General features: G+C 38.9%; 1 protein-coding gene and 3 long non-coding RNA genes across 13 annotated transcripts; all 4 read right to left on the bottom strand.

Annotated features, from left to right (window-relative positions):
• Window positions 1-4,930: 4,930 nt before the first annotated feature.
• On the bottom strand, window positions 4,931-135,494 carry LOC121316754 (latent-transforming growth factor beta-binding protein 1-like). Of its 10 annotated transcripts, XM_041251898.1 has the most exons (36): window positions 134,734-135,494; window positions 133,597-133,667; window positions 122,813-123,383; window positions 121,928-121,969; window positions 108,366-108,517; window positions 100,473-100,640; window positions 88,296-88,547; window positions 86,466-86,734; window positions 85,669-85,771; window positions 81,152-81,229; window positions 73,684-73,806; window positions 70,619-70,786; window positions 68,426-68,650; window positions 66,410-66,432; window positions 64,929-65,025; window positions 62,303-62,401; window positions 58,060-58,185; window positions 57,405-57,530; window positions 55,657-55,779; window positions 54,300-54,419; window positions 50,631-50,753; window positions 48,583-48,705; window positions 47,510-47,635; window positions 45,104-45,232; window positions 38,993-39,115; window positions 36,552-36,680; window positions 35,170-35,298; window positions 29,721-29,864; window positions 23,494-23,655; window positions 22,812-22,895; window positions 21,203-21,331; window positions 18,603-18,743; window positions 15,683-15,853; window positions 11,350-11,511; window positions 8,825-8,974; window positions 4,931-6,002 (listed from the first exon to the last, which is right to left on the bottom strand). In XM_041251898.1, exons 1-36 carry the CDS (start codon window positions 135,132-135,134, stop codon window positions 5,842-5,844), a joined length of 5,523 nt encoding a protein of 1,840 aa, XP_041107832.1. In that variant the 5' UTR covers window positions 135,135-135,494; the 3' UTR covers window positions 4,931-5,841. The 10 variants fall into 10 exon arrangements, with proteins under 10 accessions (XP_041107832.1, XP_041107835.1, XP_041107836.1 ...); XM_041251901.1 differs by lacking the exon at window positions 36,552-36,680; XM_041251902.1 differs by lacking the exon at window positions 70,619-70,786.
• An 8,499-nt stretch (window positions 135,495-143,993) lies between these two features.
• On the bottom strand, window positions 143,994-148,081 carry LOC121316751. The gene is made up of 5 exons (XR_005950445.1): window positions 147,495-148,081; window positions 146,570-146,639; window positions 145,584-145,837; window positions 144,913-145,013; window positions 143,994-144,473 (listed from the first exon to the last, which is right to left on the bottom strand). It is a non-coding gene; the product is annotated as an uncharacterized LOC121316751 (long non-coding RNA).
• A 66,028-nt stretch (window positions 148,082-214,109) lies between these two features.
• LOC121316752 lies at window positions 214,110-221,456 on the bottom strand. The gene is made up of 3 exons (XR_005950446.1): window positions 221,305-221,456; window positions 219,339-219,544; window positions 214,110-214,968 (listed from the first exon to the last, which is right to left on the bottom strand). It is a non-coding gene; the product is annotated as an uncharacterized LOC121316752 (long non-coding RNA).
• A 12,410-nt stretch (window positions 221,457-233,866) lies between these two features.
• On the bottom strand, window positions 233,867-238,726 carry LOC121316753. The gene is made up of 4 exons (XR_005950447.1): window positions 238,532-238,726; window positions 236,775-236,949; window positions 234,815-234,946; window positions 233,867-234,007 (listed from the first exon to the last, which is right to left on the bottom strand). It is a non-coding gene; the product is annotated as an uncharacterized LOC121316753 (long non-coding RNA).
• Between the last annotated feature and the right edge of the window lie 5,660 nt (window positions 238,727-244,386).

Genomic DNA, 244,386 nt, shown 5'->3' with positions numbered 1-244,386 from the left:
TGTCCAACTGAATGTCAGTGGTGTCCAAACCAATTGGCTCTTTACACCCAGCAGCTCTGCATCGATCACTGGGTGATGAGCTGATGAACAAAAGCATTGTGAACTCAACATGAATATAATATTTGAGTGAATGTAATAGTAGTACTACACCCTATAGAGCTGCATAGAGTAACAAAGTTGATCAGACTGTATCCCCGTCAGTCACAGCACACAAATGAAGACTAGGAGGATTACTGATAGGAAAGTGAGGTTGTTATTCACAGGATTCAGTGCTGCAAAGCAGGAAGTAAAGTAGTTTTGGACTGGATTCGTGGCAAATATGGGCTTTGCTTCAAATCAACTGTCAAGACCCACATGTTCTCTTTTGCTTTCAGTGCTGTTTAAGCCTGATGTTTGTTATTAGCTGTTGTCTAAATTGTTATTTCAGGTTTTTCACACCATTTTATTTTGTTGATTCTGTATAACACACGCATCCACAATGTTTAGAATTCACATCCTAGCCCTGCATTTAATGTATTATGCCTGTATTTGCATTTTTTTTTTTTTACTGTTTGTATTTAATGTACTATGCCCTGTATTTAATGTATTATGCATTGTTCCTCATTATCTTGGAAAGCCCTTTGTGATGGTGGTCCACTATGAAATGCGTTATATCAAATAAAGATTGATATTGATTCCTAACTGCTGTAGAAACCGTTTCTGTTAATACTCCCGCAAATCCTGTAAATGTGAAAGCTCAACCTGACCTAAATGTCATATTTATGTTCAGCGTTAGCAATAATATAGAATGCATAATGAAGCCCTGTTTTAGACGTGCTAGTGAGTAAAATGATCCATCATGGCATAATTTATTGATGTGACGTTACTGGAAACGAGCACAATAGTAACGTTCTAAAAATAATACCGGAATATCTCACAAACATGAACCAGCTGGCTGTGGTAATTATAGAAAGTAGAGATGTATGGGTTCTTGTATATAATATATATATATATATATATATATATATATATATATATATATATATATATATATATATATATATATATAATCAGATGAAGTTTAACATCTGCCAAGGTTAATGGCATGCCTTTGCTTTTTGAATAACTGATTCATTCAGCCTTCACAAGACATATTGTCCATGACAAAAATAAATCTGCCCACTTCTGATAATAATGGAGCTCAAGGTACAATGTGAATGGTGTTTCTCATTGCTTATGCACACACATTGCATCGGCTTCAACCCAAGATGGATTGTAAGTACATTGTGTAGGTACAGCTATAATTGAGATTTCAAACTGGATTTGGTTTAATTCAATAAGAAACATTGGGGGTCATGTGTGTATAGGCACTGTGTAAATAATTGCGGATGCAAAATTCAAATTGCACTGCACCCTGTGCAAGCTTAAGAGCAATGCAAATCACACAACATGCATAAATAAGTTTTCTGAGGAGCTGAGAGTCCTTACGGCTGAGGTCACTCAGAATGTAACAGAGTTGTTTGGAAAAGCCTCAGCGAACATCAGTTATGCTGGTATCCTTAGGAAATCATAAGTTTTGGCCTGTCCTTTTTAACATGACATCCAGAAATTTGACTAGCACCCTGGAAAAGGTGGATTGGGCTATCGCTCCAGACATTCCAACTGTGGTCTGAAAGGAACCAGAGGCTAAGTAGTGCAGAGAACACAGCACTTTCACATGTGGAGGGATAGCGGTCCCTAGATTGACGCTGGGGTCTAGCTCATCCTTCAATTCAGCTATGAGGTCAAGGATAACCTGCGGAGTGAGATGATAACGCTTTAGCACCTGCATCCTCCAACATCCCAAACAAAGTGACCCTGGGATTGAATATGCAAGGTCTTCTTCGTCTTGCCCTTCTCTGAACGTGTTCCTGTCTGTTCTCAACAAGAGCCAAGTGTCACTACGTCAGGAAGTGTACTACAGCAGCCACCCTGAAGCCAATGACAGGTCTCTGCAGGCATGTGCTTTTATACAGCTCTTAGCTACTCGCTTCTACAATGGTTTGCACCTTGTATAAGAGGTGAAAAGTTTTTGGAGGGCCAGCAATTGCCTAAATGCAAGGCAAAATCCTTACATCACATTATAATGTTTGTGCCCGCTTTGTATCCAGATCCTGCCCAATTCCACGCTATTTTCTTTATTTGAATGTATTTCAATATACACTGAACAAAAATATAAATGCAACATGTAAAGTGTTGGTCCCATGTTTCATGAGCTGAAATAAAAGATCCCAGAAATTTTCCATACGCACAAAAAGCTTATTTCTCTCAAATTTTGTGCACAAATTTGTTTATATCCCTGTTAGTGAGCATTTCTTCTTTGCCAAGATAATCCATCTACCTGACAGGTTTGGCATATCAACAAGCTGATTAAACAGCGTGATTATTACACAGGTGCACCTTGTGCTGGGGACAGTAAAAGGCCACTCTAAAATGTGCAGTTTTGTCACACAACACAATGCCACAGATGGCTCAAGTTTTGAGGGAGCATGCAATTGGCATGCTGACCTCAGGAATGTCCACCAGAGCTGTTGCCAGAGAATTGAATGTTCATATCTCTACCATAAGCCGCCTCCAACGTCGTTTTATAGAATTTGGCAGTACGTCCAACCGGTCTCACAACGGCAGACCATGTGTAACCACACCAGCCCAGGACCTCCACATCCGGCTTCTTCATCTGTGGGATCATCTGAGACCAGCCACTCAGACTGCTGATGAAACTGTGGCTTTGCACAACCAAAGAATTTATGCACAAACTGTCAGAAACTGTCTCTTGAAAGCTCATCTTCGTGCTCATTTTGCTGATGTCAACGTTGTGAACAGAGTGCCCCATGGTGCCAGTGGGGTTATGGTATGGGCAGGAATAAGCTACGGATAATGAACACAATTGTATTTTATCAATGGCAATTTGAATGCACAGAGATACCGTGACAAGACCCTGAGGCCCATTGTCGTGCCATTCATCCGCCGCCATCACCTCATGTTTCAGCATGATAATGCACGGCCCCGTGTCGCAAGGATCTGTACACAATTCCTGGAAGCTGAAAATGTCCCAGTTCTTCCATGGCCTGCATACTCACCAGACATGTCACCCATTGAGCATGTTTGGGATGCTCTGGATTGACGTGTACGACAGCGTGTTCCAGTTCATGCCAATATCCAGCAACTTCACACAGCCATTGAAGAGGAGTGGGACAGCATTCCACCGGCCACAATCAACAGCCTGATCAACTCTATGAAAAGGAGATGTATCGCTCTCTATCGAGGCAAATGGTGGTCACACAAGATACTGACTGATTTCCTTATATGAACGTAACTCAGTAAAATCTTTGAAATTGTTGCATGTTGCATTTATATTTTTGTTCAGTGTAATTTGAACGGATTAATGACGGAAAAGTACAAATTTGATAGCGGGTGCAGAACGCCAGGTGAACACCATTCTTTGCATAAGCAGCATTTTTAGCAGCTGCTAAAATCTTTACGGCAGCATTATGGGGGTTTTGCACCCACAAAATCACTGCGCATATCTTTACCCCCATTATGCATTACTTTTAATTATACGAGGGATACAATTTTCAGCACTTCTCTTCTGCAATGCAATGTGACTACAGTGAAACCTAGAAAATACAGGATTTGAATAAAGAAAACACTGTAGTGCAGCTCTGCACCTGTACATTGCACTGGACTGCACATACCAACAGAATACAAACTTTAGTACAGTAGGCAGGGATCTGGAACAGCCTGAGGACTGAAACTCCAGTCAGTGAATAACAGTAAAATATTCCCATTATTGAGTTACTGTCTCACTTGAATACTCTTGCAGTGATGATCGAATTATGACAGTGGCCTGAGTAAACAGAACAATCCCCTGAATCCCATGTCTTTTTAATGCATAAGAAGCCATGTGCGTGGTCCTGCAGCTTGCCTTAATACCAGAAGCGCTTATTTTTGCTGAGGGATAAGGACAAAGGCAACTGCAAGCAATCTGGAGGGTTAGGCGGAGTGCAAGCTGCAAAATTAGTTTTTTTGCATGCTGAAAATACAAAATGAAAAGCTATGTGAAGAGCCCCCATTTCCTTGATAATACCATTTCACATAAGAACTATATTGTGCAACCTAAAAATAGGATATGTACAATGTGCACACTGCCCCCAAGTGGCTATATACAAAACTAAAACTTATTCTAAACCCTATACAATATATATTTCTGGACAGTGGTGCAAGTAAATAATTAAATTTATTACTTCAATTCAAGGGGCTACATGCTGCCCAGGTGATCTCAGGATAAGTCATACCTGAGTTCTGACCTTGCTTGTAGTCTATTTCCATAGAAACTGCTTTAATAACCTTGCAGCTTCCAACAAATCCAGCACATTCTTTTCCCACGAGGAAATGCACACAGTTTTACAGAGAATTAGTTCAGCAGAAGTTAATCATGCAGGTTCTTTTTCCTTATTGGGTAGCTGACAGGTTAAGTGTAGGGGACTGAGCCTCGCCCCTAGAAGTGCGGTCATGATCCAAGATCTCCAAGGAAACAGAGTTTCTTGGTGATTATTATGTCCTATATTGGGACAAAGTTTTGCAGCACTTATACATACAAATATAATATGTATTGCAGTTGCATTTACATAGATGGTCGAGTCAAGTGTGCTAGTCCAAGTGTCTTAACCATTCAATAGCTCAGGGACAGGCATTGTGCAAGTCCATGAGGGAAACAGCCAGCCCTTGACGACAAGTCACAGCAGCAAAGGGGAGAGTCACAAAGCCCCCACTTTGCAGCGCATCTGACTAAATCACAGAAATATAAATCAGGCAGTAATGGTAAAACTGGGCTCAGTTTTGAAGTAAGTGCAAAGGCCGGAACAGACAAATCACAACTGGATCAGTAAGAAAATAAAATTACAAAAAGTGATTTATTTATAGAGGTTTAATATACAGCATAATATGTAAGGATTCGTACAAGAGCTATTTTTTTTTTTCCATTTACAGATTACAATACATAAACTGGTTATCATCTCTTTAGTTTAAATGTACAAAACTTACTCCAACGGCTGTTCCTTTTAGCAGCTTTGCAACCTGGCAAGACTTGTTATATTGCAGTTAAGTGCAGAAGACGTTTAAGAGTACACAATGGAGAACTGCACTTTTTAAAGGGCGTTAAAAAAAAGAAAAAGAAGCTACGGTAACAAAAAGGTGCCTGCTCCACAGGGCAGACAAGACATCCGAAACTCAAAGCCTGCCATTGTCCAATGTTCCAGACACAGAAAAGTACAGCTGTGTATAATATTCATCAATAAAAAAAAAGCCTAAAAATGCTTCTTTCAAAGAATTTACATTAATAACATTCTTTCACAGTATAATACATACTGCAGATTGATCAAATGCGGCTTAACAATAGTAATACAAAATATTTTCACCACTGTGTGAGCCAATGTTCCTATGCAATAAAAAATAGAGAGAAATGTATACTTTTTTGACAGGACAAAGCATGGTTAGTTCAATTGGTCAGTTGGCCTTTTTCACTTAAGTTTTAAACATATCGGCATGGAAACGCTCTGCCGTGATTCACTCAGAACACAACATGTCCACTCTGTCTATCAGTTCAGTGGAGCTTAGAGTCCTGTCCCGCTCAGCTCAATCCCCTTCTAAAAAAACACATCATATTTATACAATGCTGTTTTCCATACAGACACCACATCACATAGCAGGCTACGGTTTACCTTCATCTCAAGTAGAATATGTTTTTGTTTCATTTATACAGTGCAGAGTATATGGGCTTAGATTAAATAACTGGTTGTGTCTGTTCTCCTCTCTCCTCCCAGCTCACTCTTTCTCTGATTCCTCCGAACGTATGCAGTAGTTTGGCTGCTCTGAGCGCACAAAGCCCGGCAGACACACACACTTATAAGATCCTTCCGTGTTGATGCACTTAGCGTTCTTGCAAAGGGACATTTTATTGTTGAGCTCGGTGCATTCGTTCACATCTGCAACAATAAAAAAACAAAAAACAGAAAGACAGTGTTTTACTATTGGCAGAATGAAGGCATGGAACATGAATAGTTGTGTACTGGGAACGATCCTGGTCATGTCATAAAACACTCGTATTATAAAGACAGCACTCAATGTGTGGACAGTGGCCATAGATTACTATTTTGAACCTTCAAATTGGTGATTAAAATGGCCAGATACAGGAGATCACGGTTGGGGTCACTTCCTGTGTTTCAATTCCAATTATAAAATTTTAATTCAATTCCCAATTCCATTTCCCATTCTATTTCCTTTGAAGGAATTGGAATTGATATTTTAGAGACATAATAATTGTTGTGATTTGTCAGCTGCTTTCATTTAAAGCCAATTTAATTGACTAACAGTGATTTCAATTTAAGTAATTTGTTGCCACTGTGAGAAGCTCATTTTAACAGAATACTGCTAATTGCAATATTGATCAATGATGTGTTGGAATTGATTAAAAGGGAATTGGAACTGGGAATTGATTTTAAAAAGGAATTGGATCAAGGATTGTATCTGCTGGAGATTCATTATTTAGCCCTTTGTCATTTATTACCTGCCAAATCACTGGGAAACCTCAAACTAGAGGTCTTCACGGGTCCAAATTAATCAACCCAACCAACAACCGACAATTACTTACCAGGACTGTAAAATAAAAAAATAAATAAATAAAAACGATAAACACATTATCTGAAAATCAAATGAACTGAAGTACGATCTCGCAAATGCATGATTTTATTTCAAAATTAACACAAGAACAAATGGAATTGAGATGTAAAATTGGTGTTTTGCAAAACTCATTTTGCTTCTTTGTCCACAATAACAACAAATGATTCCCACGCTGCTTTCACGTCCTTCATAAACAAAACTCTGACTTTTAAGAAGGATCTAAAAGAAACCCCTTCGATATGGGACAGGTGTCTGCTGCTGCGCTCTGCAAGCCATGTCATGTGCTACTGGGGGAAGCCATTCCATGCAACAGGAATTAACAATGATTTTTACTGCCAAAGAGAACCTCTTTAACAGTAATCGACAGTTTGTGTGTTACTGAGTAAACAAAATCGGACCTGACCCGATCTGATCAATTTTGCACCCCAAAACCCGCTCGGTACAAATCGGGTCTCAGGTCCTCAGGTCAGGGTAGACGCGTGAAGACCTCTACCTCAAGCATGCCAGTGCACAATTAGCCTGCATCTGTGACACTTCTAGTGTCCGAAAAGCAACCAGTCAACATGGCTACGAAGCTGAAATCCTGCAGCAGCACTGTGCCCAGATCCAGCTCTGTTATTCCTTCCTGACATGATACCATGTTTAATTATTATTATTTATTTATTTAGCAGACGTCTTTATCCAATGCGACTTACAGAGACTTAATCCCTTCACCTCCACCCCATGTGACATATCTGTCTGTCCAGCATCAAGTAACATCAGAAAACATGTCATTAGTGTGAAAACCCAGACTAAGGGCTAAAGTTTTAATCCCCCCTGCCCCCCAGATAACAACAAGGCTAATTAAAGACGAAGCAGGACGCTTTATTGGTGCATTTGTGATGTGTCTCATCGTCACCAAGAAGACCATCACCATCATTACTGAGTCCACTTAGCAGGGTATGTGCTCAAGCTGCACAGAGTTCTCTCCATAAATATTCAGCAGAACATTCACAGTTCGAGAGCATCCTATTAATACATCCTGCCTTCGCTGCACCAGCATTCTTTTAGGCCAAGGAGTTTGGGTCCTGCAAAGTCTGTCTGACTGAAACCAAGTGTGGTTCGAGGTCAGGGTTTATTAGGGTTCATGTTGTGATCAACTCAGTTAACTGCTGCTTGCTTCTCTCTCTCTCTCTCTCTCTCTCTCTCTCTCTCTCTCTCTCTCTCTCTCTCTCTCTCTCTCTATATATATATATATATATATATATATATATATATATATATATATATATATATATATAATTTATACATAATGAACTGTAAAGGTAATTTTGTGCTTAGCACTGCAGTATAAATGGGGCAACTGTAGATGTTCCTTGCTGAATTACATTAACAAACACAATTAATTAAAAAAACATCAAAGCAAATGGCACCAAAAATAGCACCAAAACAAGACAATATTATCAGCAAAAAGTTCCAGTTTTGGTTCAAAGAATGTTTATCTTGCATACTAAATTCTTGGTATGTTTGTGAGTGAATTTGTGTGTGTGTGTGTGTGTGAGTGAGTGAGTTTTTGTGTGTGTGTGTGTGTGTGTGTGTGTGTGTGTGTGTGTGTGTGTGTGTGTGTGTTTTTACATCTATTCAAACTATTCAAATCCAGGATATGATCAGACACAGGCATAATTTACAGGGGGACCAGGGGACATGGCCCCCTCACTTTTTCAATGACAGGGAAATATCCCCCTCTAATTGAAGTAGTACTAAACTATTATTTCCACCAGGACCCTACGGAAAAGCCAATCAACTGAGACAGCGTTTGTGCTCAATGGGCTAGCTCAAGCAGAGAGGAGAAATCAGAGCCTGGTATTAAAGAACTGTTTTTTTTTCTTTTATTTTCTTTTCATTGTGAACTTTCTCAACCGTGACTGATGACATTTCTGATGTCTATGGTCTCAATACTAAAAAAATGTTTTCTATTTTCTTATTGTCGCGGAGTGGCTGTGAAGTTCACCCTCTTGTCCTCCGAAGGAGTTCACAACCGCAAAGGCACCAATCTCAATGAAATGAACATTTAGTTTAAATTTTATTACTAAAAATTAAAACTGCAGAAACTGCCCCAACAACCAACCAAACAAAAACGCTTCCGTACCAACGCAGGCCATCTTGGCCATGTTCAAGTGGTACCCATCGAAGCAGTCGCAGGTGTAACCCTCCTGCACGCGCACGCAGCGGCCATTCTCACAACCGTTCAGGATGCCACATTCTTCAGCCCGCAGCCCCTCGAATGCATCGTACTGATCTGCAAAACACAAACAGAGGCCCCCTACAGTGAATCACCGGGAGTGTGTGGGTTTGAGTCTGGCTCACAAGTGAATTGAATTTGTTGCCATAATGTAGCAGATGAAGACATTAGCCAAAAAAAGTTTCTTGGAACTTAGCCCCCAACGGGCGGAGTTTCCCACACGACCACAGAACACAAAACAGTTAGCACATGGGGGCAGGAGCACAGACCAGTGATGGGATACATTTGGAGACTGAATTGTTACCTCGCCCTCCAGAGCAGGCTTGAGGAAGATCATGTGACCACTGTTTGTTCCATCTTGAGGACTGCGGGAGTGTATCCCCGCCCCTGTGTGTATTTTATGTTATATGCTGTGTGTGTTTGTGAGTGGAGAATGGGAGAGAGAGAAGGAGAAATTAAAATAACAAATAATTGGTATACAACGTGCTGGCTCTCAACCAGCACGATGCTTGTTTGTCTGTTCGTGCAGTCTGTTTTGTCTGTCTATGTTCGTTTGGCCATTGTGCCCTTTATGTTGGGTGTTTTGTTTTGTTCAACCTTTTATTTTCTGTTTAATAATAAACCGGTGCAACAACGCATTTCACTTCACAGTGCTGTGTGTTCTTCTGGGTCTGACGTCACCACCACCAGCCAGCTTGTGAAAAGGACACAGTAATTCAGTACAGTCCTGGCTTAAGGAAGTGTGCAGCGACACCACGTTAACAGTTGCCATTTCTTTCACTTTCAAAGCATGTGAGTATCCTTTTCATTTACTGATAGGTATAAATCTAAACCAATACAGTAAAAACAACACAATGGTTTAATTACACACTATATCAGCTTTATGGTTTACAAAGAGACAAGATGTTATGGAATTGATGCAAACAGCTTCAATTCAATTGGCTCAATATTGTGATGGAGGGTAGTGATGATTTAGGAACGACTTGCTTGGACTCATATCTCTACTACGTTCATTACAGTTTGACACCATTTAGCTGACTAACTGTTTTTTCTGTAGTTGTAATACAGTGCCTGGCTTTCTTGTCCCATAATGAATGTGGAAGTCTCTGTCGTGCTAAGGGTTTCCTCAGTTGTATGGTTGTGTGTGAGTGGCTACTTGTTTGCTCCTCTTTTTCTTCCATATACTGGATCCCTTCCAGTCCTCCACAAGAGTATTGTGCTGTTTTGTCACAGAATAACCAAGGCAGTGCCTTTTCTAGACACAATGTGCTGATCCAAATAAAAAAAACAAGTCGTTTTTCGTCGTGATGGTTTCTTCACAGGAGTGGTGATATTTTAAAAGCTGTTTACAGGCTCCATGGATCAAAAGCAGCCTCCACTTCAAGCACCATTCAGGGTTATTTGAATTCAGTGGCAACCAGGCAGGCAGTGTGTCTATTTTCATTTCTGAATGACCCTTGCCTCTCCTGTTAAGGCTTTTATCTCTTAACTACTCTACGTATGAGGGCATGTCTATCTATACACAGTACGTGATGCATACCTGCCAACTTTTGAAAAATGGGCACTTGTTAGAGAAAATTTACTTAAGGTAGTAATGCATTACAATTGGCAATCTAAATTATCGGGAGTTTTTTGAGTCGCATCGGGAGACGGGAGATTCACCCTCTATATCAGGTATGATGGATGTAAGTGTGTGTTTGTGCATGTGTGCCTTGCATGGCATGTTTATATTGTGTCCTTGTAAGTAACTGCGAGCTAGGCTGCACGGTGGTTTTAGAGGGTCAATGACTTGAATCATTTTTCTTTAAGGCTCTGTCCACACCATGCCTTTATACCATATTAGTTGACTTAAACCGGCTTAAATATGGTTAGCGTCAACAATACCATACTTGAGACTAGTTCCAATTAGATCGCATCAGGTAGTGCGGTTCATAAGAAGTGTGGATGCTGCAGAACTACATTTTTTGTGTATCTTCTAATATCCCAAAATGCTTTCTGTTAAGTTTTGGTGTGTGGACATTACAAATACAGTACTGTACTCAGAACCGCCGCCTGATGGAGCTTAGAATGACCGTCAATATTGCTGGACCTTGTACAATTTCTGACTGTTGTTGTAAAATGGTGGATCATGGAGCGACATGATGAGATGCCGAAATCAAGGCAAATTGATACCTGGAGCGATGAAAATCGGTCAAGGAGAACTTCAGAGTTTAAAATGAAACGCATACATTATGATAAAAAGTACCTGAACCGGAACTGGATTTAAGAAATCAACTAACCAGCAGATGGCAGCAAAGAACTTTTAATGTAACGTTTTCAGGGCTCATCCTTTGAGAACAATGCACTGAATACCACATTATTTCCCAGCAGGCAGCATGGGTGAAGCAAGCTAACATGCTAGTGAAATATAGAATAGGAAGTGTGATACTTACGCTCCTCATCATGAAATACAGGTAAAAAACCTGGGCTGGAGGGCTGGGAATCGTATTGCACGCCTGGCACAGTGTAGTCTGCATCAAAGGGCATCAGGGCATCCTCCCCGTATCTCCGTCTGCTCCCAGACAGGGGCACATTGCACAGGGTGGCATAATCCTCTGGAGGAGACAAGGGGCAGGGTTAGGGAGACTCTGTTTCCACTCAAAACGTCCACACCTGCAGGCTGGTCCGGTCCAGTCCAGGTGGCTGGGATTCATTTAAATCGAGTCTCTACCTACCTTTGAAATCTCTGGGCTCCTTCTGGCTCAGTGGTCAGCTGCACAAAACACCTTAAGTAACATTTCCCATTACTTTTCCCTTCCCCCTTTAGTGTTTCTTGAGCTGAGAGTGTTGCAGAATACACCCCTACAGCTCACACCCCTGTGATTAGTCTAACTGCTTTGAACTCTCGGCAGCTGATATTTTTTTTGTTGACACGTTTTTATCAATTCAATATCAAAATCTGTGTTTTGTGGCTGCGTTTCTTATATACAGTATAATGACTGCCTTCCCTATTTATGACAATATTGGTACCATTGAACATATCTGGAAAATACTGTAGATGAGAAGTCAATATTTCTGCCTTCTTCAAAAGCCTAGATGTTTTTTTTGGTAAATCTAGAAAAATTTCAAGAAATAAAAAGATAAACTAATGGGCAGCAAAGGTTATATTTACTAAACATTTGCTCTAATGGATAGTTCGTATCTCTTTTTGGATTGTGTCTGTGGAAGTGTCTGTTTGTCTTTGTGTTTTGAAAAGCACAGTATTCAAAAGGGCCACAACAAGCAGGCTATTGATTTGCCTGGTACTAAATTCTCCAGAAGTGTCCACACTTCAAAACATGAACTGCTGTATATGCTGTATATTCATTCAATAGTCCAGCAGGGGGACTGGAACAATAGTTGCTGGAGAATTTGCCTCAGAACGAAGCGACAATGTGCACCTCAACAGGAACTGTGACCAGACCACTCAAGTACATTGTGGCTTTTGAGACCTGTGCCATCTAGTGGAGAAATGTAGATGAGCAGAATATTTTACTGTGATGTTCTTCACTACTTGGGTTAATTCATGACTGTGTCATTTAACTGTTAACACAACCATTACAATATAATTCTGTAGGAAAGCTGCTGTATCTGGATGGGAAAATAACTAAGTATTTCTAAGTAGCAACTCGTTTTTCATTTCTGTTTGACACGTGTTTCAGTTCAAAGTCAAAGTTTGGCTAATTTAAATTAGTGGCAGTGACTCTAGAGGAATTAAAGTTAAAGTAAAAAGAAAAACATTCCATAGCAGGCTTTTCATTCAGAAGTAGTATAACAAGATGTTCATTTATATTACAATTATACATTATACATTATTATACATAGTAATAACATGGTAATGACTGGATGACTACAAACAGTTTCTGTTCTGACATGTTAACAGCTGGTGGAATAGAAAAGGCCTTTACCATGTTGTTACCATGTAATTGCATCAGATCACAAGATGTTTTTCAAAAGCCCATCTCCATGGAATTACACAGTAGTTAACAATAAGAGCAGGAGCCACTGGTAATTAAACAATTACAATGGAATTACGTGGCAAGTAATCAGCAACTGCAATGTTAATCTGAGGGCACAAGAGACATGTTGGAGTTTAATTTGAACAAGATGCAGCCTCTTGATTCACCAGAACAATCTTCAAACACCTTGACTCTTATATAACATCTACCATTTTGTTTTATTAAAAGTCCTAAACTTTCATCTGGCATCAAGCATGAAGAAGACACACTCACAAAATGAGCAGCAAGCTGTGCAATAATCTCTTTCTTTAGTGCTGTGCTTTTGAAAGCCCCTCTAGTTATGGGCCATCTGGAGAGACAGCAGACTGTGAATGCAGTTTTACTGAAACCACAGGGAGGCTGTATTTTTTTTTTACTTTAATCAAAGAAGAAAAAAAAAGGTTATGCATGTTCTTTACATTGGGTTCACACAGCATCCCAAAGGAACGTCCAGATGAGAATCTCAGTTACTGTACAGCATTTCCACAAACAACAAAACGGGGTCTAGTTGAATGATCGAAACAGTCAAATGTAAAAATTATGTCTAATACTGGTTGTCTCAAAGAAAAGCAGGACCATGCAGCCATAATCCCCTGGATTTCGACATCCCAAATCCTGGGATATCTGCCAAACACAACGGCTGCTTGGGATAACCGTTTTCTGGCCGTGGAAAGCTTTTGCCTCGTAAATGACAATAAAACACTGTCATTTTATCAGGCCAAGTTTATGTCAAGTTTAACGGCCAAATAACAAAAATAGATTAAAAAAAGGTAAAATAATGATATTTATTTGCATTTTGGAGATGTATAAAAACAAGGGGCTTTACTTCGACACTGAGGTAACTATTCATATATTGTTTAGAGCATTGAATATAAGACCCCCTGAAGCATTAAACAGGAGTTCCAGTCGAGTTTTGACACAGGAGATGGCACATCAATTATAATTAGCTGCAAGTGGATGGTGTGATCAGCAGCCAGCAGTGCATAAAGGATTGGAGCCGGACAGGTTGCTCTATGTTGCTGCCAGGGCTGGGAGATAAATTTCTTCCCTGTCTCCAGTCTCACTGGCTATTCACTGATCCTTAGAAGTGGAGCCACAGAACAGGCAGGTAAGCTAGACAGTGAGCAATCACACTGCACTGTCCTAGGGACACCATTCATGCGGAACTCTCTGACTTGCATGCAAATGCATGAGCACAAATGGTTCAGTTGAGACGAAACACACTGGTTTGCAGTTCTGCTACTATTTTTGATAGGCAGCTTAGACACTGCCACTGAAACACAGACAAGTAAAGTAAAGCATTCTGAAAAGATGGAGAAAGCCACTTTGGGGAAATACTTGTAGAAATTTGATAAATGCATTATCTATTATATGTGATAGTATAGCTAAGGCCAAAAGGTTTGCATCACCCTACTTAATTTAAGATTGAGACATAGCTAATATATATATATATGACAAAAAAAACCTCAAATTAATTAAAATTGTCAGAAATGGTCCTCAATAGATTCATACTGTACAGTGTCTTGTCAAGACAACAGAAGGTATGTGATCAACCTGTCTGGTTCAATGCCAGTGAATTAAATCAACAAATGGGATTGAAATGTGCAAACAATTTGCCAGCTTAGAAACCAAAGCAGTCTGAACATGCAGATGATTTCAATGATCTGTTTACCCGATGGAAGTCAATGTGGACTGACAACAGCTGGCTGACTTAAACATGAGAACTGCAATAGAGTTGCAACAAACCAATAAATTAATGAAATACCTAGAGAATTTCTTTTTTTCTTTTTTAAGTTAAGGCAAACTGTTCAAGACTAATGATTTAAAACAACATCTCCAGGCCTCCAAAGGCAGCAGTTGAAAACAAGCCAGCTAACTGACATCTATGGAGTCACAGTGGGTTTAAGGACAGTAGTGCTGAGGTACTGTACATGTATTTGAGGTTATGCAAGTAATCTGGCTGTGATTAAAACAGAATTGCTGTTGTGCTATTGTGTATCTATTTATATATCAAGATATATATATATATATATATATATATATATATATATATATATATATATATATATATATATATATATATACACACACACACACATATGCTGTGTAAAAGTCTTAGACATGTTGCATTTTTTTGATTATGCTTCAGATACCACACCTTGGAAATTGAGTAATGGGAGCTATTTCACTCAATGTTTTTCCTTCTTTATGCAAGTTCCAAGTGCGTGCCAGGGTACCTGCCTCTCCTCCACTTCTGATAACAGGCAGGGCACCAGGGCTGGGTTTATATTCCCCATTAATTTCATCCCTCTTACTGTAATTACCTAAACCATGGCTGGGCTTCGGTCCGTGGGTTTATTGGTTTAGATGATTGCTTTCATTTGATGAGCACAAGTACCAAGAGGAACAGTGATGTGAACCTCCTGGAGATAGATGCCTGGGTAACACTGTGGATTTTAAATTAAATATAGACCAAAGAGAGAATAACTGTAGCTAAACACAGAGGGGAACAGATTATTCTTACCAGTAAAGGGTGTATACAATCAAAACATATAGAGCTGTTAGATGGGGCTAGTCAGTCTTGTAAAAATGTGCTGGAAAACCTTCATGAGATAAAAGTGGCACATGCTTTGCTAGAAATATACATATTATCTGAAAAGTATAGTTGAATAACGCCATGGAACACAGGAAATAAAGGTCTGTATTTTTACCCAAAAGTAGAGGTTGGGACTTATTAGTATTCACTTACCAGAGGTTTTTGAAGGACAGAGGGCACAGTCCATACCCCAGCCATCCCCATGAAGACAGCAACACTCTGTGTAAGTAGTCTGTTGTCCAACCAGCGGATGGCTGCACATGAAGTCCTGGCTCACTTCCTGCCAGCAGATATCCTGGAACACCTCACTTTCCTCACCGTGCTCTGAAAATAACCAGCAGCACCCACATCTTACATGGCACATAAGAAAATGAACACATTGTTTTAATAATGGGCAACTCGAGGGCTATTGCACTTCAGGGTTAATGTAGCTACTTTAGGAACAATTGAATAATTGAGGATGTGGTTGGAATAAAGACCTGAGCCCATATACCACTCCCTGGAGAAACATAGAAACACATGTACAGGTGTGGTGACACTCATACGCAAACTCATTAATATGTTGATTTCAAAACAAGAACAGCTGTCCTAGATTTATTTAATACAGTACACCCTCGCTCTAACAAATCTGCTGGGGTCCAAGCCTTTTGTTCGTTATATCGAGGGGTTCGTTATAGTGAGAGGACAATCAAAATAAACAACAAACTGTTGGAGTAAGTTAACGAGGCGAGACTGTGAATGAAAGCAGAGTTACGTGTACCTGTTAATGAGACGAGACTGTGAATGAAAGCAGAGTTACGTGTACCTGTTAATGAGGCGAGACTGTGAATGAAAGCAGAGTTACATGTACCTGTTAATGAGGCGAGACTGTGAATGAAAGCAGAGTTACGTGTACCTGTTAATGAGACGAGACTGTGAATGAAAGCAGAGTTACGTGTACCTGTTAATGAGGCGAGACTGTGAATGAAAGCAGAGTTACGTGTACCTGTTAATGAGACGAGACTGTGAATGAAAGCAGAGTTACGTGTACCTGTTAATGAGGCGAGACTGTGAATGAAAGCAGAGTTACGTGTACCTGTTAATGAGGCGAGACTGTGAATGAAAGCAGAGTTACATGTACCTGTTAATGAGGCGAGACTGTGAATGAAAGCAGAGTTACGTGTACCTGTTAATGAGGCGAGACTGTGAATGAAAGCAGAGTTACTTGTACCTGTTAATGAGACGAGACTGTGAATGAAAGCAGAGTTACGTGTACCTGTTAATGAGGCGAGACTGTGAATGAAAGCAGAGTTACGTGTACCTGTTAATGAGGCGAGACTGTGAATGAAAGCAGAGTTACATGTACCTGTTAATGAGGCGAGACTGTGAATGAAAGCAGAGTTACGTGTACCTGTTAATGACGCGAGACTGTGAATGAAAGCAGAGTTACGTGTACCTGTTAATGACACGAGACTGTAAACTCTCGTTTGTAAACTTTCTTTTGTTCTTGTGTTCTTTTGTTTCAAGGTGCACCAAATCTTAATCCAACATGCAAGAATTTATTTATTCTTTTATTCCAAATCAACCCGACATGAAAAGTTAATCAGATCCTCAAGTTTTTTTCTTTGTTTTTTTTGTTGGTTTTTTAAATCAATTTTGCTTTGCCGCATGGTTGCTGAGACAAAAGAGTTGATTTCACTGCGGAGGCGGCGTCCCGTGTGTACAGACTGGGGTGTCGACAGGGTGCGTTATATTTTGTTGCTTTTATTTGTGATCCAGGTTCTTGTAGCTGAAGGTCCGTTATAATGAAGGACGTTAGAACGAGGGTGTACTGGACCTGCCGATAAATAAATACTACTTAAAGGCAATTAAGGGTATGAGAACATGTACCAGCACACCCCTAAGAAAAAGTACACAGAACCACGTATATCCTGCAAAAACTAACACAGAATTCATATAGAGGGGCTGAACCCTGCAAATTGTTTACCACTCAGCTGACGCAAACAAAAATAAGCACTCTGGCCTTTAGCAACTGGCTGCCCACTTGTGCTCTATTAACACTGACACTTCTGGTGACTTCACGGTTATGTTCTGCAGAACTTCTGTGCTGCATATGCTGGGCTATGACTGTAAACTTTATGAAAAGTGCCGCTAAATTTACCACCAGTTTACTAACTCACTCTAGTTCACCTGACGATACAATACTGTGGGTCTGCATGTGGGGAGGAATGGTGTCACAGAAGATTTCCATTGAAGAGCCATTTACATTATAGACTATAGTGGGCTCATCATTACTTGCTCAGATGCAGCCTGTGATTTATGCATGAGTGGCACAGCCTGCTGTTGGTCTCTGGTACAGTGTTTCCATTACATCATGAAATGATGCTTAGGGGCCAGTTCTCCTCTCCAGAGGTGTGAAAAACAGATGTTTCCACGGATCCAGGAAATTACAGAATTAGCTGTGCAGTTTGGGTGCGCTTTGATTGTAAAGGATAAACAAATGACAATCTTGCAGAATGATGTAATCATTTTGTACAGGGTTTGGGAGGCTCTTCACTGAGAACAACACTTAAAGGTTCAAAATTCAATAAACCTTTAAACTCAAGGGAAACACTAAGGACATATCTTCAGTTACCTAATGCCAGTAGCTATTTCCCTTCATAAGCTCTGTTAATTACATGAATTCATCTCTACCCTCTAGGTTTCCCATTGACCTAAGCTGGCTTTAGCGAGCTGTCAAGAACTGCTGCCGAGTCTGAGGACAGACAGATGTGCTTCTTCGTTAGTTAGGTTGCTATTGGCATTTCTTTCAGGACAGAAAGGCGGCGTGCCGATGAACGAAGCCCTCCGGTTACTTCCGATCTTGCAACCTCAGTATCATTTTGAAAGGGGATACCATTGTGTGAATCTGCATCGAACTGGGCTGAGCACAATAACAGCACACCAGTGTGGGAACAGGATGGTGCTGTCGGCCTTTGTCTTTTGTTTTATAATATCAACCTCCTAAGAGAATGATTCTGTGCCGCTCCCATTTCATTGCGCTGTGGCGGCTGCTCTTTCCCCAGTCTACACAGGCAATTGTAATAAAGCTCACCTGTGACCTCTGTGGTCCCAACGCAGCGCTTTCCTGTAGTGTCAAGGATCATTGGGCGTGTGCAGAAGCAGTTGTATGACCCCTCCGTGTTGATACACTCACCGTTGATACAGCTTGACTCATCTTGACACTCATCAATATCTGCAAAAAGAAAATCATCACATGATCTCGGCTGAGGATTACATCACATCTTTATGATTGACCTTTACAGTTATGTATTCATTTGTAACAGCCATTTCTTTCAGCCACACAGTGGAAAGCGGGAGAATTTTAAACTGCTATTCTTGGTGGCAATTTAACATCTGCTGCAGAGCTCCCAGTAATATCAGCAGTCAGGCTTCTAAAGCAATGCATTTTTTTAGAATTAGAGATGTGTGGGTAGTTAAATATGTGCATAAATAAAAAAAAAAGGATAATAAAAACCAGTATCTCAGGTATCCTGATCAGCCCACTGTCCACTGCGCCTTTCCAGTTTTTTTTCATTCAATTCAGTGAGCTGTAATTTGTTATGTGTCCAGCAGATGGCAGTGGTATATAGTATACCCTGTACAGAAACCTATTGGATCTGCATTTGAAACTAATTCAGAGCTTCTCTCCACAGTAGCGATATCCATGCCCCATTGTAGATACTGATGTTCTATCTAAATAATTTGGGTTTAATGGCTGTATAGCAGAAAAGTTAAATCTGTATTTCAGACACAAAAAAATTAGAAAAAGTTTTAAAAAGGTATTTCTGAAACTTTACAGCAAAGATACTGGCACAGTGTTGTTGCTTATGCAACCTGTAGTAGCGTGCTGTGACCTAAATACGAAGGGCAGCCCTGATTGATTAGACATGCCAAGCTACCATTAAGATAAAAAAATATTTAGTTTTCCGAACCGGACCCGGTACTACAGGACCGACGCAGCACCGTCCTCTTACCCTCGACCGATCCGATCCGCAAGTGTTTGTCCTTTACCAGTTTTCTGACTGTCGTTCATAAAAACCCGATGACAGGTTTTACAAACAATGAATCTACTCACATGTTAATTAGTTTCAATTGCTATGATTCCAAAAGAATTCCACACTACATGATATAAACCCTGCGCCATCTTTTGTTTCACCTCATCCACAGAGATTTTTTATATCACCAAGCAAACGTGATAAAAGGCTCTTGTGACTTATCAATACAAACCGAGAACACTGCTTAGTCAGTAATCCTCCCTAAATACCGGTACATTTACCTTCTAATCCGTTATTTGGGAAAAGGTTACAGACGAGTATGCTGAAAGGACAGAAAACATTTTTTATGATTCAAATTCAGACCCGAGCCTGACCCAAAAATGACATTTTCCGAATCGCTTTGTAGGTCACCACGGGCACCCAACACTACTGCAGGACTCCACCATGAAGGCCCTCGCCCCTATCAGTGGTTAGCTATATTTCTTTAAATAGCTTCTTTATCTGAATTCTCATTCTCAGGAACCTGTAAGTCCTTTTTGCACAGCAGATGGAAAGTGGCAATGCTAGCCGTTCCTGTCAATTTGCCAATATTCCTCAACTAATGGCGTGAGAAGACAATGCTGTCAGTCTATTGATGCAGTCCAGGCTCCAGCTTCTAAATAGCTGCGTAACTCGTACAAAACAGAAGTGTTCATGGTGAGGCTGCAGTGCTAACCCAAATCATTTCACCAGATGTTTAGTGTCCAGCACTGTCAAGTATCCTTCAGGGATTGAAATCCTACCTCTGTTCAAAGACTACAGATTAATTTAGGAAATAACTCTGGCAGTGAGTCAGAATCCTTCGCTATCTCTAGGCTAAATTTTCAGTCTCTACAGCGTTGTCGTGGAAGATAAACGTGTCTACTGAGCTCAGAGCTGTGAAACAGCTTCGCGACCTCACGTGCCTGCATTCCCCTAGAAACAATCTCTGGAGGAACTCCAAAGGCAGTGTGTGTGTGTGTTCCAGTAACTTTGCCCTTTAGAATGTTAGGAGAAAGAAAAGAGATAACAAGCATATCTTTGTGCAGTACTGGATCACAAATTTCAGTGCCCCATTTACAACTAGCTGAAAGTCTACTTTCTCATCCTATGCTGTAAGTTACAGTTTGTGAATATAATTCCTGATGTCAACAGGCAAAATTCAATACAATGGATATTCCTCTGACCTTTCTAATATAATAATCTGTTGCTGGTTACGACACTAAATGGCCAAAGCATGTGTGCGGCCTGCTACCAAAGCCCACAATGTATAGTTCCTGGAAACAGCTGTGTCTTGAACAGTATTGAAGGTTTCTGTGATTTGGGTTTGTCACAGTGGATCATAATGGATTGAGTGCTGTCTGCGGGATCAATCCATTATGATACACCCTGGTTTACGCCTTTCGCTGGTGGCTTTTCTGCAAATGTTGACCTTCCAGGAACATGTCCTGATGGACACGTTGGCCAATGCTGCGATGACTAGCACTTCATAAATAAATAGCACTTCAATTGAAAGCAAACAGACGTCAAAACGGGGAATAATGCACATAGGGTGGCTGGCCTCTTCTCCTTTGCCTTTGTTCCTAAATAAGCAGCTTTCACACAGCGCCTCATCGTACGCCCTGTTCAAGTCTCTTACCCAGGCACTGCAGTTTCACCAGGTCATAATACAGGCCCTGCTTGCAGTAGCACTCGAAGCCAGGCTGTGTGTTTAAGCAGAACCCATTCTTACAGATTTCCTGTCCAAACAAAACACACTCATCTGCATCTGTGAACAGAAAGGAACACATGTTCAGGAGCCTGGTGACTAAGCACTAAGCATTCTGAAACAAAGCCAGAGAAGGTTATAACATTAGTGTCATTAAGAAAAACATCCAGTCCAAAACATGAAAGCTGTATACATTTCTCATTGTGGTATGGAACACTAAATTGTCCCCAGAAGTGGCAAGCAGTACTGTTACCCTATAGATCTGCTCAAACACTGTATGAGGTAAAGTTGTTATTCTGACTGATTAGAAACTGAAAGATGGAAACAGAGCATGTCTAGTGAATAGATCGTTCTTACTTTTGCAGTAATAACCCCTGCCTGCATTCCCTATTTACAATGCATGCATCAAGTGAGAGCGCTGACCAAACTTTCTCTTCATGCTAATACTAGCCATAAATTCAACACAAGGAGGCCACATGTTGTAACCCAAGGAGATCATGTGTTAGTCTGCATTCCACAAAGCTTTACTTGTAGATTAAATCACTTTTCCTATTCTAAAGACAGCGGCCCAACACTTGAACACCAAACTCTACTTAATCCATTAAAACAGACTTTGGACCCTGAGATTCAAGAGCTGACAAAGTGAAAAAGTACTGTACAGCTGATCCTAATTGCACTAAATGGTCAGATCTCACAGCCCACTTATTCAGAACAGCAACAGCATACTTAGTTAATTAGGTTCTCTAATATTTTCTGAAACATTACCAGGAGCCCTCAAAACTCCACTGAAACTCATCCAAACCCAAACAGGATGCAATGTAAAAAGATTATTGCAAAACAGTTCATTTTCCACACCACACTGGTAATGGAAAATTAACTGAGCCCCAACTAAGCTTCAATTCAGACTGCCTCTCTGACATTATTAAAATGATCTACATTGGGATGGATTCAAGGGTACCGTATGTTGGTATACTCAATGCTGCAACACATTGTTCAGAATATTTGTACCTATTATAATAATTCTTAAATTACTGAGAAAGATTATGGTAATTTTAGAACCAGACCTTTAGCCTTACAAATCTCCACACAGTATAATATTCATACAGTACTTAATTTGGGATAAAACAATAATAATGCCCTTTTTTGTGTACCAAACATACCAGCTTTTCTCTGTTTCAGAAATACATGCTTGTTATAGTATTCGGCATGTATGTATAATTTTTGGTTCATTTAAATAGTTCACCTTGAATGTCTATTGTATGTAATTCACTGTGCTGTAGTGCTGCCTGGTTATGAGGTGGTACGGTCATGATTCCCATTTGCACTCTTGTTATAATGTGGATCACCAAATGTCTCTTAAATACAGCGTTATAAAAGGAGAGCACTGTACTGTACTTGATGCTGTAAGGATGTGACTGACAGCAAGAATGATATTGCAACACATAAATATTTTCACCAAGGGCATTTGTATTCTCCTAAAACTATCCCAGCACTAAGAAGACATTGTGATGCTTGGTGTTCCAGCTCTACCAGGCTGTACCTTTGTAGTTCTCTGCAGTGGAGTAAGCGGAGTCTCCATTGGGAATTAACCCTTTCCCTCCAGGGCACATGGCAGAAAAGGCAGCTGTGGAGGGAGCATGTAATTATTAGTCTTTCACCGCTCTTTGGAATCACATTTTAATTGTTGATGAATTAATACAGTTCACCAGAATGTTCTCACTGCTGACACTCATCCTCTTTACAACCCCTGATCACCTGGTCACGATGACCTTTGTTTTCGTACGGCTTAGGATGCTCTGATTCAGGTTGCAGTGTAACTGTTGTTGTTGTGCTGCGCTACTGAAAGCACACCCAGTGCCTTAGTGCACTTCCGCAGTGAGCCAGCACATGAATCCATAAAATGACTTGCGCAAACCTAGCGCTCTCATTGGTAAATATCCCACCACGAATTACACTGGTAGAATCTCATCACCTTAGTTAATTTCTTAGCCATTTCAGAAGCTTGTATGCGGCTGTTTATGTAAAACTTACACTTCTTTGTGGTGGAGAGATTTACTGTTGAATGTTAATGCTTGTACGCAATATACAATACAACAGACATACAGCAGTTTTCTAGTGAAACAGAATATTAAATGAACTGAAGCAATAACAGCAGGATGGTGCATTTATTCTGTCCTTAATATAAAAAAGCAAACAAATCAACAGTAACACTTGTCCCTTACCGGTTCCTAAGACAGGACAGGGGAACATTTCACAGTTGTCCCCCCAGCCAGCCCCCAGTGTGCAGCAGCACTCTTCCTTGGTGACGTTGGCGGTCAGGACGTTATCACAGAAGTTGGCATCATTTAGATTATAGTAGCATTCTTTTCTTTCTACCAGTTCAGCTGGAGATGATGAAAGAAATTGAAATGTAACATTAAAAACAAGTAAACGTTTCAAAATTGAAATATTCCAAGTTTCAAATTGATATGCTTTATTATTTTATACAATACTATAGAAGAAATTAAAAGCAAATATTAATATATTAATATTTACAAACAACAAATATTTATTTAAAGCCTCCTCTTCCCACCAAAGTTGTTTCAGTAGTGCCTTAGCTTTCAGTTCATGGACAATCATGTAATTACTTTAGAATTACCAGCATTCTTACATTTTAACCGCTTTATAATATGCAGTGGAAAATGGCTTAGTAAAAAACATCTTGTTACTTGATGTAGACACAAAGAATACATGCATTCCATCAGTGATAGCTGCCTTGTTATTACAATGTACCTGTCTATGTAAGTCCATGTCATTGATGAGTTGGTATTGTAATATTAATTCAGTTCCATTCATTTTAAAAGTAATGTTACCAAATCTACTGCATAGAATCAATCATGAGCAGTGCAGGCTAATGGTTTTAAGTAGCAATTCTTGACGAATAAAACACACACACTTGTTTACATGAGCACCATTAATTCAACCCTTAGTATGTTTGTGCATTGCAAAAACAAAGTAAATTCGCTGAATGTACGGAATATATTACTGTGGGAGAAATGTCATTTTGCTATAAAGTACTATCAGTAACACTTCATGTTAAATGTGTATTTACAGTGTAGTTACTAAATACATGCGCATTTACACTTAATTACACTGTTATTATGCACTGTTACAATGTACTTATTATGCAAATCTTATTTGCACTATATGTACACAATTGCATCAGAAAAGGGTAGGTTTAGCGTTAGGGTTATATCATGCAAAAAGATTTACACATTAAGTACACATGTACATAGTGTGTAACTACTGTGTAACTACACAGTAATTAATGCTTTCAGACTCCACTACCCTTCCTGTAAGAAGGACCGGTGGACTCCATAAACATGTGCTAACCCGTTGTATGGTTTTGTGGTAGAGCTCAGGAAATGAAACACAGAGATCAAATATACTCCCACTATAATAATGGTGGAGTTATCTTTCCTGTTAAATCTAACATTTCCCATGGATACACTTGTTACCATTCCTGAGTGGGAAAGCACAATTCTAAGTAAGTCAGCGGATATGACCACAGAGAAATTTGATAGAATGCAACTAAGAGTATAATGATATAATATCATATGCAGAAAGACCGATTTTCCACCGCGTTACAAACCAAACCCGTGACATTTGACCTGTACTGTGCTGTATACAGTGTTGTTCACTTCAAATCTGCTTCTATAATTACATATTAGATCTCATTAAGACTGACTTGGACCCATACAGTGCCTTTTACATTTACAGAAAACCTGTGGAAATGGTAAAAAGACAGGAGTTACAGACTGTATAATGATAATAATAGGAATGAGTAAATGCTGTTTTGCTGGACTTAAAACTTTCATTGACCAATAATTACTCTACAAGAGCACAGGCTATTACTTTAGCTAAATATATCCTTTTTTTTAAGAAAATAAACTGTGGTCCAATTCTGATTATGTTTTATTAAATAAATAGGACTAGGCCCCCACCACCCCCCCTCTTTCTTTTAGTCACAAAGTATATATTTATTTTTCTCCCACTGGGATGAACAGGTTCTGCTTTCCATTAACATTACCAGTCTACCTAGTGATGACTCCTTTGAGACGGCCTAATGAACAGCACGCTGCTGCTCGCAGTACATCCGTGCACTGGGACTGTGAGATCGTGCGCGGCCCGCTGGGATAGACACGCCAGTGGGTGTCTGGAGGACTGAGCTGGAGAGATATTGAATATTTGCAGCAACTAGGATTTAAGGACTAAGACAATATAAAAAACTATATGAATATTATTGTGATCTTTTATTTAACATCATGCAATCAAAGAAACTACAAAATGATATCACAAAAGTCTACCGGAAGCCATAATAGTAGTATAGTTACAGTGGCTTGCGAAAGTATTGACCCCCCTTGGCATTTTTCCTATTTTGTTGCCTTACAACCTGGAATTAAAGTGGACTTTCTGGGGGTTTGTATCATTTGATTTACACAACATGCCTACCACTTTGAAGATGCAAAATATTTTTTATTGTGAAACAAACAAGAAATAAGACAAAAAAACAGAAAACTTGAGCGTGCATAACTATTCACCCCCCCAAAGTCAATACTTTGTAGAGCCACCTTTTGCAGCAATTACAGCTGCAAGTCTCTTGGGGTATGTATCTTTAAGCTTGGCACATCTAGCCACTGGGATTTTTGTCCATTCTTCAAGGCAAAACTGCTCCAGCTCCTTCAAGTTGGATGGGTTCTGCTGGTGTACAGCAATCTTTAAGTCATACCACAGATTACCAATTGGATTGAGGTCTGGGTTTTGACTAGGCCATTCCAAGGCATTTAAATGTTTCCCTTTAAACCACCCGAGTGTTGCTTTAGCAGTATGCTTAGGGTCATTGTCCTGCTGGAAGGTGAACCTCCGTCCCAGTCTCAAATCTCTGGAAGACTGAAACAGGTTTCCCTCAAGTATTTCCCTGTATTTAGCGCCATCCATCATTCCTTCAATTCTGACCAGTTTCCCAGTCCTTGCCGATGAAAAACATCCCCATAGCATGATGCTGCCACCACCATGCTTCACTGTGGGGATGGTGTTCTCGGGGTGTTGGTGTTTGTTATCGAGGTGTTGGGTTTGCGCCAGACATAGCGTTTTCCTTGATGGCCAAAAAGCTCAATTTTAGTCTCATCTGACCAGAGTACCTTCTTCCATATGTTTGGGGAGTCTCCCACATGCCTTTTGGCGAACACCAAACGTGTTTGCTTATTTTTTTCTTTAAGCAATGGCTTTTTTCTGGCCACTCTTCCGTAAAGCCCAGCTCTGTGGAGTGTACGGCTTAAAGTGGTCCTATGGACAGATACTCCAATCTCCGCTGTGGAGCTTTGCAGCTCCTTCAGGGTTATCTCTGGTCTCTTTGTTGCCTCTCTGATTAATACCCTCCTTGCCTGGTCTGTGAGTTTTGGTGGGCGTCCCTCTCTTGCCAGGTTTGTTGTGGTGCCATATTCTTTTCATTTTTTAATAATGGCTTTAATGGTGCTCCGTGGGATGTTCAAAGTTTCGGATATTTTTTTATAACCCAACGCTGACCTGTACTTCTCCACAACTTTGTCCCTGACCTGTTTGGAGAGCTCCTTGGTCTTCATGGTGCTGCTTGCTTGGTGGTGCCCCTTGCTTAGTGGTGTTGCAGACTCTGGGGCCTTTCAGAACAGGTGTATATATACTGAGATCATGTGACACTTAGATTGCACACAGGTAGACTTTATTTAACTAATTATGTGATTTCTGAAGGTAATTGGTTGCATCAGATCTTATTTAGAGGCTTAATAGCAAAGGGGGTGAATACATATGCACGCACCACTTTTCTGTTATAATATTAGTTATTTTTTTCATTTCACTTCACCAATTTGGACTATTTTGTGTATGTCCATTACATGAAATCCAAATAAAAATCCATTTGAATTCCAGGTTGTAAGGCAACAAAATAGGAAAAATGCCAAGGGGGGTCAATACTTTCACAAGCCACTGTAATTGTTCATTTTTGTCTGTTTTTTCGTTATGTATATAGAAAACTACAATGCGGATGTAATTCAATATGTTAACATAACATTATGCAGCAGGTTTCATTTGACTTTATGAAGTAAAATTAGATAGAGAATTCTTTAGGGTAATGCAAAACTTTTGGCCACAGTTGTAGTCTCTCAAACACATTCCCCTCTCAACCCCAACAGCACTGTGACTCGGCACTGGATGTGCCAAGACCTTGTCTGTATAAAGTCCAGGAAAAAGGAGAAACTCTCCACTGCTCCCCTGCTGTTTAGAACTGGGCCTTGCAGACAATGGGAGGAAATTACAGCAACCCTGAACCATTGGCTTAGAAGGAGGAAGTAATTGGAGATATCTTCCCCTTCTGCGTCCCAGCTTGGTTTTGCCATAAATTCAGAACCTGAAAAAAGTAAATGGGGACGTCGGGCTGCTGAGAATGAGGGGCGACGGTGATGGCAATCTGGTTCAGTGTAACTGGGGGCGGCTGGTGAAGGTTTTTGGGATGGAAGCGGGGGGAGCCAGCTGGTCCCTCCTAGTCCGTGGGGGATCTGAGCTCAGAGCAATGGGGGCTGATTTTTAAGCTCACTCCCGTGACTTCAGGCTTGAGCAAGGGCACGATGATGCTCTGGGGCGGCTTTTTGACCAGGCAGTTTTTATTAATGGCCCTTATTTTGAACTGGACCGAGATCTGCTGTACTGGGTCGATAAATTGTCCCAGACCGGGGAAGTGTGTCACCAGTTAATTTGCCGCAGCTGGCTCAAGCTATTCCCCTGGCTAGAAACATGGGTAGGGATACAATCAAGACGAGGCTCGTGTCACAGTTCTATTGGCTGGGAATAGAGGTGCATTGTCTTTGTGTGGAGTGCAGCCCTAGAGCTTCCACAAGCTCCACTTGTGGAAACTCTGGTTGAGTGCACAGGGGTAGACATGGTGGGACCACAGGAAAAGAGTGCGTAAGGGAAACAAGCATCTATTGGTCATTGTGGATTATGCTGCACATTATCCTGAAGCCATCACACTCCGCTCCACATCTGCCAGCTCTGTCACCAATGAGCTTGTCAAGGTTTTCTACCGGGTAGGTATTATGTCATGGCTGATCAGCAAACCATTCAACCAACACGATTCATTACATGTTGGATTTGCGCAAGCGCCTGGAGACCACTGGAAAGTGGGCTCGGGATAACTTGCGATGGGCCCAGCACAGACAAGAGACCACTAATAACTGGGGGGCCCAATTGTGCGTGTTACAGTCAGGAGATAAAGCGCTTCTATTCTTCTCAGTACTCCAAACTCCTGCCAAAGTGGCAAGGGCCCTTTGAGGTGGACTACAAGTTCCACCAGCCAGGACGCCAGAAAGAAGCACATATTTACCACGTCCCCTCCTGAAGCCCTGGAGGCAGAGGGAGGCATTGTTAATTTTGCCTTTCCTGATGTGTCCTCTTCTGTCCCGGGGCGCACTTATGTAGCTCGCCACCATATAGAAACAAAGCCGAGAGCGCATGTTTGCCAAAATGCAGACTTCTTCTCTCGGGAAGGCGTGGGGTTGTAGATATTCGAATGGATTGCTGGGGCCATTTTGAGGGGGAAGGTATATGATAAGGGAGACCTGTCACTGACTGATTCGCTCAGACGCGCCACAGGAGACACGCTGCCAAGCAACGGACTGAGAGGGAAACCCAGCCAGGCTCAGAATGATCGTGAGTCCCTGGTTGGCTGGCAGGGGCATGTCGGGGGGAGCATCTGACCATAAAATGGCACTATACTACACACACAGCCTCTTCCACAATCAGCTTTGCTGCAGTGAAACAAAACAAAAGTAGCAAGAGAAAACAGACGACCAAGACTGGCGTGGGAAGAGTGGACCAAGAAAATAAGTAAGTCTTTAAATTGTAACCTGTGGGTTAGTTTAAGGGATCACTGCACAATCTCTTAAAAGTATAGGCTGTGGGTGTAGAATAACTCTCCCAGAGTGTGGGACCCTTTGTTTAGAGAGGTAGCTTGGTCACCTTTTGTTTTTTTGCTTGGTCACCTTTTGTTTTTAGTTGTGTTTTTTAGTGTTTTTCTTTTGGACACTTGTGTCACTGTTGTTGGGAAAACCTGTGACTTATTTTACACCTGTGTGTATCGCAATGTGCTGGGGTTTGCCATTGTTGGTACCTTAGCAGCAGCCAGGTGCAACTACAACAACACGACCTGCAATAATTGTTGTGAAATAAATCTGCGCGTCTGTGAGGAGTTGACAGCATCAACCTCTGTGTTCGTCTGCTCACTACCAAGTGAATCATTCACTCCCCTTCCATAGAATACAAAAAAACTGACTAGAATTACTGTAAAGATCACAAAAAATAAACAGCAAAAAAAAACACAGTCTATAAATATATCATTTAACGGTGACATGCTGTAAAACAAGGCTATTTTTCCAGTTACCTGGAGGGGCGAAGGAGTGGCACTGCCCTGTCATGGGATCATACTCATCTGTCTCATTGGCGCACATGCAGAGGAAGGAGCCTTCCACATTGTCACAGAGGGCATCTCCGCACACTCCAGTCAACATCTCGCATTCATTCACATCTGGGGAGACAGAGAGAGCAAGCTCAGGGCTCTGGAACGAGTGAACTTACAGCTCTTTGAATGTCTGATTTGCACAGCTGAAGATTCCAATACATAACCCTGAATTTATGAATGTGTACAATTGCTAGGGGTTTGCTGGTATGTTCTGTTGTTTATTTCAGTAGTTTAACATAAAACAGTGCTGGCCAGCAAGTGTCAGGAAGTTATTTAACATCCATCGCCATTGCCGCCACATGTCAAGAGTGAAATGGTAGAAAAGGCTGTAACGGTAGTATGTACAGTATGACTCATTAGTGAACTCTACAATGTGGTATGTGGAGAACTTAATATCCAATTAATCTAATAAATGAACATCTACTGTAGTGCTGTATAGTGTGTGATGTCACAGACGGTTCTGTCATGTCCCTTTTGTGCTATAAGTCATTAGATCCATTTGCATGAAAGGCCTCTGTTGCAAGGGTGTGCGGTTCTTTGATGAACTCAAATTTAGTTAAAATGTGTTTGCCCACTGATGATGGGAATGAGAATGTAGAGATGGGAGCCCAGCTAACAAGATTTCAGTTTTTGCAGGCATCAGGTTTTTAAAGACTGTCACCCACAAGGTCAGGCCGGCCTGCTGAAAGTTCCAAACCTCTCTTATCAGGCAAAAACATATTTTTTAATTAGACTCAGAGCCTTAAAACATTCTAATCCAATGAGAGCAGAATGGCAAACTATACGGAACGGAGTTAATATGCCAGAAGCAATCGAACTAGGTTCAATTATAGTAAGAGAAAACAAAAGTATTTAAATAAATAAGAAACCTAATATAATAACATTAAGTAAATGTATGCGCAGTCCTGGGTTTTAATATTCAAGGTTGCATTTGCTGTTAAGCAGATGCCTAATTAAAAATTAACATCTTGCCTTCTGTGTATATCAATGACGTAAAATAAAATTACAATTTATAATAGATTGCTATATTGAAGTATCTGAATTAGAAATACATGTTATAAAATCATTTAATGTATAAACTGGAACTTTGCATATACAGTGAACCAATTTGTAACCTCATTCTTATCTGCCTGTAGTAAAAGCAGTGTTTTTTGAAAAGCTGGAGATCCCCTCTATAATGAGTGATCTCGTTAATATTAACAAATAAAATACCTTTGGATAACAGAAGATTGGAGTTTATATTAAAATAAACATTTTCTATATATAAGAGAAATTAATTAGAACCTGGCAAGAAGAAATGGGAACGAAAAGTGTAGCGTTAAGCTAAAAACTGGTTTAAAATAATGAGTATTAGAAAATGCTTACGGTAGTGACTCATATTATTCAACCCTAAAATTGGCAAAAGGATAGGTTGTCTCAAAACCTGCTTCAACTAGATTTTTTATAAACAGGGAAAAAGGTCGGAGTTAGTTCAGTGATTATAAAACTATTACATTCTAATATGTTAGCAGTGGCCTGTATTTAGATTAAAATAACTAGACATTGCACTGAAATCTTAAATGACTTCATAACAGATCAATAGAGTAAAATAAAATTATTGAAGTATCTGAATTGGAAATAAACTGTTGAAAGAACATAGTAAAAGTTTATTATAACAGAAGCATGGCATTGACAATATTGTAAACATATTGTTAAGACACATTTGAGATAATGTTCATTTAATTTAATCAATGTAAACATTAGTTCAGTTTCTCTTTTAGACATTACAATATCAATTAAACTGAAGAATATAAATGTTTAGTTTATATAAAGGTTTTACTGCAATAAAAACAAGAACTGATAGGTTTGACTATTGAACAATAAAGTGTAAACTGTATTTAATAACTGTAGTACACAATAGACTTACTGGAAGAAAAATAGCCTTGCCTGTAGCAGAATCGTGTTAGACCTGGAAGGTTCTCTTTGGCAGTCAAAGCAAGATGTACTGGTCATTAGCAGTTTTGAATCTAAGTTCTTTCTATAATGAGCAAAATTAACTCTCTTCATGATATCATAGAAATTAATGAAAACTTGGCAGTCGAAGTGAGCATTTGATTTAAATTAGAAAAGCCATCTACAGTATCAGTCCTTATCAGTTAAGTAGCAATTTTTATTTGGGATAATGTTTGCACGCCAAAAATAACTTCATGCGGTGAATTTGGAAAAGTGCTTACAGTGGAGTTTCATATTAATTAAAACACTAGCCTTGGCAAGTAAACAGGGTGTCTGAAACCTACTTGTGCAGGCACATTTTTAGGAACAGACAGGTCAGATTTAGTCCAAGCATGGTACAGTTAATATGAGACTATTATAATTAACATGTTCTTTATAGCTTAAATTTAAATGAAAATAACTGAACTAACCACTGTATGCTTAGTGATTTTATACAGGGGCTTAAGATAAACCACTACAGTCTTTGTCCAATACTTTGTTAACACACCTTTATATGAAAGTAAACTAATCTGAAAGACTGACAAGATATGCTGCTCAGAGGGAATATATTGTAGACCCAGGTTAATATAATCACACAAAACGTTTATGTTATATATAAAACAGCATCTCTTTTAATACACATATAAACTTGTATCTTATTGTATTGTATTATAGCAAGGATCCTGTGAACTTTGGTTCACCTGATTTTTTGGTTGGAAATCAGAACTACAAGATCATCTTCTAATATTTTTGGAAAGGAGTTATATCCAATTAATTTTGAAGGTTGATTTTTTTTAAATCCAATTAGTTTTAAAAAATAGTTGACCAGATCCTTCTAGAATATATCATTAACTCAAATACAAGAACTGTCAAGGCAGATTGATGACCAGATTTAATTGGGACTCCTGATGTATTCAATGAGGGAAAATCCTACAAGACCCCATTCGATACCATTGAACTTGATCTTGCAAGCTGACGTGGTCCTTGCTCTGAAGGTCTATGAAAAGCCAATTGCTGTTTGGTAAAATTTAGAATGCTCTACCTTTTGAAGACAGTTCTTATTTTTCAACATATCCTACACGACACTTCCATATATTTTGGAAGGTAAGCAGATATTTGAATTTAATATCTCTTTTATATTGATGCATCGCTATAAGGTATAGGATTTATGTTTTTGTCCAAGAGAGTGATATATTAGATGTTCTAGAATTTAGCAGTGGGCGTTTTTAGCTTATTGCATGACTAGCCTAAGGGATAAGCATATGATAACTATATTTGTATTACTATATGTGTACTGCTTGGCCAGGAATAGTATTTAACTATCTTAAACATAAAGTACCGGATAATGCTGTATTGGAGTCTCTGTCTGCTGAGCTGCGTCTGGCTACTCAACTGGTGGAGCCTGTTTCTTTAAGCACAGCAGAGAGACCAGGTTGTGACTCTCAGTCTCTACCTCTGTGTAGGGCTTAATCTGCCTTTCCAGCAGTTGCTTAGAAATTGCACAGTACACACAGCTAGGCGTTTTGCTCTGGCTATGGTGTATCCCTTTCCTTTAAATCAATATCAAGTAAGTATGGAAAGATATTTTACTTTTCACCCGACGCAGCATGACCTCTAATCATGCAGTAACAGAAACCTGCACGGGTGGTACGACATGTTTTATGCATTAATGGTGATGTTTTAAACTTGATGATAATTAATGATGGCATCAATCAATGTCCTGGCAAAGCTCTTGGTTTAACTGTCATGAGGATACTAACAAGCTTATTGGAAGTTACAGAAAGTTTCAGCCACTGTTCTCTAATCACGTGTTGGCTACAGCACTGATACATTTCCTATCTGGGTTTCAACCAGACCATAACACTGCAAACTCCCCTGCTGTAAGAGGCTCTGGTCCAGATGTCCTATTAATATATTTTAGCAGTGGTGGCTCATGACTTTTTGGACTTGTGAGACACAAATCACTACATACGCACACATACTCAATGGCTAACGTACTAAAAGTAAATATACTTTGTTCAGCTGATCGCAAATATGCCTCCGCTGAGAGCATTTTAATGCATTCAAATAATATACTGCAGTTGCTATGTAAACTATACCCCCATCAATTAAAAAAAGCAACATTAGCACTATAAACAACACACAACTTACAGAATTGCGGATACAAGTTTTTATAATCAACTCACAAATCAGAAACTTAAAACCACAAATTATTTAGTTCTTCAAGTCATTATGTGACACCAGCGTGGAACATTCGCTATAAAGACACAAATAAAATATCACAAAATCAATAATACAAAAAAAGGCAGCTTGTCATGTCATGGCAAGTAATTGACAGTTGTACCGTTAAGAGATGGAATCTTGCCTTATTTAGTTGAAAGAAAGAAACATGGCCAACAATAGTTTGTTCACAGCACTACCTTACATTTTATGAACTCTGTGCCGTATTCGTTTACCATCTTTCTTCAAAATCTCCAGTGCTTGTGTTATTCAGCTTCCTTAACAATTGAATATCTCTCTTCTTGGGATCTTAGTATAAAACCTATTTTCCTCAGGTCGCATATAATATCAGATTGAACTAAAAATATTAAATCGTACAAATTCAAGCTGCTCCAAATCCAGTAGGTGCCTCACCAAGCAGTGGTTACCATAGCAACGCCTTCAGAAAGGAACTCCCCAGTGTGGTGAGTTGCCATGGTAGCAAGCAGCTTGGCAAGGCACTCAAGGTTTGTGCCCGACACAGCACTACATTGTTCCAGCTTTCTGGCGTTGTGCTTTTGCTACTAGTGAAAACAAGTTGTTTTAAATAATGTCACCAGCGCTTGTGTGGCCTTTAATGTAATTAATACGATTAACTGTGCTTAAATGTTTTTTTAGCCTTTGGGAATTATTGGCGAGGCCATGCCTCTGGCATGCTGCAACAGGTCTCCTACACAAGTGATGTGCTAGTTGATTTTTTACATCTATCGATATTCTATAAAATCCAAACTCTATGTTTATTTTAAAGTCTGTAGATTTTGAATAACATAATAAAACTGCCATTTGTCAAACTGTTCTAGACTGTTGTTAATGATGCTACCTAAAGTCTAGAACAGCTTCAAGAATCTGTATTCAATAAAAACTGGCTTTAAAATAAAGATTCTTTAAAAACCTGATGACATAAAGCAATGATTTTAACCTGTAATACTGTGTGTCTCTGTATTAGTGTGCTTACACCTGTGTGTACTAGTGTGTGTGTAGGTGTGTGTGTGTGTGTTTGCTTTTTTGTGTGTGATAGTGTGTGTGCATGTGTACATGCCAGTCAGTGTGTTCCAGTGTGTGTCTATGTGTTTATGTGTCTCTGTGTTAGTGTGTCAGTCTGTGTTAGTGTGTGTGCATGTGTGTAAAAGCAGCCACCCACCGATGCAGCCACGGCCGTCCTGAGAGTCCTGAAAGCCCTGGTCACAGAGGCAGCGGAACGAGCCAGCTGTATTTTCACAGAACCCGTGGCCACCGCACACAGTGCCATTTACAGAACACTCGTCAACATCTGCAAACAAGACATTAGAGAAATCATCGTCAGACTACATTCCACTTGGCAGACGTCTTCACATGGCCTTGTGGGAACAGTCCTCAAAGAAGCAGAAGCCATCTGCTAACAAAGCTGAAAACTGGAAGGGAATTACATACATGTATATAATTTATACAGGTTACACAGATGCTGCATTTCTAACAAAAAATAAATAAATGAAAAGAACAAATTCCCGAAATGACATACGTCAGCTGTGGTTTCAATGAAGTAAGGATGCAGTACTGGATGTTTTATCACTACAACTTAAAAATGCAAATAAAAAAAAGAGAAGAAAAAGCAGCAATAAGAAGTTTCCCTGGCTAGATAACCTGAACAATTACGGTACCTGTGCATATACTAACATCAATGGATATTCTAACTGCCTTACAACAGCTATTGCAATCCAGTAGTTTAAGAGGATGTTGAGTTTTCCAGGGTGAAATCTATCCCAGAGTTACAAGAAACACAAGAACAACCAGAAACAGGAGGAACAAACCATCTCATAAACCCCACAGAATATGGAAATAATACAGTTTTACAACAGCACATGGAAAACAAATACCAATGCGGAAGCAGCTATGTTGTACGAAGCAAAGGCACAGCAGACATGTAACTAACTACATTGCTACCCGGGGATGCCTATAAAGTGAGCAACTAATGCGTATCTACAAAGCAGCTGCAGGCCATGTACTGCACTTTGTAATGAACAACAGATATGTGTTCTGTGTCTCAGTTAGTGCTCAGTTCAGCTCATACATTACCGGACCAACAGATCTGCTACAGGTGACTGAGCTCAGCGGATATGGAAATCAAGAGGTACAGAGCTTTCCATCATGTAAGCTGACAACCACCACTTTACATGTTAAGAGGCTGTTGGAGACACACAGATCTCCTGTATCGCAGCAGACCGTTTTCTTACATATGACTGCAAGGGTAAAACAAAACCAGGGTAGTTATAGGGATATGTGCATTCACTTTCTTAGGCATTACCCGGTTTCATTTACCACAGAGTACAATGTAATCAATGTATTCAAAGCCAGTGCATTAAACTAACTGCACATTCGAGAACGCAGCATAACTACAATCACACTGATAGCCCATGCTGGACAGTCTACACCATGCAGCACTGGGACCAATTTCAGCTCTTTTTACAGCTCTACAGAGGTTTCTACAACACTTTCTAATCAGAAGCTGGACGGCCACCAGGAGCTGCTTCAGAAAGGACAACTCACCAACACAGATCCCATTGGGCTCTTGTCTGTGACCGGGTGGGCAGTCCACGATGCAGTGGTACGAGCCCTGTGTGTTTTCACAGCGCCACGTCTTGCAGATATGGCTGTATTCCTTACACTCATCAATGTCTGTGCAAGATCAAATTGGTTATATATCTCAGGACACAAGTCGTCAGGAAGGTTTACGACAGGGGTTGTTACAAGGTTAACAGGACAGGCTACAGATACAATAAGAGGGGTTTCTGCACTCGCAGAACGATGGGCTCTGAAGAAAGAAACAGAAAATGTTCTACCAGCCAAATCTGATGGAAGCTGTCAGTGCTAGTGTTATGAATTATGTATACAGATTATTAGGTTAAAATGGAGAGTGTCTGGGCCTATATTTCCCTTCAGCAGGTGAAGTGCTAGAGTTATGGTTAGGGGCAGGTCTTTTTAGAATAGAATGCACCAGATTCAAGAGGCAGGGAAGGATTATGGCAATGAGGATTTTGGCATTGGGGTTGTGGTTGTAGGCTATTTCCCATCTACCATGATCACTTTAGATACCACAGGCTACTTTTATAGGATACGCCAGTTTTTCCATTGATACAAAATAATGACGCTAACCTTTATCTATTCTATATCAGTATTCATTAGATAGTGTGGGTGGAACATCAAGTCTACCTGGAAACTGTAAAACATACTACAAACTAGGTCATATTATGTATAGTACGGGATTATTGTATTCCCATCCATTGTAAGTGTGATCTTGTTTGGCTGGATCAATATGTACCTACAATGTTATATAAAATATCTAGCCTAAGCTTTTAAATTAAACGTGTTCATCCAAAGAGCATGGAGATTTTTCTGTAGTGCCCTACCATCATTAGCAACGTATATAAATAAACACATAAAACTATTTAGAGCCAGGTCCAGTAATTGTGTTTAAAACATGCATACACCTTAGTCATCATTAATCTAGGACAAGATGTTGATGTCATTTAAAAAAAACAGCTCACACAGGGATTGTTACTATTACTAAACATAATGATCAAAGCTCCTCAGAGGGACAGAACAGGTAAGAGCTATATTTTTTAACTAGAAATCTGCCATCTGGACTACTTCAGATGCTTGCTTTAGGATCATAGTTCAACCAGCTTCCGTTCAGTCTCTATCTTCTATTGCTACAGTAAATTAACCAAAAGGGGAATATGGCTAGACAATAAATGTCACTGGATAGAGACAGGGGCGCTCCATACAGATTTCTTTCCCATCCCTGTTCTTTATTGGTCCATAAACAACCCTGACCCCCTCTGCATTCTGTAATATACACCACAGACACAGCGGGCTCCGCCTTTCTGTGAATTCTCTGTGGATCTCTGGATCAGGGGCCACAGGAAGCTATGTACACAGGCAATGAGTGGAGCAGACACCGCACATGTGGACAGGCAGGGCTGTGTTTCCTTATGAAGGAATGGAACCGCATCTTGATCATCAGATTGAAGGGGAAATATGTAGCTCAGTTTGTCCTCAGGGGAATCCTTCCAGGAGATGCATAGATTTAGAAGGAAAGCCGTTCAATAACAATAAAGTAATTTGGGAACACAAAATAAGGGGGACTGCACAGCTGGGACAGCTATTCTTGCAATTAGTGCTAACCAACATATGCTGTACAGTAGGACACTTTTAAGAGCTGCCAGCATAGGGGGCTCCCTAGTGGCGCATCTGGTAAAGGCACTCCGCATGGAGTGCAGGATGCGCCCTATAGCCTGGACGTCACTGGTTCAAGTACAGGCTATTCCACTGTCGACTGTGGATGGAAGCTCCCAGATGGCGGCGCACAATGCTCGGGGTGGGGGTGGAGTGGTCAGGCTTAGGTTGGCCAGGGTGTCCTCAGCTCACTGCACACCAGCAGTAGACTGGCCAGGTGCCTGTGGGCTTGCCTGTAAGCTGCATTGTCCTCCGACGCTATAGCGGGCCTGCAGTGAAAAAAAGTGGTCGGCTGACGGCACCCACTTCAGAAGACAGCGTGTGTATTCATCTTCGCCACTCCTGAGTCAGCGCAGGGGTGGTAGCGGTGGGCTGAGCCTAAATACAATTGGGCTTTTCAAATTGGGAGAAAAACAGGGTAAAAATGAATTGCTGACTACTAAATTAAAAAAAAAAAAAAAGGAGTTGCCAGTGCCAGACATTGAATATTCCACCCTTTCTAGCTACTGCACCCACAGGTTCATAATACTCAACAGAACACCAGTTTCTTCATATATTAAGGGGTGCTGAAAAATTGCAGTTCAGCCAATTGAAAACAGATGGCAGCCAGCAAGAATAAAAAAAACTCTAATGGCTATTAGAGATGACACAAAAAAGAAGTTATGACACATGGGAAATGTAAATGAATCCCAGACCCCACCACATTAAAGAGTTCTGCAATGCACAGACTACACAACTATTAACAGGGTTACCGATGCAAGTTTCATTAGCCGGCTTTAGGCGATAACCTTGAGCGCAATCACATCTATAGGAGCCATAGGTGTTGACGCACATGCCACTGTGACATTTGGTATCGTCTGTACATTCATCCAGATCTGGAAAAAACACATACCTGTTTGAGTTAACGCACACATACAGTATGCACAGAACTTAGACAAGTGGTATAGTAGCTATACATTCCTTAGGACAAGTGACGTCAAAATACATCTTTCATTAGGCAAATTGTTTGCCTTAAAAAAACATTCAAGACTTTTTTTTATACACAGCATTGTTTTATACATAAGGATTACAAATCCACAGTTACAACATACAGTCAGGGTTTTCAATTAGCTTTAAGGTATGTGACACTTACAAGGTAGTAGGGGCACCAATCTCATTGTAAAGCGTAGGGCTGAAAAAAGAGATAAAGTGGTGCGTTCTGGGACAGATGTGGATGGTTTAAGTATGTGCTAGACTAGTTTCGGTCTGCTTGAAGTGTCTGACAAAGTATTTCATTTGTGCAATGATGGAGCTTTACTTCAGCACTGCTCACAACAAGGCAGGGAAAAAATAAATTTTGGAGCATCAAGCGCCCTGCATCAAGACTGGCTGAAAATGTGTGTGGAATGGTGACCGCACCTTTTATTGTTCATTCTGCTATTTACGATATTAAATACACCACAGAAAGCACATTGTCATATATTTTAGATATTTTCATTAGCAGAATCTGAGAGCTAAATTTAGTGAATGGCATTTTTTTTTTTTTTTTTTTTTTTACTGTAGTCAAGTAAGCTGAAGTACATTTAATTTGTAATGACCTAAATTATTTATTTATTTATTTATTTCTCTCAGCAGTACACTTCCAAATTACAGTCCGAAGTATTTGTTTGCGTTCTGTTTTCATTTTTCTGGTCAGTTTGAGAAATAAACTTTGTTCTCCTTGCAACAGCTAAAACTCATGCTACAGTATTGTTTCTCATTGTCGTAATATCTTAAATGACCATGAATAATTCTTTAGCTGAAGAGATATTATCAGCTCATCACCTAACAAGGGATCTCCTGCGTAATTAAACCATCCTTAAACTCCTGACAACTGCTGTAGAAGAAGCAACAGACGAAAAAGAAATCTGTTTGCGGAACTCAAAACTTTACAATTTGACTGCCAAAAGATAACGTTGGTTTATCTGATTCACAAAAAAAACCTTTTTCAGCTTGGTACGGTAACCTCCTCACTGCCTTTGTTTAATTATTCAGCTTTTTGATGCATTATAGCCTTTCATTAAAATTATTTTCTTTATGTTCAGTTTTCAGAGCATTTGGTGGCATGACGTGTGCAACACACAGAGCTCAGTGTATTCTTATTTGAGCTTTTTGCTGCTTTTGTTCTAAATTTCTTGAATGCAACTGTTCATTTTAAGAATTTTTATACAACAGTACTCACACACATATGGTCACCATCACAACTGTTGCATGAAACTGGGGTTCCTGTATTCTGCTGGTGTTAATACAGCACCTCTCTGCACTGAAGCATTTGTATATGATATCCCATCATGCCTTTCTTTTTAAAAGCATACAGCCTCTATACATGAACCCCCAATATCTCTGGGTAAATACTTGGGTACATATTGTTACGATATCACAAGGGGAATATGCTTTTTTTTGGTGCGTATGTATTGCTATTATGTACTTTACATAGCCTCACAGTACAATAATACAACAAAAAAATTGACTGAATGATAATACCTGAAAATATTTATTTTTTACAGTAGCTGCCGCAAATATAGTACTAGTAGTTTCTAAAGGTCACTGTTGGTATGATGTGATGCATGATATTCCACAGCTTTGTATGATGCCTTTTATCTGTATCAAACATTCATAAGGATTATCTGCCAACAGTTTACGGTTCTTTCTGTAGCTTTAGTACTGCATTCACTCCTCCTCCCATTGCATTGCACATAAGCATTTGGTAATGTAAATTCCCTCATTTGTTCCGCACGCCTTTATCAGATTCGTGAGTGCGCATGGTCGGTGCAGATATCAGTTTGGAAGTGCTGTACTTGCAACAAAGTAAAGGAAAGTACAAACTGAAAAAGCAATGGCTGCCCTTTATAACAGTCAAATAAGCTTGGCCCTCGTCCGTTTCTTTCAAGTAACGCCTGTTTCCAGAACTCAGAAATCACAGCAGATAAAACACCAGCAGCAGATTTGCCAGGCAAGCTGTAGAAAGAAGAAAATAAAACACAGCTGACCTGAACACGTACTTCTTTACATTTGAAATGTTTGGCTCCTGATTGTGCCTGTTCAGAATGTTCCAGCTGTCTAAATACACGCCTGTAGTGCATGCTGATTTAAATATGAATGAAAATGCCATTAAACGTACTGTACTGTAGTCTGCTTGACATCTGTTGGGCTTTTAAAACCTCAGATTACTGCAGTTCCACAATCATTTTCACTAAAGGTACAATACCATGCGATAAGGAACATAATTAAACTAGGACTTCAATCAAGGAGTTTTGGCTAATGTTCATCCAAAAGGTGCTTTTAAAAACTGTGATAGAAGAAGAAGAAGAAGAAGAAGAAGAAGAAGAAGAAGAAGAAGAAGAAGAAGAAGAAGAAGAAGAAGAAGAAGAAGAAGAAGAAGCAGCAGCTATAGTGCTTTCACTATTCACACGTGTATTTCATTCACAGTTAGGTCATGTTAACAGTACATCTTATACTAAAGGAAGAGGGAAAGTTTCTTTAACACCTGATGTACTGCCCTTGATTTACAGTAGCTCCCATATATACTTCAATTTGTTCTCATCTGCTTGTAGGATTTGTGTAAGTAGCTGTATGGAAATCTTTCCCAACCATGTTTTAACATAATCTTCAGGTTTGAACAACACCAGCGGCGGGCCTACTAATCCGATGAGCAGGAGTGATGATACCGTTGATGTTAAGAGCGCTAGTTGTTTGGAGTTCTGCTGTTTTGTTACAGTATACTTTTGTTATTTGATTCACGGAACAGGAAAGCGTTTTTTTAATTGTAGATGGTGTGTTTACAGAGTTATTTTTTGTAACATAGAAGTTTCTTTTTATACCGTTCATCATTTACAAACTGTACAATTCTAGCAAGTCAGTGCAATCTGGCACAAATGAACCTCTGTCTAAGCTTGCCATGGTGAGCATGCAGAGGTCCTCGGATCACTGTGGGCGAGTGTTGACTGGTGTAAGCTTTGCGATTAGAATTATTTAAACTTTCTTTTGCTGCCAGCTTCAGGGGGTGGTGGGGACTGAAGAGTAAATACTATTGTAAGGAAATATTTCACTGAATCTCCACCCTGGCAGTTATTCCAGCCCCCTACCCCCTTTGTGCTTTTACAACATGTTTTGTTAGGCTGCTCTTAAAAGAATACTTAAGAATGATTTCCTCAGCCATAAATAAAGGCATTCTTTTCTTTCACGAGGAACCGAGCGAGGAAAAAGTTACAGCAATGTATTTAAGCAATGCTAAACCTTAGAGGGAGGCGAACATTCCAAACCCACTTGGGCTCTCTTGCCGACGCACATGCTTTTTAAAGTGACAAGGCTGCTCAGTGTTCTGGGTTTAAAACAAAAGGATGACCCGACAATTTTCTTAAAACTGTTTCTTAAATGTCTTCTACTGCTAATCAGCGAACCTGTATGTTATTTGGTGTTTGTTCTCTATTACAAACCTCAGATTATCCCAGTGGATGCTACTATTACTTCACCCCAGAACTGTCATTTTCGGTTAGCTCCATTTAGCACCGATGTAAAGGTAAAACAAAATGGCTGCCATCTTGTCACCGGCTGAAACCATGGGATGGGCTCTCAAACTCGCTCCTAAACCCCCCCCCCCCCGAGGTACAATGTATTACCTTTGACCAGAACCCTTGTAATTTGCTGCATTCTCAAATCATATGTATTAATGTTCCACTTTCACTATCCAGCAAGTTTGGTTTTAGATTTGATCTATATAGTTTATATGGTGTATAATGGCAGCGGTTTATAAATGAAGGGAGTGAAGCCTAGCATTGATGGAGCACATTAAATTGTATATGGCTCCAAGCTTCCTGAGAGATTTCCACCTGCATATCTTTCTCCTATTTATTTTTGTACGAGAGTATTTATGTTGTGCTGCATTATATAAATTTATAAAAAAAACTGAAACACATTCTGAACTTATTTAATATTAAGAAGATAAGATCAATTTTGGTTCAATGAAACTTTTCCCTCAGGTCTACTGCAATCATGGAAGCGACGACCTTGATGGTTAATGGTTACATTTCTATTTCAATTAACAAGGTTATGACAATAAAACATTCCCTTTCAAGTACGGAATGTAATCATTACCGAATGGGTGAGTGTACTCAAGCAAGGGCATGACAGGCTCAAAGAGCAGCTTTGATATATAATATTCAGGATTTGGGTCTTTAGCAGGTAAATACCCATTCGGTAATGGTTACATTTCATACTTGAAAGAGAACTAAATTACTGGTACCATTTAAAACTCACAACGTTAAAAGTTATGCGTAACTTAAGAAAATTCAATCATAACACCTGAAGAAAAAAAAAAGAAAAAACAAACTCCCTTGTGATTTAGAAATAAAGAGTATACTTTTTGTCAAAATCATAATGTTCTGTTTTAAATACGTCTACTTCAGAGATGTCAGCTTTATTAGGTGACTGGATTTATGAAATCTTTCACTTGCCGACAGAACACTTGATAATAAGTGCTCACTTGGCACCATCTCAGTAACCGCTTCCCCCCCTAGTGCAAGCTAAATGCCTTGTGCCTTTAGCCTCTGTTCTCACATTCAGCCCTGCAGAGAGCAAAGAAGGAGAGCCCTGCAACAAATATTTTCCTTGTCTAGACAGCTTGCTCAAAGGCCCCTTTTTTTACTGCAGGAAAGGGCATTTATTTCTTTAATCGCCTTGTAAAACAACTGTCGATGGGCAAGCCTTCTGGCACAGGCTGCTGGTGGAAAATGTAAAAGCAGCACCACATGTAAAATGAATTAAACAACATGACTTTGAAGGGACAATGAGGAACCTATGGAGGCTGTACAAGCTAAAACAAAGAGCCTAATAAGCCAGCCACGTAACTGGCAAGACACCCCTAATTGATGAACTCATAACCACAGACAAGGCCCGGCTAATAAGGTACGCATCTGAAAGTCCTGAATAGTTTCCCTTCTACAGCTTGTCAGCAGTTCTGTTTATTTGTGTTTATCATGGTGATTACAGTGTTAAACGCTTCCTCTTTCTGCACCTCAGCTGAGCTTTTTGAAGACGCTTGTTTGTGAAAAGACAACAGACAAGTATTTCGATGTAGAATTTCTCATTTTGCCCACACTTTACTGTGGGGTACTACTTTGATGTTTATTTTTTCTTTTTACTTTTTCAGTTTACACATCAACCCAAAAACAATTTTTCTTTTTGTACTGGACAAACTTTTAAAATGTAGTTTAGCTTCCATATATTGTACAAGTTCTATCGTTGAACAATAAACTTGGTTCTAAATGTGCCGTCAAAATAGACAATTTGCATCTTCAATGTTGTTTACCATGCTTGATTATATTGCATGACATTTTTAGATATCAAATAAAAAGATACGAGGATCAGAGGCTTGTCATCTGATGTAACTCATTTACAGTCACGTAACATCAAAGGTCCATCAGACAACCCTCTGATCTGCTCTGTGGAAGCAGAGTACCTGTGATGCATTCCTAAAACTCAGGATGGATTTAACAATGCACAAATAGTTTAGAAAATTAAAAATGTGCAATAATGCTAACAGCTATAGTTAATTTCCTGAATATGGACAGTTTGTTTTGACTGCATTCTAGTTCCTTGTTCAGAAATCTTTGGTGCAATGAAAGGGGTCAAACACCTGCCTTTAACCTGAGGCAAATGGGATGTTTCAGGGATTCAAAGATCAAGATACCAACAGAAATTCCTCGGCCAAAGCCAGGCAACCTTCACTGAAGGAGAAGGAAATAAATGCTTCTCAGACTCTAAGTGCATCAGCAGTAATGACAATTATATCAGGAGCTTCTCCCTGTGAATAAGAGCACTCACTTTTCTGCTCATCCAGTCCTTACCTTCACAGCTGTGCCCATCGGCGGACACAGAGAAGCCCTGCTCGCAGATGCAGTGGAAGGACCCCTCTGTGTTAAGACACTCTCCCTGAGGGGCACACAGCTCTGCGTCGTCCAGGCACTCGTTAATGTCTGTGGGAGAAACGAGACGAGGTGACAGCAGGTCAGAAGCAAAAACATATACAATGCACTCTGTTTATAAGAATCACATCCGCCCCAGGTGATTTGATTCTTATAAGCGGCTGATTCTTAAAAGCGGACCGATATGATTACTGTGGTGCAGAATCAAACTTAGTATGAAAATGATCAGAGCTTGTTCTTTGTGATGGTGGTATAGAGGAATAGGGAAGCAGAAGTAACAAAAAGCAAACAAAACTTGAGTAAGAGATAATAATCTTTATATAGTGCCTTTTATAGTGGTTCACCATCACAAAGCGCTTTACAAGATATGAGACTAGGGTGTGTGAACTATGCATCAGCTGCAGAGTCACTTAGAAGAATGTCTCACCCAAAAGACAGAGCACAAGGAGGTTCAATAACTTGTTTGGGGTCACACAGCGAGTCAGTGGCCAAGCTGGGATTTGAACCGGGGACCTCCTGGTTACAGGCATGTTTCTTTAACCACTGGACCACACAACCTCTATATAGTGTTTGTTCTACACAAAGTCATGTTTAGTTAGTGTTCCAGGTGAGAGCTAGGTTTATTTTTGTGTAAGAAAAATAAAACCAACACAGTTTTAAAACTGTAAATCATCGGCCACTCTGTCTCATTACAATTACTAGAAGCGTGCCATCAGCAGTTTAAATGCAGTAGACAGATGTCAATGGTGCTCAATCACTGAGGACAATATATCAAAATAAGTCCTCGTGGGTAAGCAACTTGTTTTATGATCACGATTATGTTTACTCACGGCTGCAGAATCCTATTTTACTACAGTGTACTTGAGAAGCGATCGTCTTATCAGGGTGCCTAGTTTAACTGGTGTGTGGTGTTACGTGTAATGGATTTTGAATTAAAATTGCTGTACTCAGTATGTATTCAGTGCAGTGTTTTCTGCATCACTGCACTACCCACGCTGCTTACATGCCTAATCACGTGAGATGTGATCAAATTCAAAAACAGCCCATATATATATATATATATATATATATATATATATATATATATATATATTACACACAGTATACAAGTTTCCTATAGTAAAACCATGGCAAAGTGTAATAAAGAATGGATAAGTATTGTAAAGCCTATGGAAGTATGGTAAAGCATGTTAGCAAACATGGTAAACTATGGTAAATGCATAAATGGTAAATGGTAAATGTTTTGTGATGGTGTTCCACTATGAAAGATGCTATATAAAATAAAAATTGACTGATTGATTGATAGTATAACTATGGGGGAAGCATTGGAAAAGTGGTAAACTGATAAGGGCAGTCCTCCTTCCTTTTATAATACCCTCCTCCCATTCTACCGCATATTCCTTCTGGACCTACATGCGTCGACATGAACATAAGAACATAAGAACATAAGAAAGTTTACAAACGAGAGGAGGCCATTCGGCCCATCTTGCTCGTTTGGTTGTTAGTAGCTTATTGATCCCAAAATCTCATCAAGCAGCTTCTTGAAGGATCCCAGGGTGTCGGCTTCAACAACATTATTGGGGAGTTGGTTCCAGACCCTCACAAGCTTTCTGGATATCTAAATAAACCATGTCATATGCTTTGCAATTATCCATTATCGATGTTGTATCCTCAAAAAAATCAAGCAAGTTAGTTAGGCACGATCTGCCACTGCAAATACACCACCTTGTGATCCTTACAATACCTCTCACATGCAGAATATTTGTAAGAAGTGCCACATTATTCCAAATACGGGGCTCTAAACCATTTCCTTTTCCAAAGTTTCCCACAGCGTTCTTTTATTATCCAGTTTTAAAGTTGTGGAGGTGTGAGGACAGAGCAAATAGCACGGGCAGCTACACAAAACTTAAAACACAAATTCTAACTATTGCACCTTCATTTAAGGACATCCACTTTAATAACATACAGCAAGGTTGCTATTCAAATAGAGCCTGAAGTTACTACACTGACTGTCTGATACATTCTTTCCTTATAGTCCACAGATCATCACAAAGACCAAAACTGTCAAATGGGAACTAATACACTCCCTTCAGTGTGCAAAGACACAAGAATTGTGCATCCCCCATAAAAAGGCAGAGACTGTGCATTTTACATTCATTCAGTAAAACTGTAAAACGTTTTAACAGTTCCTCTTAGCTCACGCATGGGAGCAGCATAAAGAGTCCAGTGTCCTGCACTCCAGACTGTCAGACACACACACTCAGGAAGAGGTATGTATAAATGGAGGGTTTTCTATACTCTATACATCACCCCCCAACTAGACTTTACCTTGACACCTTGTCCCGTCGATCAGCTGGAAGCCATCTGGACAAGTGCACTGGTATGAACCTGCTGTGTTAATGCAGCGTCCCCCCCCTCTGCAGGCGTCCCTCCAGTCCTGGCATTCGTCAACGTCTGGAATCACATTACATCACCCATCAGGAGAGAATCTCAATTGAAGGCATCCGTGCTTGACAACAGAGCTGGGCACAATTATGATTACAATGACAGTTTCAAATACAATTACAATGTGTCCAAATATATGAATAGCTGAACTGTAATTGTTCAGTTATGTGGTATAATTACAATTACACAGATGTGCCATGGCTCAACTACAATTACACTTACAATTACAATTCATTACAAATTGCACAATTATAACTGTAATTGACCCCGGCCTCTTTTTTTTCTTTTTTTTTTTAACGGGGAACAACTCTTTTGCTATCCTCAAAAAAGGAGTGCAACAACACACTGATCAGGATATGCTAGTCATGATGCGATATGTGTCACGACAAAGGTGATGGTTCTGATTGGCTACTTGTATGATACTTGTTAGATCAAATGGTCATTTTAATGAGTTACCATTTTGTTAAAAGACAAATGAAATGAGAGCGGGACAGTATGTACCCATCCCAACTACTATATAAAACAGACCTATTCTTCATTCCAGAGCCATTTGTTGATCTACAGTGAGCTCTGTTGTGTTTGTGAGCTTCTGTCACGAAACAAACGGTACAAACTTCTGTTACAATGCGACATTTCATGTAAAGAAATAATCACAATTAACTGATACACGATGAATTGCTACATCCCTAATCCTTATAGCGGCTTTTAAAAAGTACTGAATCACAAAAATAAAACAACTGTGAGAAAAATAACTGATGTGTTTTTTTTTTTTTGTTTGCTTTTTATGATATGTTGAATAATTGCAGAGTTAGAATGGCTGTGTCATACTTGAAATGCAATCCTAGTGTTAGTACCAGCAGTACTGATTGGAGATTGGAGGAGTTTTATATTCAGTGATCTTGGTAACCCTTTATTCTTTCTGTGACACAGACCTCCCTGAGAAGTGTGGTTGTTACCTTCACACTGGTCCCCGGTGGCTGAAATCTTGAAGCCTTTACTGCATGTGCAAAGGAAGGAGCCCTGCGTATTCAGACACTGCCCACTGACACACAGCAGCTCATCAAGACACTCGTCAATATCTGGAAGCAAAAGAGAGGGCTGAGTTATGAACATGAAGATGCAAAGCTATATGGTCACCCTTAGAATAGTTTCCCACCATATTTTTGCAGGGTATTTTTGCAGTTTCATCATGTTTTCCCATGGTTATATGATGCATTTACCATAGTTTACAAAGGCTTTCCATGTTTTTAAATATACTTCACCATACCTCTCTGTGGTTTGCAATGCCTTATTACACTTTGCTATGCTTTTACTATGGGGAATTTTTACGAGGGCATAACCAATAATCTCATACCACTCCTATGAAACCCCTAAACACCCCTGGGAAGTTCATTCCCAGCTCAGTTCAGTCTTTGCATCTTTCTTGGCAGTTTCACAATGATGAGAGAAAGGAATTGGGATGACTATTGAGATGATGGTTTACAGGTCATTGGTTTAAGCAGTGGTGGAACTAAAGACTGTACATTGTTTAAATTATTTAACAAGGACATTGCCGGCTGTTTCATACAATACAGACAGAAACACACTAAAAAGCATCCCATTTTTATTAGCTAAACAGTGGCAAATTAGTCCCTATAACCTCAACCAATTTTCAGGTTGTTTTGCAGAGCCAAATCTGAATTTCAATATTTATGTCCCCATACAATATTAAACAAGGGTTAATTCATGTTTCATTTAATGACAATGAAACAATATGCTTATCAATGTTTTTTTTTTCAGATATTAAAAATACAAAAATACCTGCACAGCTCCAATCTTTACATTTTTTGCATACTTTAGTAAAAGCTGATTCTGGCAATAACTCAACGTAAAAGATGTGGAAACCTTGAGTATAAGCACTGAGCCGAACAACAAACAAAGACAGCGCTGTGCCACCATAAAGTCATTTTTACCACAAGTGTCTGTGTGATGAAAGAAATCCTTAATTTAATTAAACATGCTTGCATTTTTCTTACTCAATACTCTGCTCGAACATTTAAAATGCATTGAGTAAATAATCGTCACACTTTGGAACGGTGACTTTCACCCTGTGGTGTGGTACTAATGCTGGCAGGTGACGGGCTTGCAACTGGCACGCACTGGCATTGTTCTTAATGACGATAGGATTCCTGAACCACAACACTCCCTCAATCGCACCAGTGTAATGTATCAATCTGTTTGTACCAGAAATGAGAAATGATGATGAGAGGTATTTGCTGTGAACTTTGAAAGTTATTGATGGGGAACCAAAGCAGCCACTCTGTGTGGTTGATTGTGGTGAACTCTTGTCAAATAATTAGTTTAATTAGTTAAAACAAAAAGAAAACTGGTTGTAATGGGGTAGGTCTTTGTTTTATAACAGCTGTTTAGGATTGCACAGTTACTGGTACACCTGGTGGTCCTTGCTGGGAACACTGGTACTTCTGATGAAAAGGTTGAAAACCACTGCGCTATAACACAGGACTTGCATGTGTGACCTTATGCAGGTGACACTCAAGTGCGCTTCTCTGAGCACCTGAGTGAATGAGAGGTACTACCAGTACAAACACACACAGTAAGCAAGTCACAAAGCAAAAGACAAAATAATGATCTGGGTCATCATAACACTGTCCACAAGAGAGCAGATTTCAGGCACCTTAATTTTGACTTTGAGAACCTATACTAATTGTCATATTGGGATGATATTTTCCATAGACATTGTTTGTTTATAACATTGCTTCCTCTCGCACGGCAAGGTACCCATTTCATTTGCAAAGCATGATTGCGGGAGGCCTGGTGTGTTAAGTTTGGAAACTTGCACTGGACCCAAATACTCTTCGTGTATCAGCTCACTCTGTTTCTCAGGTTCCCTTCCACACATCAGAGCTCTGATTCTTTTAATGGCAGACATAGCTGGCTTTAGTTGCACCAGCATTCATAAAAGCTACATTGTACTTAGGGTTGTAAATATTAACAGTAAAATTACCTTTGCACACTTTGCCATCTGGAGTTGGCTCATAGCCTTTACTGCATATGCAAACATACGATCCTTCAAGGTTGGAACATTTGCCATTGGCACACACTGGCCTGTCCAAGCATTCATTGATGTCTAGGTAAAAGAAAAAAAGAAGAATTGGAACTCAAGTGCTGTGCTACCATGCCATATGATACCCATGTGCAGCATAATTAATCTAACATCAATCACCACTGCAGAACAAACAGCTTTATACAATTAGGAAAATCCTGGATTTTTTTAAAATGAGAAATTCTATACATTCCCTTAATTATTTGTTAGCATGTGTATGGTATATTGTTAGATACTGTGGAACGCTGTCTGGATAGTTTCATGCAGTCACATTTCTATATGTATATACACAGTATATATATATTTTTCCCAGTCAGTTAGCATACATTGATTCTTACCCAGTCATCATACTTTAGTTCTTACAATTCAGTTATCTCAATACTTTCATTTTTGAAACTTTTGCTCAACATGAACACAATGCACCATCTTGTTTACAAGGGAGTCCTGGGGCCAGCAGCCAGACACATCTACACCAAACCAACATCAACACTTACACTTAAATACAAACACAGTCAGTTTGGAAATAATTCTGAATTACTGTTTGTTTAGCTAATTTCTTATACTTTCTAGTAGGGCATTCCAATCATTAGCTGCTCTAAATGCAAATAATTTATTTGCAAATTCCTGAATTGAATCATGCAAGATCTCAAAGGACAGCGTTGACTAACCTCTTTTAATTCTGAGGTTAATTAAGCTGTAATTTTGACAGACACCCACTTACAGATAAATATGAACCAGTAAAACTGTTGTCTGGTCTAACGGCTCACCCAATGCAATTCACTAAAAAATTCACAATGGTGTGTCCCTATGGCAGGCTATTGAGGAAATGTAATCTCAATCTGATAATGCTTAAACTGCAGAGGACGTGCCAAAGACGATGGACTACGCACTGCAATGTTTGAAATGCAGCTTTGCTGACTAGATTTCATGAAAAGTTTAAGCATAGCAATAAATTAAAACTAAAACAGGATCAATTATGCTGGCCTTACTTGTGCTAACCTGTGACAAGCCCTTAATTAGTGAAGACATACTGTACAATATAAAACTCTTCTCAATATCTGAATGAAAATTGCAGCAGAGCTGAGGAATAATGCAGCTCAGCTGGTTCTGAGGAGGTGCTGTGGTCACACGGTCAGACCAGTGGTGGAGGAAGAGAAAGACAGACCCTGGTGCAGGACCTTATTGTGGGCCCTCCCAAACTTGAATGTGACACTTGTGTATAAACATAAAACAACAAGCCAAGTCAAGTGTTCAGTATTTAACAATATTTAATTCTCAGAACGTTAGCATGCATGACACAGTATAGGACTACATGTAATAAGAAATGTTTCTATCACCTTCATGCATTGCATTAAGTGTGCATCTTTATACCCAACACTACTCTATTTTTAATTACCAGTTCCTTCAAGGAAGCTCATTTTAATTAACTTAAGCAACAGAACTCGAAGAAGAGGGCTCTATTGTCTGGTAAGGCCTCCCTGGTGTCGATAAATGTCCCGAGCCAATTAACATAATGAGCAGGGTCTTACCAGACGATAAAGCTGTCTTATTATGGAAATTAGAAAATGGATACGTTTAAAAAAAACAAAAAAACATTTACAGTTTTTCTGTTTTTTCATGATTTTATGCAGCACTAGTTTTTGTCATTATTCTGTGAGCAATGCGGTTTGCTCAGAATTCCATCTGAGGTCTTGCAGCCTTCACTCGGTCTTCATCCCAGCGGTGGACTCTGTGGGTATTTCCAAGTGCCAAGTAATAATTTATAAAAAACTTCTACTTAAATGGAGCTGTTCTTCAAGTCAGGTACCACGGACAGAAAAGGAAACCTGGTCTGTGAACTGTTTATAAAACATGTAAAGAATAAAAGCATAGCTAACTTTTTTTTTTTTATTTGAATCTGAGTGCATGTTTGTATATTTGTGTAAGTTTCAGTATTTAAGATAATGTTAGGTCCTAACACTTATTAGCTAAAAAAATAAAATACAAATTTTTAATTAAAATATCTAGTTATCTGCAGTATGTGTTAATCCCAATAGTGCAGTTTGTTCAGTAACTTGTTCACAGTGTGTGCTCATAAAGGCAAAGCCTCCTTCTCCTGGCTTTAGAAGAGATGCAACATGCCTGTGTTGTCACTGTGATATGCTTAAATAAAGTAGCTGAAACTAATCAGACTGCGTGCAGTTGTTTGATTTCAACTCGTCATTCAAACCGGAGGCTAGTTGCTATCATATCGTGGTTACTGTATTGCCGCTGACAGAAACCCCTTATTTTTGTATTTATTTGCAATACTAAATTTAAATAAATAGATAGGACAGCGAGGAAGCAGAATAATCTACACTGAGACAACATTCAGAGGACGCGTACAAGAAAAAGAGATTTTCTTTCAACAAGCAGAAAAAATGCACAAATACTGTATTTACATATTTTCAGGCGCATTTGGAACAGTGATTAAACAATTTGAAAGATGACATTCAAGGTCCTGCAGCAGAGAGATAAGCCCTCGTGTTGGCCAATCAGGATAAAGGAAATCTCCATCCATGATTTAATTTTTTTTTAAAAGAGAATAGCAAGGATATTATCGCTGTTAAATATTTATAAACTTTCAGGCTCCTCTTTGCGGTTGCCGTGGCTGCACCGGGTATTCCTCCACCACTGGGTCAGACTGCATGATTGATAGAAATCGCCATATAACACAGGAAGTGATTAGCTACCAGCAAGCAACAGTACTTTTTATTTCTATAGAGTTTAAATCGGCTAATTAAAGCACATAAACAAGCAAAGAAAAAGGGGACCAGTGCCAATGTCGCTAGAGCTATTGCGAGGTTGAAATGGATTTGCATATCTTGGTTGTCAATCCTTTAAAGTGACTGTTCATGCAATTCGCTCTACGGTAGGGTTCTATGCCATTATTCACTCCAGCCCAAGACTGTAACCAAGGAGCAGCTCCACAGGCCTAGCGTGCTTTTAATTTCCTTAGCTATATATCCTGAGCCACACCACAGTGTTATCCAATATACAACAATGAGGCACCCGTAACGCGGGTGCCTCAGAGGAATGTGCAAGTAAGACAATCCCAGCACTTGAAGAATTTACAGGGTACTCTGAACTCCTGTTCTAAAAGCACCACTACAGCAGCATACATTCTTTAACAGGCCCGCTGAGCATCTGCTTTCCTTTTATTACTCTTTGGAAACTTTCAACAGAATATTACAATAAAGGAGTGTAAGAAAAGAGTGGTGGCAGAGGGTGCCAAGCCAAACACCAACTGGGACAGAGCAGACACCTAGCAGTGCAGCTCTGGAAACCCACACTGAAGCATTGTTCGATAACTATCCAATTCCAGGGATTATAAACACATTAATAGAACTACAGTAAATGTTGCTTTAGACCAGGCTGAACAAGAGCAACACATACCACACGTACAACAGCAGTTAACCCTAACCCTTCCACACATTGCAGGACTGACACAGGTGGCATTGTCATTCTGTTACGAACTTCATTTCCAGCAGCTCCACAGGGAGTTGCTGTTCTGTGTAGATTGACAGGTGGGTAATGCTCTACTGTACATACCGACACACTGCCCGTTTCTGCCTTCGTATCCATCAAAGCAAGGGACGCATTCGTAAGACCCAGGGGAATTGACGCACTTCCCAGACGAGCAAAAGTTTTGATCCTGGCACTCGTCGATATCTACAGGGACAGAACACATCGTTTCATATTCATAACTCACAGAGTGCCAATGATAGCATGGTCTATCTATTGGGAAATTCTGACTATACGCACCTCTTTATGCTTTTTAAGTGGTAAAACTAGCAGACCCACAAAAGGAGGCCTGCACTTGCTTATTATCTGAGATATGATGAGTTCAGAACGCAAGGTGGCATGGAGACTGTGTCTGTCTATATGAAGTCCGTCTGTCTGTCTGTCTGTCTGTCCGATATGGCAGCAGGCAGCACTTTTTTTATTCTTTAGGTTTGGCAGAAATGTATTAGTTTTGAGTTGAGATAGTTTATTCACTGAACATTGTGAAACCTTTTAATTGTGCAGCATGTTTCATGCTTTGCTACATAATGTGATATCTGTCAGTTCCTTATTTGTTTCTGGTCATCTGCAGAGTCTGGGGATGTGAATAATGTCCAGAGGGAGCGGGATGTCAATCATATCAGCACAATTCTCATAAAGACCCATCAGGGCTTATTTTGTAAAGCATTTCCTCTAATCTTTTAAATAACTCCTATTTTTTGAAAGGAGAAAAAAATGTTAATGTTACAAAATGAGATACAAAAAACACAGGCAGTACTTAAGAGAACTTGACATATATTACTTAGTTTTTTGGGTTTAGCTTAGTAAAATTAACTGGTGTTTTAACTCTGTCTAACTTGTTTCGGGTATTGGAAAGACAAAGTCCTGTAGTTTAGTGACGTAGTGATCTAGTGCTGGAAGTCTTTCTGATTCCCTTTTAAACAAGAGCTCCAAAGGTCGATATTGGAGAAGTGTGCCGATAAGACAGCCAGCTTCAGAGCACTCAGGATTGTTAACCTCTGCCCGCTCAGTCAGGAAATGTTTAATGCAGCTCATCTGATCACATTAAGTGGCAAGCCCTCTGAAATTTCTTTTATCATTCACACACTTTATGATGTTTAAATGACGAACCAGGATCGGCATAAAACAAATGCGTTTCTTTGAAAGGTATTTGATTTATTACAGTATTCTGGGCACTCGTCAAAAACACACACAGTAAGTTCCAGCCCTAATTATTCCATAATCCTGAGCTGCAGAGAACAGTTGAAGTTACATATCAGAGGTTCCAGCCTTTACGACACAGACACCCACTGTGTATATATTTAACCACCAAGCTAATGTAGACCTATCTAAGAATACCGCACTGTCAATGGAACGCAGCACTGTGCACCCAGCAGCCCCTTACCTTCACAGCGTCCTCTACTGCTCATCTTGAATCCACTGTCACAGTACTCACAACTGTAGGAGCCGTCTGTATTGACACAGAGCCCATCTCCACATACGCTGGGTCTCAAACACTCATCCACATCTGCCAGCGAGACACAAGGAGAAAGACATTTACAAGGATGGCACGTTTCAACACTCAATGCTTGTTTCAATGCAGTAAGCTTGTACTATATTGCTCTACAGTGAAATTGTTAACATAATCATTTCGCATAGTTAAATGCATTTTTTTTTAACATACAGCAGGGATGTAAATAAGATCCTTTCCTGGTTTTACTATGAGTCTAATAAAACACACCTGAGTTTGTTAAATAGTTGTATCCAATCTTACTCTAGCCAATCTAGCCCTATCTGGATCTCACGAACAAATGATCAAACCTGGTCCTTTCTTTCTAATTGTGCAAATCTGGGATGCGAGAACCCTTGTCTGGAGAACAGAAGGTACAGTATGAGGTTAACTCAACCTTCCGGATAAAGTACCAGAACAACTCTTGAGTTAAGCTTAAGATCCGGTACTGAACGTGTCTCTCTAGAATTGACGGTATTCTAAACACTACTTATTTAATAACCTACTTTCTAGAAAATTAACTAAAACTAAAATTAAACTTTTAAGCGTCCTTTCTTGTCATTATTATAAAATATCATGTTTTTGTACCTGGATGTTAAATGTTTTTGCTTCAGGTGACAGAAAAAAGGTGACCCCTTTAGTCAAAACGTTAAGGTAATGTTTTAAACATCTTTTTAGTTTGCAATTAATCATTTTAGGATCCCCAACAGAGTTAACCTCAAAGCTCAGAGTATTTGTGCTATTGAAGGTGAAGGCTGGATCTCATCCGAAGGTCAACCATGAGGCAGGACTAGAACAGGTCTAGTAAGGAAGAGGAGGTTTTCTTGGCTTCTGCTACTTCAGTGGATTAAAAAGAAGATTTGTTGTTTTGTACGTTGCTAGCAGACCCCAGGAAACCAAACATCAGATTTTAACTTTTTCAGTTCTGGCGGGACCTTTGTGCTGTATAATCACATTGAAACCTCATGGGACTCCTAGGTCCCAGTCTGAGGTAGCGTATACATATAGGCAAAAAAAATAAAATTTTCCATCTGTCGTATATACTTATTAAAAGGAGTTCCTTCTTCAGAGATACAAAAATAATTCAGGACTGAAAATAAATTAATTAATACAAAATAAATAAATACATTAATAATAATAATAATAATAATAATAATAATAATAATAATAATAATTATTATTATTATTATTATTATTATTATTATTATTATTATTATTATTATTATTATTATTATTATTATCATGGCTCTTTCCTTTCAGTATTTGTCACAATATTTGCTAATTACATTCCAGTGTGCCCATCAAAATCGTATAACAGCATACAGTGTATACATTTTCCATGTTAAAATCAGGCCCATGTGTAGATGACTGTTTGAACAGTTGTTAAACTCTACATAGCCCAACTGTATAGTTGTGCATTCCCCCTTAATTTCCCAATCATTACACATCTTATATGCAGTATGTATCAAACATGTGCAATTAACTGTGAAATTGCACACAGAACTAGAAATGTAATCGACCATCCAAATGCATCCCCTCAATGGCAAAGCAAATGTTGATCTCGCTAGGATTCCCTGTTCATGGATGGTATGGCAAGGATTGCTGCTTTCTCTTTGGGAGGAGAGGGGGTGGAATAACTTTACCAATGCAGTTTGTTCCTTCTTCGTCCACCACGAATCCTGCTCGGCACACACAAAGGAAACTTCCCTCAGTGTTCTCACAGCGGCCATTGGAACAAAGGCGAGGGCTCAGCTCACATTCAATAATGTCTGTATAAACAACGGAAGACACTAAAACAAGTGGGAGAACAAATGGCATGAAGTGACTAGCATTTATCATCTGGGTTGAGTGGTGCTACAGGGTATCAATGCCTGCAAAGTGCATTTGAAAACCGTTAAAGGCTGAGATTTTACTCCACAGCTGACCACTTTAATGTGAGTCCACAAAACTAACAGCTATGGTCATCTCATGAAACTTGTGCATATCCCAGAACAGATGATTATCACTGAGGATTAAATGGGCAGGTAACTCAAAAGCTTGGCCAACAGCAAAGATGGAAACACATTTTCAATAATCTTTTACATTACAACTGATTGACATACAGGTCAAGACAATACAATAACAAAGCTGCCCGCACTACATACAGGTGATATGAAAAAATAACTAGTGTTACTGTAATACATCGGCCAACATATGCTTTGAGTGAACATGTATGTTCAGTAGACATTCAAATTGTGCTGTACGCCTTAGGAGAAATACCATCTGTGCCAAAACTACCAGTGGAGAGCCTTGTCTCACCTACACAAGTTGTTAGCTCGTTGTTGAGATGGAAGCCAGTGTTACATACACATGTGTAACCCATAGGCAGATTGATGCAGTATCCCGGGCCACAGATTTCAGGGTTGACTGCGCATTCGTTGATTTCTGAAATGCAGATACAAGAAACGATTGAGTACAAGACAGAGGTAGGATGAGATGGAGGGTCGTTCTTTTAAAGCGTTTCCTCCACTCTTTAACTAACTCCTATGTTTTTTGTAAGGAGAGAAAAAAAAATACGTTAATGTTACGAAATGAAAAATGAAACACATTTAGAGTGTTCAGGAGGGCTTTGGATACATACAATTAGTTGTTTGGTTCTAGTTTTGTAAAATGAACAGGTGTTTTAACTCATAGGAGTTAATTAAAGACTGGAGTAAACATCCTAGAATACTGTGGTGGTCAGGTGTGAAAGTATTTAAGCATTGGTTGCAAGAGGCTACTAGAGTATATGACTTATTACATTACATTATACACTTATACAGTTGCCCACAGAACAAATCAACTAAATGCTTAAAATGCACATGGAAAGGAATGGGGGGGAGGGAGGGGGGGGGTCGTGCTTAACTAGCAACAACACATGGTTTTGAGAACTAAGTACACATACAGAAAGAACACAACACATGCTTTAATAGGTATTCCTTTGCCAGAGGTGTACCCAAGACTGAAATCATTAACATAACGTTTCTAATAATAACGCATCTCCAACAGAAACCCAGTTTGCATTCTAGTAATATGTGAACACAGTATCAGCAGATGGGAGAGAGGAAATCCAATAGTATAACCTGCGCAGAGCCTGGTATCTTCCCATGCAAAGTACAAATGACCTGCAATGGCCTTAAATGTCCACACAATACATGTAATGCCAGTGTCATTTTGCATCACCACAGGCATATGCTTTCCGAATTAATACAATACACATAAGGGTACATATTCTACAGGCATTGCAACTACACATAGGATACCAAATGTGATCGAAGATGCTCTGCCAGTGTATGTACTAATTGCAGTTCCTAAATAACCTACTTGTCTCTGATTGGAGGGTTATCCAAGCATGACATCACTTGAGCAGAATGCTTTGGCTTGGCTTAAACGGGGACAACTTTCCAGAGTGTAGAAATGAGAACAGGTGGCTCTCTTGGAATATGTTCTTTGCTCTTTCTAAAGCAGGCTGCTCTAGCCTCACTTCTCAGTCTTTACTTTTCAGTCTATAATTTCTGGCACAGCTGCACTAGAGGATAAACCATGACATGCAGTAAAAGCCTAGCTATTTTTTATTTTTATTGCAATTATATAGCATTTTTTATGCAAAAGTATCACAAAGCACTGTATAGTACATGGCAGAAAAAAGAACAAACCACAATACATTTGTATAGCATGTCACACATACAACTGCCATAATCAGACCATTGAAATAACATATTTAAATAACAGTATACTAAATAACAGCATACAACTAATACAAAAGCAGCAATTTTAAAGTTATACTAAAAACCGCTAAGAAAGTCATTTTATAAAAGTGCGTTTTCAGTCTTGACTTGAAAACTGTAACGATCCCAGCTTTCCAGACAAATGAAGGCAGAGCATTCCATCATTTAGGATCTCTACAAGAAAAAGCACCTCCTCCTCCCGTGTTGCTTTTGTTGACCCTCGGAATAACCAGCAACCCCTCATCCTGTGATCTCAGAGTGCGGTTTGGAAGATATGGGGTCAGTAACTCCTGCAAATAACTAGTCGCCAATCCATTCAGGGCCTTGTAAGTTAACAGCACAATCTTAAAATTAATTCTATACTGCACAGGGAGCCAGTGTAAAGAGACAGAATTCTAGCGGTAGTGTTCTGAACAAGCTGCAAGCAGGATACCACACGATTTATCAATAATCAATTGTAGATGGAACAAAGGCATGAATTAGTCTCTCAACATCAGATACAGAAATAATTAGTCTAAGTTTGGCTATATTTCTCAAATGGTAAAAAGATGATTTAGTAACTTCCCTAACATAAGTCTCAAATGAGAGATCAGGATCAAAGATGACCCCAAACTCTTAATTTCTAGTTTGTTTTGATGCCAGACTCAAGGGTCGAGCTCATGTAATCCCTCATTTCCTTTTAGTTGGTTCTCTGAGCCCACTAGCATAACCTCTGTTTTATCTGAATTCAGCATTTAAAAAATTCTGTGACAGCCAATGCTTGATTTCTGTAAGGCAAGTAGCTAATAAGGGAGAAGAAATTCCTGGCTTTAGGGACAAATATAGCTGGGTATCAACAGCATAGCAATGGAAGTTCACGCTGCATCTGTGTCACCTAACGGTAGCATATATAATGAAAACAGCAAGGGACCTAGAACGGAGCCCTGTGGAACCCCAGAGACAACTTCTGATAATGTCGATTTTACCTCCCCAATAGAGACAAACTGAAACCTATCAGACAGATAGGATCTGAACCAGGATAGGACAAGGCCAGACAGTCATACTGTGCTTACAAGATGATTCAGTAAGACGGAATGGTCTACAGTATCAAAGGCAGCACTTAGATCAAGAAGAATTAAAACTGATGGAAAGCCTGAGTCAGAGCTTATCAGCAGATCATTCACAACTCTGACAAGGGCCATCTCAGTGCTCTGTGCAGCACGAAAACCAGACTGAAACTTCTCTAATATACCATTAAGAGTTAGACATTTTTGTAATTGAATTGCAACAGCTTTCTCTAGGACCTTATCTAAGAATGGTAGGTTGGAGATTGGCCTATAGTTATTGAGGACTTTAGGGTCCAAATTGTGTTTCATAAGCATAGGCATTACCATAGCGACTTTAAGAGCTGAGGGAACTATACTGGAGGAAAGCGAACCATTTATCATTGTCATTCAACATTTTTATCATTTATGTGGGTGTTAATAACACCAAGAACATCTTCTAATAGTTTTGTAGGAATAGGATCAAGAAAGCTTGTAGTAGCTCTCATATGTTGAACTAGCTCTATCAGTTCCTGCAAGGTGATCAAAGAAAGTAGCCTTAATAGATGTAGTTGGTAAAATTGTGCTGGAGTCCTCTTTAATAGAAAGTGTCAGTGGAATCTAATTTCTGATGTCTAGTATTTCATTTTTAAAGAAATGTAAGCAGTTGTTGCAGCTGTGAGAGGAGCTAATGTCAAGGGTAGGACAATTAGGGGGAAGGATTAATTAATGTATATAGGGTAGCAAAAAGAAATGTAGGATTATTTTTATTTGATTCAATTAAATTAGTATAATATGATGATCCAGTCAACACCAGAGCCTTCCTATAGTTAAAAGGGTGGCCCTTCCATGCGATATAATGAACATGCAGTTTAGATTCTCGCCATCTCTGTTCTATTTTATGACCCTCATCAGAAATAGTAAGATCTAGGGTTATGACGTTCTTAACAGCTAAATCACAGGAAATTACCAGATCTAAAGTATGGCCACGATTATGCGTAGGACTGTTGACATGCAGGATATACTCTAAGGAATCCAGTAGCCTCAAAAACTCCAAGGAGTTAGAATCAGAATCAATGACAACATGAAGGTTAAAATCACCCAATACAAGAATTCTATCATATTTGACTGTCAATATCGACAGCAGATCCCCCAATTCAGTCAGATATAGCGAGTTTGACTTTGATGTACAGGTAATGGACTGTTTAATGTCAAGGTTAAAACTTCAACAATTTCCTGTTTCATTCTAAGTTCACTACAGAAAACAGTAGCAAGTCCACCTCCCCGCCCAGTAGAGAGAGCTTTCTGGAAAAAAAAGGATAGTTAGGTGAAAAAGTCTCAATCAGGGAAACATTGTCATTCGGTCCAAACCAAGTTTCAGTTAAAAAGACAATACCAATGTTGTAATCCTGAATAAAATCACTGTCAGCAAAGGAGATGTGTGAACCGCTGAGAGACTGGCAGCAAAGGAGATGTGTGAACCGCTGAGAGACTGGCAGCAAAGGGGATGTGTGAACCGCTGAGAGACTGGCAGCAAAGGGGATGTGTGAACCCCTGAGAGACTGGCAGCAAAGGGGATGTGTGAACCGCTGAGAGACTGACAGCAAAGGGGATGTGTGAACCGCTGAGAGACTGGCAGCAAAGGTACTATTTGACTAGATCGGTAGTGCTGTGGCTTTCCAACGGAGTGCCATCTGCATGTAGATCACTTGCCACAAGTGATCTTCATGCACTTGTTCTGGTTTCTGTTTTCTCTCAATTCCAGCATCTTACCTGTCACTTGAGTGGGAGCAATCACTTGGCTTGCACTTGAAGTGGAGACTTCAGGGGCCAACTCAACCAGGGCTGGAGGGGAGGACTTCTCTATCACTTCTAGTGAGAAAAATCAGGTAAAAATACAGGAGGTCATGAAATCAGGCAAAAGGACAGGGAGGTCATAGAATCAGGCAAAAGGACAGGGAGGTCATGAAATCAGGCAAAAGGACAGGGAGGTCATGAAATCAGGCAAAAGGACAGGGAGGTCATGAAATTGGGCAAAGGACAGGGAGGTCATGAAATCAGGCACAAGGACAGGGAGGTCATGAAATTGGGCAAAAGGACAGGGAGGTCATGAAATTGGGCAAAAGGACAGGGAGGTCATAGAATCAGGCAAAAGGACAGGGAAGTCGTGAAATCAGGTAAAAGGACAGGGAGGTCATGAAATTGGGCAAAGGACAGGGAGGTCATGAAATCAGGCAAAAGGACAGGGAGGTCATGAAATTGGGCAAAGGACAGGGAGGTCAAGAAATCGGGCAAAAGGACAGGGAGGTCACAAAGGAGCCGGGGAGTTTCATGACAACCACAGACAACCATTTTTGCTCTTGTAATTTTTTAATTAAAAAAATTCATACAAATTCAAGTGGAACAGCACAGGAATCGCAGCTAATGCATACGAATTGAAGGCCATTATTTTGAAACGTAGCCATATTTTTATAGTATGATTACATATTATACCATTGACAGTTTTCTTGTTATGAATAAGTCAATATCTTGGGCTGATTACTAGCAGACATTTAAGCCTCTTTAATCATTCTGTTAACACCACATGTCTAAATAATAACAATCTACAGTAGCATATGCCTTTTCACACTTTCCCCTTCCAGTACTAATTGATGGCTGTTAACTGATTTAATGGATCTGTTTAAACCAGTGATCTACACAGAAGTCCACCACATACAATCCTGGTATGGGATACTTAAATGTTATTTATTTAAAAAAAAAAAAAAAAAAAAATCTAAAATACTTATCTATATATATATATATATATATATATATTATATATATATATATATATATATTATCTATATAATATATATATATATTTCTTAATAAGAAAATACAGACTGTTCCAGTACCTCTAATTATGTTTCAGATATGATTCACAGATATCTAAAAGTTAATTAAAAGGTATGTAATAAATCTTTTAAGATGAAATTTAACGGAGGTTTGACTTTGGATTTCCTGTTTTGAGAAGAATGACTTCTGGATTCCTAACAAAGACACCCACTCATAAAAGGACAGGCAAACACAGGTTATTGCTATGTGTTGAATGCTAAAAGCCCCAGCAGGTTACAACAACATAGGATTAAGATGAAGCAATTCGACCGCATTTATAGTCAGACTGCTTTCTTTTTTATGAATAAAATAAAAGTAAAACACAACTCCAAGAAGCCCATCCTAAGCATGAAAGTTCACAAAGTAACTTGGCTTAGTGTTTCTTTTTAACACATGTTCCTTTTAGTGCTGGGGCTAAAATAGTGGAGCACGAGAAGCATGTTTTCCTTGTTGGCGAACGGGAAAATGGTTTATAATATTAAAGGTATAAAGGGATACTTCATACCATCTACATTTTGGAGTATTTCATATCTTACCTTAGGGGTGTGCCGATTCTCGTACTCATGCCCTGTAATTGTTTTTAAGAAGTAAATAAATCCATTCATGAATGTGTTGATTTCAAAAAGCTTCACCTTTACAATTGAGTACCAACCAATGGCCATTAATTTCCACACTGAGCTGATTGGAAACGATTATTGCTCTTATCCAGGGCGCTGGCATTTTTAATACATTTAAAATAGTACATCTACAGGAATTGCATCTAAATATATTTTAATATCTGTGCCGGGGTACCGTACTGTTATTAACAACCTTGGCATGGCAGTAGGGCAGCAATAATGAGAGGAAAATTCACTTCTGATTCAGCTGTAAAGGTGAGCGAAAGGCGTCTTTTTTTTTTTGTTTGTTTTGAAATCAACACATTAACAAATGGATTTATTTAATACCTGCTGATAAATACTTCTTAAAGGCCATTACGAGTAACATCCTATTACGTGTGTTTGTTTTTTGTAAAATTCTCTATTGATGTTTTTCTTCAGTTCATTATTTACCAGGTTTACTAACTAATGTCTTTTTTCAGCCACGGGGGCTGCTTCTGAAAAGGCACAAGGTGGTTTTGGAAATGACCGCTTGGGCTGTGCAATTGTAATTTCAGCCACCCTATGCAACTACGAGCTGCCAAATATATATATATAGTGTTCTTTTCTTTTGATTGCATATACACCCCTCTTTAGAAAAATGGTACGTGCCTGTCAGAATTTGTGGTCAGTGGCTGTATTTGTTTTCATATGCATGAGAGAACACACTGGCCTGGATTTGCCACTTTCCCTGGTGAGGTTGTGATGTCCCTTTATTTAAGGTGCAGTTATAGAAAGTGTGATCATAGCATCGTTTCTGACCTTTCTAAATTCAATCATTACAGCACATTGGAAAAAACGCTCTTTTATGGCAATAAGGAATGTTTGAGAATCGAGCTCTCCCATTGGCTGTGATGACTTTTAATAAATAAAGAGAAAAGGTGAGCCACCTGGGAAGTGCGGGTCCAGATTGATTGTAGAAATGCCGGGAGAAAGCTGGGGCTGGCCAGGCTCTACTATTGATTTATAATCGGTAGTGATTAGCTCCTAAATACAAGAGAAATAAACAGAGGGCCATTTTAACGTAGACAGACATTTTAACAAGCAGTAACCAAACCATTAGACGCTGCTTACCCCTTTGTTACATGCGTGTTACTCATGCACACTGTCCTTAAAGGGACACTTCATATCACAATCCGAATATTACATTTCTTACGTGTTTAGTATCCTATTAGCTGTGTTTCACATATCACTTACAAACTAAGTAATTTTTCTGAAAAAAAAAACCCACAAGGCTGGTTATGGAGAGGGGAAGCTTTTCAGCATTGCACTTTGCTCTGAACCCGACAAGAAAACCATTGTGCACTGAAGCCTCTGCAACATTAATATGCTTCCCACCCTCACTTCCCCACAGCCACCCTGTGCAGTCCTTTCAGATGCATTGCTTGCTGGATCAGTTAACAAGCATGGCAGATAATGAAACAACAGTCAATCATACAGAACACACGCAATTGGATATCAAACAGATAACATGAAATATTAAGAGGTTGTAGACTGATATAAAGTGTCCCTTTCATGTTTGTCGTATTGTGATCTGATATAATTGGAACAACCGAGCAAGCAATGGCACACCAGCGGCAGAAATGGGGGGAAAAAAAAAAGTGTGTTAATATTTCAGACCTCTTACACAAGCTAGGGTGGAAGTTGCCCAAAGCCTATATTATTAAATACTGCTATGACTATTCAATCTTTCAACATAGATAAGGTCACGCCCAATAATATACACTGTGCCTGTAAATAGCCTGCAAACTTCTTACTCGTTGACTACTGTAGTTTACTGTGAGTGTGTTAATCCTTGCTATATGCAAGGATTTTCAGAAAATAGAAAATGTATAAGGAAAAAAAACAGTGCACAGGGAAAAATGCACATCATTTGGTTGCCTTATGCTTAGAAAAGAACGGGGGATATGAAGTGTCTTTGAAGTGTCTTAACTTAACATGTAATCAGAATTCTATTTTTATTTAAAAATAGACTCGCTTTTTCAAAATGTTTTTTTATTATCTTCAGGCCTACAGCAATTAAAAATCAAAACTGCATTTCTCTTGAATAGTTCTGAACACACCACACTAAAACCTGACCAGAAGGCACTTACAGTATTTATACAGACGCCAGAAACAGCACTCATGCGCTTTTTTGTTTATATATTTTTCAGTTGCCATGCATAGACAAGCTACATAAAATGTAGTCTTCTCAATGTGAAAATAGAATGGACTTCTTCATGCAGCTAATGCTTCACTAAATGCTAGTTCTTGCAATTGCACTACCTGTTTTCCACGCCATGGGCAGATTTATCGATTCGCTGCTTTGACATGCAAAAGGTTACGTGCACCTCAGCTGGTTTTGAAAAACTTTGAAACGACTTGAACCTACCTGTTCAGGTGCTGCTGTTGCTACTGCAATAAAAAAAGAAAAGAAAGAAAAAAAAACTATGATGGAAACGCCCAGCTATACAGAGAGCAGAACAGAGTACAAGCAACGTGTATCATACAGTACAGTAGAAAGGTACTCTGTTAGAAAGCAATCCGTGTACTAGAAACGATCGAAAGGAAATCCTAACATTTGAGTTCCCAGGTATGTTTGTTAACTATAGTACGTTTTTAGGGTTACCAGATGCCCCTTGGAAAATCAGGATCCTCACATCTTTAAGAGCAACTTGGCAAAAGTCTGAAATATTAGTTATTATGACTGTATTCTTTTTCTTGTTTGGAATCACTTTGTATATAATTTTCTATTTTTTCATCACATCCTGGTGACTTTTTAAAATTCATAGAGCTACAAATAGAAGTTCTGTGAGCTTGCATGCTGAAAGCTTCTGGTCAACAATATGGCACAGCACACGAGTCGGAAAATGGAAAAATGAACCTCAACAGGGTGGCCTGTCATTACAATTCTCTTCAGCAACTCATTATCGCAATTCCCAGAAAAAGGAAAAAAAAAGTGTTGCTGATATAGCATTTATAGTTACGTCATCTCAATTCACAATTCCTTAACAGGGCAGTGCTGCTGACAAGAGGCAGAACTGCAAATGACTGAGTGAGAGTTTAAGCACAGATGCTACAGCCTAGCATCCTACTCCTGGATCATCAGCCTACAATGACTGTGCAGAATGTCCTTCTATCCTGCAGAGCTAGAGTGAAATACAGACACTTTTTTTAAAATAAATTTGGAATCGCCAAATGTATTTTACCCCATTTTCTCCACAATTTGAAATGGCCAATTTTAAGCCTGGCTCACCGCTGCACCCCGCACTGACTCGGGAGAGATGAAGACGAACATATGCATCCTCCAAAACTTGTGCCATCAGCCGTCTGCTTCTTTTCACTCTGGGCGGTGCTCAGCCAATTGTGCACCACCCCCTGGGAACTCCGGTCCACAGCCGGCAGTGGAATAGCCTTGACTGAAACAGGTGACCTTCAGGCTATAGGGTGCATCCTGCACTATTCAGAGTGCCTTTACCAGATACGCCACACAGGAGCCCCAACACCAGCATTCTAACCGCTAGTTTAACACCCCTGCTTGACCAGCATGGGCCTTTTATTTAAATAAATATATGCATGGCTGGTTTCACAAAACTTGGATGAACCAGCAAACTTCTTATCACTGGCAAACCCGCCTGAACTACTCGGTCACAGTGAGTAAGTCAGTGATTCAAATCTAATTATTTATGAACAAACACATCTGCTATTGAAGACATGAAGTGAGCATCCATCCAGGATACACTCAATGCATTCAGTACAGGCGATATTGTAAAACATGAGTCATATTCATGTTCAGGTAATGTTAGTAGTAGGGTTAAGAATGCATTACTGAATTACTATTTGAATTTGACAGTAAAGCAGCTGCGTGTTCAAATGTAATTGCATTTCAATTGAAGACACTTTATCACAGTGTTTTGGCATTCTTTGAATTCTTCCTGTTTATATATTTGCATGACCAGACGCTAATGAAACGTCAACATTGACCATGATGTAAATGTGCTAATGTACTCTGGGGCCCATTAAATGAAACCTTGATGGAAATACTGAAGAAAACTGAAGTTAATAAACTGAAGTTAATTCTCAACGTGAAAGAGAAGTGCACCACATCATTGAACAGGGGTGCGTTGAATCACAAATTTAATTAAATATCATTTAATAACCTATAAATGTCTATCAATGGGTCATGCCCCCAAAAAAAATAATTCAATTGAATTGGGAGAAAGAGCATATGCATGTTCTTGAATATTTCCCTGGGAGCAGTGCTAATTCATGTTAATACACCATAAGGACGAGCTAATGGTTCTGAAGGGGAACAGGGACTGTACAGTACAGTCTACTGTTGTCAGCTCTGCATTAAGGAGCAGAGTGTTCCGCTGGGTGGGCAGGGGCTGGCTTTAGGTTCCCTCACCTTCCCCCACTGCAGTGGTCTCGGGGTGGTGTCTCTCGGAGGCGGTCAGGGCCTCCACTGGCTCCTGAACTGCGGGGATGGGTACAGGGGGAGCCACAGGCTCGGAGGGGCTGATCCCGGTCTTGCTGCCGCTGTCAGGTTGATTTTTAATGCCAGGGATGACCTTTTTGTAGGGGCCAGTAACTGTGTAACCCATTCCGCCTGGGCAGATTTCCTTGAAGGCAGCTACATAGTAAAAACAAAAAGATTGCTAAGAACTTGCAGGCATTTTTTTTCTTTTTTTCTTTTTTTTTTTAAAGCACCAATTGTATTCTTTATCCAGGCCAGTGGTAGTCTAATGAGCTTAGCAAAGTATTTCATGTTTAGTACTCTGCTACAGTATATAAAATATACAGGATGGCATATTGAGATGTGGTTTTAATATCTCCAAGTACGATAGTATAACTGGATTAAGTAAAATTACAGTACTGTTATAGCCATTCTGGTGCGATACACATGTTATTTAATACTGAAATTGCTATCGCTATTGCAGCTCTATACACTAACTTAGATTTAAATCAGACCGTGTCATGATTATTAAGCAACTTTACTGTTATTTGTGCAAAAATCAACAACTGGAGGAGATAAAGAATACGTTAAAATACATTAACAGCATTGGCATATCAATTTAAAAAGGTCAGTTATCTACCACATTCCTTTCTACAATTTGTGGGACAATCTTTCAACATATATTAATATAAAGCATGCAAATGAGCCGTACATTAAGAGGGGCAATACAGTAAGAGCTTGAGGGCTGGAAAAGGCATAATGGGATGAAGCTAGTCAAAAAAGATACAGTCACTGGTTTCTGGTTGCTGTACAAAAGGAGGTTAGTTTGTTAAAACTGTGGTCGTCCAACCACAATGCATTATAAAAATGTTTTCCGCATTAGGTAGTTTCTCTTACATAATTAAATCATAAATAGATTCAGACTAGGACTACATTTTATTGAGGCACAGCTTTACAATTTTAATTATGGTGCCGCTCCTAAAGCAGAAACCATGTTTTTTTTTTTTTTCCCCATCCCTGTTACTGGCATGAGATTCATTTCGTGGAGGAAAAAAAGAAATGGTTTGGCTGCTTAAAAATCTGTTAAATTACAAAGATGTAAAAACAATAATGGAAAATGGGTGCTTGATGCAGCAATACAGATGTGATGGGTAACAGAATACAGAACGCAGCTTCTCTGCCTCAATTCAAGCGCGCTGCTCTCATTCAGTGAATGAGAAGCACTACCAGTACAAACACACACATTAAGCAAGTCACAAAGCAGAAGACAAAATAATGATCTGGGTCATCGTAACACTGCCCACAAGAGAGCAGATTTCAGGCACCGCCTGTACGAACTCCCGCACAACCGAGGCTCCTTTGTGTAATCCTACCTCCCAGGCCTGTTTGGTCCAGAAAGAACTTCAAGTTGCTGAGTCCATTCTCTGCTCAGGTACATAATGCATTCCGCCTTAATCCATGTACATATATGCCAGATCCACTCTTGTCAAAGCCCTTATTCTGGTTGTCGCCTCCCAGACCCCTCTGTCCCAAAGACATTTCTGAAGTGCTGTATTTATCAAATACTGCGTGTACAGTAATAACCAACTTTGACCAAAATGCAGTTTATGGTCCTGCGGGTGTTAGCAAGAGAGGATGCAGTAGATCAAGGCATATAAACTACATCTCTGCACACATGTGCATTGTTCTGTAGTCAGGTGTTGTTCCACCACTATTCTTTAAAATGTGTTCTCCTGCAGTTGAGAAGCAAAGGAACCCAGTAGTGTTCTTAGCAATGGTGTTAACAAAATACACCAGCATGGCAGACGTAACCCCAGGATACCTTTGGCTATCTATAAAGGACGTCTGATTGTAATTCTGAATTCTAATCTGAAGTTGACAGCTCTGTAACACTTTCAGCAGGACAGCAGGACTCACAGGCTAATCATTTTTTTGTTGTCTCACTGAATGTCAGTATAAATAAAGCTATTAGTAGCTACAAACTAGCAGAAAGACCTTGCATGCAGCAAAGGAAAGGGAGATGTATGGGTTGGATGAGAGTGGAACATAGAGATGTGTGTGTCTTATTTGTCTGCTCTGTTTTTTGGGTTTTTTTTTTCAGTGGTGGTTGTTGTTTAGTTTTGTTTTGTTTTGGGTGGCCCTTACCTGTTCCAAGTATGGGACATTTCTCACAGTGTGGGCCCCAGGCCTTGCCAACACTGCAACAGCAGAGCTGCTTGCTGAGCTGGGCAGAGACTGGGTGCATGCACTGCTTTCCAGCACTGAAAAATCGGAAACAGAAGCCTTTCTCTTCTGGGATCATAGGGTTATCGGCTGCAGCGAAAAGGGAAGGGAGTTTGCTAAATTGTTACATATCAAAAAAAATAATAATAATAACGAGAGAAAAATAAAAAAACACACTGCAGAGTTTCCATCACCAGCATAAACAAGGATACAATGTACCAGGGAAAGCCTGGCTCTTCCATTCCATTCTATTCCAGCCCTTTGTTCCAACCAGTTCCACAGTTATTTAATGGAAACTGCTGAAGATCAATTAAATAGTTAAGGACCTGGTTGGAACAAAGTCCTGCCATGGATTAAAATGGAAGAGTCGTGATTGCCTACCCCTGCAATATACCTACAACTAAAACACATAAAAGCATAACAAAATGACAGGGTAAGCCAGCAGAGGTGCACATGGCACAACAGTGTGTTCCTCAATCACAGGACTTGAATCAGGGTGATATCTGGGAGCAATGTGACTCACTAATAAGAGTGATTAACCTTGCAAACAATGTTACGTGCAAGCAGGTGAACAGAGTGCCATTGTTTTCCATGCACTAGCAGTGAATCAGAAGGACAGGCAGCTTTTGAGAGCCGGGGGCAAGCAGGTCTACAGGGTGTCAGAGTAACAGGCAGAGGAGGGACCTAATTAGCAGAACTCCAAAAGGCAGTATTAATATCTTCAATATTACAATAATCCCAATTCGAATGAATGTATCTACAGTATCATGGCTTCCATTGATCTGTTTCTTAATTGGTCAACATAAACATTTTTTTCCAGGTCTTTAGCCATTGATGACTACAAGATACCCAGAAAACCTGCAGGATTGTGGCTCTCCAGGACCAGGGTTGGCCACCCCTGTGATAAAGGATGCAGGATTGGTCCCCTTTTTGACCGAACCGAACTTGAAGTCACATAATACAATATGAACCAAATACTTTAAGAAGAAGAGATTCTACAAAGGTTTTTTGTTGCTCTTGAGATTTTCGCAAAGGATTTAGTTACTTTAAGGGTACAGCAGTGCCTTTATGCAGCTGCTTTTGTAGGAATTCACACTTAATATACACATGGTTTTAATAACACAAGGGGAATGCTTTGAGCAGCAGATGTTTTGATTTCCAAAATAACTGTTTTGGTCATTGAAGATTGATGCCTCTTTAATCAGTTTTTGTATGTTCATATAGTCATGGGCCAAAATATGAACACTTTTTTTCCTCTGACGGTTTTGCCTCCCTAACCCATGCCAGAGTCAATGCGGTGCTCCTCAGCAAAGAACAGCCAGGACGCAATAGAGAAATAACAATCCCCTTAATGAAGTGTTTGCTGTTTAATTATGGTTTCATTCCTTTTTTTTGGGTGTGCTAATAATGATCTGGAGTACAGTCAAGAGCTTTGCATGTAATAGCCCATGAGTATAACACTGTTTATACACTCTAATAGATCATTGAGGACAGTTTTAAATCCTATTATCTTATCACAGGATAGCATGAACAATTGTATATTTTTTAGAGTGGTTAAAAAAACAAACAAACAAACAAAAACAGTATTTCTGATAACCCTATCCTGTACTGTCACAATGGACAGCTTGTATGGCAGTAAATAAACTGTATCTCCCCTTCTGAATAAATCCCAGCACAAACTAGGGCAGTCACTGAGGAGCCATATACACGCTACACTGTAGCTTCTTCAATGCTTCTGGGTTGGATTTAAAGAGATACAGAACGTTCGAATGTCTGCATTATCACTTATATGCATTTATTATTGGTCACTACAGTAATTGGACATTTAAAAGCGGGGAAAGAGTCAAACAGGGAAGGTTTGATCATTCGTTATTGTCATGCACATTCATATCTATCAGGACAGATGCAGCTACCTCTTCTCCCAGGTTACCCCTTTCAGAACCGTGCATGGCTAGCTTTAAGGAGCATGTATATAAAAAGACAAACACCAGCCATCAGTTGAAAGATCAGTCTTTTGAATCAGTTTCTGGAACCCATGCATGGCAGGCAGAAGATATAGTTTTCATAAAGCATTAACTAACATCACTTAATGATGCATCAAATGCTGTACAGTAGGTACATGTTCTATTGTAAACCTCTACATGTCTGCACCAAAAGCCTATTAACCTCTGGTATGTTCATTATTGGATTCCAGATACAGGGGTATTCAATTCTTCTAAATTGTTCAATTTACAATTTTCATAACATGTGTGGATCAACTGAGTAAATCCCACTGTATATCCACTATTAAGCTGTTGAAAATGACATGAATATTGTAGATATTTATATAGATACTTGATTCTCTTGCCAATCATGCATATTTGCTCAATAGGCGGAGCTACAGCGGTCTCATTTTAAGTTGAAGAAATCCTGGTTTGCTTAAACTAAAACCTAGCTGTACCACTGCCAGTCCTATCCATGGACACAATGGGACTGATTAACTCTTTCTAGAACATGAGAGGTAATTTTGTGTGCATGGCTGATCTGTGGATATGACGCTATGGGGGTAAAGAAGAATGGAGGTCTAATCAATCGAGCTCACAAATTGAACAAGTTGAGAGGTCGAAGCTTAAACCTTGATGGACTGCAGTCACATAAACACCAAGCAATTAGTTTACATTTGGACAAAGTGTCTGTCTCTGCTCAAAGAGGCCCAGGGCATAATGGAAATGGATTGGCAGGTCTTTGTTGAGAAGCTGATATAGTATGTGTGCTCCATCGTGCCTTCAATTAAATTAATAATAAATGCATACATATCAAACATACATACATACATACATACATACAAACATACTTGTGATAAGGCTTGTATACAGTATACAGACGCTTGTCATTATCAAACAAGACAGGGTGTTAATATGCTTACAACAATTCTCTGTGCATAAAAAAATATGGAAAATACAGCGTTATAAAAAGAAACATCTAATCTCTCAGTTTCAATTACTTACGAACGCAGGTGGAGAATGTAGGATCCGGCACGTATCCTGCTTTGCAGGTACACCTGTAGCTGCCAATCGTGTTCAAGCAATTCCCGTTAGGACACACCCCTTGTAGCTGACACTCATTGATATCTGTGAACAAACATGAGAGACTTGTTTAGACCACAGTCAGGCCTTTAGTCTGTGGGGACAGTTATAATAATGTCAAACAGACCTTGATACCACTACCTCTAAGTACAGCAGGTACACCTGAGAGCATGCATTAATCTGTGCACCATGCAACACATCCTCCAGTGCATGCAAGACTACCAGTGTTCTACGCAGTTTCTCTCACTGACTTATTTCTTACACCTACTAGTGTTGCGGGGGGGTGCAGGTTAATGGTTTCACTGTGGGGTACCACCTGTACTTAGGGAACAGATACATTTAACAGAGCTACAGGGGCCACAGTGGTGCTTTAAACTTTATTAACCCTGCAGACAACTGCAGAGCTGACTTTTTGGGCACCAATATTAAGATCAGCAGCTATCTGCATCAAGCAAAAAAGAGGCATTTGTTATTTTTTATCTCACAAATCAACACAGATGAACAATATGAGCATAATGAGTCTCACGGGGAGTGACAGAACTCTTTCTAAAGCTTATCAAAGTCAGCCCAAGGGAAGTGTGGGAATCTACTTAAAATGCCTTCCCTTCCTGCTGGAGATACAGCTGATGCTAACTCTGCAATGCTCAGTTCCCCCAATCATTGCCTTAATATCAAAACAGCCATAACTCGATTGAGAGAGTTCTGCTAAAGGATAGCTTAATTAAAACTTTCCCATTCAGAGATAAGGGGATCATTCTGACGCAGGTCCCCAATGGGGCTCTTTCCCTCTGTCTGCAAACAAGCCGCTCAAACGCTTCCCGTGTGGAAATGGGATTGATCTCCGCAACTGAGCTGCATCCAATTTAGGGCAAGGTCTTTCGAGGGATGACTCTCTGGAACATACTGCCCTTATTGTGATCATTAAATGAATATTTCAGTACCAACTTTAGGGTCTATAAAGCTACCCAGACATTAAGCAAAAATAATATCATCAGAGATAATGCAGTGCTTATTTGTTGAATAGGAAACATTGATTCCAAAACAAATGCCTATTGCTAATGCCTATAAGGATTTATGCAAAGATGACGTGTGCATACAGGAGTCATGCAATATGATTGTTGGCAGTAACGACAGTTATTTCAAAATGTACGCTTCTGTTTATTTCTTTCTGTGTATACTGCATTTGTTATCATTAACTGGTACAAATAATGGAAATTGGTTGTAAAGGCCCCTTAACTACAAATACACAGATGGTATCAGCCACTGTTACACTATACGTTATATATGTGTACACAGAGAATGCTTTAGCATTGTAGGTCCCAAACTATTTAAAAGTTTACTAGTGATGATCAAAAAAAAAAATTCAGTTGCAGTTTGATTTAAAAACCTTAATTGCAATTGAATAATTTTCACAGATGGCCCGCATTTAATAAAATGAAGCGGATCTTGTATTGAAGTATTAGGTTCCAGTAATGCTGCATAACTGTAAAACTATCCTCCACTGGAAGAGGGAAGAGGGGTTCAACAGTCAGACTTTGGTATGATCTTTATTAGTCTCAATAACTCCAAGTGCATTATCTGTTCAGCTCTAACTTGCTGCCTTTGTAAAATGTTGGCTGCCCTCTAACAAATGGATTCTGTAAAACCTCATTCTGCAGCTTAATTCCCCCCCCCCCACCTCGCTTCGAGCCCCCCCAACGTTGGCTGAGGCATCAATATTTAATTTCATTTGAAATTCAGTGAAAAAATGTTGCCATCTGTTTCCATTTCTGTCTTGTTTTTCTTCTCCTGGAGTGTTATGGCGCGCAGTGCACAGCGTTACAACTCTCCCACTGTAATGGCAGCTGTCGGGACACACAGGGACCCCAGAGTGTGCCACTGGAGGACTGGAGAAAAGCCAATAGCAGGGGCTATCAGGTGAAACTATTTTAAAATGAAGAGGTTGGTGAGTAAAGAATTTCCCTGTATTTAGCGCCATCCATCATTCCTTCAATTCTGACCAGTTTCCCAGTCCCTGCCGATGAAAAACATCCCCACAGCATGATGCTGCCACCACCATGCTTCACTGTGGGGATGGTGTTCTCGGGGTGATGAGAGGTGTTGGGTTTGCGCCAGACATAGCGTTTTCCTTGATGGCCAAAAAGCTTGATTTTAGTCTCATCTGACCAGAGTACCTTCTTCCATATGTTTGGGGAGTCTCCCACATGCCTTTTGGCAAACACCAAACGTTTGCTTATTTTTTTCTTTAAGCAATGGCTTTTTTCTGGCCACTCTTCCGTAAAGCCCAGCTCTGTAGAGTGTACAGCTTAAAGTGGTCCTATGGACAGATACTCCAATCTCTGAAGTGGAGCTTTGCAGCTCCTTCAGGGTTATCTTTGGTCTCTTTGTTGCCTCTCTGATTAATGCCCTCCTTGCCTGGTCCGTGAGTTTTGGTGGGCGGCCCTCTCTTGCCAGGTTTGTTGTGGTGCCATATTCTTTTCATTTTTTAATAATGGCTTTAATGGTGCTCTGTGGGTTGTTCAAAGTTTCGGATATTTTTCTATAACCCAACACTGATCTGTACTTCTCCACAACTTTGTCCCTGACCTGTTTGGAGAGCTCCTTGGTCTTCATGGTGCCGCTTGCTTGGTGGTGCCCATTGCTTAGTGGTGTTGCAGACTCTGGGGCCTTTCAGAACAGGTGTATATATACTGAGATCATATGACAGATCATGTGACACTTAGATTGCGCACAGGTGGACTTTATTTAACTAATTATGTGACTTCTGAAGGTAATTGGTTGCACCAGATCTTATTTAGAGGCTTAATGGCAAAGGGGGTGAATACATATGCACGCACCACTTTTCCGTTATTTATTTTTTAGAATTTCTTTAAACAAGTTATTTTTTTTATTTCACTTCACCAATTTGGACTATTTTGTGTTTGTCCATTACATGAAATCCAAATAAAAATCCATTTTAATTCCAGGTTTTAAGGCAACAAAATAGGAAAAATGCCAAGGGAGGTCAATACTTTCGCAAGCCACTGTACGTCAACTGCATCCTGACTAGCAAGGAAATGTTGCTTCTTGTACTCCATATAAATGAATTATTGTGTTTCATAAGAAGACATTAATAAAACATTGCACTATATGAGATTCATTTTCTTGTTTCCTTGTGTGATGGAACTGTTCCACATACCGTAGCACTTAGGTACAGATGTGAACATAACAAAAAAAAAAAATACTATAGTAATGTGTGGCAAGGCATCAGGCTTGTTTACTACACTGTATTTTAGCACACCTGTATCTTAGTAGTTATGTCAGTGCTGAAACAGATTGCTAAAAGAACTGTTCTTATAGCCTACCCACTGGGCTTTTTGTAGCTTTTTAAAATCCTCAAATTATTAATTAAATGTGTACAATTTGCCAACCAGTCCCCGTTCCAGTTTAATCCTATTTTTGAGAAATATATTGCTCCAGTACCCTATTTTTAAATACCAGCCTACTTCACTGTAGCAGTTCCAATATACAAACAAAAATTCTACTCAACATAAACAGCAGTTTGTTCCAAAATCATAAGGGACAATTTCAAGTGAAAAAAGCCATCTGCTTAGTGTTGGGATGATAGGGGAATGCGAAGTCCACTGACAAAAAATCTGTTGGAAAGCAATGTCCATATTTTCGCCGACTCCAGTTGAAGAAATGTCTTTAACATTCCAGTCTGCTCAGTACAAAACCCAAGCAAAGAGCAATTCCAAGTGAATGTGGAAAAAAAATAAAGTCAATAAAAAAATATTTAAAAAATGAAATTGCAAATTCAAGCTATGTCTGTTTTATAGTAACCTATGTTTACATAAAAAAGACGCTCTTTTTTTTTTTTTTTTGTCGATTCAAAATAATAAAAAACAACTTCCAACATTTCAGCGTTCCAGCCTGTGCAGTCCAAAATCTAGGTACAGAGCAATGTACAAAAAATGTTCCTTTGTTTAGAGATGCTATTTTATTAAAAAAAGATACAAACGTCAGAAAAAATGCAAGTCATTAACTCTCTTACCATGTGGACTGCATACCATACCACGCCCACTACAGCATGAACACAGAGAACGCCACTGTAGCGCTGGAGCGACCGAAGATAAAATCCACCCCAGTGTCAATCTTTCTGTTGCACCAATTAGAAAAACTACTTGCAGGCAATTGCCAAACCCCTTCCTTTTTATAATTGCTCTCACAGGAAGGCTATATTCATGCATGTATTTAACTTATTTTCATATAAGTGGCATTTTTTGTGTACTCGGGTAATAAATGAAGTGCTCGAACTCACCCCTAAACCCTACTGCTGCTGGGCCACCACCAAGGAGGGGGGGGGGTCCTTAGGGGGTCATACCCCCCCCCCAGTTCAGATCCCTGATTGAGATTTAACACCCCCATTAACAGCCCCCTTTGTAGAGTCCGTTTTCTCGTTTTCTAATCTGTGCATTTCCAGGGTGGAGTCATATTGTGGAGCAAATTGTTTTTGTTTCTTTTACTTGCGTGACCTTTTCCAGCAATGTGCCCCCCCACCCCCCCACGTAGTGCACACTCTGCCACCGGGCCTGTATCTCTGCCAGATACTATAACTTCCTCACCCTGTCACATATCCTTTACTAAATAAGTAGTTTAATTTGTGTTGTTACTTTTTTTATTCCACCATGCCGTTATGTGGGAAAAAAATCAATCCATAAGCCATACATTTTAGTCTGTTTCCATGAGGTCATTAACTGCATGGATCACTTACACGACATCACTCACTGCTCCTGGTAAAGGGGGGCTCTGTGCTATCGGGTGGCTGTGTGTTTTCAGTGTGATGTCACGTCTGCCATGCACACAATGGCAGGTCTATCCTTTGTGAAGCCCACATTGAAATGTGAGAACCCAGAGTCTGTACTTTTTCTGTGAATTGTCCATGCAGCTGATAGAAATGGGAAGGCCCAGTTTATTGATGGAATTGTGTGCAAATCAATCTTCTGTACGATTAATCAGATAGAAAGAGTCAGGCAGGCACCCACCCATCCTTCCACCCAAGTCATGTGTTTTTAGTGATCGCCACGGCGTTATCGCTTGTGGCCTTGTTTTTGTATGTATCTAATTTGGAATAATGAGAATCACTAAGTCAGCAGTGGGTCAGTGCCAAAGCATGTTCATGACGGTCAGTGATCCACGACAAGCTCTCAATAGCAGGAAAAAATGATGAATAAAATTATTCGGGAGTACAATGAATTTGCTATTGAGAACGGAAATGACTCGACAGGCCTATGAGTGAGAGCTCCCAGAAACCCCTACAGGTCAAACCAAAGCAGAAGGAAATGTGCAGTGAGAGAGATGCTCTGTAGTATCTCCTGATATGGAATAGCTTGTTTCTAACTGTATGAGCGAATGTGGTTCTTTCTGGCCATAATATCCCATCCACCCTCAATATAAAGGTTTCCAATGGTACAGTATATATGCATGTTTTAGTAGCAGCTCACCATGCCTTTATAATGCTTGTACTGTGGTTTTATCCATGCTTTAATATAAGTATTTGTGAACAACCATGCTTCACTGTGCTTTTACCTGCTTTCACTGTGCTATGCGTTTACCAATTCATGTGTAACACTGACCATCAATGTTTCACTAAAGATGCAATTTCACGTTACATGAACATTTTTCTTTTTTTAGAATTACCTGTAAAAAGGTCCTTAAAAATAACTTTAATTACAGCAAAATGCATACTGTAATCTCAGTCACACAATCTGATGTCAAACCTTTTGACTATAAGCAGTGGCTCATAGTTTAACCGTAACTGTATGCTTACTCAATGTTAATAAACAGCATTTCCTATCCACCTTCGCTTTCCTTATACTGGTGGCTATTGATGATCACCCTTTTAACAAAACCAATGATATAAAAAGGATAATTACCCATGTGATCGAGGAAAAAAAAAAGGTTTACAGCAATTATATTATGAGCTAAATGAGCCACACACAGATGACTCTTTGTTTGCTTTGAGCACATTGCAACAGGTCCATTGGCATGGCTCGGGCACATTTTAAATGAAATAATCAGGGTTCAGTTATGAATCACTCTAGTAATGTCACCTAGGCTTTGTAACACGAGCACCACATTGACCGTGAGACAATCAACAGTACACTAGGTTAACGAGTTTATACACTGGAGGGGACAATGAGCCTCTGAAACTTACATCTTCAGCCCTTGAACAACCCTCACTTCAATTAACAGGCTGTAGTCTCAGGTATGAACATCTGAAAACCATTCCCACTTTTCCCCACGTAAAAAAAAAAGTCTTTATAAAAAAAACAACTAAAAATAAAGTTAGAATACACAGCTATATATACATATATATAAAAAATAACCTTAGTGGTTAAGAAGGTTGCTCAGCACTGTGGTAGCATCGAACCAGATAACCTCCATTCTTGTGCATTCTATAAAAACTGACTGAATTGGGTCTCCCTGTGAACATGTTTAGCTTTGCATCTGAGGCCATCAAGCAAGCATTTCTCAAAGGAGAAAGCAGCAAGCAAGAGACCTGGCGACTCAGTAGTAGACTCATAGAACAAAAAGCTGGTCCTGAACCAGCAAACAAAAAGGAAAACCAGAGAACTTGCGCAGCAAGGCATGTAAGAATACATTAAAACCATGTATCTGAAGAATGGCATTCATTTCCAGTCCTTGCTTTGCCCCTTGGTAGTGTCCTAAATCTCACTCACTGTCCTAAACAGATCAGGGGTAGCTTGTGTGTCTGAAATGCACGGGCATCAATGGGTTAACCCTGGTGACACACCGCTGATTTACTATGACATTCCTGGAAGGAAACCGTCCGCCGGCCTCAAAGCATTTGTACTTGTTTTTAGCAATCATCTCCAAATTCAAGATGCGTCACAGAAATAAATCAAATGTGGCATCTGCCCTTTTTTTTTCCTCTAAGAGTCCTGTGTTTGAATCCAGCCCAAGACAGATTATTAACTAAAAGCTTTGTGATTTGATGGATTTCTAGTGAAGTGACCCTGGGGAGTCTACCAGTGGCAGCTGGGATAGAACTACACAAATGAAAAATCAAACTTCCATTCAGTGCAGTTGGCAGACTTGGGCTCTCAGTCTAAACTGCTGAAGCTCACCAGTAGAGGGTACTAGAAGCAGGTTAAGACTTAGGCCTACATACAGTGTGAAGCATATCTGCAAAGAACAATGTACATTTGGAAACAGGTTGAAGGCTTGTTTCTTAAGCAGTGCTTTCACAAGCTTTAATGTATATTGCTTTGGCGTTTTTATGTATCTGTGGCTATTCCTGTACAGTATAGTGTACACTGACATTGAGATACTGGGGGTTTTGTGTTGAGTCTTCACAGATACAAACATTTATACATGCAATTCTTACCTTGGCAATAGGTTATGTTAATCCTCTTGAATCCCTGAGGGCAGTCCATCGTTTGTCTAGATCCAGTCAATGGGATAGCTATAAGAAAAAAACAAAGACCAGCTAGTTATTCTAGTAATTCAGGTAGTTTGTTTACTCAGATAGTTATTTCTGAGCCCACTCTCCCATAGAAACTGTAACCGAAAAACACCACTACAGCTGTGTAGCAATATGGATAGGTACAAATATAATAGCATACTCTTAACTATGAACTGCACACACCACAATACTGTATACATAGTAATGAATTTGGATTGATTTTGGTCAGGGGAACATGAAAGTTCAATGAATGAATTCTTCAATGTGCTTTAAAAGACGCAGGTGTATAAAAGGCTGCAGCGAGCCTGTACGTTTTGTAGAGACTGGGGCTTAGGAAGGAGTGCCAGTTGGTGGCTGCCAAAAGTGTGACTCTATATTGGTATCATTTGTTTAAAAATCATTGGTTTTATTTGGTTAAATAAAAGCCCTCAATAGCATCGCTATTTCAATGGGTGCCTGATTCCCTGACTTTTTGCCTGATCGCTTGCACCTAGCCCTCACACCCTCTTCTCGTGTAAAAAAGCCGACTTACTTATTTATTTGTTTATTTTGTCATGGAAGCCAAAGCACGGCACAAAAGACTCGAAGGATTTAAAGTAGTGTAAAGGAGATAAACAGTACACAACTCACTGTCCGTTTTCCTGTAAATTAATTTATCTACCAGCTACAAGCTGCTCCACTGCACAATGAGCACTTCAAACTGAACCTGCACATTCCTGCGAAACTCCAAACCCCCAGCCCTCTACAGCTGAACACTAGTGAGCACTAACACTGCCTCTTTGTTGAACGGCCTTGAGTGTGGTGCAGTATTTTGGGAGGAAGATGAAAAGAATAAGGCAGCCTTTTTCTGGAAAGCAAGTGGGCACCAATGCTGAGCTCCTTTTAAGAGAACCACTAATTATGACTCCATAGTAACGGCTGCAAACTGTCCAATGTTTGCCACATCCCTCATTGTTCTACAAGGGGACTCTGTCTCAATACTGCTAATTACAAACACAGGCTCCTGCATTCACCAGGAAAGTTTACAACCCAATTAATACTTACTGAAAGGGTTCCATTGAGTGAGAGCTGGTGATAATTAATGATAATTAGTCTACTTCAAGGACAGCTTTCTTCACATCTTCAATTTAGAAACCAGAGAACTCGCGCTGCTTCTTCAGATTTATTTTAAAAGCATTGGAATTAATTAACATTGGAAACTTCAGAACTTTCAGCCACCAATCAAGAAGCTGCATTTCAGGGCGCTATCAGAAATACGAGTTGACCACGGAAAATTCTAATAGAATGTTTCACTTTAAAGAAGCAAAATTGAGTCAATCAGTTGTGATAAAGGTTTTTAAATTGTTCAACCTTTTGTTTGAACTACATGCCTGTCCACACTGTTTGTAGGACGCTGCATTTGAAATACAAGCTAGTAAAAGGGATTGATACAGTATGACATGCAAAGCTAATTGCTATTTGTGTTTGAATAAGGCAGTGTCAGACCATGGAGCCACTGTATTTTATACTTTCATTAGCTGCTGGAAGATTGCAAACATTAATAACATATTATTGCAATCCAAGTACTTTATTTATATTATCATAGAACAGTATATACATCCAATTATTTGGGTGCAGTAAAGCATCTGTTAATAACATTAGTAGGGCCAGGAATCTTCACTTCACTTAAAACACTTCACTGATTTATACAAATATTGTTTAATTGACAAATGGCCACCCCTCTTTTCCATTTTAAGGATGTTTGCAGTCATTCTGAATGGTTACAAGCTGTGTGGTTTTAATATTGAGATTGTTTTCTTTTTTCCTCGATTGCTCAGCTGTTCTGGTATTTAAGCTAATATTATTCCACAGTTCTCCAGTGCAATAGAATAGAAGACATCACGTGTTTTCAGAATTCAGTTGCTCTAATGTGAGAAAATTATACTAATAATAATAATAATAATAATAATAATAATAATAATAATAATAATAATAATAATAATTGTCCTCTATTGCTCAATCATAGAGACCTACCTACTGCATACCAGCTAAAAATCTGACAATGGAGGTCTGGCATCTAAGAGAAACAATGCAGGGGACCTAACTCATTCACAAGGGAAATCCGCTGTAGGACAAAGCCACAAACTTGAAAGTTTCTGATTAATCTGAGTAACAACTGCATTAAACAAAAACAAGACACGATTGCACAGACTAATAGTAAATCCAAGTTAATAGTGGGGAGAGCGGTTACCCCTCTCGGGGTTGCAGAAGTGGAATTGGAGATTGCATTCATTAAGCCAGCCGCACTCTGTTGAATCAGGCACTGACAGACGCCGACTGAGATTGAACCAGCAGCTGCTTCGATCCTTCCTGCTGCATCAGCTGCGAGTGAGCAGAACGTGAGGGGAAGATCTGAGTTCAACTGAAGCGCAAACTTTCAATTAAATAAGTACACTGCCTAATAAACAAGTTTGATTAAACATGACATACTCTTTGGAGGCTGCAGTACTTAATATAAGAAATACGTAAGCCGGAGCCAAACTGCCAGAGGAAAAGAATAGGCAAGATCTCACAACATTCAATACTATTTAAAAGCAAGACACTGTGTATTTGTTCCATATCAATATTGTGAACCAACATGAAGGGTGCCCAAATACAGCAGGGATGGAAATAAGACTCCTATTGCATAGCAGTTTCATGTGTGTCTTATTAAACTCATTGTAAAACCAGGAATGGATCAAACTGTTATGCAATTGGAGTCTTATCTTTCATCCCTGTACTGAGATGAAAGCAGTACAGCTTATGAACATGCACCTTTCAGGTTCACCCAAAGAGGGTAAATGAGGTAGCTATTGCTGTATTGCTGCTTGCTAGACTCTTTCCTGAAACCATGTGTTGTGATTTCTTCATCTGAGAGGAAAAAGGAACATCTAATCAACAGGCCCTGGAAGTGTGCTTATTTCCATAAAAGGGTAAAAAAAAAAAAAAAAAAGTCGTAGGAGCTCAATGGGGTTCTTGTAAAGGGAAAGTCAACGAATGCCAACTTTTAAAAAATACTGTTAAATGAGTCAGCAACTAGGCATGGAGGGGCCTTGACATTTCTAAAAGAGTCTTTTTGGCTGAGTGAGTCAGCAGACACAGGCATTTATGTAATAAGAGATTATTTTTTTTTTTTGCTCCCTTTCAGTCTCAAGCTATAAAAACTGTTTTACTTTATTTGGAAGCTCTTGAAGCTCCTGAGGTATTGTTCTACTCTAAATACAAAACTCTCCCCACGCATTCCACAGTTTATCGATGAATTGACTCTCCTGGTGCATCTCCAGGCTTACAATAACAGCCAGCTCGACAATTAATCTGTAAACAAAAAAGGTACCAGAACTTATAATTAAGGAAGAGGGGTAGCATTTCTGTTTTTAGTCCTGATGTATTGACCTTGATTTACAGTAACTTCCATATATGCTTCAAGTTCTCTTCTGCTTGTAGGTTTCATGCAGTACTGTTGGTCTTGGTATAGCAGCTGCATGCTGACCTTTGCCTAGCCATTAAACATAATCATCAGTTTTGAACAATACCACTGGCGGGCTGACTAACAAGGAGCAACAACACTGTTGATGTTGTTTTTTTGCTGTTTCGTCATATGGATTGTAAATAAACTAGTATCTACTAAACAAGTTATTTTTTTTGCATCAAAAAATATATTTTTCATACAGTTCATCGTTTGCAAACTGTATAATTCTTGCCTGTCAGACAAAAAAGTTACCGGATCCAGCAAAAATGAACACCCGTCTGTATGTAATGAGCTCTCAAACCATGTAGTGTTGGCCAGCTGCAAGAGGCAACAAAAACAATAACACAGAAAGTACTGTAAAGCCTTGCTACTGTCTATAAAGGGGGGGGGGGGGGGGGGTAACAAATGGTAAAAAGAAGCTAATTCCATTGCTCCCTGGAACCATATAATGTGCTTTTCAACACTGGTCCAGGTTTTTGTTTCAACCAGGGACTAACTAAATTTTTATTAGTCTTTTCATCTAAGGCAACACTTCCTGTACAGATTATGGTGTCTGGCAGCCTGTAGAACAGATAGCAAATAAACTTAATGGCATAGTTATATTCTAGTAATAATTGAATACACCAAAAACCTTAGCGCTTGAGCTATATGATCTGCATCACAAACAGTACTATACAGTATGATTCCTTCAATATATTATTTAATTTATTTTACAGATTTCTAAAAAATCTCTCTGTGTTACCTATTGTAGAAGTTATATGCTAAATACAAGGTGTGCTGTAAGATAACAGTATATACTGCAGTATTTTAGCTAAGGTTTTTAAAGCTTTAATAGGTCAACTGTGGAGTTCTGAAAATACTGCGAGATGTATTATTCGCTACATAAAGAGATTATTCCCATAAAAGAAGATCATTGACTTAGAAAAACCAAGATGCTAAAATGACCACTTACATGGTTTCTTGGGACAAGTGTGGCACTTGTGGAAACCCCAGGATGTGCCCACAGTTCCACAGCAATCATCTTGTTTCGACAGGCCAGGAAGAGCTTTACCACACTGCAATTGGTCAAAGTAACACTGAGGTTATCTCTCTCGCTCTGTCATTATAAAACTGTGGTAAATCATAATAAAACCAGAGAAGAGTCATTTTCAGCAAACTGCCTGCACCTAACCTTTATAAAAGTTTACCACTGTATTTTTGCATGCATTGTTTTCCCATGGTTACACTATGCATTTCCCATACGTTACCCTGGTTTGCCATGTTTATTAATGTGCTTTATCATACCTTGCTATTCTTTATAATGCTTACCTGTGCTTTATCATGCTTTCAGTTTGCTTTATTACATTTTGCTTTGCTTTTACTATGAGAACTTTTATAAGGGTAACCCCAAGCAGAAAACAAACATGCAAACAAATAAGCAAATAAAGAGAGTTCACAAAACCACATTATAAAGTAACTGCATTATTCAGTAGGCAGGCCTATATTTAAAGAACTCCAGAACATGTTTATTGGAGAAAATCCCCTGGTGACCTAATGTTACTGGTACTACTGAAGGGTTTTTTCTCGTTGTGTTGGATATTCAACTTCATTAAGAAGGGTATACAAAGTGGCTGAGTCACAGTGATTCTATTAAACAGTTTTCACTGTATATAAAACCTGTATACAAGGCTTCAAGATTCACAGGCAACAGGTTTCATGAGGGAGCCTCATAAGACCAGACCCTGGGAAGTGTTTAAGATACCCTCTCACCTGCGCCCCCGTAGTCTCCTGGAAGCAGCGTCCCAGCTGGATTTTGGAGGCGATGGAGTACTGGTGAACAATGTTTTGCTGGGTGTGGGACACAGTTGGGGGACTCTGTCCTTTCTGGGCTATGCCCCCGGGGTATGTGCTGTGGCCGGACTGTGCCGCTTTCACTTTCTGACCATTGGGGCCGTCCATTCGCGAGACCTGGTGGATCTGGACGGAGGCCTCTGGGGGGTGCTTGACGTGAACGTTCACCATGTTGGGAGGGAACTTCACTGCAGGAATTGGAAAAGAAGGACAAGAAGAAGAATCGTCTCAGAACATCAGTGTTGTTTTACATATAGTACCAGTGAAAAAGCAAACATCTGTTTCAGGTTAACCATGATTAGGAGCTATTAAAAATATTATAGTAGCTATTTACAGCTACCTAAACGCAACCACAGTTGACAAAAGCCATGTGTGTAGGTTATATGGTAAACCCATAGAATAGAGTTATTTACTGCGGGCCACAGTAGACATCGTCTCTGCAGGAAGTAACTCTGTGGTTTGCAACAGGCTTCTACACAACAGACATATTGGTAATAATGGCAATCGATTAATAATGATGTATGCAAAAAGGCCTTTTAAAACAGAGACAAATTGTTTCATGTTGTAAATTCAGTGCATGTGCAGTGCCTGGTCTTCAAAAGGTCAAGTGACCTAGGAACTATAGGCAGCACTTCAGATACTGGGCATGAACAGACATGTAGTTCTATAACTTACAGATGGCTGCCGCTCCTACAATAGTAATTACTGTGTCATTGCATGGAAAGTGGCCCTGTAAACATGCTGGTACTTAATGTACCTACATGTTAACACCATAGTAAATACCATTGCCAGAAATTGCACAGTGATTCCACAAGAAGAACAGAAACCATTGCTAGCTGCAAAACTATTTTGTGCTACTACCTTGTGCTACTTTTTAAATCCCCTTTCCCAGACCAAGAGCTGTCCAACCAAAGGTTCTTGAGCCATATATGGTTTATTGAGCAACAAAAGAGGTATCTTTCGCTTCAAAGTGTCCAATTCAAGGAAAATTGACAATGAACAATATCGATTTTGTGTTAAACTTTAAAAAACACTGTCTTAAATTTAATAATACTAAACAACAAAAAAAAATGGAATGACATGTTTCGACAAGAACTCTTTTTTTTCAATTTTGAAGTCAATGAAAAAAACTTGTGGTGGAAACATTTGTCATTTCATTTAAGTTTATTTTAGTATTTCTAAATTCAGCACTATTGAGTGTCTAATAGTTACAGACTAGTGTCTTAGTTTAGTTAAACCATATATTTTAGTAAAATATGTTTTCTACTTAATTTACATTTTCAGATTTGGAAATTAACGCCCAGGTTTGTCTGTTCTGAATGTTTTAAAATTTAATTTGGACAGTATGCTTTTACATTTTCTGGCTCTTTAAGATCTGTGAAAGATGTTTATAAATATTTTATGTTTAATTCCTGAGTTTTGTCACTGATCTCTGACTGATTAATATGTATCCATAATACTGTGTATTCCATTGTTTGCTCCTAGAATGTTAATCCCATTGCTGGCCATTTCTTTTCACAAACCACTGATACAGTTTAATTTGAGTGGTGGGATAAGTGTTTAAACAAACCTTAGGAAATTACTGTACAACTGACATATGGTCTGGTGACACATGAGCCAGCCACTAGACCAGAGAAGACTAACGGCACTTGATCTAAAAGATCTGTTTGCAGGTTATATGCTGTATCCCTCAAAGAAACTAAAGTTGCTTTTAGTTTTGTTGCTCTGTCACCCCCAGAAGCCCCTTACCTTGGATCCCGTTCTGGCCTCCGAACGACAGAGGCAGTGTGTGTGTGGAGTGGACCTGAGACCCCTGGGTCCGGCTTGCTGTCCCATGCTGCTGCTGCCGATGCTGCTGCTGCTGCTGCTGCTGGGACTGCTGGTTTTGGTGCCCGTTCTGCACTGGGATGTGGCAGAACTTGCCAGAAAAGTTTGGGGGGCACTGGCACTTGTCTCTGGCACTGCACTGGCCTCCATTCATGCAGGGAAGGTGGCAAACAACTGCAAGCAACAAGAAGAAAAATAAATATGTAGAGACAATGAGAACGTACACCACTCAATAGCTTTTCTAGCATCTTTGCATAACATTTTCAACACATTTTGGCTCTCTATCCAGCAAACTGTTGTGAATATAATAAAGGCCCTGGTAAAGTGACTATTATGTGTTCTTTTCCAAATAAGGGAGGCCATTACTACTTCTGTAATTGTTTAATTAGTAGACATTAGTTGCCTTTAATTTTGTGGCTATGGTGATGCCATGCCCAGCATCCACACATTTTTAGTCTACCCCTATCAAGAGGCAACTTTCTGGTTTTGTCAATGTTCTCTTAAATCTCCTCCAAATTGTATGACATCTTGGTTGAGTTAATAGAATCCAATTCACTTTTATACAAGGGTAGAGATTTTGGAACCTATCAATTTTGATGGCAAAGGGGACGTGGAGTTGGGATGTACACAAACTGAAATAACAAGACCCTTAAAGAGGCAAATGATGGGTCAGTCAAACACAAATCTTTACACAGTTCTTCAGTGTTCTTGGCTGTATCTGCAGCAACCAAATACAATATTTCAACAGGCAAAAGGGATACTTTCAGAACCAAATGACCCGTGAGCGCTTCACTGCTTTTTTTGGTGCACCGTTCCTATTTCAAGAATTTAAATGGAAGTCCAATAAAAAAATGATTTATGAATGTATGCAGCTCGAACAGGAGTCCTTTTTGACAATGATTAACAGTCCTCCTTGTCTGCCAAAAGGAAATCCTCTTTTTAAACCAACCTGTGGATCACAGCAAATTGTCTTGGTTTTGTTTTTATGCCAGAATCCCATTATTACACACAAGGCCTTGCAATGATACAGTAGCTCTGCTGTGCTGCAGAGCTTAGCATTCACCATGGAACCACCAGGTTTCATCATATTGAATGAGTGGAGAAAAAGGCTTTGGGGAATATTGATAAACTAGTTTATTTAACTATTAATAATTGAGCAGTACCTCAGAGGATAGTAACTGTGCACTTTGCAGGTACTGCAATGTATAGTTAAGAATACAGAGCCTCTCATATTTAAAGAATCAATCAATTATTTTGACCTTGCAAGCCTCAATGTGATGGAAACACTATTTAATCACCCACCACTAGGACACAACTCTTCTTCTTTTAGTGGGAAGTATACCTTTTATGAGTGTGTTACACAACTCACTGTGAATATTACAGGTACAGTGACACAGTAAAGTTCTGGTCAACAAGCAGCATTGTGTTGCTACATTCTTTCCGACACAGAGCCAATAGGAGTTTATAAAAGGGGTAGACATAATTTTTTTCTTTAAGAGTTCATTGTGGTTCTGGTGTATATGATAGCTCACCTTTACCCGGGAATATCTGTGCTTTCAGACATAATGGGCCCGATATTCGAAAGGTTGGGTGAGTAGAATGAATAACATAACTGTGTATTGTGTATATAAAAATGCTTGATTGATGTTTACTTTGCAATTGAATGAACTCGTTACATTTACAAATCAGAGAGTGTGCTACCATAGTAGACTTTGTCATGACACGACTTATATAAAAAAAATCATTCATAAAAAAAAGACAGTATCCAAAGCCTTTTTTTGTTTTACTTCAAAAAAATACAGCTATGTCGGATCAGCTGGCCTTTAAAGATACCTATATAGTATTTCCTTGTGATACAATACTGTCCGTATTCAATAAAACAGTGGCGTTATCAGTACAGTAATTTGAAAACTCTGCGCCTAGCTATGGAGCCAATTGTGTATTTGAATAGTCCGTATGTATGTGTGCACGATATATTGTGTGGTCTTGTCTGCTGTCATATCGGTACATACTGTGGTGACACCAATGATAGCAGCTTGTCGGGGTAATGCCATTACTAATGGTGACTGTCCATCATTCTGCATTCTCGCTTGGCTATTGTGTGCAGTTGCTATATTGGTAGTGAATGTGCAGACGGTTTTGCGAGGCACAAACAGATTTGCGAATTGCTCAAAAAACTGCTATATTCCAAGGTCTCGCAACTGCTTTGTGCCGTTTTGGAATATCTCTCATTTTGTGTCAAAGCACTTTTTTTTGCGAGGCACAAATTTAGCCCAATGTCTATTCTCATGTTAAGATCTCATAAGGCGCACATTGAATTTCATATAGTGTCACTTGCCCCTCTAAAGGCACTGTTCCTCTGGTCCGTCCCTCCGTCACATCTGCTCCAATACAGGAACTTTCACCTCAGCTTTTGATAAAAAGATTCCACTTTCTGAAGGGAAAACATTACATTTTCTAGAAATAACAATTATGATTTGAAGGTTTAAAGGTGCTGCTGTCTGAATCAGGGTTCTGTTGGTAAGCCAGTCCCACGTGTGTTCTTTCTGTGAATTGTCAGCCACCCAAAGCTTAGTCATCCACAAAGGAATTTCCTCCGGCGGCCCGGCTAGTCTACACATGCGCAGGCACACTGTCGCCTCCTCACATTAAAGAAGAAACAATAAGTATTAGCAGAATACACTCCAGTCATTTCCAGTGATTACATTACAAGGCCATTTTCATAACAAACTTAATACACTTTCAAGGCAATGTTTGTGTGGTGGTGCAGTAAAACAAATACTGGAAGTTGCTTCTAGACAACAGATACACACTTATTATTTGCATTGTTTAATTTTAGTTCAGAATAAAATAGGGAGTTGTACTCCCTGAAATGCAAGGCGTAAATAACTTCTAGATAATCATTACAGTCTCAAGCCCAAAAGGACAGGACTCGTGTAAAGAGATTGATTTATAAACAGGAACTCCCAATAAATAAAGGTTAAATACATATACATTTTTCTAACAAATATCTGGTATCCATCAGGACGTGCCCAGTCGTGAAGTCTGCATGGTGCCGGGAGTGTCTCCTGAGATATCGTGGGCCACTAATCTTTCAACACCTCTCACACTATTGGGCAGTAGGTCAGGTCAGCTACCAACCGGGTGATTGACCAGGTCAAGATTACAGTGCATCGTAGCCATACTTGTACATGAAGACAACGGCAGATGGAATTAGGCTGCAGTTCATCATCCAGAAAGGAATGTGTACACCATGACCAAAAGGGCCGACAGAGACTGGCCTTAAGTGAGCTGATTTTAACTGTAGAGAGGAGGGAGTTCACAGGACTCTAATTTTGCTTTAATTTTAGTTTCAAAAGTGTGTGGGGCAGAAGAGCAGTTTCTGTAGCTGGGGCATATAGTAATAATAACACAAATTATTATACAAATAAACGTTCATTTCATTGAGATTGGCACCTTTCAGGTAGTGCACTCCCTCTTTGGAGGACAGCTGGGGTATTTCACAGCCACTCTGCGACAATAAGCTCCCAGTGTTCAAACAGAAAAGATTTGTATAGCATTGAGACCACAGACATCGGAAATAGTTTCACGATTGAGAAATTTCACAATGAAAAGAAAAACTTGTAGAAGCAGTTCTTTACTACTGGGCTGCGAGATTGTCCATATGAATTGCGCGCCAACACTGCCTCAGTTGATTGACGTTTCCGCTGGGTCCTTGTGGAGACTACTATGCTGACAAGCAGGCACGGAGGAAGGCCTAGATAAACTAGGCAGCCATCTAGGGCGTCAAATTTAGGGGTGCGGCAAAAAAAAAAAAAAAATGAAAGCAAGGAATCTGAATGTCATCACATTCAAATTTTCCTACTTACCCAGATGTGGTTATTACTGTGGTGATCAGATGGCTCTGTGTCAGTGGTGAGACAATTTTCTTCGGAAGACACTATTTGGCATAACAGCGGGACAGGCTGAGACAGTTTAGGGTTACAGACTCCCACTGTCACCAGTGCATTTAACAGACAGGTGTGTCTGGTTATTCAACTGATCCGTGATAAGCCATTCGTGTATCTCTAATTACAGTGCTGCGTGCAATTAGACTGACAGTATTGGGGAAGGTCTGCTTTGCCCTTTCTGATAAGTGTTTGTACGGTACATTGGGAGTGTATTTGTTTGATAATATTGTCATGTAAATAGTTTGTTTCCCAACACATTACTCAATCATTTGATGGCACAGATTCATGTTAAATTGTGATCCATAATGTGAGCAACATAAGTTAAAAAGCAGTCTGCTTAGCTTATTCTAACATTAGTATCTGCCCCACAGACTACCATTTAAAATGCTTGGCTATTTCCCTATAGTGTTGTGTTCTTTAGTAGAATAGTTGTTAAGCAAGAAAAAGCTAATTTGCAATATTAAAGGAACGTTACTGTTTTTGCCAAAACATACATTTTCAACCAGTACATTTCATTTAATATTAGCGTTTAAAATGATGATGTTATTGAAGTTATGAAACAGTCCTTTCAAAATTCCATATCCTGTGGGAAATACAAGTTGAATAAAAAACCTGTTGGTTTTAAAAATCAATACAATAATTATTACCTGACTGATATAAGGGTGTCATGCTAGGCTTTGCCCAGGGAGGCAAGTTGTCGAGCAGCAGCCCTGCTGACAAGTGAATAAATGAAGGAGAAAGTATTATTGTAGTATTACTGCAATGTGAGGAGGACACTTCCCTGCTGTTGAAAAAGTGAGGGGGACATGTAATTACGGCTGCGGGCTTAACTCATTTTCCAGAAATTCTACTTTAAATTTAAAAAAAAAATGAATGAATAAAAAATATTGATATCTCTTGCCGGAAATCTGATGCCCTGTCAATAGAACAAACACGTGCACGCATTCCAGAGGAACGACAATGTTTATAAAAAGTAATTTACTGGAACAAAAACAAAAATCTTCAGGCACCACGTGGGAACTAAACTGTCCATTGATAAATTAAATCAAACCTCATCAAAGTAATAGCTTCCGGTGATTAATATTCTCTGCAGAGTTCAGAGGATAGCAAGCCCTTCGTTGGCCATTTTCAGCATGCAAGGCATATCTTCAGTTCCAAAGGTACTGTACAATACTGTTGCTTGCACTGTGAAAAACGTATATACTCATGTCTGAGTGCCCACTTGGGGTAGTCTTTTGGGCAAGACATTATACAACAGTTGCTGATAAGATTTTCAAATGTAAATGCTAATGCATGGTGCAATAATACTGGCTAGTTGGCACCTAGAGTACTTCACAGCTATTACAGTGTTTTATAGCACCTGGTTCCAACCATGTCACAAAGCAAGCAGAACAGCTTTTGAAGTCTGGATTAAATCCTAAAGAGGGAAGGGGGTTTGGGGTTGATTTGTATCATTTAAAGCAGCTGGGATCAAAGCATGAGGCTCTCCCAGAATCGTACACTGGAAGCCAACTATTAACCCTTTGCGGTCCTATGTCGGACCAGGTCTGACATAATTTTCCCTTTGCGGTCAGACAGGGTCAGACATCATGAAAAGACGTCAAGCACATGTCTCTAGTTGTTTTTTCTTTGGAAAAAGCAGAGAAAACCTTTCAATGGTTCTGAGAAGCTGAAAAAAAAGGGGCCGGATCTGAGCAATACACATAGTCCCCTGCACCACAGACCTAACACAAACATAAACAAACAAGATAGCTGCTTCCGCGTCCAGCACTCAAAGAATATCACAGACATTTGCCAAGCTTTTAGAGATGTTATAGTAACAAAATAATGACTTGGATCGCAATATTGAGGGGTTTGGTGATAAAACGAGTAATCAGGAGATGATTTATCAGTATGCACGACTATGGAGAGGTATGTGATAAATACAGTGAACAAGGGGTGGGGCGGGGCGGGGCGGGGCTGGAGATGCAGTACTGAGTGACCTGTTGATATGCAGTGACTTTTAAACCTGTTTTACTTTGACTAAAATTACTTTTAAACAGTGTGTGTAAAATAAAACAGCAAATGTGAAAATAAATTGGACCTGACACGCTGAATAAATGGACCGCTAAGGGTTAAAACATTTTTCATAATTTTATCATGAATCATGAAATGGTGTCGATCACAGAGTACCGTTTCAGAAACATTGCATGGTGCAAACAACAACATCAGATAGCAGATGAAACAAACTAGTTCCAATTCTGCCCTCCCTTTATGGCTTTATTGGTAACCTGCACTAGAATTGAGTAATACTGCAATCCAAAGATCTTCAATGACTTTGCAGCAGAACTACATTTGCAATAAGTAGTAACAAAGGGTAATACACTGGCATAATGGTGTCTCAATGGCCATTTGCCAACAACTACAGTATGCCATATTTCTTTCCGTGTACTGTCATCCTCGTTGTCAGCAGTTCCAATCCCTATCTATTCACCCACAGTTTAACTTACCCTTCTGTGTTCCTTTTCAAATAAAAGCCAATGCATTTTTAAGTGGGCTGAAACAAGGTGAATTCGAGGGCCAATCAATCACCCATTGAACATTTTCATGAACAAAACTATTCTGGATGACTTTCACTCTCATGTTCCCATTCCCTTTGGCCACAGCTGTATTCTCCTTTATTCTTACAGTGCTATTAATCTGTTTCCAGGACATTCGTCTTTGTGAAGGGTCAGGCTGTGAGTTTGCAAAACCCCTTTGGTCTTTCCTGCCAGTTCCAATGAAAAGTGACATAAGCACTAGTAATGCTGAACACTTTTTCTTAAAATCACAGCATGCTGATTTCCAGCCACTGATACCACAACACATTTTACATTCAGGTCAATTTTATTTGAATTACTGTATCAACTAAATGTAATTCTTTATACAGTTGTGTCTCCTTTTTCTGGACCTGTATAAATTCCCAAAAATATATTAAAAGGGGAAAGGAATATATTCGAGGTAACTGACTGAGACAAACTGGAAGTATCTCACTATTAAAGTACCCAAAGACGCCTGGTCCGGAATCAGTGAGGCTCTGTAGTACACTTTGCTCCTGGTTTTTTCATTTCTGTAGTACGGAGACAGTGCAGTCAGTTGTGAGCATCCCATAAATGCAGCAAAAAGACAGTGAAGGATGGCCAACCTGATACTAAGCAGTGTATTTTCTAGTCCAGTACAGCATACTGCAGCTAGACCACAAGCATGTCGTGAAACTAACTGCAGAGTTCACATGGGTCTGGCAACTCTATATTTACACTATATCACTCAATTATTAGACATTTAGTCATACTAAAAAGAGAATTTGACTAAGACAAGTGTTTCACTGAGGAGCCTTTGTCTCTGTTGTTTGTGTTGTATCAAACTTCTAATTTTATCGCTATTCTGTTAAGTTGATTCTGTGTAAAACTATACATGCACTGTACAGTCAGTGAAATGATAGCCCTTTCCACAGCACTATACTAGCTTGCTAGCGACGAATGTCATTATGTTAACGCTGAAAGTACAGGTTGTTTATGCTGGGCATTCTTTGGCCATCCCAAGCAGAACTCAGCAGGCTTCCAGAAGAATCCTAAAACCTAATTTCCAGTTGCCAGGTAAAAAAAAGAAAAAAGAAAAGCTGGCACTGTAATGATTTTAAAGTAATGAAGTCTGACAGAGAGGAAATGATAATTACTGAAAGAACCGTCTACTCAAAACTCCTTTACCAAATAAGGTCAGGTCTGTACATTTTACCATCTCTTGATCATTTTGGCTAGTGTTTCAAAGCTAGGCATTGCTTTACCTTTTTAGAGCAGAAGTACAGAAATCTGGAGGATAAGTACACAATGAAATAACAAGTGAGCCTCTGGCAAACCCAACAGCTCAAATAGCAGCAACTGTTTCTGCATCCCACCAGACTCTCACATGCTTCCAATTACTGTTAACATGCACCTGATTAGAAAGCTGGCCTGACAGATCCCTAATAGCGCTATGAAACACATCACGCTCATAAATCAATGCTCCCAAAGGGACCGAGCCACGAAGAGGTGCTAAGATTTCATACAAAATGTGCTGCAGTCTAGCAAAGATTACCTCGGGCCATGTGGCGGGGTGCCCCACCCGTGTGCATATTTTGTGTTTCATGTTTTATGTGGAGGGTATGTATTGGGCTATGCAGCACGGGTGATTTAAAATGGATATTTGTATTTCGGCACAGGGATTGCACAATCACTTCACATGCAGAGTAAAATGTGTATTTGTATGTGGGCATGGGAATTGCACAAATTAGTTCAGGTGCGGGAATTCAAGTGAATAATTAATTAGCATCTGAGTCCCGGCACAGCTGTAATATATACAGGTATGAATTATTCACTCAGGGTTGGGTGTTCGCAGTGGAAATCTAAAAATATAACAATTGCTACTCGTTTGGATTCGTTCACTGTTTGCTTGTCTGTCTATTTATTTTGGCCAACATGCCGTTTTGTTTGTTCAGTGTTTTGTTTTGTTAAAAGTTATTATTTATTATTAATCGTGCAGCAACGCTTTCATTACCCCAGTCTATTGTTGCTATCCATTCTCTTCCGGGTCTGAAGTCACCACAAAGCTACACTGGCCGATAAACCCGAGCTGCAGTAAATCTCCTGAAAACACTTTGAACTGCATATTTACTGCAACTGACCCATGAACTAAAAGCAGTGTTTTTTTTAAACTGTTTGCTCATGAGTCACTATCTACCCCACTTTTCTCCAAAATACATTTTCAACACACCATAGGCATTTTGCTAAGCTACTGCATACATTTATTGGAAGGCTGTGTGGCCTATGGGTATGCAGAAACAGTCTCCTCATTGTGATAAATAGTGCCAAACATAATGCCATTGAATGTTGGCCTTGAGTGCAGAGATCAGAAATGACAGGAGTCAGCAGCTTTCAGGAACCCAATTCAAGGTGCAAAATTCTACAGCAGAACTGGACAGTGAAAAAACTATTAAAGGAGATACTGCAATTGAAGAAGGAATCTATGAAAAAGACCTAGTTTATGTTGACTCAGAAATGTCTTCATCTAGACAATGTGGGGAAGCTATAAAAAAGGCCAAGATGCTTGGATATATAGTGAAAAGTGTTGAATTAAATCAAGGGAAGTAATGTTAAAATCGAGTAGTAAGACCTCATCTAGAATATTGTGTTCAGTTCTGGTCACCTCGCTACAAAAAGGATATTGCTGCTCTAGAAAGAGTGCAAAGAAGAGTGACCAGAATTATTCTGGGTTTAAAAGGCTTTTTTTTGTAATTTTAAAAAATCTTTAAGGTAAATAAAAATGGAGATTTAGAAACTATAATATTTTGATTATAAAATGAGTAATTTATAAGGCAGTTCATCTTTAGTGTTTTTGTTGTTGTCGCTGCCTAGTGTTTGACTATTTTTAACTTGCTACCTATTTGCCTCAAGGGCCAGGTCTGTCTGACTGTTAATCTAATAGCATTTTAGCTTGACGGTCTGAGGCTGGCAGTTTAAAGGGAGGGGCAGTACACTGTAAGCTTTAACGAGAACACAGAATATATCGGTCTGCAGACACTTGCCACAGTTTGGCACAGCTCATGCCAACTAGAATTCTGAGCACTTTCTGTTTCATAATGAACATCTGTGAGTGTTCTCAGACAAACGTTGTCCTGGTATGGACCAGGTGCACAGCAGTACACTTACAGAAAGCATTGAGTCAAAAGAGCGTTCCATGTTTCAAACAAATCCATTATTTAAAGCTGGATAGTTCAAAAGGTTTGGCCTTTACACATTTGCAACTTAAAACTTAATAAATAAAAAATACATAGCTCTGTGATACCTACACTGAATGAGATATCAGGAGCTATTTAAGTCAGTTTTAAAGCTGCGGTGTTCCACGATCCTATTAATTTTGAAACAATATGACTCCCAAGTGTTTATTTCCAGAAATAAGGATCACTTTACTTTTCAGAAAGATTGGTTCAGTGTATTGCATGTTTAAACATGTAGCCTGAATTTACACTGTGCTAGAGACTCAGATTACAAGGCGGATAAACTAACAGCAACAAACCATCCATCAACACTGCCGCTTCCCACTTAAAACAACTGACAAATCATTGGGCTGCCTTATTGTCTGACATTCCGAGCAGCTGTCTGCTAACGACTTATTGACAAGTACCACACTCCGGGCATGAAGGCATGGAGAACCACAACCAGGCAATACAGGCAATGTTAACCCTAACCACTGCTGCAACAAAGAACTGTTCCTATCAGGCCCTTAGTGTCAGGCTGTCTCATGATAATGGCATTACATTGTACGGCTCTTTCCATTAGAAAAAAATACAGGAAAAGGTTGCATCACTACTGTTATCTCAGTATTAAAAAGTTTTGATGATTCAAGGAACCTGTGGCAGTAATCTTCAAATTGACAAGGATAATTGGGGAAAATATACCAGAAGATGATAAAAAAAAAAAAAAAATCATATAAGCACGAGCTAAAAAAACATGGGAAACTGCAAAACCCCTGTGAACATTTATACCATAGAAGCCTGGGAGCTCAACCAGAACACAAGCGATGGCAGTGGAAGGGGACACAGTAACATGAGAGTGCTGTTCCAATGCATGATGCAAACATTGACCTGACTTCCTTCAACCCTGGACAGAATATAATTCCAGTCCTGGATAAAGTACTAAAGAAAGTCTTCAATTTCCAAACCCAATGGAATGAGGGAAGGACATCCCTAGAATGCATCTCACTGGATCTACCCTGCATAAATATCTTCAAATAATAATAATAATAATACTAATAATAATAATCATAATTCATTTTCTAGTTTTTTTTTTCTTTTTCTAACCAACATGTAACATAAAATGAAATATCTGACCCTCGCACATGAAGAGGAAACATAAACCAACGTTGGCGGCTGCTGAAATGAAAATGTCATGTTACACTGAAAACGTGACTAGTTATAAATCTTATTCATTCGCAGCACATAGCACAAGAAGCCCATTGTGAGGATGGATAGTGCACTTGTGAAACAAGAGTTTTACTCTTCAGACCAAACCCTGTATTCACCTATTGTATGCTTTAAGTCGTCAGTTAGCAACCTCTTAGTGATGCCCTTTGACAGACTTAAATAAACCTGCAATTACGATCTTCAAAAGCAGCCTGCATAAACAAATAAAAAAATCTGAAGGCTCTTTGCTGTCATTACACAGGTGGCATTTCAAGAGGTTGGGACGATTTTTTGCTACCTGTTTTTAAAAAGGAACAAAAATTTAAAAAAAAAATCACACTGTGATTTCAATCATGTGTTGAAGAATGAGTACATCTCTGTTAACTTGCAACCACAGCTTGTAGAAAAGCATCTCAGAGCAAGCTTAGCCAATTCGGTTTCAGTCCCTAAAAGACCCTGTGATTTATTTGTGGTATACCACAGTAAACTTTAAGGAGGTGGCCCACCAGTGATGGACCAGCTGAGGACGGACCTCAAAAACCTGAACCAGACTGTCAAACTAAAGACTAAACAAACAGGCAGCACTTCAGCTTGTAATTAGGGGTGTATAATTGATATCAGTCATCACATATAGTTAGAGGAATAGATGTAGAATAAATAGGTCGCTGCGTGCAAAAAGCCTGACCAGGATCACTAATCCATTACCCAGTACCAGCACCCAATTCAGAGTGATGCTCCCTCCTCACCACACTGTATCATGGTTGCAGCATTGGTCCTGAAAGAATATACTGAAGTGGTGTTGGTACAGTAGAATTCAGTTTGCTGCAGTTCTTATAGAGAGCTCAGGATGTGTCAGGGATAGGGGACAGCGAATGTAGAGGACACAGCGATCCTTAGAATGACTTGCAGTTAAAAACCTCTTTTAGCATTTGGGGAAAACTGTGATTAGACATTAGTGGGGAAGGGGTTGGGATTAAGGTTTTAGAAGTTGTATTTTTCTTCATGTTTATACAAACTTTTAAGAACAGTGTGTAAAATAGTGATGGGCTGACAAACGACAAAGGTTTAGAAAGGAATGGTTTTGTGGGTACATACAGATAGACAGATATGTGGACAGCACCAAAAACATTTGGAAAAGTTTAGTTCCCTTGGTCGACTGTTTAGCTGGTAGAATAAGAAGCAGTGGCTACTCACCTACTCGGAAGTTGGGTGCTGTGAGGGTGTCAGTGGAGTGGCCATTCTCACTGATGATGGTGGTGGTGTTGCCCTTCTCACAGCTGTTCTGACACTTGCCCTGGACGCAGGTCACTTTGCAGATGGTGGGCGTGAAGACCACCTTGATGCGCCCGGTGCTGTTCCCCACTGTGAGTCCCGGAGCCCAGGAAAGAAAAAACAAGCAGATGAGCTTCGTATCCATTGATTCCCCTTCCACACAGCAGAGACAGGAGCTCTGTACAGAAAGCTGTCTCTTTCTCATGTGCTCAGCGCTCTCCCTTTCTATTGCTGCCTCTCTCTCTCTCTCTCTCGCTCGCTCTCGCTCGCTTGCTCTCGCTCGCTCTCTCTCTCTCTCTCTCTCTCTCTCTCTCTCTCTCTCTCTCTCTCACACACATAAATTCATGGTGTCTCTGAAACAGGAGTAGGGAAAAAGCTCAGCAAACAAAACTCCGGGATGCACTCCAAATTCACATTGAAAAAGTCAAGTCACTGGAGCTGGATTAGCAAATCACAATGCCGTTCTTTATTCAGAGACAGACAAAACACAACGCTGAGAGCAAGACAGCTTCAATAGCAGGCAGTCCTGGCAGGCATATATAAAGTGAAGAGGCTGGACGTTACACCTAAGCTTGAATAAACCCTCCCGGTGTATTCCTGAAATACTTTTGCTGCTGCACTTGCAGAGATGAAGTCACTGCTTTTGCTACTCACACCGCTGCCCCACTCCCACCCCTCTCCCTCCTCTAAGCATACCCTTGCTGTGGGAGGCATGCAGCACTGTCTGAAAACATCTGTCCGGATCCCAGGCAGCAGCCATCCAACTTTTTCTATCCTTTTTAATTATTTATTTATTTTTGTTACATTTTTATTTTTGCTTAATGATGCTGCCACTTGCCTCAGCTGCTGCCACCGACACTGTTTCTTTTTCAGTGTCCGCACCCCCCCCCCCCACCCCCCTCCTTCGCAGTCCCTCTTCACAGCTTCTTGGCAAAACTTCTCCCTCTGGATTCCCAAGTTATACGTTCCGTCTGCGGCTGTCAGCTGGTCACACCAGACAGCAGAGAAAAGGAGGAGGGCTGCCAAAAAATAATTTACAAAAAAAAACGGTGGTTTGAAGCTGTACGCCTGCTTCAAGCACTTGCAGGGGGCAGTGGGGGTCAAGGAAGGGAAGATTCTTTTAAACAACCTCAAAGTGCTGACTAGAATTTAAAAAAAGGAACAACACACACCTGCCTGGATGGTATTTAATGGTTTTTTTTAATATACAAAATTAATTGAGGTTTTTGGTGTTCTTAGACCCAGCTCTGAATTGGCATCTACACATTAATGGTCTGGAAATAAAATTTTGCTAGTTCCAACTGCATAGTATAATCACAAATATCAGCCAATGCACCTTTATCCAAGATAATAACGAATATACACTTAGGCCGGGGAGATTTGAAGCAGATATCAAACCAAAAGCTTGATGCTTTGTATGGACTATGGTCAGTTGAACATACTGTAAAAACACAAAAATAAATTGCTGTGTAAGTAATACTGTTATCTTAGTTTCCAATCAAAATCAAATTTTACTATGCATGTGACCATCTATAAGAAGCAGATTTTTTTTTTCCCACACACTGGTGAGAAAATACAATTCATGGGATGTCACATAACAGCAAGGCAATACAAATAAAAAAGTGAACTCTGAAGAGTAGATTCATGATACATACTTTTACCAGGGACGACAATAGGACTCCTATTGCACAGCAGTTTCTCCCATTCCAAGCTTGATTAGCCACAGTGTATAAGTAACAAGCTCATGTCTGTTTGATTAAACTCTTACTGAAACTAGGAATGGATAACACTGCTATGTAATGGGACTCTTATTTCCATCCCTGCTTTACTGGTGATACCTGAAACACCATCTCAAGGTAGGCTGGCTTCTTGTTCGTATTATAACTGAAGAGACTAAAATATCTAAGCCTTAGCAAAATGTTTTACTTGCTGTGGCAGTAATGTGTGGTTGTGTGGGGAATACTGGGCTGCCAGAACACATGTGGGAATGTGGCTGGGGCCATAATGGAATAATTAATGGTTAATTAGGCTCCAGCAACAGGTGTATGAAAAGGGAAAAATCACTGGTGTTAATGTTAATGTTGGTGTTAAGGTTGGTGAAGAGATGTGAGATGTGAGATGGGGTGTATTTCTTGTGTGTTTTGAGTAAACCTTTTATTTTGGCCCATGTGCCTACTTGTTTGTTTGTTGGTGTGTTTTGTTTGTTAGTTTTGTTATTAAAAGAGCGCAATACCCCTTTAACTGCAGCTTCTTGTGTCTGAATCTCTCCCTCTGATGGTAACAAACCTTGCCAGTGACACTATTCTTTCACATGTGGTGTCAGCAGCAGGATAGCGCCCCCTGGAGACTCAGAGACAGAACTGCAGGTTTAAAAAAAAGAAAAGATGGGCACAGAGAGAGTGTGGACGAGCAGCAGCACTGGTTGGAGGTTGAAGGGGCTCCTATGTGCGTATCATGTAGGGGCTTTGGGCATGTTTTCAAGGAGTGCCCATGAGGAGACCACCTCTTCAAGGAGGCCTTCTTTCACCATGAGCTGGAGTCATGTGAGGAATAGCTCCGCCTGAAGGGCCTGCAAACATCCGGCCTCGCTAAAGCTGAAGACGGATCCTCCATCCTTCCAAGTGCTGTGGGACGGAGGCCTGAACACCTACCTCACTGCTCTTGAGGCCTCAGGTTGGTGTCTCGCCTGCAGGGAGTCGGGACACTTCGTAATCAGCTGCCCTCTCAAAAACGAAGAGGAACAGCTGCCGGCCCGAATATCGAAGAAAGGGAGGGGTAGCCGTTCCTGAAGGTGAGCAGGGAATCCCTCTCCAGTGCCCAAGAAGGCGGAGCCATCTCCAGCTGCATGTCCGGTAGGGCCAGCATTGCCACTGCCAGCATTGCCACTACCAGCGTTGTTATTGCCGAAGTGTCCCGCACTGCTGCCAGGATTGCCACTGTCAGCATTGGCGCTGCCAGAGTTTCCGCTGCCAGCGTGGCCACTGCCGTAGGGCCCCGCACCGCGGCCAGCTTTGCTGGTGCCTGTCAGTGTTGGAACCCCCCTTTGTAAAGAAGCCCCGACAGGGAAGAGGTCACTCAGGCTTAGGGGGTAGAGAGGGGGTTAAACGGGCACCTGTGCAAAAAATCCCAGGGTTCACAGAAAGGGTTAAACAGGCGCCCCTCACAGAAGACTCAGAACCACCTCGGCCAAAGGAGGAGGCAAGGGGACCACCATCCCAATGTCCCGACCAAGTGCTGATGTGTCAGAGCACTCGACCTGGGCTCCCAGACACCTGGCATTTGTGTCTGGACCTTTGGTCGCTGGGCCTAGCTCAGGAATATTTGATGATTAATTAGGCTCCAGCAACAGGTATATAAAAGGGAAAAATCACTGCTGTTAATGTTAATGTTGGTGTTAAGGTTGGTGAAGCTGTGTGAGATGTGTGCTGTGCTGTATTTTTTGTGTGTCTTGTGTATATCTTTTGTTTTGGCCCTAGTGCCTATTTGTTTGTTGGTGTGTTTTGTTTGTTAGTTTTGTTATTAAAAGTGCGCAATAGCGCTGACGATAAGAAGCCTTGCCAGTGACGCTATTTTTTCACACTTGTACACACCATCACAAAATAATTCAAATTGCATTTAATTGTTGAGGTGTTTTATATCTCTCTCATCCTAAGTCAGGGAGTTGAAAGAGGCTTGTTGTCTGTACATTGAGCAATCTCAGTGCTATGAGTGAGTTACAAAGCAAGTGCAACATATACTACAGTATTCATACAGTAGCGGCTCATCAGTTTTAGAAGTATCAACTCCTCGGATCAATAGGCCAGTATGCACAGGGTGTTATGAAGAGAAGCTATGTGTCCCTGTCTCTACCTTAAACAGGCACAGAACAACACATCACTGCAGTACAGGCACCTGCTCCCTTGGCATCGAATCTGTAGTAAAGGCTCGGGGGCGCATTTCTGTGCACAAATTTGTCAAAGCACTGACATTTCCTAGCAATTAGTGTCAGAGCAGTCATCACATCTGTGACACAGCAACTGTGCAGATGTGAACTGCTGAAATGTTTCACCCAGGTGTCTTATAACATATCCCCACTGGGCAACCCAGAGAGGTTTGAAATACAGACATTGGAAGGAGCTGGCTGGTTCTGCGGATTGATAAGAATGAATGAGATCTGCTTTTGAAGCTATTCATTAGATAAACATGCTGCCTACATGCTATTTGTCATGCCTTGAGGCATAAGGTCCTGTAGGTTGTGCAGAGGAGAATCTATCTGCAACTAAACTGTGGTCACTTTAATTACAGTACAAGGTTTTCAAGTCACTTTTGATAGCCATTTCTGTTCTGTTAACACCCCATAGTAAAAATTTTGAAACTCTTGCCTGTATTGCCCTAGCCTTGTAGGGAGTGACTGGTTTTTCAGAGCTCAGAGTGCAGTGTGATCTCGGACAGATGATAAAACTTTTGTTTTTGCATAAATTGTTTCTGCTTAGAAAGCTGTTTTCAGCCTATATACAAACCATAATCAAACCAACTAAAACTGGTTCTAAAACCACTAACTTTTGTTAAAAGTGACACGCTATAACTTTACGTAAAGTGTCACGCCTAATAACACATTAGGCAAATGGAAGAAATCATTGAAACTGTCTGTACACATTGTGTGATTTTCCTGTGTTTAATGCAAGCTCTGAATCAATGCAGGGTTAATGAACTCTTAAAACTAAGCTGTACATAACTGTACATCAGCAGTTTGCAATCACCAGCCTTGTCGTTCGACCTTGTGATGCACGAGTATAGCGCTCTGCTGCCTGAGAGAACTGAGCAAAACTCATAGCATTGTTCTTAAATGCAAGACATTGTTATCTGGCTTTCAGCTGACATTGGTAAAGTGAAGAAACGCTGTGCTTTGGCCCACACCATGCATCATGCTAGGAACATAAGACCAAATCTGGTCAAGGAAATTACGTAAGCTAACTGTATATCTGTACTTTTCGAAGTAATTTCTTTGATCAGAAAACAAACATTTCTGATAGCATGAAAGGTGGGCTCAGAAGAAAATAACATCTACACTGACGCCAGCTCAGAACACCATCACAGGAGATTTGTATGTGAGATCAGAAATAAATATACAAAACAAAACACCAAACAAAAATCTAGTCTGTCTCTAACTGAGTGCTAACTAACTACTAACTAATATAGCAAGGCTACTAAGCTTAGGCACCATAATAATATCAAACACCCAGATTTAATATTCTGCCTTTCAAGGACACACAGTCTTCTCCTCATATGGCCTTCGCCAAACACAGACCATTGCAGATAGGGTTTCCCCTGCCTTTATACAGGGGCTCATTACATTTACAGGTGTTTCTCCTTTAACCAGCCAGTGCTCCAGTGCAGTGAGGCTGGGAAATGTAGTCCTGATACCCCAGTTTGAAAGGTCAAGATTACATTTTACTTTGCCCACAACTAGTATTGAAAAATACTGCCCTGGATTCTTGGGCTGATATACCTCCTGTCTATGTCACAACCCTCATCACATTTTGAATGTGCAGAATATTTCTGCAGTTTCACCATGCTTTTCCAGTGTTTACACTATGCATTCACCAGGGTTTACTATTTTTGCTTTATGGACTTTAATTATAGTAAAGTTTTATAAGGGCAAGACTTCTGTTCTCATATGTAGGACTTCACCCTGTGTTGAGCCTAAATGACTCCTTTCCAGTTTGTAATCAAGTGTCTTCTAAAATAGAGTTTGCTTTTTTAAGCTTTTATAAAAAAAAAAGGCACCCAGGGTGTTTTGTCTAGAGTGGCTTTAGTTACTGGCACCATTATAGCTTTGTATATGTGATTTTAACTATCATTTGCGATCAAGTCATACACTCGCCAAATCAAATGGCTGCAATGCATTTTTCTTGAAATGTTAGAATATAAAAGCTTGGGCTGTTTCCCTTCTTATTATGACCTGTGGTTATTCAAGCTTTGTCTAATGTTGCAACAGTACAATCTGCTTCCAATCACAGCAGTCCTAAAAGAATGTGGCATTGGTAGGATTAAAGTGTTGCGGGGAATGTGACCAGATCCTCGCCCTGTGTGTTCAGGTCTGCAGGGGGAGAGGGAGGCAGTTTTGTACAGTTGTAAGCTCAATACCGACAATACTTGCAAAACCCAATCCGGTCCAGTACAGTCAATACCGTATATATATATATATATATATATATATATTTATATATATATATATATATATATATATATATATATATATATATATATATATATTTCCTTTGCTTTGCCATGGGAAGCCTTTCTAATCATTGGCTGCACATACAAGTTCAAAGATTGACTGGTATATATTATTTTTCTTTTTAATTTGTTTATCTCTTTTCTGTTTTAAGTGGACTTTTTGACCCTGATTTTATCTAAAAGAGGCCACAGAAAACCAAACAAAAAACTCATTTTACGCAACAAGGTGCAGCAAGCTGTGTTTAAGTCTTTATGCTTTTTACCAGCGGGGTTGTAATTTAACATTCACTTGCTGCTCGACCACAGACGTACATCTACAATCCTCAACATCACAGCAGATGTATGTGGTGATAATCATCTACCTCACAAAGAAAGCCTAATTGTTGCACCACCAAATTATAGGCTAAGTTCAAGAAATTACAGAGTGCGTGTGTTTTTTTCAATGTGAGGTGACTGAAGAATGCAAAAGGATCATGAGTCTTTGTTTCAAATAATCTACAAACATTTCAAAAGACAAAAGAATTGCAGAATTTTCAAAGTTTTATTTTTAAAACCATTTCAATTTTTATGGAGTGAATGTAAATGTGGGGAGAACAAAAGAAGGATCTTGTCTTGAATATAAACTTAACAGAAAGAAAACTATGGAGCGCGATTACTAAGATATTGTACAGTCTGTTTTTCTCTGATTTAACTTTAAAAATGCACATTTTGATGTGTAAATAATAGTATGCAATTTACAAATCGAATCTCTTACCATCACTGCACAGATAGGTCTTGGAGGATGGCTCCACACAACGGACACTATGTTTGATTGATGACTTATTAAAAAACATTCTGCAAACTATTATTGATTGTCTGAACTGCACAGCAAAGCTTACTCGTTAGTCCATGCACTTTGTATGATTTCTACCTGTCAAAGCAACTATCATATACAAAAAAAATAATAATTAAAAAAAGTTAGCAGAAGAAATAATGGTGAAAAAGCATTTATCCATTACCATGATTTACATCAGCGGTGGTCAAAGTCGGCCCTTCCGGTCCGTGTCCTTGTTCCAGCCCTGTTCTAAATTGTTTACTTGAACCAATTAAAATTCAATCCAGACCCTGAAGCAGTTAATGATCTCATTTCACCTGTTGAAGATGGATTGGAATGGCCCTGCAAGACTGTGATTGGGCACTCCTGATTTAAATTTTCTATCATTAGAACAACAACCAACTTCTCTTTGCCAACACCTGCTAAATGGGGAGTTCTATACAATCTGCAATTGTGACCTGGCATCACCCCAGCTGTTTAACAATGTGTCAGCTACACAGCAGTACTGTCCTCAATTGATAGGTTCAGTGACTTTCTATAACATCAATCAAAGATCAAAGAATGAATGATTCTGCTTTCTGATCATATGAAATGCAAGACAAACACAATTCGACTCGTTGTCTTTAACAAAATGTTCATTTTCTTCAAAAAGAAAAAGTCTTGCACTACCATTTAGCCTTGCCTTGTAAAACTGTAGGAATGGCAAGGGCAATATAAGTGTGCATATCTGAAGGCTACTGATTACTTTGCATTGGTGCTCTTCACATAATGGTTGCACTAACCTTGAATGGGAGCCACGCTGAGGGGGAGGGAGTCCTCTGAGGCCTGCTGTCCAGTGTACACCTTCTGGGTCTGGTAGTACTTGGGTTGGAGTACAAGCTTTTGAGTCTGGCCATGGTGCACAGTCATCGTGAGAGGCTGGGAGGGTCTCAGTCTGTGCAGGGACAGCAAATAAATTGATACATACATTCATAAGGCAACAATGATTGTATTTAGAGTAAATGCATTTACCATAATTTAAGAGTTAGCATATGATTGAAAATGACAATAAACAAATAACACGTAACCCTTATCTGCTGGCAATTAAGTTTCAAATTCTGCTCTTGCACATCTCCAAAATCTGTGCAGATGTGATAGCCATTCGCCGAACTGTGGTTGCTAGGCCATTAATGACCACTTGCTTTTGGAAAACATTAAAAAGGTAAAATTTTTTCATAGAGATATCACCATTCGAATAAGATTTCAATCTAAATATCTGTGTTCTCTTACTGTAGTGTAAGAATTGTTCATTTTCGTTCAACAGTCTTCATGTATATTATGAAGTCCACATTTTTTTTGTTCTGGTCCACGTGTGAACCTGCAGATCACTTACTGTATTTTAACCCTTGTACATGAGGTTTTATTTAAGATGCAAGGTGGTAAAATTTTGTTATATATAACTGTAATGCATCTCATTCCCTCAAAATAATCTTTTGATCTGAACAGTTTGTTTACACAGAAGAAAGCACAGCACTGATACAGCTGAACTGAGTGGAGAAAACGATAACCAGTCAATGTAAATACAATCAAGGTTAATTCAAGAGTAAAAATTATGAAGGAGAGGATAACATCCGGCTGCATTACTCAAAGCAGGATGTATGTGGTACATTCAATAGCAGTACAATGGTTTAAAGAAGTATTGCTTGCTATCCTAGCCCATGCTGTTCATAGGTACTGATGCTTCTGGCACTGCAAGTGATAAGTTTAAAAGCTCTATAACAGCCTGGCTCCTTTGTGAAATGATAAAGACTCTCATTACAGAGTATGTGGTTTCACTTTTCTCCTCTCCTGCGTGATCTTTGAGACCAAGTTAACCAAGTTGCCATGGTGATATAAAGTAGCAGCCATCTCCAGAGTACTGGGTTAGTTAAATAACACTGACAAACAATCCAAGGGAGCACTGTACCATGTGATTGACCTTTCAAGCATATAAGCACAGCTAAACCCTATTTTGAACACTGGTCCATAGCATAAATCAAGCAGGGTATAAGGTTACTAAAACTTGTGGTCCTGTTACCCAATCACGAGTGACATAACCCCAAGATATACAGCAATGCAGGCTGGTGCTCTATGCTTCATTACATGAATGAAGTAGATACACTGTAATCATATTCGCCACAGTTGAATGTAACACACATTCTACCTGCAGCTCCTTAAGTGAGGATGCCTACTAGAAGATTTTCTCTGCAGAAATGAACCAAGTAAGAGCTCCCTGGTTGTGTGTCTCACCCATTTTACCCTGGCCATCTTGCCTATCGTATCATAACTGAAAACAAGTAAATAGAGATTATTCATTTGGCAGACGCCTTTATCGAGTTGCATATTTACATTGTAGGTTTACAGCCTCATTATGGCAATACAGCAGTACAAATCCCAGCGCCCCGGATGAGAGGAAAATGAACGGCCATTGATTGGTACTCAATTGTAAAGGTGAGGCAAGGGAAGCTCTTCTCATTTTCAAATAAACACCTTAATAAACAGGTGTGTTTTGATTTATTCTATACCTACCAACAAATAGTCTAATTTTGAAGTTCTTGAATCATTATAGTAATGTATAATGCAATAGACTTGTATTAACAAGCTAGAATACTTGTGATTTATATGCCTGCAAAAACCCTTGAAGGAATTTCAGCCTTATTAGGTACAGTTGGGTGTACATTATTCATTATATTACTTAAACTATACATGTATGTCTTGGCCCCAAAAGACATAAAACTTGATTTTTAGGATGATGATAGGAAAAGGAAAATAAAAAAAAAAACAAATACAATTTAAACACATAAAAATATAATTTACTTGTATATACATATATATATATATATATATATATATATATATATATATATATATATATATATATATATGGGAATAATAAATATATTTCATAAACTAGATGACTGCACACTTTAGATAATCTTTAAGACTGTGAGGGTTGAGTAATTGAACTAAATACAGTCCAACTACTGTCTTTTGTAGTGTATTTCTGGCTGTAGAAATGTCTAAAACATAAGGGAGTGTCCTAGTCTAATAATATAAGTGATTCAAGTATAAATGGAGGAGAACAAGCCAGCACACAGGACAGCATAGTGATAGAGCACCAGTAGGATTAACAGGACGTTTAGCCCACAACTTTTCCATTGGGCTGTTTTTCTCTACACTATCACTACAATACTGTACTAATTCAAATGCTCAAAATGCTCATAAATGTGCAATGTCACAAGCTGGAGTGAGGGGCGGATCTCTTCTTCATTTTACTTTTAGTTTAGTTTTTCCAACTTTTGTGCATCGGTAAGTAACCCTACTGGAATTTATTAAAGGGTCCAGCTTTACTTGATGCGAAAGCTTCATTTTAAACAAAAACAAACTGACTGATTACGAGAACACTTTTACAAACTGCAGTGCTGGCCAACACTATTTCGACAACTCTTAATCCCTTTCTCTAATTCTAATTCATGTAGAATGCAGACCGTGACACGCAGCTGACAAACAATGCAGACTGTTTCCAGGAGCAACGCTGAATGTCCTCAGACGTCTGTTTCTTGACTTTCAGTTTCACTCTGAGTATTTGTCTCATGCGAATATGTTTTTATATAGACCCTTTCCGCTAATTAAAGGGGATTTGCTAAAGTTCAAAACAAAATGTAAAACATAAACCACACATGAGCCCTAGTGCTCATACTTTAAAATGGCTTTCTAGCAAATCATGCCTTGTGCAGCTATACACACAAAACCCAGACTTTTACAATAACACTTCTGTACGGTACATCACATTACATGTCACTACTCTACGAACACTATGAAAAACGTAGTCTAAGAAAATTGTGCTCATTTGTCATCTAGGTACTGCCCTCTAAATGTCAACCATGAAAAACAAATATAACATTACATCATCAGCAGATGAAACAAATGATCCACCCGCAGACCTGTAAGGCTTGAGAGATCTGGGATCCAAGCACTAATTATCTAGCGTCCTTATCCCACCGATGAGAGAGGCAGTGTACAAACCAGGCACGCTTGGTGTCCAACCAAACCAGTGATGTACGATAACGTCAAGCCGTGGAGCACCTGATCCTGTTGCAGCCCTTTATCAAGTGAGTGTTTTTATTTTTATTTATTTTTTTAATTTAGCAGTCGCCAATATTTTTTTTTATTATTTTCTCCCAATTTAGAGTATCCAATTATTATTACCAATTACCACCTCCGCGCAGACTTGGGAGCGGCGAAGACAAACACACACTGTCCTCTGAAGTGTGTGCCGTCAGCCGACTGTTTCTTTTCACACTGCAAACTCACCATGCAGCCACCTGAGAGCTATAGCGTCGGAGCAGAACGCAGCTCTGGGCAGCTTACAGCAAGCCTGCTAGAACCCAGCTGTAAAGGTTCAAATGCATTTGGAATTCAAATTGACAGACGCAAATGAGCATGCAACGAGGAGCGCTGTCTAGACTAAGCCTCTTTGGCATATACGGTCATCTTCTGATCCTCTACTATTTATTAGCAGCCTGAAGATTGCAAAGTAAACTTTATAAGTCTCTTCCCTGAACTGTGAACGAATCAATTTGTCTGGGAAACCATTTTAAACACTCCTGAAATAGTCTTGCCCAATTATTTTAGCCTCAATCTGATCAACAATTTACTTTTTTTGCCCTCACTGCAGCAATTCCCCACACAGCTCAGGAGAACTGAAGGTTCAGTGTGCATCCTCCGATCCCACGACCAAGCCAGCTTCCTCTTCTACACCCATGAACTAGAGAGCAGATGTAAGTGGGCTACTGGCCTCTGGAGACAAAAGCCAAGTTAGGCAATACAATAACTAAAAGCTTATCAACTGTTTGTGAACCACTGATTATAAGATTAGTGCTTAAACAAATAATACTGTAATATTGAACTACATGTTATTGTGATTATCATTGTGATTGTTATTCTACTGGCAATAGAGCTGTGGGTTTATTATATATTGTGCATGCTGTTGATCAAGTGTGTTTGATATATGACGGTTTATTGCTGTAATTAGATTGGGGTACTTCCATTAACGAAGTTGCCGTAGCTATACATGTGGAACAAAGGTTTTGTTATAGCCATATGTTCGATAATCTTCCAATGGAAGGGGTAATGCTAATGCAGTCTTTATTGGTAATAGTTAAGGACAAAACAATAATAATGACAATGATAATAATACGAATTAAGTAAAGTATTAGTTTAACGATTGTTAAACAAATACGTAGAAGTGAGAAGAAACATGTGGACTGTAAAAGTATGAATGTTGTATTGTAAATGGAATGAATTCTGGGTAATAGTTTATTTTTGTGTAAAATCATCCCAGGTGTAAATGTTTACTCAATAATTAATCCTGAGGATTATAAAATGCTGTGTCTTTCCTTAGGAGGAGAGAAAGGATTATTATGTCAGTCAGTGTAGTTACAACCTGCTAGTCAGTGAGCATAAGTTGTCTTTTAAAAAATTTGCGTGCAGTATCACAATAAATATTTATACTTGTGAACCCTACCACAGTGACTGTTTCCTGCGTTGTAAAGAACTCAGTGTTCCTGTGAAAATAATGTGATTGAGGGTGGAGGTAAGCTCGCACCTTTCATTCTGTTACACAGTATCAGTGTGCTATTTAATTATAACTACTGTATGTATTAAATACCCAATTAACTAGCTTAGTAAATAACTGTTGGCATTTTCCAACATAATTATCAAATTAATTAGTAATTGATGCTTCATTCATTGAAATAACAGCGTGTCATTTTTATCTGAAGTCATAGTAGTTACACAGCTAGTTCAACAACGAGGTGGTGCTGCCAAAGCACTGAAACGTTCCTATCCACTAACCGTCACAGAGTGGAGACTGGGGCAGTGCAGACAAGCTACAACTAGCCCCTCCATGCACAGAAGACTTTGTTTAACATTTGTATTTCCTAAGATCCTGTTCACGTTGTGTTCATTATAAAGTTCAGTTCCTTTGGTTTAAAATAACGAATCAATTTGTTTGCTGTTCACAATTACCTGGTAGAAAATGTATCAAATTAGTTTTATATGTGAAATGATGTTTGTTTAGTTTTTTTTAGTTAATTTCCGTGTTTTTTCAGGACTGAGTTCACTTGTTTTCCCATGATTAGTGGACTGGATGTATACATCGTCTGCAATACATCTTGGTATATTTTTTAGATGGCAGTGATTGGGGGATTGTTCTGTTTTTGTTGACAGCATGGGTTTCAATTTTTTAAGGTTTTTTTTTATATAGCTTTTTAAGCAAGCACTGGAGGGAAGTACAAAAGTTGGAGGGACAGCATTCTCTTTGTCAAGTTCAGTACTGCAGTAGAAGACAAAATCCTGATAAACAAAGTCTGTGATGAAATCTGAATTGAATAAACTTGTATTTAAAAGAATATAATTACACACTGGAGCATACCGATATTTTACTGTAAAGTTTATGGAACCCAAACAAAAAAAGAATACCGCAGGTAAACAGCACTGTGTACTGATAAGGCAGCACTACAAAAAAAAAAAAAAAAATATATATATATATATATATATATATATATATATATATATATATATATATATATATATATATATATATATGCCCTTATTACTCTCAAGTAGCCTGCAGCCATCCCATCCCACCCAGAATTCTGATGCTGTTAGCGTTTGGAAGCTCAGTTGTTCAGTCTGCTCACTTGTGGGATGGGACCCTTCTAAAGAACAGCAGCTGTTGCTGTCGGAAGTTCAGCGCCCCCTTTGGGTTTAATTTTCTGGGAGTACATCTTTCAGGTTGTCAACCCCCTCATTCCCCCATATAAAAGGCTGCTGGGATTTTCATTGTTGATCATATTGCAAAATGACTGCACATTTACCATAGCAAACTTTTATGAGGAGAAGCTGAAACTGGTTTACTGTGTTTTTTTAATTATTTTTTAATTGTTTTTATTTAGCTAATTACAGTATTTATGTGTCTATGTAATAATTTCTAAAACTAAACATAGTCATCTTCAAAAGACTGTTTTTGGCAGGATAGAAACCTGGTATTAAGTAATCACATAATCCTTTAAATGCATGTCTTATACACTTCAAAGGCTGAGAACATGTCCTCTTCCAAGAATAATGCCTGTAGATAAAGATCGGAGGGGGAGTATTTACTTTTTTGTCTCAATTTTCCTGTTTTTCTACCCTATTTAGAAATGCCCACTTTGAATATTAACCCACTCACTTCATTCATTCCTGCTGAGAAGCCTCTTAACCACAATGCAAAAGAGCATTCATGGTTTTAGAGCTTTTAACCTCATCTCATCGCACCGACAGGGGACAGAATCCATACCGGCACTGTATCACACAGCACTGCACCATAAACTAACTAACACATTTCTTAAAGGTGATTACTCAAATGCAAGTATCAGCACACCCCTACAGGACAATGAAGCCTGGAGGCACAGGGCCTGGGCAACCTTCACTGGGACTGGGTGGGTGAGTGACCAGTAGCTCCCTTAACTGCAGGGAAAGCACTCCCCTTGGGTTTCAAATAGCTTTCTGCACCAATATACCAACACAAATATAAATAAAACTGGATTTATACGCAGACTCTCTTGAAGAAATGAAAATATACCACCTCTTATAAAAGTTTCCCACAGTATAGCAAAGTGTAATAAGGCACATGTGAAAGCATGGTATATTGTAAAGCCAGTATGGTAAAGCATAATTTAAAAAAAATGGCAAACAATGGTAAACTACGGTAAATGCAAAGTACAATCACAGGAAAAGCATGGGGGGAAAACTGTAATAGTATCGGGTAAATTTACTGTGATAAACTTTTATAAGGTATAAACTTTACACACAGGCTTAGATGCATTTAAAATGCAGAAAACACACACACAAACATACCTCACATGTGTACATTTTACACAGATCACTTTGCTTATTTCAGAATGAGGTTAACAGGTAGAGGGGTATTAGTGGGTAATAATGTGAAAATGCAACAACAAATGTTATATAATCTCATGGTGTGCCCTGCGGTTTAAGTCACCTTTAACAGTGATTTTATGAAAATGGTCAAGACCACACATTTCTATTCACTTGCAGGACACAGGCAGAACCCCATAGAGGCAGGAGGTGGTGCTTGACAGACAGGGCTTGAATGACACAGAGTCCCTGTAATTCCCTCTACAACCACAGATTATGAGGATTAGAGACCAGGGGGATGCCGTTCATGGTGCACGTTCTCAAACCATTATCCACCCAGTCCTTTAAATATACACATTTTTTTTGCATTGCAGAGTACATCCCCACCCAAGGATTGCATTTCAATTAGAGGCCTTTAACCCTTTAAGAATTATTTTTGTCAAGCTGAAGAATGCAAAATGAAGTCCTATAATTTCAAAGGGAATTCCTTTGAAATTCCCTTTGAACAGGACAACATTTTGTTTGTACATATATTTTTGGAATTAGGACTTTAAGGTCCTGTCAGTACTCATTCAAAAGTAATTGAAATGTAATCCAAAAGCCAGTTTGTATATTGCTTTAAGAGAGTAACACATTTCAATGCATTTTTGTTCGCTTGTTTGTTTGGTTTTTTTTTGCTTATTTTCACCACATACATCAGCATGTAAATATTAAATATGTTAAATAATTCGTACAACTCAAAGTACGAATCCATCATTGCATTTGATTTGACTGAATATGTTAGAAATATCAATACCCTTAGTAAAAAATCCCCCACTTGCCGCCTGTTTGAAGACTAACGTCAAACTAGATAATGGTAATGCCTTCATAGTCCTGGCTCTCTCAGCTCTGTTCCCAGAGGTCAGTCTCCACTGCTGGCTGAAACAGGCATCACCAGTAATAGCCCATTATAAATAGGCATCATCCAATATCCTTTCAAATAACTAAATGTCCCATTACTTTTAAATACTGTGTACATACACTCTTGAGCCTATAATAGCACAGAGTATCTATTTACTGATCTTCCAATGTAGGGTAAAGTTTAAAAAAAAAAAAATAAAACACTGCAGCACTACACTGTTAAACTGTTTTTTGCTGTAGTTTTGTAAAGTTAGTGGTGTGTTTCCCTTTTTTGCCCAATTATTTTACCCCCTGCTTTTCTCCCCAGTTTAGAACATACAATTATTTATTTTCCCCTCACCGCAGCAATTGCCCACACAGCTTAGCAGATGCAAAGGTTTGGTGTGTGTCCTCTGTTCCCACCACCAAGCCAGCTTCCTCTCTTATACCAAGGCATTTGAGAGCAGTTGTCTGCGATCTACCAGACTCTGATGTCCTCCTGAGCTCACTAGGCGCCTGGCCGGTAGGATCTATTGTAGCACAATCAGGAGAAACAATTCCTGCTGGTTTTGCCTCCCTAACCTGCACTCCCTCCGAAATCCCCAGAGAAGACCGGCTACTCGATCCTGACTGCATGGTGTGTTTTCCTTTCTAAACTATCCTGCAACTTGAAGCGCTAATTAGTTTTCTCTGGTGTTTTTTTTTTGTTTGTTTTTCTTATAGGGATTATAAGAACACTGTTTATCAACACAGGAACATTTACAGAAGACACTTAAAAGCAGTCAGCGATTAAGGAAGGAAACCAATTACTGTTCTGATATAAAGTAAAGAATGAAGCATTATTCAACCACCATTATCTGAACTCCAGAAGAAAGAATAACATGAAAACCACTTATCCAGTGGACCAACAGCCAGGGTTCATAACCCAGACACTATCAGTTTTTATCTACTTCTAACAGGCATGCTTATTCAGGTATTTTAGATGCCTGAATTTATTCCAAGCTTATATTCCAAGAGATGTTTTGTCTCTAAAAATAATAACATTGCCATTAATTCAAGGGAAATTGCCATGAATTCATAGAGAATGCTCCAAAGCTGAGAAAAGTTCAAAACCATTAGATATAATTCCAGTCTCAACAAAATATTTGGCCGGCACTCTCCATGCTGGCAGAGAATATGGATTTTCATGACATTTTTATCCTGGCCGCACATCCTTTTATATCAGCTCATGAATATTAGTATCATATTTTTATTTAGATCATTTTCTAATTAAGATAAATAGCGCCCGTGCTAAATCCGTGCGCTTCTCTCATCAAATCAACTCTTGCAGTTTATGGGTACCAGCAAAGTGAATTATTCCACAATAATTAGTATTATATAAAACATAAGAATATATACTTTTATTGAAGGGTCCAAAAATCAAGCTCTTGATGTTTGTTTACACAATTCCCTTCACAAGATGACTCCTCAAACATTACCAAATATCTGGGCTTGTTCGTTACATAACTGAGACATGAACAAAGATGATCTAGCACGTTAAAATACACATAGAAATGACTTTGTGAAAGTGCAAGTGGTACCAAAACGTCATACAGTTCAGTTGTTAAAAATAATTTGTTTCTATAAAACCAGCAAATAATCAACTGACTAGGCCCCCGTTGTGCCCTAACCAGCTGAGAGCGATAGTGTCTCATAAAGCATGACCTGTGTCTGACTCTGCCCACAGTCTCCTCACAGGTGGTTTTAATGAGACACCCACTCAGGGTCAGTGGTCAATACAAAGATTCCCTTTTTATCAAGCTGAAAAAAAAAACCAGAACGTGCAGTATGTATTGCATGAAGAATGTTTGGGCAGCTACATCAGAGGCCCGGGAAGTGAAGTCATTCATCTGAGTCTGAGTAATTGCTGTGCCAATAGTTTGGCCCACATGCTATTCCAGCACACATCACTCCCAGATGCAAGACATTAAATCACAGGGATTATATGAACCGTGATGCAGACATCCTTCTTCCCTGTTGCGCTTTCGTTGCTTCATGTCATCATTAAGCTATTTGGAGTTTCCACATGAAGGTTTTATAGTGGTTATCGAAAGCCTGACATTTAAGAGGTTTTTTCATAGCCTGACATGTAGTCAGCCCCTACAAAAAGTGTCACACAACTGGGTAGGATCATATCCCGGACCTGCAGGGAATGTGTACCCACCACCATCAAAGACATTGTGTAGAATGAAAACATTTCCACCAAATAACTTTAATTAGATTTAATAATAAGTAAAAATGTGTAATAACTAATTGGTGAAACAGTTTAATTGTCTGTGGGTTTACGATCCTGGACTTACTTTGAAAGCAAGGCATTCTTAACGGTAGGGCTGATTTTCCTGGAGACTGAAAATGCAAACTGCATTACTGTAAAAGTTACTTCTGTATATACAAGTCAAGTTAAAGTTGGTGAGAAAAAGGCATATTATCTTAAAGAGTAAGTAGTGGGGTTCTGAAAAATATAGCGTTGCACATCCCCACGTGTTGCTACAACTGTTTAAATAATGTACCTGTAATTTTTCTTTTCATTGTTAACATCCTAAAAACTTTTTCCACATATAACTTTAACACTAGAATGACCAAAGCGGTCATTTTGACTGTTTTTGGAATTAAAATTTAAGATACAGAGTTGTGCTTTCCAGACCTTTCCCAAATGTATGTACTAATTACACTGATTACCCTGAAATTCACTGTTACCCCAATATATACTGCAAATGGATCACAGAAGACACATGACAGCAAAGCAGTGTTTGGAATTACTGCTAAGTTTACCAAACAATGATTCTGATGCAGCAGAGACAGAAAATGAAGAATCTGGCTCTGAAGCAGACTGGGTTGGCGAAGATCAATCTCCCAGCAGCAGTGACAGTGAGGAGGATGCCAGTGAAGTGCCAGGACCAAGTGAGTGAAGAGGGTGCAAGAGATCCCAAGAGAAGAAGCAATCCTGCGGCAGCCCCTGCAAGGATGCCAGCCACTTCACCTGCATCAGCACCTGCACCTGATAGAGCCGCTACTTCACCTGGGAAGCACTGAGCGATTGCTGCTCACCATTATTGAATTCCAATTTTTTTAAAACAAAAAAGTAGAAAGAAGAAAATTTTTATTTAAAAAACTTTCAAAGAATCTCATAATGCAGTATAGGAGAGCTTTTGTTGGCCCCTAACATGTCCAGTAGCGTTCCTCAAGGCTGCAGGCTTTGGACCTGTTTCACTCATTTGCACATGTTAATTTTCAGATCTAAATCTTAATTTCAAACGTCTCCCAGGCTTTGACGGAAAAGTTCACTGGTAGTTTGTGTATGCCCTATAATCTAACATGTTAGCAGTGGGTCTTCATTCTGTACAGACACTCCAAATCCAGGTCTAGTGATATTCGTAAATTATTGGTATGGTAGAATACTAATTCATGCAGCAAATGCGAAATACAATAAAAGCCCAGCTATCATTCCCCAGCACAATCAATATGTGTTTCATGGTATTAGGATCTAAATTCCAATTAACTTTTTAGTGGTATTCACTTCTGGTAAAATTGCTCCATGTTTGCTTAATTATTTTACATAAACATACCAGTTCATTCAGCATTTCCCATAATTGAATTAAGATTGATACAGTTAGTTCTGCAAACCAATTTCGAGGAAATAAATTAACTTGATATACTGTATGGGTGATAAACAGAACGCCCCAACATCCAGAATAAAATAGAAAGAAATATTGTACTCATGACAGAAGCTGAGAACTGCATTTATTGTTCTGATATGCTGTGCAACATCTGGCTTTTATTATGCATATTCCTCTTTAGTTAAAAAAAAAATGAAGCTCCTTTAAATTTGGCAAGGCACAGTCAACACATCTGTCGCATCACTGTTTCAGACAGCCCATGCCTTTCTATAAGGGCCTTGAATAAAGCAGATTAGAGTTCGCCTTTGCCTTGACATGAAAAGCGCTCATCTGTCTTGTCTCTTCTCTTCCTTGATTACCACTCCATCATGGTAATTGCTATTTTGCAAAACAAAACGGTCCAATTCCCTAGGGTAAGCTACGTAATTAAGTTCCACATCCATATGAAAATAAATTCCTAAATGCACAATGGACAACCTAGCCAACAAAATTTCAGCTTCAATTACAATTATTAAAAAAAACAAACAGACAGAGCCTGGTTAAACACAGAGAGTATGTGGGTTTTTTTTTTTTTTTTATTATTATTAAAATTTAGTAATCGCCAATTATTTTCTCCCAATTTAGAATGTCCAATTATTTTTAGGCTCAGCTCACCGCTACCACCACTGCACTGACTCAGGAGGGACGAAGATGAACACACGCTGTCCTCTGAAGAGTGTGCCGTCAGCCACCCAATTCTTTACACACTGCAGACTCACCATGCTGCCACCCAGAGCTACAGCATCGGAGGACAACGCAGGTCTGGGCAGCTTACAGGCAAGCCCACAGGCACCCTGGCCGACCTCATTTTATTATCACTTATCTGTATAAAGAAAGGGACAAGGAGAGTGGTTAAAAATATGGTGTTACTCTGTTAGCTTATACTAGGCTCATCAAAAGAGTATACTGCAGACAATCATTTATTATCTAACACTGAAAAGGAAAAGTTATATCTAAATTGCATAAATATGCAGCCAGTCGTGATACACAGTACAGCTGGTGATAAAGCTTTCCATTGCTGCAGAGCTGTAACCTACAACACCCAGTAGACCTACTATACATTAAGCATGAATGGCGCTATTCTCCAAAGCAGTATAAAACTAATAAAAGTTCACACTGAAAGATCTAAGCTTTCTAAACTTGCATGACTGTATGTGTTCTCGGGTGTACAGGAGGTCAGCCTATGACCAGAAGAAAACCAGTTTTATAACAAATGCCACCCAGTACAGTGAATGCAAGCCACAGATGTTGAACATTTAAGCAATAAAAAACACACTGTTGCAGATTCGAGGATAGCAAGAAGTATTGCGAGACAGTCTCGTAGGTTGAGTCCTTCAATCACTTTTGCTATCTTCATATAACAGATAATGTATAGGCCCATGTGTTCATTAGTGCTATTCAATCATTCGAAACGCCACAACAACAAAAAGTACATGCACTGTTAAAGATCTTTCTGCTTTGCTGGTCATCAAAGACATTGCTGAGCATAACAAAGAGTTCTATTAGACCGAATCAACCTCTCATATCAGCCCCTTAGAACACCTTCTGGTTCACTGTGTTGCTGTTCAGCATTCAGCTTTACATGATATAAATGAAAACGCGAAACAGAGTAACTATTCAAGAAAAGTTACAATTCTCAGTGATATTTAAAATAGATATTGAAAAAAGTACAAATGTTGCATAATTATATTTTTATTTTACACTCAATGAATCTGTTTTCGGAACTTACACAAAATCTGCACCCTGTATCTTTTAAAAGCTACCTGAATATAAATATACATTTTTTATGACATACAATAAAAAGCATATGATAGTATTCATGTGGCACTTACAAATGTGAAGGCCATTGCTTGAATACAGATATTTCAGGTTTACTGTAAATAGAAGTCAAGAGAAGGTTTATTTAGTAATTTACGCTGCACTGCCAAATCCTATATCCTGAAAATCAGCACAAAAATATTCTTGACATAGAAAAGTTGTTGCTGTATCCAATCAGATTAGCACTTCACCCGCAGTATAAGGTAATCACAGGGGCCCCACAACAAAGTCAATATAAATGTTAACTTACCCCTCTGGATGTATGGCTAACAGAAAAGCCCTTGACAGCATAAATATTAACATGCAATTAAAGTTAAAGACAGCTCGGGAGCTATCAAACATAAACAATTGAACTGACAAATCTCTAATAAGTAAAGCTGAGGGAACATAAAGCCACTTTTTCAGGAACAGTAGCTTGAAACATGGTTCCAGGAGGCTGGGAGACCTAGTTTGAGGCAACTTTGCTGTATCAAACCCCAGATCTCCCTGGTGTGCCATGCAGTGACCTGAAACCCAGATTCCTCTAACCAAGTTCTAAGCTACAAAGTGGCTTTGTGTTCCCTCAGCTTTAGAAACCAAGGCTTGAAGGGCACCCAGCTTTCTCTACCGGCACAAAATCAATGACTCTTATTGGATAATAAATGAAAAGGCTGTGGAAAAACTCTTGAATAGCACTGCTAAGGTTAAACAGTAATCTAATAGAATAATGCCAGGATTTGAAACACACTGGCTGGACCCTCTTCACAAACCTTTAACTTTAGCTAATGAGCACAAAATAAGCAGTAGGCTCAATGTTTCTTATAGGATAAACACTGGTTTAATGTATTTGTGTGTGTGTGTGTGTTTTTTTTTTTTTTACATATCTGTTAAAACCTTAATTATAATAAAGCAGAACTTACTGCTGCTGGACTTGCTGGGGGACGATGGCAGGGGGTTGCTGCTTCACTGTCAGAGTCATCTGGGCTCCATTGTTGGTTTGCTGAGCGACCTGCCTGCCCTGGGACACGCTGTGCTGGGAGGTTTGCAGTGGGATGGGTCTCTGTGGGATCACACTATGCTGGGAGGTTTGCTGTGGGATGGGTCTCACCGGGATCACGCTGTGCTGGGAGGTTTGCAGTGGGATGGGTCTCTGCGGGATCACACTGTGCTGGGAGGTTTGCTGTGGGATGGGTCTCTGCGGGATCACGCTGTGCTGGGAGGTTTGCTGTGGGATGGGTCTCTGCAGGATCACGCTGTGCTGGGAGGTTTGCTGTGGGATGGGTCTCTGCGGGATCACGCTGTGCTGAGAGGTTTGCTGTGGGATGGGTCTCTGGGGGGGCACAGTGTCCTGTCGGTTCCCCGGGTGATGAGGAGGGGAGTATGGAGGTACAGTCTTTTGCTCGCACGCTTTTCCTTTCGTCTCTGGTTTGCACACGCAGAGCTGGGGCCGCAGGCACATCCCCCCATTCTGGCACTGTGGCTTACAGTTGGCTGCAGCATAAAAGACAGACAACCGTTTGTATTTCACGCAATGCACACAAAAACACATACGAAAGTGATTAGTATTAATACTACAGGCTTAGGTAATTAGTGTAGCCTACAGCCTATAGCCTATAGAAATCAAACTATTCTCATACCTGCAACCATTACCATACAATATTACATTTCTATAGTGTCTTTCATGGCGAATCACCCCAAGGCACTGTTAATAACACAGGTGAAATTGCAATCTGCCCCAAAAAAATGTACAGCACTTTAATAAAAAAAACTCAATTAACTGTGTATTTGCACAAATGTGTCCAAAATGAACCATTTTTGATGACAGTCAGGACCTATTTACTGTAGATTTCACATGCTTACTTCAAATGTGTGTAACAGCTCAGATTGTTCACCAACAGAAGACATCAATACCGTTAAAAGACATCTGGTATCCTTATACTGTAAATATGTAGTTGGTGTTAATAATTGCATGGTTAACAAAAATGTCCCTTTTCAAATATTCTCTAAATGCTTTTATTAACTACAAAGGTATGAGAAAAGAAAAAAAAAATAATAGTTTTGCCTTGCCTGGGGGCTAAGGTCCCCAGCACAGCCAATAACCCTGTTTCAATTTACCATCTGACAATAATTAGCAATAACAGGCTCTCTAATAAACTGCACTGCAGTTAAACGTATGACATCATACGTCAGAGCAGAGGCCACAGCATTGAAAAGCAGGCACCTTGTTCTGGATTTTTATAGGAGCCCTGCAGTTAGCCTGTGATTACTGAAGTTCCAGCTTCGTGCATTGCTCTAGAGCACACATTCTTTAACAATAAAGAAAGCCCTGCAGCAACAAGCACCGACACAAGAAGTAATCATTTCAACTTCCTTTCTTCAACCTCTATTACAGGGGTGCAGTTTAACTCCACTGCCATACATTCTCTAAGTCCCCTGGACAGGAAACCGTTTTATGAGGCACACATTTATCAAAACCCTGGTAAAGTTTTGTCCATCACATTGCCTGTGGGCATACGCTGTGCACTGATTCATTACCCTGCAGCATGGCTGAGGAATTATATTCTTTAATGATGGCACATGCAACCACAATGTAATGTCTTTAGTGCTTGATTACATTTCTTTCCAGTCTTTTTTTTTATATTACTTTTTTTTTCCTGTTCATTCACATCAAACAATGACATCCATAAACAAACGTAAACTGCAGTAAATCGCTGTTGGATCAGACACACATGTTCGAAATACCTAAAAGTTACCTAAAATGTAAACATTTGAAACATGATTTGTACCCTAACCAACTTGTTCCTTTGCTTCCATAGTGTATTTTTATTACAATATCCTGTGAAGGAGATTAGTACATGGCCCCAAGTTGGGGAAATAGATCTCCATATTTAATTAGTAGCACTCTCCTAGAAGCTGAACTAAAGAAACAGGCTGCTGCTTACAGTACACTCACCACATAAAATGCTTCCACAGATCCTGATTGGGGGACGCTTGTAGAGACCAGCTCTGATACAACACAACATTACAAGATGGGTATTGAGCAATGAGCAATATATAATATTTGACAAAATAGGGTAGAGAATTTAGGGCCATATTTTCAAAGCGTTTACTCCTATTTTTTGAGGTAAAACAAATGTTCCTTTTTAAGTAATATATTTCAGGTTCTCTTCAGCGTTTTGTTTTTTATTTTGTAACATTAACATGATTTTGTCTTCTTTCATTAAAGAATAGAAAAAAAACTATTCTCTCAAATACTGTATATTAACATGGAGTAACTTGAGAGTTGGTTAATACCCATTAGTAACTTGCTGGATTTTAATTTACACAATTGGATACTGAAATGGAAGATCAAAACAAATGGGGAAAAAAAAACATTTAATTGAAGGATGCACTCAGACATACGTTCCGCTTTGGGACTCATTACACTATGTAACCCAATTTTTGTTCCTGGGTAGTAAGTGTTATTTCCTAATTGCTTATGCCTCAAAAGTATAGAAAATGGCTATTATTCCCCACAAACTTTGCTTTTGTGACCAGGACAGTGATATTTCAAAATATCACTATTTCCAATGGGAAAATGGGAAAATGCGTGTCTTTTCGTTCACATAAAGTCAGAAAAAAACAACATATGAATCCAAATTAACATGTATTTATACTAAAGTAATACAAAAATGACTACAAAAGATTTAGAAGTGAGTAGTTTTTCAAGATTTACAATTATACTGTAAATACAGAAATCATAAATCTCGAAAAACTACTCGCTTCTAAGTCTTTTGTAGTCATTTTTGTATAACTTTAGTATAAATACATGTTAATTTGGATTCATATGTTGTTTTTTTCTGACTTTATGTGAACGAAAAGACACACATTTGCTCGTTTTCCCATTGGAAATAGTGATATTTTGAAATACCACTGTCCTGGTCACAAAAGCAAAGTTTGTGGGGAATAATAGCCATTTTCTATACTTTTGAGGCAAAAGCAATTAGGAAATAACACTTACTACCCAGGAACAAAAAAAAAAAAAAAAATTGTTACACAGTGTTATCAGTCCTTAATGCCTAGTATATAGCCTAATGCTGAATCTCTTATAGATCAAAGTATTGCACAGTATTGACCTCAAACTGGCTCCTCTCTTTTTGTTGTGCTTTTTAAAAACGTTTCTACAGCAACAGTATTTATAGTTAAGCTGACCTACTTGAGTCTGCATTGAATCCAAAGAGCAAACTTCCTACAGGAAATATTTCTATTTGGCATATGACTTCACCGTTTTATCAGGATGCACACAAGAAATACACCTTCCCATTTGGGCAGAAGATAATTATTTAGTTCAGAACAGCTGCCAAGTCTTTTAAAATGTGAAGTTTTTTTTTTTATCATTTTATTTATCGCTTTATCTTAAAGGAATAAAAGGGCAAAACAATAACTGCACTTTTTCTATTGTGAAATTGTACTTATTAGTTTTAAATATTGACGTTGTTCCTAATAGGGACCTACGCTGTTGCTATAAAATCCAACATTTTCTTAAATGATATATTATGTTCACCTCGTATTTTAATTGGTGCAGTATTCGGTCATTATGATGACTGGTCCTTCTTGTATTTTGATTTTGTTTTTTATTTTAATTGGGGGTTGTAACAGGGGAGACCTGTGCTGACTGTCTGGCGCATGTGTGGCACTGCAGGTAGGGGGCAGCGGTCTCATAGATCCGCCTGTCAGGCATGGTAGTGACATGGGGGGGGGGGTTGCTTTCCCTCTCTCTGAGTGGCTGAGAGGCGGGTCTTGGGGGATTGCTGGACCTATAAAGAGTACGCTCAGTGTTCCCTCAGGTTGCCCCCTCTAGATGAATACGAGCCAGCGGAAGCACTACGGGTAAACCAAGCGTGACTGGAGAAAACCACAGCATAAAAAGAAAAAGAAAGAAAAGTTTATTTTTGCAGTGGGGAAAGAACTTGGGCAGACCCCGATAATTGTATAGGGTAGTGAGGGAGCGCATGAGTGTAGGACGGAGACCCAGGCCGTGCGGGTAGCGACGATCGGGGTAAACGCTGCAGAGTGCATAACCTTTATTTTGTAGTTTTATTACTGTGTTTTATTTTCCCTTTTTCTTTCGCCTTTTGTCCTTTATTATTATTATTTACAGAGCACCTGCGAGTGCACCTGCAGTGGACTACGTACCTGGATTGGTATGACCATGGACTTGTTTACCGTTGCCGGTACTCAAGCCACGGACAACAGCGCCCTCTGCAAGCTAAAAATAAGAATAAAAAAAAGAAAATAAATAAAGCTGGACACCTGTGGGGTGTTTCTATCTCCCGTGTCAGTGAATACCCACACCCTTCCATACGTGGTGTCAGAGTGGCATTCACTGGCCACCCAGAGCAGTGCAAGAGCAGAGAGGCAAAATGGACCCGCAGCACTTCGCTGCTATGATGGACCTGCTGCATCAAACACTAACCGAGGTGGTGCAGGGGAGTGCAAGAGCTGCCGCACCCGACCCCATGCTACAGCGGCCCACAACAATGACGGCAGAGGTATTCAAGGCCATGGCAATCTCTGCTGGGTGGGCCCAAGCACAGTGTGCTAGTTGCCTCCTACCACAGCTGACGGGGGAGACACAGGCAGTGGCGAGGACCCTGGAATCAGAGGAGATGATGGACTACCCCACGCTAAAAGCTGCCATCCTCAAACTTGTGGGGGTGGATCCGCAGGGCTACCATCGCAAATTCCGAGAGGAGAGCTTCGATGCGGAGGACCAGCCCAGGGCCATCACTCACCATCTGCAGGATTATGCCCGGGGATAGTTGAACCCGGTAGCAACCACCACTGCTAGGCTGGTGGAGGTGATTATAGTTAAATTGCTCCAGCAAGTGCGTGCTACTTGCAAATGCAAAATATGCACACAAACTGCGCAACTGATTTTTATATCAATAACAAGCAAGGTATATAATCACCTCCACCACCGGGCCACCCTTGTGGGTGCAACGACAGTCGCCCGCCACCCTGATCGGGCGATCCAGCTGGCAGAGCAGTACCAGGCAGCAGAACCAACGCCCACTAAGCTGCCTGGAAACAATGCTAATCCAACATCACCCCCTCTACTGGCCCCAGGGAGGGCAAAGGAACTGGGGGGGAGGGGTAGCCAGGTCTTTGAACTGAGTGTAGTGGCGGGAGATCCCGGCCTGAGAACCGGGGCTGAGTGGAGTCACCCACGGGCTGCTGCGGTGTTGGACCAGGGTCTACTGTTGAGCCCCCTTGATGGCTTCTGTGTTTCAACCTCCTGCTGAAGCTTCCTGACGAGAAACCAGTTCACTGATGTGTGGAACAAGCTGGGAGTTGAGCCATATTGACCGGGATTGCCCCGTTATGGGATGTGACCTCAGCCGACCAGGTAAGAATGTTTCCTTACATCAGTCACTGCAGCAGACAGGTTTTGTAATTCCTGTGTCAGTGGATGGTACAAAAACCCAGGCTCTCTTGCATTCAGGGTGTGGTCAGTCCCTAATACAGGAGAGCCTAGTCTCACCGGGGCATAAACAAATATTGGGACGGATGCATATTAAATGTATTCATGGGGATGTGCGCTCTTATCCCAAGATTAGGATCATGGTAGAAATTGGCCAGCAGGTGACACGAGTACAAGTGGGGTTGTGTCCTCGATTGCCAGTACCAGTAGTTCTGGCACGGGACTGTGAGCAGTTTAAAGATTGGTTGGCTGCACTGACAGCCCCGTCCTCCCCTGACAGCAGCAACAGCCAAAAGATCTTCTAGCACAAAGCATTAAAGCCGAGCAGCCCCCACTGTAGTACACCATATGGTAAGTGCAGATGTTTCAATGCTATCTTTTTTTTATTAAGATCCCCAATATAAATGAGCCAGAAATATTATGGGTTTACATAATCATCTAGGCCTATTAGTTTTTATCACATTCACATTACACAGATTGCCTTGTGGTTTCAGGATTATTAGAAAAGCCCTTTCCATTATCTGTCATTCCTCGCGGCTTGCAAAACTGTACAGAAGCCTTTTCAAAGAGAGATGCCATCAGTGATAGGCAGCCTTATCACACACCAGCTCCACTACTTGGCCTGTATCTCCATTCGCCTCATGTGGCATGCATTTCAATATTAAAGCGTTTACACAACTACACAAACATGCTAGACTTTATTAGATGCATGTCATGGCTTTTCTGGTGTGCCTCTGGACGCTATGATGCAACATAGTTGTGAGCACTCTCAACTCATGGAATATTTTGAACAAGACTGGGAGGAGTATCCCATAAAGATGTTCAGTATGATAAGTCTGGAGCCTTAGGCAAACAGACACTGTGCTTGCCATGCTAGCATTTATTTAATATGCCAGTGAGTACCACCCAGTGGATTTCATATGAAATCTGTAGGGAAGAAGTCTTGAACGCGGTGCATGTGAAAACAGGTCCACACCAGCCTTGATTTCAAAATGTTTCTTATATAGGGAGCACATCCTCCACCCTTTTAATCCTGTGCAATCCTTGTTTGATACAAAACTTGCATGCCACCTGCATTGTGAGTTTTGATTATCATGCTCGTCAACTGGTGCCTTTCAAATGTTATAATCCTCTGCAGCCCTAGTCTTCCCCTATCACACCCGGTTGCAGGTGCATACTGGGATATTTTGTGCTTCTTCCAGTTTTACAGTAAACAAACTGTCAGCTTACTGCTATTGCACAGATATACTGCTAAGTCACATGCTTCAGCTCCTATGCATATGTCTACTGTAATGTATCTCCTAATAGCTCTTGATAAAGTGGGCACACCTTGTCTATGTAAGATTGTTGGCTACACACATTTGCTTTTTGCATAAGGGAATAGTCCCCCCACCCATCTCCTATAACGTCTAAATTATTTTTCATACCAGAACATCAAATATAAATGTCCCTTGGTAGATAAGGTATTCTGCTTTTGGCATGACTTGGCTGTGCATGATTAAAATGTTTGGTATGTATGTGCTGCATTTAAGAAAAACTGGAGACTAAACACAATTTTAATGTCTGATGTAAAAAGTTATATTTTTACGGAACACCGTGTCATTCTTTGATTTTACTAATCCTATGTAATTATCACTTCAAAGGAGTTTTTCATATTTATTTACATAGTCTATGTGGTATTTAATGGTACTTCAACAGCATTTTTGATTGATCTATAATTGCCTTTTTAGATACCTAATTAAAATATTAGCGGTTCAGATTTTTGTTTTTTCTTTTCAACAAAGAGCTTGCATTTGTGATATAAAAGACAGTATTCCATATGTGCCTTACTATGTATATGATTTTCACAAACAAACGCCAGCACTTTTAGCAGTGAAAGACAAATTGGAATAAGCATCTGTGACATGGAGCCCTGTTGCTGATTCCTACACAAGTATGTGCAGCTGTGACGCGTTGCTGGGCAACCGATTGGACAGTGAGGCCCGCCAGTGCTGAGTGAATCAGGAGGTCCAGATTGACGGGGAGCGGAGTTCAAAAATCGTCTGCATTATTGTTAACATCAAGGAGGAGAGTGTCTCACTACTTTGAAGCCCCTCAACTGCAAGATGGTGTCTGTGAAGGCGGCTCAGCCAGGACAGTCACAACAACCCCAAGTCGCTGGGAGGCCAGGACTTCGTAAGGAACAGTAGTGGGTCAGTTTAGGGCACATAGATCCCTAACAGTATAGAGAGGCTATTGTTAACAGAACCATGCACATATTTTCTTTCTAATGAACTTTCAGAATAGTTGCAACTTTTAACATAGAAACCCTGTTGTTTCCTTCCTAGGAAAGCAGTACTCCATTATAGCATTAAGTGCATCCTGAATTATTCCCAAAATATTATGAGTACACTGATCACTTTGTACAGAGGGCCCCTAATCTTTCAACACATCCTGCATCGCTCAGGAACACAAGGAACTTATGTGCCAATAGTCAAAGTACAGTACTGAATCTCTGCAGGCTTTCCTTCATTCCCCTTCAGTTTCTATATCTGTAATGTGCAATGTTTAATCCCAGACTAAATTCTGATATGGGCTTAAAGTACAGATTACTACAGTAAAATAATCAATAAAAAATAAAAAAACTGTATTTCTTTGAATTTAAGACATGCTTTTTTTAACCATTTCTTGCTTTTCAAAAATAGCCTGTGTCTTAAATTTGAATACACAAGCAGCAACGTGACTTACTACTGAGAAAAAACAAACCAAAACATCACTACCCGATTGTAGCAGGGGGAGATCTGTGCTGACTCTGCTGGCGTGTTCACAGTACTGCAGGAAGAGGGCAGCAGTCGTCCAACAACCGCCTTTTCGACATGCCAAGCAATACCACAGTTCAATGCTGTTGTGGTTGCCGGGTTACATGTTGCCTGATGCCGTGGAGTGTTCTGTCATGCTTGCTGTTGCCAGGATGAGGGATGCCGTAATTGAGTGGTGGTATGTGTATTGCAGAGACGCCATCATAAGTATTATACAGTGCGCAGCTGTTTTGTGTCAGTTTTGTACGATACAGCAACGTAACTGATGTTGCAGCTTTGTAAATGCATATTTATTTGACGTTTTATTTTTTCCTCAAATTGAGGGTGGTAAATTTAGGGTGGTAAATTTGAAGGGATACGGTAGTTATTACATGGTGAACTTACTCTGTAAACTGCAGAATGCATTTCTTACTGTTAATGAGGCTACAAACATTCAATAAATTCTGTTACACAAGGTTACCATTGAAAACAAAACAAGCCATTTCGCCTCATGAAAAAATAATTTGTATAGTAAATGTGGGAGTTATTATTAACCCAGAGCAATACTGAACACACGTTGCTTTCTCTCGTGAGTCAGAGGGAAATATTTTTTAAAACCAAGCCAGTGTCAATGGAGGAATCAGAGACTGGTTCACGTCCAAACCCTCCAGGCACGCCCTGCCCATGTCAACAAACCCTTTCACTGAAGTAGATACTTGCCTTGGCTAAATCCCCCATAGCCCTCTGTACAAAGCTTGCATCTACATTCTCGGAACTGTGACAGTAGGAAAATAAAGGCTTACAATTGAAGTATCAGACATTCTTTCCCAAGATCTCAATTTCTGCATTTGCTTTATTTTTGAAGAAGAGGAGATAGAAACAGCTACAAACTGCCCAATTTAAAATATGGGGCCCTCCAGGGTCATTTTTGCAAACAATGTTTTCTTTATAATGACTATAGATCTTATGATCTATATATATGTTTTAATGAAGTACAAAGTGCTCCTATGTTTTTTTTGTTTGTTTGTTTGTTTTTTACTATTTAGTAGCAATGTAGAAAGTAGAACATTTGCACAAGTTGTGGGTAGAAATAAATAAGTTGCAAAACTAGTAAGATTTCAGTATAGAATACAATGTTTTTTTTTTTAAATACTTCTTAGCAATTTAACTGGGCAAATGTAACAGAGTTTTCATTAACTGATTGATCTGCTAATTGGTCGCTTTCATTGTATTAACTAACATAGTAATTCCTCCACATGCTCACAACTAGCTAAAAAGATCCTTCAAATGCACTTTACTCTTTATTACTAGTGTAGAAAGTTTTCTTTAAGAAAAGGCCAAAAACATGAAGCAAAGGCATGGCAAAGTGGATGTATACTTGATTTGTTTCAAGGAAATGCAACAGGGAGATTTCTTTAGCCTGTCCAATAAAATTCATGTTGTAAATATGAACTAGAATTGTGGTTTTAACTATCCATCGACAACCACTCCCTGAATTGACAAAGATGTTTTTTAGAAGTGGTGCTCAAAGTGGGTGAGAGACACAGCCCAAGATGATTAAAACTGCACACTAGGACATGTTTTATATTAATAAACAATGACTACACTGTATAGCGTGATATAAGTTGGTATACAATAACACCGTTCCTATGGCTACCACCGACAGAGCGAGAGTCTCTATAGCAAAAGACCACAAAGACCCCCTAAAAAAAGAAGAGAGTACCTAGCTTGACTCACATGTGCCGCGTTATAAAATTGTACACAACGACATGCATATTGTAACTTTTCACAAGCCAGAAGTCATGCATAAGTACTGTATCACCAATATTTGTGATAACAAAATGTACATACAGGACAAAGTTCTGTCGCAATTCCTGCACGTACAGTGTGTTCAAAAACTTCTGGCACAATTTCATGCAATTCAGACAAGTTCCTTACATATAGCCATCATTAGCGCAACCAGTCAAAAAAAGAGAACTCAGTAAAGAAAGTCACCATGAGCTAGACTCTGAATCCGATTACTCTCAAGAAATTGGGCTGATGGATGTTCATTCACAACTTGATAATCAATTCTCTAGATAAACAGATAGATGGATAGATATATTAAATAGGTACATACGATATATCCCAGAATGGATAAACCTAGCAAAAATAAAGATGCCAAGTTTCAACTAAAACACTATAGACAAATAAGCAAAGGGATATAGATGAGAACAGCAGAGCAATATTAATAATCTTAAAAAGCTGTAAACTTGCCATCCCCCCTCCCCAGAACAAATGCAATCTGTCATTAAATATTTAAAACCTGATAAAAAAAAATGCCTGCTTTCCCTTTGCATTTCCTCAATACATAATAATGTAATGAGGCAAGTGCTGTGAGTTTATAGTATGTACAGAATTCCACTGAAAGTCCAACTGCAGCTAGAAAAATGATAATGAAGCAGCACGTGGCCTTCGTACTCACGTTTGGTGCATCTCTGAGAGCCCGGGGCTTTACTCCAGCCTTGACAGCACTGCCCTCCACAGACATTCACACTGCAACAACATCGAGGGGGAAAAAAAAAAACTTGACACAGAGCAAAGGCTATACGATACTACTACAGTAAATGACTGACATCTACTGAAATATATAACAAAAAACTGTCTAAAATATCTACCTATGCATTAATTTCAGGACCCTGTAGTGCAGTACAAATATTTCACTCGGTATTTCACGTTCAACGCACCTTTATAAAAACATAGCCCAGCCCTATATATAAAACAGTACTGCAGTACTTAGGCAGTAAATTCAGTGTGAATGAGTGTTTAACATTATGTAGAGCCTCATGCACAATACAGTATACTACAGTTTATTGCGATACTTCAGTAAGTATTGTATAGGTTAAAAGCCTCAGGTGTATGGATAGCAATCACACACACACAGATGCACATGGTATTATGGATACATCCATTCATAAGGGTGATTGTGCGCGCCTTGTATAATAATAATAATAATAATAATAATAATAATAATAATAATAATAATACATTCATATTTTCATTCTTAATTTATGATGTGGGCTTTCAGGAATTGTCCTGGAACTCAACCACAGCAGTACAACTCAGCAGGTTCTGTCCTGTTTTTGTGTTCCAGGTTTTATTAGAAATACCGTGTCCCAAACAAAACTATTGCTGTGTTCCTTTGATTACACAGCCCGTGTTGTTTTTCATACAGTCAATGAAAAGTGTATTAGTGCAGATACCTATGTCGGCGGGACGCGCTGTGCGACCGATTGCCTTTCTATGATGAATACATTTTAGAAGTTCAAATAAAAGGGCTGCTATATAAACCCGAGAAAGACCGCGTCCCTTTAAAAAAATGCAGTGGTTTGACCCTAATATTAGTTTAATGATGCGAGTGAACATTTGCACCAAAGCAAAGGGCAGCTCTGTGTTTTACGATTTATTATTTGTTGACCGTCGTCAGTTTGTAGATTCCTACTGCTGCCCCGGGAATCATAAAAAGTAAGCCAAATGGTTAGACATGTTTTTTTCTTTTTTAGCAATTAGCCCTGATGTTTAGTAGTCAGTAAAGTCAGGGGCACCCTCCTCGTAGTCCTACCCTGAAGTTTTAAATTGGTGTTTCTGGAGCTGCACAGCGGGGACGTTACTGCTGTGACTGGAGTGGCGAATCTGGCGCTGCTGCTGGAACTGCACGCTGGGGCTGAATTTAGTCTCCTGGTGGAGCTGCGCGCTCGGACTCGTCTGCTTTCCCATCCTGCGGGTCCGGACCTGGCTGCTGCTGTAACTGGCCGTAAGTTCCACGTTATAAGAGTGCGGCTGCCCAGCGGACCCTGTCCGGGAAATGGCACTGATGTGCCTGCTGTCCGTACCAGCCTGTCCCGGCTGCACCACGAAGGTGGTGTACCTTTTGAATCCTCCATTATCTGTGGAGGAAAATGCCGGTGAAGAAAATATACCTATGGAAAGTAAAATGTTCAATCTGATCCAAGTCATTTCCATAAGCGTTCCTTCAAAATATTAAAATAGAAACAAATAAGACGAAGGTAAATGTCCTTGTAAAATCCCTTTGTGCTTGTTTTTCACAGGTTGCTGTATCCCGATATTTGCAATCACTGTCTTTATATTTTGTTTGTATTGGTTTATATTGCTTTCTTAAATGCACGCATATAGTATGTGATTTAAAAAAAAAAGGTGTATAAACTTACTCACTGCGCATAAACACTTTTACAGATTTGTATTTTTTTTAATTTTTTATATATATAAAAAGAAAAGAAAAGAAAACTGAAATACACGACTTTATCACAAAAGTGGGGTATAGGGCGGTGAGCAGCAGATGTTACAGCTGCCCTGGCTATATCTGTGTGTAATATTTCAGCTGGTGGTGCGGCTTGAAAGTCTTTAAAGAGTTTCACTGTGTCGGGGGGCTGGAGTAAAGTCAGATCCGAAGAGCCAATCCCTGGCAGACATGACGTCAGGCATAGAGACTCATTGGAACACGCATGTTGGGCTAGGAATTTGGTTTTAACTTAAAATGTATTGCACTACAGTACACACAGTTATTCCTATTCAACAACATGTGTATTAATTACTCAGTCATCATACGGTAAAATTGAATTAAAAAATAATACATTTAATTAATAGTATACTGAATTAGTACTTAACATGTTCCAGATTTTCATAAAAGCAATTATGACTACAGTGAACCACTTATTGTATGCATTTTATTTTTTAATAAATCTCGCTGTACTGAACTAGTACCACCTTGCATTGCATAATTTATTGTGCTTCCAAAATACTGTATTCTACTGCAGGCTATTGCAGCAGTAATGTAGTTTGCTTTTGTAAGGGTTTATGCCATTAGATGTGGAGGTCAAAAACAAAATACAAAATATGGACACTTATTTCCACGACAAAAAATGTGTGTGTCATCAGTAGTTTTCATGATTTAACAACAGTAGACAAAGGAAATAATAGTAGTAGTAGTAATAATAATAATAATAATAATAATAATAATAATAATAATAATAATAATAATAATAATAATAATTTAGGCACATTATTAATACATTTGTGTTGGTCCAATAAAGTGTTTTTATTTTTCAAAATCAAATGAACGAACAGGTAAATAAACAATGAAAACTACCAAATGTAACTTCTTTCTGCTTCTTGTAGGCATTCATTGGTGCACAATTTACTTCCAAATGGCAAAAAAATATATATATACCATCTGTGAAATGTACATATAGAACATACAGTGTTAGCTCATAACTTTGAACTAAACATTTCCCATCGAAAATGTAGCACTGTGCCTTATTATTGTGATATACATGTTGACACAGTATATAACCGATTGATCAGCTTCCCCGCTGCATAAATTATCCCAAGAGAGTATTTTGCCATTTGCTTTCAATTTCAATGACAACAGACGCTTTGTTGACTCGAAACAAGTGGATGAATTACAGCACCTTTCCGTTGACCTATTTTCTTCACCGTTTGTAGAAACTGCATTCAAATTTGTGTTGCTGTGTAAAGAAACAGTGTCGCACAAATCTTTTCACAAACTGGCTCACAGTGAAACACTTCCATAACGTCAACTTTGCATGACTGAGTTGTGTCCTGCGAATCGACTAAAAACTAAATTTGTCAAAAAAACAATGTATCAACAATAAGTTTTCCAACTGAAAGTCAGTTGCAAAGTCGTCATATATTTTATTATGGCAACTCATGGTAATTTGAAGAAAAGTAGGCCGACTGTACTTAAACAACTGCCTTGAACACAGAAAACCTTTATACATGCATAGAACATTACATAGTCCTTGTTCCAAGCATTTTAAAATACATCTGCTCAAGTGGGAGAAGCAATCAGGTAGTCAGGGCTGTTTGAGACGCTGTGAAAGAAAGCTCTAGTGAGCCCAGCAGTCTAGGACTGTTCATACTTTGCCAAGCCTCGCTGAAAGTTTATCAGGAATAGTGAGTGATTTATCAGCATGTTCACCTCAGCTTCAATACACTTGATTTAGTGGAACTAGCCCAGTATATCAGTAGCACTGGACTCTAGCGCTGCGTATTCCGTCTCTGTGGGGTCTGAGGCAATGTTCATGTAGTTGTTACCAAGTGCTGAGTGAATGCTTGTTGGGTGCATTGTAGAATTTATACCTTGAGGCTGTACACAAATAAACACTAGGCTTATAATCACAAAAGGCCAATTTCAATTACCATTAGGTAGGGAAATTGTAAGTTTAATGAAACAGCAAAGCAAATAAAAATTATTACAGCTCTACATTCTTGTGGCTTAGTGTCCTCAACAACAACAAAAATAATAATTCTGCAGCAATAAAAGTACTTTATTATTCCCCATGGGTGATTAATTTTGTTAAGCAAGTGATCACGTATAATAATAAACATTTTTATATAGCACCTTTCATAGTGGACCACCATCACAAAATGCTTAACAAGTTATGAGACGAGGGTGTGTGAACTATGCATCAGCTGCAGAGTCACTTACAACAACGTCTCACCAGAAAGACAGAGCACAAGGAGGTTGCTCAGTGGGTGAGTCAGTGGCTGAGCTGGGATTTAAAACAGGGACTGCTGGGTTATAAGCCTGTTTCTTTAACCACTTAGCCACACAGACTCCTTCAATTTTGGTCATAACTTGAAAGCCACTCATCCAATTGTTGATGTCTCAGATTTTTTCTTCAGAACCGCTTGCTAGAATAGCCACTGACACCTGAGTGATCAAGTCTTTGAAAGATAGATTTGTGGAATCAAGTGTGTCACTTTGAAGCTTTGCATGGATATTTGCTGTTCTTAATGCTGTAGTAAGAGTGAAAAGACAGACGATGGTGGAATGGGCTAGCAGGAGATCGCGCATATAGAATTAGACTTCTATACTGTTGCACACTTTTATTATTCGCCGACACAAAATAAACAACAAGACCATGGCCTCAGGATTTTAAAGGGGAGTTATTATATTAACATGTTTTAACACATGGCACTTTTAGCAGCCTGTCTAGAAGGACAGTCTAGAACACACACTGCCCTGACTGATTTTTTTGCAGCCCTTTTGTACCCACCTGCCTGTCCAGGCTCTAAGTGGTCCCTCTTTCACCGTCCTATTTACTGCTGTTGTTTTCTATGACAACGTTCATTCCAATAAACAGCAGTGGGTTGCCAATCTGCTTATGTCAGTGAGTAAAAGCTACTTTGCATCAATTATATCTCCTTTCTTCCGGCATCTATTGAGAAAGCAGCAGAGTAGACCTGAAGCTGGTATGGGGAATCAAAGGGGCACGTTCCTGAGCTCCCTCTCTTCTTCAGAGTTACATGTGCTGAGTGGGAACATTCTCTCTGGGCATTATAAGTGGTTGGGAGTATGAGGCTCATCGGTTAAAAATAAACCCAGCCATATTTAAAGGTCAGTGGCACTAACTGATGGAGGTGACCCAAACATGTTGTGGAATTCTAATGTAAACAGTTAGAGAACAGCAGATGACGTCCTTTGGGATGATCGGATCCCCGGTTGGTGAATATTTTGCTTCTTGATACTAGTTTTGCAGGCAGTTAGCATGCAGAGCAGCACTGGCGGTTATTATAGTGTTTTTATGCAGATGTTTACTGGGTGAGTCAACACAAACCTGTTTAACGGCATTTTTAAAGTATGAAGCCCTGTGGCACTAAATTTGTGCATACAGAATATTTTGCGATGCATTACTCTAACTCCAGTATACCGTTCCCATTTATCCCAATTAAATTAACTTACTGTACATAGAAAATGCTGAGAGAAATTATAACTTCATTCAAGATTTTCCAGGGTTTAATGCACGATTGACACAATTAATTGCATATGCATTTAATCCAAATTTAACATGTGCCAACCAGTGTTTTCAATTCAAATCTCTTACATCTTATTTGCATAAGCATCATTTGTCAATGGCCCCCCTTTTTATTGCATTTCAGTTTTCTTTAAGTGCAGCACAGTTGATCAAACAGTTTTTTTTCCTGTTATCAAAGGTAACACTAGTCCCAATAGTGATGATAAAACCGTACTCCTTCCCAACTCAATAAACGATAGCATTACTAATCTTGATATGTCTGCTTCTACAACAGAATGCAGGACACTAACCTTGAAAACGTGTTTGCTGGGGAAGACAGCAGTTTCCTCAGTCAATTCCGACTATTGGCTGCTCTGCTAAGCTGTGGGGAATCCTCCATCATCTCCACATCTTAACTGCTGGATGACAGTTCCATGGCTTCATCCCTCCTTGATATTAAATTAATGCTTACAGCTATCTTATTGTCCATCTTTACATCCTTCTTGATCAGACTGTAGCAGAACTGTTGTCTTGCCAAGAAAAAAAAAAAACAGAAACACTTGATCTATTTGATAGCTACCTTTTGCATTTTGGGCTGAAGATTTCTGTGATATCCCCACTATGGCAGTAGAACGGAGTATTTCTTTTTTGAGGATCTACTATTTTTTCACAGTGTAAGTCCTCCCAGCAGCTATCCAATTATTCCTTGATAAACACTGAGAAAAAGTATCTACAGCTGCTATTACTGGTATACCTGTAGTGCTTCGGTTTGGTGAATGATAACAGATAACAGTTTTTCGAGATTTACGATTATACTGTAAATACAGAAATCATAAATCTCGAAAAACTACTCGCTTCTAAATCTTTTGTAGTCATTTTTGTATTACTTTAGTATAAATGCATGTTAATTTGGATTCATATGTTGTTTTTTTCTGACTTTATGTGAACGAAAAGACACACATTTGCTCGTTTTCCCATTGGAAATAGTGATATTTTGAAATATCACTGTCCTGGTCACAAAAGCAAAGTTTGTGGGGAATAATAGCCATTTTGTATACTTTTGAGGCATAAGCAATTAGGAAATAACACTTACTACCCAGGAACAAAAATTGTGTTACATAGCGTAATACGTGTTAATAGTAATTGCTTCTTTAACTAGCTTACTTCAAATCAGAAGTTACCGTATATCCAAACCCTCATATATCTGACACATTTCTTTTGCTTCTGGATTACTTTCCGAATTACGTACAATTGTGCAGTTGCTTTTTGCCCTGGAGAAAATAAGTCCTTTATATAGAAGGTGTCGGATGAGTTAGTGAACAGCACAACAGAGGAGAAGTAACTGTATACTTCATTTATAACAGCATGAGGGCAATTCACATTAATCAAACCAAGTGATCATAACTAGATAATTACCCAACAACATTGAATTCACTTTAAAATACATTTTATATTTAAGCATATACCATACTAGCACAATCCAACAACCCCAACTGAGTGAAAACATGCTGCTTTTAAATGCAGCTGTACCGAGACTCGATTGCTAATCAATCATTCAGCTGGAGTCTCGGTGCAACTGCACGTGAATTAATAAAGTGCAATTCCCTGTGCTCACATATTATTACATGTGCAATCCTCGTGCCTAAATATAAATATACATTTTAAACACTTGTATTACACAGACCCATTTATATCCCATGTACCAATGACTATACACCAACATTAACACACTACACGTAACATACAACAAAATAAATAGCCCAGGGGCAGGGCACTTTGCCACAACTACGTATGATATTAAAATGTAATGCTTAATGAATACGCAATTTTCCTCTCTACCTCTTCCTGTCCTTCTTTTAGGTGACTTAAATTTTAATCTCTCTAACTCAACTCATTCTTCTGGTTTCCTCTCCCCTTCACATCCTACTTGTATTACTGGGCGCCAACTGGGCCTGATTATCTCCAGAGACTACTCTCTCCCATCCCCTACTATAGCTCCCTCTTCTCCTCTGATCACTTTTTCATGTCCTTTTCACTTGAACTTATTCCAAATTCTGCCAAATTCTGCCACTACCCCTCTGATTCACACTCTCCACTGGCTACCTATCTCTGCTCGCATCCAATTAAAGACCCTTGCTCTTGCCTATCTCTCTATTCATCATACTGCCCCTTCCTATTTCCAAGCCCTCATGTCTCCTTATATTCCCTCTCGTCCTCTACGCTCATCCTCTACCAGCTGATTGTTATGCCTTCTCTTCACCCTCCTTCCTCTTGTGCTCACTCCTTCTCTTCACTCTCCTTCCCGTGCTTGCTCCTTCTCTTCACTTTCCTTCCTCCCGTGCTTGCTCCTTCTCTTCACTTTCCATCCTCCCGTGCTGCTCCTTTTCTTCACTCTCCTTCCTCCTGTGCTCGCTCCTTCTCTTCACTCTCCTTCCCGTGCTGCTCCTTCTCTTCACTTTCCTTCCTCCCATGCTTGCTCCTTCTCTTCACTTTTCTTCCTCCAGTGCTTACTCTCCTCTTCCTCCCGTGCTCGCTCCTTCTCTTCTCTCCTCTTCTCTCCTACCTTCCTTCCTCCCATGCTCTCTCTGTCTTTTCACTCTCCTTCCTCCCGTGCTACTCCTTCTCTTCACTTTTTCTTCATTTATATATATTTTTTATATATTGTATATAAGTATTTGTTTTGTATTTTTATTGCCTGTAACTTATATACTTTTATATTTTGTTTAATTTCTGTAAGTCGCTTTGGATAAAAGCGTCTGCTAAATAATACTAATATATGTATGTGTGTGTGTGTGTGTGTGTGTGTGTATATATATATATATATATATATATATATATAATATATATATATATATATATATATATATATATATATATATATATATATATATATATATATAATATATATAGTATTACATATATTATATATATATTATATTGTGCTATATATATATATATAGATATTATACACCACATGTGCTTAAGTTTTTGTAGTTGTTCAAATTAGTTGTAGTTAATGCATGTCTCATATTTCAGCAATAAAGCATGTACATTATTTATTCAAATGCATTTTTCACTCAAAATACATTTTATCACATAGTGTGAATTGGAAAGTAAAATACTCAATGACCTAAACCCTTATCTGGAGCATTGGTTGTAGTTATAGCCATAGCCCCCAACAGTGTTCAGTGACTTGAATGGTTAATTTTAACCTTACAGTATAATGTACATATTATATACATGAACTGCACTGAGCTTCTATATTATAGCTTGTTTGTTTCTTTTTCCCCAATAAAACCACATTTATAATAGAGAGATTCAGATTTTTCTCATTTGTAAAATTTGTTACAGGTTGTAACCGATAAAACAAAACAAAACAAAACAAAAAATAAGCTGAAAATATTACTGCAAGTATCTTTTAGAAATACACCAAAATGATTCCAGTAGCCAAAGTACAATGGTCCCCCTTTATAGGGCTGTAGTCAGGATCCATAGTTAAGAGAAAGTGTTGTCTGGGTTCCGTCTTATAACGAGAATACTAGTGTTAGTATCATGGCATTATGGGGCAATAATTAATTACAGCTGCCATTGTGTTGCTAATGGTTGTATGAATGGGAGGATAACCAATGAGAAACTAATATAATTATATTGTGGTGACATGGTGCTTTATCAGAATTACAAAACTGAACTATGAACATGACATGAAGGCAGAAAAAAATGGTTGCATACAAAAAAATTAAGCCTGCATGAATTCTACAATATGCTGAGCATATCACATGACCAGAAATGTTTAAATGTTCTAAGAAATGTTCTGATTGTAAAGCAGCACTACAGTATAGAGGGCGTGTTGATTTTAATTAAAAGCAGAAAACATATAGGACTTGCCCTGCTTTTTTTTTTTTTTTTTTTTTTTTTTTTTTTTTTTTGTATCTCCACCACCTGCACACATTTATAAAGCCAGACCAGGAAAGCCAGAACAAGAACAACAGAAATAACACTGAAGTGTATGCTTGATCCTTGGGAAAGCTTGTTTTAAGCTAAACAGCTGCGTTTGAGATTCAGCAGGCATTGTGTTAGTAATGGCATTTCTTTTGATAATAAACTGTTGTGAATATTTAATTACATATTTCCACATCTGTAACCCTTTTGGAATGTAGCTCGGGTTGCTAACCTTAAAACATATTCACTGATGAGAATTACTAGCTATTAGGAGGTCTAGATGTACTTTGTATAATTTATCCAGCACAAACTATTTAGATGCCTGGACTATTGAAATGCAAAACCGAAATTCCTTAAGTTTTTTTTACAACGCAAGTCAGCACAGAACTCTTCTATAATGACAGTGTTGAACTAAGTTACTGCAGGACCCTGTCTTTAATGTCTGAAGCATTACAACAATAAATAAATATTGCAACACGTTGTTGACACAATTTATTGTACTGTACAACGAATTACGAAAACAAAGAAAATATGTTAGTGCATGTAAACACTGTTCCTTTTTTTCACAGCTGATGACATAACGAATATCAAATGGCTTGGAGTCCATTATCAAGGGGGAATCAAAATAAAAGAGGGGCTTCAGCGATTAACCTCAAATCCCCAACTTAGAACTAACAAAAAACGTGTTTTTTTCTTTCTGATAATAGAACATAAGAACATAAGAAAGTTTACAAACGAGAGGAGGCCATTCGGCCCATCTTGCTCGTTTGGTTGTTAGTAGCTTATTGATCCCAAAATCTCATCAAGCAGCTTCTTGAATGATCCCAGGGTGTCAGCTTCAACAACATTACTGGGGAGTTGATTCCAGACCCTCACAATTAACAATTAACAATTAACAATTATTATGTATATATGTATGTATATATATATATATATATATATATATATATATATATATATATATATATATATATGTGTGTGTGTGTGTGTGTGTGTGTGTGTGTGTGTGTGTGTATATATATATATATTATATATATATAATATTGTAGTTGCAAAATACATTTTTTTTGTAGTTGTTCAAATTATAATTCAAGATGCAGGCTGTTAATGTCTATAATAAAGTCTGTTGTTTTTTTGTTTTTTAAATATCAAATTACAAATGTTTATTGTTGGCTTTTCGGCAGCTGACAACTTTTAAAATTTCTGCACCTGATTCACAACACTTTTGGAAGAAACAAGCTATTTGTACAGTATGTGTTGAGTGAGTTAAAGGAGAACAAAGGAGAAGTATCTGCATACTTTGTGTGTAACAGTATTAAAAAAATACATTCATAGTTTTTTTATAATAATACAACAGCAGCTAAGTACAGCAGCTAAGCAAAGGGGTATTTAATTCACAGGGGGCTTGCAATATATAATTATATAAAAAATGGTTTTGGTCAGTTAATGTAATCCTCAGGCACATGATTTTTTTTGTTGTTGTAGGAGTTCCTCAACTCGGAAGTCATCTCCTGAAGTTCTATTATCAAGTATTCCAGGGTAGGTCCCGGCGAATCTCCTCAGAGGCTACATCTGTGTACATTTGCTAAGGGAAATTAATTAACGAATTACAAATAAGAATACAAAAACATCAACACGTACCAGTGAGGGATAAAAAAATCAATAAATAAAAACATGATGTTCAAAAAAAAAGGTATTAGAAACTCTATATCAAAATAAAAACAAAATGTTACCCTGCAAGAATGCAACAAAAACAAATTAACATACGTTCATCAAAAAACAAAAACAGCTAACACCACGTGAGACCATAATCTCTGCCAATTTGCCCAATTCAATAATTGAAATGACAGGAAGAACTGTTATATAGTTCTTGTATGCGTTTGGGTTAAAAGCAAACTACGAAATGCTCTCCCACTAAGAAACGAGGCAGTTAATCCCAACTGTAATGGCACTGTGGTGCACAGTACTGTATAAAGACAGAGCTACTGCATCAATGGCAGTGTGGCTCTGACAGGCTGGGTTACCTTTGCTTTAGATGATAAACTGCGTAGGCTGAGACGAGCCAACAAAAGCATCAGCACTGCTTCCTGGGGGGTAGATTTGCTTTTGCTGCAGCTAATCGACACTGAAGGACAAGAATGATACCAATTAATTAGTACAGTACTTACAATGTCGGGTACCTGGCCTTTTTAGGTGGAAAGATAACAGACGGTGACTCCACAGTGAAATTTAACCTACTCATTTCTAACAGTGAGTTTCCGTTCTTTTTTTTCATTTACAATCAGTGCACTGGATCAAGTTGTCTGCTAAAAAACTCAGATTCAGTGCCGACACATTAACTAGACTTGCCTTATTATTAAACATTAAGGTCATCCACAATTTCAGTCTTTGAAGGTCAACAATTATCTCAATAAACACCTTTAAGAGAGCCATCCATATATTATGCAAAGGGTTGTGTGTGTGTCCAATAATCTGAATGAGGTTAATTGTGCAACTGTATATTAATTTTAGTTCAGGTGAGCTGAAATGTTTCATTATTAAATGGTTTACACTGAAAAAAACCTAATATGATAAAACACATATAAAAAAACATATAAAAAAAATAAACATTAACACAAATAATGAACACCATGTCACTTTATATCTGTGCATTTCCAAAATAGACCAATAATGACAACAATCACATGTACTATACCATGTGTTAGTTCTATCGCTCCCTTCATTACTTCTTTGAAGGAGTCAATATTTTTCTCCCATCCACTGGCCTGTGCTTCACAGTTTTGAGCTTTAGCCAAGAACTGCAGCACCTCCAGATCTCCCCATCGCCGGTGGCTTTGGAGGTCACTTGTCCAAACAGCTCCTGGAGTTTCCCCTTCAGTGCAGAGGCCTGCCCCCCCCTCTGCAATCCTCAAGCCCTTCCACCACAGCCTGCACCAGGATCTTCAATATCTGCAGAACAGGCACACATTACTGCGTATGTGAGAGAGAGATGCCATCTCTGCAGGATCATATGGTCTGCCCTATTCTTAAACTGCAACTGCTTTTGGAACCAGGCCACAGCAACACAATGTCTTGAATTCTACGTTTCTCTGCTATATTCACATTCCCTACTTTGTATTCTTTTTAATTTAGAGAGTGCTCAATTACAACACCACGTATTTAGAATATCCATCACTGCTACAACTGCAGCTCAGGAGAACTGAAGGTCAGTGAGCATCCTCCGATCCCATCACCAAATCAATTGCCTCCACACCAAAAAGATTCACAGCAGACAACAGCGAAGCCACACCTGCAGGTGACAGTTGAGGAGAAAAGAGTCCCTGATGATTTTTGCCTCCCTGACCCATAGTGATACGAAAGTCAATGAGCGACTGCCCCTGATCCTTATAAACATGCATTTTTAGCAGCAATTTTAGTCATACTGTCAGGTCACAAGTCAATGGGAATTATTTAAAAAAATAAAACAATAACTATATTTCAGTCAAGTTTATGTGCTTAAAATAAATATATAGAATGCCCCTACATTTTTCCCCATTAAGGTTCAATTTGTGAAGCGCCACAGTATGAGCCTAAGGCTACAGTAATACCAGTCAAAACACAAAAAAGCCTAATTACAAAATAAAAATAAAAAAACACCCAGCTGGTAGAGCTCAAGTTAGGAGAGTAGCCTAAATATCTCACGTGGTGTGTGGATGTGCTGGACAGAAATTTTCCAGAAATACACTGCATATGGCCCCTTTGAAGTCCTGGCCTAGTAAGGAAACAGCAGTTAGCAAACAGCTTGAAACACAGGTGTCTTCTGTGCTTGAGGAAATGTTGCTGCAGGAACAGGTCTGAAGCCTGCATGTTACACAGACTTTTATAAAAGGGTTATGGAAGATCAATTAAAAGTGCTGCAGTAAGGCTGATTAAAGTTAAGGTGTTTTTTTTTTATTTTATATATTTTTATTAATATTTTAACTTGGTTGAATTGCTACACCTAGAGGAAACATGTGTCAGACATTATCATGCCCTCCAGGCAAGAATATGACAACGCATGTGAATTTCTGAACTCAAGCTTCTTGACTTGAACCACAAGACTGCAGACCTGTGTTATTACCAAAGCTACCTTTTTTCTTTTACACAAATATAAAAAATTTGAGAACAAAAAACCAATGCATTAACAAGGGCTCTCCTGTTTTCACCTCAAAGCACACCAATACAAATCTACTATATCTTGATAATAAACCTTGTGTTCAGTGTTTTGGATATATCTAAAATAGTCATTATGTTTTTTGTTTTGTTTTGTTTTTTTTAGCCAAATAAACTAAATGCAATTTATGTTTTTCTCTATTGTATATTCGTAACAAACCAACCTTTTTAAAATGCAAACAATATTGGCTTATTAAAATTAAATGTAGGTCAAAACTTTGCAATCCCAGGATCAGACGCTACTGTTAAGCTTGAACCTGTGTCAGTCCCTCCTCCATGCAGGTGTCAATATGAAGGGGCGCTGTTTGGGGAGGGGGTCTTATTGGGGGAGAAGGGGATGATTGGCTTTGAATGCTTCATCTTTGACATACAAAATCCTAATTCCCTTCACAGAAGTATAAAAGAGCCTCCTTACCACTAAAATGTACATCATGAGCTCAAACTGGCTACTGTTCAGTTACAAGGCGCTGCTGTTAAGAGTCTGCAGGACCCAGGCCACCCGTCTGAGGCAGGTTAGTGGTACAGGTTTTGTTACATCATTTCAAGATACTGCACTGAGGTGGTGTAAGGAATTGCTCCCAACAGGCACCAGTGAAAATCCTGGGGCAATTTAAAAAAAAGACCAATACTCTCAATAACTTGTGGTAAAGAATGTTGTATCCAAGTTCTGCAGATATCAGTAGAAACATACAGTAAGCGTTACACAAGTGCATACATTGACTGGCATTTCATTACTTGTGCTAAAGAACGTCCTGTCCTCAACCAAGCTTCATCACACAGCTCTCTAGATAAATGTAGAGATAGTGTATAGTGTGCAAACCTACAAACACCTCCACTATACCCCTGTCTCTGGGGATATGCATTCCCAGCAAGGTACCAATTGACCGTCTTGGAAGAAACAGCTTCAAGTAAGTTATTAGGAACAAGTTAATAAGAATATAGCAGCAAAATGGAAAGGATTAGATATCCTCAGGTGCTTCATAACTAGGTCTTGACTACACTATGTAACACAATTTTTGTTCCTGGGTAGTAAGTGTTATTTCCTAATTGCTTATGCCTCAAAAGTATACAAAATGGCTATTATTCGCCACAAACTTTGCTTTTGTGACCAGGACATTGATATTTCAAAATATCACTATTTCCAATGGGAAAACGGGCAAATGTGTGTCTTTTCGTTCACATAAAGTCAGAAAAAAACAACATATGAATCCAAATTAACATGTATTTATACTAAAGTAATACACAAATGACTACAAAAGATTTCGGAGTAGTTTTTCGAGATTTACGATTATACTGTAAATTTACAGTATAATCGTAAAACTAAAACTACTCACTTCTAAATCTTTTGTAGTCATTTTTTTTTAAAAAACAAAGGAAAAAAACACATCTAGTATAGCAAGACACAGTTTGGGATTCCAATTACTGCAATAAAAAAAAAATAATTGGGACCTCTTCACCTTTTGTGCTTTTTTTGTTTGAAATCTTTTTGATGAACAGCCTGTTTTGTTCTTGCCAAAACACAAAGGAATGTTTAAAGCAACAAAAAAAAAGAAAAGAAATGACTGACAACAGCGGCACACTTCCAAGGTAACTAACTGTGTTGCTATTAATTTGAAATCGACTACATATAGGTTTCCTGCTCATTCTCTACAAAATCGAGTCCAATTGTCATACAGTTTAGAAAATGTGAATACTACTGTACTGTGCATTTACTATAGCGGTATCAACAACAAAAGATGTTTCTAAGATTACTGAAATGTGTTATTAAAATAGTTCCAGCAATGAGATGCTGAACTTGTTGAATTTTATACAAATGCGTCTTCCAGTTGAATGTAATCTAACAGATTCGTGAATTAACTAAGAGTGTGCCCGAAGCCAAACCCTGATTTCCAAACCTTCAGAAATTCAGTACCTTTTAGGCTTTAAACCGAGAGGGGGGGTGGGGGGGGTGGGTAAAGCTGAGTAAAGAATGAAAAAAAAACTGTAAGAAAGTGTTTTTTTTTATTTTTAATTTTTGTGAGACACGTGTATGTGGCCAATAAGCACAAAATCCGTTCCATAGATATGTATAATCTAGTATAATCGTAAATCTCGAAAAACTACTCACTTCTAAATCTTTTGTAGTCATTTTTGTATTACTTTAGTATAAATACATGTTAATTTGGATTCATATGTTGTTTTTTTCTGACTTTATGTGGACGAAAAGACACACATTTGCCCGTTTTCCCATTGGAAATAGTGATATTTTGAAATATCACTGTCCTGGTCACAAAAGCAAAGTTTGTGGGGAATAATAGCCATTTTCTATACTTTTGAGGCATAAGCAATTAGGAAATAACACTTACTACCCAGGAACAAAAATTGTGTTATATAATGGAATAATACTAATAATAATAATAATAATAATAATAATAATAATAATAATAATAATAATAATAATAATAATAATAAAACATCAGCGGGTTTCCTGTAATATTTAGCTCAACATCTTTGTCATTGTCTTGCATGTCCATGATCCAGAGGTAAGCTTGAATGGCTTCAGCAAACTCCTCAACACCTGTGCCCATCACAGTGTAGTTCTCGCAGATTTGCCTGTGCTCATAGCTGCCTTGAACGGCATCCTGAAGAGTTCTGAAAGCCTTGGTTCTATAATAATAATAAAACAATTATAATTGTACAAAATTGGATTATTTCAAAGCTATTATTAAGCTATTCAATGGCTTGGACAAACGAAGTGCAGTGATTAGTCCAGATCCGTGTGGACACGCTAGTTGGATTTCATGTATGCAGTATATATATAAACTGCTCAAATGCGCACAACGACAGCTCTCCCTGTCCATGTTTTTGTAAAGAGCCACACAAATCACAGACCTGCATTTCCCTCACTTTCCACAGCAGTTAATTAAATTTAATGAAGATGGTCACAAAATGAATTAAACATTTAGCAATCAAAACAGTCAATGACACAAATGAATCCACCAAAGTATAAATCCATAGCATTTTTAATATGTATTTTGCAGCGTTTTTTTGTATACAGTTCACTATAGTACTGTACTGTATTCCTTCGAATTTAAGGCACAGTTTTTAAACCAATTTTTTCTTCTTAAAAATGGCCTGCGTCTTAAATTCGAGTTCAGTAGAGTGATGTGTGTATTAAAATCGCCAACAAAAGACGTGACTGAACGACTACACAAACAACAATGTGACTGACTGCCGAGAAACAATGACAGGTACTGCCCGAACTTGAATCATCCATGACATACAGGCAGCCATTCTTAAAGCAGTAGCCGCTGCGTTAGCTTCCTGAGGAATTCAGTTAGAAAAGGCATGTCCCTTTCCATTATTGCTGCAGGGTAGGAGTGTTAGCTGGTATATGAAAGCTGATCCCTTGTTAAAATACATAAGCTTTTACAGGACATTTTTGTTGATTCAGAATGGAATTTCCTGTTATATGTACTGCATTTAAATTGCTTTGTTTAGCTCTTAAAGTTTTGTGTATATGGGATTATAGGGTTTGGGTAAAAGTAAAAGACACAGTAATCAGTGTCTGCCTTTGTTGTGTGCTTTGTAGACAAAAGCCATGGCTAACGAAGCAATAGTCAATGCAAAGCTAAGAAATAGTTTGTCAAGAATAGTAAAAAAAAAAAAAAAAACTAACCCTATTCATCTTTTGGTTTACTGTGTTGAAAGACACTCCCTTCAAGAGAGCTAAGCTATTTCTACATGATAGTACTTTTACTTCTGTTTTAGACTGATGTATGCTGTAGAGAGATTATTCCAAGCCTCGGCATTCTGCAATGTTGACATATAAGGATATTATGAGAAAATAAAATATAACATAAAAACACAAGAACAAATGTATTATAACCCTGAGAGGTGGCTGTTATAAATTCAGCAGGACATTATAATTCTAAGGTCAAAGCCCTGATTCGGTCTGTCTTGACTACCTGTCTTGGGTGGATGTCTAGTACCATTGAGGGGCCTTGATTTTGAAAGTCATTCTGCAGTATGTTGTAAATACTTGTGTTACCCTTTGTGTGTAAATGACAACTTTTACTGTGACTGGTGAGCAAAGAACATGAAGGTTAACACTACAAAGGACGATAATGGAATATATGGCAAAACACCATTATGAGGAATAGAACGTAGTGCATAGCAGTTTGATCCATTCCTGAATTTACTAGTTTAATAAGCCTGTTACCTTTTTACACTGTGGCTAATCAAGCTTGTAATAAAACCCTGAATGAGTGAAACTGCTATGCAATAGAAGTCTCATTTCCATCCCTGACCTCTTTAAGATAACTCGTCCTCGCAACATCACAGTGTTTACGTACATCCGGTTCCAGGCTAACACATCTCTGTTTTGCCTTTGCAGCACCTTCATATCCTTTCAAAGCCATATAGACATAGCCTAAAGAAATCCAGACTCAAACCTGCAAGAAAGACAGTGAGATCAAATTTAAAATCATCAAATTATTACTTGCTGTATACATTTTATTTTTTTCACAGCTTAACAGTGAATGTGTTCAATTATCAGTTCCTTGTCTGGAATGTTTTCCAATATGAGGACTCAAAGGATCAAATAACATCATGCTGTTTGGTTGACCCTCAAGCTGAATGTGAATTAGGGGTTAGCTGGACTCCGCCACACAATTCCACAAGCAAGAGCCTTATCTCAGCTTCTCCAGATGTGCCCTGATTCAGTGTCAGGCTGTTGCCCAATTGTTTCACATGTTTTACTTGCTCTTTTGCATCCCATGTTTAGGTTTTTTTTTCTTCTTTCTTTCAAAGGTAGCAGACCGTTTCATTCAAAAGATGCGCTTTCACTCTTAAGAAACAGCTGTGTCAAGAGGCCAAAAAAAACAAGCAACAATCGCAAAAAAAACAAAAAAAACAACTGATTCCATTGCAGACAAGCAAAAAGTCCAGGAGCCTTGTTTCTGGGCAACGAGCCCCATATGCTGGAATTTATTATGGGTTTCGGTTGATATTAATTATAGATGTTGGTATTTATTTTGGGTTTCGGTTGGTATTAATTATAGATTTTGATATATATTATGGGTTTAGGTTGATATTAATTATAGATGTTGGTATTTATTTTGGTTTAGGTTGATATTAATTATAGATGTTGGTATTTATTTTGGGTTTAGGTTCATATTAATTATAGATGTTGGTATTTATTATGGGTTTAGGTTCATATTAATTATAGATGTTGGTATTTATTTTGGGTTTAGGTTCATATTAATTATAGATTTTGGTATTTATTTTGGGTTTAGGTTCATATTAATTATAGATGTTGGTATTTATTATGGGTTTCCCCTGTAGTCATTGCCCAGGATGACTGTGAAAGTAAAAGCAGAAGAAAGTTACATTTAAAGACATTGGAAAAATGGCTAATCATTAAATTGCTGCCTGACTTGATGCGTCTCTGTTCAGCAGCTAAGGATGGAATTTCATGGTCATATCAAGAGGCTGTCGTCGTCAACAGGTTTAAGAGGATGACCTCCGGGCACAGGCATCCCACTGCCCTGTTTCCACCTCATGAGTCACTAAGAAAATAAACAAACCCAGTTCGTTTTCCACTTCCCGCTGCAGAAAGATGACCCGAAGCGATTCTGCCACTACCTGAGAAGTTAATTTCTCTGCTTAAAGGATTGGCCTGATCTCTTAAAAATAACTCACCTTTGACACTCAACAGGGGCTCTGCTGTTATTTACAGCACTATCCTCTGCAGTGTCAGTCCCACGGTGTTGGGTTATGCAAGAGATCAGTGATTCCTGTCCCCTTTGACCTGTCTTTACTCTTACATTGATCTCAGGCCTGACCTATGCAAGGTTCAAAGGGTTACAGACACTCCCAACTCAATAAAGAGTTACGTGAACATGAGATGAATGACTGGGAATCTTCAATGCAGAGAGGAGCCAGTAATCTGTGCATGCGTCAACAGACAATATTTTTAATACATCCCGCGTGTATTCATTCTGTGTAGTGTTGGTACCTGCATGGTGTTAATCTTCACAGATCACTCGACACAGTCTATGCACTGCTGGAACTCCTTGCTGCGGAGGTGCAGGAGCCCCTTGGGGTGCTGGGAGCGGGCTCTGTAGTGTCTCGACAGCTCCCAGGCCTTGTCATAGTATTTATGGTCCCAGAGCACATCAGACAGTACAGCAGACAGTACAACGCTGCAACATTGCTAAGAGCTTGATCACGGCAGATAAACAGTTAGGGTGCATGTGTGACTGGTTACTGTATATATATATATACACATACAGAGTGACGAGTTACTGTATATATACACACACACAGTGACAGGTTACTGTATATATATATACACACATACACACACAGTGACGGGTTACTGTATATACAAACACACAGTGATGGGTTACTGTATATATACACACACAGTGACAGTTACTGTATATATACACACAATCACACACACACAGTGGTTACTGTATATATACACACAAACACACACACAGTGGTTACTGTATATATACACACAAACACACACACACACAGTGACTGGTTATTGTATATATACACACAAACACACACAGTGACGGGTCACTGTATATATACACACAAACACACACAGTGACGGGTTACTGTATATATACACAAACACACAGAGACGGGTTACTGTATATATACACACAAACACACACACAGTGACGAGTTACTGTATATATACACACACACACACAGTGATAGGTTACTGTATACACACACACACACACACACACACACACACACACACACACACACACACACAGTGACGGGTTACTGTATATACACACACACAGAGTGACGGGTTACTGTATATACACAACAACACACACAGTGACGGGTTACTGTATATATACACACAAACACACACAGTGACGGGTTACTGTATATATATACACACAAACACACACACACACTACTGCCCCAATGTGGTACAGGTGTACTGGTATATGGTACTACACCAAACACCACACAGTGACGGGTTACACACAACACAGTAATGTGTTCGGTTATACAGTAACCAAACATGCCACAACATGTGTTTGTGGTCATTACAGTACAAATGATGTGTAATATATACACAAACATACACACACACACACAATGATGTGTTACTGTATCTATACACAAACATACACACACAATGATGTGTTACTGTATCTATACATAAACATACACACACAATGATGTGTTACTGTATACACACACACACACACACACACACACACAGAGAGAGAAGCAAATTAAAGTAGTTTTCTAAATAGTTATGCAGAGAGTATAATTAGCTGACAGAAGTGACTCGGCTATAAACGGCCGCTGAGGAATAGCCTCTGGCATGGAGCTGGGAAAGTGCACTGCCAATGACAACCACAGGTTAAGAGGTAACATCCAGTCATTAATACAGAACACCAACAGCAACCTTGCCAAGAAATTCTTCAATTAGCCGTTTCCTGTGCCTAGTAAAAACTTCCCAATTATTCTTGACATGCTCTTGAGACTAGTACTGTCTATACAAAGCCACTGCAATAAAAAATGAATTTGTCAAGGCCCTTAGAATATGTTCAAAAAGGGCTGATTTTAAATCTTTTTTTTTAAACCAAAAAAAAAATAAAAAAGTCGATTTCTCAGATTGTGTCCCCTTGCATCTGACATAAAAGCAGTTGTTATTTTATTAAATACATGTTTCCTAACCTACCCCTAACAGGATTCAAAACATGCTTGCATGACCCTACACTCCGATAGGGGTCCTCATCTTCCATTCATTTTAATACAGACCATTTCTTGACAGTAATTTCATGTTCATGTAAAGTGACTGATAATTGGCAGGACTTTCAAATGAGACCGACCAGCAAACAGCTGTGAGGTAACAAAATGTATTCATATAGATGCATCTGAAAACCAGAAACAATCAACAGTCATGTTGTGTGTTAATTAAAATTCTCAGCCTCAAAAAAGTAATAAAGTGCATTCTAAAGCAGAGCAGAAAATCCATTCTTCTTCTTTGACATCAGAGGACATACTGTACGTGATGCATTTGATGACAGCAAAGTGCTAACATTAAAGCAAACACAATTACAATCTTACAAAGCAATGCTGGAGAAGCCAGATTCTTTGACAGGGTGTCTCACTATAAACTATTCTAGGCTACACATGCATGCACCACATTTTCTGCACACCCCCTTAGCGGAACACATGCCCATGCTGCAGCACTACAGATAAAACATAAAGTAGAATGCTGAGCCGACATTCTGAATACAAAATAGAATTAAGAGAGAATTAAATGAGCTACGCATTATCCAATATGCTATATATAGTGATTTAGTTACACCTTTCCTAGACTCTAGTGGGGTTTTAGCTTTACGTTGAAGGCAACAAGATACTTAATCACATTTTTTTAGCTAAAAAAAGAAGGAATAAAAAAAGGTGGTAACATTATTAGTAGTTTTTACATCACTGTCATCCCTTACATGCTGCTAATCGCTGCTCTCTACACATGAATGCAATCTATTTTCTGAAAGAAACTGAAATATCTGTCATTCTATATCTGGTACCATAGAATGGTGATTTATTACATCAATACTGAATGTTTTGATTAACATTAAAAAATAGTGCACTAAAAAATAAGCCTCTTCTCCACAGACACGCAAAGGACAGGAAAACTGATTAAATTAACAGGATCTAAAGTGTATCTCAAACCTGCAGTATAGATCCTTTTTTCTTATGACTCAATGGGGCATTGTGTAGAGGAAAGAAAGCTTATTCCTTTTTGGTGCGTCAGCTGAGACTGATTCCTTTCACAAATACTGTAAAAGCAGTTAAACAAGAGGCACATTTTCCTCTACACCTGTACAAACATGGGACTCAAGCAATAAAGAAAATATACACTCCGTGCTGTTCTGTAAGCACCCTTCATTGTTAACGGCAACTGGGAGATCTGTGCGAATCTGGCTTTGCGTTTCAATACCATCAGAGTGTTCAACTTTTAAAAGTTTGCTTTACCATCTCACGTCAAATCTAGATGTTGTACAGTGTGCTACTCAATCTTTTTTTTTTTTTTTTCCTACTGTACATAGTAGTCTCATACACATGTCTAGCTTTAAATGTTTCAACTGCTGGGTAATTCTACAGAATGTTTGTCTATCTAAATCTTTAAAGGTTGACAAAGTTAACCCTACCCAATACTTTAACCTTAAAAGTAACCAGGACAGGGATACAGCTGGACATTAAGTGGATACAGATCTAGGCAGATGGTAGGAGACATTTCTTTACACAGACAGTTGTGTGGGTATGGAATGGGTTACCTAGCCATGGTGTTGATCCTGAACCATTGGGGTCTTTTACCAGAGAATCTTTGAGATCAATGGCAAACTTTCTTATGTTTTTATATCTGTCTGCAGCACTGTGCTGCTTTACAATTGAATAACTAATTAGAGAATGTAACTGTAACATTTATGAGTATTCGGTTCAGTTTAACAAACTTGAGGAATACACACACATTAGTAAACTGCTTTCACCTTCCCACCACACAGTATATACAGCATCGTCTGCTGCAGTGCTTTAGTTTTGTGGTATTCACATGTTAAAAAAATATCAGGACAGCTAAAACAAATACATTTCCCTACAGGTTATACTTGCACAGCCGACACTCACTTAATACTTGAGGGAAAACACATTGGGATAAACACCAGGTATCTTTGAGGAAGCCAGTTCAGTTGTACAGATGATCAACATTCTCAATCTAAAAATCGAATCCTTGAAAACCAGCCCTGTTCTCCCTTAGCTGCCCCCTCCATTTCTGGCAGGATCATCCCCAAACACAGTGCACAAATACACACATTAAAAAAGTACACTGAAATGTACAGACTGCCCTGTCCAGAACATACTGGATGTGAGGGAACTATGGCCTGAGTAGAACTGTTGTTTTGATGTCCATAATATTGTGCCAGAAGGGGGGCAAATATATTTAAGAAGAATATACTGTAAAACAAAAAATAAAGAAAAACAGCACAGACAACACCACCTAATTGTACGGGGGACAAGACGCCAGTGTGTTCATTAATACGAAAGTGGAATAACTGGGCTGTATTTAAAAAAAACAAAACAACAACGACAAAACAAAAAAAACTTTGTAATACAGACTATGACACCCTGAGAATCATTTGAACAATAATTGGTCCAGAACTGACATAAAGAATAATGAATGGAATAAAACAACAGGACTGTTTACAAGTTGTCAGCCCTGTTTGGTCAGCAGTACAGTCCACTCATGACAAAACAGAAATAGCTACAAGCTCCCCGGGGAACAGAACACTCCATTGTTTAATGGATATTGCTCTCAAGTATTTACATGAAAATGGAAAAAGATGTGTGTGTAAGTAATTACATGACGTTCACGACCTGCTCAAAACCTCCCCGGAGCTACAAGGGGTTCCATGGCTATTCAGGAATGGTTGTTTTTCTAGACTCATCATAATAGTTTCAACTGCAAAATTAATGAATTTTTTTTTCTTTTTCCATTTCCTCATATGTAAAATCTGTCTGCTTTTCTTTTTTTTTATTATTACATTCTGTGAATAACAATGTGCAGGATTATCCAAGCACACACCTGGAGCATTCCATTGACATGATATATGTGGAGTTTACACGCTGCAGGTCTTTCAGTCGTAAACACAAATCAATTTTACTAGGAAAGGGTTCATTAACATGCTTACATTTTTTTCTTTAAAAGTTTTTTTTTTCTTTTTTTTTAAAAATAAAAGCTGAATACACCAAGGATTCAAGCACTATTCATTTAAAGTTTGAATTTGTTTGTTTTTTAAATATGGTTCCCTTAGCTTTTCGTCATGTTTACAATAGGTCTGCATTTACTTTTGTAATTTTTCTAAACTGTCATGCGCTTTTTTTCTCTTAATCCAGGAAGTAGTCATTCCCCTTCAGTGGCTGGCTGTAAAACACATGCCCAGTGACCAAGCAATGCAACTGTGGGACCAGGAGCCACACCCACAGGTAAAGGACAAGCTTTTCTCTCATATATTGCTATGCAGGCATCCAACTGCGTGATCAAAATTTATGGATTCCTGATGTTTCTTTTAGATTTTCAGCAAAAAAAAATCTTCAAGACACAGTTTTAAACTGTATCTGCAACTAAAGGGTTAACTATGCTCTCCTGACAGTGTTGAAATGAATTTACATTTACATTACATTACACCTGGTTTTCAATGCATCATTAGCAGTTCTTAAATAACGTGTCACTTTGATAACCAGCTTTCCCCAAGGTTCAATGAGTGTGAGTGGACCATGAATATTCAACAGCTTTTTACATCCCAAGCACTTTCCCCTGGTTTATCAATGCCCATGTTCAGTGTAGACTTTTAAATTAGGTTCAGATTTTATTAGCGGCTTAAAAATGATGAAAAAAAACCTCACCACATTTCGAATCTGAAAACAATTGGTTGAATTGGTTATTCAAAATTGGTTTTCCTGAGAACCACAACTTAGTTGATGGCAGCAGAAATACACATTTTACATAAATACTTTAGTATTGAGGGATTTTACATAGGGTTACCAAGTAAAATGTGCCAGCATGAACTGTGATGTGAGTTGGAAAGCCTGAACTGCCCCAAACTGTTCTAGTGGAGTAATATGGTAACCCTAATTTTACACTGAGCAGTGCAGAAAAAAAGAAAATGTCATTGTGTTACCTGAATGGCCCAGTGTGGAGGAACTGGACAGCAGCAGAATATATTTAGGCAATCTAAGACAGGAGTGTCCTTATCTTCAAAGTGATCTACAAAAGACTGAAAAGAAAACAATACGAGCATGAATGGAAAAGCATCCTGGAGCATTACGCATCTTCAGTTATCCTGCTTTCCCACTGCCACGGTCTATAGGAAGAGGAGGTTAGGAAACTTTGACCTGCACTTTCTAAAACATTTCTTTTTGTTTTTGGGTCATACTGTTCTGTTTAAATGTATGCTCTTTAATTGTCAAGTGAGAGTATAGTAGTGCACGCATTTATTAGAAGACCCTGTATATTCTGTAGTTTATTGGACTCCATGTTTGACAAAAGTACCAACTGTACAAAAGAAAGTCTGTGGATACAAATCAAATTACACCAGACATGTTTAGATAATACACAGACCAACGGTTCCCAAACTTTGGATCTTGACTCCAAGTGGGGTTGCCCCATCAACGGATGGGGTCGCGTGAAGCCACTTCGGTATCTCTCCTGCTTGGACACTGCAAGGCGTGACAGCCTCTCAGTGCAGTGTGACAACCTATAGGCTCTACTGATCGCCACCACTAAAGATTTAAATCACAGAGCTAGGTGACGTCTTACAGCAGGCCACATCCATTGTGAACTACATCAAGTCTCACTCTCTTCACACGCGTGTCTGTTTGCAAAACTGTATGAAGACATAGGGTCCAAGCATAATGTTTGTTGTCTGAAGTTCATTTGACTCTCAAGAGGAAGGGTACTAGAATAATTTTTTTAACTGAGAGAAGAGCTGCTTGCCTATGCGATGGCCTGCAAAAAACATAATTTGTCGATTGTCTCTGGATCAAAATAAGACCCGCCTTCTTGCTTATGCCACAGACATATTTGCAAAACTGAATGAATTGAATGCAGGTTTGCATGGAAAGAATACTAACATCTTTTAGCTGAGTGATCGCGTCACAGAATTCTAGTGGCTTTCTGGAAGAATAACCTATTGTTGTCAAACTATGAATCCTTCCCACAGCTTTGCAAGTTGCTGGCTGACAATTAAATTATTCAGCCTCTCACACAGGTCATGGATGAGCATCTCATCCAGCTGGAGACACGGTTTGCGTGTGCGCCCCCCCCCCCCCCCCCCCCCCCCCCCCCCCCCCCCCCCCGACTTAGACATGACAAAATATGATTGGGTGCAAAACCCTTTTCAGTGCTATTTCTGATGCTATGGATTTGCCAGCAGCTGAAATCGAACAGCTAATTGAGATTTCCGGTGATCAACTCTTGCAAGAAAAATATGCCCGACTTTCTCTCTTCTCTCCCAGAGTTCTGGTTCAGCATCAAGAGTGAATATGCTAATTTAGCACGCCAACTCATTAATTTTAAATTTATACATAGAGCTTACACCACTCCACTCAAGCGTTTTCAAATGAAAATATCAACCGACCGTGTGAACGTGTGGCTAATACTAAACCAACTCCCACTTTATTTCTACTAAATGACGATTCCAAACTCTATCCTTAGTTAATCGTAGGCTCTTTTTAGGTGTTCTTACAGCCATAAAGAAAACTATTCTACAGTCCTGGTTCAATCATGACCTTCCATTCCACCTGATTATTACATCTCCAGTCCATCGCACGTTTAGAAAGATCTACAGCCAAGCTGCATGGAGCCAAGCACAAATCTATGACATCATGGTCAGCTGTGAGAGACTTACTTTAACTCCGTAGGTTTTTTTTTTTTTTCTCTCACTGTCCCAGCCAGCATTGTAAATAGTTTGTTATTACTGTTATCATATTGAATAGTATGGTTTTGAATTGTCTAAAAACAATAAATAATTGTTCACCAAAAAAAGAGTGAATATCCTGCACTCTCAACATGCACCTTAAAATTGATAGTGCCATTTGCCAGCACTTACTTGTGTGAAGCTGGATTCTCCACATTTTCTCTGTGGATGTAACATCAGGAATAAGATGTGCAGTTCCAGCCACACGACTTGGTGAGTACACTAAATGGCGTATTAATGTGTTGGTTGCTATGTGTTTTGGTTACTTTGTTGCTTTGGTTGCTTTCTGGGTTCATGTACTTCTTTAAGTCTCAAAATGGGGGACACAATAATGCCAAAAGGATGCCAAGCTGTTATTGATGCCAAAGGTAGCCATACTAAATATTAGCATTAAAGACACTTTCAGACACAGCCGTGTTTTGAGTTTTGAATTAGTTTCATGCATGAGTTTGTAACTAATTTCTGTAGTAAATGAATAATTTGTGTGCAAAGCTGTCTTGAGGAGTTCTAGTGTATTTGCACTCTGCTGTATGTGGCAGTTTTGCTTCACCTGAGGGTGCAACTTGAAGCACTATTGCTTCACAAGAAGAGAAAAAAAAAGATTCTGAAAAAGTTTACTTTAAATTGCTTATGGATATTTCACTTATTTTTAAATGTATGCATATATTTATTTTACTTATATGTATTATACAGCATTACATTAACATGATCTATATAAATTCTCTATTATTCAGAAAAATCAACCACAAAAAAGAATATAAAGGAACAAAGAAAAGGGAAAAATGAGAGCCAGCTGACCTCACGTTGGCTTATGTACCACCGCATAAAAAACCCCCCACAAAAGCATCTTGAAACACCACATTGTGGCTACCAGCATGCTTTCCATGTGAGTTATGAGCAGGGCAGAGTCACGCAGGTTGTAAATATTAACAAATATGGTTTCGATTTTGTAAGAGAACAATTGGAATGCTGAGTAACACACAAAGAAGTGTGATATTACGAAGTCCACTGGTTGTCAGTCAGATTCATTATTATACTATTATAAAACATTTTGGAAACCTCGAGACAATTCCACTGCCGTACTGAAATTATTTTTGGTCCTGCTCAGAGGCCATAGAAAGTGGTGACTTGCCATAACCACAGAAGAGTTCCTTATCAAAAGCAGATGAGAACAATAAAGACATAACCCGCTCCATGATTAACATGCTAAAAGTGCATCTGCTCTTAATCTTCTTGGCACTGGGCCTTTAAAATTCTGCATGTGTCTGTGTAACAGTCCTCCTTGGTGCAGTGAGACGCTGCAGTAGGACAAGCTGGCTCAGGCTACTGCAGCCAGGGATGGAACGGTATGTGTGGATCGAGAAGAAAACCACAGGGATATGGAGCAGAGCATTTTGTCTTTCTTTCATCAAAACAGTCCAATAAAAATGATCATTTCTTATTACATGTTATACAACATCATTGATATGGACCATTCTTATTGGTGCATTGCTGTGCCCATGGTTGGATCAACATTTTGACACTTTTAATGAAAGGGGGGGTCGAAATATTGTTTACTTTAAGGGTATGTTTCATGTAAACCCCCCCCCCCTTCATGACAGTCTTGACCCCCCTTTCATGAAAGTTTGAATCCGCCCCCGAGTGCCTCTTATAAAATGTTACCATAGTACAGCACAGTGAGAGAATGGTAAAGCGCAGGTAAGCACTATAAAGCCCAGAGGTATGGCAAACCATGGAAAAGCATGTTAAAACTACAAAATTACTGGCAAGCTTAGAGTGTAAACTTTTAAAAGGGGCCTATCAGGGTGATCTAATAAGCTAAAGTGTCAGTAGTCTTTGCTCCACAGACCTTACCGCAGAATATTAAAACTTTCACTTGGCCCATACGAGGCAAAAAAAAAAAGTTTACTGGTTCACTAAGCGTTCTGTGGTTTGTCAAGAACTGGCAACTCAAATTCTGTGAGATCATTTTACTAACGAAAAAATCCTTCATCCTTCGTGCGCTTCTGAAAAATCATTCACACTGTCACGAGATTGAAACTCGCATGCCAATTTATTTCCTCTATAACATTTTCTCCAAACATGTTCAACAGATGAGGGCCTTTCACTCTTTAAAGAAAAAACCGTGGTTGAGAAATCAATGCCTGAAGATGGGGTTTTATAAATATTTTACTGTTTTAAAAAAATATTCATTCTGGATAGATCTGTTGAGATGCAAGGTTTTCCAAGAATATCTGGTCTCCATTTAGGGGGATGTGAGGACATTCTAAAATTAAATTAGCCTAGGCAGTGGGAATTTAGCCCAGTCATAATTATTAAGCCTAGATTGGAATTTGGGGATCTTCTCTAAAATACTGTCATCATCCACTCTGAGCACTCAATCTGAATTCTAATACAGAACTTATGAGAAACTAGTCAACCAAACACATGTTTTGGCTAGTGTTCTCTTCAGTGAATTCACTTAGAAGTCATCTCTAAAGTCATTTAAAAGAACTGCACGCACATACAGAGGGTCATTGCAAACACATAATAATCATACAATTCCTGAAAGGTTAAAAATGTCTGTAGGAGGCTTGGAGTGTATGATAAAAGTTTGATGAAGTCTGGTGCAAAATCACTAAATCAAAACTAGTTATCACATATACAGAATATGTGACAGACAGATGGACGGCACCTGTGATTGTTCAGGATAATAGCTCCTACTGCAGGAGCTCGCATAATAGTAGAGAAGCTGGTCAACACATTACCTGTCTCACTGGTTTTTAATGCTCACAATCACTTCCTTACGAGATGTGCCTGAAACACAAGCAGCAGACCTCTGCTCTGCCTACCAGTTGACAACGGCTGGCGTTGCAATCCTTTAAAACGTTCTTCTGCAGTTGCCCTGCAGTTTTACAGCATTTTTTGCATTATATGTGTCTGTTTCTCAGCTGTGCTTCGAAACAAATGTGACAAGCCCGAACAACAAAAAGTGTAGATGCAACTTTTATAAATAAGACTCTTACTGCATAGCAGTTTCACCTATTCCAAGTTTTAATACATGCTGTTAGCCCCAGTGTATAGGTAAGAAGCTCAGGTGTGTCTTATTAAACTGCTAGAAAGACCAGGAATGGATCAAACTGCTATGCAATGGGTCTCATTTCCATTCCTGTAATGGTCTAATATGGTCACAAAAAAATGCACAATACAGGCAGTATGTTTTTCCTTTGGTATTTCATTTTACCTCTCGTATTTTACGATTTCCGTAAATTGTTTTTGACGTTTCATTATAATGAATCTCAACCAGACAGCAATTTCAACAGACCTGTCTGACCCACTGAGCCTTTCTCAAGGCTTGTTTTTGCCATATCTTTCCAGTTCTAATCATAAACCACCTTGGATCTGAAAACGAAAATACAGCGCTCCCTCGCTATAAGGCTCTCAGATATAACGCTCCTACAGCATGTCCCCCAATTCCCTATACTAGTGATTCATGCAATATTTCTACAGTAAATACAGTACCAGAGTTGTTCAAACTATAAACAACTTCTCAGTCTAACTTTTGTTTCTGCCTCTCCCTTTTGATACTGAACTGAAGAAAAACTGCGCTGGCAATTTATAACACAGACTCAGCATCATTTTAGAACTAAATAAATATTTGGCCTATTACGTGGTTATCTTTCCTAATGTATTTACTTTTTTGCTGCGAGAGGTGTTGCAGCTTTCTCCAGGAGACAAGACGCTTCAGCCCCACTCCGGCATCCGAACCTGGGGCTAGCCCATTCCCTCTTCCCTTATCCCGACCCACTGGGGCTAATCAAGCACATATTAACAACTGGAAAAGGTGAAACTGCGGTGCAACAGGAGTGTTATTTCCATTCTTGTTAAAAATTAAAAAGCAGATAAGCCATATCTCTAGTAGTCAATGTGTGCTGTACGAAAAACATATTTGAAGACAATTAAATATTTGTATTCCCAGTTCAAACTGAAGAGAACCAGTTTGTAAATACTGTTGAAGCTGTTTACACACACCAGTATGATGAGTTTCTACTTAGGCCATGAACCTTAAGTACATAAACAATCAAAATTTAACAGACCTTAGTTCTTTTAAAATGGCAATACATTGGACAGTCTGTGGTTAGACTTAAAGGTAAGGTAAAACCTGCTTAAAGCAATTGGACATTGCATAGAGCAGCTCCTAAAATACTAGTCTAATGAAGTCACCACTCATGACCTGTAAGTACATGACCCCCATGTTGAAAACATATCTTGACTGACAGACATTTTGAGAACTTGGCACGTCATTTCACTTAACGTCTTCTGCAAATGTATTTGTGCAATTGGAAAATGCATGACCCATTTTAAAACTATGCTGACGTCTTTTTTAAAAAATCCAACTAAATTAGTAAAAATGGATTTGAAAGAAAAAAAAACAAAAACAAAATAATAATAATAATCTAAAGCTAAAAGCATGCAAGGAACAACAAAATCATTCCAGTATGTTGGGCTTTTTAAAAAAAAAAAAAAATGAATCACTTTAAAAAAATGACAAATGAATCACTCAAATTCAGTTCAGACTCAATATGACATTCTCATAAAAGTCACATATCTGTGTCTCTGAATATGTTTCCCTGACAGTTTGATTTGTCATGCACTTCAAAAAACCACCTTGTTGCAGACAGCATGGGGAAATAAACAAGATATTCAAAACATCATATAAGAGTCATCCCCCCACCACCAATTCAAATGGTTGAGCAGTTCAAGATTAAACCAAACATGTAAGATGGATTAAAGATGCCTCCACTACATTCACACCGTCACACTTCAATGTTACACTGTACATCTATTTTTTTAAACCCTTCTGAATGCAATATCACAGTTTAACAGGTACAACTGAAACACAATCAATATCCACAGTGTTTTACCCTGAAGCCATACAGACTGGAGTCCCGTGCACATATCATACATACACTGCAGTTTACAGTGCTGTGGCAAAGGTCAGCTGTAGGCTATGCCTTTTCATTTTTCCTTCTCATTTAATGTCCAAATCACATATATCCAATTATATCTAGCAACTTGCACATACATCTTTTAAAATAAAGAACTCAGAGAGGATCAGACTAATAAAGTGAAAAGGGTGTGTGCATGACTGACAAGCTTTTCAAAACATATTTAAAGTATATGTGGTAATATTAAAAAGCCAGAGGCTAGGGCTGACTTTTCTTTTCAATAAAAAGTGAATCACTGGGGACGCGATCAGCAATCAATGCAGACTGACAGCACTTATACATTTTCGGCTAAAAAAGTTAGAAACAATAGCTATTCCAAAACTAATCATTATTACGTCCAAAACTCTAAATCTGTTTTCCTTTTATGAACTCTTAACGGCAGTACACATATACTGCAAAATCGGCAGAACTTTTATACCGAGCTGCTGAAAATAAAACGAGTGGGACTCCCGAGTGACTAAAGCAGTAAAAGCACGGGCGCGTGGTGTGAAGTGTGAGTCAAACAGTGAGGGGAGCACAGGGGAGCATCCTGGCTGGGCAAATTTACTGGTGTTCGCTGGGGATTCTGGAGGTAGCGTAGCATCTCTGGCGCTCCTGCAGGTTAGAGAGGCAAAACTGGAAGGGACTGTTTCTCCTCATCGTGCTACAGTGGACCCTACCTGCCAGATGCACAGTAAACTTGGACGGACACCTGCAGGGCTGGTCTTTGTCCTTCAGAGGCCAGTAGCGTTTGTGTTAGTATGATTCACCTGCAGTAAGTGATGGATGGTATAAACACCCACACAATAACATTCAAAATATCCCCCAATCACCAGTTCAGCAATCAAAAGAAACAAGTTTTATTAAGACGCTCATTACACTAATAAAAAAGATGTATTAAAGCCTATGAATGTCCAGAGTAAAAAGACGTATAAATGAATCCTGTTTTAAATACCACTATACGCAGCTGTAATTATTGTTTTGAGATCCAGCTTTTATTAGGGAGCTCAGTTAAATCCCTTGTTTAGAAAGATACAGGGTGTTAATGCTTGTGACGGGGTAGCCATCTGCCATGTGGGTGCGTACATTCGCTGCTGAGTGACAGGCAAGAAATCGAGTTGGAGGTTGACTTTGATTCACCCCACAGGCGAATAGGATTATTAGCATATTGTAGCACTGAGCTGCAGGATTTCCAGGACATAATGAGACAGACAACAGTTGTGGTTCAAAGCAGTGGGAAACCACTGTCTTCTTAGCTTTTAGTGAACAATGGCGCTCATTCTTTCTTCTCACTCACAAACTCAACCTCTCTTAACTCTCAATTCTCCTGCTGCCAGATCCAGCTTCTCTCTTTCAAACTGTCACCTCCAAACACACACACACACACACACACACTGAACATCCAAAGTAACATCAATAAAAACACACATATACACACACGTATGCAGACAGTACACATACCTTGGCCCAGTCTGCCTGCTTTTCTCCAGACACAGTGGGAGCAGGGTAAGCTGTGGGAATGCATATAACAGGTGTGCCAAGGCATCTAAATCCCTATGATGAGTGTCTTAATAAAGATTTTTAACCACATAAATGCTTGTTTGTTTTGATTGCAAGCAGCCATGGCCAGTTCTGAGCATCACTTCTGGCAGCGAGCACAGCCAGCTACGCCAGTCTTTGAGGCTGCTGGGCCTAGTGCATCAGTTTGCCACTGGTTTACGCACTTAAGGTTGTTGCTTGAGAAGCAGACGAACCAGCTCCTTTGTGCATTCCCACCTGCTGTGAAAGCATTGCAGCATTTCGTCTACCGCGGGACCAAACGTATGTCCTGGAGTGACCACTGACTACAGCCTGTCCGCTGAGTTTAGACACACGGAGCAGGTTTTTCTTTCACCAGGCACAGCTCATCCAGCTGTTACGGTGAGGGCCCATGGTTTATGGAGAGGCACAGCAGCAAATGTGACTTGTAGGCTACCAGATACTTGTATAATTCCCTAGCCGTGCGGCGATCGCCCCGGCTGAATAAGCCCTTTTGAGGAACACTTCAGAAACCCGGGACTGCTTGTTAGGCTGGCAGAGTCCTTGGATAGCAGTGCCAAAATAGGCGCCTGGACCAAAACAGCCACGGAAGCCTCAACTGGCGGAAAATTGGCCAGGCAGGAGATGATGCCGGATAGTCCCAGGAAGACTCGATTTCATATACAAATTCCTGGTTGGGGGGGGGGGGGGGTATTGGAGAGGTGGTAGGCTGCTCTGCAAAAACTGAATGCCTTGTTCACCTACTATAGACCAGGGCACTTGTAAAGTTGCAGTGGCCCGCTTGATTTTATGTGAACAGACTCCCTACTAACTACAGCAATACAACAATCAGAAGGCAGCCACAGAAGTGAACTTATGGCAGGCTTTGTACCACATTAATAGAGACCAGCATGGTCTTCCAGCCCTTGAAGCTGGGTGGCTACATGAGTACAAGCATTTATCATATATAATCTAATACTCCAGAATGTACTAGACATGCCATTTCACTCTCTGATCCTCACTGTGGGACCAAGAGAAACCAAAACCATGCAGTTTTCTATTTTCTATGGAAAGACAATTGAAACATAAAAGCAAAATAACAAGTGCAGATCAAGCCTCATACTGCTATAACATAACCCAGACCGGTTCCCCTGGGGAAATGTATAATGCATGCAGGAATGAGATAGCAGCTTGGCTGCAACTTTATACAGGATTATTTTTTTTTGTTGATGAGACATTCTTTTCAGCATAAGCCCATTTTAAGTTTCTTCCCAGAATACAGAAGGCAGCAAATGCACTTGCAGCACCACCAACTTGTGTTCTGAACTGTAGGTTCTATAAACATTGTCATCACAAATATATTGCAAATGTCAATGTCTATAGAACCTACAGAACGCATACGGTCTCTCCATTAGATTATATGAGCCTGTGATCGAGTGCAGAGATAAAATGGAAGAACCAACAAGTGGTTTGTTCCTGATCAAAATGTGGACAGGACATGCGAAAGTACAGAACTTTCCTAAGGTGTAAGAACGCTCAGACCCACTTGAGCCACTGCTTCCAAAGAGATTACATTGCTCACTGGAAACAGGCACAAAGAGAGATGGGTTTAAAATTGCTTTTATTTTTTCTTCAATCTTTCTTTTACCCTTTATTAGTACTGTGAAAACATTGGTAATGATTTTTATGTTAAAGGGTTGAGTGATATGAGGGCTTCCCTTTATGGTTTTTTGACATTCTTAATTAAAACAAATAAATAAATAAAAGAGAATTAAAGTGTAAAACTGTGATATGGAATTGTATTTTCCTGTTTTGTTTTCTTTTTTGCTTCAAATTCTCCTGCAACTCACTATTTCAATGTATAGGAGTGTGTCAGTGGCGCTTGACATTTGAAAACTTCCCTATACTGCAGTGGCTGTTACAAATTCCTGACCTGTCATTGCAGGCTGGGGAAGGGCTTACTCCTGTTCTCAAAGACGACATCAAAACGTTTGACAGTCTCCAGAGGGAGCCAGAACAAACAGCCACAGAGGAGGCAGTCTGACTGGGGTCTGCCAGTGACTGACAATAAGAGACGAGACTAGTCTCCGAGAACCAGATGTTCTCATCGGCTTCCAGTCGGCAAGTGACAGGATATGCTCTGCACTTCCCATGCTATCACAGTTTGTATCGTCTAAATCTCAGGTCCCCGCCCTAGCAGCAAACCTTGGAGTAAACAAGGGGAGTTTTAACAGCCAGCTACTTCCCATCCAGCTAAAGTGGATACAGACGTGATGGCAAATTTCCTGCAAAGATTATTATATACAGACTGACTCTGTTGTTCTGCTCTATGCTTTCTGGTGAGACACTACATTGCTAAGTGACTACAATCAGGTAACAGCAGCCCTTCAGGTATTTGTTTGGGAGTGGCCAGTAGGGCTCAATACAGACCAGCCCTGCCATGGTTAACACACCTAATCTTGTGTTACCTTCCACAAGCACACTCGCTGGATTGAAACGCTCAAGGCAGGATTTGTGGAATTACTTTATTGGCTACAACCCCATTAAAAGGCTCAGGTTACTCTGCAACCTCAAAGCTTGGGGATGAGCAATAGCAAGAGTCCAAACTTGACAGGTTTAAAAGTGCTGGTGTCAAGAGCGTTACTACACCTTCACTTGCAATTATAAATTGGAAGTGTGAAGTTGGTTCTGTACCAGTAAAGTAAGATTATCACCTGTGTTGCTCCCACTTACAGCAGGTCACTTTACACAGAAACAAAACACAATCAAAAGAGGTGAGGTTATCTGTGAGGCTTGACTGTAAAACACCTACAAGACAGTAAAAGTTAGAGGATTTTAAGCTAATAGACTATTATGGTGAGCTTTCCTTACTTGTGAAAACTTTAAAACAAAATGTTACTTATCACAAGTCTCCCTATATGTGGAAATAAAGGATGTGAGCTGGTCCTATTGTAACAAACTGGAAGATGTTAACAAAAAAGGCTATGTGTGTCTAATGTTTATTGAAATGGTTTGTATGGAGATTCCCTGCCCAGGGCCGGCACAAGGATTTCTGCCCTTTTCACTCATTATATATATATATATATATATATATATATATATATAGAGAGAGAGAGAGAGAGAGAGAGAGAGAGAGAGAGAGAGAGAGAGAGAGAGAGAGAGAGAGAGAGAGAGAGAGAGAGAGAGAGATAACACCAATGTATGAACAAATTATTGTAAACCAGATTATGTGTTTTATGTATTTATTTATTTTTTACATCGTCACAAATCATCACTCTGGTTACAGTATGACAGTATATGATCAATGGCTTCTACCACCATGCATGAGTTTAATGTTGTAAATAACAATTGATACAGGGTACACAGGTTACTTCAAACACCCTATTTTCATTGTACCTTATTTGCACACTACAGTATTGCGTTCCTTAACTCCTATAAAACTGGTATCTAACGTGTAGGTTAGTGATCATGTAATCACGCCCAACAAATCCTCCGGTACTTTTTCTATAGGCAGATCCTTGACTTAATAATTAAATAATCTTTTACTGATGATAGAAATGCTTAAATGGCACAGAACCGCTCTAATTCCAGCGCCTGGGCACCGACGAAGCAATCTCTTTTCCTAGTTGTGTCAAACCAATAATAAGCCATCCGGAAATAAAATATTTTTTTCTGCGTCTTCAAGCAGTGTTGCCAATTTAGTGAATTTCTCGCCAAATCTAGTGACTTTAAGGGCTAACTTGGGAACATTTGTTGTCAAAAGCAACTAGCTACAAATCTATCGATTTCCAGGACAGTCATTGGAGAATTTCAGAGATATAAAATCGGTAAAGTGTTTCAGATATCTTGTATTAGCAACGTCCTTTTATAAGAATCACCCCCCCGTCCCCCCCCTCCAGCGTTCCCGTACTTCCAGATTTAGGACGGCTCCACCGCTCGTGATATGGTTCCGTACATCAGCAATAACTTTAAGTTCGATTGTCACTGTAATATAATAAACGACAGGCTGTCATGTCAATATAAGGTTAATCAGTGTCTTTAAAACATCTAGATCTCCGTGTCTTTGTTCAGTTCATTACAGTTCATTCTGGTAAGCAGCTTTACCAGAGGGGTATATATATATTTTGTTTTGTTCCTGTAGTCAAGTAAGTTTAACTTCTTAGAAAGCATATCTACTTAGGCAACTATATATGAGATGGTAATGTTTACTTAATGTTCATGCACTGGACTGTTTTTTATATTTATACACACACTGGTAGATATTTTGTATTATCTCAGTTTCTTCATTATAAGCTTACAAAACAGGTCATTTCACCCAGCACATCATGAAGCCTGTCTGTAATACAAAATCAAAGGGCTGAGCACGGGCTTCCAGAAATGGTTCTCCCTTCTTACAAACTCGCTGGGAACACTGTCAGACAGGTCAATGCTATTAAAAAAAAATACTTTTTGTTTCCCCCCACCTCAGACTGATTTATGGCTTTTGTCTGCTTCCGCACCTGAGGAAATCCACATGTGCGTTAGAAACAGTGAATTCTAACATCACACGTCACCCTCAATCTTTAAAACAGGACAGCACCAAGTGGGACTTCTTTCTTGAGCTACACTGGTCTGTCTGGCTGACAGTGCGATGAGGGTGAAACGCGTGGAAGGAGATCCATTTCCATGTCAATGCAGTCTCTGCGGGATTCTGTTTACCCACCCACCATCAGTAACAAAAGGTTTCCCTTTGACACAGACTGACTTCATTTGAAGGAATTCCCTCTCGTTTATTTGCGTCTTCCTCCGGAGCCCCACTATATTTAGAACGAGACTACCAGAAGTTTCTCAGCTAAAAGAAGCAGTCATTTCTGGCTGAGGAGGAGGAGGGGGAGGAGGAGGAGGAGGAGGAGGAGGGGGAGGAGGAGGATGGGGAGGAATCATTCTGTGGTTTGTCCCACAGTTTTGGCAAACACCTCCCGAGCTGTCTGAAGCCTCCTGCTTACAAAACTTACAAAAAATGAAGAGCATCTGATTGTCGAAATGAAATATGAAGGGTCGATGACAGTTATAGGAGTCTGCGGTATAACTGGACCGTGTTTACTGTGCTGAACAGAGCTGGCATGAGCTGTCACAGAGCAATCTTGCTAGCGATAAAACTAGGTAACCTGTCCATTTGCCAGGTGATACCTGCTGTCAAAAAAATAATAAATAAATAAAATAAATAAATAAATAATATATATATATATATATATACATATATATATATACACATATACACAGAATGCAAGCAGGATGTTGATGGGGTTAAATGTTTAAAAAAAAAAAAAGTTCATTGGAGGAGGTTATTTTAACAACTCATTTACACATCTTAGTTGTTTCTTGTTAGCTCTTTTTTTACAAAGTACATTTAGTAAAACCTAGGATTGGACTGCTTTTTCAATATGTGCCAAGGTCTTTATAGTCAGCCCTAGTTAACCAGTGTTTGATTAAACCATGTGTCTGCAAATCAAAAATATTTTATTGTGTAGAACACTTACTTGTTCCGCAATAATTGTTCCAAGTGATACAGAAACCACAAACTCTCAATTCCAATTGAATCTGCTTGACCACATTATTCAAATTACTATTGTTTACTTACCAATCTGTAACACATACAATGCAAATACAACCTTATCTCATTGTTGCTGACTGTTCAGCTTGGCTGAGGTAGAGATTCACACTCTTTATTGAATTAGCCTGCAGACATTTGAGCAGGGCTCTAAATTGGCAACAAAAAGGACAAGGCCAAAACGGTGTTCAGTTCAACAAATTTGCAGAGGGCACAGAGGCCACTAAACTGAAGTCAAGGCCGAAGTGCAGGATGCTGTCAAATTTTGCTTAGGATTCATATATAAAAGTAAATATTGACCACAGAAAGAAACAATGCAGTTTAACGTAATAACTATTTATTTATTCAGAAAATGCAATTGGTTTTTTTTGTCACCCAGCAGCCTAGATTCAAGCCTGCAGGGATATAGCTCCCTACATTGAAGCCATGCATGAGCTTGTATCACTCATCCACAGGCTGTTTTTGTTCTATTTTAATTGAACAAAATTCACTTTACCCTCCCTCAGACATGGATTTAGATTAGCTACAAATTTGTTTTAAAGTGAAATATCGCTGGTATACCAAACTGTATGATGATCAGTTTATAAGTAATTTAATCATATGCTAAAAAAAAATGTAAAAAAAAAAAAAATAGCAAGGCACTTAGTATAGGGTATTGGATATCTATAATCTGTAATCTGTTTGATTTGATTGTGGCTGAATTGATTTACCAGAAGTAGCGGGCTTTGTTGGTTGTAAATAACACTGTGTTACATGCATCGTTGCCTTTTTTCATTATAGTGTACGTTGTTTCTTTATACTGGCTTGTTGGAGGCTGGAGCCTTGGTATGTGTTCATCCAGTTATACTATTCAGTCTTTCTTTAAGAATTTTACAACAGTTACAAAGTTTACAATGTTAGTGCTGATGTTACAAAGTTTACAGTGCTATTATTGCATTTACAAAGTTTACAGTGCTATTACTGCAGTTTTAAAGCCATGATTTTTCTAGAAATTCATAGGTTTAATAATCAACTTTAATATTTAAATAGAATTGCTTAATTCAAGGACAGTATTTCAAAATGTGAATACACCAAACCACGTATAGTATAGAGCCATATTTTTGTAAATAGTTTTTAAACAGTTTTTTCTTGCTTTTTTTATATCCAGTTAAATTTGTTAAAGTAAAAGTTTTATTTTACAAAATATGTCAAGTTTGGTATAATTTGAAAGATTGATTGGACCTTTTTAAAATAAAATAAATAAAATAATTCTGTGGTCTAAAGGGTTAAAATCACTGTTTTACCTAGCCCAATAATCACGCTCTGCTCTTTTATTTTTAATGCCCCCTAGGTCCTTGTTTCTTTTTTCAGGTCGAAAAAGTCCCTTGGGTCGACATTGTCAATACCTTTTAGAATGTTGAATGCTTCAATTAGGTCGCCTCGTATTCTTTTTTGTTCAAGACTGAATAGATTCAATTCTTTTAGCCTGTCTGCATATGAACTGCCTTTTAAAACCGGAATAATTCTGGTCGTTCTTCTTTGCACTCTTTCTAGAACAGCAATATCCTTTTTGTAACGAGGTGACCAGAATTGAACACAATACTCAAGATGAGGTCTTACTAGTGCATTGTACGTTTTAACATTACTTCCCTTGATTTAAATTCAACACTTTTCACAATGTATTCGAGCATCTTGTTGGCCTTTTTTTATAGCTTCCCCACATTGTCTAGATGAAGACATTTCTGAGTCAACATAAATTCCTAGATCTTTTTCATAGATTCCTTCTCCAATTTCACTATCTCCCATATGATAGTTATAATGCACATTTTTATTTCCTGCGGGCTTTACCTTACACTTTTCTCTATTAAATGTCATTTGCCATGTGTCTGCCCAGTTCTGAATCTTGTCTAGATCATTTTGAATGACCTTTACTGCTGCAAGTGTTTGCCACTCCTCCCATTTTTGAGTCGTCTGCGAATTTAACAAGTTTGCTTACTATACCAGAGATCTAAATCATTAATGTAGATTAGGAATAGCAGAGGACTTAATACTGATCCCTGTGGTACTCCACTGGTTACCACACTCCATTCTAAGATTTTTCCTCTAATCAGTACTTTCTGTTTTCTACATGTTAACCACTCCCTAATCCATGTACATGTGTTTCCTTGAATCCCTACTGCTTTCAGTTTGAAAATTAATCTTTTATGCGGGACTTTGTCAAAAGCTTTCTGAAAATCTAAATAAACCATGTCATATGCTTTGCAATTATCCATTATCGATGTTGCATCCTCAAAATCAAGCAGGTTAGTTAGACACGATCTCCCTTCCCTAGAGCTCCACCATTCAGAGGTGGTAATCTTTATGACTGACATGGTACTTCATCTACCTCGTGCCGACATTGGCGGGCTTGGCCCCTGGCCCGACTTGGCTCGAAGCCAGATTCAGATGTCTTGTGTCACGGTTTGGTTCTCACTCGGCTTGATAAATAGCTAGTGGAGAACCCGTACCCATACCGAACCAAGCCCTCACGGGTTAGGTGTGCCCGTCGATAACCATCCGTATCCGTACCTTAACAAGCCCTCGTGGGTCGGGTGTGCCCGTGGATAACCACCCGTACCCGTACAGAGCCCTCACAGGTGAGGTGTGCCCATGGAGAACCACCCGTATCCATACGGTCCCGAGCTCTCATGGGTCGGGTGTGCCAGTGGAGTAGGGGTATTTGTGACATCACCAGAGGAAATAAACAGAATTGAGATTTAGCAGTGCAACATACACTACATCCAGTGGGAAAATACTGATGAGACTGAAAACTTCTGGTGTGAAGTATGAATCCTACAAAGATGCTACAGGTGACAACCCATTCAAAGCGCAGTGTAATCTGGTTCTTACTCTAACACACAGCAATACAGATGTGGAGAGTGTCCTCAGTCAGTTTAATGTGATTAAAAATGAGTTAAGAAATCGTCTCTTACTGTGTACTGTGAACTCAATTCTTCATATTCGAAATGGCCTCCAAGGTGCTGGCAAGAAATGCTACCAGTACAGCCTGCCCCTCAGCATTCTTACCACACGGGCACGAAGGCACCCTACTCACCTGGAAACAGACAGTCCCACTCTAAAGAGGAGGAGCCCCTTTTAGACAAGGCTGTCCTTCAGGCACTCTTGTAGAAATTATTAAAGGTAAGATAAATGAATTATATTTAATTGTACTTGCATAACATTACACAGGCACATGTGTGTACAATTACCATTTATTGTGTGTACTATGTTAATATAGTATCAGTTGGTAACACTCCCCCTTCTCTCCCTCCCTTTTTCTACTCTAGCGACAGTTTGCCCAATCTGGAGACTTTTTACTGTGGGTCTATCGACTTTTACCGAGGAGGAGTTGGCAACACTGCTCCAGACCCTCCCAGACAATTACTGCTTATTGTGATGTATGTATTTTTATACCATATTCTTGAATATATTAACCTTTTTTTTTTGGGGGGGGGGGTTGTCATACGCTTTCCTTCGTTGTTTAGATCCAACGCAACTGATCTCCGAAGTGAAGAAAAAAGGAAGATAAAATCATAACCCTCACCAGGATATTAAGTAAACTTTTATTTTTTATTTCCCTCTCTATTCTACAAACTAATAAATAAAACAAAACAAAAAGATAAACAAGGGCTGAAAACATAAAAAAAAGTTTGGATGGGAAATCTTCTTTGGATTTCCCTTAGCAATCTTCCTCAGGTAAGTGTATTTTATAGTCCTTGTAATAATTATAATCCAAAGTCTTTTTGTTTTCTTCTTTTAATCACACACCCTTTCTTTCAAGTTTATTGGACTAGCAGGTAAGTTCTATCATTTTTGTCCCCCTCTTCTGGGAATCGCTGGTACTGCAGGTCAATTGTTCTGGAAGGTTCCAATCCTCAACGCCCTCTGCTGGACAACCCCCAAGACCTGCGACTTGAAGCACAGCTGATTAAAACGATTTTGAAACTTCTTGTTGTCTTTGTTTTTCCTTTCAAACCCGAAAGGCTGTTCATAAAACAGGTTACTTAAAACAGAGAATAATTTCTCACACAAGTCTCCTCTATTTCTGACTACACACGAGAGTACAGGAAGTAAAACAGTTCATACACCCTGGAAATCCTTAGTAGTAATCGGGTGCTCCTATTCTCTTAATTATGTTTTTAAAATGGTTGCATTAAAATTAGCTCCCTAACTTTTTTGTCTTTGCATGGAGGCTGGTATGAGGCACTGTTTTGTGTTTCGCTGGCGTCTCTTTTTCAAATTCCGCGACCGCTTGTACTTTAGCCTAGTGGTCTCTCAATACTGCGAAACGGTTTCCTACCGTCTTCACGAAAGGTTTTGGGGCGCTGTTCAGCAGTCTACTGCAGTTATATTCATGATTCACCCTGTAGTTTAGGCCGTTAACGGGTGCTGCTGGGTACCAAAATAAACGAAAGCAAATTAACATGCTGCCTGTATTTCTGATTGAAAAAACGTCAATTCTGTGTGAATTTCTGCGGAATCCTGGAGGGACTGGTGCTTGACTAGCCCTTGACTTTGAGGGAGGCGCTTCCGAGTGTTGGGTTGTTTTTTGTTTTTGTTTTCTTTGTTGTGGGAAATGATCCTTCTCAGGCTTTGCAGTCTTCAAGAGACGCCGACCAATCATTTCTGAGGCTGTTTTCACACCGATGGCCGGTAACCGGCATAATTTCCCTAGATTGTAAACCAGCACTAGATGATATGTAGTCTAAACGACTTCCGTGTCAGTTTGCACAGTCCTTCCCGTTCGCGGCGAGCTCAATAGAATTTTATGCAGGAGAGATCTGAATTTTGTTTTAAATATGTTTCTGAAATCGGAGGGTAGTGGTGAGATGTATCTTTTGTGTCTAGTTTAAACACTGCATACTTGCTAGTCAGTGTTATAAAGCAAGATTTAGATGAATAAGTAGATGCTATAGATAGATAGATAGATAGATAGATAGATAGATAAAGACTTGCTTGGTGATTTCTCAGACAGCTTTTGAATAGTGTTACTGCTACTGCTTGCCTCAGAGTTTGCTTTGTTCTGTTCTCTGACTAATTAAATACCACAGTATATTTGCCAATTATTCTGTAATTTGTAGGGACAAAGATGGAAAAAAAACAGATTGTTGAGTGATTTAAATGCTGTTTCAGTTGCATGTTGACATTTTTACCAACAGAAACACTGTTTAGATAATTGTTACTATTAAGGCATAGTAATTTCAATAGATGAGGTAAATAAGTTGGTCTATGATGTCATAGCCATGCGGTAAGACAATTATTACCGCAAGGTCATGTGATCTTGTTAAGCCAATCACAGTACTTAATTTATCCAAGCCATTTTATAATGTTAAATACTGAACACTTGGCATGTTTTTATGTTTATAAAAGTATTATATAAAGGTCGGGGCCAGCGCCGGGCCTCTCGTTCTCTTCCTCAGCCACTGTTTTCTGCACTATATATTTTAAAGACTGTTAAAAATGCTGGCTACGCGTTCCACGGAATTGCTTGAACATCTGAACTGTATGTGTGTAATATCTATTAGAGTACAATACTGTACTGAGTACTGAACTAACTGCATTGCACGCCTCTCTATGCACAAGTGTATTCTTCTGACCCATCAGATACACTCCCTGTCTTAGTAAAATAAAAACACACTCCCCTAATCACATTAGAGTGGCCCAAAGGGGCTCCCTGAACAGGTTTTATTTTATAAGAAGCAGAAAAGCAGAGGCAATCTATTTAATCTGCACCTAGGGGACAAGGAACAAGGGTAAGGAGAGATTTCTCACCTTTTGCTGGAATTCCAACCACGTAACTCAAGACTAGGTATTATTCAGCCTAACAAAGAATACATCTCACAGGTGCCTTGTCTATTGGCAAGACAGACCATAAGAAACAAAAGAGAAAGAAATAGAGGGAGAAAAAAAGGTACTAAAAAAACCCATTGAAGAAAGTAGGTGAATATTTACTTGTTTCAATACCAGCTTGTAAGATAATCATCATACCGGCAGGGCAAGTATTTGTTCAAATCAAACTGCTGTTTATGCATTCCTCAACAGATGAAAAGGGTTCAATTAAGATGCTTACCTCAATAATATTTAGTGTTCGTTTAAAAGCAGCTACGCTGATTTGCATTTCTATCACATTTCACATTCTTTCATCTGACACAATAGAAAACTCAAATGCCTGTATCCTGTGAATGACAGAGCACTCAAGAACTAAAACCAACAACAGGGCACAAACCTTGTTGTATGTTACTGTGATGTCATCCCGGGACATCACAGTAACAATAAACTACGATTAAACCTCCATTAAAACAACTTAATTCTGAGAATTACTTTCCTTAGATCAAGCCCTTCCTCTGCTTAGCAACGGCACACAGTTTGGAACAGTGCGTTTCTTCCGATCATTCTGTCGTTGGATTTGAATGCAAGGTAGGTTCCAAAATGAGGTTATAAAGAAAAGAAAAAAAAAGTATATCTATATATTTATTCACTCGTCAGTGATCAAAGTGAAAAAGTTACCCAACACTTAAAAAAAAAAAATCTTGAAGGCTACATATTGGTCAACACATAAAAACATCTTGAAGGCTACATATTGGAGTTCAGTGTATCTAATTTTCCTCCTCAAGCGAGGGAAGGCAGGATAATCACGAGTAGCTAAGATAACAGATAAGAGATCACAGTGGCAACCAAATACATCAAGCAATCAATGAGACAGTCTGCTCTTTGGACTGCTCCCCAGGGAACCTTCCTTTGCTTGCAACCTCGCTTGTACTGGTTGTTTCTTTCCTATTTCCTCTTCTGTGCTGCTGGGTGCCCTTTCAGCACCTGATTACTTACTGTTCAGAGTGGGATCAAGAAAGGATTTTTTTTTTATGTTGTAACTGGGTTGGTAATACAAAGAAAGTTTCCTAAAAGGCAAAAATGCAATTCATTTTATCATCAACAGGGCCAAAACAAGAGTAGAAGTCCCTTTTCAACTGCCTCGCAGGCAATTTAACAACAAATAGGATCACTAAACGCAACACTTACAGTCATGCTCAGTTTGAGAATAAGAATTGGAGCACAGCTGAACAGCTGTGTTAACACTGTCAAACCAGGTACAGGCAGGAACCTACCCCTCAGTCCTGCTACCATAAAAATAGAAACACAGCTTAATTTAGCTTCTCTAAAAACTTACTCTGTGCTACAGGTATATTGTAAATGATCAGTGAACACATTATTGGAGAATGTAACCCTATCTGCAGCTATGAGCACACACCGACACCAAGGATAGTAAGATAATAGTGGATTTGTTTTTTTAAGCAGAAATATAAAAATCGCCTGAATGTGTGACCAACGACACAGTTTCATTTTTCAATTTCTTGAGGAGAACAGACAACACTGATGATTTTTGTTTTGTTTTAATATGGTACAATAAAAACACAAACCAAAACAATTTGCTTTTATTTCCAGCCACAAAGCTAATCCTCGCTTTTTATAACATTTGAGCACAACAGGTGGAAGTCAGTCTCAGTGCCTCCCACCCCCACTGCCCCTGTTAAATAGCAACATTCCCACAACCATCTCAGAGGCAGCATTCAACTGCTCGAGTTTTTAATCAGGAGGGTATTTTTACGATGGTATTTGTTTAGACTAGCAGTTGCTCCATGGGTCAGAAGAAGCTAAACATAGCAAAAGTTAATCATTTTGAGACCCAATGTGATCTACTTTAATCTCTGTAAAGAAAAAAACTGCAGACCAGAAAAAAGAGTAATCTGCACCCTTTACAGAGCAGACTATTAGAGCCTGTCATAGTCCGTCTTAAAACATCAAAGAAAAAACAGACATCCATCTTTCATTACAGATGCTGAACAGAAACAGTTAAATGTTAAACCTTGACCAGAAACAAAAGGTTTTCTATAGCAACTCTTTAGACCAATAGTACTCAACCCTGGCCCTCACGATCTAATCCAGTCCAGGTTTTTACTCCAACCATGTTCTAATGTAGTTAACTGAAGCTGTTAAGAGGCAATTAACTAATTTAGGACCTGCTTGGAATAAAAAGCAGGACTGGAATTGATCAAGGGCCAGAGTTGAGTACCACTGCTTTAGACATGTTTTGTTTAAACAAATTGTGCAAACTTTGCACTGGTGCAAAATCTTGGTGATGTGACCCTATTGTTCTATTTCTTTGTTGTGCTGTATCTTTCTCTGCGTTGTATCTCCAGTTTGTGTTATACGTTTTCTTTTTGTATTATGTAATGCACCTTGGAAGTTGTACTTTATACAGGTCCTTAAAGGACATAAAGCTAATAGTACATTGATTAGACCTTGAATTCAGTATGAGTTGGTTTATTTGCACCTCCCAAGGATGTGCCACCACTGGTCCAGCTTGAGAGGGGGCACTAGCTGGGGGACTATTCTCAAGCCCTGGGAATATGCTTTGAAATACCATGCAGTATCTGCAAGAAGATAAGCCTGCCCTTCACTTACTTTATAAAATAATGTATGTTTTTTTAGCAGCAGTAATTTCCATACTAGCTAGAGATAAGTAAATGCTCAGTTCGTTATTTTTAAGGTTGGCAGGCAGTATTCAACCCTTAATATTATGCTATTCTCCCACCTCTTTACCTAGGCAATGAAGCCTAAAATTGCAAAAGAAATCCACAATTACCCCTAGTGGAACATTACACACGCCAATAAAAGTGGCTGATCCACTTTAACAGACCATTAGCTTATTTAAAGATCTCTACAGTACATGGAACTGGGCCAAGATGACCTCAGCAAATATGATGGGAATACGAAAAGCCAGTTTATTGAACATCGAGCACCAACGACACGAAAGTGCAGCTCGACCGTCTCATTTTTTGTATATGTTTTATTGTTTTGCAAATTATGTTATTTTTCCAGACAAAAACTAAAGTGTTGTGCCATGTTAGGCAAACAGAAAAAAAAAGCTAAGTACCATTTGGACTTAATGAAGATCTAAATGTATGTCCTCTAATTTCATTTAAAATAATTGTGTTTAATGTTGTTTACATTGTTGTCAACTGTGGTATATCGTTGCTGCTGTCGTGTTGAAAGGGAGGAGCTAATTGAATGTGATCACCTCGCTGACATCAGTAATTTGTGTAATATGTATTTGTAAAGATCAGCTGAAGTTGATGATTGCCCTACAGCTCAAGGAACATGTGTTCTGCTGAGTATTACTCTTTTCTTTTTGCTGCTCTGAGGAAGACCGGGATTGGTCGAAATGCGTTAGCGATTTAGTATTTTTCTGTAATAAATTCTTGTTTTTTAACTGAACCATACAGGTTGTGTGCTTTTTATCCGGGAGATGCACACTGCATTTCTTTTGTGGTGTATTGCCACTGAAGGAACCCTTTGATACACACACACACACACACACACACACACACACACACATATATATATATATATAATATGTATACATGGTCAAATAAACCAGGAAGAGCTACTGTATGACATTAGTTTAACACTCAAACTGTGAAGGGTCCCTACACTGTGTGTGTGTGTGTGTGTGTATATATATATATATATATATAACTATTAGGCTGATGAACAACATTGCACTGTATTTGTGTTATACACTTTGCAGGCACAATTTATTTCCAATGTGATTTGCTTTTGGCTTGTTAGACAGCACACTTTACTCCTCGGTTTCCAGTTCCAATTTTGTTTTCCTTCCCAGTCTCCTGACGCAAAAACATGACTTAAATTTCTTTACAAGGCAGCGCTGTTCAAAAGCTGGCAATGTTCTCACATTTAGAAATCCAAATGGCGCTAATGAAATAATGTTTCGAACGGTCTGCCAATGATGTGAACTTCAAATTTTATTCAAATTTCTCCCAGAGCAAGCTGGAACCCATAATTAAAGATCGTTTCTTACAATTATTTTCTTTTGTTGTATAACATTATACTATATTGTATATTACTTCTACTTGAATTTCATACACCAGTAACATGTGCTGCCTGAAACGAGGAAATAAAACAAAAAAAGAAAACTTTGAGCAGACCAGATGCCGGTAGGTAACTGTACGAGCAAACTGTCCCAAACTATACAATGTATTACACGATCCAGTAATTCTTTATTTGGGGGGCGGCATTAATGCTAGATCACAGCATTAGCTTCTCAAAAGTCAAACAAACGTATGCGTTTACATCCATATACAGGACCCATCTGTGAATGGGTGTGAGGAGTTCAATCTTATGTAACCCAGACGTTAGCTCATGTTTCTCATAACCACAAACATATTTCATTCATTTTTATCCAGTAGCAGAGGGTCATCCCACACATGTAGCTGCAGAGTTCACTGTGGACTTCTCATATTCCAAATATTAATTTCTTAATACATCTCACAAATCAATATTTTTTTAACACTTCTGATGAAATATGAATGAACTATAGGAACATGCCTATTATGTGTACCAGTCAGAAGCCTGTCCTCGTAAAGAGTTAATTGGCGATTCTTATGATACTATCAACTTGAATGAAGAGTTTTGAAGTTTAAAAGGGACCACAGGGTGCCCCATTAGCCAGAGCATCTGTGGCAGTTTACTTAAAAGGGGAAGACAGTTGGCATAGTAAAGAAATGTAGAACACTGATTAGAGGGAGATGCTGCTGGTAAGGTTGAGTCAAAAGAACGGACGCCATCGTACAGACAAGGTCATAGTACAACACCAAAGCAATGTCTAATCAAGGCATTATTGTGATTAGAAACTGGTAAATGGTGCTTTTAATATATTTTTGCAGGTTTAATGACCATTTCAGTGTTTTGCTTTTCTTCAGTTTCACTTTTTAAAGCTAGACGTTCCTGCAATGCAGCTTCCCTATTGGTGGATAAAAGTTCTGAAGTTTCTAGTAACCCAATCAAAAAAAAAGAGCAAAGCAGCCAGCTGTACTGACCAGCGCTGTGCACTAATAGTTATGCAGAATGGGCTAACACCACTTAACCTTCTACCAACCCTTCCAACAAATGGGTCACAACCCACTTAACACAATCCATTTAACAATCCAGACTTTTGTTTGCTTTAGGGATGACAAAAAGCCAATTTTCTCTTGTAGATAGCCTTTCTGTCAAATAAGCCCTTTTCAAAAGTTTCTGGTATGGCTTTGAGTAGGGTATCTTAACCTCGAAGGCACTGATTTACACAGGCATGGTGTTTTTGTAAGGGAAGGGGGAGGGGTGCAATCTACAGGCACAGACTAGACACCTGTCAAAGAAAATATATCATTATTTCCTTCCCAGTGCCTCGAACACACGCTAAGCTAATAGAATATTAACAAGCAGTGACAGCTACAATAACAGTTTTTCACTTTTATCTTTATTAAGTAAGTGCACAGAAAAGCCCATCACAGAGTTTAATAGAAGCTAAATTAGAAATTTCAAAATCCCGGAGGCTACTGTACTCCCACTGTTTCATATCTGAAACAGATGTCTTGTCTCATTTTATTACACTGTGCTGCTAAATCCAGCCATAGTGGCATAAACTGCTCTGCTTCAGAGTGGGCAGACTAATTGACGATCTAGCCTTCAACCTTAATTTATCGTGACAGCCTTCCAATCAGGTCGGGTTATGGTTTTCACTGCCTCTCGGGTGTATTTTGCTTTGAACGATTAAGAACGTTTCTCATTTAAAATCAAGCGCTGGAGGATCTTTATTGACAATGACATAACCTCAGAGTGCACTCTTATCTCCTTACCTCTTTGCAGAGATAGCATGGTATTTCAAAGTTTGTTTTTCTGAACTGCATATTCCCAGGGCTTGAGAATAGCTAGTGTCACTTCTCAAGCTGGACCAGTGGACCTCCCTTGTGACTATTTCACTCCTGAACCCTGCTATTCCTTAATTATTAAATCAACAAGCCCTGACCCTTGCTGCAACCCGGTATTGTTTAACTAAATCTAAAAGGGTCACAATCATTGTGCTGTACATTCCATACAGATCAGAGATGGTTTTACTGTACAGCACTAAGGTAATTTATTTATACTTGGTGTTTTAATAGATTCATGATTAAATCACACCTGAGTGAATTGTTTGCACAGAAAATAAATCTTTAAAAATGTCTGAGGGCACTTACTTGTAAAGACCTTGGCCAAAGGGCAACTGGAAGGTATACTTAATATCTCAGAATTAAGAAAAACAGACTGCAACGTGCAACAGTCACTCATCTGTGCTTTCCTTTCAGGGCTGTACTACAAGTTTACTGCATCATCCTAGTCGTGTAAAATAGCACTCAATAAGTTACATTTCTCTTCAGCTAACCTAAATAGCACTGAGCACATTGTCTAAAACTTGAAAGGTTACGGTATACCAAAACCAGATCTGTTAAATCCAGTATTCTAGGTTGTAGTGCAGCTGGTAATTTACAGCACTACATACACTCTTGATGTAAATAACTTTTCTTTAGACATGGCTTTGGCTGAAGGAAACGCAAAACGGGCAGTACAGCTTAAAAGAAAATGTCAAATTACACAAAAAGTGATTACCTGTAATTGTCTTTAATGCAATTTCATATCACTAGGAAATAGGTGTGATTAAATCAATTGAAGATCACATGATTAAATCGATCAACAAAAAATGCCAAGATTAAAACATCATATTTATGTTGAAGAATTGATCAATTTCATTTAATTTTGATAACACAATACAATAAGGTTAGAATTTGTTATTGCATTAAAATTATAATTTATAATGTTTCTTAAACACACACTAATATGTATAGCAATTTCATAAAACTGCTTCTTATTTATTGTCAAATACCTTACAATTTTATTCCTCCTTATGGTAATTTGTAAACTTGGAGAGAGACGACCCATTTTAAAAGCTATATCATATGACAAAATAACATGAAGCACACATGCAAGTTCTGGTTAAGAAATCAGTCTTTGCTTGGTTTTAAAGATTTATAGTGGAATGGCCTCATATTGAAGCACTACTATAAATTAGACTTTGTCGCTGTTTAGCCATTACTCTTAATATTGAGGTATGTGTTGAAAGAGAGGCTTTCTGCTCTACTGAGAATTACCCAGGTCTGGCTTTCATCAGTTACAAACACAAGGACAGCTACAGAAAAACAGCAAAAAAAAAGGTGATTCACATGCATAAGTTCTGGAATACTTTCACGTAAAGAATTGATTAACTGAATATTTTCATTCTAGCCTTTTTGCTAAAAATAACCACAAATAAAAATTAAATTGAATCAAATGCACATTACTCTGCAGATAGACTAAATTACATTTTTTCCAAAGGGCTTGTGTAATAAACCTGAAGGCACATATTGAGCTCAGAATGCATACACTAATACAACGTAAACTTTGAAGCACCCTATCGGAAACTAGTGTTATTTGATTCTAGATTTATCTTAATTCATATTGAAGAAAAAGAAAAAAAAAAAAAAAGCAAGCGCCATCAATCTGATGATTCTGACAAGAACTAACTTTTAATGTATTTGATTAAAACCACATTCATTTCACTTGCTCCTAATGAACCAAACAGCTTTTTCAGAAGTTTTTTACAGTGCTAATAAGCTATCTTCTAAGTTGGGAGCAAATACAATTAACACTTTGCTTTTTGCTTGAAATTATGTATTCATATTTAATGTAAAAACCGGTATATAAGTCGCAACGATTTATAAGTCACACTGGTGTATAAGTCACACTGGTGTATAAGTCACCCCCCCCCCCCCCCCTTTAGGACCCCCTAAAAATACCTAGAAAATAGACTTATACAAAGGTTTTTACAGTAATTCCATTTGAAAAAAAACTATCAAGAGTCATTCTACACTAGTTTTGTTTTCAAATTGTATCTGAAAACTAACCACTTAAAAAAATATATTTAAGTATTTTTCTTCACCTTCAGAATCACCATGATGGCATACCCAGCGCTTCAGGGTGCCATGGTGCTCTATACATTGAAACTAAAGGTGCTGCTGGAGAACAGTCCAAACGTTAAGAGTCTTCAGCTATACAGAACCTTTGTCAGTTCAGTTGCAATGTTAACAGAACACTTCGCAAATGAAGGTTTAAATACAACATACGAGAGAAAGAATCAAACAGCAATCAGACTCATATTTTTTTGAAAGACAGTAACTCAGGACCCCAGAATCTCTGCTGCAGTATGAAGGAGATGAGAGCTGCATGCATGACAACCATCTAACCAGCCTGCAGATTCAGGGATCCACATGTAGGCTGGGAAGATGCCTGCACACACATTCAACAAGATCACCAGCATGGCACACTGGTCTGCACAAGATCACCAGCACGGCACACTGGTCTGCACAAGATCACCAGCACGGCACACTGGTCCGCACAAGATCACCAGCACGGCACACTGGTCTGCACAAGATCACCAGCACAGCACATTGGTCTGCACAAGATCACCAGCACGGCACACTGGTCTGCACGTTCCAGACACATCGCCCAATATTACAAACCAATATCCATATTCAGGAGCACATCATCAATTTGTAAGGCTCTCTTAGTAGGATTATTAGGCACTTATTATTACTGTTTACAGAAGACACTGAAACAAGTGCACCGTACACAGTAATATGAAATCCGAAGAGTTATAGTTATAGACAAAAATGGAACCTCTTTTTTTGTTAAAGATAATGGAGAGAAATACTACCATCACCACCACCACCAACGGTCTGTGCAATGAATTTGCAAATATGCATTGCTGTATGTTCAAAACAATGCACAACATCAATATCTCGATGATTAAATAAAGTTTTGGAAAGTTGATCAGTTTTTCAAAATAACCCAATGACCTAATAACCTAATAACCTAATGACCTGCAGAATTTCACAAATGAGAAATGCCATTTTCAAAGGTTTAATGACATGAAGGGTGATAAAAGGAAGCTGTCCTAAATGGGAAATCTTTGTTGAATCTGAACCTTGAGGTCGGCAGATTTCTTTCTTTCTTTTTTTATAAATTTATTTTTATTTTAACCCAATTTTTCTCCCAATTTGAGACAGCCAACTGTCTTATTTTAGGCTCAGCTACCACCCTCGCGCCGACTCAGGAGCGGCGAAGACAAACACATGGTATCCTCCGAAATGTGTGTCATCAGCCAACTGCTTTTTTTCACTCTGCATGTCTGCCATGCTGCCACCTCGGAGCTACAGCATCGGAGGACAATGCAGCTCTGGCAGCTTCCAGGCAAGCCCGCAGGTGCCCGGCTTGATGGTTGGAACGATCTGCAGAGGAAGACCCATCCGAAGGTTTCTAAAACCTGTTTCCTTTTGCTGTCTATTCCTGGCTTCTTGGAGCACTTCATTTATGAAGAGCTGTCTCATTCTACCCTAAAATGGAAATGCCATCAACTCTTTGATTTGTTGCATTTTTATACACAAAGAGCAACTTGTAGCATTTTAAGAAAAACTCAGAACAAAGTACATTCACTCACTGTGCCACTCCATAGTGACCAGACCACCAACAAGGTGAGGCAAACTAAAGGTTGTTTTGCAGCAGCATTCTACCATGTTCTGTAGTCACTAGCAATCTAACCTTGCTATACAGTTTAATGTTTACAGTTACATACAAAAATGCTCAAATTTGATAGAAATGCCAATATCCCCATAAACAACTGAAGTTTCAATCATTTAGTTAAGAATACAAATCCCACACAACAGTTGTATTGTACCTGTTCAGATTCCTTATTCAGTGTTACAACAAATCATTTTAGTAGAATTGCATGATTTATGTTTAATCAACAGAGCAAATTACTCGCATGCTGACAGTAGTGTCTGAATGATGCAGGCTGGAGAGTGGCTTGTCTCTCTCTGTGAAAGTTTTCTCTGAAAAATCTACTCAATCTAAGTCAGGCCAGGGTTTAATTGCATACAAAAGGCATCAAATGTCATAAAAATAGTTAATTAAGCCATGACCTAGAGAAAATTGCTTAAGTCCATCGTATTTCCAGGATATGGTGTCATCTGAGTTGCTATGGAGATGACCCCATACAGTATAGTATGTGCTGAGGCCAGGGCATCTACTGCCTTCACACAATTTTTTCTGCAAACTGTAAACTGTTTCATTTTGCTGCGATGAGTAGATGAAGAAATGGAACTGTCACCCGGAATCAAAAAAATTGAGAACAAATGAGTTTTTGGGGTTTTTTTGTGTAAATTTAAAATACTTTTTTAAGGAAGCGAGAAATCTAGATTTAAACATTACTGTAAGGACCAGAACATGTGAGCATGCTCACTTTTTATGGAAAAGGGAGAATGATGCAAATAACACACACTCACAGTCAAGGAAATAAACCCATTCGATCCTGTTTTTGCTGCATTGGAAAAAATTGAATGAATTTATTACCTACCACTATATATAGTAGAGGTCGCATGGCTTTTTTGTTCATACGGTCCTGAAACGCACATGTCCAAAATTACATATCCCATCCATCAGAATTTGCATTACAATATTAATTAGTTATCTGCACAAATTAGCAATTAATAGTTATTAGTTAGTTAATTAATTAACTAACTAATAAAGGCTAATAACGCTATATACATATTAGCAGATGTGTTTATATTTCTAACCAAATAAACTTTTAATATGCAAGAAAAGTACTACAACACAAAACTCACCACTTTGTCTGATCAGAGAACTTAAGTTTGTGGAACCTTAAAGTGCTGGTCTCTGATCTCCCGCTCAAAGTCTACCTCTCTGTCACTGCTAGAGCTACAAAGCTGTAGGCTGAGACTTGTTTATGCAAAACCTCTACTGTCGCATTGATCTGTGCATCTTCACAGAACTGCAGTACAAGAGCAGGCCAGTTCCTTTCTATTCCATCCACTGCACTGCTAAGCGGCAGCCACTGCATGGAACATAGCTCTTTTAACCCTTTGTAGTCCTATATCGGAGCGGTTCGACATTGCCGAAAACCATGATCTGACACAGCCTGTGCTGCGTTTAAGCCAAATAAAGCCGAGGCGGGGGGTTCCCTAATCGTCTCTGATCGGAAAGAAGGTGGAGACAACAGAATAGACCATATACAGGCTGAGCACAGCCGAATTGAACAGACAGAGACTGAGATGCACAGAGTGAGAATGGCGCAGAGAAGGTAGAGAAAGTCAAGGCAGCCTGAAGAACTTGCACAGATGATGGATGAGGCAGAAAGTACAGATGAAAGCAGTTTGGATGATGATTTTGATCAACTAGTGACAAGGAAGTAAATATTTCACTTACCGAGGACTCTGAGGAAAGTGACCACGTATCAGACGCGCAGCTGGAGGGCGAATGGAGAGGCGCATCGGTAAGTGCAGGTGCTTTCACAAAACTCCCATTTACTGTGGTAAACAGGGGATATCAAGGGAGTACTACTTGCAGGACTGCACTGAAGTTTTTGCAACTTTTTTTCACGAACGCATTGCTTACTGAAATTGTAAATGAAACCAATAGATATGCAAGTGTAAAACTAACAGGACCACTGTGTCATAATTCTATTTGGAAGGCATTTTTTGGTGTTCTGCTGAATATGGGACTGAGTGTAAAAATGGACATAAAAGAATATTTCTCAGAGGAATGGGCCAACAGAATGCAGTTTTTCAAAGATGTGTTCAAGAGACCACGTTTCTTGCAGATCTTTTGGATGCTACACCTTTGCCAACCCCCACCCAGGTGCCTCAGGCTGCTTTTGTTAGCAGAGGACAAAAGGTCAGGAATGTGTTCAGCTACATAGAAACAAAATGCCATGAGCTATTTATCCCAGGTAGAGACAGTTGCATTGATGAGAGCACCGTTGGCGTCAAAGGAAGGATTATCTTGAAGTGCTACAATCCTCAGAAGCCTACCAAGTGGGGGATGAGTGTGTTTGTTTTAGCTGACTGTGAAACTGGTTATGTCTCCGCTATTGTTCCTTACTTTGGTAGCCCAACAACAGACTCCCTGTTGAGACCTGATATGCCATTTTCATCAAGAATTGTTCTTCACCTGAGTGAAACATTGCTGCAATGGACATGGCTTTCATTTGTTTACAGACAGATTTTACACAGGTTACGACCTGGCCATGGAACTGCTAAAAATAAAAATCCACCTTACTGTAACAGTAATGGCCAACAGAAGAGGAGTGCCAGTACCAGTGAAGCAAGGCTTCAAACTAAAAAGAAACGAGACAGTCTCATTCAGCAAGGACAACAAGGTCATGGTGCTAGGATGGAAGGACAAAAGACTAATGCTCATGATGAGCACCTTCCATGGCAGTGACTGTGAGAAGGTACAGCGCACCATCAAGAGAGGAGCAATTGAAGTGCTGGACAAGCCTTCAGTTATCTGCAATTACACCAGCAAGATGGGTGCAGTGGAGCGGGCAGACCACTACTGTGCCAGCTATTTTTTCACAAGAAAGTCTCTGAAGTGGTGGAGGAAGATGTTCTTTTGGCTGCTGGAAGTAGCAGTTGTGAACAGTGCTATCCTGTTCAATTTGATGAAGGTGGATAAGGACAGCTACCTGTTCACCATAAAACCTTCAGGAAAGCCCTGCTGATACAACTGGTGGGAGATGTGCGAAACTCTGGCTCAAGAAAACGTGGTCGTCCATCACTAACAGACAGAGAAGAAAGGCTGAATGGAAAGCCACATTTCATTTCCAAAAATGAATAGAAGAGCACCAAAGACAAGACAAGGAGACTGTATGGTTCTGCAAAACCTGCTCAAGGCAGCCAGGGTTACACCCAGGTGACTGTTTTGAAAGATACTATACCATGGACACATACAGATCATTTCTGCCAGTGTAAATGCCTTTTTTGTTTGCAAACCTAACCTGGTGTAAATAGTTATAACATTGATGAAAAATAGTTTTTAGTTAATTTTTTTTTTTGTTTGTTTTTTGTTTGTAGTAGTGTGTAATTGATTTGTAAAAAGTTTTGTACCTGTCTGATTATTCTAAAGGTAATGTAATCAAGAAAAAAACTTTTTTTTTTTTTTTTTATATATATTTACTTTTTTTTCGTTCGCATATTATATATATATATATATATATATATATATATATATATATATATATATATATATATATATATATATATAAAACAACAAACATGTTTTTTGTTCAACATGTTGGTACTGTTGTCTTTGTACAGGGTACCCTTTGGACTTGCACTGCTTTGTTACTTGTTTTAAGCAAATAAAGTCACTGTATTTCCAATTTGAACAGCACGTGGTCTGAAATGTTATTTTGTTCACAAAAATATATTGGACCTGACCAGCCTGACAGCCGCAGAATAAACGCACTGCAAAGGGTTAAACTCCTGAAGTCTCCTTTATCAAGAATTCAATCGAGTTCTTGGAGTCTTTCACAGCGGCAAGCAGAGTACTTGAAGTAGTTGAACACAGTGTTGACTGTTTGCCTATACTGATTAATTTTGTTTGCTTTTGCAGTGGCCCCTGAAGAGGCAAGTGCTACTCGATGTCAGTCCGAGATTCAGTTGTTTTAAACAAGTGCTAACCCCGACACTCTCCCAGTCATCACAGTTGCTCCATCAGACCCAAAGCAGACAACTTTAGCTATTTGGCTATTAAACTGTTGTAGAACACAAGTAATTGTATTGGTTATAGTTTCAGCAGTATCACCAGGCACGTCAAAGTTACCAATCAGCCGAGAAGCAGCTTTGTCGTCTTTCATGTAGCGTATATAAAAAATCAGTTTCTTCTTAAAATTTACATTGACTGTTCCGTCAACCAAAATTCCAACAAAAGGACTTGCATTTACTTCCTGGATAATTTCTTCCCTTACACATCGGATAAGGCATGCTGCATGTTTGTCACAGATGAGTGGTGTCTACATAAATCATCAAAGTCACATTTGAGCATTAAAAATGTCGTTGTTAATCAGATGTAGTTGATGTGTGATTGCAAATATTTATTTACTGTTATTAAAAGGTTTTATACGTCAAAATGTTGTAAATCTGTAATCAAAATTAAAATATTTTAGTAATTCTAATGACATATAATTATACAATATTATTGCAGTATTGCAAGGTCTATTATTATTTTGTCAGTAGGCCTAGCGTTAACTATCACAGTTTACAAAAGACAAAACGCTAACATCCTAGTTTTAAAAAAAAACAAAAATCGACATCAAACATGACATCTAAATTAGTAAATGCATTTCTTTTTTTTGTTTGAATAGGAACAGGAGTTTTATCACGTGCCTAGGTTGAAAAATCAAAATTAGTACTGTCTGTAAAAATACAAAGAACAATGCGCATTAACAATAATAATAATAATAATAATAATAATAATAATAATAATACAAGTGCATCAGTGATTGCTGTGCATTGTGGCCTTAGTTAGTAATCTCAGCATGGAGCTCAATTTTGTCCATGGCTGAAAATCGAGCTTTAACTTTTTGATAATCACTCGCATACCTATCCTTATTAGTACTGCTTACACATTAAATATGTAAAAAATCTCCAGTTGCAGTAACGTTTGTTAAACAGACATATAAATGACACTTACAAAGTTAATTTTAAATGATTTATTTTTAGTTAATATATCCAATCAACTTATTCCCCACGCTCGATCTACTAATTCCCAAGATGTAGTAGCTGTAGGCATAAACCTTAGAAACAATGGAACCTCCCCTTTGAATTCTAGACGGCGACCCACTTTTCCCCTGGTCTACTTGTTCCCCAGGACATCATCACTCATTCTGAGATTGGAAATTTACTACAGAAGGCATTCTGCAAGTAAACAGAAGCTTTCACGGTTGCCTGCGGTACATGAAACACACATTTTTTTGCAAAAAGGAGGAAAAAGTAGTAAAATAATATTTTTTTTTATGCTGTACTGTAGCAGGTAATAACCGGGATATTGTAACAAATGCAGTTGTTAAATACAGTGCAGGAAACAAATGTATCGCCCACACAAAATGCTCATTCTAGGATTGTAAATGGACTATGTAGGGATATAAAAATGAATCTGCAGGGCTAAATCTGTAATTTTAGAAGCAATATACCTTTTCTACATCTCTACAAATGCACCTCAAAGATTTACCCCAAAGGATTACTCCTGTTTCCCTGACTCGGCGAAGGATGAGCTTCGTATGAAAATAATGGAATAGAGTCCCGCTTACCAATGATGAAGGGTTATATAGATGCACATGTACTGTGCCCTTTACCTGGTAAGTAGATATTGTACCCCACTCTCCCTTTAGTGTTCATCAGAGTAGGCACAGTTGTAATTTAACATCAACATAGAAATACCCTGACTGACTAGCTCAACAGACCACAATTCAACAGACCGAAATTGTTAGATTCTCCAAGAAATGTACATATTTTAGGCTATGTACCCTAATTAGTATCCCTCTGCTGGGAATGTATATTCTTGTCGACGGGCATATAGGCGAGGCTCCTGTACTTATGTAGCATCTGGAAAACCTATAATCCAGTTGTTACAACTTTCACACATACCTACAGCAACTCCAGGCATGTCAAGTCTCACTCACTTGGAGACAATCTTTTTTGCGTACATTTAAAAAGTCTGTCTTTAAAAGAAAGGAAATTTAGAGGCATTCTAAATTGAGTATTTAAAAATCTCATTACTAACTGTGTCAGATCTTGATCATTTGCATGACCTCTCTGCAACTCTGAGACTGTCTGCAACTAAAACAATGACTCATAGGCAAACAAAAGAAGTAATTTACTCTAAAAGTGTTTGACTAAGAGAACGCCCCTCGGGAAGCAAGCAAAGTGTTAACTCTTAGCCGAAGTGTTCTCCAAGATGGAGTTGACCACCAGACACAATATGAATCAAAAAATAAACATATTTTTGTAGCAAGAGAAACAGCGTCATGTTTCGCTGTTTGTTAACATCCCATTTTGTAGCGATGAGGTGCATTCGTGGAAATCAGAATACAAAATGACAGCAGTTCTGGAAAGACTGAATAAACCGATCAGTGTTCCTCAAGACACTCTGGCTGTTTTGAAGATTGAATAAATTATTTAAATTCAAGTTTGATGACGATGAGTTACCTGGTTACAAAACTGTACTGTATCAGTAGTGAACGAATTGCTATCGTGCCAAAAAGGTGATCTTTTTAATGAAGTTCCTGTTTCTTTAGGCAGAGCACTTTCAATGGGAAAAATCTGTTTCACCACAAGGCTGTTCTCTTAGCCGATGTGGTCTCTTAGGAGGTGTTCCTATATGTGGAGACTACTGCAATTCATTATTTTTTAATTGTAGAAAGTATGCAATAGATCCACTGGAGCTAGAATAATGATCTGATAATGGGATTATCAGAATAGAAGTGTACTAATTCTGAATAATCTATTACTTAATAAAAAAAGAAAAAAAACACTGATCTCTTTGTGGGAACTGAAACATATGGCTGAACATAAAAGGTAAGAATTTCAACAATGACAGGAAACAAAATACTGACACAATTGATGTAACCCATGGATATTAATTCGTACAAAGCATGACTTAAAACCTGGCTTGTAAAAATTAAGAAATGCATACAGTATATATTTCTATCATATATACTGTATATGTATACATGAAGCAGATTTTGTAAATTAGTGAAGTATACCTTTTTAAAAAAAAAAAACCATTAGCACATTTTCTTTAGATGGGTTTATCAAAAAAAAAAAAAAAAAAAAGATTCCAGTGGAAAAAAGCTCAAAGCAAAATCTTAAGTGGCTTATTGCTATGTAATAACGGATACTGTATTATACAATTTCTGTAAAAGAAAATGTTATGGGCCAGTGAACATTCTTGGACTCGCAAAGCAAAATAGGACTAGAAGCCTGTGTTTAATATGATACTGTGCTAACCACCGTACACAGCTGGCATAAACATAAAGACGATCATGCTACAAAAAGTCATTGTTTTGTCCCCCCCGTTGGGTTCAGTGCCCCACATGCTGATTGATTTGCCACTTGCAAGAGAGACCAGAGCCAACATTCCAAAATAACGAAAGGTGCATGATTCTGCTACGAAATCATACTACATAATCGATTACACTGTGTAAAAAAAAATTATTTTTTTTTGTTCCTGGGTAGTAAGTGTTATTTTCTAATTGCTTATGCCTCAAAAGTATAGAACATGGCTATTATTCCCCGCAAACTTTGCTTTTGTGACCAGAACAGGGATATTTCAAAATATCACTATTTCCAATGGGAAAATGGGCAAATGTGTGTCTTTTTGTTCACATAAAGTCAGAAAAAATTATCGATTTTCGAAAAAACGATTATACTGTATTTATATATTTTGAGGCATAAGCAATTAGCAAATAACACTTACTACCCAGGAACAAAAATTGTGTTACATAGTGTTATCTTTCTCAGGTGTACTTTATTATTCATTTTGGATTCCTTAGTTGACACCTTTCTTAACTGAAACCTTTTTCTGTTTGCCTTTCACACGCTACATAGAAGTTTAAGAACATTGTTAAACATTTGGTGATATCGCTCCATGCACTCACGGGAGGATATATGAACACAGGACAAGATTACTGGAATTTTGGCAAATACTTCACTGTGATTGGTTGCTTTCTGATATGTGATTTATAATAAGATACTGCATATTGTTTCTTATCTGTTGTCATCAGCTGTATCAAAGAGAGTTATCCTGTCATGGTTGGATGACCCTGTATGTGTGTCGCTCGTCTTTTTGATGATAAAAGTGCAGTTCCTTACTTATTAACACAGATGACACTGAAACATGCGTCCACTTAACAAAAGATATGACGTCATAGATGTTACCTTTGTTTTATGCTTTGAATGTTATTTTAATCTCTTTTTCTCTTAACTGCAGGCCAAAATAAGGATGTTTATCTGCTTAGAATTAGCTCTCGGTTTTACTAGTTATTTTTAAAAACCTTTTCAGTCCTTGGCCATCATTGTTGAACGATATGCACAGATACAGAAATGGGGAACACATATTTAATGATCTAAACCTTTAACACAAACACTTCCAAAGCTATACCAACCTTGTCCTGATCTTTTAACCCAAGATTTTCAACAGGCTCACTCAGTAAAAAGTGTAAGTGGCAAACAATACTTTCTGAATCAAGTTTAAATGTTGTTTTTTTATGCCATATACATACACATACATACATATGTAACCCCTTTCTGTGTCCAACTCTTTTCAAGCATTTGTTTTGTGTACCATCAGATATGTTTTTTGTATTACGAACATAATATAAAATGAATTATTCAACAATATAACTTTTCAAAGAATCCTTCCAAAAGAAACACACTAACAAATGATATTCCTCAAATGGATCCCTTATTTAGATACTGAGGGGAAAAAGTATCTATAATTACTACAGAAGCATAACAGGTTACAACTGCAAAATAGCCTCAGTACTTCCTGCTCAGCGTTATTTAAACAACAGGCCTGTAATGTTTTATAAAAGACGAATTTCCACAAAGCACACAGGATAGTTATTCAGTGGATAGGACTGTGTGAGTACAACTATTATTACTGAAACATGCAAACACCATGAACTGCTGTAAGTGAAAAAACAAATCATTACAATGCATGATATTTACTCCAGACCATTGAAACTGCTCCTTCAGGGTGAGGTAATGTCAATGTTCTCTAGGTCATTGGCCACACACTGGATACAGTTTGACAAGTGTTTATGAAAATAATACATTTCAAAATACTAACAAAGACTATCAAAATTACAAGGCCAATTTTTATCATCAAATGTATTTGTTGTCCAATATAAAGTAATTCATTAAAATAATGGAGGTCACAATGATGAACAACATCTGGGAGTCCACTACCATGTACTGTAATGTATTGTACTTGGTGTGCATGATAAATCATAAATATGCTGAAAAATATTCCAAGACCATCATCATCGGCTTGGTGAATGAAGATGGCGCCTGATCCGTTGGTAGAGTGGTGATGGTGAATCTGGTATGTTGGTAGAGTGGTGATGGTGAATCTGGTATGTTGGTAGAGTGGTGATGGCAAATCTGGTACGTTGGTAGAGTGGTGATGGTGAATCTGGTACGTTGGTAGAGTGGTGATGGTAAATCTGGTATGTTGGTAGAGTGGTGATGGTGAATCTGCTACGTTGGTAGAGTGGTGATGGTAAATCTGGTACGTTGGTAGAGTGGTGATGGTAAATCTGGTGAGTTGGTAGAGTGGTGATGGTAAATCTGGTACGTTGGTAGAGTGGTGATGGTAAATCTGGTACGTTGGTAGATTGGTGATGGTAAATCTGGTGAGTTTGTAGATTGGTGATGGTAAATCTGGTATGTTGGTAGAGTGGTGATGGTGAATCTGGTATGTTGGTAGAGTGGTGATGGCAAATCTGGTACGTTGGTAGAGTGGTGATGGTAAATCTGGTACGTTGGTAGAGTGGTGATGGTAAATCTGGTACGTTGGTAGAGTGGTGATGGTAAATCTGGTACGTTGGTAGAGTGGTGATGGTAAATCTGGTACGTTGGTAGAGTGGTGATGGTAAATCTGGTGAGTTGGTAGAGTGGTGATGGTAAATCTGGTGTGTTGGTAGAGTGGTGATGGTAAATCTGGTACGTTGGTAGAGTGGTGATGGTAAATCTGGTGTGTTGGTAGAATGGTGATGGTAAATGTTTAGTACTCGTCCTGAAGACGTGTGTGTACAAATAATCATGAGTTTATTTTTTTAGTTTTAAAATCACTAGAAATGTCCTGCATCATTAATCCACTGTACAATGCTTGCAACCTATTATCCATCTGTACTGACTTAGATAAATTGGAAGAACATCACACTTCCATCCACATGTGTCCAAATAATAGCTCCCCAACCACCATCACAATTTAGGGAACAGAACAAACAGTAAAAATAATGTGAGTAACATAACACACCAGAAAAAATTGGGTCTCCAAGTTGAAAATGGATAACCGGTGGTTATCAAGCATGGTCCTCAAGTACACCTAATGGTTCAAATTTTTGAAATCTGTTGATATACTTTGAAGCAAATCACTGTGGCAACACAGTCTCAGAGGTGGTCGTAAACGAGACCCTATGTGCACTGGAAAACAATGCATGTTTAAAATAAATTTCTGGTTCAAACAAAAATTATTAAAAACCAGGCTATACATCACAAAGAGCACAGTTATCATTCCCAATACAGCCCTGCCAATTCTCCCCTTTAAGTGGTTTTGAAATGAATGGTATTGATTAAAAATCGAAAGATGTTCATTTCACATCCACAAAGGCACCACATCTGGGTTCCTGTGTTTACTCCACAGTAAACAACCTGCAGCCAACTAAGGCACTCAGAAAAGGAAATTAAAGCCGCTAACCTATCCTCTGATTGTGCTTTATTTATGAATTAGCCTTTATTTATTCAGTATAGCCAGAAGCGGCAGGCTGTGTGTTTATAAATCACAGTTTATTGGGATTTACAACGCACCTAGTAGGATTACATTCACTCTATTACTATAACTTTCACAGGTCTACTGCCTTCCCTAATTCACACAGCTCACAAGCACTCCACAGCCACTCCAATGTGTTCTGAACTCAAACATTAAGCACACACACAAACACACACACACACACACATGAAGAAGACGATCACTCCACATGGGAAGAATAATATGGTAAAGCAAACTAATACTAATCATTAATTCACTGAACTTGTAAATCAGCAGACTAATGCATAAAGAAATACTGTCTAGACAAAAAAAAAGAAAAGAAAATACACATGTCTCGTTTCATATTCTGCTAAGCCTCTTTGCGGCAATACATTTTTTAGATTCCAATAATTCTAGCCGCTGAAGCTCAAACCCCATTGAGCAACTTAATATAAAAACAGTCCTGCCATTAAAATGATGGATTGGTCACAGCTCAGTATCACGTTTTAACGGGGGTGGAGGTGGGGGGGGGAGTGAATATCCAGCCAGAAAAGGCATAAACCACCAAAGGAAGGATTTATAAAACACCAAGCTACTTACTGATGTGAAGGCTAGGAGTTATTCTTCAGTCAGCCTGTCAGCCTTCAAATTAGAAATGTTATCTAAAATGTTAGCTATGCACTGTACTGTTATAGTTAGTTACCTGTATGTTCTGTCAATTACTACTGGAGGCCTGTGGTAAGGATGGCTTGTGGGTGACCTCAGACCAGGAAATACAGACACACAAATAAAACGTCACAGTGGCCAAAACAAAACAATAATTAGAACAAGTATGGTGCTGGTTTAAAGCCAGCTCAAGTAGCAATTGTTATTTTAAAGCTCTGCCACTCTGTCTCCTTTATCCAAACTCCAACTCTCACGTCTCTCATTCCGCCTCCAACACACTCAACCCCACTCAGCCAAAGCTGTGGGTTTTGTATTGATGTGGCTGTCCTCAAACTGGCAATCATTTAGCAGCGTGAAGTAATCCACATTCTACATGAGTATTTCTGGCTGGGAAGGTTTTTAGCTCCCTCCTTACCAAACAAAACAAATCAATAAATAATAACTAATTATTAACACAAGTACATTTAAAAAATAACAATAAAGCAGTATTTAATATAAACACAAAACAGTACATTTAAATAACAATATAAACAAAACACTGGCGGAGTTACCCCATCACAACGACACAAGCTGGATTTTTAATTTTTAATTTTTTTAAGATTTTAGGCTTTAAAAGGCACTCCCACGTAGCCGGCCAGATCGAAATGTCGTGATTTTAAAAGAAAGATATCCAAGGAGATTGATTGAAAGTTTTAATTGGGCTGATTCAATTTACTTTAAGCCAGTAAGAAGAGCACTACATACAACAGGACAGATTAAAGTTCAGTCAAAGGAAGTGCGGGTAGAATAAAAACAAGCTTGGATGATCTTACAACCCATGGAAATTGAAAACGACATTACTTCACAATAAGACCATTAGCTGTCCATCTGGCGGAAGGGTGGTCCGTCTACCCACGGATTCCAAGCGGTTTCATTTGCCCTACTAACCTGGTTAGAGATTTTTGTTTTTGGTCTCCTGAGTGCTAACAGATCACGCTGGCACCAAAGCGAGCGAGCATCGGTGGGCCGAATGGCCTTTTATTGTTCTTGAATTTCTTATGTTCTTATGTAAAAGGTTTCACAGCACGGTTTGGTATTGGAAGGGTTAAAACACACAAATAGTTGGGATGTGCACTTTGGAAATTTTTTATGAACGTTTAAATGTTATGCAGTGTCAGCATTTAAACCATATCTACACACACACACTCTTTATATTACATTCTGATATATATTACCGACAGTCTTGATATTACCAATAGTCTTGATAGTATTACCTAAGCAAAGAATCCCAAAATAAGCAAATAACATTTTAACATAGCAAAGACTCAACTACAAAGTAAAAAAAAAACAAACACATGTCCTCACCAAAGTATATATTGAAATGTTTCAGTTTAAACACCCTCTTCAATCAACAATAGTTGTGTTAAAGTTCTCAGTGGAGATAGAACTATATACATATTCAACACATTTTCTCATAGTATGCTTTTAGAATAGTTTGTTTCCGTCAGTTTTGTGGTGGCCAAGATCGTTAATGTGTCTCTGAGAACTGGTGCAGTCCTGTCAGCATTTAAATGCATTTATTCGTCCAATTCCAGTCCGGTTTCCACAGGTGTCCCAGAGGGCTCTATTCTGGGGCCTTTGTTACTTAATATCTATATGCTACCACTTGGCCAAATAACTTGTTGCCATGGAGTTAGTTTCCACTTTTATACCGATGACATTCAGATTTACTTTCAAACTAAACCTGACACCTCAATGGCTGTTTCTGTACATTCACTCTGTTTAGCAGATATTAAATTATGGATGCAACAGAATATCTTGCAGCTAAATTGCAATAAGACAATGGTTATGCTGCTTGGTTCTCCGCGTCAGTTAAGTAATGCTGGGAGCTTCAGTTTGGTTATTGACCAGCTTCAAATTAGAGCGAGTTCTGCAATGAGACATCTCTGTGTTATCTTTGATCCTCGTCTAACTTTTGAAGCGCATGTTCGAAATGTTACCAAGGTGTCCTTTTTTCACCTGCGTAACACAGCCTGCTTAAGACCTATTCTCTCTCTAACTGATTCGGACAGACTTGTGCATGCCTTTGTCTCCTCTCAACTTGATTACTGCAATGCCTTGCTTGCTGGTGCTTCAAAACATCCTCTTAATAGGCTACAATACGTTCAGAACTCGGCTGCTCAAGTCCTGTCTAGATCTAAATCATTTGAACATATAACACCTGTGCTGGCATCCCTGCATTGGCTTCCGGTTAAGCTCAGGATCGATGTTAAAACATTACTCTTAACATACAAGGCCTTGAATAGTATGCCACCAAGTTACCCTGATATGATAATACCCATCCATGATATGTTAATTGAATGCACTCCTGCGAAACCTGCAATCTGCTGATGCTTGGCTCTTAAGAGTCCCGAAAAACAAGCTCCGGTCTATGGGAGATAGGGCTTTCTGTTGCTATGCATCTAAGTTATGGAATGCTCTTCCACAGAAAATTAAAGATTCAAAGAATGTGGATATTTTTAAGACACCTAAAAACACATTTTTTAAAATTGGTATTTCAGCCTGTGTAAGGAACTGGCTTTTTATGAGTTTGCACAGTACTTGTGTTTTGTTTTAACGTATATAGCCTGCTGTGATTATTTATGATTATGTATTATTATTCTTGGACTGTAAAGCGCTTTGAAATGTGCTGCATGAATTGAGCTATATAAAATAAAGATTATTATTATTAGAATATTAAATGTTCTTTTAGCATTTAACCTAGTCTGTGTGTTTGTTTTTTTATGAGTAGCTGTGGCAGAGCAGAGCTCTGCCCTATATAGATTGGCAGGGATGGGGTTAAATTTCCCTACCTGCCTGGGTTTATTGTGTTCAGGTGGCTGGGGTTGATTGGAGTAATTAACGATCAATCAGCACCCAGCCACCTGACATAAAAGGAGGCCTCAGCTTCCCATTAGGGAGAGGAGGAGGAGGGAGCTGAGGAAGCAAGCTGGTGTTTGGGCTTGCTGGTTTTTTGGTTTGCTGTTTTGTGGGGTTTTTTTGTATTTTCTGATCCAGTGAAGGCATCGCCCAGCCTGGAAACCTTTATTTTGTAAGTTTGTTTTGTGTTTTTTGTGTTTAAATATCTTTGTTTTTGCCCTTGTGCCCTTTTATTTTGTGTTTATTTATAATAAAAGTATTATTTTTTTGAACTGCAGTCTGTCACTGGGCCTCTATCCACTTGCCAGCCTGTCACAGTAGCTTTGCCCGAAATTATGATGTTAGTAAAAAAAAAAAAAAATGTTTTAAATAAATAAGACATGATCAAGCACTTCAGCAACGTCACCCACTGTACAGAGCTAATGTAAAATGGCTACAGAAAAGCAAAAGCAAGTTGTGCTTAAAATTGAAAAACACCTCCCAAACACTGCCACAAGTCCTATTTTTAAATGCCAATCTAACACACAATCAAGTACTATACTAAGCAATGTATAATGTTTGCCTTCTTGTGCAGTTAATTGCATACAGCCAAGCATTAGTAAAGAATGCAACATGTTCAAATTCACGTATTCACACATGCTTTACATTAAACTGTTAAAAAGAGATGCCTGGCCTGCCTGTTTGGAGTGCATCTCGGAGGCCCTTAAAGCAGTTCCAATATACAAACAACAATTGTACCAAACAAACAGCTGTTGGGTCCAAAGTCAATCAGAACAATTTCAAGTGAAAAAAGCCATCCACCTAGGGCAAGATTTGGGAATGGCGTCCACAAGTCTGTGGTAATTGCAACTTTTCCTCCCTCTGAAAGTTTTGTATGAACAGCTGCAGCACACAGCCTCGCTGTTATTGTTTTACGCGTTGGCACAGTATGGCTCAACAAACTTCATCACATCTCGAATTCCATCATCTTCTACGAAGTCTAGAAATTCAATGTCCGCTTGTCTTAAACAAAAACTGTTATACAATAAAATCCACTTAAGAAAATATCATGTTTTTGTGCCAAATGTAATGTAGGTGAATTGTACAATCCAAATTATACAATTATTTTAGAGACGTCATTTTATTAAAAAAATATAACAGATCGCTTGTCATTAAATCTCTTACCACGTGGACTGGATAATACCCCTCAAACTACAGCATGAAAAACAAAGTGCACCAATGAAGCGCCAAATCGACCCAGGATAAAACCTGCCCCAGTGTCAATCATCCTGTTGCACCAATTAGAAAAACTACTTGGAGGCAACTGCCAAACCCCTTCCTTTGTAGAATATCCGCCTTTACTGTGGCACCACAACAGTCAGACAAGCGACGGACTACTGTACAGGAATTACTAAAATGAATACCTTAAAAAATATGTGTTTGATGAAATTTTTCACGTGACTGGTTATACGTCTAGCATGTTATTATACGTTTAACCACTTCTTTAGAGTTTATACATTTGAAAGTTTAAAATAGTTGTTTTTTTTGTTTTGTTATGTTCTCATGGTTGTTTTTAAATCAACTTCATTAAAGGCCCTTTACATCCATCAAATTATTTTACAGTTCTACAATGACTTCAAAAAAAGATGAGGAACAGCTTCATGTGAAAGAGCCAAAACTTCCTTTCCAGTAAGTAGTAAGCGTGCCAAGGCTATTCTGTTACAAACCGTTTTTAAAATTAGAACAAATCCAGAAAAACTGTATATCTATTTGTTTGTTTATTTATACTTTGTTTTTCCTCTTCCAGGTTCATAAACGACCCTTGCTGTGAAGATGTGGCACCTTGCCGCAGATATGCTGGCTAGCTAGGGATACTCAGTCTTTTTCTCCTGGAAATTTGTTAAAATTCACTTGTAAGGAGCTGGGACATTCTGGATATCTGAGTAGGAAAACAGCTTGCTCCTAACAGACCACAACCACTGAAAAGGGAGATTTATAACACCATAAAGAAAACCACAATCTCAGCACACAGCCTCTGGTCTGCTGGACACTTTCAGAGTTGAACAGCTGATACCTGCAGTACAGTACTTTCCTCCTTAACTACTTTCCCAATCCAGACAGATTTTCAGTAAAATCTACCACCAAAAAAAAAACACAAAAAAAAAACTCATGTTCAAAACTGCAAAGTATTGGCACCTTATTCAAAGCCTTTCAACATGCTTGTTTGCTGTCAGGGTCATTTGCAAGTGAACGTCTGTTGGGGGACCCATGCAATAAGAGCATTGGTGGTCTTAGCCCAGTTACGAGGGTTTAGGCTAGATCCAGCACATATAGTTTTTCTAAGATACAGCTGTCTGGTTTGCAAACCCATCTAAAGCATTTGTGACCTAAATGATTGCTGAAGATGTGGCTTGACTTAAGATTCAGCGAGTTCTATAATAGGAAAAAGTGTGATAAACACACTGTAAGAACAAAAAGAAAAAGAGGCCATTCAGCCCATCAAGGCTTGTCCATAATTGTTTTTTTTTCCTTTTCCCAGTATTTTGAGTGCTACCATTTCACTGGTAAACTATTCCATGCATTTATAACTGAGTGTAAGGAATACACTACCTTGGCACATTGTTGAAGCAGAAACACTTGGAACCTTTAAGACCCAGCTTGACAAAGCTGTGATACTAGGACCCGAACAAGCTTCAATGAGCCAAATGAGCACCTCTTGTTCATCAATTTCTTCTGTTCTTAACATTACAATGAATTTGCTACAATAATGCCCATTTACAGAGATGTTATACATCCTTTGGATTATCTGAGTCCACTACGCCCCCTAGTTTTGTATCATCAATGACGATGTGTATTATTAAATGTCAGGGGTATAAAGTTTGATTATGGTTTCATGGCCCCCTACCATTTTGTAGCAACTAATGTGACCCTCCACAACTTTTAATGAGGGCTTTTTTTCTGGCAGTTCTGCATTTCCTATTGGCTGATAATCGATAAGGAGGACCCTGTTGATCATACAGCGGCATTAAGAAGAGAAAATTATCTATTCTTGGCTTTGCTGAATGCAACAGATTGCAATATAAAGAACATTTAACACTACCCCCTTTTCTAAGAATGCCAACAGCCTGAAAGAGGATTCCCCCAATATATACTGAAAGAGGATTCCCCCAATGTATACTGAAAGAGGATTCCCCCAATGTATACTGAAAGAGGATTCCCCCAATGTATACTGAAAGAGGATTCCCCCAATGTATACTGAAAGTGGATTCCCCCAATGTATACTGAAACAGGATTCCCCTAATGTATACTGAAAGTGGATTCCCGCAATGTATACTGAAAGAGGATTCCCCCAATGTATACTGAAAGAGGATTCCCCCAATGTATACTGAAAGAGGATTCCCGCAATGTATACTGAAAGAGGATTCCCGCAATGTATACTGAAAGAGGATTCCCGCAATGTATTCTAGACATTTAAGATATCAAAACACAGCAGTACCTGCCCTCAAGCTGGACCCCTGGGGTTTCCAGTACAAGACTGCTGTCAGACCCGAGTTTTGGGGAAATACTATTAATTTTGAAATCTGTACATTTACAGTTACTTAGAAGACAAGAGCTAAAGTTTACTTGGCTTTCAAAATTCACTAAGAAATATAAATCCACAAAGAATATGACAGTCCTGTTAAATACTTTTAATGAGTTTCAGGTCAATAAGTTTCAGTACATCTAAAAAAAAAAAAAAAAAAAAAAAAAAATTCTTTTTTTATAGGAGGTCATACAGGGCTTTAATGTGATTTACCCAAGAATACTCCCAATTAAATTATATATGCAACCAAGGATTTTTACTACTTAGATATATAACCAAGAACATTTCAGACCTCTCGATAACTATTCCCACTTGTCCCGTTATAAGAAACTACAATGATAAAGGAAATTGTAATCAATCATAATATAAATGTCAGTACAAAAAAAGAGACTGAATTAAATTAATAAAAACCAAGCAGCCTTTAACAGCGTTAAGAAAATCTGCAAAGTACTTTTAAATTTTATTACAAATGATTATTTTTTAAATACAAATTTTAATATATTCCAAGAAAAAAATTTACGCAACCGCTGATGTACATGGAAACTAAACGAAGAACACTATAATAAAAACAGAATATTACTTTACATAAAAAAGTTATATTGCTTTTCACTTACAGAAACGTATGCAAGCCCCGATGCTGGTGAGGTCATACTGTTTAATATATCAATTTACCTGAAGATACATTGTTTAACTACATATTATGTGACAGGCAGAGATAAATTTAAAGGAAATCCCTTAAAGATATATACTTTTCTCTCAAGGAAACTTTTTTTTTCTTTTTATCTCTGCTGTTTCCATGCACAACCTACCATGTAATACATACTTTTGACAAGAATTCCCAGTGTTTAGACCTACTGTAGACATCCAGATAATCCAGGTCTCAGTTTAAATATGTTTAGTTGAGACAAGAAGGTATAAACGTCTTAGAGAACTCCAAGGCAAGGAAACATTTCCAGAGATGGTTTGCAAAGACCAGGTTCCATGAAAATCATTGTAACTCCAGAATTTACATTACAACCTTTCATCGCCACTGCTTCTTTACTTCACAATGAAGCTTGTGGAGTGAACAGAGTTTAAAAGGTGAAAATTATTTCTCAAACAAGCTGCCAAAAAAAAATGAGCACATAAGGGAACTAAAATACCATTTATCAATGCACTACTGGACTTAATATCTTTATGTTTGAGGGACATTATTTCAGCTAATTCTGGGCAGTATATTTAAATCACTAAATTAAATTGCTGTTCATTGTGCATATATAATAGTACATGTATATACCATGCAATAAATCAGTTTTCTGCTTGATTCTTTATTGCTAAATGTAAATGTATGCCATCTAATTTTGAGTTTCTTGCATGGCTCCAACAACAAATAACCTGTCAGGCCTACAGCAGTCAGCACATGGATTGGAGAAACCCACTTAACACTGGAGGTATCTCTTCCCTCAGTGGTAGTACTGTGGTACAGTGCAATTAGCAACACTAACCTCGGATTAAACGTTTCACAACTTCAAAGTAGTAGATTGTTACCTTTATCATTTTTCTTGTGTTTATATTATGCATTTACCATAGTTTGCCATGTTTTTTTATATACTTTACCGTACCTGTCTGAGCTTCAAAATGTTTTACCATGCTTTCACTATGCTTTACTTCACTTTGCTAGGCTTTTACAATGGTAAACCTTTATAAAAGGTAATTACAGGTGAACGGCTAAATTTCATTTATTTAAACAATATTCACATGCTTAACAAAAGGCACAGAGTAGTAAATCCAGATTTATTATAGAATGTTTTTTTTTTAGTAAACCTCCTATATATAAAAGGATATATATGAGTGAGAATGTTGTTTCTGGATTAGAAATGATCTGCATGCAATGATCTCCTCCAGCTAAGCCCTGATTAAACTAATTTGCTAATTTTAGTTTATTTCTATTGAAAATGTAGCACTCCTGAGTCTCCAGCAGCTCACCTATTGCAGTGCAGAGAATAGTCTTGTAACGTCTGAACCGCTATTAAACCCAGCCCTGGTGTCCTTCCTTTTCTGCACTGTCGCTGGAAACCCAGCACACAGTCACTACATTGTTATCAGAATGGAGGAGAGGCAGGTACCCCGGCACGCACTTGGAAGCTGGCAGGGGAGAGTGTAGAAATGCAAAACTAGACTGGCCCAAATAAATTGGCATAGGCAAAACCAGATTTGCCTAGCATGGATGTTGAAGTGTTGGGTGAAACTAGACTCACCCGGGCTAGCCCCAAAATTCAGTGAAAACTGACTTGGATCACATTATTGAGGAGTTTGGTGATAAAACGTGTGATCAGGAGAGGATTTATCTATATGCACTAATATGTAGAGGTATGTGATAAATACAGCAAACAAGTGGTGGGGCTTGGCTGGAGATGCAGTATCCTGTTGATATGCCGTGCTTTTTAAACCTGTTTTACTGTGAAAAGAAAAAACTTTTAAACAGCGCGTGTAAAATAAACAACACGTGAGCAACTAAATTGGACCTGACGCGTCTGACAGGCGCTGATATATATATATATATATATATATATATACACATAACAGCATCACATGACTGTGCGTATATATAGCGTATACCATGGCTTGCATACTAATGAGCCGCTTCACTGCAAAAATCACTGCGCACCACTACATTCTAAATTCCATGACAAACTGCCATTTTATTTGTTATTAGTTACAAAACCACTGCCAAAAATGACTGGCATTTCACTTATTTCCTTTAATATATTTGGGGATGAAAATCCACATAACTGGTACAACACCAACTTTCTGAGTGAAGACAGCAGTCCACCTGAAAAAATAAATAAATAAAAAAAGTGCACCAGCAAGAACAGACACAACAGTTGATGAGGAACAGCTAAACCAACAAAGATTGAAAAAAAAAAAAAAAACAAAAAAAAAAAAAAAAAACTACAGCATGGGCTGGTTAATGTACTTAAAGAAAAAAATATGGACATTCATTTTATGGAAATAAATCCAAAAAAATCTCAACAACATAAGGGAATTTTATGCCAGTGTAAGAAGTTAAACTAAGGACCAGTATTCAGTCTCCAGTTTTATAACGCTGAGCTGGACTAAATACATAATATTTTAACAGTACAGGTTTTTAGCAATAACGTATTTGTCAGGAAATACTCAGTCAGACGGTAAGTAACTCATAAGCTCTTTAAAAAAGGTAACGGTAAAGACAAGGCCAGACACGACCCCCAAATTACCAGCCTGGATTTTAAACATCTGCAGGAAACTGAGGTACTGTCCCCTGACACCGCGGTCGGATTGGTGCGTATCTAGTTCGATCGTCAACTTAATCTGGCATGACTTGGACGCAAGGGTGTCTGACAAATAACAAAAACATATTTTGAGATCCTTTAGAATATGTGTAAACTTGGGGCATGAAACAAACTCACATCAAGATCTGGTTCAGTCACCAGCTGCTCTCCTTACTTCCTTATTGTAATTTGAAACTCCGCCCATCATCACAGTTTGTGCTCAGCCCTCTAATTTCTAGTTAGATACTTTCAATGCAGAAATTCACAATAAACGAACATGCAATTTATTTTTACTAAGTGAACAATGAATAAAATTAAATTAAATTTGGGACTATATTACACTGTGGATATATACACAATAAAGGTTTCTGGTTTTGTTTTAATTTAAATGCTTTTTAATTATTTGTTATTATTTTTCTTCACACAAATGACAGGTAGCTGTGGGGTGGCAAGCTCAACCAGCATGGCTATCATAGCATACTTCAGAGGCAAGCCATCCCATCAGGATTACAGCTAGTTGGGCAGTCCTTTATTCTTCTGCAAGATAATGACCTGAAACACACCTCAAAGTTGTGCAAGAACTAGTTGTGCGAAGAAGGAAAGTGAGGGACAACTCAATCTAATGACCTGGCCTGCCCAGTCTCCAGACCTCAATTCCATAGAACTTATATGGGACGAACTGGACAGAAGAGCCAAAGCAAAGTTACCCACAAGTGCCCTACATCTCTGGGAATTGCTGCAGAAGAGCTGGGAAGACATGTCGGGTGATTTCCTGCTGAAACTTGTTAACCGAATGCCTCGTGTTTATGAGGCTGTTATTAAGGCAAAGTGTGGCTATTTAGAGGAATCTAAGATTTAGAGACAATTTTCAATTTTCTTGAACATTGCTTTGATACTCCTTATGTTTTGCTTTGTATTTTGTAACATGTGTTTTCATTTTCAAGTATTTACAGAAACGTATACAACGTACAACATTGTCAATTATGAAAAAAACCTAGTTTCCAGCAAGTGCACTCAAACTTTTTACTGGTACTGTGATATAAATATAGATATATCGATACTGAAAATATACTGAAAAAAGGTTCTCTTTTTAATTCTCTGCATTCCTCCACCCCTATTCACTCAGCTTGTTTACACTCTTCTTACACATCTAGTCCCAGCTTCCATTCCTTTATCTCCCTCAGCTAGCTTTTCACACATACCTCAAATACCTTTCACAATGCTATCACCACAGGCATTTCCTAAAGGAGATCTATCTACAGAATACATCACCACATATCTTTTCACGTTAGCTATTAAAGTTATAATACATGAGGTATTGCTGTGCGACATCAGCACGTCTGGGATGCTCGGTGAGGCAAAAGCTAAATTTCTGCTTCTGCCACCCCTGTGTGCATCACTATACAGCTCACATCGTGCGGTGAATGCAGCTGTACCATTAATCAAATGATAATAAATGTAGTTTTGACATAAGAAAAGGATAATGCCTAGTATTGACATAGTAAGAGAGTTTATTTTAGTCTGACTTCACAAAATACTCCTTCAAACACTGCTTAAAGTTGTGTAATGCCCATATCTTGCACTCTGACGTAAAGAAAAATAAATACTGCTTCAGCAAACAGATATGAAGTAGTTTACTAGGAACACAGTCATCTCAGGGGCAAAAGTATAAGACTTAATTGTTTCTAAACATCCCTTTTTAGATGGTGCACAGCTTCACAGTGTTCTAGTAGTTGACTATTTTAAATTCAATTCAACAAACAAACAAACATCTTGTTTCCTGAAGAGCGCAGTATAAAATGGGTTTAAAGTGCGCTGCCCTTGTGCAGCAGAAATGCCAGATCCACTCGCTCGGTCCTCCCGCAACAGAAATTAAACTATGCAGGTGTCTTATTCTTGTAGTATGTGTCACTGGCACTTTCCGTCCTGAAATATATTTCTAACTGTCTTCCTCAAGCGCTGGTCTAATGGGACCAGCTCTTCAAAGTGTGTCTGCTCTCAGGTCCTGTGCTGTGTGGCCACCCAGGTTGCAGTGAGGCTTTTATAATGCGTGACCAAATGAGGAGCCTTTTTTTTCAAGGGGTTATTATTATTGTATTTATTTATTTATACTGTATAAAAAACAAGGAGGTTGTACAGAGCTCTATAACTTATTTAAACACCAAAAAAAACACAACATGAAATATTGAAAACACTGAAAATCAGTGAAAAGTAATTTTATAGTAAAGTCGATTACATGATTACATGACAGGTTACTGTTGTCATGTCCCAAGTGTGAATTAGAATGAGGGAACACTGTATTTGTGGTTTCATCATCCCCCTCCACCAACTGTCTCGGCAGCATTGCAGTGTTATTTTATATATATATATATACAGCTCTGAAAAAAATTAAGAGACCACTGCAAAATTATCAGTTTCTCTGGTTTTACTATTTATAGGTTTGTATTTGGTTAAAAAGAACATTTTTGTTTTATTCTATAAACTACTGACAGCATTTCTCCCAAATTCCAAATAAAAATATTGTCATTTAGAACATTTATTTGCAGAAAATGACAACTGGTCAAAATAACAAAAAAGATGCAGTGTTGTCAGACCTCGAATAATGCAAAGAAAATAAGTTCATATTCATTTTTAAACAACACAATACTAATGTTTTAACTTAGGAAGAGTTCAGAAATCAATATTTGGTGGAATAACCCTGATTTCAATCTTTCACATTGATGTTGGGTGACGTCATGCCACTCCTGGCACAAAAATTCAAACAGCTCGGCTTTGTTTGATGGCTTGTGACCATCCATCTTCCTCTTGATCACATTCCAGAGGTTTTCAATGGGGTTCAGGTCTGCAGATTGGACCTTTAGGGTCTTGATCCGGTGGTCCTCCATCCACACCTTGATTAACCTGGCTGTGTGGCATGGAGCATTGTCCTGCTGGAAAAACCAATCCTCAGAGTTGGGGAACATTGTTAGAGCAGAAGGAAGCAAGTTTTCTTCCAGGACAACCTTGTACTTGACTTGATTCATGCGTCCTTCACAAAGACAAATCTGCCTGATTCCAGCCTTGCTGAAGCACCCCCAGATCATCACCGATCCTACACCACATTTCACAGTGGGTGCGAGACACTGTGGCTTGTAGGCCTCTCCAGGTCTCCGTCTAACCATTAGATGACCAGTTGGGCAAAGCTGAAAATTGGACTCATCAGAGAAGATGACCTTACTCCAGTCCTCTACGGTCCAATCCTGATGGTCTTTTGCAAACCTCAGCCTGGCTCTTCTTTGCTTCTCATTGATGAAGGGCTTTTTTCTAGCTTTGCACAACTTCAGCCCTGCCCATAGGAGCCTGTTTCGAACCGTCCTCGCCGTGCACTTCACCCCAGCAGCCGTTTGCTATTCTTTTTGTAGGTCACTTGATGTCATCCTACGGTTGCTGAGTGATATTCGAATGAGTTGGCGGTCATCCCGGTCAGTGGAGAGTTGTTTTCGCCCTCTGCCGGTCTGTAGCTTTGTTGTCCCCAGTGTGTGCTGCTTGACCTTGTTCTTATGAACCGCCGTGTGAGGCGAGAGTGTATTAAATGGAATGTCCAGACAGTAATTTATGTGTACAGAAATAAAATAATTTATTTTTATTATCTATACACAACAAAATAATTAAATAACAAAAGAAAACAAAATGGTGTGAGGGAAGGAGTGCAGGGGTGAAATCCAAAACAAACCGTGATGATTCGTCTTTAATTGTCTTCGTGGCGAACCATACATAAACAAAAAAAGACAAAAGAAATGTTAGTGTTTTTTTGTTTTAAAAATCCCGCTGCACCAAACCAGTCTCTCCCTCCACCCGTTACTCCTCCTATTTTACTTTCGGACCAACCCCGAACACAGTAGTATGTTCCCTTTAGTATGTAATGTCCCACCTCTGTAGTCAGTGGAACACCAATCCCCAACTGACAAGTGTCCTTATCCTTCACTTGACTCCAGTGGCTGGAATTTACATACTCGTACTTCCGCCCCTCACCAAGGTGCCGCCCCTCAAAAGATGACTTTTGCCATGGTCACGAGATCTTGGTAAGGGAAGTCCCGAGTTGGTTTGATGCCATCTACTGTCGGGAGGCTGAATCACAGACCAAAATCCCTTTGACTCATCACACGCCGCCTTTGAAATTTTAAGGATGGAAGCAACCTGACGCTCACACACACACACACACACACACACACACACACACACACACACACACACACTACTGTAAATCACTGGATTTTAATAACCCTATGGATGGCATCCAGAACTTGGTCTTCCATATTTCATCAAAATGGTTAATGTAGTTCACTATTATAAAGCATTAGTGGAAAGATTAAGCCCTAGGGCTCATACAAAGATATGGAATGTTATGTTTTAATTTATCACTTAATTTGTTTAAAAGATATGCCAGACTTCTGCAAAAAAAACACAGTCAGAAAATATGTAACCAGCAGACCCTTAAAGCAGTCAATAATAACTGTGCAAGCCGAGCTCTCAAAGCACGTACAGAAATAAATATTCTTTCCAGCGATCACAAGGTAAAATGGGACACGCTTCAACTCTCCTACGCATCTATCACACTCTGACACTGATGGAATGGAATCCCTGTGGAGACACGTGACAGCCTGTAAATCAATCAATCTACAATTATTAACTTTGACAGCTCTTTTGATTTTAATGTGCTGATGAAAAAAACTTCTACAGGAATTGTGCCGACAAAGGTCCTCATGAATGCCAGAAACACATGTGTGTGTCTTTAATTAGGTTACCTGCCTCTTAGAACTCCATGTTTGAACTGAGCTTTCTGCGTGATAATGTGTTCATACATGCAGTTGCATGCTAGAGGGCACTATCTGACAAGAATCAGGAGTTCCTAGAGTAAAATTGCAACGCACCTTTTCAGCACAAGGTGTAATAATTTTGTTCTTACCTGAAGGTTTAGTAAATCCGTTCTTACCTGCAGTGAACAGGACAGATTTTATAGCTATGGGTGTTAAACTACAGTACCCTAAAATACAAAGTTCTGCTGTATTTCGCTCTCCTTAAACTGCAGAGCACGATCTTCAGGATCTTTGTCCTATTTAAACGCTATTACAATAATATCACATGTATTGCTCCTCAGTAGTCAGCTTTTATTTATCAGCTCTTATTCACCACCAATCATACTACAGCAGTACTTTCGTATAAAAATGTGCGATATACCCGTATATACGCAGAGAAAAAACTGACTCCTTCCATCCCCAGATTCTACTACTCCATACAAGAATCTTTCCAATTCACATTTGGGTATCTAAGTGTTAAAACCAATATTATGCAGTACACGCGTGATATCCTTTCTTAGTCCTTTTAAGGATTCTGACAGCAACTGTGAAAGTCTTCAGACTAGGGGGTGTTTAAATTGTTCTGGCAGAGAACTGCAGTAGGGAGATGGGTGACTTACCAAACTCCAAGAATCACTGCCTGCTGCTCTGCACACAGCTCGGGCTTCTGCAACTAGTCAGGCTCTGCTAAGGTAATCATGTTCAGCGCTTTATCACCGTTCACATTGTGGTCCTGTGGGCAGAAACAAACACAAATAAACCAGACACCACTCAAATGCTACACCAACATATGCTTCGGCAAGTGGCTTCAACAGGCTTTTATAAATCAGAATGTAACTATTCCCTTTCATAAAATATACCTGACAACGCACAAGCTCTTTATTTGAATGCAGTCTTATATTATAAAATAAAAATTATAACCTACCTAGCTTATTGCCCATTATTGCCCGTTATTGCCCATGACCCTTACCAGGCAGTATAAAGGGGGCTGACTGTAGTTCCTTGGAGTCGAAACTTCCTCCCTTAGGGGAAAAGGAAGCTTGTGTCCCTGTATCTAAAATATTGTACCTTGGGGGTGACTATACAGAGTCTGGTGAGAAGAATGTGGTGAGCAGTCTAAAGGATATTTCACTGTAAAATGTAAAATGCACACAGGACAGCAGAATTAATTCCTGCCACAGAGATCTCCAGAGTAGCCACTAACAGGCTGTTTCATTCCCCTAAACCCCCAAATTGCTAGTAAAAATTAACAGTTCAGAACTAAAGTGCTTCCTCTTTCAGGGTTTCACATTTGTTTTCATTTTCCTGACATTTATGAGAATACTGCAGCATCTAGCGCATTGCCGTCCCAAAAAAGGACCGAGGGAATTTTGATCAGAACACTGACGTGACAGCAGTGATGATAGCAACTTCTGAAATATGCAGATGGATTGCTTTTGTAGACAGCTAGACACGCCAGCTGCTGTTTTCTCAGAGTTTCATGTGAGACTTGGCACCAACATCATTTGCCCAGTATCAGTTTACCCAGTTGCTGGTGAAACAGTAATGTCAGGAATATATCCTTGCCTGTTAATTATCTGGACATCTCCTTAAACGTCTGCCTTCCAAAAGGGACATAACGTTTTTGTCCTTCTTCAAATACCACTTTAATCTTTACTGACACATCTCATCCGTCTGATGCAAACTAAAAGATACTAGGCCATTTCTGATGGTTGTGAACTCAAACCAGAAGAGTGAACTGCTCTAAATGTGTGCATGTGGTCAGTACAATCGGAATGTGCTATACAGGGGCCACAGGGCAGGGACACCACATGTAAACTACCGGAAGGACCAATTTCTTACAGGTGAAGAAGTTCATTCTCCATGCATGTCAAGTCCTTGGCTTCTCGTTTCCACAAGGTCCAAGTTGTGGTGGTTTTGTACTTTGGTTTACAATCCAAAGTCAGCTTTCAAATCCAGTCTTGGGACAGGGCTTTACCCTACAGTACCCCACTTTACTATCGTGGTTTTTCATGAATGGCTTTAGTTTCCTGTGCTACTACTACCTAACTTTTAAGAAAGTTACACACATTAAAGAAAGTGCCATAATCTTTATTACAACCGCCAAAGTAGTGTTTCCCATGATTTATGATACAGGTAATTTAGAATTGCTTTCAGATATACAATAAGATTTTTAAAGTCAAGGCCAGTGGCTATTAACGTGAATTTCTGCTTAGACATTAACAGACTACTATATTTTAGAATTAACTCAATTTTGTTGTCGTCTAATATATCATTTTACCCCTCGCCTCATCTCATTTGTTGAAAGATACTTGCTATGTGAAGTAAATTAACCATGCACTGCTATATATGTTCCAGAATGTGGGATGACAGAAACCAAGCAGATGGCTTTTCAGATCAGGAAAGCAGTATACCATCTTTGGTTTGTACTGCATTTTTATTTTTAGAAAACTCTGCAGCAGACAGCAGATAACAGTAGAAAGCTAGATGATTTAGTATTTTCTGTAGATACAGACCTGTAGGGGGTGCACTACTGGATACTACCACACAGGTAACTGATTAAAGGCAGTGCGTTACTAAATAGTAGTGTGCAGCCTACAGCTGATGTCAGGTTGGGGCTGCACTTCTATACCAAGTGACAAGAGGTGCTACAATGAGTAGTGTCCTTAAAGGCTTACAGAAGACCCTGCAGTGTTAAAAAGAAACACATTTCTTTACATGTGCTGTAGCTTGTGTTGTACGCATCTCAGAGCTATATTTTTCAACATAATCCTGTTTTGAGTCACACCTCACCACCACATCAGCGTAAAGGAATATCCACAAGAAAGTGTCGTGAAGGCATCAGATGATTCGAGGGCATTTGCTATTTACTCCCACCTTCCACTTCCAGAACTCTGCAGCTCTACGAAATCAAGCCACCCTGTCCCTAACCCAACTCTAACCTTAAGCAAATCCTTCCCTAAAACCTGACCTCAAACCCAATACCTAACCCTAAACCTAACCATTAACAATCAACTGATGCCCTCAGGACACTTTCTAGTGAGCTTAGTGCCCCCACCCCCCCTGCCCCCCCCCCCCCCCCCCCCCCCCCCCCCACACACACATCATGGGACCTAAATAAGCTTGGGAATAAACATGACTCAGAGCTTCTGGGCACAGTTCCTGCATCAATCCTGCCGTTCTGCTTGCATGGCAATGTGTGGGAATGGCAAAGTTCAGCTGGGGAATTAAACTTTTCTTAAGTTTCTCATGGCATTGTTTCCCAGAGGAAAGACAATTTTTCATGTGAACCCAGTTACTGTATCCAGATCATTGATTCCTCTTGCAACAAAAGCTAAACAAAAATTATATTGTCAAGATTTAGAGAAATTAAAAAAGTATTTCCACAAAAAAAAAAATGGGGGTGGGTGGGTGGTTAAGCAACTGGGTTGACCAGGCAGAGGAGTTGTCAGATTGACTGTCCTATTTCTGTGAGCCAACTCTTATTATCAGCAGTTCTTATTGCTTTCTTTGTGCAAATCCAGATGCACGATTCTACAGCCAATATACCTTCTGCCTTTTTGCAGACAGTGGCATTGCGGGGAGCGCAGTACATAGATAGAAAACACCAGACACATTCCCTGCCACGCTTATTACACAGCTGCATTACGAGGAGGGCAGCCAGGCACGCACTTCCTACTGCATGATCTCCACATCGCTTCACCCTGAACTGTGCAGATTAAATCAGGGAACTGAATAGATCCATCAATCAGCCACCTGTTGACACCTGACACCTCAAGTGCATACATAAGCAGAGAAATCGTTCATAACTAGTCCACTGCACCACTGGGCTGTATAGCACAGAACCCCAGCTGGTGACTCACAACTGCCTTTGGCAAAGACTAACTTCAGGTCAACGGCTTTGGTATCAAGTTAATTAATAAATAAATAAATAAATAAATAAATAAAGTATTATATATCGATGGGATTTCTTGCAGGGGTTCACCCCTCATCAGTAAGGCTCTTGTTTATTTACCATTGTGCACCATCTTCAGAGTTTGATATGCAAGCAGCCATACATCATGGCCCAAATACATTGACATATCAGGAATCCCAACTGCTCTGAGAAACAGTTCTTTTTCTGCATCTCTATCAGTAACGTGCGTCAGAAATATGTCAATAGGAACACTTTATATACAGTTACTGCATTTGCAAAATTGAGACTGTAGAGTGATACACAGTACAGCATTTCCATGGCCAGGTCAGGAGTATACTGTATTTACACCACGATGACCCACATACTTATGAATACTTTTGCTTAACTAATCCGCAAAAAGAAACAAAGCCTACATTATGAGTTACAGCATTTGCAAAGTATGAGTCTTTCTGCAGCATCGCTATGCTGTTGTGATATTCCCTAAGCAATTCAGTCTGCATTTTACTGCTAACACTTTCCTCTAACTGATACCAGATGGAACAATCCCCTGTGTTTAGGGAGGGCTATTTGTCTCTCAGAGCCTCCATGTGTATGATTGACTGTGTATACAACACAATAATAAACATATTGTATCCAGATATGCCACTTAATAATCAGCACAGCATACAAATTATTGAAACACTATAGCTCAGACTTACCAGCTGCAAAAAAATATGCATCGACGTACAGCATGCAGACTATTTTCAAAGTGTAATTTGCATTATTTAAAATGATGCGCAAACAAACAAATTGTTATGATTTTTACAGATGATTAGGAGCAACATTAGGCCATTTAAGATTAGTAATAAATCGGGGCCTGTGAGACCAACCAGAATTTGTTCATTATTTGTTACTATAATTCCTACAATTACTGAGAAATATAAAAAAAATACACATTTAATTAAAATTATGAGGAAATGCTGTATTTAAGGGGAAAGCCTTAAATACTGCACTGCTCATTATTTTAATTATATCAACAGTATGTGCTGCAAAACTGAGAACTAAAGGGTTGATGGTGGTGGGGAGCTATTGAAAACAGGTTTTATAAAGCAGCTGGATGTATAATATCCATTCTAAATGGGTGACAGTCAGCTAAGAGACAGATCCTGAAACCCTCCCAGAAGAACTGTACAGCAGACCAGACCCACTTGGTAGGGGAAAACCTGGCTGATTCTTGCCCCTCAGTAGTGGAGAGGTGGAGGAGGGTTCTCGCTGATTATCTTTGCTAGTTTTTCCACTGGTGTAGGTTCTGGGGTGAGATCACTCCCCGAGAGGACTTCCTCCTCTCTTTGCACATCTAGGATCAGCTGAGCCAAGTCATTTTCCTGAGACCGCGTGCGTTTCCCCAAGGCACCTACAAGAAATCAAGATACATTTTGCATTTATTTATTAGCTGTCAAGGGCTGGCAGGGGTTCAGAAACCGCTGGAAAATTCTTTGTGTGCTGTCAAGTGTGCAAAAGACTAACCATTTCTCCAAGCATAATAATGAATGATAGGCTCAAGCAAAAACACTTCACTTTCATTTCATATCGTAGCCCAAGTGCATTGTAAAATGCAGACATGGACATCAAAAAGTACAACTTTTTATGACACCAACAAAACATTTCGGGAAGCCAACAATGTTGTAAAAATATTCAAATATATTACCAAATAATGCATGCTATGAAGCAAATATGTCAGTATATAAATAGAAGCACCTGATAAGTGCCACATGTTTAAATAGGAGTTCACAGATTCTTTTTAATCCAATTTAGTTTTTCATTGGCTTTTAAAATGTTTGTTTGTTTTTTGCATGCAGCGTACTTACAGCAAAACGTTATCTTTATAATAGTAACATGGCTGCCTCTCATGGTTACCAGTTCAGTCTCTTCAGCATTCAAACTATAAAAGGCAGCCCTGCAACACTGTATTTAGTATGTTAGAGGTGGAACTAATCAGTATATTGTGGCATCAGCTAATAGAATGTTTGATTATTATTTAAACCATTTAATTTCACTCTTGCCATCAAGAACAGAAGTGGGTTTCTTTTATTTTAATGTACTTGGGATGGTGCTTGATTTATTGCATTTTCCAGTAACATACATTTAAAGATTTAAACTGTTTGTACATTTTTGTCAGCAGATTATTTTTACTATATCCTTTTCTCCCCAGAATGGACAAATCTGGTTTGTCAATCTGCTCGCTATTAATTCCTTGCTATAAATATCTCATTTAAAACATAACAGCATACTCTTATGTGATGTGCCCATAATATCATGTGTCAACCATTTCATTTGTGAAAAATGGAAGAATTCTACATTCTTTTTGTCACCCAGTACACAGAACTAAAACTTCATCCACTTAAATGTTACTAAATTAATTTTAATTTAAAAGCGGAACAGCGAGGATGGAGAGTCCGAGTTTACCCAGTGGAGGTAGGTTGTCGAGGATCTGTGGCACACTCTACAACCTTGTTTCTTAGAGATGTCAGGTTCAGTGGCCAAGAGTTGAATCGCACAGTGAAGAGTTTATCTGAAGCAGCAGAAAGCAGCAGCAACTGGCTGTGGTTGAGATGGAAAGATTCCGGATGGGGATCTCAAGCACAATAGAAAGAAAGCAACACTGATGTACGGGTAAGAAAGCTGGGCTGAGCTGAGTGGGGGACGGGGGGGGGTGATGCTGGGACGTCAGAATCACTGTTGAGCCCTCTTGAGGTGTCGTGGGCTAGTCAACGAAACACAGAGGACAGAAGGTGCCCACTTGAAGACCCCAGAGATGTACCCTACTTAGCTCAGTCCAGACGGTTGTCATGCTGATGCGCTGGGGAGACCGCACTGGGTTGATCCCCGGAGCCAGCATCGCAGCCGTTGTCTGTGTTGATGCGCTGGGGAGGCAAAATAAGCTGATCCCTGGAGCCAGCACTACCCTTCAGCCATCAACACCAGGCAGAAGGATATCTACATCAACAGATGGAAAGAAACGCAAATGGATGGAGATGCAGATGGATCATATTAGTTTACGTCGTAGTTGGTGCTTATCTTGGCGAGAGCAGAGTTCAAATCAGCATGAAGTTTTAACATCTACTCTCATGTAATGAAAATCATCAGTATTTGATATATAATAAATGACTTTACCTGTCATAGTAATCTGCAGAGTGGACAGATCCTTTGCACAGCTGAATTGTTCTTTAGTCTTCTTATACTCATAGTAGAACAGGAATGTGTAACCACACTCTAGGTGGAATTAGACAGCCAAGTGTCGACACTTTTCAGATGAAAAAAGCTTCAGTTTTCATCACTGGAAAAACAGACCAAAAACATTCTATTAACACAGGCATTCTACTTAGCTTTATGTAACCAAGACCACGCACAAGTAATCCAGCAAGTCTTGAATTCAATAAAAATTGCAATTCCTAAAAAGCATATTCTTGTGGCAGACCCTGCTTTTATAGCCAATACTGTGTGGGCCCCTAAAATTCCACTGTTTTTTTTCCAAAATAAAATGCAGGGTGAAAGACTGCTTTCCGAGGCGTAATTTAAAGCACTATACACTGAAGCAAATTATTAACTTAAGGTACAGGTTCAAAACACAGTTGCTGGCTTTCCCGTCAGACTGTGAAATGACTGCCACTTACAGTTCCGCAAGCTTGACAATGTTAAAATGAGGTTACACACTGAATCACAGCAAAGGGTTATCTAATGTGAAAGCAAAGTCGAAGACATGGGACACTTTCAAAATATTAAGAGCCTAAATGCACAAGAAGGGATTTCTGACGATTGCTGCATTTAGACCTCATTTTTATTTACTGTGAAATTAGGGGTAAACATTGTTTATCGAGCTCTGGAATAGGATGTTGTGACTTAAATACAGTGGTGCTGATTTTAAATCCAAATTGGCTTAAGTTCAAGACATGAAACAATACATGATCTGAAGCAGCAAGTAAACTAGCTTTTTAAATTTCAAATAAATTCCATCTCCCTGCCTGAATTAAACTCAACTTCTGTCCTATTAATTTCTTAATATTCTACATTAACTCCAATGAAGAAAAAGAGCCAAGGGTAACTTATACACCAGTGCAACTTATCCATTGATATTTATGGTCGTCTACATCAACAATAAAGACCGCTGAAGATTTACTTAATAAGATTCTGTGTGGCATTTACTGTACTGGAAGTTGGAAGAAGAAAGACGACATGGTCTACTGCACACATTCCCTGATCCTTTGGAATAGTTTTTTTTGTTGGTGTTTTGTAGTGGTCACCAGTGCTTGTATTTGCCATGGAATTTGCAGACTGTACCCTGTGGTAAACCACAGCACTATTTTAACAGCATGTAGTTTTTTGGGCTATTGCTCACAGGAGACCCAAAATGCATTTAAAAACACCTACCGTAACTGGACTATAAATCACCTGCTGGGACGCAGAATAGGGACCAATGACCCTCACCTGTGGTAGGTAGTCAATGTCACAGATCAGATTTTGTAATATTCCAGAGCTCTACTGTAGAAAAAAATGGCAATCCAATGTATAGCTTCAAAACGCTATAATAAAACACAAGGCTCAAAACTACTTGCAACTCTTAACAGATTCACATGGTCAATAACACGGTATTTGCATCTCTAGGCTTGTAATGTTATAAAGGGGTATGCTGTTGATTACATGTTTTATCTTAACTTCACTGGACTAACCCACCTCCATGTAACTGGGGAATATGTGGACACAGACATGAAGGTGAACTCCCTTTAAAATGACATGTCTTTAAATTTTAATATTGGCATGAAATGAATACAGTCTGATTTTATCGTGCAGATGAAGACTTGAAAGATGAGAATTAATGTATAATAGAAAAAGTGAATTTCAATAACAGTTACTTTTCATACCAAAAAATATAAAATATCATAAAATAATTTTTGGCTGGTTGGGACAAACGTAAATGCGCTGAACAGGCATCTTCCAGAAATAATTAACAAAGCTGCCATGAATTTCTGGCAATGTCAAAGTTTCTTGATACTTAAAGCTCATCCAAAGCCAGCCAATGGAAAATTAACTTTTGGAACAAACGACACAATAAACACAAGCTCATGAGCAAAGAAAATGTTGAAATACTGTATGGCCTTCAGCTACAAAATCAAGCTTGAGGTTTGCAGGCCTGTTCCATCAGTTGAATTATTAGTAGACTCGCTGTTTTTTTGTTTTGTTTTGTTTTTAAAGCAGAAAGTTATGAAAGGTCTTAATACATTAAACCAAAACATCAGGAAAATAATGCAAACGAGCTGCGGTTTTAATACCCTGAGGAAAAACCTGCAACCTGTCAGGTAATGTGTGTCAAGCTATGAGCCTGTCCATCAGTGTGAGGCGTCAGGCATTAAAGAAAGTTCTCACTGCTATTAGCATAGTGATGGATGAAAAGCTTAACAGCTTTAAAAAGCAAATAGAGCTTGAGGTTTTGCAGTTTATTTTGATTTAAATCAACACACACACACACACGCACACACACACACACACACACACACACACACACACACACACACACACACACACACACACACACAGTCTTAGCTCGCTACCAGTCACCTCTCACCTAGCAAAACTGGGTCAGTTAAAAAAAAAATTAAAATTCCTGCTGACTATCATAATCTTGTATAATGCACACACTTTGAACACTACTCTCTCAAATCTCCATTATACAATTCACTATTACTACTAAAAGTATACTAATAATAAAAATCTAACAAAAGAGTGTATTACATATTCTGAAAATTGCAGTTCTGATTGGCTGACAAGACGGGCAGCTCATTAATAATGTATCAGTGTCAGGTCACCCCAGACACAAACAGGGCAATGAATCTGTTTTAGACTGCGAAGACTTTCAAAATAATATCTCTATGATGAAACAAAGCCATTAATTCATAGATCAGTGTGTTCTTAAAGCTCAAAACGTACTTATCTTGGTTAAATAAATACATTTCAAAATATATATTTGAAATTTGAAACATGAAAACATTAGCACTGAATAGAACAGCCGTAGATTTATACCAGGAAACAGCTTGGAAGCCTAAAAAAGCAAAAATAATTTTGATAATTGCCACTATTACAAAACTTCCACAGAAATGTCATTAACTTGGCTCCCATTTTTGTTTAGATAAAAAGCAAAAACAAACGCTGTTATTGATGGTGCTTGTACTGTACAATTATTCTATACACAGATATTTACTTATATCAAAAGGCAGCACTGAAAACACTTGATTTACTACAGCATTGGTTCCTCTGATGTTTCACAGTCCTCTCACCCACATCAAGTTCTCAAATTCGAGAAATGCCACATTAAAATATAAACGGTTAATTAAAATATAAACGGTTAATTTAAAATATAAACTGTTAATTTAAATCTAAACTGTTAATTTAAAGTCGCCATGTGCATTCCTTGGTGTGTAATTTTAATGTAAAACTATTACAAAAATAAATAAATAAACGATTGTGTTTTTAAGGAAAGTACAAACTGTTAAGCTTTATTTTTTGGATGGTTAGTTTTCTGTTTAAAGCAGTTAACTTTTTTACATGAAGTAAAACTTGAATTGAGTGATCACCAAATTAACTGAACATTTGTGGGCTCTACCTCAGCCACGTGTATTAGCAAAAATAAATAAATAAATAAAATATTATAACATGGACTAGTACATGGAAGGAAATAAGACTACATAGCAGTTTGATCCTATGTTTGATTCCTGGTTTTACTATGCGCTTGTTACCTATTCACTGTGACTAATCCAGCTCGTATTAAAACCTGAAATAGGTGAGCCTTTTTAGATCGAGATTTCCCTCTGGAGTATATTACTGTTATAACGGGGGGGGGGGGGGGGGGGGGGGGGGGGGGGGGTGGGGGGGGGGGGTTAGTGTTTGTGGCTGGTAAAAACAGGTTACTGCTTAGTTCTGGTGGCATTTTTACTGACTGGAGTACATTTTCGTAATAAAGCTGAGGGCAAGCTTTCAAGCAGCGGTGTCCAAAGTCTGCCCTCGAGGGCCATTCCAGCCCAGGTCTTTCTTCCAAACAGGACCTGAAAGTGTATTTCCAACTGATATTGCTCCCCAGTGCTCAATGTAAACAGCAGTACTCAGACACTGCTGCGTTGGTATATTCTGTGGTCATTATTATGTGCAAAGCTGGCTATAGTAAAAACTATTAAAAGGAAAATATTTTTGGGAGCCATACACAAACTCAACCCTGTACCTGAGTTGCCCACAAGGAAGGACTCTCGGGAATCATTCTTTCTTTGAAATGAAAGAAATCGAGGCCAGTTCTAAGAATTACTAGAATGGCAACTTGGTCTTGAATAGAAAAGGTAGTTTATTTATGAATAAACTTGATTGACTGTTGTTAAAGAAACCCAAAAGCCAAAACAGTTAAATAAACTCTGCTTTATTTTAAAAAAAAAAGGGGGGGGTGGTCCAGTTTAAAAAATATGGCCTTGTTTCTTTCATTCAAGAAAAAGAGGATTCAAAGTTCATGGCAATACAGAAAAATGTGTTAATTAAACTTTATGGCCTGTTCTGTTATACACTATATACATATATAGACACACACACACACACACACACAAGATACCCCCTGTAGCTGTGAATGTACATCTAAAACCGAGAAAGCCTGACAAACTACAGTATGTACTGCAGTCCAACAGTCTCCATCCTCATATAGAAGCCACACACGTAGGTCACAGTTCATCAGAAGTTACATTTCTCTATGGTAAATGCGCAAATGTATGAGTGACCGATGCTTTCTGGGTAACACACACAGTTCTACAGCAAAATCCACAGCAAAACATACATCAGAGCAAACAGAACCCAGTCACTGCAAGAAGACTGGCAGAATATAAATCACCGGGAAAATGGGGTGGAAAAGGACTTCCTCTGTTTTTCAAACAAACAAAAACATTTTCTTTGTCACATTTAATCATATGGCTAGTAGATTCCAGTGTCCCTAAATCTGTTTTATTATTATTTATATATATATTTTTTTTTTAACCCTGGGTTAAGCAAAGTTGTTACTTACCGCAAAGCCTAGTAAACAGCAAAAGTCTATCACCTGCTTTGGTGGCTAACAGATTTACGACTGGAAAGTATCCCTGTACAGGCATTTGGTTGCTTGTAAATAAACCCTTTCTAATTGTCACACCATTCACACTACAAGCATATCAGTTGCCATAAACAAGTTGTGCTACGAAATCAAGGCCGCGGACCCAGCGTAAGGTTGCAGAACCCCATACTGTCAGAAAATGGTTAACATGTGCGATTACCTTAATTATCTGTGATTATGTAGGACTTCTACTCAGCTGTCTCCAGAGAAATCTGTTTGTCAATCTCAAAACTGAGACAGTGCTTAAAAATCTATATTCAAATTTGCATAATTTTTGTTCTTTAAAAATGTAGATGTGCCCAATTATTTTACCCCCGATTTTCACCCCAAGTTGGAATTTCCAATTATTATTTTTTCTCCTCACCACGGTAATTCACCATACAGCTCAGAAGATCCGAAGGTTCTGTGGGCATCCTCTGATCCCACCACCAAGCCAGATTCCTCTTTCACCAAGAAACTCAAGAACGGATGTCAGCGAGCTACCGACCTCTGGAGGACAAGGGCCAGCCCTGCAAGTTTCCAGCTGGGTTCGCTGTAGCATGATGAAGAGAAAAAGTCCCTGCCGGTTTTGCCTCCCTAACCCACAGGAACAACAGAGCCAATACGACGCTCCCTTCAGAATCTTTGCACAGCCAGGATGCGAACCTGTGCTGTATGACACTGCACACCACACGGCTGTGCCTCTACCACGTGGGTCACTTGGGGACCCCCAGTATTCAATTTTAAGGACTACACAGATGCACTGCTAATTGTTAATTTATTCTCCATGATATCTAATCTCAATTCTGTTGTTCCAGGGATGCAAACAGACACAGGTCAGAGAAATTGCAATGTGACCCCTGTTTTGCCATTTCCGGGTTCATAATGCAGCTGGCACCAAAAGAGCACTTATCTAGAAAATTTTAAAAAAAGCTCTCATTCACCAGGAATGCATGGGTTCTATTAATGAGCAATGTCATCATCCGTTTCAAATGCTGATGGGTTGCTAAACGAGAACAAGCAGCTGTTGTGTTTTCTTAAAGAGGTTTGTGTATACTAAAGCAGTGGCTTAAGAGACTTAGAATCAACAGCATAAACAAGTGATGTGAAACTGCTGGCAAGTTATTCTTACTTTATTATCATTTTCTAAACAGCAAATAAACTTTAAAGTTCAAACTAAATACCATATGCATACTTTACATAGCTTTACTTCCTAATCGTTACAATAAAACAACCGCCTCCTCAACTGAATATACTGTTTTTCATTCCAGCACAGTTAAACGTTTGCATGTACAGAATACATACATGCTATGTGTGTGCTGTACTTCTACGAAACACTACTTACTTTCTGTTTATCTATGTAGTAAATACCCTAACCCTAACCCTCCCCTACCAAAGGAATCTATGAACACCACTGTACAACAGAGACCCCTGTTGGCAGGGAAAGGATAGGATGAGATGCACCTCCGCTAATGTATAAAACATAATCTCTCATAATATATTATACTAAGGATACCAGTAACACAGGTCAATTGAAATTCTGCTTTGGATATGTGTTGGATAAACGTTGTTCGATGTGGATTTTTGGATTACTTACATTTTTTACTTTACTTTTAAGTAAAGTTCCTTCTTAAGCCAGTACAATACTACTACTATTAATAATAATAATAATAATAATAATAATAATAATAATAATAATAATAATAATTTTAAAAAATGTTTACTTGTGCAATGTGTTTTCCTATCTTAGATCCATCTGTTTAATGAAGAAGCTTGCTCTTTAGTTTATATTTGTTTTAATTCATAGGTTTTCCCAAATGTACAATTTTTATTGCGTCTGAAACACGCCGCTCCCTACACCAAGGAGTCTGGCTATTGTGGTCCAATTTATTTTTTTTCATTTTTAGCAAAATGCCATATGGAGGTTTGAGTTATTTCCTCAGAGAGAGCGAGAGCGAGAGAGAAAGACAGCTTATGCAGTATGTGTGCTTCGGACACATACTGCCAAAAAAGAAAAACCTAACAGCAGAGTGCACAACTCTCAGATGGTCGTCCCTTCTTAAAGAGATGAAACTTGAGACGAAGTGAAAGAGACACAAGAGGATCATGGATTTCCTCCAATCAGATCTGAAATGGAATGGGACAGATTGGAGTAGGTGGCACAGAGAGTCCTATTGCTTTACATTGGAATTGTTTCAGAAGAAAACTAAAAATCATAAAACAGAGCCAGATTTCCACTCAGTTCAGATTTTACTGTATGGCAGAGACCCCTGTTGAGATACTGTGCTTACTGTGCTGCAACATTGTTATGTTAATCTAGAATATCAACACCTGAGAGTCCCATGTTTGTTGATATGCAGCACTTGTTTGGTCTCCTCTAATCAGCATTAGTTAGCAGTCTCCAAAAAAAGTACAGTGCTCTGATGGAACAAATGCAGATAAAGTGCAATGCCAGCTTTCAACTTGGTTTATGCTTCAGTAGATCTGACACATTGCTGACACTTATTAAGCCGCATGCAATAAAAGCCAAGTATGTTTTCTGGTCATCTGTATGCAAGGGGCTGGAGTAGTAATCTGCTACTTAGAATATGCAAACTCCTCAGGAGTTTGAAAGGGTGCAATTGCAGATGGGAAATGAAAGAACACAGGGTCAGGCACCTTAAAGGAATGGCAAGGTAAATAAAGCAGGTAAAAAGGTCACAATATCCTGGAAAAACCACATAGCCCTGCAAGTAATCTGGCCACCAGGAGCAATGAAAAACACCTTGCTAGGCACTTTAATCCAACATATCCTAGATGCCAGGTGTTTAGGTGTAATTAATTACAATTTAAAGTCTGAAGAGGAAGCCAGAAATGACATACAGTGCAGCAGAACCCAGTTAGCACCAATGCTGGATTACCTTACCCAACTGCAACACACAAATCTGTCAAACCAGCCATTTACCTGCTATGTCTTATCTGCTGTTACCCTGCACTGTCAGTAGTGGCTCAGTTGAAACAGAGCTCACTTTGCCACTACACTATTGCTGCGTTTATACTTGCAGTCCAAAATCATTTAGAAGGGGTGCATATAACGGGGCTCCTGACTGGCGCATCTGGTAAAAGCACTCCGCCTGGAGTGCAGGATGCACCCTATAGCTTGGAGAATGCCAGTTCAAATCCAAGCTATGGCACTGCCAACTGTGGATGGGAGCCCCCAGGGGCTGGCACACAACTGAAGGGAAAAGAAAGAAGACTCAGACACAGAAGAGCTGCAGTAAAGTGTTAAAGCTCACATTTAATCAAAACAAAAAGGCACAGTGGCCAAAATAAACAGGTTTAACAAAAACTCCTTAGACATAAACAAACACTGATGTCAATACAACACAGAACACACACCTTCAACATCAATCCTATCCTTTCGGCACAGTAAGCAAAACACTTCAACTTATTTTTTACTTTTACTGTGTTCATGTAACATATAAATGTGGTGAATATGTAATCACAGTATTTAATGCTTCTGACTAGTTAATCACAGGAAGGCAGCAAAGTGATGACGTGGTTGGCTTACGTGCAGTGCCTGCTGGGAATTTTGTTGAAATTGTCAGATTCAAAATCCAATTTTTGAGAGGATAAGAGGACACGTTCCAGAACACTAGCAAAATCTTCTGGAATACGTCCTCTTGGCTGCTCATTCCTGAATATTTGAGCAAGTGTAAACGCATGTTGTGTGTCCCAGTTTCCAAGATATGGATTCATTATACATGTTCCAATCAGGACTGATATAATTTAAAAGGCCTAGTAAGCTATATATTTATAAATTCAGTGATATCTCTCAAACATTATGCCAGGCTACTCTTTAGAGTGGAAGGCATTATTAAGAACCTTATAGTTCAACTACCATCTTGTTAACTGGAACAAGAAGACCAGCTGGCTCACTACATAAGTAATATCAATATGATTACTACAATTCAGGCTCATTTATAAACTGAGATTTCAGGAGTTCCTCTCTCCGCTCAGCAGATCTCATTATATTAAAATAATTGTTAGTTTAAAGCAGATTCCAGAGTTTAACAGCTCCAGCCCTGCTGAGATACAAGGTGTTTTTTAATGCAACATTAGAAATAATGACAGACTGAACGGCAGTTTCTTTCAGAAGTTCTTCTGAGGATCGGTATATTAATAGTCCGTAAATTACTGAAGTCCATTCTGTAGGCACATTTTTAGAATACCTGACTGAGAAACATGGGTTACACCCTACTCTCCCAAGCATTCCACATCAAACATTTTTAAATGTCTTTATTTCTGAGCGTTTTGAACAAACAAACAAACTCACATTACACAATCAAACAGGGAACTGAAAGAATATTGAAAACACAGGGATGGAAGTAAGACTCTCATTGGCATGTACTCCCACTCTACTGGCATGTACTTTTCTGCTCAAGTTCAAAGCAACCTTCAAGCAGGAGCTTGTTATTATACTCCCACTGAGACACAGAAGCAGCGAGTCATACTGTACCTTCCTCCGCACAGCCCTGGACCACAGTGAAGAGCTGCGGGGACTGCTCCTCTAGAAGCTGCTGGTGAATGGAGACACATCGCAGGGTTCACCAGAGCAACAGCTAGAGAGGGCAGAGGAACGCAGCAGCACTTTCAAATGGAACTCAGCTGTACTAGCACCCAGCGAACAGGAAACTCAGCTCCGACACAATACAGCAAAACGTCTGCAGAAAATCGCTACAGGAGTGGAGTAGTCATTTCAGAATTCACGGCCACTCTGAAGTTTCTACGGTTACTTCAGGATGTCAACCCCAGTGCGTAGTTAACAACCCAATTAAACCCAATTAATCTGAATTTAAATATAACACAAAAATTTTAACACAATAATGAAAAAGTGGAATAAAAATAACAGCCATGGGCACTGGCAAAAAAAAAAAAAAAAGACCAAACTTAAGTGCTCAGTCAGTATCAATATTTTTTTTGTTCACAACAGGCCCTAAAAGTACATTTAAAACGTGCATTTTGTACACCTCAGATGCATTATTGAGTGGGTGTCAATAAGTCCCACTTGTAGCCAATTCACTTTGAATATCTTTGGCTGTCAATCTCAGATTGTTATTAACCTTCCTCACAATTCTTCTACTTGTTCTTGGTGAAAGAACCTTCTTTCTTCCAGACCGAGGGAGTGTTCTGATAGTACCATGATACCATGATTCTTGATAATAGAAACAATAGTTGAAATTGGGAAACTCAAATGCTTGGAAATCTTCTTGTATCTTTCTCCAGCTTTATGACAATAAATAATTTTTTGCCTAAGGTCTTCAGATAGCTTTTTAATTGTTCCCATATTGACGTCTTGGTAATGACTGCAGTCATCCTATGCCTAACTCTTTCATATGCTCACCTACAATCCAGCATTTTCTAGACTCAGGATTTGCATTATCACATTGAAATTTCCAGCACCTTGTAGACAATACTATCATAACATCAAAGGGTATGAATACTTTTGAATTAGTATTTTTGGAGTTTTGCAAAAAAATATTCTGAAATAAATTGTAGACATCTCTTTCTTGTAAATTTTTTTCTTCATCCACAAAAGCAAAACTTTTGCTACAAAAGATTTTTCCTACAATTCTTTGTTTTCTAGAAATTATACATTTCCATTGGGGTATGTAAACTTTTGACTATAACTGTGTATATTACCACCTGGCCTAGTACTGCATATAGATCAATGTAGAAAGAGAAATCAGTTATGTCTGTTAAATTTGCACAATAAACAAATTAACCAATCAAGGGGAATATTTAATAATAATAATAATAATAATAATAATAATAATAATAATAATAATAATAATAATAATAATAATAATACAATGCTCCCTAGTTTTTTTTGTAATCTGACTAAACAAAACCTAGGGCATTCAATTAGTGAAAGGTAACATACATGTATAATTTACTGTCACGAGGTCTAACCGTGAATAATCGATCGACTGCAGAGCACTGTATTATTATTTTAAACCAATTTGCAAACCAAGCCGTTTTGGTTTATTGCTTTAAAATTCTGAACTTAAATTATTAATGTTTTACTCAGTGTTCTGAGACATTGCAGTGAAAATTTGGAAAATAATAAAAAAGATGTCATGCTGTCTTGCTTGAAATATTAAACCTGAAGCCTAAATCAATATTTTTAAAATAGGATTAATCATTTTAAAATATGCCGCTGTGCAAATCACGCAGTGACTAGTTCTACTTATTAGTTTACTGTGGATATCAGGGGGACATCAGAATGTTCCCTTGTGTGCTGGATCATCTACTAGAAGACTATGGGCATTCTTGCACAGAACACCACTGCGCTCTGTGACTAAACCCATTTCCCCATCTGGTATCAGCCAATATTTCCCTCAGTATTTTAAAATGAGACACAGGGCCACATAAAGCACTGGATGTTGACTAATGGTCTGTACGGGTGCATGACACTTAAACATGTATGTACTTCAGGAAAAAAGACCTCAAGAGACAGCTAAGATATTTGTTAGTATTTCATTTCTAGTACACCTTATGCATTGCTTAGTAAAAAAGGAACCTCGTTTTAACAATGGACCATTTTAACACTCCAATTCTGGATGTTTTACTTTGGTTGAGTTACATCAGGGATGGAAATAAAGACTCCCACTGCACAGCAGTTCGATCCACTCCTGGTTTTACTATGAGTTTAATAGAACACGCCTGAGCTTCTTACCTATACATTGTGGCTAATCCAGACTGTAATAAAACTCCTATGCAATCTTATTTCCCTCCCAAGTTTGTGCTTCTTTGTGAATTAGCCATAATAGATAAATGCTTATAGTGCAAACTATATCAGGCTAAGACAATATACAAATGTTTTCGTTAATTGCGCTGTTACAAAACTAAAGTAAATACCCTGGCATGTTTGTCAGCCCAACTGCTCCCACAACTACATCTTGCGGCTCAAAGGCAACTGGTGAGTTTACAGACTTGAAATGGTTTGCATGTCCACCACAAACCCTTTTTCAAAGCTATCAGTGCATTGGATGGAACGGGAGTATCAAAGGTGGCAATTACAGAATTGAAGCCTCCACCATTACGAAACCCAGGCATTGCTGAAAACATGGTGGACAGATGAACCAATCAACATAAAGAATCTGGGAGCTGCACTGGTTGGGGGTTAGGGTCTGGAACCTTCAGGACTGCATAATGTCCAACAGTGACACCTAGTGGGGGGTAGAGGAACACTGCAGCATCTGAAAATCCACCCACCACCAGACCTACCAATCCCTGCTCCTGATTCAGTAACATGCACAGCTGTGAAACGTATTGAATTGTGTCACCGGTGCTTTTCTTAGGAGAACTAAATTTGACTTCATTTCAGTACTTTTTATTTACTTTTTTAAATACATTTTTGTACACTTTTTTTTTTTAAATAGCACACATGCAAACATATTATTAAATATATAAACTTTAATATTCACGCATGTATAAATCTAAACCCACAGCCCATACCTTCAGTGATTTTGAAGAGAACTAGTTTGTTCAACTTTATGTTATAAATCATTTGGATAGAGACTGTAAAGAACTGGTATTGCCTGAACTGTTCCCCACCTGGAAGTGCTCCAGTTTAGAGCTGCAGGTCACAAGGATCACTCCGGCTAACAGCAGTAAAACCTGGCTGTAGATTGACTCTCCATCAAGGACCAGGCTGCTCAGGATGGCGACTGTTGCTGCTTGAGGCTGAGGAGAAAAGAACAGGTTCAGAAATACCTCCTATCGTAAAGAAGACTGTTCACAGACTACAAGCAGCTCTTACTTGCAGTCCGGAACAAAAAGGCGAAATATTGAGGGCAGTGATTTTGAGACGAGTCTTCAGATTGTAACGTTATAGTACATGAACAGTTCACTGTCATTGTGGCCTAACCATGAATTATCCACATTTGTGAATTATTCAATCGTAAAATAACAACGGTGCAACAGTAGGTGTGTCAAATATATAGTGTCACTGTTGACAGCAAAGTTGTGCATGCAATATGACTGCTCAGCAGTGAAGTGCTGACATGCATCTCCCCATCGTGCTGAAATATCCAGGTCAGATGCTGCCAGAGCAAACAAAGTGACAGAAGCACTGAACACTAACAAAGATGCGTTGAGACAGATTCTCCAGCGACTGAATGCTGGTAAACATGCTCAGAAAACATACACTGGGAAACAATATTATAATATAACAGTGTTACTGTTTCCGTTACACTATTTTTAAGCTTCATATTACCACATGTAACAAATATCACAATGACAGATGATAACAGAATTCAAATCACTGGGGGTTTGTAGAAATCAATTCTTGTTGGAAAATGCAGTCATTTACAATGGCAGCAGTGTATTAACAAACTAGTCCAGCTGATAGTATGGCCAACATGCAACTAAGCAGTGTGGTGGTAAGAATTCAATAACGCGTGAATGAATGACCCACATGAGGGGACATTAGGGCATACCGATACAGAAGCATGGCACAGTACTGCAGTACAGTCTGAGACAGTGACATACCTCTGCAAACTGCTGGAGAAGAGTGACAGGGAGGAATCCCTGGGGCTGGATATGAACAGGAGGCCCAGTCCAGTTACTCTGAGCAGACAGCTGCAAACTGGCCACGCCAAGCACAAACACCACATCTCCTTGCTAGGAAAGAAAGAAACTCCATTAACCACTTGTAATCCTGGATACAGGAGCAGTGGGTGTTACAAATGTGTTCACTGCAAAGGTGGCATAAATTTTGACTTGTGGTCAAAAATAATAATATCTGTACACCACACCCGCTTCAACTACAGGCTTTAAAAAAAATAAAATAGGATCAAAGACATAAACAAGAGGACCCAAACTGCTAACACTATTTCAATCCACTTCCACTGTGAACGCTGCTGACCCTATTGTCAGCGTTCTCCTTTAAATGGTTTCTTTCGAGTAAGTGTTGTTGGTGTGCTAGGTGAATTACAGGGTTGGTCTCTCTTTTGATGGATTTTGCTCTATGTAATTAGACAGTGTAACAGACCAGATTATAATTTAAAATACAGCTTCAAAAATCCATTACAAGTAAAAACTTCTGAAAATCTTCTGAAAAAAACAATGTGCAGGAAGGCATTACATTTTAAACAGTCCCTATTTAATGACTCAGTATGTTCTCCTCTGCTGTTTCATGCTTTCCACGGCACCCCTCAAAGTACTGTCCTATGGCATCAAATGCTGGTAAAACAGAACAGGCCATAAAAATTCTAGCAGCACCACATTTGATAAAAATCAGTCCTCTACCTGACACTGTTGCATTAATGCTTACAGCAGGGGTGGCCACAGTTGGCTCCTCCACTCCTGGTCTTTGTTCCAAACCGGTTCTAAATGTGTTTAACTGAACCACATAAATCTCCATCCAGACCCTAAAGTAGTTAATTATATCATTTTACCAGTTAAAGGAGTGGAATGACCCTCCAGGTTCCTGATTGGACACCCCTGGCCAACAGCCTACAGTGTTACTGACAGGATATTGAGTTTTACAACAAAACACATGACGGCCGCATTGTACGTAATGTTTTGAATCAGTTTTGCTCAATTATTTGTGTTTCTTGTCATCGGCACAGCACTGTAACACTATACCACATGAATGTCTGTCAGGAAAAAGCGCGTACAACTTATCAGGCGCAACACTCACTGTGTTGGCTGTGAGAATACCTGCTGACTGTCTAATCGTTGTGTTTGGGGCTAAGCGGGTAGAGTTCTCACCTTAGGGATTTTTAGTCTTGGGTTTGTCTCCCACTCAAACTCTAACAAATAAATCATACTTTTTTATTGTGTTTTTTTGACCCAACTCAATAATAACCGTCACTCACAGAATAACGGACAGATGAACCAAACAAAATATTGAACTTGCTTGCCGCTTGACTCCCTGAGAGGATTCTGATTAAAGTTTGGATTTATGATATTGACAAGATGTTTTCATAGGCAGGTGCAGCAAAACAATTACAGCAGCAGCGATGGAAATAAGATTCCCATTGCATAGCAGTCTGATCCATTCCTGATTTTACCATGACTTAATAAGACACACTTGAGCTTTTCAGCACTGGTTTATGATCAAGGCTATGTTAAATAAAATAGCAAAATGATCTTGAATATAGGACTTTGTGCAACACAGAAGGCAGTAACACTACTATGGGCATTATAGACCACATTTTAAAATGGTGTGGTGAAATGTAAAACCAGTCTGTAAGGGAGTTGGAGTCGAAAAACAGGTCAAGGATGTAAACAAAGTGGCCTAAATTTTCCCCAAGATAAGTAAAGTGAGGTGGAAACAAGTGATCTGATGATTAAAGAGTGATTAAAGAACGAGCAAGTGTACCTGCCTGCAAGGATCTTTGTTAAGAGTTTAGCAGGTTTGTTTGTGAGGGTTTTTAAAAGTATTTTCTTTTGTGTTTTGGACCCCGTGTTCCCAATAAAGACAGTTCACAGTGATGCACTGTACCTCTCAGCCTTGTCATCCTCCGCTGAGGCATGCAGGTACGCTAGGATCTGTTTCTCGAGTTAGCTGTCGATTTTCTCCTTAGCTGCACACTCCGCTGTCAAGATGTCCAGGGTGACTTGATTCAATAAAATGCCTTCGAAACCATCCAGCAGAGACTGCAGCAAAGGACTGCTTTCTGCAACATGCAGGACAAAGAAACGTGTGATTTATTTACTGCAGGATAAGGCACGACTTGATTTAGACCATAGCTTTGTATCTGAAAGCCAGTGATTTTACCTTTGCATACAGAGGGCAAAACCAGACAGATACATCTTAAGAGGGTGCTGACAGGCGCATCAAGAAGTATAGCTAGAAGTTATAAAATCCATACCATATATATATATATATATATATATATATATATATATATATATATATATATATATATATATATATATATATATATATATATAACATTACAATACAATACAGGCAGAAGTCAAACAAGAGTTCTTAATATATTAAGGAAGAAGGAGAAGAAATAAGAGACTCCAAGGGCTCATATAAGAAATACCTTCCAGTAAAATACAGTGGTCATTCCATGCCAGGACAACTCCCCCCACACAGTATCCATGGTCAAAGGCATCTTAAACTACAGCAGCCCAATGAGCACGGTTACTGTACACTGGCAATTAGGCTCTGGCACACAATATTTGCCTCAAATGCATATTGGAAAAACAATCACAATGCTGTTTGTACAAAGGGTTTTTTTTGTGTTTTGTTTGCTTTTTCAGGTCAGGCTCATTTCATAAATACAATGTTATTGTTATTTAGGATATGTATTTAGAGGTACACATATATTTCATTTGGTTATTTATTTATATCACCTGAATTTTTACATTTAAAGAAAAAATAAACCGCTACAAATATCATCAATATTTAGTGTTTCATTTAATTGTACATTATATCCTGGTACCATAACATTTGCCACCAATTAAATTATCCCGTGTTCCATGCATTTTATTTCAAATATTTCAGCCTTTAACATGTTCATAATTTAAATCGCGTCATTGCATTTTAAAATATATATATATATATATATATTATATATATATTTATTATATATATATATATATATATATATATATATATATATATGCATGACAAAACAGCACGTCTGGTTGGTAATGTGTCACAAATATCAAATCCACGGAGAATATTACCCTTAGCACTTGTTATGCCGAATTTAATGTCTGAGTTTCGCAAGCAGTTTATTACATAAAACAAAAACTCATTTATGTGTTTTTTACAGTACATATCCGACTCCGCTATTCTTACTATTTCTCAGCAACTTGTTCGCTTAACATATAACAGTGCAGTGCTTAATAATGAGCATGTGTTCTGAAATATGTGATTTCGATACATTTCAGTAAATAGCACTGAATACCAAGTGTTGACTGTAACGCACTAGTGACAACACCGTTAGCCAAAGCAAGCTAAAGAAATAGTGTATGTACATTGCTGTCAGCAGCACGTTAACACAACAGTAAACTGTGCTGTACGAGTGGTACTGTCCGGTTCCTACAATAGATTGACTATAATTGGCAGTTAGCAATACTACAACATAAGCTTTACATTTTTGCTTACAGATCTTTGCAATTGAGATTAATTCCACCCGTCTTTGTTTCGTCATGATCATGTGTCTTTATTTTAAACAGCAGATTACCTTGCTGCTAAAGTCATTTTTGTGTTAGTTTCTAAAATGCGCTTTTACCAACCTGCAGCAGGAAATACATTCTGCTTCCATTCCGTCCTCTCGCTCGCTGTCACAATTCCTCTCAGTACAGCGAGCTCCACTTCCCACAGCATTTATCCGCAGCTCTCAGGAATCTGTTCAGTGACAGTGATTTATAAATCCAAGAACTACAGTTTTCAAATGACATTTGCAGTCTTGTATTCAAGGTTTCCTGTCCCGTGCGATCTCTGCTACTGTATGTCTATGCGATGTATTTATTTTCAGCCCATGTGCTGCAAAATATCACCAGTGAGTATCCATGACAGCCTTGCGTGTTGCAATGTGGGAAGTCTACAGCAAGTTTATACGGCAAGGCTTGTTGTGTACATTTGCTTATTTTTGCAGGTGAATAAATACGTGCCTGTAGACTCTTATACAAAATTGCACAAATAAATAAATACAATAAGAGTATCAGAAAATTGTCTAATGAAAAGTTTATAACCACTGTATGTATTGGTAAAGTTTAGGAGAAAATAAATCGGTCCGGTAATAACACGAGGGGTGGTTACAGTAAGTTAGCCAGAAAATGTATTACTTTTATAATATTCCTCTCGGAAAATCTACCTTGCCACATGCTGTTTGTCATACAATTCCAAGGTGTTTCCTCCAGCCTTTAATTAACTTCAATTTTTTTAAGGAACTAAACTCAATTACCTTCATGTGCTTTGTAACAAAACATAAATCACACTTTAGCCTGACAAGTAGGCTGAGGACTTGCTTTTACCACGTCCTTACATTAAATGCAACGTCTGTTGTTCTTTGAAAAGCACGGTGCCTTTACTTTTTAATGGAGAAACTGAGTCAAAAACGACCACAAACCAATCTGACATTGACAATGCCCTTTATCTTCCTTTTAAGTCCAAAATAGAAATCAATATGACAGTAACGATGTATCACTTTGCAGAGACAGGTCCTGGATCTTCACATAATAACATTATTAAATAATTGACCATTCTGAAAAGGGTCCGCTTCCAAGAACTGCTGTAGAAAGTGGGCGAGTAAAACCATTGATGTGCACGCGCAATACATCAATACAGCTTGTTTTTGAAGACAGCGCTACACTGAAATCGCTGATCATAAATAACTGTGCCAGCAGTCTTTGCTTTGTATCCATACTTAGCAATTTCACTGCTGGACATGCATTACAAGCAGCAACCTATCGTGCTTCATTCTCATGAAAAGTGCTCAATTTCAAATACATCAAAGTCAGCGTTTTATTGTGTATTTTTGCAGTCGCTTAATTTCCTTCTAGTCCTGGTCGTTGTTCCAGTCCTGTTTTAAATTGTTTAATTGAAACAATCAACCCTCCATCCAGACCCTGAAGTAGTTAATGATATAATTGTACATGTTAAACCGGGAGTAGAATAGCCCTCCAGCCCTGATCTGAAGGATGCTTTTGTAAATGTGATTTAAATAAACATACTGTTCTGCATATCTAATGTAGCAACCAGAATATTTATATCCACAGTTTTTACCCAATTTTAAATGCTATTCAAATAAAATCATATTTTAGTGATTTCATATACACAGGTATGTATCAGGTATGTTTTTATGATGATTTCAACAAAGCACTGTAAAATAAATGAAATAATTGCAGATTAGACCTTCTCAATCTGGAAACCCTTTTCAGTGCTGCTTTTCTGCAAGCCATACCTGCAACCTCCCAACAAGTAACCTTCTAACAGCTGTGTGTTGTTTGTGCCAGAAATTCAATTTCTGCAAGGTCGTTTTACTGGGCATTAATAACACAATGTTAAATTGGGGGTTAATCCTAGTTCATTTTCTGTGTAATTTTTGTCCACTAAACCCATTGCCTCCTGCTTCTGTGTACAGTAAACAGCAACTTGCATGTGTGGCACTGATAACTCCCTGTTCGATGTCAAGGGGATCTTCCAATGATGCAGGACTGCAGGACTGTCCAGCCCTCAACATCTTGCTTGGTAACTTAATAAGAATTTCCAGCTGCTACTGTAAAGGAAGGTAGATGGGCAGGATTAAAATACATGTGTTTTTAGGTGGATATGCAGGGATCTATTGTGCCCAATTCAGCCACACCTACCTGACTTGAATGACACTCCCACTTGGGATTGGTAGAATGAATTACTTCTTGAGTTATCTATTATGAGCAGTCACTATGTAAGCTTGCTGTCCTGTTTGTTCTATAGATATATTTATTTTTTGACGTAGAGACAAACTGCTAAACTTTTCAAAAGACAGTTCAGTGTTTGTGGGAAATTACTTTGTGATTAATAAACCACTACATGCAGCCAAAATATAAAAACAATCACATTTGCAACAGTGCTGTGATTTTTGGAATGTAACGCACACCCTATGCACAACAGCATTAACCTCGGTGTGACAGAGATGCAATGGTGTCGATAATTATCTGCGTTTGGGTATTTAAAAACCCCAGCTCATCTGCTACAGCACATTTCTCTGCTGGCTGATTCAATTTGGATTGAATGCTTGAATGCCCTGTGCTGCATTTACACCCATGAGTGCAACCCATGCATTTATAAAATAACTCTTGGAAAGTTCTGTTTGCAAGTGTGATTCAGGGAAGAGGTGTGTTGAGAGAAGTAGGAGGGGGTCAAGAATAACACCTTGTTTTTAGCAGAAGGAGATGGGGAGAGAGTGGCAGTCAAGGGAGACTGAGATGACGAGGTCAGAGGAGGGAGAGGAAGCAGAAGTAGACAAGGTCATTGCCCCTATCCCGAGTACAACTTTCCAGGTCATGTTATTTTAAACAGTGGTGTTTCTAGATCAGCTTGAACTGATTATACCGCTTTGATTCACTGAGGGTTCGAAAATTACCAACCTCTTTTGACAGGCTTTTAAAAAAATGTATGAGTTTTAGGGATGTTGAACTTATTAAGCATTTAAACATCTAATGACTTTAGTATTACACAATATTTTGAAGACCAATTTGCTGGTGTTTTATATGCAATATAAAATATTTTTCTGATATGTCTGAAATCTTCTATAGTTTAAGTACCTGGACCAAATCTGTCTATAAAGAAAGAGGTGAGCCAATTAATCTGATTACTACTGCAGCACTAATCTTCAACCATCTAGTGATTACCGGTAGTTTCCTGGAGTGGCTCTCTCTGAAGATGTACTACGGGCATCTGTCCTGAGACACGTCTTATTCTCACTCTACACCCGCATGCTAGGTTCTCTCATCTCCTCTCCTACCTCCTCTACGCCTTTGATGCTCACATCTTCCTCTCCTTTCCCACCCTCGACTCCCACATCTCAGAATGCCTCTCAACTACCTCTGCTTGGAGGCATTCACTCCACCTTAAAATTCAACCTCTCTAAATCTGACCTCTACTTCCCTTCTGTTATTTGACCTGCATTGTAACCCTTTACTACCCTGTAACACCTATAAGTTGCCTTGGATAAAAGCGTCTGCCAAATAAAAATACAAAAAATCATAATAATTAGTGTTCACTAGGGGTCTGAAACCAACCGATTTTATGATAAATACTGGATGGGAAACTTCTAGCTCCTTCTTGGAATTCAACAAATACATACATTCATAGATCCTTTAAAACAAACCCTGCTGGCATGTTATGATTAAAATGTGTAAAAGCAACAGCAATCAATATATTATCGAGCATAGCAGCTCTTGTAGACAAACTTGCTGGGCATTTCTAAACAGAGTGCCCATGAACTAAAATCTCCCTCCATCACACACTTTATAACAATTTCATAATTTAGGCATTGCCAGCGGCACATTTTAGAAAGTAGTTTTGCAGTGATATTTTTATTGTAGGTTCAAAGATTATTAAATATTGAAATCAAGACTTCTATTCATCATTTATTTTAGGCTGTGGTTGAACAGCGAAAAATACTAAAATGCATGCTTAATCTTTTTACATGTTTGCAGTCACTCTTTGGTTCCAGATTTGCAAATTAAAATGTGTGCACTTTTTCCAGCTGTGACTGAGCATTTTCAATATCCTTGTTATCCAAACAGAGCAATTATGTTCTCTGGGTGACGACAGGTGTGGTGAGAGACTACAGTGCAGTGTAAACTCACTGTGGAGAGAAACCAAAGCAATATTTAATAAGAAGTAATGTTGTTATCTTCAAATATGTGTACCCATTTAGCAGCACAGTACATGATAACATGATAACAACATTGATCCACCTGGTTCTCAATACTCTCTAAAGATCTCTGCATTCTATAATGGCGAGAATGTATTCGAATTACTCTGCCAGTGTGCTTCATCTTGTTATGGTATCATTGGTATAGTAAGTCAAAATGTGGTACCATGTACAGTTTACCAGGAATGTTAGCTGCCCTTGGGAAGGAAACCCACTTCTTTTGGGTATGGGGCAAAAAAAAAAAAAAAAAAGATGAGAATGTTATGTTAGTATCATAAGCCTGGTTCCATGAAATAGGAATGTAACCATTACTATATGAAATACTACAAGGCTAAGCCGAGAGGCTGCCTTGTGGGTTATCATACGGAACCCCATTACAAGAAGCTAGGTTGAAATAATTGAGGGAGAAACTCACTTCTATGCCTAAGGGTCAACTGGGAAGCCACTGTTATCACTGTAGTTCCAAAACCAGGGTTTTGATGATCCACCACATTAAGACTGTATCACCTAGTGAAGGTATGGGGAGTTGCTCACACCACTGCTTTGCATATGTCCTTGACAGATGCACCCTGGAATAAAGTCTATGAAGCTGCCATGCCCCTGGTGGAAAGGGCAGTGAGCTTTTCTGGAGGGGGAAAGTGGGCCAGCTCATAGGCAGTCCTGACCCTGTCTGTTATCCACAGCCGCTGCTTAGACAGAGCTTGACCATAGCAGACAAAAAATTGTTCCGACTCCTTCCAACTTTTTGTCCTGTCAATATAGTACCCCAGGACACTCACTGGGCAGAATGTATGGCGCTGTCACTCTCTGTCAAAACCTTTGTCCTGGCCTCAAAAAATTTAGCGGGCTTTCACAATAGAAAATGCCTGCATCTCACTTACCCGCTTGGCAGAGGTGATAGCAAGCAAGAAAGCTGCTTTAAATTATACAGATTTCAGCTCAGCTTAGTGAGTGCACTAAGTACCACCTTTAGTCTCCAGCAAGGAACAATGTCCTTAATAGGCGTCCAAAGCTGCTGAGCCCCTTAAAAAATTATCCCACCAGGAAGTTAGCTCCTGGGGAGACCAAGTCAATTTTGACATGGCATAACAGTGTTAGATCAGTGACCTACAGTTACAGAAGCTGCAATATGCAGGGATGCCCACCTGTATAGCCTCTGGCTTAAGCAAGTACCAAAGCCCCAACAACCATCGCTGTGGCACTGCAAGCAGAAACCACGTGTTCATAGATCTCAGGTGGTGGAATTAAAAATGATGACGACACTTGTGTCAGTTGTCGTTTATGCTCTTGGGGGTGGGCACGACTATGTCACAAGCACTACGTGCAACTTTGATATCTTTTTGATATCTGTATCTATTCAGGTTAGATGGTATTAAAGTATAAATACCCATGAGGTAATGGTTACATTTTGTACTTGATAGGGAAACATTTTTGCACTGGTTACAAGTCATTTGTTTAGCATTACTGTTAAGAATGTAAACCATACTCCTGTATTGCTCCTGTCAATTTAATTGTGTAATAAATCCTCTTGGGAAAATAAATTGAGTGCTTTTGGATGTTATTACATAAGGTGTAAACATTCGTCGTTCCCTTGTTTTGGCAGTGTGTTGTTAACGGCTTCCAACAACTGATCAGGCTACTAAACGTACCTCCCCCTTGCAGAACAGCAACGCGTGGCTCTCACAATCAAAGCTCTTAAATGGGATGACCAGAGAACAAGACTGT

This window comes from Polyodon spathula, chromosome 6 (assembly GCF_017654505.1).
Source record: "Polyodon spathula isolate WHYD16114869_AA chromosome 6, ASM1765450v1, whole genome shotgun sequence".
Taxonomy (NCBI): Eukaryota; Metazoa; Chordata; class Actinopteri; order Acipenseriformes; family Polyodontidae; genus Polyodon; species Polyodon spathula.
The sequence above is the reverse complement of the archived record's forward strand: the minus strand, read 5'-3'. Positions and strand labels throughout refer to the sequence as shown.

Excerpts from the sequence above, each read along its gene's own strand:
- LOC121316754 (XM_041251898.1), bottom strand. The coding sequence starts at position 135,134 with ATGGAAATGACTTGGATCAGATTGAACATTTTACTTTCCATAGGTATA. Across the intron at positions 100,641-108,365 it reads CAGCGTGGCTCCCATTCAAG|TGGGGAACAGCACCGGGCGC; the intron begins GTTAGTGCAACC and ends CGGGACTCACAG. Across the intron at positions 88,548-100,472 it reads AGCACCCAACTTCCGAGTAG|TTGTTTGCCACCTTCCCTGC; the intron begins GTGAGTAGCCAC and ends TGTTGCTTGCAG.